This window comes from Spermophilus citellus (assembly GCF_964194105.1).
Source record: "Spermophilus citellus genome assembly, chromosome: 10".
In the NCBI taxonomy this organism is placed as follows: domain Eukaryota; kingdom Metazoa; phylum Chordata; class Mammalia; order Rodentia; family Sciuridae; genus Spermophilus; species Spermophilus citellus.
The window spans coordinates 131,608,573-131,889,891 of NC_138197.1; the positions used below are offsets into that span (position 1 = coordinate 131,608,573).

Sequence of the window (281,319 nt, forward strand, 5' to 3'; positions counted from 1 at the left end):
TGAGGACACTGAGGTTCAGGAGGCTTGAGGGCCAGCAATGTGGGCCGAGGAGGCTGGGGGCCTGGGGCCTCCATCTGCCTCTGCACCCCCTGCGGGGTGGCCTCCCGTGTGGAGCCTGTTTCCTCATCTGACAAATGGGGTCCTGAGTCCTCTCCTGCGGGATGCGGACCCCTTGCTGAGCTCCAGTGTGTGTGGTCACTTGTGGCCCTGAGGGCAGTTCATTGGAAGGACCACAGGAGATAATGGGAGGGAACATGCTGAGCCTGAGCAGTTTGGGGGCCTGAACAGAGGGCCACTGTCACTGTTGTCATTTGCCATCTAGCCCAGGGTCCTTTTTTAAAAAATATTTTTTAGTTGTAGATGGACACAGTACTTTTTATCTTTGTCATCCTAGGTGACGCTCTACTGCTGAGCCCCAGCCCAGCCTACACCCCGCCCCATCCTTTTTAAACCAATCAGAAGTCAAGCCCTTACTCAGATGGATTTTGCCTCCTCTTCCTCCTTTGTCCTTTTCTTTCTATTTTTCCTTTTCATCTTTAATTTAAGAGACAGGATCTCCCTATGCTGCCCAGACTGGCCCTAAGCCCCTGGGCTCAGGTGATCCCTCTGCCTCAGCCTCCTGAGCAGCTGTGTAAGATTAATGTCCGCTCTTCTCAAAGTTAAGCCTGTAGAGTGAGTTTCCTAACAAGCAACAAAAATGTGTCTGCGGGAATCTAAACGGGTTAAGGTTGAAAGCAGCCATGGAGCATCAAACAGAGCTCCCTTTGGCCTCTTCTTCTGAGGAGTGTAGGAGGTATCGACCAACTAGAGCCCTCCCACTGCCCTTCCAATTTTAAATTAGTCCCTGGACAGGGCCGGGGCAGTGCTGATTGGAGAGCAACACCTTGCTGGCTTGCCAGATTTTCTGGTAGCACACTCTTCTGCAGAAGTAAAATCTGCCTTGCTTGATGCAGGACAGATAGGCTGGACACCTGAGGAACCTTCAGGAAGCAGGTTTAATTCTGCTCTAGTGACCCAGAGGGATTACTGCCAAAAAATCTCTAGACCTTGGAGTCTGGAAATTCTTTGAGATTTATTTTGAGTGGGTAGTTACATAACAGTCACTTTTTTTTTTTCTAAGAGAGAGAGAGAGAATTTTTTAATACTTATTTTCTAGTTTTCGGTGGACACAACATCTTTATTTTCTTATTTTTATGTGGTGCTGTTAAGCTCGAATTCAGGACCCCCAAAGACCACCAGAGACCAAGATCGATGTAAGCAGCAAAGAGGTGTTTATTGTGAGCTAGCTCGGTCCTCTGCGCGCACACACACAGCAACTGGTGACGCTGAGAGGCCCCGAGCCCAGGGTTTGCAGCAGTTTTATACATTTTTTGGAGAGGGCAGGGACTTCACATACATCATAGCCTCTTTTAGCAAATCATCACACACCACGGAAAAATCAAATAACAACTCTAAAACATGATTAGCACATTCACTGGCGGGAACAAGTTGGGTAGGGGTGATTGGTCAGTACAAAAGGGGTATTGGTTTGAACTGACTGGTTTAAGCCAAGAGGGGTGTACGTGCTGAACTACGTGGTTTCCCAATATGTTATCAACCACCATAAACTACTGGGAGGGTCATGTGGCATCCCAGGTATTTCCCTGTCTCGTGCTGATTGGTGGCTGCTAGGGGGCTGCTATGGATCCCCACCTAGCCTAACTGAGTCAGGGACACCTGGTGCAGCAGATCTCTCCTGTTATTTGTAGATAAATAACTTAGCAGGGTGGGAATGTGCTTAGGAGTGCTTTGTGGGTCTTTCCAAGGACAAAGGCCATGTCCCTTCCTTAAACAGCTTTGCTCTGAGATAGAGGCTGGTTTTTCAGTGCTGAGGATCGAACCCAGCGCCCCAAGCATGCCGCTTGAGCCACATCCCCAGACCCACATAACAGTCACTTTTTGTTCTATATTCTTAGGTTGGACAGAGGTTGTGAAAGACCCCCAGACCCTCAAATCCCCCGTCCAAAAGAACTAGCGTCACACTGGCTGCAAAAGCAAGAGGCAAGTTTATTAATACACAGGCGCCTGCGGGTGCACAGCAAAACCTCAGCCGAAGCTTTGGTGAACTGGCACACCGGGCTTTGGGGTACAGATCTTTTATAGGGAAAAAGGAGTTGTTTTCCACCTAGCACAATAACAGGTGTTTTTGAATCCAGCATACACGTCACTTAAAGGGTAAACTTGTTTTTCACTATGATAAACTTGTTTTTCACTATGATAAACTTGTTTTTCACTATGATAAACTTATTTTTCACTATAGGTTCCCGAAAAACTCATTAATCTCATAGGTTTACATTTTGTTTCCTCCCTGTTCCCGCTTATGATCCCAGTTTGCTCAAGCATGTCCTGTGATGTGGGCAGGGTGCCCTTTCTAACAGGTTATGTGGTGAGCTCACCCTGTTTACTGCATACTTTCTACTTTTCATAATCGGGCCTTAGGTTATGGGGCTGGGGTCTTTCAGTTGCACCAGTTTTTACCAAGGAAAAAAGAAATTAGTGATTTTGCACAGCAACAGGCTCCATGGCAAAGCCAGCTTTTATAAGGACGAAGCTTCAAAGCAGCTGAGCTCTGTGCAGAAGTCCTGTTGACATTCTTCATAAGAATCTCCAGGAGAGAAGCTTTTGTGCTACGATTATGGTGGGGGTCCTTTTGGGGGCAACATCATGCCAGTAACTTTTGAGCACCTGATTTCTTTTTCTTTTCTGTCTTTTTTTAAAAAAATACCTTTATTTTATTTATTTTTATGTGGTGCTGAGGATTGAACCCAGGGCCTTGCACATGTGAGGTGAGTGCTCTACAGCTGAGCCACATCCCCAGCCCCACCTAGGATAACAGGCTGTGTCCCACCTCCTGCTCCAGTGGATTATTACCATGGAACTCTGCACGGTAAGTATGTTTGAAGCCAGAATTAGACAGGCAGTCGGTATAGATAAGTAAATCTAAAGTGGCACCCCCTTTCTCCACAGAAAAGTCACCAGCACTCTAGGTGACTAGAGTTACTAGTTTTTCACAAACATATCCAGTGCAGTAGTTTGTAGAAATGTGCAAACCAGGCCTCTGGCCTTGAGCTGGGCTTCACAGAGAGGTCTACATTTTTAAGATAAGTTACAAATGGGCTCCATGGTAACAGCTGGCAGGGGAGGAAAGAAAGGGGAGAAGAAGCTCTCCCCTTCTCAGGTGTTGTCCTGGAAGGGTTAACTTGCCCAGAACAGTGAGAGAAAAAGATGCTTTTAGGTGAACTTCTGCAGACTGTGAGCTTCTGAGCCCCTCCCCTTACATGCTGGGGATAAAACTCTGAAACTCCCTGAACTCGGGGTTCAGGGGATTGATTGGTTACAGCAAAGGCTGTGCCCCTGAACCTGGCTGTAGCCAAATAAAACTGTTTCCTGCTATCTTCGGTGCCTTGCCTCTTGGTCCCTACAATAAATCAAGGAGGCCAATTTTGAGAGTCTGGGAATTGGAGACTGTCCCCTGAGGGACTGAAATGTTAATTCCTCAGAGCCCTACCTCTACCCTTATCAAGAACCTGCCCCTGCTCCAACCTGTTGCTAAGGCAACCTGTCCCAGGAATTGGGCCTCCCTAAGGGGAGCTGTAAAGTTGCTAATTAATGTGTCCCGGGCTGCTCCATCCTGCCCTTCCCCCTACAACCCACGGGCTCCCACGGAGCATTCCTGGGCCTGGTCACAACCGCAGGAAGGAGAGAGATGGGGGGAGAGGGCGGGAGAACAAAGGAAGCCTAGGACATCTATCAAGGCGGAGCACCTCGCTCCTGGGGACACCAGCTCTGGCCCCTTCTCCCTCCCCTTTCAAAATAAACCCTGCTTGGGCTGGGGATGTGGCTCAAGCGGTAGCGCGCTCGCCTCGCATGCGTGCGGCCCGGGTTCGATCCTCAGCACCACATACCAACAAAGATGTTGTGTCCGCCGAGAACTAAAAAATAAATATTAAAAATTCTCTCTCTCTCTCTCTCACTCTCTTTAAAAAATTAAATAAATAAACCCTGCTTTATCTGCTTGCTTCTCTAATGTTCAAATTTCAACGTGTTGGGGAGCAGAACTCGTCACCGGTAACCGGTGGTGTCACTTTCACCCATCTGACCCTGGATTTTATCTATTTTGGTGGTGTTAGGGATTAAACCCCGGTGCAGTCCACACTGAGCTACGTTCCCAGCCATTTTTTCCCCTTATGTTCTTTTTATACCTTAATTTTATTTGTTTTTCTGCAGTGCTGAGGATCGAACCCAATGCCTCCCACACACCAGGCAAGCGCTCAGCCTTGCACACAACCCCAGCCCCAGCCTTTTTTTTTTTCTATTTACATCTTTTTTTCCCCAGACAGGATCTCCCTATGTTGTGGAGCAAGTCACTCAGAAAACTCACCAAATCCCAAGTTTGCCATATTAAAGAGTCCTTATTCCAGGCTGGGGACATAGCTCAGTTGGTAGAGTGCTTGCCACACATGCACAAGGCCCTGGGTTCAATCCCCAGCACCAAAAAAAAAGTCTTTATTTTGACCAGTCAGGACTGCTTCCTGCAGGACCAAGTTGTCTCCTCAGAAAAGCAGCCCCCACCTTTAACACATCAGGATATTTAAAGGCCAAGACTGCAAAAATGCAGTTAGGCTGGCATAGCAACCAGCAAGCCAGCCATGAGTGAGGAACTAACGTGGCTTCATTTTAAAAAATAAATAAATAACAGCAGCTTCTACCTAAAGCCTGTCCTAAGGAAGGAGGCGTGACCCTTGTCCTTGGAAAAACCCACAGATAACTCCTAAGCACATACCCACCCTGCTGAGTTGTTTGTCTGTAAATAACAGGAGAGGTCTGCGGTGCCAGGTGTCCCTGACTCAGTCAGGCCAGGTGAGGACCCATGGCAACCCCCCTAGCAACCTCCAATCAGCAAGAGACAGGGAAATACCTGGGACACCAGATGACCCCCAAGTAGTTTATGGTGGTTGATAACATGTTGGGAAACCATGTAGTTCAGCACGAACACCCCTCGTGGCCTAAACCAATCAGTTCAAATGAATCCCCCTCTGTACTAACCAATCACCCTACCCAACTTGTTCTCGCCATTGAATGTGCAAATCAATGTTAAGAGTTATTGTTTGACTTTCCCGCGGTATGGAATGATTTGCTGTGTGATGTTGTGACGCATAGAGTATCCCCCCAAAACCTATAAAATCTCACTGAACAAAGGACCAGGACTCACTCCCTGGGACTGCTGTGTCGGGAACCGTTGTGAGTCCAGGCTCCAGCTTGCAATAAATCTTGTGTGATTGCATCGGATTCGGCTCCTGGAGGTCTACTGGGGTCTCAGGAATCTGGCATAACACGAGCAGCAGCTGAATAGAGCCATTAGCAAAACAATGCAAGGTACTGAATCATATTTATAACCGCAATTAAAAGAAATAGATCAAAATGTTCCCAGTTGAGTATCAGCAAAGCGCTCTGCCTTGCGACACAACTTGCGACCTTGGTGGAACATCTAATTATTCAATTATTATTTCCCCACAAGGTACACGGCCCAAGCTCAATAAAATAAAGCTCAATGAGTAGGATTTTACATCGTTATCTTGTGTTGTCAAGTATGCTATGCTAGGCAATTAGGAAAGGTGCGGAGGCGTGGTTGGAACAAAGGTAAAACATTTCTTACAAGATCCCAGGGTGAAAAATGGAGTCAGGTAGGTCCTTGCCCATACAGCCTGGCTCATAACACCTAAATTGGTTGGGCTGGCCTTTAACTTGTGATCCTCCTGTCCAGCCTCTAGAATGGCTGGGATCACAGTCCACACCACCATACCAAGCTCCCCTGAGTCTTTGGACTCCCCATGTTTCTCCAACCTGTCTCCTTCTCCATGTTTTGCTAATGTTTTCAGAACACCCAAAGTGCCTTCCAGCCAGACCCTCCACTAGCATCCTGGGGGGGGGGTTTCCGGCCCAAGAGACCCTAACCCCACCCCACCACTCCTGACGGAAGGGCACCTGTGCCTATTAATACATTTCTGGGAGAGCCGGGCTTCTGGCTTGGAGTTGATGTAATTCGCAGGTCCTGGAAAAGTACTTCAAGGCTGGTTACCTTCAGCCTGAGTTTACTAAACTTCTCTCCTGATCCCCCGACAGCCCTGCAAGACCATTTCTCAGATGAGAACACTGAGGCCCAAGTAGGCTCATTGTTCTCTCTCCAGGGACAGAAGAGCGGCAAAGGACACGAGGGGGAGGGGAGCCCTTGTCGACCCCTCCCCCAGGGCCCTGGCCAGAGCCGGACCGGTTCTCCCAGGTGATTACTTTGTTATTCACGCCCAGCACCCCCCCCCCCACCTGCGAAACACCCCTGCTGGGGGTTGGGATCCGAGACCACCCCGCCCACCCGACATGGAACTCCGGATTTCTCCTCCCTCCAGGGTCTCCCAGCGGCCTCCCCGTGTCCCCCGGCCCAGGCCCAGCGCAGGGTGAGCAGGCCCCCCTCGGTGCGGAGGGCCGCTCAGCTGGGCGCTTGGGGAAGCCCCCAAGCTCCAGGGCGGGTGCGCTGCGCGCTGCTCTAAAGAGCGAGAAACGGTGAACCAGTTACTGAGATTTCAAAACTTGTTTGAAATTCCTGCCTGGGGTTTCGACCTCACCCAGGCCTGGCTCTCCAAGACCAGATAAGGACCCTCCCTAAAACCCTAGTGGCGCCTGATAGATCCTGACTCTCCATGACCAGATTGATAAACTGGAGTTCGGGACCCCCAAAAGACCACCAGAGACCAAGATCCATGTAAGCAGCAAAGAGGCGTTTATTGCCAGCTAGCTGGGTCCCTGGGTCCTCCGCGCACACAGCAACTGGTGACGCTGAGAGGCCCCGAGCCCAGGGTTTGCAGCAGTTTTGTACACTCTTTGGGGAAGGCAGGGACCCCACATGCATCATAGCATCTCTTTGCAAATCATCACACACCGCGGGAAAATCCAACAACTCTAAAACTTGATTAGCATATCAAGTGGCGGGAAAGAATCTGGAAATGATTATTGGTTAGTTCAAGGGGTGTCGCAAGGGGGGTATGTGCCAAGCTGCAGGGCTTCTGGTTTAGATACTGGTCACCGCACCTAGGTGGGGGCCGTCTGGAATTTCAGGTATTTCGGTATCTTGGCCTGTCTTAGGCGATCACCTTCTGCGGCTTCTCCAGAATGGTTTGTGAAAGACCCCCGAACTTGGGTACTTTCCGTCTGAGGAGACCCGTTCCCAAGAATCAATGAGACCACGAAGATCGGATGCAAGCAGCAAGAGGTTTATTCAGTCACACGGGTACCCGGGGCGACAAGCTCTATGAGACTTGCGCGCCCCCGGCTCATCCCGAGGGGCTTATATAGAACTTGCGAGCAGAAGCAGAAGTACAGAAGCCAGATGCATGGTTACAGGGTTCTTATTGGAGGATTTAGGTGAGGCGGGGGTTATTTCTCGGAAATCAGATAAAGTTGTTGACTTGACCAGTTTCTGTTCCCTTCCTGTTCTTGTTGTTCCCCCCTTTGACCGGGTGTCAGCCTGTGAACATCCTGTTTTTGTAACCGTCCTTGAGCAAGCCCAACCGTTAAGTTTGCACACCCGGTTGCCCCACTGACCTCCTTTTGCAAACAACTGTATATCTCAAGCCTTGCATTACAAAAGGATTGTGCCATAAGCTGGGTTGGGGTCTTTCAGTTTGCACCGAGCTTTCTGTGGTATTTCCTGACTTTAGGACTGCAGTAGGTCAGGGGTTAAGTTGCAGAGGAAAATGAGGTTCCAAGTAGAATGAGGTTGCTTAGGACTTTCACAGATAACAACCCTCTGAAACCTCAGCGGTGCCTCATAAATTCTGATGTTGGGGTCTGAATTTACTCCCTACCTTGAAATATCAAGCCATGTGGATCATCAGCCTGCTAACTGCCCTTGATTACGTTTGCCAGAACCCTGTTAGCTGTAAGTTCCCAGACACCCCCCTTTGTAACTTTTTGTGCTATAAGAACCTTTTCTTCCCCGAGAGCTGGGAGAGCTGGGCTGTTCTCTAGCAGTCGCTGGCCGGCTCTCTTTGTAATATAAGCTTGCTTTAATTTGGTTTAAAATTGGAGTTGGTGGTCTTTTCTTTCAGTCGTGGTTCAACAGCAGGAGGATGGCAGTTCATAGCCAGCTTCAGGTCCTAAGGAGCTCAGCAAGACCCTGTGTCTAAATAAAAGATTAAAAAGGGCTGGAGGTGTGGCTCAGAGGTTTAGTGCCTCGGGTTCCATCCTTCCTACCAAACAAATAAACAAAAAGCCCAGGGTGATGCTCTCCTATCTATCTATCTATCTATCTATCTATCTATCTATCTATTTATTTCTAGTTGTCAATGGACTTTTATTTATAGTTATTTATACTGCGAATCGAGCCCAGTGCTTCACACATGCTATAGGCAAGCGCTCTACCTGAGCCCCAGCCCCAGCCCTGATGGAGTCTGGAGAGGTCGGAGCAGGCTCGTTCGGCTTGACACGCGGATGGGGCCCGCGGATCCCTGCACACGAGCTCCCGGGCGCGGCCGGTGCTGGGCGCCGGGAGCGCACTCGCGGACGGGCAGGGCGGGCACGTGAGCAAGGCGGCAGAAGCTCCGGTAGCGGCTCGGCAGCCTCGGCCAGGCAGCCTCGGGGCAGGCGGGGCGGTTCGCCTATCAGGTCCCCGACAGACAGCAGCAGATTCCCGGCGGCACCCTGCCATCGCCATCCTGGCCCGAGTTTACTAAACTTCTCTCCTCATCCGCCCATGGCCCTGCAGATGAGAACACCGAGGCTCAAGCAGCGTCACTGACCTCTCTCCAGTGGTGGGAGGAAAGAGCGGCAGAGGACCGAAGCCGGGGAGCCCCTGCGGACCCTCCCGCGAGGCCCTGGCACGTGCGGCCAGTGAACAAGCCCTGGGGGTCTCCGCGGCCATGACTTTGTTATTCGCGCCCAGCCCCTCGCCTTCCTCCACCCGCAAAACACCTGTGCTGGGGTGTGGGATCCGTGGCCACCCGAAGATCCCTGGGCAGGAGGGCCCCTGCTGGTTACCTGACGCCCGAGTTGACCAGACTTCTCTCCCTCGGCCTGGCGGGACTGTATGGAGTGAATATTAGTTAATAAGTATTAGGTATTAAGGTGCTATAACAAATGTGCTTTAGGCAGATATATTTTGATATTAGAACTTTAAGTAAACATATTTTTCTGTTGTGCTAAGTAAACATGTTGATGTGACAAGTATGAAGTGTGTTAGGTATAGATAAGTGTATGGAGTGAATGTTAGTATTAGATGTTATATGGAGTGAATATCAGCCAATAAGCATTAGATATTAAGTTACTATAGTGTGTGGAGTGAATATTAGTTAATAAGTATTAGGTATTAGTATTAGGTATTAAGGTACTTTAGGTAAAATGTGCTTTAAGTAAAAATGCTTTGACATTAGCTATAGCAAATGTGCTTCAGGCAAACATGTTTCTCTGTTGTAAAAACATGTTGGGACAAGTATACAGCGTGTTAGGTATAGATAATATTAACTCTAGGCAAATGTGTTACAAGTGCGCAGTGTGGATAAGATAGTGATGAGTGCGAAGTGTGTTAAGTATGGATAAGGTAGTGAAAAACAAATGATGTAAAGGAAAAACCCCAATAAGATGTAAACAAGTTAGGCTTAGTATAAATATAAGGCACGGAGGACAGGCAGCACCTCTCAGGTTAGGCACTGACGCCAGCCGCCTGATTGGTCCGTCTGGTCTCTGCTCCGCTGCTGCTGTGTGGACTGCTGTGAGAATAAACGAAGCATTGGAAAGACATCTCCGTGAGTCGGTGTGGTGTGTTCGCGTCGCCGGGATTCTGGTCCGGGTAGGACACGGCCGGGGACCCGCCTGCGGTTGACCTCCGAGACCAAGGCCCGCTCTAGCTTCGGAGCTGCTCGCGACAATAAGGTAGTAGCAAGTGCGAAGTGTGTTAGGTATGGATAAGGTAGTGAATAACAAATGATGTAAGGGGAAAACCCCAATAAGATGTAAACAAGTTGTAAACAAATTATGTAATGGTATAAGCTTAGTATAAATATAAGGCACGGAGGGCAGGCAGCACCTCTCAGGTCAGGCCCTGACACCCGCCACCAGATTGGTCCGTCCGGTCTCTGCTCCGCTGCTGCTGTGTGGACTGCTGTGAGAATAAACGAAGCATTGGAAGGACATCTCCGTGAGTCGGTGTGGTGTGTTCGTGTCGCCGGGGATTCTGGTCCGGGTAGGACACGGCCGGGGACCCGCCTGCGGTTGACCTCCGAGACCAAGGCCCGCTCCAGCTTCGGGAGCTGCTCGCGACAGTGACCATTTTGCAAAAGAGAACGAAGCGGCGACCCCTCCTCCACGTGGCCTTCTCCTCGGTCGGGTCCGGAGCCGCCGCCCGCGGCGCCCGCCTCCCAGTCCGGCTCCTCCCCCGGCCGGGCGGACGGCGCCGCCTGGGGAGGGCGGGGTCGGGCTGCGAGCGCGAAAGTCGTAACCGCGGAAGCCCGCGGGGCAGCCGAGCCCGGCGCTCGGCTCTGGGAGGACACGCGGCCGCCCTGCCGCTGAACGCGCCCCCCGGCTCCGTGTCCGTCTCTCCCCGCTGCCGCGGTTTCCTGTAACACGTTTTCACATCGGGGTGCGTCGGCCGGGAAACCGACCCCGAGCGGGCCCTGGTACCCCCGCCGCGGGGACCGCAGAACGCCGCGCCGCCTGCCTGGCCACCGCCTAGGCCCCGCTGGGCCACTCGCCGGAGCCGCACTCCCAGTGGAGCCGCGCTGGCCCCGGCTCTCACCGCTGCCGAACGGACTCAGGAGAAGGAAAGCAGGTTCCAGGACGGGACATCAGGCCGGTGAGTTCCCGGGAGCGTCGGCCCGAGTCAGGACCCGCCATCCAGCGGAAGGGGAAGCCCATGCATTCCCAGTGACCGGAGGGTCATTCAGTGTAGCGCCGGCTACTGACTGTCCGTCCTGAATTGCGCGTGGGAGTGACTGTAGCGAGGGACAGCCACCGTCTTTGGACCAGAGTCCAAATGAGTCCACCTGAAGGGCTCCGTGGTGACCTTGAGGCTTAAGGCATTGCCAATCCCTGGGGGATCAGGAGTCCCTCCCTGCGAGGGACAGGGGTCAGGGACTTACATTGACTGACTGCCTTCAGTGCAAAGAGGCACCTGGATCTCTTTGCAGGCACCAGGCACTGAAGTGTGTTCCCGCGGAACTCTCACACAATGGGCTGCTCGGCTTCCAAACCCACCACTGTCTTAGAATGTATGGTTAAGAACTTTAAGAAGGGATTCTCTGGAGATTATGGTGTAAAATTGAGCTCTGGGAAACTTCGCACTCTTTGTACTCTAGAATGGCCCTCCTTTGGGGTGGGGTGGCCCTCAGAAGGGACATTAGATGTGACCATTGTACAAGCTGTATATAAAGTAGTAACAGGAGACCCTGGCCATCCAGATCAGTTCCCATATATCGATCAATGGTTGGAAATTGCCCAGCTGAGGCCAAACTGGGTTCAGCTCTGCGGCTCAGTAGAGGAACAATACAGGATCCTAGTAGCTCAATTAAGGGAAAAGACCACACACCAAGAGAAAGAGCCACCTATTTCCCTAGGGGAAGCTGAGAATCCACCCTCTATGTCCCCAGCTTCTGTGCTAACTGTTTCCCCATTGGGGGCAGGAGGCCCACATTTGCCAGACAGCCCACCGCCCCTTGTCTCACCTCCTCCCCAAGATCCTGAGGCCACTGTGCCCCCACTGCCCAGTTCACCTGAACCAATGAGCAGGCAGCTCCAATCAGCACAGGAAGCAGCAGCCCCGGTGCTGCAGATGCTCTCACCAGAGGGCAGAGACCCACAGCACATTGCTGCCGAGGGGACCTTCCATGGAGGGGGACCTGTTTGTCACTACCAACCTTTTTCCTCAACTGATCTCCTCAACTGGACACTTCACACCCCATCATACTCTGAAAAGCCCCAAGCTGTGATCGATCTCTTGGAGTCTATTCTCCACACCTCCCATCCCACCTGGGAGGACTGTCAGCAACTTCTCCTCACCCTGTTCAACACGGAGGAACGGCGATGGATCGAAACCGAGGCTCAGAAGTGGCTCCAAACTGTTGCCCCAGAGGGTCAGCTAGATGTGGAAAACTGGGCGCGGGGGGCCTTCCCGGAGAAAGAACCCTCTTGGGACCCCAACACAGAGTGGGGAAGGAGCCAGTTGGAGAGGTATCGGCAGGCACTCCTACAAGGAGTAAAAGCTGGAGCTAAGAAACCCACCGATATGGCCAAGACCACAGGGGTGCTGCAAGGACCAGATGAGAGCCCGGCCGGCTTTTATGAGAGGCTATGTGAAGCCTTTCGGGTGGACACCTGCCTTGACCCTGACTCCCCTGAGAACCAGAAACTTCGCAATCGCGACCAGGTAGCTCGCCAAGATGCAGAGAAAAGGATGAAACAAGAAGCTCAGCTCCTAGCTGATGTCCTGACAAAGTCTACACGCCAAGTGGGACCGTCTCGAATGCCAAGGGGTCCCCCACCAGGAAAGAGGAAGCCCCTCCGTCGCGATCAGTGTGCATATTGCAAGGAAAGGGGACACTGGAAAAGTGAATGTCCCCACCTCCTCAAGAAGAGAACCAAAGCTGCAGGCCCACCAGGGCACTATCAACCGCAGCCACCCGGCGGCACAAACCTGACCAGCCCAGCTGGGGCAGGGCCCCACCAGGGAGAACCCGGCCCTCTCCAGTTGGAGCCTCCGGTCAGAATCCGAGTAGGGGGCCAACCAAAGGACTTTATGGTAGATGGTAGCACTGAACATTCAGTGGCCACTCAACAACTAGCCCCTTTCTCTGGAAAGGAAATCACTGACATCAGGGCCACAGGCACTCAGACCCATAGGCCCTTCTGTGGCCCCCAACAGTGCCAGTTAGGAGCGCATGAATCTCCTTACCCACCTGACTGCCCTGCTCCCTTGACGGGGAACCAAATTTCCTTCTCTGCTGATGGGTCATCCCAGCTACAATCAGCAGGACGGCCCTCCTCTTTGACTATGACCCCTGCCGAAGAGAGCATCATTCTTACTGAATTAGAGGCCGAATATCCACTAGTGTGGGCCGAGGGGAACCCCCCAGGCCTAGCCAAAAACCACGCTCCCATTGTGATTGACCTAAAACCAGGAGCTAGGCCTGTGAAGTTACCACCGTACTGCATTCCCCCGGAGGCCCTGCTAGGAATCCAGACTCATGTGGACAGATGGCGTCAACATGGAATTTTGGTTAAATGTCAGTCTCCCTGGAATGCTCCATTGAAGCTTGTAAAGAAACCAGGGACCCAGGAGTACCGTCCACTTCTAGTCCTAAAAGCCATAAATAAGGTAGTAGTTCCATTACCCTCGGCAGTGCCAGATAAGTTCGCCTTGCTTAGCCGGATCCCCTCTACTGCCACGTGGTTTACTTACCTGGACTTAAAGGACGCTGCCTTTTGCCTCCGGGTCGCACCTGTCAGTCAGCCACTGTTTGCCTTCCAGTGGGAAAACCCACACACAGGAACTAAGGAACAGCTCACTTGGACGAGACTCCCTCAGGGGTTCAAGAACACCCTTACACTCTTAAGCAGAGCCTTAGCTGATGACTTGGCTGGATTCCCTGCACAGGAACTAAACTGTGTCTTGTTACAGTATGTGGATGACCTTCTGCTGGCCAGCTCAACGCAGGCCCAATGCCTAGAAGGAACAAAGGCCCTCCTTTCCCTACTAACAGAGGCTGGATATCGAGTATCAAAGAAAAAGGCACAGATCTGCCAGAGGCAGGTGAGGTACCTAGGCATCGATATCACACAGGGACAGCAAATGCTGGGGATTGAAAGGAAACATGAAATTTGCGCCATCCCCACCCCCGCCACTCGTCGGGAAGTCCAAGAATTCCTGGGAAAGATAGAGTTCTGCAGAAGGTGGATTCCTGGATTCTCAGACCTGGCCAGACCCCTGTATGAGAGTCTAAAAGGACAAAAGAAGGCTCCCCTTAAGTGGGGAACAAGCCAGAAAGTGGCCTTTCAAACAATCAAGGACAAAATCTCTGAGGCCCCAGCCCTAGGGCTTCCCGATGTAACCAGGGGTTTCAACCTCTTTGTTCATGAGAAGAATGGAACGGCCTTGGGGGTCCTGACCCAAGAATTTGGACCTCTGCAGAGGCCAGTGGCATATCTGTCTAAAAACATTGACTCTGTTGCAGCCAAGTGGCCATCCTGCCTCAGAGCTCTGGACGCCACTGCCTTGCTGGTGGAGGAGGCTAAGAAGCTAACACTGGCACAAGGCCTGGAGGTTAAGGGCCCGCACTCCTTCATCACCTTGATGAACAGCCGAGCTCATCACTGGCTCACGCCTGCTCGGATGGCTCGCTATCGAGGGTTACTCTGTGAAAGTCCGCAGGTAAAACTGGAAGTTGTACAAGCTCTAAACCCAGTTACCTTCCTGCCAGATGAAGGTGGGTCCCCAGCCCACAACTGTTTAGAAATACTGGGTGGCATATTTTCCAGCAAGCGACCGACGAGCCACTCCGAAACCCAGCCCTGGTCCCTGTATGCCGATGAAGCAGTTTCATGGTAGATGGCCAGAGTACGGCCAGATGTGCTGTGGTGTCCCACTCTGGGGTGGTGGAAGCAGAGGCACCTCCCTGAGGGTGGTCAGCACAAAGCAGAATTATGAACACTGGAACTCAGCCAAGACCAGTGAGCCACCATCTGTACCAGCCCATGGTACACCTTGGATGCTGTATGTGTCCACGCAGCCTCATACAAGGAAACAGGACTGCTCACTGCAGAAGGAAAAAGGACCAAGAACCAAGCCAAAATCTTAAAACTTCTGGGAGCAGTTTGAGAGCCAAAGGAGGTAGCAGTTGTCCACTTCAAAGGCTACCATAGAGGTACCACAGGGTGGCCAAAGGGAACCGCCATGCTGCTGTGCTGCCTATCAGGCTGTCCAGAGGCAGCTCTCAGATAACCCAAATGCCTGCTAGTCCCAGAGATGCTGGCTGTGCCCAGGTCCTCTCCTGAGGAAGAAGAATGGATAAAAAAGGAAGGGAGACCAAGGCGGAGACAGGTTGGCGTCTCACCCAACTCTCCTGACTTTATGTTCCAGAACAGGCAGCTTAGAGACTGGCCCGCCAGCCGTAGGAGCCGAGCAGCCGGGCAGAGCTGTCCTGAGGCCTGGCCAGGCCAGGGGGCCTTGCTGCTCATACGCCTGCCCTCTGCTCCTGTCTCCCAGTGTCGCATGGCCTGCTTACAAAACAAACAGTGCTTGCCAGGGACCTGGTATACTGGCGGAACACAGCACTGTGGACTGTCCCTCTTTGAAGATATGGGAGTGGACCTCACTGACATCACCTGGAGCGCAGGATACAAATACTGACTCGTTTTTGTCTCTCCTTCTCAGGATGCGCGGGAGCCTTTCCAGCCCACACTGACAAGGCAAGGGAAGCGACCAAAGCTCTCCTGAGAGACGTTCCTCCCAGACGCGGGATGCCTCTCGCCATGGGCTCAGACCGGGCACCAGTGGCTGTGGCTGTGGCGGTGCAGCAGGAGGCGAGGCCCGTAAAACTTCAGTGGCAACTGCCTTCTGCCTGTCGCCCTCAGAGCTCAGGGAAAGTAGAGCGTGTGAGCCGAACCCTCAAACACGAGGTCAACTACATCAGGAGCCTGTCTGCCCTGGGGAGGCATGCTGACTGTCACCCTCTTAAAAGTGAGATGGTCGCCCCAGGCAGGCATAGGATTTTTACCATTTGAAATCCTGTATGGGTGTCCACCCTGATGGTCGGCTTAAAGGGAGACACCAAAGAATTAGGAGACTTAGATTTACCTAAGCCGCTACGAGGACTGGGGCCCTCCACTCACAGGTTCATCAGTGGATCACAGAGAGAAAGTCCATATTTTGGGCATGACTGCTCACCCCTACAAACCTGGGGACCAGGTTTAGATAAGACTGGAAAAAGGAGCCCTTAAAACCAATGTGGAGATGGCCCCACACTGTAACATCACCCACCCCAGTGCTGTCAAAGCCAAACCCACTGGCGTGACTGAGGATTGAGAGGAATGGAGGACAGTCCTTAATTCGGAGAGACCGCTGCGCCTGACACTGCAAAGGAGACGACGATCTCAAAGCTCTGCTCTGGCCATGCTGAACGTGGGGAGTCGACCACCTGCTCAAAAAAACCTGCTCTATTCTCTGCAGATGTCTCCTCACTGTTGCATCCTGCCGCCTTTTCTCAGTGTGTGTGCTAATGCTGTTCCTTGCTGTTAATAATCTGGTCCCCCACAGTGCTGCCAGATTCCACTGTTATGGTCTGAGTCTAATCAATATAGATTATAGGTATAAGATATTGGTAAGTAGAATAAGTAAGATAAGATAAATAGGATGATAAAAATAAGTACTGTGTGATGAGGAATGTTAAACTGCCCTAGTGATAAGTTAGAAGGAAGCCTAGAACATAATAGGTTCATCGGGAGTAAGCGTAAGTAGTAGCAGGATAGCCCTGTAACTGTAAGACATAGGATTTAAGCTGTAGGAAATAAGATGTAGAGCAGAGTAAGGTGACAAGTATAAGTCAGTAGGCCAATATAGTTATAGATAAATATAGGCTAATAGGTTAACCTAGGCATAAATAAGGTTAAATCAATATAGCCATGAGCAAAGACAGATTGGTATAATCATAGTGACTCCATTTTTATAATCCCCCTGTGAACTTGTCATATCTGCTGTTTTTAAAAAAATTTGTGTTTCTGTATTCGCACACAGGATGCGGTTTTCTGGTTTTGCTCTGCTAACTGCTTTCTTAGTCCTTGCGTCCTGCTTGCTTGCAACTTGCAGATTCCATAGGATGTGGTTTTCTTCCTTAAATACTCTGGTCACAGACAGTTTGAGGCTGTTCTCCCACAGGGTCACTTGGACCTATGTGAAGAATAGTCTCAGGCCAGATAATAAAGACTCTCAAATTTGCTTTAAATCCAGACTGGAGTGTTTTTTGAGCGGTTGACCCATATTACCATCTCTCATGTGACCTATGTATCCAAGCACGGAGGTCAGGTCCACTCATTTCTCCTGCCTGAGAGAAATTCCAAAAAGTTGCACTCACAACAAAACTATGTATTCCATTGTAAACTTGGGGACTAATAGAGATGCTTTGATCCATGACATTCAACAACTGTGTAGTGGTTAGAGGTCAGGCATCATGAAAGAGGACCTCTAATTGATGTAGCACCCCAAAAGGCCCCTATTATAATCCTAACCTACAAGCTTCTCTCCTTGTTGGCAAGATTTTTGCAAAGAATGTCAACAGGGTTTTTTGCAGAGAGCTCATTGTGGTTTGTAATGCCAGGTTTGCAGACAAATGGGGTAATAGACTGTCTCAAGAGAGAGAATTTGCTATGCAAATTTGTCCAACCTAAGAATATGGAACAAAAAATAATTGTTATAACCACCCACTGAGCATAAATCTCAATTTCCAGACCCAGAGTTTAGAAATCTGGCAATAGCCCCTCTGGATGGCTGTGGCTAATTAAACCTGCTTCCTGAAAATTCCTCGGGTGTCTAGCCTTGTCTGTCCATCATAATTACTTGGACCCAAATCACCAATCTGAAATTACTAGTGTCAACTCTTTGACGACTGTAAAGCTGTGAATAATTCATGGCTTTCCACGATACCATGTGGAATCCTATACTGGGTGTAATAGCAATTTCGATGCTGTGACTAAAGAACCTGATCAGCCCAATTGTAGAGGAGAAAAGTTTATTTGAAGGCTCACAGTTTCAAAGGTCTTGGTCCTTAGAAGGTGGGCTCCAGGTGAGGCTGAACATCAAGTGGAGAGTGTGGCAGAAGGAAGCAGCCTACGTGGTGACCAGAAAGCAGAGAGATCTCCACTTGCCAGATACAATTGTATACCTCATAGCCAGGCCACCAGTGAGCCCTCTCCTCCAGCCACACCCCACGGGCCTCCAGTTACCACTCAATGAGTCGAATCAGGAATCAACCCACTGATTAGCTTAAGGCTATGACCCAATCATTTCTCCTCTAAACTTTCTTGTATTGTCTCCTGAGCTTTTGGGGAACACCTCACATCCAAACCATAACATTGGGAACAAGAATTCAGGCTCCAAAGTAAATATATGTGTGAGCTACCTGTGTCCCGTCCTCCTGGAGAGGGTGCGATGCAGATGAAGAATTCTGTTGTACCTACTCTGGATGTGAGTCCTGACTCCTGGAAAGAAGGAGACAAAATAGCTGTCCTTCAAAATAGCTGCCAAACTAAAGCCTAGAACCCAGTTAATTTCACCATTCACATTACAAGTGAGCCTAATTGGAATAATTGGCATACCCCACAGGCGAGGCACTGACCCTGGAACTCTGCTACAGTTCCAGAGGGTCACAATCACACTTCAGACTGCCTCTCACCAGATCTTTCATTTGGTTTATACAGAGACAGAAAATACCCCGCTGCCCATCTCTGTCAAAACTAAAAGCTTGTTTTTAGCTCTAGCAGAAACTAGTGCACAAACCTTAAAGACTTCTTGTTGTGTGTGTGGAGGAACTAATATGGGAGCGTGATGGCCTTGGCAGGCTGGAGAAGTAGACCTGTTGTGTCATGGTGCTCTTCCAAAGTCCCAGAGAAAACTCCACTCTTTTTGAAGGAAAGACAAAGGATTTATGCTGGCCAGAGCTGGGGAAGCAGGAAGCAAGCAGTTCTGCCCCCCTCAACTCTGACTAGGGGTAGAAAGCAGCTTATAAGGACTGAACCACCACAAAGAAGGGGTTGGGAGGGGCAGTTGTAATCACAAGACATATTTCATAAAGTGGAAAAGTACATATTCTCAGAAATTGCCCTTCAGGACATAGGAAGACAAACTTGTATCAGCTCCGTAGTTCAAAGCCATTGCAGTCAGGGTGCAAGTGGTGGGGTGGAGGTGTCAGCTTCTATGCAATGGACTCATGGGGAAGGGGGCCAATTTCACACAAGATGAGGTGTATGAACAAAATGAGGTAAGTCTGACCTAGTTTTCAAATCAGCCCATAACAGCTGGAGCCTCACAATGAGATTAGGCTCCCTCAATCTACTGACGGAATACAGTACCTCAAACTCCACTACTGGGAACCTGATGTGCTCGCACCAAAGGTTCTACAATATGACAGCTCAGAAGACCCAAAGGTGGCTCCCCAAACCACCCAGAGCCCAAACCTAACCCCTGTCTAATTTCTCTCACCTCCAACAGGCATGGGATAGTGGCAGTGCCAACATCCAATGGTGAGCCCCAGAAGGACTATCTTGGACTTGTGGAAAGACACCTGCTCTGTGCTTCCTCTGGGGCACATGTTAGGAACAATCTGACCGTATTTCTTCCTGCTCCCATTATCTTAAGGAGAACATATAAAACAGAGGGCACCCAGAGAAACCAAAGGGCTCTACTGACTGGAAAGATATGACTGGCCCCAGAACATATGGTCAACACCATGGGCCTGCCACATGGGCAGAAGACGGGTTTGGGAGATATTGTACCCCTATCTATATGCTGAATCCCATTGTCACACTACAGGCTGTTTTAGAGATTATAACAAATGAACCTGTAAAGGCCCTCAATACTTTGGCTCAACCAAGACAAGTCATGCCAGAACCATTTGGTCTTAGATAACTTCCTTGGCTCTGAAGGAGGGGTCAGTGGAAAAGTCAACCTGAATAACTATTACTTGCAAATAGAGACACAGGGAGAGTTATATCTTGGAGATCACAGGTTGTGTGATAAAAATTGCCCACTTGTCTGTGCAGACCTGGAGAGGACCGAACACAAATGACCTCATCACAGGGTGGTTCTCTTGGATAGGAGGAATTATGACAATTATGGGGTGATACGGCTAGATTTGTTGGGTGCCTACTTATTCCTTGTCCCCTGCCCCTCCTAATCAGCATTTTAAGAAGTTTTACAGAAAGGATTGTTGAAAGAAAGCCAGCCTCTCCTCCAGTCTTCCTGTGAGGATTGCAGCACACGGTAGAAAATGATGCTCTCTCAAGGCTGCATCTGCAGCCTGAGCATCCAGAGTGGAGAAATGGCTGGACACGGTGGTGCACACCTGTAATCCCAGCAGCTGAGAAGGCTGAGCCAGGAGGATCCTGAGTTCAAAGCCTCCACGTGGGCTATCTGCCCGTGCCCTCCCCAACTCCGAGGCCCAGCGCAGGGCAAGCTGGCCCCGCTCCTGCAGAGGGCAGGGTGCGGACAGCCAGGCAGCTGGGCGCTTGCGGATTGGAAGCCCCTAGGCTCCAGGGCAGGTGTGCCCTGCGCTGCTTCTAAGGAGCTTGAAGCAGTTTTGACCTTGCACACAGGTTTAAAGAACTCGAATTCCCACAAGTACCAGCCTAAAGGCACGATTTTTGAACGCTGGCTTCTTCTTCATTTAGCAAGCAAGCAAGCAAGGTCCTCGCGGAGCCTCTTTCCACGTGGGTAAAACAGGCATGAGAAAAGCCCAGGGCTAGCCAGGCGCGGTGGAGCACACCTGTCCCAGCGGCCCGGACGGCTGAGGCAGGAGGTTGGCAGTTCAAAGCCAGCCTCTGCAACTAAGTGAGGCCTTAAGCAACTCAGTGAGACCGCGCTTAGCGATCGGCTGGTGCTGGGCGCAGGGAGCGCAGCCAGGCACCGGCCAAATGCACTGGCTGATGGCAGACCAGGGCATGTACCAAGGTCCAGGGACTCGGACCTAAGTCTCTCCCCATTCCACACCGGCATGTCCCAAGGAAGTCCCTTGAGGAAGGATGTCTGAAGACCCCGGCTCTAAAAGTCCTGTCTGGATGGGGGCTCCATGTCCCCACCCCGCGTCGCCCCTAGTCGTGCCAGCCGCGGGGCCCCGCGAGCCTCAGCCTGCACATCCGTGCAATGGGTGGCTCTTGTGCGCTCCGTCCAGAGGCCCGATGCTGTCACCCTCGCGCCGCCCTCTTGCACGGCCTCGGGGCTCCGACCTTAGCTGTATGCAGACCAGGTCCTGAGCTCGGTAGTGCCCTGCCAGCCCGGGGCCCAGAAGACGTATCTCTGTGCCTACTAAAAGAAGGAAGATAGGGCTGGGGATGTGGCTCAAGCGGTGGCGCACTCGCCTGGCCCGGGTTCGATCCTCAGCACCACATACCAACAAAGATGTTGTGTCCGCCGAGAACTAAAAAATAAATATTGAAAAAAAATTCTCTCTCTCTCTCTCCTCTCTCACTCTCTCTTTAAAAAAAAAAAAAGAAGGAAGATAGCATAGGGCACGTGTCCCCACCGGGATTCGGTCCCCGTTTCGACTGTAAGATTAATGATCTTTTCTGTGGAAGTTAAACCTGTATCTGAGTTTTCCAGTCTGTTACAAAATCATATTCCTGTGATTTAGAACTTAAAACTTCACAATGTGTGATTAGGTGGAGCCATTTTAAGCCACAAACCATATGGTTAAACTGTAGCCACTTTACGCTCCCCAGCCTATACCTCACGGCTATGCTATATGTGGGCAGGAACACAGACCCCAGATATGATCTCCCTTTGCCCCATCTTCCAGTCACAATGCCTTAACTAGAGACCTCACTTGCCCTCCCCATTTTAAATTAGACAGTCCTGCAGATTATATCCCTAGCAGAACAAGGGGCAGGGCTTCCCTTAGGGATAAAAACTGGGATTTTCCACCCAGGTGTGCCTGCTTGCTCTGTTCTCTAGCACACCCTTCTGCAGAAGTAAAATTTGCCCTGCCCAGCTACTTCCTAGTATGTGTGATTTCTCATGGCATCCGGTATTTCTAGCAGATTTGGGGGTGTAATGTGGGGCTCCATACATTGCCTAGGGGGCCAGAGTAGAGGAGGAAACCTGGATCTCTGAGGCCAGACCCCAAAGCAAAAGTGGATCAGCAATACCAGGAAGGGCCCAGCAAGCACTGTGGGGACCAGATCCATCAGCAGACTAAGGGAGGAAAAAATGTACTTCCTTGGTGGTCGGGACATCTGGCCAGATATCTGGGGGAGGAGTGCAGGGAGCCTGCAGCCAGGAGGTTGAAACTCTATTCAGGGACAGGAGGCCAGCCCCAGGAAAGCTTGATGGGAATAAAGAATATATTCTGGAGAAAAAGAACACTGGCAGGGGAAAGACACCAACATTCCCCTAGAGTCCTCTGGGCCTTATGTTAAAATGTTGGTTCTAGGCCTGGGGCTGTGGCTCAGTGGTAGAGCAAGGGCTAGGCCCTGGGTTTGATCCTCAGCACCATATATAAATAAAGGCATTGTGACCAACTACAGCTAAAAAATAAATATTAAAAAAATAGTTCTACCAGAGGAAATAGATTCTACCTCCTCCTGAAGAAAAGGACCTGTGGTCATTTCCCCCTTAAGATTCCTAAAAGCCAGAGGGGGAGCCAAACAAGTGGGATCCCCAGCCAATCTTCCACCACCCTAGCCTGGTGGCTGAAATTCTGACTCAAACCCGAGCGCTCCTCAAGGCCAATACCGTCCAACAATGAAAGCTGGAGGAATCTGAGCCCACCCAGGGGCCTCCACGCCTCCACTCTTCTGTGTCCTTGGCTGTGAAAGCTAAGGAAGGAGTTGAAACAATGACAAAAGGACACTCAGAGCCCCCTGCCGTCATGTGGAACCAGCATCTCATCTTTCCCTGGTACTGTCCACTGGACCCTTAGGGGGAAGTTTCCCTCAGGGATGGAGAAATCCGATTTGTAAATGCTGCCTTAACTGTAGAGGTGAGAAATTTAAAACAGGAACCAAAGGCTCTGTTGGAAGACCCACACCATGGGGCTACAGACCACTTAGACCAATTCCACGGCCCCCAGCTTTACACCTGGACCAAGATTATGTCCATCTTGAGTGTTTTACTTTCTGGACGGGACAGGGAATGATTTGGAGAACAGTGTGGCAGTCAGATCAGGTTCTGCCTGCCCAAGTCAAGGGCCCTGCTGGGGTAATAATTATGAAATACACAGGGCCCACAGGAGATCACAAGAGATTTAACTGTAAAGGGAAAAGCCAAGGCTTTGATGTTCAGCAAGGGAAAGATGAAGCGCCAGCAGAAGTTTTGGGTAGATGAGGAGATATTCTGGAGTAGATATTGATGGCCCCTTTGGGCAAAAATGTTAAAACTACACTTTGTGACTAATGGCTGGCCTGACATTGCTAGAAAATTCCAGAAACTAGAAAACTGGAAGGATAAAATCTAGACTAATTATTGAGGGAATCACAAAAACTATATGTAAAGAAGAGTGAAGAGAAACAGACAAAAGGCTCAAATTGTGCTCTCCACCAGAGAACAAGTAAGCCAAAGAAAAGTGGGCCCTAAAAATTGGGGACAAAAAGGGCTTTAATCAAGACACCCAGGAGACACAGGCCAAAGGACCTCAGGAGGGAAAAGGAGAAAACAGCTGCTCTGAAGGAGGGCACTTCAGGAGGGAAAGCCCCGAACGGGAAAGGGAGGACAAGGTGACACCCCTCATGACCTGTGAAGAAGGTGAGGGAGGCCAGGAGCTCCCCCACCCAAGGGCTTCTACCAAGAAGTGGGAACCAAAGGGGAAAAGAGGCCTTTCCTGACTGACTTGGGACAGCTCATTCCTTTTAAGCATGTCACCTTACCCATATACCAATGTCCAGCAGGTGGCTGCTCATGTTGGGAGTAGAAGAGGAAAGATTTAATGTTCCCATTTTTTTGGGGGGGTACCAGGGATTGAGCTCAGAGGTACTCGACCACTGAGCCACATCCCCAGCCCAATTTTGTATTTTATTTAGAGACAGGGCCTCACTGAGTTGTTTAGTGCTTCACTGTTGCTGAGGCTGGCTTTGAACCTGAGATCCTCCTGTCTCAGCCTCCAGCGCTGCTGGGATTACAGGTGTGGGCCACCACGCTCGGTTTAATGTCTCCATTTTTTAAAAGACCCAAGTAAGATACAAAAATAGACCCAAAAAGAGTTCCTCTTTGTGCCTAAAGCAGGGACCAATCTCTTAAGGTTGAGACTTAATGGCCATACTAGGAATCGGATTGAAAATTAGTCCTAGGGAAATTCAAGTTTCCCTTGACCTTCTAACTGCCAAGGAGGAAGAAAAGATTCTTCCTGAGGTCTGGACAAAAGAGGGAAATTGAAGGGGATTAAGTTTACTCCAATACACATTGAACTAAAAATTATAGGAGAAACAACAGAAAACAATACCTGATCCCTCTTGAAGGGAGATGAGGATTACAACCTGCAATACAGAACTGCTTAAAGATGGCCTCCTTGAACCCAGCATGTCCCTTTATAATACCCCGATGTTTTTTATTTATTTATTTTTTTAAAGAGAGAGTGAGAGAGAGAATTTTTAATATTTATTTTTTAGTTCTCGGCGGACACAACATCTTTGTTGGTATGTGGTGCTGAGGATCGAACCCGGGCCGCACGCATGCCAGGCGAGCGCGCTACTGCTTGAGCCACATCCCCAGCCCACCCCGATGTTTTTTAAATATATATTTTTTAGTTGTAGATTGATACAGTAACTTTATTTTATTTGTTTCTATTTTTATGTGGTGCCATGTTGCAGTAATTCACTTGCAGGTCAGCATGGGAAAAGAAAGAAGAAGCAGAGCAAGCAAAGCAGCAACAGAAAAAAAAAGTCCTTTATTCTGTACAAGCAATGTTTTTATAGTATTGTGAACAAAGAAGGCAGCCTTCCAACATCAATAAATCAGGTCTTTCAGCTAATTAAACATAGCATACAGAAGTTTTACTTTCTAATCAGAAGTGACCCGCTTCTCGTGGCTAATCTATTCTCGGCCCGGAGTATGCTGAGCTCTGCTCTTTGTAAAGAACAGATAATAAAATGTTTCTCAGCGCCCTCCTAGCCCACTTGGCAGAACATCCCGTTTGCAGGCAAGTCCTCCCAAGGACAGCAGACACCTCGTTTTCAAGCATGTCCGCTGTTACCTATCTATACCTTGACAGAATATCCTGTTTGCAGGCAGACTCCATCAAGGACAGTAATAGTAGTGCAGTCACATCTGATTCTCTACAGTGCCAGGGATGGAACCCAGTGTCTCACACATGCTAGGCGACCAGTTCTACCACTGAGCAACAATTGTGGCCCCAATACCCTGATTTTACCAGTAAGAAAACCTGATGGATCTTACAGATTAGTCCAAAAATTTGAGGACAATAAATCAGATTATTCAAGACAGACATCCCATAGTCCCTAATTCCTACTGTGGCCTGGGCATGACAAAGGAGGTAGAAGTTGACTTAGGCCAGGGTCTTACACAGCATCTCCCACAGACCATTCCAGGATAGGGACCTGGCTGAGCCTCTGACACAGGCATGTGGCTGCAGCCTCTCCTCACCAACACAGCTGTGACCCTGGGCTGGCACCTTGGTGCTCATGCCAGGCAGTGCACCCACCAGAGGGCAAGAGGCAGTGCCCAGGAGGCTGCCTGCGAGGCCTGCCCCCTTCACAGGCCAGCTGCCGCCTGCACATCTGGCTTCAGGCTGCTTCCACCCATCCCTGGCTGCAGCAGGGCCCAGCAGTCTTCACTGTCCCCAAGCCTTGGGACACTGCAAGAATGGGGACTGGCACATTCCCTCCACACTTGACCCACCTCACACAGAGCCCAGCCCTGTGTGGAGGCGGGTCTTGGTGAACAATGGCTCAGAAAATCCACTGGTCACCTAGTGCCTCTTGATTCCTGAAGCCCTCCACACAGCAGAGCCCTGAGCAGGCCCTGGGCCAGCCAAGGTGGTGGAATAGACCTGGCCCTGGGGACGGCCACTGGGCCTGCTGGGGTGCAGGCTGTCTGGGGACAGTGGAGGGACTTCCCTCAGACCAAGGAGGCTTTAGGGGCCGGCCCATCATGTGCCCACAGAGGGTTAAGGTGACTCTGGGCTCCCTGTGGGGAATACAGGCAGCGCCACTGCACTCAGCCAGACCCCGACTTCAAACAAAAGGGAGGAAATAAAAAGTCCTTTCTAAAGGGCTCCATGCCCTGGATGATACTCAGAGGCGGCTGTGATGAGAACTGAGCTCTGGGGGGAACTCCGCAGTGGTCCTCAGCCAGGGCTGCAGGGAAACCTGGGGGGCATTCTGAGGTCACAATTCCTGGAAGCACTGCTTAGGCGTGGAGTGGCCTGGAGCCAGGACAGAGGGGGACTGGCCCATACACGTCTGGTTTCTGCCCAGAGGCCAACAGGGTCCTGGGCAGAAACACTACAGAATTGAAAATGAGAAGCCCCCATCTAGGGTGTGACTTGTGCCTAAGTAACAGTCGTGTTTTAAGACAATCCAGGGGCTTCATTCCCACTGAGATGTCCCCCTGTCACTGAGAGATGGAAACACCAGGTGCAGAGCTCAGAGTGGCTGGTATTTAATGTCAGCTTGCACAGCTGGACATCAGAGAGTCTTGCTTGGCTCCTGGGGCCACAGGCAGTGACCAGTATGACCATGGATGGCACTTCATAAAGAGGTTGGGGCTCGCTGGGGAGGTCAGGGCCCAGCCATCCTCCCTGCCTCAGCACACCACAGTGCCCAGCTTGCTCAGGGAGCTCTGCCAGGGCAGAGGCCACCTGCTCTCTGGCACACGGCAGGACTTAACATGTGCTCCCTGGCTATAGGAATGTGGTTGAGTGAGGGGTGGACAGTGTGGCTGCCAAGGTCACTTAGATCCTAAGCCTGTTAGATTCAGGGACAAAGGAGCCAGGAGTTTGGCCCCAGGTGACTGGCAGGCTGCAGGGCAGTGCAGGGCCCCTCTGGCTCTGGCCTGGCTGAGGCCATGCTGGTGTGTCCTCAGCATCCACAGGGCAGGGCACCAGCTGCATGGGGCAAACCCTGCCTGTCTGAAGGGGCGGCAGGCGTCCCGCTCTGCAGGTACCCAGTGCCCAGGTGGCCTTGGTCTTCTCGAGGAGGAGGAGTGGCTGCGTCATGGAAAGAAGCCCTCCCTCTCAGTGCTCCTCACGTGGCCCTGGGCACGGGCCCACCTTCCCTCTCCATGCCGGGGCAGCCGGCGGCCGGGAGGGCAGGCCCAGCTCACCGGCTCTGCCCAGGGTCTCGAGCCCCTCAGCAGTCACCGGGGAGACTCGCTGGGGTCCATGTGCGCGTCCGGGTCCTCGCTGGCCCGCAGCACGTCCACGTGGCTGTAGCCCTTCCAGGCCTTCAGGTTACAGCTCCTCAGGATGCTCCCCAGCTGCTGGCCAGGGCCCACTTCCCACGTGCTGGGGAACTCGGTGCCCCTCCTCCTCTCGTATATGGCGTGCATGGTCTGCTCCCACTTCACCGGGGACACCACCTGCTGCCCCAGCAGCTGCCGGATGTGCGTGGGGTGGAGGTACCTGCTCCCACTGACATTAGAGTAGACGGCCACCAGCGGCTTCCTGATGTCCACTGTCTTTAAAACCTGTGCCAGGGGCTGCACAGCGGGCTCCATGAGGCGGGTGTGGAAGCCACCGCTCACAGGCAGCATCTTGGTGCGTCTGAAGTGGTACCTGGAGGAATTCTTCTGGAGAAACCGCAGAGCCTGAGGGGGGAAAAGAGGCTCAGCCAGGCAGGTCTTGGGAAGGACCCCAGGGGCAGAGGCGTGGTCCTCGCTGGGACCAAGTTCCTGGCCTGGGCTCAGCAGTGCGTTTCTCCCATGTGCACACAGGTTTAGTCCCGTGAGCCCTTGCGTGAGAACCTAATTCACATCTTTAGTCCCAGGTGAACGGGCTGGTGTGTGCTGTGTCCCAGAGATCCTGCTTTACAGAGCTGACCATTCCCATGCCCCTAGTGAGAAAGTGACCACAGAACCTCTGAAAAGTTGCCAATGTGGAAATGTGGGTCTGTCCCCGTCTCAGTGCTGACCACTCTGGTGGTTCAGGCAGTGACTTCATATCTTTGAACCTCTTCCCTCTCGTCCCTTTTGCCCACTCTATAAGGCTGCCCAGGAGACTCCTCAGATGTGCTGCCTAAGAGCGTCTCCTAGGTGTGTTCATTCTCCATTAGAATTCTCCCCTCTCCTCAGTGTTACCAGCCTGCTTCTAGTTCCTCCATAATCTTCAAGACCAGAATAAAGAGGCAAAATCCAAGCCCCCTTTCAGGAAGCTCATGAAATAGGCAGCTCAGCTGAGAAAGCCCTGCAGCTATCAGTAGGTTGTGATCTGCAAAGGCCTTTAAAACAGTAAACATTCCTAAGAAGCCCTGGCCTCAGGGCACAACCGAGCCTAGCCACAGTGGGGCTGCTAAAGGAGTTCTGTGCAGGACAACTGCTCCTGACACCACTCCCAGCCTGCTCAGAGGCAGGGCACGGGCAACAAGAGGTGCTCCCTAGTGCACTTGAGGTAGGACTGAAATTGATCCCATGTAGATACATGATCACAGGCACTTTTACTTTACTTGTGCCTCAGTTTCCTCATTTGTAAAATGGGGATGACAATAGTTATCTGCAGGGCTATGAGAACTCTACTTAGCATAAAATTGCTATATAAGCATTATAATAAATTTTCATCATCCACCATGTCCACTGGAAAGTCATTATAATAACAGGACAGCTATCTCTCCCCTAAAAGGGTAGGAAGGATTACCACTTTGGTTTCTTAACTGATCTCTGCATCCTCCAGCCCCACAGGGAAATCGTTCACTGCCCATCCAGGCATGACTGTGGGACGTACATTGACCAGTGAAGCCCACACCATACTTTCCTTGTCTTTAGTCTATCAGGTTCCACAGAGGGTGACCCAGCAGTCTGAACTCTGGGGTGAAAATGGTCAGCGGAGCCCAGCAGGACAGGCAAGTACCACGAGAGGGCACTACGTAGCATGCTGTGGCCACCAAGAGGTTTGGGTTGCTGGCTTCTATAGCACAACTGGGAATGATCTGTCCTGGGACTTCAAGTTTATTATCATCCTCAGTCCATCTGAGGAAGTGCCCCAGAAGCTTTGAGTCTTTTGACAGGGGCCTCCAGAACCCTGTAGCCGTCCACCATGCCTACGCTGTCTTTATGAACTGCATCTATGTGGACAGCCACTCATGGCACCTCCGTGGCATCTGTGGTCTCCAAGCACATTCCAGGTCAGGTTTCTGAACCTGCTCAAGGTTGCTAAGCCAACTCAAGCCCCGGGTTAGGGCCACTGGAGTCAAAGTCTCAATCAAAAGGCTCAGCAGGCTATTCTACGGATGCCCCCTGGCCCAAGCATTGGCCTAGCAGACTCAAGGAGTTTTTTCAATATCAATTGGTGGACAGGGGCCTCTTGCTCAGGTGCCCTCTCTTCCCTGAGTTCTTTGCACTTCCTTGGGTGCCGAACAAATCTGGGACTTCCAGGAGTCCTTACCTACAGTAGATTGGATGTGGCAGAAACACTGTGGAAGATATTCCTGCCTGACCAGGGGCCTCTCCTGGACACTTCGGGGCTACTCCCCAATTAACTGACCTGCCCATCAAGTCAGAACAGTCATAAGAGGCCCTGTGGGCTTTGGCTGATTTAGAGGGACATCTGAGGACATGGGCCTAGAGCAAGCCCTTGGAAGGGACCATCTGGGCATGATCAGGTGGAGGACACTAATTCCACAGTGAGAAAGACTTGGGTTCAAATTCTGCCTCTAGCCAGGAGCTGTAGTGTACGCCTCTAATCCCAGCCACTGGGGAGGCTGAGGCAGGGGGACTACAAGATTGACGTCAGCCTGGGCAACTCAGCAAGACCCTGTCTCAAAAAACCATCTGCCTCTGTCATCTCCAAGCACTTGCATCTCCTCCTGCCTCAGGTTCCTGAGTGTGAAATGGGAATAAGGATCCTTCCAGTTTGGAAGGCTGATGCAGGAGGTCAGTTCAAGGTCAGCCTCAGCAACACAATAAGACCCTCTGTCATTCAGTTAGAACCTGTTTAAAAAAAGGAAAAAAAAAAGATGGGATGTAATTCAGTGGTAGAGAGTGCCCCAGGTTCAAGCTCCAGTATCCAAAAAAAAAAAAAGAGAGAGAGAGAGAGAGAGAGAGAGAGAGAGACTCCCTTCCCTGTGGCACAGGGCGGAGGGGAGGTGCACTAGGTAAGACTTGTACATAGCAGGCCCTCTTGTGGGTTCTGCTGCACTCACTCAGAGGCCAGAGACACTTGGTCCCCAGTTATTCTTTCCCTGGGGTTCCTGCCTCTGCTTAGGATGCCCCCTCCTGGCAAGTTCCTCCTTGTCTTTTAGATGCATATTCTGTGCCCCATGCCCTAGTTCAGCCTGATGCTTCCTCTGCCCCTGGCCTGGAACCACCTGTCCTTGCAGGTCTTTAGCAGCAGGAACTCTGACTAATCAGTCCCAGTGCCCCCAGTGCTTGTTAAACAGCAGATGCTTGATTAGTGACATCTGGGGAAGCAGCAAATGAAAGGAAAGAGGGAAGGAAATTCACCTGTGGGCAAAACCAGACCCCTACCGAAAAGCAGGGTGAGGCAGAGCAATCCAACAGACAGCAGCTCTTCCTCAAAGGAAGCAACCAGGTCAGAAGCATCCAGAGAGGCCCTGAGGATTGCCTGATCCAGTCCCTTGAGCTTACATGCGGACTGGGCTATTTCTTCAGGACCCCTTCTACTGGGGTGCAGTGGGCTGTATCCTAGCCTCCTGACCCCTGCCTCTGCAGCACTCTCTACCACACAGTCCCCTCACCACGCTTGGCCGGGCACCCACTCCAGCATGGGGGCCTCACAGGTACACAGCGACTCCTGCCTGCCCTGCTGGACTGGGCCCCATGAAGGTGGTTCCCATCAACACCAACCTCTAGGTGTCCTGAAATCACCCTGCAATCAGGAAAGAGATAGTTGGCCACCTCACACACAGGACTCTCTATGCCCAATGACTTGCAGTGCTTCTGGGCTTCCAAACAGGCAAAGTTGAACTTGGACCGAGGCTGGCCGAGGACAGATAACATCCCACTGGGAACAGCTTCTGAAGCTTCCTGCATGGTCTCAGCTCGAACCTTCACTGCATACAGACCTACCCAGAAAGAGATGCATTTGGAAAAATCAAAACATACAATGAAGGAGGGAGGCCCAGACAGATGTTGACACTGATGTTTATTACAGCCCAGAGGGCCGCAGTTCTACTTGTTTGTGTCTGCATGCAGAGGGATTACTTCTGCTGTCCAAAGCAAGGAGTCCTCCTTGGCACTACGCGGCAGCCTGAGGGGCCTCCTACCTGGAAACCTGGGTGGTGGAGGACAGGGATTCTCAACCAGGGTGATTCTACCTCAGGCAGGGTCGGGAGACACTTTCTGCTTGTCACAGCTTGGGGAGTCTACTGACACGTGACAGGTACAGGCCAGGAGAGACCATCCTACCGGGCGAAGGACAGGGCCCCTCAAACAAGGAATTGTCTGGTCCTTGATGTCAACATCTCAGCCATGTTGAGCAGCTCAGTAAGGACAGAGAGCAAATGGTAGCTGTACTGCCCAGAACCTCTGACTGGTTGAAATTTCTGGTTAGTAAGATGAGGACCAAAACACCCCATCTGCCTGGGTTGTTGTGAAGACTAGGAATTTATATTATTGTTTAAGAGAAATCATATTGAAAAAAACAAAACAATTAAGAACCAACAGATACATGGGCTGCTGTACAAGCACAAACAAGTAAATGAATTTCAATAAAACATGAATAAAAATGTTGAGAGAACAGGGCTCTGTCCTCACAGGCAGGGCCAGTGACTGTGATGTGAGAATGGCTGTGACTACAGTCACCCCTGCAGGTCCTGGGTCTACTTCCTGGGCAGGGAAGGGCAGACCACGTCTAAAAGAGATGAAAGAACCCACCCAGGCTTGCCGGGCAATGGAGGTCCCCAAGGTCAAGTCCACAAGCTTTCTCTGTGACATCCCTCATGTACTCAGTGCTTAAGACACGTGTATGGGGTTTAGTCCCTCATCCCAGAAACTGTGCAGCACATATATTACTAAGAGCCTGTGGTAGAGCTGGACATGGTAGCATATGCCTGTCATCCCAGCAACTCTGGAGGCTGAGGCAGGAAGATTGCAAGTTCCAGGCCAGCCTCAGCAACTTAGCAAGACTGTCTGAAAAAAAAATTTTAAAAAGGGGTCTGAGGATATGGGGATATAGCTAGTGTGCCCCTAGCTTCGATTCCAGTGACAACAAAGGAGCCCATAAGAGAAAGCAGAGAAAGAACATTAGGGAGGTGGGGGAGCTATGGAACTCTCCATGCTGGCTCGAGAGCAACAGCCAAGCAAATGTCAAATGAAAAACTCAACCCAAAATCGTGAATATATTGTAATTCTGCAAATTGCACATATATAATTAATTCTACAGGTATTAGTTTTACTAAGATATGGAAATATGAAACTCTCCCTTTTCATTTCCTGAATAGTGCTATAACACTTTGTTTAAATAGCGGAGGTGAGCCAGCCGAGTGGGCACAGATGATAAACCAACTGAAGGAGGAAGATCACAGGTCCAAGCCCAGCCTGGGTAATTTAGCAAGACCCTGTCTCAAAATAAAGGACAAAAAGGGCTACGGTAGAGTACCCTGGGTTCAATCCCCAGTATGGGGGTGGGGGATCCCACCACACTCCATTCCCCTTTCTTCCTCTCTCCACCCCTGGTCACCTGTAATCTGCTGTCTCTGTGGATTGAATTCATGCAGTCTGGACATTTCTTTTTTTCTAGTTTCGATTTTTGCAGTGCTGGGGATGGAACCCAGAGCCTTACACCTCCCAGACAGGTGCTCTTCCCCTGAGTCCCTTCCCTAACTCCTGGATGTTTCTTATAAAAGGCACCATCCCCTAGGTCTGATTCTCTCACCTAGGATGTTTCTAAGGTTCAGCCACCTTAGAAAAAAAAAAATTGGTCGGGGGGGGGGGTACTAGGGGTTAAACCCAGGGGCACTTAATCACTGAGCCACATCCCCAGTCCAGTCCTTTTTATTTTTAATTTAAGACAGGGTCTCGCTAAGTTGCTGAGGCTGGCCTTGAACTTGGGATACTCCTGCCTCAGCCTCCCAAGCTGCTGGGATTATAGGCAAGCACCACCACATCCAGCTCTTTATTCCTTTTTTTTTTTTAAAGTATTTATTTTTTAGTTTTCGGGGAACACAACATCTTTGTTTGTATGTGGTGCTGAGGATCTAACCCAGCACTGCGCGCATGCCAGGCGAGCGCGCTACCGCTTGAGCCACATCCCCAGCCCTCTTTATTCCTTTTTATGACTGAAAAATATTCTCCCATCTGGCGAATCAATTTGTTTATCCACATTCATCTGATCAACCTACCTTTTGGCTACTGTAAATAATGCTGCTATAAAAATCTGTGTACAAGTTTTTCTGTGTGGACATGTTCTAATTTCTTAGGTGTATATCTATGAGCAGAATTGTTGGGTCACATGTTTGTCAAAACTGTTTTCCACAGTAGTTGAACTATTTTATATTTCTACCAGCTATGTATGAGGGTTCCTATTTTTCTACATTGTTCTCAATGCTTATTTTCTTTCCTCCTCCTCCTCCTCTTCTTTTTTTTTTTTTTATCTAAAGCTGTCCTAGTGGGTATAAAATACTCTTTCTCTTCTTGTGGTGCTGGGGATGGAATCCATGTCTTCACATATGCTAGACAAGTGCTCTACCACGGAACTACATCTCCAGTCCTTTCGCTTTTATTATTTGAGACAGGGTCTTGATAATTTGCTAAGGCTGGCCTTGAACTTGCCATTCTCCTATCTAGACTCCCAAGTCACTGGGATAATAGGTATGCACCACCATACCTGGGTATGAAGTACTACTTCATTGTGGTACTGATCTGTATTTCCATGATATTTAGTGATGTTGAATATCTTTTCGTGTTTTTTTTTTTTTTTTTTTTGTGTGTGTGTGCCATTTGTGTGTCTTCTCTAAAGAAATGTCAAGTCTTTTCCCTATTTGGTCATAAGCAAAAATCTCTCTATCATGGGGTCTCACTATGTTGCCTGGGCCTGCTTCAAAATCCTGGGCTCAAGGGATCCTCCTGCCTCAGTCTTCCAAGTCGTTGAGATCATAGGCTGGCTACCATGTCCAGCAAGGATCTGATATTAATATATTCCATTTATTTAATGAAGATCTACTGAGCATCTACCAGGAATGACAGGCATGGGCATGTGTGAATGGCCTACAAAGGTACAAGGTAGGGGGGAAAGACAGAAGAGCATGCAGATTTCATGAGATTACAAAACAGAAAGGAAATCCCTACTGAGTCCTTCAGGCTTCAAAGGGAATCGTGGTGAAATAGGGTCCTTGAGATCCAATGTCACCCCATTCCTGGGTTCCCTTCCCTATCACTCCTGAGTAAGTTTAGTATCATTTGTGACAGGTCCCTTATCCTAGTGAGTCCAGCAATATCATCTCCCCACACATGCAAAGCTAAGCCCCTGTCTGTGTACCTTCAGAAAATTCCATGGCTCCAGCAAACACTAGGGCTGCAAATTCTCCCACACTGAATCCAGCAGCAGCAATACAATTTTCAATAACCTGCAGTGAGAGATGCAAAAAATGAGGTCAAATTCTCTGGGAGAGCTTAGTTCCAGGGCTCTGCACCTGAGGGATGAGAGTATTTAGCATCATCATAAGCCAAGTTCTGCTGGCGTGGTGCTCTACCTAGAAGACGGTCAACAGGTGGCCCTGACATTCATTGCGTCCAGCCTTTTACTGATGAGGACATTTCCTGGTAAGGCAGGCTAAAGCCTAGTCATGTCTGGTAACATACAGCCCAACCCAAGGCTCTGGATTCTCTTGTTCCAGCCTGAAGCAGCCTCCCAGGCCACAAGGTATGTAAAAGTGCAGAAATTAAAGGCATGAATTTGGAGTCACAGAGACTGGATTTCTTAGCTTGGGAGAGCTCTCCTATCTCTCTTGAGCCCCCTCTGTGAAATGAGGGCAAGAAAGACCTTCCTCATGTCACTGCCAAGGGAATTTCGTGAAGATATTGTCAATAAAGAGCTCAGCACAGAGCTGGACCTCAGTGAGCACTGAGTAAATGTTATTATCAAGACTCAAGAGGCCAACTTAACTAATCTATTTATATCCCTGAGTCTCCTTTCCTCATCTATAACAACAGTATTTACTTCACAAGGTAGCTGTAAAACTGAAAGACCCTTAAGTATTAGCTTAACATCTACTGTCTTGATACTATTCAATATTAACAGCCATTAACTTCACTTTCAAGTGAAGCCACCTCAAAATGTCATCTTCTCAATGATCCTTCATTTAAGGATGAAGCTTAATCCTTTTAAAATCATTTAATAGTGGCTGGGGGTGTAGCTGTGTGGTTCAACACTTGCCCACCATTCCTGAGGCCCTGGATTCCACCACCAGGGCAATGACACGAATCATTCAATAATTAATTCAACAATTACGGACCAACTTCGGCTCCCAACTCCATTCCCTGCTCTATATTTCCTTTTATAACTGATATCTTTGACATGCTACGTAATTGACACAGCGCTCTTACTATGGACCGCCTCCCCTTGGGTAGGGATTCTCCTTTTGAGCACCGCGCCAACCGCCTACAGCAGCTTAAGGCACCTACGAGAACTCGGAACTCGGTAAGAACCTGCCCAGCATCAGCTATGGAGGCACCCGGCCTGGAAGGCGGGAGCCCGGGCGCAGACCCCCTTCCCTCGGGCCTCACCGCGGGTTGCAGGTGATGGAGCTTCTCGACAGCGGCCAGCGAAGCCACGAAGACAGCGGGCTGGCAGTGCACCGTGCGGTCCAGGTCCTCTTGTGGCCCGTGCAGGCTCAGCTCCAGCAGGTCGTAGCCCAGCACGCGCTGCGCGGCGTCGTAGAGCTCGCGGACGCGCGGGTAGCCGAGCAGACCGCGGCCCATGCCCACCACTTGGCTGCCCTGGCCCGGGAAGAGCAGCACCGAGCACTGGCCGGGCGCCCGCCGCGCCGCCGCCGCCCAGGGCTGCTCCTCCGCTGTCGTCGCGCCTCGTAGCAGCTCTGCCACGTCCACCGCGCTCGGCGGAGGTATTGGGAAGTTAGAGACGCCGCGGCGGCAGCAGACACTCCAGCCCCAGGCCCAAGCGGCCCGCGCGACCCGGGCGCGCATGGTGACACACCTGCTCAGCGCCTGTTACCGTGGCGACTGAGGCCCCACTGCAGCTGCGCCGCGCCGCGTGGTCCTTCGCGCATTTCCTGCCGTGCTCCCCCTGGCACCCGGGGGCGGAAGAGAAAGGTTCCGCAGTTACCGTTTCCGCCGCCGCTGGGGACTGTGCGGCTGGAAGACTGGAACCTACCTAACCGGTGTGTTTCCTTAAACCTCTACAGCCAAGAATAGTTCATAGCACCACACCACAGCGAACCCTCAACACATATTTATGGACTAAATAATGCAAAGCAATGTAATATTTCCTTCTACCTAGAATGTAAAGAGCACCTGAAAGTCTTCCACATTTTTTCTTGCACACGATTCTGCCAAGGCTAAGCAAGATACCAGCTCTCTTTTATGTTTCCTGCAAACCACACACGATTCCCAGCATGTAATATGCACTCGATAAATCTTCTGCTGTTCAACAAAACCCTGGATATTTTTCAGCCTTATTTAATTTCTCACAGCAAGCAGCCGATGCCTAGGTGCAATTATTGTCCTCAGTTTACAGATGAGTAGACAAAGGCTCAAAGGTTGAGTGACAGGTGATTCTGACAGGAGGATTGAAGTTGGGGTTATCCAGCTCTGAGAGCTGTTGTGAGGCCAGGTCAGAGAGAGAGAGTCCAAGTCTGACCTTACCTCTCTCCACCCTTCCCCTCCGTTCTGCACATCCTGACATCCTCCTGTAGAGAACCTAGTGCGCGCAGGCACCACTTCATGGTGAGAAGTTCTAGGTAGAATCGTGTCTTAGTTTAGTTCACTCCAGCTGCTACGGAAGAATGCACAGGCTGGGGAAGGGGCCCAAATAACAGAAACTTCTCACAATTCTGAAGGCTGGGAAGTCCAAGATCAAGGTCCTTGCAGATCCTATGTCTGGTGAGAAGGCTGTCTTCTCATATCTTCATCCCATTATGGAGAGCAGAAACCGAGAACTCCCATGTCTCTTCTTAAATAAGGGCATTGATCCCTTTGATCCCATTCACGAGGCCTCCACCCCTACCTCTAACTATCCTGGCCTTGGGGATTGGGGTTCAACAGATGATGTTTGGACACACATCATTCAGTCCACAGAAAACCACATCAGCAAATCTACTTCACTGAGTTTGTCTGAAGAATCAAATAAGCAGAGGCTGGGGATGTGGCTCAAGCGGTAGCGCGCTCGCCTGGCATGAGTGCGGCCCTGGTTTGATCCTCAGCACCACATACCAACAAAGATGTTGTGTCCGCCAAAATCTAAAAATAAACATTAAAATTCTTTCTCTCTCTCTCTCTCCCCCCTCTCTCTCTCACTAAAAAAATATGTATATATTTAAAAAAAAAAAAAAAGAATCAAATAAGCAAAGACCTAATACTCAGGCTGTCCACGGAAGCCTTGTTTGTTTGTTTTTTTTGTTTTTTTTTTTTTTTTGAGAGAGTGAGAGAGGAGAAAGAGAGAGAGAATTTTTGTTTGTTTGTTTTTAAATATTTATTTTTTAGTTGTATTTGGACACAATACCTTTGTTTTATTTTATTTATTTTTATGTGGTGCTGAGGATCGAACCCAGGGCTTTGCACACGCTAGGTGAGCACTCTACTGCTAAGCCACAACCCCAGCCCTATTTATTTATTTTTAAGGTACTGGGGATTGAACACAGAGGTGCTTTATAGCTGAGTACATGCTTAGTACTTTTTTTGGACAGGGTTTCACTAAATTGCCAAGGCTGGCCTCAAATTCAGGATCCTCTTGCCTCAATTCTCCTAAGTCCATGGGACTACAGGCATGTGCAACCATATTCAGCCAGCCTTGTTTTTGACAAGGAAAAAGTGGAGGTGAACTGCATGTCCAATTAGGGGGGTTAATTAAGTGCCATATTGCAAACATATAGAATGCTGTGGTCATAAAAATGTGAAAGAGATCTTCAAGTTGAGACTTGCACTGAGCACACACTGCCTCCGGAAGCCCATAAATCCCATGAAAGGATTGTTTAACCCCCCAAGGACAGGGAGAACAGGAAAAGGGACCCCATCAACAAGATCTCTGAAAGCTGAAAAGCAGATAAACCGGTATTAGCTGACTTGGTGACCTCAGATGGCTAAATCCCTCTTAGCAGTGGGGAAAGCAGAAAACCCACCCTTCGTCATGCGACAGAGTCCTCAAACACTTAGGAACTGGTGGCAGCAGCTGCTTCTAGATCTGAGGGTCAACGAAGGTAAAGCAAAGGGGAATGTTTGAATATTCTTGACAAAAAAATGGTTAGGTCCTTTGATCCCCTCCCTCTCCCTGGCCCCTGGATGAGCCCTTTCCGCTCTGGCAAACATCTGGGCTAGCTTGGAAAAGGTCGAACCAGAGGGGACTGGGCATGCCAGGGACAGCAGTGAAGTGCCCACTCTGCTGAAACAGTCAACCCTGAATGATGATTGGAGAACCCTGCTCCAGTCTCTCCCCCAGTGAGGACCCAGAAACCTGGAGCCAGACCCTGACTCTCTAGGCCAGGAACTTGAGGACACTGAGGAGTCTGACCAGTCCAAAGGAAAGGCCTAGATATTGGCAATGCAGGGAATTTCCAGACAAATGGCCCATGATGTTCACCTTATATTGAAGTTAAACTAACAAATATCATCCACGAGATTATTTTGTTCCTTCCTTTGAATCCAGCCAAAGATACCCAAGCATCTGAAAGCCCTCATAATCTGGGAAAAAAGGCAACCCGTATAATTTGGAAACTATGAAGACAGAAGCATTGCTTTTAAGAAAACTGTGGCTGTTATCTCTAGGTAAGAGGCGACCCTGCATCTGTGAAACAGGAACAGGAAACAACATTTTATTTTTGCTTTAATTTTTTAAGTGGCCATGGACACAATACCTTCATTTTATTTATTTATTTTATGTGGTGCTGAGGATCAAACCCAGTACCTTGAACATGCGAGGCAAGGGCTCTACCACTGAGCCATAACCCCAGCCCCAGGAAATCACATTTTTTAAAAAAAGAGCATTCAGAGAACAACAACAACAACAAAAATCTCTTGAGTGTTGAAAATAAGAGAGAGAGAGAGCAGGCCCAGCGTGGGGGCACACACCTGTAATCCCTCAACTTGGGAGGTTGATGCAGGAGAATCACAAGTCTCAAGACAGCCTCAGCCACTTAGTAAGACCCTGTCTCAAAATAAAATAAAAAGGGCTGAGCGTGTAGCTCAGAGATAGAGTGCCCCTGAGTTCATCCCCAGTACCACAAATAAAATAAAATAATTAGAGAACAGAATTGAAGAAGCTCCATAGAAGGCCTGAAGAGAAAGTTGAGGATAAAACAAAAAAGCAAACCCTGAAAAATAGGCAAGAAGAGGAAGTCAGAGGAGCAGTCCAGGAAGTTCAGGACCCTGAGTAAGAGGATTCAAAAAGAGAAGTGAGAAAACAGAGGGAAGGAAATTATCCAATTCTGAAAAACAAAGAAGAGGGGTTTCCAAACTGAAAGGGCCTATGGAATGCTGGCCCAACGGACCGAATCAGACCACACGAGGGAGGAGCCATGTGAACTTTCCAAACTCTGGGGCCCAAATCTTAAACTTCCAGGAAGAACCAAGTGGGTTACACACAAAGTCTGCAGCAACAGAACACCCCCGCCGGCTCAGCAGCCAGGTGGCCCTAGCACATGGCAAACCCTCAGAGTCCTGGGTGCTCATCTCCCCCACGGGAAGAACATGAGGTTCACAGTGGTCACCTCCACACACTCTTTATCAAGAACTCCTGGGGGACGGGCTTAACCCAAAGGGGAACCAATAACGAGGATGATCTTGTCCATCTGTTTTCTGTTGCCATAACTGGATATCACAGACTGGGTACTTTACAAAGAAGAGAGGTTTATTCAGCTTGCAAGTCTCCAGGCTGGAAGGCCCAAGGTCAAGGGGCCATATCTGGTGAGGGCCTTCTTGATGGTGGGGACTCTGCAGAGTCCCAGGGTGGTTCAGGGCTTCACATGGCAAGAGGGGAACATGGAAGAGACAGAGTCAAACTGCCCTTTATGAGATGACCCATCGACCCTGCAATGCACTAGTTCATGAATGGATTAGACCATGAAGACAGTAAACCTACTAATCGGGGCTGGGGATTTGGCTCAAGCGGTAGCGCGCTCGCCTGGCATGCGTGCGGCCCGGGTTCGATCCTCAGCACCACATACAAACAAAGATGTTGTGTCCGCCGATTACTAAAAAATAAATATTAAAAAATTCTCTCTCTCTCTCTCTCTCTCTCTCTCTCTCTCTCTCTCTCTCCTCTCTCACTCTATCTTTAAAAAAAAAAAAAAAAAAAAAACCTACTAATCTCCTAAAGGTCCCATCTGGTCTCTCCTGTCTCTCTCTGTCTCCCTCTGCCCCGCCCAGAGCTGAGATGGAGACCTGGGTCCTCATGCACGCTAGACAAGCATTCTACCACTGAGCTCCATCCCCAGCCGTTTTCATTTTATTTTGAGACAGGATCTCACTACATTTCCCAGGCTGGCCTCCAACTTGTGATCCTCCTGCCTCAGCCTCCCAAGAATGGGATTGCAGGTGTGCACCACCACACCTTTCTGATTTGTTATATATGACAGCAGAATGCACTATAATTCATAGTACACATCTAGAGCACAACATTTCATGTCTCTGGTTGTACACAAAGTAGAGTCACAGCATTCATTTTTTCATACATGTACTTAGGGTAATGATGTCCATCTCATTCCACCATCTTTCCTACCCCCATGTCCCCTGGTCCCACCTCTTCATATCTCACGATGGGGATTAATTTTCATGAATTTTGGTGGGAATGTTCAAACCACAGCAGATATAAAATCCAGGAAATGAGGATCCATTCAGGAGACAGGGCAAGGACATCCCAGGGGTCTGGCGCAGGGAGACCCAAGGTGAGGTGTGGCCTGGGCATGTCAGGCTCCTGGGAACAGCATGATTCAGGGATGTGTCCAGAGCTGTCACTATCAAGGTCCCTGCTGCTGCGCTTGCTGCCCATTGAGCAGCAGGATGAGAGGTAAAGGGGCACACCTTGGTAATCCCAGAGACTGGGGTCACTGAGGCAGGAAGATCGCGAGTTCAAGGCCAGCCTCAGCAAGTTAGCAAGGCCCTAAGCAACTCAGACCCTCTCTCTCTCTCTCTCTCTCTCTATATATATATATATATATATATATATATATGGCCTGGGGATGTGGCTCAGTGGTTGAGTGCCCCTGGGTTCAATCCCTGGTACCAAAAAAAAAAAAAAAAAGTAGAACTTCTGGTGAGTCCGGCCCAGGTGCCTGTCTGTACTTGGCCTCTCTTCATCACAACCTGATGGCGTCCTGTCCTCCTCACTCTGTGCCCTGCTGCCTGGATCAGCTGAGGACACACGGTCTACCTGGTCCAGAAGCATCCAATGTCACTGTTGAACCTTGACGCAAAGAAAAGATCACTGACTCTGATTTTAAATAAAAATAAAGCAGGCTTGTATTTGTGAACACAAAAGCTGGCCAGTGACTGTCTCTCCTGAAAACCCTGGGCTAGAGACAGCCCCCAGCTCTCCAGGAACGAGGTTTTATAGCACAAAAAGTTGCAAATGGGGGGGGGTGTCTTGAGACCTTACAGTAACAGGATTTTGACAAGCATAATACAAAGACAGTTAGGAGGTTAATGATCCACATGGCTTGATATTTCAAGGTAGGGAGTAAATTTAGATCCCAACATCAGAATTTATGAGGCACCGCTGAGGTTTCAGAGGGTTGTTATGTGGTCAGGGGGAGCCAGGCATGGGTGAGTCAGGGCACGGGCAGGAATCCCAAACAAGTTTAGAAATTGCAGTAATTTATAGTAAAACAGAAACTAACTTTGTGGGGAGAGGCTCCCAATCTTTTTTTTTTTTTTTAAGAGAGAGAATTTTTTAATATTTATTTTTTAAATATTAAAAAGACACAAAATCTTTGTTGGTATGTGGTGCTGAGGATCGAACCCCGGGCCGCACGAGCGCGCTACCTCTTGAGCCACATCCCCAGCCCTGGCTCCCACTCTTAAGATGGAATTAGGCTGGGTTCATCACACCCTGCTCCTGAGATCCAAATACCGTGCAGTGAGCTCAGAAGCAAGAAGACAAAACAGAGCAGGCCCCTGACCATTTTCTGCTCAATGTCCTTAGACAGTTCTGAGGTCCCCGGGCATCCCAACAAGGATACCCACAGCCCTGTCCTCTGACAGCCCCACTGGGGACTCACGTCAGTGCTCCTGGAGGCTGAGGCCAGTCTGTGCCCTGAGGTTTAACTGAGTCTTGCCTTCCCGGGAGACCACCTCCTGGCTCCTCCCCAGCCAGGTGTGTGCTGCTCCTCAGCTGCTCAAAAGCAAGCAGGGCAATGTCCCGAGGTGGCACTAATAAAACCATCAGGAGCCGGGTGCCATGGTGCAGGCTTGTAATCCCAGCGGCTCGGGAGGCTGAGACAGGAGATTCGCAGGTTCAAAGCCAGCCTTAGCAAAAAGCAAGGTGCTAAGCAACTCAGACCTTATCTCTAAATAAAATACAAAACAGGGCTGGGGATGTGGCTCAGTGGTTGAGTGCCCCTGAGTTCAATCCCTGGTATAAAACAAAACTGTAAGGAGAGGCAAGGGCATATTCAACCCCCAAATCAGGGCCAAGGTGACCTTTGAGGGGTGGGCGGAATCAATAGTCAGGGCACCTTAGCCTCCTAGGCCACTGGTGATGTCTGTGTAGAAACCAAGGGTGGGGGACACACCCAGCATCCTTATTTTGGGAAGGGGGTGCTGAGGGTCGACCCCAGAGCCTTGAAATACAATGCAGGACTCTGGCACCCCAGCCTGGCATGCCTATTGTTATATTTTATATATATTTCTGTTGAGAACATTTCACAGTAAAAACAAAACAATGTAGACAAATGCTTGCTAATGAAAGAGAGAGAGATCGAGAGAGATCTAATTCATTGTAAGGGGAAGAAGAGAAGTTACAAAACTATTTCCAGGGGAGAGTCCTCTTGCCGGAAGCTGCACCTGTGCTCGGGGCTTCCCTCCAGGTGCTGGGAAGTGGGGGGCTGTGGTTTTAATTTTTTCTTTTTTTGTATTTTCTAATTCTTTTATAATAAACATGGATTACTTATGTGATAAAGCAACCACATACATAAATACCAGGAAACACTGTGTTCAGTTTGCACTCAGACACCCCCCCCCAAAAAAAAAAAAAAACAAGAAAAAAAAAAAAAAAACCAATGACACTGTAGCTGAGAGTGGGCTGGACTTCCTGGGTATGAATCCTGAGTGCACGCTGTGCGCAAGTGGGCATGTGTCTTCACCTCTCTGAGCATGTGAGCAAGAGTCCTCTGGGAATTTCGAGGGAGTTTTCCATATCTCCTTCCCCATGTACTGAGCCAGGGGCTGGGTTTGAGTGTGTGACATCCTCTACGGCTCAACCCAGAGCCAAGCACCCAGGAGGACATCTCTCAAGGTGGGCACAGGCCGAGTGCCTAAGACAGGCTCCTGAGCTCAGCGCTCTGTAATTACAGGGGAGGAGGTCACCATCTCCTTAGAATGCGGGAAGGAGTCAGAGTTCTGAGGAGCTTCCTGGTGCACACTGGAGCCCCCGCAGGCTCGGGCACGTGGAGACGTCCAGGGGTGCGAAGGGCGCTCCAGGCCGGGGCGCAGTGTGCGCAAAGGCTCAGGGGTGGGGAGGGCGGGTTGTCAGTTTGGCGCCCGCTGAGCGGACTCTCAAGTGCCAGATGTTGACTAGATTCCACTACAGGAGGGTGTGGTCACATCACACGCAGCCGGAGGGAAAGAGGGGAGCTGGGGGCAGCGAGGGCTGTCCCTGCTCCAGGATCAGGTGGGGTCTGCAGGGAGGGAGGGCAAGAGGCGGAGTCATGGGAGCCTGCACGCACGGTAGAATGGCCTCAGCACCTGCGTCTACGTCTTTGTCCTTTATGACCCCTGAGACCGGTGACTGGCTCCTAAGACCTGCAGCGGCCTCATCTGTGAAGGGGTGTGAGTGGAATGAGGGTGGAGCCTCCGCGCCCCCCGTGGGCCCTGGGGTAGAGCAGCTATGTGGGGACAGCAATCCCTGCCTCTCAGGGTGCCCCACTGCACAGAGCCCAGCAGAGTGGGGGTGAGGCTGAAGGAGGGCTGTGCTGCCTCCTCCCCTGGGCCTGAGGGGAGGTGTCTGTCATCCTGCCAAGCTCTCAGTTCCTTACAGGAAGAGGGCGCGGCTGGCAGCCTCTCCAGTAGGAACACAGGGCACTGGGCTGAGAGCCACCATACTTCCTGGGGTACACAAATGTTCCTTTTTTTTTTTTTTTTTTTTAAGAAGAAAGAGGAGTGAATGTAACCCAGGTTGTACTTGTGCTTATGCTAACAGTCAAAAATTGTGTGTGTGTGTGTGTTTAGTGGGAAAAGGGGCCACAAAGAGGAAGATGCCAGGTCCCTGGAAAGTCATGCTGTCCCCATGGCTGGTCCCCAAGGAGGCTCCAGGCTGCTGTACCTGGGAAGATGTAGCTGGAGCTCTCCTGGGCCCCAGGAGGACCCCCATGAACCACAGTGGCTGGTGCAGGAACCAGGCACTGCACGGTGGACGCCAGGTCAGGCACAGCGAGTGAGGGTGACCCAGGCAAAGGATGGCAGTCTCCCCTCTGCCCTGTGTTGGGGCACGAGGGCCTGGCGTGCTCCTGGTCCTATCACGCCATGCATTTCAGCAATGAGGAGATGGGGCATAGAGAAACAGGCAGCGGCGTCGGGGACCAGGACTGGGGTGCCCAGGGACAACAGCTCTAGGCACTGGGCTGCCCCTGCGGAGATGGGGGGCTAGGGCTGAGCTGAGCGAACCGGGGCGAAGCTGGCTTTGTCCTTTATGCCCCCTGAGACGGGTGACTGTTGCCCCATAGAACAGACGGGAACAGCGAGGTTGGCGCGACGCCCAGCGCCGGGACCCGCCCGCGGCTGGGGTTGGCGGAGTCGCAGCGCGGGTGGGCGGGCGACAGGCCAGGCCAAGGCCAGGCGGGACGGGGTGGAGCCAGCAGCCGCCGCCTTGCCGCGCAGCGTCCTTCCGGGAGGATCCCGCGCCGCCCGCGGGTGAGTGGGGCGGAGGGGCGGCGGGCTGGGGTCCCGGCGCGCGGACCCGGTGGGTGTCCCGCCCGCGCGCTGCGAGGGGAACCGAGGCCGGACTCCAGGGGGCGGGCGCCGGGCAGGGGACGCCGCCTCTCCCGGAGGCCCGAGGGGACTCTCGGCGGAGCAGCAGCACAGGCTGACGGCCGCGAGGGGAGCGGGCAGCCCGAGGTCCGCGGGTCTGGTTCCCGGCGCCGCCTCTGCGCGCCTGTGCCCGCGGCCCGGACTGTCCGGGTCACCTGCACCGGGGCCCCTGGGGGCGGTGAGCCGCGGGCCCAGCCACCTTTACACTCTGCACACCCCGCTTTCCCATGACTTGGATTTGGGGGTTCTGTTTCCTTTCTTGCACTGAACTTTTGGTCGTGCAAGCCGTGCCTGGGTGCACTCTTTGTTTGAAAAATGGGTCACTCTCCGTAAAGTCCCTTTCCCCAGCGCGGACCTCCCCGTGGCCAGCTGGCCTGGGGCTTCTAGGCCTGTTGCTTGTCACACCGGTTACTTTCATAATGAAAAAGTTCACAAAGTTATCACGAGGATTAGCCTTGACTCTAAAAATCGAGTCCCCAGGAGAGCTAGGGCTTCTGGGCAGACAAGGCAGGGGAGCTGGGCACCTGGCCAGGTTGGGGGGTCAGGGACATTATGATGGGACAGAAAAGGTCCACTCCGTTCTGTTCTGGGTCACTCTCCAATGAGGCCTCAGCACAGGAGGTAGCCCAGGCATTTCACTGATGGGGACACAGAGGCTCAGGAATTGAGACCCAGGAGCTGTCTGGTCTCCGGGTCAGAAGTGAGGTATCACCAGAACAGGAGATCCCGGGTGCCACCCTCAGTTGGGGAGAGTTCACGTCCCCTGCTTAGCCTTCCCAGAAGCTGGGTCATTGGCAGTGGCCGGAGCTAGTGATGCTATTGGCCCTGAGAACCTCCTGACCCTGTGAAGATGGCAGTGAGATCCTGCCTTTAGCAGCCTGAAGGGACATGACCGAGGCACTGTGAGTGGCCTTGGGGCCCAGAGCTTGGGCGGAGGGAGGGCCACATTGTGCTTTGGAGTCACACAGTCCTAGACTATTCTGTGACTTCCTGAGGCTCAGCTTCTTCATCTGGAAAGTGGGGCCAGTAGTGAGAACCCCCTGGGGGCCAAGCAGCTGTGAGCCTCAGAGGCAGACGACCCCGCCCTGCGGCTGCTGGGGAGGCCTGTGGGTAGCCAGAGTTGAACAAGGCCTGGAACTGCCCCTGCCCAGGTCCTGGGTCCTCTGCTTTGCCTGGGGTACTCCTGGTGAGTGGCCCCAGGTCTTAGGGAGAGTTCAGGGATTTCTTGGGTTTGAACCTGGAGGCCACTTCTTTACTTGTAGGAAGTGGGGCAGGCAGCCCCCACAGGGATGCCCAGGGCCCCTCACTCGTCTGGAGTTTCCAGGGAGGTCCTGCTGCCCTGCTCTTCCTTCCCCTGGGCCTCCCAGGAACCCTGGAGTGGGCAGGGCAGAAAATGCCCCCTGACCTAGGAGGCAGCCGAGGCCCGGAGCAGATCCGGTTCCTGCCAGGGGTTTACCTAGCCCTCTCTAGCCCTCCACTGGGCCCCATCCCAGAGCTGATTTCTGACCAGCCCAGCCCAGCCCAGGGTGACTCAGCCTGGTGGGCACCACCCACCGCTGCCTGTCCCCCCAGGCAGGTGTGAGTCAGGAGCTGGCAGTCCCCAAGAGGCCCCAGGAAACGTCCTGGGGCTGGCTCTCTCCACACAGGGCGCCTGATCTTGGGCAGGGCAAGGGCAGGTCCTCTGATACTCTGGGCCTGTCGAGCATAAACACAGTGTGGCCCTGGTGGGGGCAAGTAGACAGTGGGGTGGGAGCCTGGGGCTCATCCCCCCCATCTGTGGACCCCAATTAGAGATCCTGTCCTCTGACTGGGGCCTTTGGAAGGCCACCCGCTGCCTGGCCTTGGCTTATTTTGTACATCGGGGTCTTGAGTGGTGGCTCTAAGGTGGGTTGGCAGGGGCATCCACACCAGTCCTGTTTGGGGATTGCCTGGCCCACTGGGTGCTGTGGCAGGGCGACAGGGGGGCCTCCGTCCACAGAACTGCAGGGAGAAGTGCCGCCACCTGGTTAGGGTGGACAGACCCCTAGTCAGACACAGAGGCCACATGCTGCAGGATCCTGTGGCCATCGAGTGTCCAGGACAGACCATCGCTGGGTGCCAGGGGCTCAGGGCAGGGGCAGGGAGAGATGAGGATGTTTGGGAACTTTCTGGGATTATGCCAAAGGCCACTGAATCATGCACTTTCCTCTGGTTGGTCTTAAATTGGTGAATTTCACCTCAATTAAGAAAAACTAGCCTGCAGGAGCCTGGGAGTCCTCGGGGCAGGAGCACGGAGGCTGGGGGGGGGGGCAGCAGGTGGAGCAGGATGTCCAAGGGTCAGGGTGACCTGCAGGAGGGGCTGACTCTGTTAACAGAGGGCAGCGTGGGGGCACTGGGTGATGTGTGACGTCCTATCCAGACTGGGATGCTGCCGCCTTTTCTTTCTTTCTTTTTTTGATATTAGAGATTGAACCCAGGGGTATTTAACCGCTGAGCCACATCCCAGACGCTTTTTATTTTTTTATTTTGGGACAGGGTCTTGCTAAATTGCTTAGAGCCTCCTTAAGTTGCTGAGGCTGGCTTTGAACATGTGATGATGGCCCTCCAGGTGCAGAGTTGGACCCCTACTGTGCTTGACACGCCCTCTGTGTCTGACTTTGCCCTTCATGACTGTGGCCCTTTGTGGGGTACAGAGTGCGGGTCCCCTGTGCTTAGAATGTGCCTCTGCAGGATCCCCTGGTTTTCCTCGGGCTTGGGGCGGGCAGTTAGTGTTGGGGGCAGAAGTGTGCCTACTTCTGAGGGTGGATCAAGGGGTCTTGACATCCATCTGTCTTATAGTGGCGGCTTTAACCTTTATGGAAGGGACTGTGAGAGGGGGAGGCCCTGAGTGGGGGGCAGAGTGGACATAACCTGGGTGCACCTGGGAAGAGGCACCGGGTCACCCCGAGGAGACCTGAGGTCGGACAGCTCCTTTCCTGCCTTGACATCCCTGCCCCGCCCCTCCCCGCCTGCTTCCTGTGTCTGAGGCCCGCTGTGTGCCCAGGCTGCCGAGTTCCAGGGGAGTCTGGATGTACCGAACAGGGCACCTGGTGCCCCTCTGCAGCATGCCGATGACCTGTGACATGGTCTTAATGAATTTGTTAAATTTAAGCAGTGGGTGTCTATGTCATTGTTACTATTTGCCACAGTTGGGTCCTCCTGCAGCCAGGGTCATGTTCTGCCTTCTTTGCTGCGTGTCATGTTGAGAACAGTTGTCTCATCATTCAGAAGGGCCAGGATGTCACTCAGAGGTGGAGCTCTAGCCTGTCATGCTTGAGGCCCTCCCTATCACTGACAAATAAATAAGGTAAAGTCAGTGAAATAAAAGGTCCTCCAGAGCTTGACTGGAGGGTTGACCAGTCTTTGAGTCCCCAGTTGTTGGGCACTGAGGTTGCTTCCATATTCACTGAGCTCCGGAGCCCTGGTCAGGCACTTCCCCTCCCAGCCACCCTGCAGCCCCTTGCCACCTCGCCCTCCTGCCCTCCCTCACCTGCAGCCCACGTGGGCCACCTCCTCCTTCCCACATGCTGCCTGTCCCTCTGGTGCCCCTCTGCAGGAAGGGCTCACTGACCTTCCTGTAGCCTCTCCTTCCTGGCCACAGTCAGTGCTGCCCTTTCTGAGGGCTGAGCTCCTCAACCCCATCCAGACCCCTGACGCCCATCCCCTGCTCCCTGCTGCCTCGCTGGCTCCCAGCTGCAAGCCCTGCCAAGTGCTGGATGCCAGTAGGTCCTCAGCCCAGGGCTGAGCAAGGGGGCACGGCCTGCCAGCACCACGGGGAGCCTGAAGCCAGCTCCCTCTGCCCGTGCCAAAGGGGGAGGGCTGTGGCCCTCTGGGTGGCAGTATCTGGCCTGAGAGGCCAGGAGAGGGCCAGGGGACCTCCCCAGCCTTGAACCCTCGCCACCCTCAGTCCTGAGTATCAGGGTGGGAGCAGCACCGTGCCCTGGGCAGGCTTTGGTGTGACGCTGGGCGGCCTACTTTATATCTCTTGTACACAAGGAAAGGGGCAGTGGCTTGAGGGTGGGCCCTTTGGGTGGGGAGACATCTGTATACAGAGCCACTCCCTGGTGCTGCCCACTGGACGGGGCCCACGATGGGCAGTGCCAACGTCCTGTCTACAGAGTGGGAAACGGAGGCCCAGAGAGTCAGTGATTTGCTGAGGTCCTAGAGAGGCTGTGGGAAGGAGAGGTGTGGGGGAGCCCCGCCGTCTGCCGCCAGCTCCCGAGGGAGAGGGGTACGCTGACTGTGAGGGGCAGGACGGAAGCTCTGCCTCCCGGGGGCCCCAGTGGGCTCCCGCCCAGGAGGAGGCAGACCTAGAGGCCTTCCTGATGGAGGGGACCCGAACTGGCTTTGATCAAGGGGGAGGGGAGAGGTCCCTGCCCGAGACCCGAGATCAAGGTTGAGAGGACAGGAGACCCTGAAAGCTGGCCAGTGGCTAAGGGGAAGCCTGGGGGAGAGGGGGCCCCTGAGGGCCCCTGGCCAGCTGGGGGCTTCTGGGTGGGAACGTAAGTTCAGGTGGAGACAGGTCCACTGGAGCTGGGTACAGAGGCCCAGGCCTGTAATCTCAGCAATTTAGGAGACTGAGGCAGGAGGATCACCGATTTGAGGCCAGTCTGGGCAACTTAGTGGGGTCCTATGCAAATTAGTATGAGACCCTGTCTCAAAATAGAAATAGAGGAGAAGGGCTGGGAGGTGGCTCGGTGCTGGCCTGTCCTGGCTTCAGTCTTCGGCCCCACCGCCTCTGAACCACACTGACACCGATGGAGGATCGCGCAGCCGGGACGCCAGAGACCCTGCAGGAGGTCGGCTGACCCCGGCTCCTCGGAGTGGACCGCTCTCACCCCAGCCCTGTGTTCTCTTTCAGAGCTTTCTGGAAGAGCAGCAGCCATGGCTCCACCCTGGGTGCCCGCCGTGGGCTTCACACTGCTGCCCAGCCTGGGGGGCTTTGCTGGCTCCTACTTTGTGCGCGGGGAGGGCCTCCGCTGGCACGCCACCCTGCAGAAGCCCTCGTGGCACCCGCCCCGCTGGGCACTGGCTCCTGTCTGGGGCACCCTCTACTCAGCCATGGGGTAGGTGTGCGGCTGGGGGGCATCTCCCCTTCAGAGGATGGCCCTTCCCCAGCAGGGGAGCAGGGAGGGGGGCCTCAGGCCTGCGGGTTGCACAAGGAGCTTCCCTCTCCTGGGCCCCCTGGGAGGGTGGCCTGCGGCTGGCCCCGCGGCCCAGGCCCTGCCACCCCTGTCTGGGCCGCTGCAGTGTGTAAGGGCCAGCTGGGTCAAGTGGCAGGTGCTTTTCCCTGGTGGCCAACAGCAGCCACGATGGCAGCTCCCTTTGAGCTGCCCGGTGCCAGGCACTATCCAAATTGATTTGTAGAATCCTCCTTTTGACCAGGGACTGCCCAAGAACACAGGCTCGTAAGTGGGGATCCCCTCAGGAGCTCCCCCCAGGCCTGAGAGCCCTCTGAAGAGGGAAGAAAGTGGTGGGTGGGGAAGAGCGTCCCCTGGAGGCCCCAATGGCTCCCTGCTCTTTCTGGAATGTTCCTTGCATCCCAGCTGCGCCCTCCCAGCACAGGATGGGCCTGCAGGCACCAGGTACACCAGGCAGGTAGCAGAGGCCAGGCCAGTGTCAGGGACTCTGATGGGAATATGACCCTGAATCTGGGTGTCACCAGGGTCCTCAAGGCCAGTGGGCCGGGTTCTGAGGACTTTCCGGGTCTCTGCTGTCCTCTGCCCCAACCTGGCTCCAGTTCCTGGGGCTCCCCCAGCCCTTGACCCACCTCCACCTTGGAGATCCAAATGCAGCATGGACCTGGCCCAGCCCCTCAACCCCATGGCTCCCCATGGTCGCCTGCTGCGCTGTCCCCCAGTGCCTGCGAGAGATCCATCCTCTACCTGAACCTCAGTTTCCTGATGTGGAGTGGGGGGATGACACTGCCACCAAACAGCAATGTCCTGAGGATGAAATGGGCCAGTGCCGGGGAAGTGCTAGGGCAGGGCCTGCAGGTGTGGCACGTGATGGTTGCCCCTGTGGCCCCTGCCACTAGGTTGCCATCTGCCCTCCCTGGGCCCCAGACCCCACCCTGCAGGCACACAGACTAGGCTCACACCTGCCTCAGGGCCTTTGCATGTCCCGTCCCCTCCCCTGCAAAGCCTCATCCTCTAAGGCCTGCCCCAATGGCCCATCCTCTGGGCTGCCCCTGGCTAGCTTAAGAGCTTCCTCTGCACCCACTCAGCTCATGTGCTTCTCCTTCATGGCAAGGAAGGTGACAATGCCAAATAATTATTGAGAGTCCCTCATGCCAGGTTCTGCACTAAGTGTTGACCTGAATCCCCACAGCAATCCTCTGAGGAACAAAGGCCCAGAGAGGTTAAGCAGTTTCCCTGAGGATACACAGAAGTCAGTGGCAGGGTATGCCCAAGCGATCACTGTCATCTGGGAGGTCAGTGAGGTCCTGACCAGAAGCCTCTGTTTTAGGTACGGCTCCTACATGGTCTGGAAAGAGCTGGGGGGCTTCACAGATGAGGCTGTGGTCCCCCTGGGCCTCTACGCTGGGCAGCTGGCCCTGAACTGGGCATGGCCCCCCATCTTCTTTGGTGCCCGACAAATGGGTTGGGTAAGTGTACCTTTGGCCTTCCTTCCTGGTCCCTGGAGATGTCCCTCTGAGCACTTGGGACATCCCCTCCAGACTGGTGGAGTTTGGGGGGCGGGGGGTCTGTGGGCTTAGCTCTTGGAGGACCCCTGCCCTGGGGCCTCCCATGGGCTGATGCTCCACCCATGAAGAAGGGAGCCCTGCAGGCCCTGTTGAGGGTGGTCAGGTGCCAGCTGGGGCTCGGGGTCGTCCTGGAGGAAAGCCCCCATTAGGCCTGGTGCTTCCCAGTGGCAGCGGCTCTTCCCGCAGTGCTGGGGACGGAGCCAGGCAGGCGCCCGCGCTGGGCCCCCCAGCCCCAGCCCTGCTCCTAAAGGCTCCTGCTGAGAAGTGAAATCCACCCGGGAAGTCTGACCCACTCAGGGCCACCTCAGGGACAGCGCTGCACAGGGACAGGGCATTTGTTGGAGCCTTGCAGAAATGCTGGAGGCCAGGGCAGCCCTCAGTGGAGGCTGGAGGCTCCCAGCCTCCACCCCCCCTTGAACTTTGTGTCTCCTCAGGGTGCTGTCACCTACCCCACCCCGCCCCCCTCAGGGCGGGCCAGGCAGGAATGGTGGGTAGCAGGAGGGGCGTGGCCTGGACAAGGGGTGGGACGGGTCTGAGACAGGCTGACTCCTCCGGCCAGCTTGGAGGGTCTGTTGGGCACACGCTCTGGCTGTGGAGTCTCAGGCCACCCTGTCCCCGTCTTTGCAGGCCCTGGTGGACCTCCTGCTCATCAGCGGGGCAGCGACAGCCACCACCGTGGCCTGGCACCGGGTGAGCCCGCCCGCCGCCTGCCTGCTCTACCCCTACCTGGCCTGGCTGGCCTTCGCAACCACGCTCAACTACTGCGTGTGGCGGGACAACCAGGGCCGCCGCGGTGGCGGGCGGCTCCAGGAGTGAGGCGCCAGCCTGCTGAGGACTGCCCCGCTGCCCGTCAGGTGCCCCTGCTGGTCTGTCCGGGTCTCGGCCTAGGGGTCACCAGCGGCTCTGGGGGTGGTCCAAGCGCAGCCACCTCCGGGGCAGTGTCCTGCACTTTCCGCTGCGCCCTCAGAGCACAGGGCTTGACAAGCCGAGTAAAGTTCTTAACCTTCCACACGGTGGCCTTTGTGGGACCCCTGACTGTGGGGAGGGGATGGGCTGTGATACACAGGTTGTCACTGTGGGTGGCTCTGGGCTGTACAACCAGGTGAGGCTGTACCAGCCAGGCTTCAGCACCCTCTTGGGACCCTCCAGACCCTGAGGGTGGGTGGGTCGTGCCCTGAGGACGTGAGCTCCCACAGCTCCCATGATGCTGAGCCCAGGCCCAGCGTCCCATGCTGGCCCTGCCTGGGTCCTCAACTGGCTTTGCCTAGGACAACACTGGCAGGGCTGGGAATGCCAGTTGACCTGCTTGGCACCAGCTTCTCCCCTCCGGGTGGCCCTGAAATACCCTGTTGGCAGGATGGGGGTGGGGGACCAGGCCAACCCCAGCAAACAAGGCTTTCTGCTGGCCCAGACCCACCTGGATTTGGAGGTGTCCCTGCACCCCAGGCTTCCAAGAGAGTGACCTTGACCTGTCCAGGCAGCTGTCTGGAGTACTGAGACTGGACAGTGTGGTGCACGAGCCATGGCCTCGGGAAGGGCTCGCCTCTCCTGCCACCAGCCACTACAGCCTGGTGGCAGCCTCCTAAAACCTGGCTGTGGGTGCTCCCCAGGGCCAGGCCTGAGAGCGGGGCCTTTTTGGTTTTGGCTCTTGACTACATTGGGAAACCCCGCCCTCGCTCTGACAGATGTGATAGGGCTCCCTCTCTCAGGGGATGGGCCGGGATCCCAGGCTGTGTTCTCCTGGCACAGCGGGGACCTCCAGCGTCCCTCCCAAGCCTGCCAAGGAAGGGGGCAAGGAACGTGCTGGTGCCCTGCAGGAGCCCGAAGGCTCTTCAGCCCAGGCTCAGAAGGGGCAGAGCCTTGCTAGCAGGGCATCAAACCAGGCCTTTGCACAGCCAGAGGGCCTGGCCAGCTGCTGTCCGCATGGAAGCCCCAGTGATTGATGACCCCAGGTCCATCAGACACTGTGGTCAGGTACTCCAGACTAGGGTGACAGGCCTCTGCTGTACTACTGTGGACGGCACCCTTGTTGGGAGAGTCACCACAGGTGGGCATCCCACACAACCAGGGCGCCACCATGCTGACTCCACCAATAGCATGCAGAGGGGCCTCTGGGACTTCCTCGGTACCGCCCTGAAGGTCTGCGGTACAGGCCACCACTACCAGGCCTCTCCAGCAACTCCATGTGCTCAGCACTGACATATTCTGGCCCTCAACGAATTCCTAAAAAAGGGTGACTAGGGTGCCACTGAGCACCAGGAGAAAGCATTCTGTGGGACCAGCATCTTCTCCATGGCAGTGCCTCAGCTGGGACATGGAGTCCCTGCTGGTGGCCTTGCTTGGGGGTTGTTTGCATAGACATCTAGAAACAGAAAAGCATGCCTGGTCACTATTTCTCAGGGGACACATGGACCTGATTTCAGTGACCACCCCTGCCCACTGTGCCACAGGTTTTAGGCGAACCCGGAGCCAGCAAGAGTGCCACCTGTTAGGACCCAGAGGTCTGGACGCAGTCATAGCTTCACCCACACCCTGTTACAGTCTTGACTCTAGGGGACACAGCTGCCACACCAGCTTAGGCCTGTGCTTCCAGGACCCCAGAGAAAGCAGCAGCCATCAAAGAAGTCATACTTTATTGCAGTACAAATTAAGCAGGGTGAGAGCTGGGAGGCTAGCAGCCCACCCTCCAGGTGAGGAAACCAGAGGTGGCATCAATCCTGCCCTCCACAGCCATGGCCCTGCTGGGCGGAGGGAGGGCCATGTCCAGCTAAAGGGTGAGGCGAGTCAAAGAGGTGGTCCATGTGCCTGGAGACAGATTGTGGGCAGAGTCACACCCAGTTTTGTTATGAAAAGAATTGCTTTTAGCTTCAAAAATGATACAGACACCACGATCCCTGTCCTGTCCTCCTGTGTGCTGGAAAGTTCTGGAAGCAGCTCTTGCCTACCTGGACAGAGACTTGCCCACTGCACTGCAGCTACACCAGAACCATTGGCAGCTGCTGGGCACACACTTGTGATCCAGCTACTGAGTGGCTGAGGCAGGAGAATCACAAGTTCAAGGCCAGCCTGAGCAACTTAGTGAGATCCTGTCCCAAAATAAAAAAGGGCTGGGAATGTAGCTCAGTGGTACAGCACTTGTCTAGCAAGTGAGAAGCCCTGGGTTCCATCCTCAGGACCACAGAACAACACTTCAAGACCATGAAACAAAGGAACACTGGCACGTGACCAAAATTCCAGAAAAAAATTAGGAAAGAACTAAAATTTTACATTTTCTTCCCATAAGTTAAAAAACAAAATGCCCACACTTTGACTCTGGACCTTAGTGACAACAGCACCTGTCTTGAACTGAGGTCCTCCTTGGAATCACCTTGCTAGCCACGGCCATTTCTCAGCTACTCCTGCCTGGTGCTCTGCCACCCACACTCATCCTTGAGACCCTCTCCAGAGCACCTCAGCCCATCTCAGAGGGTGGCGAGGTGCCTGGTGAGCATGTGGCTCTGGTGGGAACGAGTAGGCCAACTTTCCAGAGGACAGGCCACTCTCAAACATGAGAAGGGAGAAGCCAGCCCTCCTGCCTGGCCGTGGGCAGAGGTCTGCTGGTGGGGGCTGGAGTGTGGCTGGTGGCCAGGGTTTCTGGGGCATCTGTCACCCCGCTTATGGGAGCCATGAGGCAAGAGGGCACACTGTGGAAAGAGACCCAACGAGGCCTCATTCTATGCAGAGTTCCCAAACACTTCCCTCAGAGCCCCATTTCTAAGGAACCCTTGTCCCCTAACCTCTGGAAACAGCAGCCCAGGATCCAGACTCCTGGTGCCAGGAAAAAGCCCTTGGTAAAGTTGGGGACTCACGCAGTCGGTGGTGGGGGGTGTAGAGGGGGCTGGGGTACCACTTGGCCCCAGTGGTGTCCTCACTGACCCACAGCAGAGAGGAGGACCCTCAATCCCAGCGGGTGATACAGGGACAGGGCCGGGAAGGCAGAGGATTTGGGCTGAGGCTATGACTTGGTCAGGGACTGAAGAAGAGGAGGTGGCAGGTCAGGGTCTTGGCAGGAGGAGCTCAGAGAACTGAGGCACCAACCTGGCCAGCAAGAACAGGTGGGAGGCCCTAGATAAGGCGGGTGACATGGCAATCGCTGGGCTGGTCCAGAAACAGGGTGCTGAAGACATCGTTGAAGAAGCTGGGGTGGTACCTGCAGGCTCGCTCACAGTCTGGGTTGAAGTTCACCTCCAGGATCTGGGGCTGCATCACCCGTTTTCCTGGGGATGAGGGAAGCAGGTGAGAAGGTTGTAGGGGGCTAGGGGATGGGGACCTGGAAATAAGTCTCCTGGTTCTGCAGGCTGGCCTGGACTGCCACCTGCCCCCCATGGCCAGGCAGGAGCAGACCGTAGCCCCAGGGACGAGAGTGCATCACAGCAAGGGCAGACGCTGAGTTCAGCCCAGAGGGGAAGAGGAGGCAGAGCTGGCAGGGTGGGCTGTCACCAAGAGGGCCTGGCTGGGGCCAGGGAGACAGGGGCTCCCTCTGCCAGTCTCCCTGTGCCCTCTGCATGGCAGGTGTCCCCCCTCCAGAGGGCCAGGCCCCTCAGTCTAGACCTCCTGGCTCATTCCAGCTCAGGGCGCCTGGGCGGTCCCTCACCATCAGGGCGGCTGTCCCACTTCAGCATGAGGTCAACGGCATACACGGCCCGGGATGCGGGGTAGTTGCAAAGGCCCTGGGGTGGTGGCTTGGCACATGCCACCTGGAACAGCTCCGTGATGGCCCGGAAGATCTCAGCCTAAGGTCAGGGAGGGTGAGTCAAGGGACCTGTTGGTCCTAATGCCGGGACTGGCCTCCCAGAGCTGCCTCAATTCAGTATCCCTGCCTGAACCCTAGCCCTGAAATGGCCCAAGTCAACCTCCCCTACACCCTTTGTCTCTAGACCTATCCATGTCACCTCTACCTGACATTTTCCCTTCTCTGGGAGTCTACTTTATTTCTGGTGTCGGGGATCAAACCCAGGAACTTGCACATTCCAGGCAAATGTCCTACCCCAGAGCTATACCTCAGCCCCCAGGTCCACTTTCAGCAAACCTGCCCCATCTCCTGCCCTAGCACCCCCGTGGCTCACCAGGGACTCACAGGCTCAGCCTGTCTCCAGTCAGGTCCTGACTCAGGTCACTGGAGCAGATGGAACCTGTTGCCCTCTAGCTGACCCACGTGCTCAGAGCCACCCAGTCCCAGAGTGTGAGGGGTGGTTCCTGCAGGTGTGCAGCCTGGCCCTGCCCCTAGTGGAGCTTGGGACTCACCTGGACACCACTCCAGGGGAACTCTGGGTATTGCTTCTCAAACTCAGGAATGAACTCATTGTAGTGTACCTGCAACACACAGGGCCAGGCGGTCACTCTTGCTTTGCTGGGGCAATAGGAGGACAGCACTGCAGGACAGCATGTGGCCCAAGCCCCCCAGGTTACAAAGGGGAAAAGAGACTGGGTTTAAACTCTGGCAAAGCATGTCAACCTCCGAGCCTCTCTCCTCCTGTGATGGGGAATACACCTACACAGCAAGCTGATCTCAAGGCCGTCGGGAGGCTGAGTCAGGGCAGCTCAGCACCCAGACCAGGACAGCCCACCTGACAGAGCCTGGTCTTCAGGGCCCTACCTGTGTCCCTGCACTAATGAAAAACAGCGAGATCTCCACCAGACCAAGACTCTACCCCAAGAGGGGCCTGAATAAGCTGGCTTGGATTTCTTCCAGAGAAGGGCAAGACAGGGCGAGCCCCAAGGAAGCCCAGCACGTGGACAGGGCTTCTGGAGATGACCCCCTCACAATGCAGAGAAGGGACTCGGCACCAACGACGTTTTGGGGCCCTCATGGCTGTTCTGGGTGCTGGCCTTCAACGTGACCAAGGACGAAAGAGGGACAAGCGGCAGCAGGACCACATGGCCCTGGCCGGGTGTGCATGAGCCCAGCACTGCTACCCAGCAGCTCCCGTTCTCCAGGTCCCTCCCAGGCAGGGTCAGCAGGATGCCTCCAAGAATGCCCCACTTGGCTCGGGTGAATAACTGTGGGAATTAGGAAGCCACAGGGTGCCCTGGGGCTGCACTTGGTGAAGCCCATCCAGGAGCATGGCGCTTGGTGGCAGAGATGTGGGGGGCGTGCTCGAGCACATGCTGAGGAGTCCAGGTGTGCCTGGACAGTGGTCATGCCTTAGGAGAGGGAGCAGGCGGGCCAGCTGGGGCGCCTGACGGCTTGTCTTCAACCCTTGCCAACCAGCCGGCAGGGCAGAGAGCTTTGGGGCAGTGAATGCCGTGGCCTGGTCCTCCTTTCCTCCTCCGAGGACCCGAGCTCTGCCCAGGCTGTGCCTGCCTGGCTCAGGTGCACCGCCTGAGGCCTCCTGCCAGCACCCCCAGCCCCACTGCCATGTACCGTGTGCCAGGAGGGACAGACGCACAGGGAGGATGGGAGATGTGGCTCCAGGTAGGGCCACTGGCTGGCAGGGGCAGGGCCAGATGGGCACGGGGCAGGGGCTGCCCTGTCTCCTGTGGGGCCAGGCAACAGGCACCTCTGTGGCCCCCTCCATTCCTGTGCTCAGAGTGCTGAAGGGACAGCTGTGTCTTCCCAAGTGAGGCAGCTTCCCGGGGGGAGCCTGCTGAGCCCCACTCTGCTGTGACCGGCCTTGGGACAGGCCACCCGCCTGCCCCCACATCCTCAGGCACAGTGCACTTCAGGTGGCAGGGAGAACAGGACACCCTGAGGGGACACAGGAACCCTGCAGGTGCCTCACGGCTGCCCCACCTGCTTCAGCACCACGTCTGGGTCGTAGTTCATGACGGTGAAGTGTTTCTCATAGTCGTCAAGGTCGTCAAGGGAGAAGGGCCTGGGGGACAAGCAGACAGGCCGGCTTGTGGGCTCCCAGCGCGCAGGCTCCCCAGTGGCCCCCAGTTCTGCACCTGTCTCACCAGTGGGTGGGGGCTGGTGGGCAGCATGATGTGAAGATTCCCTGTGACGCACCCTGGCTCTCCCGCTGTCACCTGTCACAGGTCACAGCCAAGGCATGGTCACTCAGGAGGACCAAGGTGCGTCATCACCACCCGATACCCAGGGGCTGCTGGCTGGGTGGGTGTGGGGAGTCCCAGCACAGGCTTTGTGACCCACCATAAAGGGAGGTCCCGGGCCCAGACCCCACTGGCCCCCACCAGCCAGCCCATTACCGGTTGGAGAAGCGTAGCCAGAACACGTCATAGGCGAACAGCTGCAGCGGCTTCACAGAGCGCAGCAGCACCACATAGCGGACGTCGAACTTGACGCTGCCCACGTCTTCTCTAAGGAACAGGACCGGGCTTTCGATATACTTGGATACCACCTGGAGGACACAGATGCCGGCTCGCTGACCACTCTTACCTCCCCTGGGTGGGATGCAGTACGCTGAGCTCCTGCACCCGTGGGCGAGCTCCTCCATCTGCCCACTGAGGGCCCCTGCACCTGGCACCCAAGGCCAGTCATAGTGACACTTTACCCCACATCTGCCTTGCAAACCCTGTTCTAGCCAGCAGCTAGTGTCTCCATGTTCATCTCGACTTTAGTTGAAGGAAAAAAACTGTTTCAGCGTTTGAAACAATACAGATCCTCCCCCAGACTCTACCATGCTGTCCCACTGTCCCAAGCTGCCACTGTGGGCCTTCCAGCCCCCTCCTTCCAGCCCTGGCCACATGTATGACCCACCACAGCAGCCACAGCCTGGATGAGTCTCCAGTCCTGTGACTCCCCTGTGCTGCCTCTGGAGGCCACCACAGGCCCAGGGGCTCCATGTTTGGCCACTGCTCCTGCTGGGCTGTCACACTACGTGGCACAGCAAGTTCTCTGAACTCGCGTTCCTCCTGCCTCAGCCTCCTGAGCTGCTGGGATTACAGTGTGCCACTGCGCCTGGCTGTGGCTGGCTACACTGGACAGTTCTAACTGAGGGTCTCCGCTGCTCCCACCTGGAGTGCCACACTGGCCCTCCCCTACTGGCACTGGCAGTGGCTGCGGAAGGAAGGACGGGGCTCCCGAGAGGGCCCTGCCCCAGCTCCAATCCCTGTGTGCCCGGCGACCCCAGTCACTGCCGACACCTGGACCTAGCTGCAGGGGTCCCAGCCCTCAAGCTCCGCCGGGCTGCCCACCTTGGGAGTGCTCTCCCGGTGTCGGATGATGCTGGGGAGGTTCCTGGTGACGTGGGTGTCCAGGCTGCGGGCCAGGTTCCAGGGCTTGCAGATCCAGTGGTTGTCCTCCCCCCTGCAAGGAGGGCACGGCCAGGCTACACCCTGAGGCCTGCCCTCCCAGCCAAGCACCCCAGGACCCTGGCCACTGAGGGGGATCTCCTAAGGGGCCCTAGGAATGTCACAGAGGTGGCACTGGCGGCGGACCTGGAGTAGGGAGCTTTCAGAGGTTGGGTGCAGAGGCCTTAGAGAGGTGAGGGTGCTTGTGGTCAGCACACACCAGCACTCAGTGGTGCTCAGCTAATGAGCCGCCGGCACCGGGTGTGGATGGGACGCCACAGGGGCCTGTTTCCAGGCTCTGTATCTGGGGGCTTACCGCCTCTCCCGCTGCTGGAAGTAGCTGACAAACTGGGGCAGCTCCGTGCGCAGGTTGAAGGTCCGGGGCAACCAGGGGGGGCCCTCGGGGCCCCCTGCCCGGCGTGCAATGGAAGCCAGGCAGTCCTTTACCGTCAGCAGGTTCTCGCAGGGGAACTGGTTCAGCAGCACCTGCGGCCGCTCCTGGCTGAGGCTCCTGCAGATGGCAGCAGGAATGGGGGGCTCAGGGCGAAGGAGGGCTTGGGTGGGTGAGGGAGGGGAGCGGGAGCCCGCTGAGGCCGGGGGCACCCCACCTGTAGTCCTTGAAGTGGGAGAAGTGGTAGAGGATGTCGGCATCCGACTCGCTCGGGGTGAAGGTGAAGCGTGGGTGGGTGAGGTGGCTAAGCACCTGCTGCACATCCGTGTGGACCCTGGGGAGGGGAGGGGAGGGAGGGCAGTCTAGACCTGCTCCCTCTACTATCTGCTGAAGGACAGAGACGTCCCACTGCAGGATGGCACATGGCCTGCCTCCTGTTTGTCTTTAGAATGAAATAGTCCTTCTGAGTGAAGGCTGGGCCTCCCCCATGTGGAAAAGGAGGATGGAGCGGGCCAATTTCCCCTGGACGTGCTAAGAGCCCGCCGAGAGGGGCTGATATCCCCAGAACGCTCCTCTGAAGCTGAGGGCCAAGCAGGTCAGTGTGGGGTCAAGACAAGAGTCCTGGAGCCCCTGTGGGGGAGGGGTGGACCCAGCCCACTGAAGGGGTGGGGCTGAATATGAAGGTGGGAGGGGCACAGGGCAGGGGAGCCAGGCGGGCAGGGCTCTGAGGCAGGGCACATGGTGGAAGTGACTGCGAGCAGGAGGACCACAAGTGGGGCCTCCATGTGCTTCTGCCCCAAGGAGGGGAGGGGCAGGGGTCATAGCCAGACTGGGGCCTCAGGAAAGGCCAGCGCAGCCTCTGTCCTCAGGAAAGGGGTGGAGGCCCTGTGGGGGCAGAGTGCAGGTGCTGTCCATTTCTGGCTGGACCAGGTTAGGCAGCCCAGGGAGGTGTCTGGGGGTTTCCAGGAAGGGTTTGCATGAAGGCAGAGACCCATCCGTCCTGACTGAGGTGGACCTGCCCAGGCCTTGCTCAGCACCAGGTAGGCAAGGTGCCTGTACTTCTGCTTCTAACCCATAAGCCGGAGTGACTGTTCCCACCTTCCTGGAGGGACAAGCGTGCTCAGCCATCCAAGACTGAGAAAGTGGAAGGGCTACCTATCCGCAGGGCCCAGCCTGGACTTGCCCGCTTAGTTGTTATGATCCACTAGTCTACACCTGCAGGCCCCGGGAAGGGCCTCTCCTGGCAGCCCAGGTGGCTCTTCCAGCACCCAGCACACTCAGTCAGCACAGGCACCCATTCTGGGGAGTGGCCAGCCTTTGTTCAGGTCTAAGATCAAATGCAGACACCTGGGGGTGCCCCTGCATGGCTGAGCCGGGACTGGTGGTGGCCCCAGCTTCAGCCTGTAGTGTCCTCACCCCACCAGGGTTTTCACGCCTCCTTCCATCCTGAGTCCCAAGGGAGAGTCTAGGGCCTTCCCTGCTCTGCTGCATCTCCTCTATGATCTCTGTGCAGACAGCAAGCTGCCAGGATTCGGGGCTCATGAGCCTGGCAGCGCCCTCGGGCCTGGGCCTGGAGTATGGAGCTGGCAACCCAGGAGCCCCAGGGTAGAGAAGGGGCACCTACTTGAAGACGTGGTCATGGGGATGGGCTGCAGGGCTGATGGCAAGTGGCAGTTTCTCCTTGTTCTCCTCCAGAATGGCCTAGAAGGAAACACACCAAAGGCAGATACAGACCTTAGTGAAGGCAGCAGAAGGTGCCTCCCAGCCCGGCCCTGAGGTGGGGCCCTGCAGAGCTGGGCACTCGCTGCCCCTGGCCATCCCCACCTGGGATTCTGGAACTCATGGCCCCTCGGTACCCGGCAGCTCTTCTTTGGTGTCAAAAGAACAAGGCAAACATTTTCAACCTCCTCAGTATCATCTCCAGATCACAGGGGGTAAGCGGGTGGCAGGCCTGTCCTAGGAGGGGCTGGGGGGCTCCAGGGGGAGGGGCTGGGGGGCTCCAGGGGGCAGGGCTGTTCCAAGCATGCTGCAATGATTTACAGCCTGCCCACAAACTAGGGAGGGAGGCGGGGCAGGGGGTCACAGCCAGACCTGGGCCTCAGGAAAGAGGTGGAGGGCTTGGGGCTGACACTCCCTTTACAAGGCAGCGCTTGGTCCATCGCCTCAGTGGGCTGGACCCGGGGAGCCACTGCTAATGAAGGGAAGGCAGCAGCTACAGTGTGCTGCTCCGGCCAGGCCACAGGCCCCGTGGCTCCGCCTCACTTTCTCTCAGCCACTAGCTCCAAGGAAGTCGGTCTCCGTGTGGGGCAAGGCTTCAGCAGCCCACAGAGGCCCATATGCCGAGGACCTGAGGCCCGGGCCGCAAAGCAGCACTGAGCCACTCCTGCCCAAGGGAACTGTGTGAGGTGACAGGTTTGCTGCTGTGAGCTGCTAGGGTCTGGGCTGCTCAGTCAGCACCCAGAGTGAACCTGGGCACGGGCCCGACCTTGCTGAGTCCAGCAGGAAAGCACGGATGTCTCAGATGCGGGACTGCCCTGGCTCCTGTCAGCACAGAGCCCCCAGGCAAAGATCTGCCTTCCACTAACAGCCAAGACCAGGACGCTACTGTCCCCAAGGCAGACTCACACCTCGTCCCCTGCACCCCTGCTTCACAGGCCCGAGTTCACTGAGCACACCGCGGGCATGGACATGCCTCTGGACAGACAAGGGCAGTCCTTTGGCAGGGGCCATTTGGTCACCACTGGTGTCCACGGAGGTGTTGCTAGGTTCAGGCCCAGGCCCACCCCTGCCAATCCTGCCAATAGCAGCGACCACTCCAACACCAGCTGCCCTGTTCAGTCCCATCCACAGACTTCCAGATACCAAGCACCACAGTCTGTGTGGCTCAGCAGCTTCCAACACAGTGGGGCAAGGTCTGTGGCCTCTGCCTGTGGGCTAACGTGTGCCCTTGGTTTCAGATTCAGGCTCTGCACTAGCTATGTGACCTCTGGCAAGTTAATTAATTTCTCTGTGCCTCAATCTCCCCATCCTCAATAAAATGAAGATGTAACAGGACTGTAAGGTTGTAAGGAACACAGGAGAGTGAGCTCCTGTGGTGCTAGGTTCAAGCTCCCATGTGTGCTGGATCCAGCTGACGGGACACGATGGCAGGCCACAGGGCAGAGGGAGGCTCTGGCAGAAGCTGTGTTCTTATAGGACCCGCCTCCCCGGGCCTCACTGACCCTTAGTCCCTAACCCACAGCCCCTGCATGAGCTCCTGCCACCAGCCCGATGCTCGAGTGGGCTAGCGACATCCTGGTGGGGCCTGACGGGGAGCTGCCCAGTCGGAGCATCACTTTGATTTCAGTGACAAGGGCCTGCCGTGTGCGGGAGAGGGGCTGCGTCGTGTTGAATGGGGTTGGCCCTTCCTATCCCTGGGTCTACTTCCTCACATTCAACCAACAGGTCGTCAGTCAAAAATTTCTATCTGTCCTGAATATGTGGACTCTCCCTTGTCCCTAATAACGTGACAAGGGTTCACACAACACTTCCGGTCTTAGGTGACAAGTGTAGGTTCTACGGGAACACCACACCACCTGACATAGGGACTGGAGCACCTGGAGATTCTGGAATCCATGAGGGTCCCAGAACCAGTCACCTGAGGACAGCCAGGGAAGCCCAATGTCCTTTTGCCCAGGAGGGAAACCTCTCCAGATGAGACATGGGACAGAGCAGGCCCACGCCTCCTCGGTAACAAGCAGCATCTGGACCAGCTCCTATCACCTAGTGTTTAAGCATATGGCTGCAGGCTGCTCATGCTCCAGCGAGACCTGTCTCAGATGTCCCCAAACACCTCCCCGCTCCCAGTAACCAGCTAGGCACCTGGCACCTAGCAGTGTTTAGTAACGTGGTGACGGATGGAGAACGTTCCAGCAGCCACCAGACCAACAGGCCTGGGTTGGAGGTGGAGGCAGGGCCACACCTGGTAGTACTCGGCGGGCGGCTCGGGCGTGGAGGAGCTGAGGTCCGACATGTCGGTGGGGGCCCAGGGCAGCAGCATGCATTTCCGGATCAGAGGGTCTGCCTCTCCGTAGGCAAAGTCCCGGGTCACCTCCTCTGCGCCAAGATACGCGTGCCCATCAGTGGGGGCGTCAAGGGGCTGGCCGAGGCCCGTCCTACAGGGTGGGGAGGCTCTGACTTACCGCCTGTGTCCAAGTCCCTCAGCGGCCACAGCAGCGTGTAGGCCACTTGCTGGGGCATGTAGAAGAAGGGTGCCGTGGCGAAGCTGGGCACGTCTGCGTGCTGGATCCGCGAGCCAAACTCGTCCATGATGTACCACACCGGCACCTTCTCCTCGGCTGTCTGTGGGCAGGGCACAGGGCAGCCCTCACCCACATGTCCACCGCCTGCTCCTTCTGCCCTGTGCCCTCCACCGGCCCGCCCACCACGGCCCACAGAAGCATGGAGTGATTGCAGTTGTCACTTTTCTCCTATGCCCAGCTCTCCTGAATCTGGAGGGACAGTTCAGTCCCTCCTGGACAGGGGCCCTGCCCTTGTAGACCAGGACAGAGCCCATGTAACACAGCGTGACAACCTGTGTGGTAAAAAGGCACTTGGCTCATCCCCATGCAGACAGTCTGGACTTTCCATGTGGTGGGGAAGGGAGTCTGAGTTCAGGGAAGGCTTCCTGGAGGCAGCGGCACGGAGGAGGAGCAAGCATGACTTCCTGAACCAAGAGTGGTGAGGGGCTGGGGCCTGGAGAGGCCACAGGTGGTAGTGAAGGCCCAGCTCCTCCACACCTAGGCCGCCCACCCAGCCCTGCCAGGTGCAGCCCTCTGCCTCCACCTCCGACCCCTGTTCACTGTGGGGGCTCCCACCAGCCCTGATGGCCCAAGGTCACAAAGGCCCTGCCTGTGCTCCCTTCCCCTGGGACCCAGTGGCTGGCTTACCCCATGGGCCACCTGGTAGGTCTGGTTGAACTTCCACATATCTTCTAGCACCAGGGCCACAGCCTCCGGGCTGGGCAGCTCACCATGAAACTCGATGCCCATCAAGGAGGCCATGCGGTGCAGCAGCCCTGGCACCTGCTGTAGCTGCTGGCGGGCATGCTCCACGCGACACGTCCAGGCGTGGTCGATGAGGAAGATGCTGTAGACACATGTGAGTTGCCGAGCAGCCACGGCAAAAGGGAAAGGGGGAAAGAGGAGGACCAGAAGGGAGAAGACACCCAGGGCTAGGTCCTGTACCCATTCTTCTGAGACCCAGTTAACCCACCACCATGGTTATGGATGGTTTTGGATGGGTTTTGGCCAAGACCCCAGCTCTGTCACCCAATATACGGCTTCCAGCTAGCCACCTCCTCTGAGCTCTAATGCAGGTCACTGGGGTTCCCCATTTCCCATGACCAGGTGGATGTGAGCACCACACGGGTCTGGAGATCCAGCATGAGGGAGGCTACTGGAGAGGAAGGGGATAGGAGGGCAGGGATGGGGAAGAGAAAGGGATGACTAGAGTGTTATTTGTGTACATAACCATGCCACAATGAAACCCATCATTCTGTTAATTAAATGTGCTAATTGGAACCAGTGGGGTGGCACATGCCTGTAATCCCAGCAGCTTGGGAGGCTGAGGCAGGAGGATCCCAAGTTCAAAGCCATCTCTAAGGCCCTAAGCAACTTAGCAAGAGCCTGTCTAAATAAAATATATTACAAAGGGATGGGGATGTGGCTCAGTGGTTAAGTGCCCCTTGGTTCAATCCTCGATGCAAAAAAAAAAAAAAAAAAAAAAAAAAAAGTTTCCAAATAGCCAGCACTCTTGATTTGGCTGAGTACTGGTGAAAAGCAACAGCGGTCACTCATGTAAGAGTCCCATGGCTGGACTAAGTGGGTGGAGGACAGGCCTGGGCTCCCCACCTTGCTCCCTACAGGGGCAGGCGGTCATCTAAAACAAAGGTCCCCACACCAGGAGGCCAAGTGGGAGTGCAAAGGAGCTGCCCCACAGAATGTGCCCATGCACACCAGGCCTCTGGAGGGAGAGGTGAGCCCTGCACACAGTTCCCAGCTCCTGCAAGAGATGGCAGGCATGTGCTCCCCCGCAGGTCTGAGGCCAGGCCTGCTTGCCACCCCCAGGACGGGGCTGCCCGGGTTTGAGGCCCTACTAGTTTAGGAGGGTCCAAGCACTCAAGTGGCTCATGGGCATGGTTGTTCCTGGCTAAATCCATCCCACTTTAAAATGAAAGGGTCAGCTAACACACTGATCCTTAAGTTCAGGGCAAGTTCAGGAAAGTCTATTTTGCTATGCTTATATTAGATTTTTGGTTTGCTACATATCCAGAGACAGAGATTTGAAGACTCCAAAACATAGGGCGGAGCTAGGCCCTTGAAGATGGATGCAGGGGTGACCCTGGGCAACATGACAAGATGTTGTACCCAATGGGTGCTGAGGAAGAAAGGGCCTAGGAGCTTGTTGGGGCTGGGCAACTGGGGAAGGCTGAAGCTGAAATTTACACCTGAGGCTCCAAACCCAGGCCAGATCCCCAGCCCCTCCCAGGCCTGCTCAGGTGGGGTGTGTGACGAGGGCTGAGTGCGCCCCAAGCTGAGGCGGCTGCTTGACTCACCGCACTGCCCTGGGGGAGGAGGCAAGCCTGGGCCCAACTGCATGATAGGTGGGGGTGCTGGGCTGGTGGAAGAGGTGGGAAAAGCTCCTCAGGAGACAGACCCTGTAAGCCTTAGGGGCCAGCACAAGTTTAAGATTCCAACAAGGACTTTGGCAGGAGATAGCTCTGTGTGGTCCCTGGGAGACAGGAAGCTGTGGGCAGGACCAGCCCTGCTCTGGGTCTCAGAGGTTCCTGTTTCCAAGAGAGGGTCCAAGGAGAAGCCATGCTTAGGAACAGGCAGGCACCTGCAGCACCCAGCCTCAGCCAATTGGGCGACCATGCCCAAATGCTTCAGCAAAACCAAAGTCTTACACCCTGCAAGGGGGCCACTGTGACAATGATGCGATCACAGGCAGGCACTCAGGGGACTTCACCATGTTGGAACAGACACTACTGTGAAGCCCCGTGGGAACAGCACTGGCCATGCATGCACAGCACTGGCTTGTCCTGGGACCAAGATGCTGCTTGGCACACAGGAAGCAGAGTGTCTGTACTTAGTTTTGCCCTAACAGCCAACATTTGGTACAAGCTTTGTAAGAGTGGGCTGGGCCCTGGAGGTGGAGGGGCCAATGGGCCTGGGATCCTACCTGTTGGGGTCTGCGGCCCGAAGCCCGCTCTCACTGGTTACGATGACCTTGTAGCACAGCTCACTCCCAGGGTTGGGCTGCTTCCTTCGCGCCTCCCCGGCAGCTGGATCCTCTTCCTCTTCCACCTCCTCCACCTGCATTATCCCGAACATCTCCCCGGCGTCGAAGACCTGGGGCCAGAGCATGGGTCAGCAAGTGTGGGGCAGGAGACCCTACCCCGACCCTCACCACAGTCATGACTGCTGCCACAGGGTCGCTGAGGGCCACATCAAGGCCTTGAGGATGAACCTGACTCCTCTGAGGAGTAGGACCTATATACCACCTGACCTACCCACAAAAACCTGGCAGGTGGGGAAACTAGGCCTCCTAGAACTTCACAGGGGCATCATCTACGCTGAGATCATCCAAGGCGCTGGCCCCATGGGACACCACTCTTGGAAATGGACTATGTACACAGGGGAATGCTCTTTAGTTTAGGTCTCTTGCTTTCCAGGAAAAATAAGGTCCTAAGGGCAGAAGGTGGCTCTGGTCACACTGGAGGTGAATGGGGGTCAGGGTCCTGGTAGCTGGGGAGCACTTCCTCTCACCAGAAGTCATTGCACACCACAGTAGCTGAGACCCTGTGTCACCCGGCCAAACCAGCCAATAGCCCAGGGCTGGCAGGAAACAGAGGGGTATGCGCCATCCTCAGGGTAGAGTGGGCCTCTTCTCCTGTGCCTGGAGCCAGGCTGGTCCTAGCTCCTGCCACCAGCCAGTGATGGGGGTGGGGGTGGTATCTTTAGACTCTGCAGCCTGGCACAGGCGGCTCTTCCACTTCCTACACATCTGTCCAACAGACACAACTGGACCACCTCAAGGGGGTGTCGGGAGGGTTAGGTGACCCACACACCAACAGGCCTAGAACAGAACCTGGACCACAGGACAGTTTTGCGAGCACTTGGTCTCAGCATGCCCTGTGACCCAGTCTCCTCTTGTGTGAAGGGGTACCACCTATCTTCCAGGACCGCTTTGGGAATCAGATCTAACAGCACACATTAAGTTCCGACACCCAGGGGGACTTGACTCCAGTCCTCCCTGAAACCTCTAGCCTCTCAGGGGCAGCTCACTAGCTACTCAGGCACAGGCGGCATTGGGATGCTGGTGGGGACTGGCATTCCGTGGTCACGGAGGACGAGCCTGGTACTGAGAGCTGAGGAAGGGCTAGGCCATCCAAGTACCAGGTGGGCAGCGGCAGAGCCTGAGGAAGTTCCTGGGTGAAGACACAGGGGTGGACTCCAAAGGACCTGGCTCTGGGGAGGTGGGGGAAAGAACTCCCCGTGGGAGAAGGGCAAGGAAGGGCCCAGCAGACAGATCACCTGGAAGAGGCTCCCAGAGAGCTGGGCAGAGGTTTGAGTCCTGCTTTAACGCTGGCCGCAGCCCTGGGAAGGCCACTACCTCGCTCTCTGCTAAGAAGGCAGGGGCTGGAGCCTGGCTTCGCTCGCCTAAGTACTCCCAAATCCTCAGCCTTCCATTGCCAGCCTTCTGGGGGTCAGCGGGCCCACCCCCATTCTGGCTTGGCTTCTCCCTTGCTGTGGAATGAGGTGACCACAGCCTGCACTTGACAGGTCTTGAGGGACCCCTAGGGAGACAGCAAAGGGAGTGGTCACCAGTGGAAAGCTCAAGCAGGAGTCGGCAGTTGCACTAGGGTCACAGGATGAGGCCCTTGTGTGCAGCAGCTACTGGTCTTGTGGCATGCTCCCTCCCACCCCAGACCTGGTCTTACTCTGTGACAATGGCTGCAGGTTTGTGTCTGGCATCTTGGTGACTCAGCTCTACTGGTAACGCTTGGGAGGTCAATGGAAAAACACTGGCTGCCCCAGGGTAGGGCACAGCAACAGGGTGGCCAGGGAAGAAACGACATGACACTGGTGACCATCTTCTACGTACTGGACACTGGTGGCTTAGTCCTCAGCTCTCGCCTCCCCTCCCCCACCAGGTCCCCAGTCAGCCAGGTGCACCTTTCCCACTACTCCTGCTTACCACATGAGGCTAGAGCTCCCATGGTGAGGGACCTGCGCGAGTGAGGGTCTACCACTCCTGAGGCAGGCTGGGCAGGGGCCAGGGCATTGCCACATTGTCCTCCTTTCATCCAACACAACAGGACCTTAAAAATTGGGGTCCTCCCTGCCTCAATCCCCATCACAGGTCTGGGAAGTCCTCGGAAAACAGTGGCAGAATTAAGGGCCAGGGTGATGGGGGAAGGGAATCCTGTTCCAGAGCACATGCACTGAGAGGAGTGCCACTGCCACCAAGCACAGATGCTCGACTTATGATGGCACTGAGGTGAAAACGTCAAAGGCTGAAGACGCATCCAACACCCCCAACCCACCCAACGTCACAGCAATGCCCTAAGCTGCTGCCCCTTTCCCTTTGTGATCTTTGGGCTGCTGTGGAGCTGGGGCCTGCTGGCACTGCCCAGTGTTTTAGAGGATTCTGTTGCATATCTAGCTCAGGAAATGGGCAAATTCAAAGGGCAGCTCACCCATAAGTTTTCGGGGGAATGAATACTCAGGGACAAAAACTGCTGAGAGAGGGCAAGGTCTGTTCAGCAGTCAGGCTCATGGGACTCCTAGTTCCTGGCGCGGGTCACCTGTACCACTTAGCCTGTCCAGGTTCTAGAGGCTGAGCCCTGCAGGAGCCTGGCTCCAGGGGGAAAAGGCCCCATCTGGCCTCTGGGCCAGAAGGAGCAGGAGACCTCTGAAGTCTCGGCTTAGAGAGGCAGGCACACGGGAGTGGACTCCACAAAAGGGAGAAAATCCAGAAAGCTCTACACCCTTCATCTTTCCTTGACCTTCTTTCTCCATCTTCCACAGTCTCAATTCTTATTCTGAAAATTATGGTGATCTGTGCCCAAACCAAATGAAGAAACACCACAGAATTCTATGAACCGAACAGCTAAAGCTACACAAATTCACGGCTGGGAGCAACTTCTGGGTTTGAGCCTGACAGGTCTCTTCCTAGCCTCAGCTTTCTCATCTGTATAAGGGGCGACGGGTCCTACTCCTCACAGGGCTGCCGAGGGCCGGGCACACGACACACGCCCTAGTCCACCTTAAGTTCCCGGCGCCACCCTGGCCGGCCTGGGCCTGGAGGGTCGGGGTACAGAGGCGTATGTCTCCCTGGAGCTCTAGCCCCAAACTCCAAGCCGCTGCTGAATCACCGAGGGACAGAGTCTAGGTCGCTCAACGCGACCCAGCGCATCCGCCCTCCACCCCGCGGCTAATCGCGGCCGCGCGCCCAGGCCCCACCGCCCTCCGCCCGGCCGCCCCACGGGGGCCGTCTGCAGCCGGGTTCCCCCGGCCTGGGGCCCCGCCCGGCCCGCACCTCGTGCTCCAGCTTGTGCAGCAGGCGGCCCCAGTACCGCTCCGGGACGCCCGAGGCGCGCAGCGCCGGGCCGTGCAGCGCCGCGAACTCGTCCAGGGCCCGCGCGCCTTCCTCTGGTGTCCGGCCCGGGCTGCCGCGCTCCGGCCCCGGCTCGGCTTCCATGGCGCCCCGGCCCGAGCCACAGCCAGCGCAAAGGTGGAGCCGCCGCCCGCGGGCCGGGCCCGCCAGCCAAGCCGCCGCCGCTCCGCCTCTGCTCGGCTCCGCTTCGCCCCGCCCCGCGCGAGGCCGGGACCCAGAGGACCGCGTGAGTCGACGGGCGCGCGCTCGCGTGTGTCCGCGACGGGGCCGCGGAGCTGCTGGCGTAGGCGCGCGCGCCCCGGGGGGCGTGTCTCTTCTCACTCCGGCTGCGGCTGCCCCAGGGGATGCCGGGAGGGCGGGGTTATGCGCCCACGCGTTCAGAACCGGAAGGGGCGGCCGTGCTGGGGCAGGTGGGGCGGTGGCCGCGCTGGCCAGGTTTGCAAAGCCCCCGGGGTGGGAGGGGTTCTCTGATCCTTTTAATTTCCCTGAATTTTAAGTGCTGAGAAGTCGTGGTCCATCCCAGTCTCCTTATATTCGGATTCGGAAGATGAGTTGAGCCATTAAAGCTGGGCGTGCCGTCGGAAGTGTTTTCCCTCTAAGCTGAGGTGTTGGCTGGAGAGGAAGCTCCGTGGTGCAGGAGGTGCGGCGGGCATCGCTTCCGGGTCTGATCCCCAGCACCGCCTTAAAAAAGTCAAACCAAAACAACCCGGAAACAAACACGTTGAGATGTTATAAAGTGCAACTTAAAAACATTTAAAAATCACTCGCCTTTGAACGCTCATTGGTATTTGGAACTTTGTAATGATTATTTGCTAAAAATAGCTCAAAGCCTGAAATTTTGGGGTGCTTCAGTTTCTTAGGTTTAGTGATGTACGTCCGTAATCCCAGCTATTCCGGAGGCGGAGGCAGTAGGATGGCAAGTTCAAAGCCAGCCTGGAAAACAACCGGATCCTGTCTCAAAATTTTAAAAATTAATTATTTTTTAAAAAAAAAACTAATTTTAAACAAAATGCCCCAATTTAGAGGACTTGTTCGGTGTCACTGTGGGACTCAGGCTGATCTGCAGAGGCTCAGACTTCCAAACTTCAATTGCTGAGGGTGCAGAGGAAAACAACAATAAACCTTCAATGCCACATTGAAGTGCATTTTGTAGAAAAAGCAATTTGATTTAAATGAATTGTCATGATTCACAATGGACGGTAAACCTGCTTGCACAGCTCCACATGTTAATTTGTTTTCAAGAGCAGTCTTCTTAAAATAATTTCTTACTTTGGAAGTATATGCAGTGCTTCCGAATCAGAATTACATCATCTGATTTGTGGTTAGTGAGCTTTTGGGGCCTCATTGTGGAGGGTCAAGTTCAACATTTTGTGGTGGAAGTTTTGTTACCACTGTTTACCAGTGAGGAATCCTTGCTTCCCCAATGCTGAAGTATAACACCAGAAAAGCAAGTTTACAGTGGAAAGTAGAAGCTTTATTAATGACAGCAGAAAAAACTTTTCCCTGGAGGAAGAAGGGGACCCAAGAGGTGGAATCCATGCAAGGGGGAGGTCTTTCCTTTTTTACAGCTAAGGTTTACTTTCAGCTTTCCCGCATTCCTGTCGTTTGCATTTCTGTCCTTTGTTCTGTTATCTTGCAGTGATGAAATGTAGGTGGGAAGGCCCAAAAGGTGAGGGGCGCCTGGGCTGAGGAGTAATCTGGGCAGGAAAGGCCTGGGGCCGCTTCTGATCAGCACCTCTGGTTTGCTGGGGAGCTGCTTCATTAACATTTCCTTAGGATAGGCTTTGGGCCTTGGGAATATTAGCATTTCAATTCCCCAAGGGCTACTCTGCTTTCCCAGGCGCTATTTTCAATAATGGCCTCCATTTTATTTATCTTACTCCATGTTAGGCCCGATTTACCTAACTACACTAACTACCTATCTGTAAATCTGGCTTCAGTTTCACTTTCACAATCAACTTTGAGTAATGGAAATTCGGAATGTAATTTTAAAGTAAAATTTAATTCAATATTTTAAAATTCAAGTTTAATTTTAAACTGGTAGGTTTTAAAAGCTTATTGTTCTTGGAAAGGTTTATTGCACATAGGGAAAAATACATGACTTAATGAATAAATGGGATTTAGTCCACGTTAAAATGGACAAAATCAAAAGTGTTCAGCCTTCTCTACCATCTAGAGCAGGCCCTCTCTGCTTGTCTCCCAGGCTTGCTTTATTGTTGTCTGTATTCTTGATAGCTGCCATTCTGACTGGTGTGAGGTGAGTAGTTTTGATTTGCGTTTCTTTAATTACTAGAGATGTTGAACATTTTTTCATATTTTGTTGATCAATTATATATCATCTTCTAAGAAGTGTCTGTTCAGCTCCTTAGCCCATTTATTGATTGGGTTATGTGTTTTTTGTTGTTGTTGTTGTTGTTTTTTGATGTTAAGTTTTTTGAGTTCTTTATATATCCTGGAGATTAGTGCTCTTTCTGATGTGCATGTGGCAAAAATTTGCTCCCAAAATGTAGGCTCTCTGTTCACCTCATTGATTATTTCTTTTGCTGAGAAGAAGCTTTTTAGTTTGAGTCCATCCCATTTATTAATTCTTGATTCTACCTTATGCTTTAGGAGTCTTGTTAAGGAAGTCAGGGCCTAATCTGACATGATGAAGATTTGGGCCTACTTTTCCTCTATTAGACACGGGTCTCTGGTCTAATTCTAGGTCCTTGATCCATTTTAACTCAGTTTTGTGCGTGGTCCAAGATGGAGATTTCATCGTTTCTTGGGCCAAGGCCATGGTGACCCACTGCTCACTGGAGGAAAAGCTTGCAGTGGCACCGACTAGGGCTGAAGGCTGCCCTCCAACATGGTGTCCTCCTAAGAAAAACGGTTAAAGCTGAGCTGCGCCCTTTGTTGTCCGGCCGATGCGATGCTCCGTACCTAGGTACCCACCAGTTCTAGGTGAAACCCCACGTGAGTAACTAGAGTGAGAGGGAGCCCAAGGCGCTGCACTCCTCCTCAGGACGCCCCTCAGGCGAGGGAAACAGTCTACTCATTTTCATGCTTTCACAAACTCTTATCAGATATGTGAGTGTATGTTTAATTGAATGACGTATTATTTAGTTTTGCTTATTTTTGAGATTTAAAGATATGGAGTTCTGAGACTTCTTTTTCTGTTTCTGAGGCGAGGTCTCACTCTGTTGCCCAGTTGGTCTGGAATTCCTGGGCTCTTTAGGATCTGCATGTCAATTTCTACCTTGACGCCCACATGGGACTTGTTCTTTTCACTCTAAATTAGCAACTTAGAAAAAAGAAACAATGGCATTAACCTTTCTTTCTTTTTTGGGGGTGGTGGTGGTGGTACTAGGGATTGAACTCAGGGGTACTCAACCACTGAGCCATATCCCCAGCCCTCTTTTTATTTTGAGACAAGGTCATACTAAGTTGCTCATGGCCTTGCTAAGTTGCTGAGGCTGGCCTCAAACTTGTGATCCTCCTGCCTCAGCTTCCCAAGTGGCTGGAATTACAGGTATGAGCCACCCATACCTGGCGACATCCATCTAACATTTTAATCTGTATCTGTACTTTATTTATGTGGATGAATAACATTCCAAGGCATGGATGGGGCGTATTTTGTTAGTCTGTTTATTAGCTGATGGACATTTGGGTTTTATGTTTTTGGTTCTTCGGAATGATGATGCTGTGGACTTAACATAAGCTTTTTTTTTTTTTTTTTTTTGGTGGTGCTGGGGACTGAACCCAGGGCCGTGTACATGCTAGGCAAGCGCTCTAACTGAGCTATTTCCCCAGCCCTTAACTAAGCTTTGTGCAGTGTTTTCCGCTTTCTGGGGCTTACACCCAGGGTTGGAAGCCCTACTCTTAACTTTGTTCAACTTCTTGAGGACTGTTAACTTCCTTTTCAAAGGAAAGGAAGTTTAATATCCCCACCAGGAGCTTCTGAGCGTTCTGATTTCTTGCTGGCACTTGTCATTCTAGGGCATTTTGATTATAGTCCTCTTATTAGTTGTGAGGTGTTATCAACATTGTGATTTTGATTGGCATTTCCCTCCTGACTAATGATGCTGAGCATCTCTGCGGGTGCTTATTGGCCAGTTACATATCTTCTTTGGAGAAATGTCTATCCATATTCTTTGCCCATTTAAGAATTAGGTCATTGGTCTTATTGTTGAATTGTCAGTTATATATTTAAGATACTAGACCCTTGGTGGATATATGATTTGCAAAGATTTTCTCCCATTTTGTGAATTACCTTTTTACTTGTTTTGTTTCGTTTTTGTCATACTGGGGATCGAATCTGGTGCCAGGGCGTCACGCATGCTTAGGCCAGCACTCCACCACTGAGCCACACCCTCAGCCCTTTTTAAAAAAATCTGATTTTGAGACAGGGCTTCGCTAAGTTGCCGAGTCTGGCCTTGAACTTGCAATCTTCCTGCTCAGTTTCCCAAGTTGCTGGGATCACAGACATGCGCCACCACACCCCACTAAGTTCTTCATCTTTGTTAATTTGTTTTCAAGATTGTTCTGATTCTCCTAGGTTCCTCATATTTCCATCTGAACTTTAGGATCTGCATGTCAATTTCTGCATAAATGTCAGCCAGAAATAGGGATTGCTTTGACTGCAGAGGTCACTCTGGGGACTCTTGCCATCCTAATATTTAGTCTTCCAAGCCAGGCACATAAAGCTTCTTTAATTTCTTTCAAAGGTGTTTTGTGGTTTTTGTTTTATATTTGTTCTGTTAAACTTACATAAGTATTTTATTCTTTTTGATACCATTATAAGTGGAATATTTTTCTTCACTTCCTGATTATTCATTGTTGGCATACAATTGATTTTTCTGCATTGATCTTGTAACAGAGCTGATTTCGTTATCTCTAATGCCTTTTGTGGATTCCTTAGTATTTTCTGTATATAAGATCAGGCCACCTGCAAATAGAGACAGTTTTATTTTTTTCCACTATACCTTTTGTTTCTTTTTCTCACCCAATCGTCCTAGCTCAGCCTTCCAGGACAGTGGTGAGAGCAGACATCCTGGTCTTGCCTGCTTAAAGATCCATCTCTGTTGTTCATGAGGCTATAGTTAGTTAATTTTCATTGCTATATATAACATTTAGTTGTGTGATTGTTCTGCAGTCCTCCATTGACAGGTTATTGAAGCTTTTTGCTCTTACAAACATGAGGCTATGACTATTCTTGTATGTTTTCTGGTACATTATTTAAAAAATATTTATTCTCAAGTTCTAGGTGGACACAATATCTTTATGTTACAGTTATGTGGTGCTGAGGATCGAACCCAGTGCCCCGATCACACTAGGCAGGCACTCTACCACTGAGCCACAACTCCAGTACATTTTTAAAAAAAATATTTTTTTAGTTGTAGTTGGACACAATACCTTTATTTTATTTATGTATTTTTATGTGGTGCTGAGGATCAAACCCAGCGACTTGCAAACCCAGTGCTATGTGAGCGCTCTACCGCTGAGCCACAATTCCAGCCATCTTTTGGTACATTTTTAAAAAAAGGAGGTTCTCTAGTAAATTGAGTCTAGTAAATCCTGTCTGATTCTTGTATCCGACTTTTTTTTTTTTTTTTTTTTTTTTTTTGGTGCTGGGGACTGAACCCAGGGCCTTGTGTATGCAAGGCAAGCACTCTACCAACTGAGCTATATCCCCAGCCCACCCTCAGACTTAATTTTTGCCAACCTGGTGCCACCACGGTATTTCTTTGTTGTTGTAATGTGTATTTCCATTATATTTTTAAAATATTTTTAGTTGTAGATGGGCACAATATCTTTATTTTATTTATTTATTTTTATGTGGTGCTGAAGATGGATCCCAGTGCCTCACACGTGAGATAAGCACTCTACCACTGAGCTCCAACCCCAGCCCTCCATTTTTTTTAAACATTTTAAAAATAGTTGTAGTTGGATGCAATACCTTTATTTCATTTATTTATTTTTATGTGGTGCTGAGAATAGAACCAGTGCCTTACACATGCTAGGCAAGCGCTGTACCACTAAGCCAAAATGCCAGCCCTTGTTGTACAAGTTTTTAAGCATTTCTTTAATATTTAAATCTTAATGCATTTGATATGTATTGCATGTGTATAAGTATGAGATATAAACCCAATAGTATTTGTTTTGATATGTGGATAAGGAATTTTCCCATCTCCATTCAGCCACAGCTGTTGTTCCAAATGTGTTCAACTTGTACAAACTCTAAACAGTCTTAATCTCTCTAGACTTTAGTAACACAGGACATCTGCTTGGAGTCATTCTCCAAATTCTTCTTTAAAAGGGTCTTGGCCACTCTTAATCATTTGCTTTTCCATTTATAGTTAGGGAAAGATTTTAAATAACAGATTCAATTGTTAGCTTTAAGATTGATCTGAATTTCTATTTCTTATTATGTTGTTTGGTAAGTTAAGTTTTTCTAGGAATTTTTCCGTTGAGTCGAAATCTTCAGACCTATTAAAAATTTTTTTGTAGTTGTAAATGGACAGAATACCTTTATTTTATTATTTTTATGTGGTGCTAAGGATCAAACCCAGTGCTTCACATGTATTAGGCAAGCGCTCTGCCATTGAGCCACCACTCAGCACTCGTCAGACCTATTGACATAATAGTTCTCCCAATTTCCCAGAAGCTTCTTTAAAATGTGGATTTTATTTGTCTAAATGTGTTCTATATTTAATCTCTTAATCCTAAAATGCATAGAAAGGCAATAATTGACATCCACAATTTATTTGCCAAAACACCTCAATTTGATCACTAAGCTCTCAGCATTTAGAGGAGGTTCAAAAATACTATAATATGAAACAGGTTGGTCCCACACTGACCAGAGGTGAAGCCTTGAATTGCCACAGCATATGGAGCAAGGCTGAAATATGAGCCGTCTGCTCATAAGGAATCTGGTTCACTGTATTTTGGGACCTGGGGGATCAGGTCCGTCCACACGAGGCTGGGCTGTCTCAGCCCCATTGTCCAGTCTGCAGAGGCCTGACCTTTTGCCCCTGTCTTTATGGGGTCTTTTGTAGAAATGTCTGGTGTGCTGTGTGCTTAGAGCAGGACATCAATGCTCCCTCCTGCAACTTTCTTCTAATGATGGTAAAAAAGAAGTGATATAAAATTTATCATTTTAGCAATTAAAAAAGAATACAGTTCAGTGGCATTATACATTATCGGACTGCTGTTACTTCCATCTGTGTGTAGAACTTTCTCCAACTGAAAATCTGCACCCATTAACACTAACTCCCCATTTTCTCCTCCTCCAGCCTCTGGGGACCACCATTCTATGTGCTACTGTGATTAAACACGGGGACACTCTACCACTTAACATACCCCCAGACCTTTTATTTTTTATTTTGAGAAAGGGTCTCACTAAGTTGTCCAGTCTGGTCTCAAACTTGTCATCCTCCTACCTCAGCCTCCTGAGTCACCAGGATTACAGGTGTGCACGTCCATGCCTGGCTGCACTCTGTCTCTATGAATTTGACTACTCTAGGCATCTAAGTGGAATATATAGTAATTGTCCTTTTGCATCAGGCTTATTCTAGTAAACATAATTCCTTAAGGTTCACCCATGTTGTAGTATGTGTCAGAATTTCATTCCTTTTTAAGGCTGAATAATATTCCTTTGTATGGATTGACCACATTATGTTTACCTATTCATCTGTCAATGGACACTTGAGCTGTTCCTACCTTTAGCTATTGTTAATAACGCTGGTGTGAATGAAAACAGGTGTGCAAATGCCTGTTCAGGTCCCTTCTTCCCGTTCTTTTGGGAATAAGGAGAAGAATATGGAGAAGTCTTGAATGTTTTTGGTAGTCCTGTTGGAGGCACCCAGGGTCTTGCACATGCTGAGCATGTGCTCTACCCCCCAGCCAAACCCTCCTCAGACTTTAAACCATTCTGTTAAACCAAGGAATGAACTATCACTTATTTAGAACATCGCTTGGTATATTATGAAGCTGTTTTTCTCCTGTTGAGTGTGTGACACCTGGAGGGCTATTTCTGAGGAGCATGGTCATTGCCAGCCTTTATGGGATTCTGGATTTCTTCTAGATTCTAGTGAAAGCCATGGGCCATAGTCTCAGAGAGGTGCACGCACAGCATTGGGCATCTATTCTGGGGGAGCTCAGATTCCCCGAGGCTCATGGTGATTGTGGCTTCTAGATTAAAGCCTCTGTATAAGAGAGCAAAATGTAAGTTAGGAGGGGAAATGGATTTGAGACGGACATTTTACTTCCTGGTAGTTTATTTAGGAGCACGAACACGGCCGTGGGGCGCCCTCTGCTTCCCCACACGCAGGCTCCAGCCCTTGCTTCGCCCGGGGAGGACATTGGAGCCCCTTTACTTTACTTCCAGCTGTCAACAGAGCCATGCAATTTCTTAGCATTTTTCTGATTCCAGTTGCTTCCCCCCACCCCCACTATGGTGGCCTCCAGTGGAGAAGAGAAAAGAGCAACATTTAGGTTTATTTTTTGTTTATTATTAAAGTGAATTTCACAAACATTTATTACATGCGTATGAGAGAATAGGGTGGAGAAAACACAGCTTTGAATACTTGAGGCAACTAAAAGGACACGTGGCTGTGACGGTATCTGTCACCCTCACAGTGGATTGTTGCCAAGGGCCTGTCCTGGAAGGCACCTTCACAGGCTCAAGGAGAAGGAATGGGCAGAGTGCAGCCATCTGTGGCCTGTCTGCAGAGCGCTGTGACCTGGCTGCTCAGTGCCTGGGCCTCCCTGCAGGTGTCCTTGGCCTTCAGACTGAAACGACCTCCTCCTGGCCAGTCGCTCTCTCCTCCTGCTCTGTATAGGGCTCTGCTGAGGCACAGCGGTGCCCTCCTGAGCCACCTGGGGGCCTCCAGGTCTGCCACTGCCTCCCTGAGAGCAGGATGGGCACCTGTGGCAGGTTAGGGCATGGTGCCAACTTGTGTCTGAATGGTGAGTGCCTGTCCCCTCCCCTAGAGGAGACGAAGTCTGGCCTCTCTCTGAGTGAGTGCTCAGTGCTTGGTAAGAAGGGAGGGAACTGAGGTCAAGGCTACCCTGCCTGCTTGTGCTATCCTTTCCACCCTTCGTGTCCCCAACTCGCTGCTGCCTGGCTGACTCAGCTGAGGTTCCAATCTGTAAAATTCAGCTCAGCCAACACACACATTGGGAATCGAACTCAGGGGCATTCGATCACTGAGCCACATCCCCAGCCCTATTTTGTATTTTATTTAGAGACAGGGTCTCACTGAGTTGCTTAATGCCTTGCTTTGAACTCGTGATCCTCCTGTCTCAGCCTCTTGAGCTGCTGGGATTATAGGTGTGCGCCACTGTACCCGGCTCAGCCAACATTTTGCGGAGACATTTCCTGCACTGCTTCCATAGGCTTGGGTTTGACTTCCAGCTGCATAAACCTCTGACTCTTCATCTTGGGTGTGTCACTTGGTCTCCCAGAGTCCTAATGTCCCACACCAAGGAACAGGTTGCGCCCTGCCAACCTTGCAGGGCTGAAGGGATAGTCTCTGTGGAAGGAAGAGCGTTGGGCTCAGCATCTGGATGTAGGAGCCCCTGAGTGAAAGTTCACTGTGCCCCCATCATTTCTTCCGGTTGAGGCTGGGTGTACAGATGATTTCAAAGGACCTGCACAGGAGCTGCCACGCTGGTGTGGGGGGCTGTGGGAAAGCAGGGTCCGCTCTATAGGGGCTGCTTGAGCAGGGTGCTGGGAGGCGGCGCAGGCCACACCCAAGTCAGCTAGGCTCTGAGGATGACCTCCACACCTACCTTTCCAAGAGACCACTTGCTGGTTTCAAAGTGTTCCAGGCATTTTCTAAGTCCTCTGGCCTTTGCTCTGAATGACCTCAGTTGGGTGTTGTCACCTTGGTTGGAAGGGCTGAGCTGCCACCATGAGTGTCTTTGGTGAAGCTAAGGGGTCTTGCTATAAAATGCAGTTTGCCAGGCTGATCAAACTTTCCAGGAGGAGGTGTGGTATCTGGCGCCCCTGGGAGAAAAGAAAGTCCCCTCTCTCTGCAGGTCAGGACTGTGTGGGCGAGGCCAGTGGTGACGTGGGGTAGAGACGTCCAGGCAGGCTGCCGCCCCTGCGTCTGTGGCAGCGCTCTGGCTCCCTGTCTTCCTAGGAGCCCAGCACACAGCAGGTGCTCAGGCAGTGCTTGCCACAGGACCCAGCTTACTCATACCTGGTCTGTGCTGGGCAGGTGGAGACACTGGAGTCTACTTGTCTCCTCGAGTGTCACTGACCACCCACTGGTACTCTGGCTCCAACAGTCTGCACTTCCTGTCCGAGTGGCAGAGCTTTTGCTTCCAGAAGCTGTTCGTGGGTCCTGTTCCTTGGAAGCACAGGGGACAGTGTGGCTGTTGGGAATTTACTAAATGGCCACTGAAGCAGGATCTGAGGTTGCTCAAGGCCAGAGTCCGAGCATGGGTGCTGGCTTCTCCACGACAGTGGGGAGGATCCGCACCCTGTCCTTGCCTTCCGTCCTTCTTCAGGCCTTAGCGCATACGTCTGCCCTGCTTGGGCCCAGTCCTCTTGCCCACGTCTCCCCTGTACCTCCACCATGAAGCAAGTGCAGCGGTCGCCATGTAGCCGATCTGCCTCTGGCTGTAACATGTGAACTCAAGGAGATGGGCCTGGCATCCTGGAAGGTCCCCTGGGAGTACCAGGCCCTGAGGACCAGGGTTGGCTTTGGGTTTAACAGCTGGGACCCAGAGTTTCCCAGGGTGAGGCTGGCGTGGAGAGACAGGGCAGACCCTACTTGGACTTCAAGACATCCAGATGGTGAAGGGTGGCAGTGAGAAGGAGGCCAGGGTGGTGGCCTGTGAGGGCAGCTAGTAAACTGGGGCTGCTGACTACCTGGTCCTCAAGTCCTCTTTTGTGGGATGAGAGCTAAAAAATGGGCTTGACAATAAGAGAAGAAAGAGGGTTCTGTATTGCCCCTGTCCTGCTCTGCCCTGGGGTCACTGGGCATGATGTGGCCACAGTGGCAGTGAGAGCCATGGAACATGAGAGGATGTGGGGGGCAGCCTAGTGGGCATGTGGGAGGCTTCTTTCTGGAAACCAAGGCTGATCAGGGACGGTGGCCAGCCAGGGGTGGTGCAGTCCCCAGGAGGGCTGGTCAGTTGACCCTGACCTGTCTGCTGCTCTCCACAAACCCGAGCTGGACTTGAAGAGAGATGGCACCGAAAGCAGGGTCAGTACAGCTGGGCACCCAGCTCTGCAGCGTGGGCAAGGGCCACTCACACCTGCATCCCAAGCCCTGTTGTGGCCTGGAGGAGGGGCCATGCCCTGCTGCCTGTCTCTGTGACTCTGCATCTGCAGGAAGAACTCAGGGGATCTGAAGAGCTCTTTCTTGTTCTCTGGTTTTTGAGAGAATTAAAGGAGGAAACCCTTTGAGAAGTGCAGTGGTTAATTTTATGTGGCAACTTGACTGTGCTAGGTTGATTCCAGATAACCAGAAGTGCTCTTGGTGGTCTGACTGTTGGGTGTAACCAGAAGAGATCAGCCTGTTATCAGAGGGCTGAGCCAGTCAGGCCCTGTCCAGTGTGGGTGGCATTTTCTGATGGTCCCAGGGCTCCAACAGGCCAAAGAGGTGGGGGAAGGGCACATTTGCTTTCTTGGAGCTGGGTGTCCTTCTTCATTGGTCCCCAACATTGGTGCTCCTGGTTCTTGGGCCTCGGACTCCAGGACTGCCCCTGCTCACAGCTTCTCAGGCTTTGTGCTCACCCTGAATCCCACTGAGGGCTCTCTTGGCTCTCTGGCTTGCAGAGAGCACCTCATGGAACTTTGAGGCCACCTCCATGATCTCTGATCTCCCATAATAATGTCCATGTGCACACGCTGTTGGTCCCATTTTCCTAGAGAACCCCAATAAAGAGGACAGACCCTTCTCTGTGCCCTTCCTAGGGCATCTGTCTCTCACTTCTGGGGGTGACTGATGGCCTGACAAAGGGAGGGAGGCTTCTTTCTGGAAACCAAGGCTGATCTGCAGGGATGGTGGCCAGCCAGGGGTGGTGCAGTCCTCAGCAGTGCTGTTGACCCTGACCTGTCTGCTGCGCTCCAAAAACCCGAGCTGGACTTGAGAGATGGCACTGAAAGCAGGGTCAGTACAGCTGGGCACCCAGCTCTGCAGCGAGGGAAAGGGCCACTCACGCCTGCATCCCAAGCCCTGTTATGGCCTGGAGGAGGGGCCGTGCCCTGCTTCCTGTCACCAGCCATGGATCTTGAGACTTTGCTTGCTGGCCTGTGTGTCCACAGTCCTATGTTTCACGTGTGTTTCTCAAACTGCTCACCTCTCACCCGCCAGGCTGGGCTGGGGATCAGGAGACCTGAGGCCACTTGGCATTGGTGGTTGGAGTTCATTGTAAGATGCTCCCATGTTCCTGGGAATTTTAAAGTTTGTTAACCTGAATAATATAGAACATTCCCTCTGCTCGTCCTCTTGCTGGCAGCAGGCGGTCTGAGGCTTCACAGACCCTGGGTGCGCGAAGTCTCAGCTGGCTCCATCCTGGGCTCTGGCTTCCTGGCTGGTGGGACGAAGGCAGCCCTGAGGAGACTCTGAGAGGGAGGCAGCAGGCTCATGGGGAAGCTGCACTGAAGCCAGGCCTTGTGACCCAGGCCACCTCTGCCTCTGGGCCACATCCTCTTGGGTAGGCCTCAGGCCTCACAGCCTTATTTCTTGGTGACATGCAGGCACACTTCAGACCCCAAGGTCATAGCCACAGGCCCCTTCCTAAGTTTATGGCTGGATATTTACACCCCTTATTCTGTGTCCTGAGGGCAGTGATGTCACTGTGAAGGGACTGGGACAGGGCCAACCCTCCAACCCAGCATGGGAGCTCAGTTCCCTAAGTTCATATTCACAAGGTGTCCAGGGCCAGCCCATGCTGCACCTGCCTGGCAGCTCCTGTCTCCCACACAGGGGGTGAGTGCTGGGGGGACAGTAGTGGCACCGAGTGTTTATAGCTGCTGAAGAGAGCACCCCTACAGTACCCACAAATAGAAGTGTGTGTATATATATATATATTTGTATTTATATTTATACATATGTATATAGCACTTCATCAGCCGTTCTAGCAGGACTGGCGAAGACCTCCACTCCTCCCTCAGCAGCTCTCTTCTATCTGTCACAGAGTCCTTAGAGCCCAGTGACATGGCACCATGTCCTGCGATCCTGGCTGGAGGAGTTGGCAGTGTAGTAGCCCTACAAGTGCTGACACAGGCTTGTCACCTCAGAGACGGTGCCTCCACATGTCCTTCCTTCTCTGCTGGCTTCCTGTGGGTGACAGGGGCCAAGCTCACAGAGCCTCCGGGAGGGTGCCACTCTCCTCTCTCCCACAGCATCAGGCAGAAGCGCATGCTCTCTGGTGCCCTCGGCGTGTCCTGGCCAGGCAGCGGGCGCCAGAGCCGGCTCAGGGGAAGCATTACTGGTGTCTGGGGATGAGAGGCGAAGGGCAGAAGGCTTTAGAAGCAGTGTCCCATGGGGGCCCAGCTCAGCCTTGGCCCTCCAGGGGCTGGTGGCCTTCCTGAAGTGCACGCATCATGGGCTTCCCCAGGCAACGAGCTGGCCCACAGAGCTGCCTTTCAGCCCCACAACAGAGGGAAGGAGCTCTTCTTCCTTGGCTCCCTGGCCATCCCCGAGCAGGACAGCTCTGAGTGTTATTTGTAGGGCCGCAGGAATCGGGACACTTTGGAACGTAGCAGTTTGATGAAGGACCGGGGGAACATCTCCTTGGACTCCTGGGCTGTGTACTTGAAGTAGTTCTGCGGGTGTGCCAGCACGTCGAAGAGCGCCTTGATCAGCTTCTTGTCCTGCAAGACATGGCGAGGTGAGGTGGGTGAGGTGGGGCCAGGGCATTCCACTGGGGGCCTGGAAGGGATGGGGAGCAGGGTTTCAGGATCCCCCAAATCTCTTTACTACAGATAGTCCTTTGGTTTTAACAGTGTAATTGTATTTTTTCCTTTCCTTTTAACATTTGTTTTTATATTTATTTAGTTACAGTTGGACACAATAACCTTGTTTTATTTATTTATATATGGTGCTGAGAATAGAACCTAGGGCCTTGCACATGCTAAGCAAGTGCTGTACTGCTGAGCCACAACCTCAGCCCATCCTTTTTACATTTTTTAATAGTTTTTTTGTGGTGCTGGAGAGGGAATCTGGGCCCTAGTGCACATTGGGCAAGTGCTCTGTCATTGAGCCACATCCCCAGCCCCATGTAGCTGTTTTTTTTTTTTTTTTTGCTTTTTAGTTATAGGTGGACACAATATCTTTATTTATTTATTTATTTTTATGTGATGCTGAGGATCAAACCCAGTGCCTAATGCATGCTAGGCGAGTGCTCTACCTCTGAGCCACATCCCCAGCCCCATGTGGCTGGTTTTTTAGTAGCCTACCGGCATGAATGCTTTTATTAAGAGCATCTGTTGGTAATATAACACTCTGAAAACCAGAGCGTGCTGAGGACCGAGCAAGGCTTCGCAGCCACAGCCGCACCTTGAGCTTGCAGCTCCCTGGTCACTAGCTCCTCGACCCTGGAAAGCCCTCGGCAGCTCTACATCTCGAGGAGGCCCCTGGACAGCAGGGTCAGGACCCCCACTCTGAGGGCTGCAGTGAAGACGTAGAGTGTGGCCCCCAGCAGAGCCTGGCTACAGAAGGGCTCAGGACAGCTCTCCAGTGTGGGTGCAGGTGGCACCTGGCTCCTCCTCCCTGAGTGGCCTCTGGAGGAGCATGCACAATCTACTACCTGATGCCATCATGGGCCACTCAGAAGGAAGCACTGAGGGGTGGACTGAGACTTGGCTGGGGTATTCTGGAGGGCAGGCCCAGCGGTGGGCTCTTGGCAGAGGCCTGTAGCCTGGTTCCTGCAAGGCCTCCACAAATGGTGACCTCCCGCTTCTGGGCCTGGAAGGTCATCAGCTTACTGCCTCTGGCCACGCTTGCTGCTGGGTTTGACCTGTTCAGACACACTCTAACCCTTCTCACACAACCACACGTACACACGTGCACACAACTTGCCACACACACGCACCACAGGTCCTTCCTACGTGCATTGCTGCCCTTGAGGAACAGCACCCCTGGCACTGCTCCTCTGCCTCAGGGCTCCATGCTGGGCACCAGCTGTGGGGCATGAAGCCCTGCAGCCCCTCTCACAGGGAGGCCGGGACCACAGTCATGAAACAGATCCAAGGTGCAGTGCTCACAGGGGCTGTGAAGGAGTGGCACGCTGGTCTCTGAGGGTCTGTGACACATGTGTGGTCCAATCAGGGAGGTCCAGGAAGGCTGCCCAGAGGACAGGCACAGAGCAGAGGGACAGGTGGACATTCACTGAGGAGAGGCAGGGGAGATCATCTTGGGGAGCCCTGGGCAGAGAGTGCAGCAAGAACAGGCAGGTGGTCCTGAGGGGTGGGCCCCCATGTCCTAAGAGCAGTGCCGGGACACTCTGAGTTCTGGAAGGGTGCTCCCAGCTGCAGGGGTGCTGAGGTGGCAGCTGGGCTACAGCAGGGTGAGGAGGGTGCTATCGGCCAGACAGGCTGTGGGGGGGCCTGGGTGGCTCTCTGGTTTCTGTCTAGACAGAGAGGTGGCCTGAGGAGGACATTAGGAGCCTGAGAAGAGCAGCAGCTAAAAGCAAGCTACATGACTGACAAAGCACCTACTATGAGCTCGAGGGTCACCAGGCAAGGGCCTGGAAGTCTCGAGGTGACTACCCAACTATGCAGACCACCCTCTATCTCAGTCAAGTGATACCTGACGAGGGTCAGCCAGGTGGATGTGGCCCCAGCCCCACTCTTGTCCTTGTCACCAGCCCAAGCAGATCCCCAGGTCTGGCCTTACTCCGGAAGAACTGGGTCCCTGGGCCTCTGGCCAGTGCCTACTGAGACAGCTGCAGCCTCCCCTCTGTGAGGACGTGGCTCTGCCTCTCGAGGCCACAGAGGACATGGAGGGGTTCGGTCCCAATGACAGGAGTGACAGCAGCAGAGTGGGTTCCAGATTCTACGATACCACCCTGTCCAACTACCCTCGTCTCCCAGACGAGGAAGGCAGAGCTGAGGCTGCCAGGCAAGGAACCTGCCCAAAGCCTCGTCCCCGGGTCCCGGTCCCCATCTCCTCAGGAGCCAGCTTGGTTTAGGCCTCTTGGTCTGAGGGGACAGACATACCAGACCCAGGCCACTCTCCCAGAATCATGTGGATTCCCTTCCAATAAACTCACTTTCAGAATTTCCTGGTGATTCTCCGAGGCGTACAGCCGCCCGTCGCGCACGATGTCTTCTATCAGCTGCTGGTAGTCCTCTGGGAAGCGGGTCAGCAAGGGAGGGGAAGGCCGGAACTTGAGACCCTCACATCCCCGCCTCTGCCCTCCCTGGCTCCAGCCTCGGGTTGTCGGCGAGTGCTGGATGCTGCCCCTGGCCTTCGCATCGGGTCCCTTCCTGTACTGTCATGGCGGCTTGGCTGCCCTGGTTAGCCTTGTCCTCCCGTGGGCAGTGCCTCCACCTCCGCCTGCAGACAGCAGTGTCCTCATCTGCACCCCCACACCCTGAGGCCTGTCTGCAGCGGGGCCCCTGGGGCATGCTGGTCCTGGGTCTGTGCCCTGCCAGAGGCTGGAGCGTGAGGCTGTCTCCACTCCTGGCACCCAGCGGGCAGTGATGAGCGGTGCCTTACCATCGTAGGTGACGTAGGGCACTTGGAACCCTTTGCCACTGTTGCCTTCGTTGGACTTGAACTGGATCCAGAGCTTCCGGGAGCGGGAGGTGAAGGCGATGGGCCTCTCATAGGTCTGGCAGGTCTCGTAGGTGGTGATGGATGTGGGCGAGGCTGGGGGAGACGCCCTCACTGAGGTGCCCCGAGCCATGCTCCTCACTGACCCTTCCTCCTGCTATAGGTTGCTTACCTCCCCAACCCAGCTGGCTGCCAGGGCCCTAGTGCCCATTGCCCAAATGCACCCTCTAGATTCATCTGGTTCCCTCTGCCCTTCACTGCCCTCTGTCCCTGGAGTTCTGGTGGACCCCTGCGTGCAGCCCCCTGTGCTGGGGCTCTGTCTTCCTCCAGCCAATTGCTCCCCCATGACAGGGCTCACACCTGTGCCCAGCAGTCAGGGATGGGGGGTGCACTCAGACAGGCCATGGGAGAGGAGCCCGGGGCTCCTGTGAGTGAACAAGGAGGGGTGGACCTGCTATCCCCTGGGGTGCCCACCTCCTCACTGCTCCCTGGGTATTCTTCCTGAGGTGCCCCTGATACAGGAGAGGCTGCCTCTGGAGCTCAGCCCTGTGGGTGGACAGGGGAAAGAAGGATGTGGGTGGGGACCCTGGGGCTGGTGATGGGAATGGGTGGGCCAGGTGGTTCCTGGCTGGGCTCTGACCTGCTCAGGGACCCTGGGCAGGCCCCTTGCCCTTTCTGGCACAGCCCCACTTGCATATTAGGGCGGTCAGACTCGTGACAGGAGCAGGCGCTAAAGCTCACACAGAACGTGGCACTGAGCAAACTCCTCGGCTCCCTCCTCGTCCTCCTTCGCCTCTTGTGGCCTGCCTCTATGACCAGAGATAGTCAGGCCTGGACGAGGGTGTGCTCTGTGCCTGTGTGGGTTCCTGGCCTTTCTCCCTGGCCCTACGGCCTTCTCACAGGCTCTGCACAGCCCATCTCTGGCAGCCAGATCCCAGTGAGTCCCCACCTGCCTCCCAGAACCCCAAGTGACCTGTTCTCAGAGCCTGGGCCCTCTTTCCTGTTCCTGGTGAGGCTGTACTAAGGTGGGCATGAACGTGGACTGAGGCTGTGTGGCCCTGCCATCCCCATCCCGAGGCCAGTACCTACCACTCTTCCTCATGACCAGGACATCACCGCACTCATCCTCGATGGGCAGGAAGATTTCGGGGACCACAATGAGGATCCTGCGCTTGGGGGGCGGTGCGATGTGCCACACACACTCAGCATTGGCCGGGTAGTCTCCAGGGTAGTTGGGGGACTCTATGTAGCCCGTGTAGTCACCAAGCTCACCACCACAGTGCTGGTCTGTGGGTACCATGGCCACAGGGCCTGGTCAGGCTTGGCCTGCTGGGTGTCTTGGCCTCCTGGGCCCTCAGGCAAGTGTTCCTGTCCCCTCCTCTGCCCAGCCTCCACCCAGTCCTCCTGTGTCAGCTGCCAGGCCCTGAGCTGACCTCTAGTGGGAGCCCTGCCTGGGCTATCCCCTCGGCTAGAGGGCAGGTCCCCAGTTACTCTTGTAGGTTCTCTGAGCCCCAGCCCGAGCAGATACCTAGGGGGCTGACCTGCCTGGCCAGGCCCATCCTGTTTCTGTGTCTGGGCCTGATCATGTCACTGGCCACTCAGACGGGCCGTTTTGTGCCCCTGGAGACTGGCAGCCCCCCCTGGCTGGCCCAGCCAGGTCTAGGTGTGAATGTAAAGGGAGGCCCCCGGGCACCTCTCTCTGGTTATTCACCTGGTGAGCCTCACTGAGCCAGTGCCACACGGTCTCCCTCCTCACAGAGCAGGAGGAGCAAGCGGTCCACACAGGGAGGAAAGGAAACGTGTTCCTTCCGTTTCCTTTTTAATTACACTGTCCATCCTTGAAGAAGCTGAACCTGATATTTTTATGAGCCAAATTGTTCCTAGCCTTTAATTAATAAGGAAATGGCCTTAGCTCTGTAAAAAGAACTGAAAATAAATATTTATAAAATTCCTTTGCATTCTCATTTAAAAATTTTTCTCACTTCAAAACTTCTGGGGAACATTTCATTTCCCTACCAGCGTTCTAGAAGCTTCCCTCTCTCCTGGCTTCACCATGTTCACCTATGAGGATGTTTAAGCCCTGCCTCTGCAAAGCTCCTCCTCTGACTTGATCTTCAGCCTGGGAAGCCTGGACGGAGGCCACTGCCACCTCTAGCTAACCCCTTCACAGGCTTTCAGGCAGTTCCCAACATGGCCGGAGGGACAATGAACTAAAACTGACCAGGAGAGGGGAAAACCAGAAACTCTGAAAAAATGAATTTAAAATACTTAAAATGATATGGTGTCCTTTTCGTTGCCCCCAAAGACCTACTGGGCGAGGGGCTGGCAGGAGCCCCTCTTTTCCCGGACTGTCTAAGATGACTCTTGGGCACCACGAAGCCTGTATGGCCCTCCTCCAGCCCTTTCATGCCTGTCCACAACTAGGTCCCTGCGTCCTGCTGCTCTCAGGCTTCAGCTGGGTGTCCACTTGGCCTAAGAGGCACAAGCCTTTGGGGCTGCAGGGCTGGCACTTGCCTGCTGTCCCAACCGCCTTGCAGCTGCCCCTTAACATGGGTTTCTTTCTCCCCAGGACCCAGAAATCAGAGCAGGGCCTGGCTTGGGCCGAGACTTGGGCTATGGCTGGTGAGTAGAGGGAACTGGTAAACTTCGGTGCCATAATACTGCTTGTAGAGAGGGCTAAGCCAGGGCCTCCCCTCCTTGCCACTGAGCTCAAGAAGGACGTAGGGTTCACAAAGGCACCCCTGTCCCCCAGTAGAGGTGGTAGACAGGAACCAGCACCCTCAGTCAGGCAGTGGGAGAGCAGCTGTCGCCCTGCCTCCATGACCTCCCGGGCCCCGCCCAGCACCCCTGCTCCCTGGAGAGGGAAGAGAGGCACCTACTTTTGCAGTGTGTGACGTTGGTGGAGCCATCGAAGTCCGTGCTGGTGTTGCCTGGACAGGTGACGCAGTGGTTCTGGCCAAACTCAGGCTGGTAGGTGCCCACAGGACAGCGGATACACCGGTGTGTGGTGGTGTTGTAGTGGTGGCCAGGGGAGCAGTGCACTGCAGAGACATGTGGCAGGGGTGCTAGTGGCAAGGCCAGGCCTCCCCTGCTCCCGAGGTGCGGCTCAGACAGAGCTCAAGACCCTCTCCCACCCAGTAGCGCCTCTTTACCATGAGGGGACAGGTGGGAGGACACGGCCAGGACTGAATGGCTTGGGAGGGGCCCATGTCAGACACAGACTGAGGACACCCATGGGCTCCAGCAACACAGGGACGTGTAGGCCACTGTGAAGGGAGCAACTTTTGGGGAGACGTGGGGTAACAGTGTGACTGAAGGGGTTCAGGGCAGAAGCCAGAAGAGGAAGGGGAGGGAGCAAGGCTGTACCTTGTCATTACACAGTTGCGGGCACAGGGAGGAAGGGGAGGCCGGAGGGCAGGGCCCAGGGGAGAAGCTGCTCCTCAGAACAGCAGGGCCCCAGAGGGGACCATCTGGATATATGGCAGACTCTGTGGGACTGGGATTGAGCCCCGGGCCACCGGCCTGTGCTGGCAGCACAGATACCTGGCAGATATGAGGGGGCTTGAGGAACAGGAAGCAGGCTCCTCTGCTGGGGGGACAGGCAGGCTGGACAAAGGAGGGGAGTGGCGGACACCCAGCAGGGTGGCCCTGAAGGGGCTGGTGAAGGTGCCTGCTCTGGTCCAGCCCCTGCCACCTCCTGGCCCTCCCATCTTCCTTCCAGACATGGCTCACAGGTTCCCAGAAGCCTCCCAGTGCTGAGGTGCTGGTGCCCAGCAGGCCCGCGCCCTGTCTTAATCATGGTGCTCGTCACCATGTCCATGCCTGGTGGCTCCAGGCTACTCCTCTGACTCGGCCATGCCAAGGAGATGAGGGCTTCTGGGGAAAGCGTCCCTGAGCGGTGCAGCGGGGGCGGTGGGGCCTGCTCACCTTTGGCCTCGCAGTCCTGGAAGGAGGTGGCGCCCTCCAGCTTGGTGAGCAGCCCCCCTCCACAGGGGAAGCAGCCGGTGCGCCCAGGCTCAGGCTGGTACATGCCCATGGGGCAGGCCTGGCAGGGCTGGAAGCCGTCTGCTGAGAAGAAGCCTGGAGAGCACTGGCCTGGAAGTCAGAGGTCGAGGCTCAGATGGGAGGGCGCTACTGGGGCTGGGCCATGAGTGGCCCAAGGCCCTGACCTTGATCTCGCTTACCCCAGGAGAAGGCACCTGGGTTGGGGTAGGGGACAGCACGACAGCCCTGGTGGCGGGAGGCTTGGTCTGGATGCTGGCAGCATTCTTGGTGTGGCCTGCCAGGCCACCTTTGCTTCTCCCACAGCAGGAAGGGCTGGGGGCAAAAGGGCAGTGACCCTGCTGAGCTGGGAAGTGGGAACCCCAGGTGAGGGGGTTTCTTTCACAGGTCTCTCCCCAGGGGGCAGGCCTCATGTCTCATGTGTCCTCCTGGCCCAGGTCCTAACCAAGTGATGTATCTCCCACCTGTGGCCACCTTGTGCTGAGTCACTACCCGCCAGGTGGGGGCACCTCCCTTCTGGAGAGGCAGTGGGCCAGAGCAGCTGGCTGCCTGCAGAGCCTTGGGCTAGGACTTGGGCTGTTCTGACCCTGAGAAAAGGCAGAGGTCTCCACTACCCTGAGTGTCCACTCGCCCACCCTCACGGCACTGCCTTGTCATGTGTATGCTTTTCCTGCATACCCTCCAGCTGAGCCCGGGAGAGACCAACAGGGAGACTGACTTGTTGCATAAACGGGGCCAAGTGGGGGTAGCCAATGGAGACCATCTCCACAAACCAACGGCACTGGCTAAGTAAAAAGTGCCATCTCAATCAGCTTAGGGTAAGGTTTAGCACTCTTTGTGCAAAGTCCCTGCTCACAAAAGTACGTGGTTCACTTGGTGACTTGTTGATGACTGTCCCCAGGAGGCCCAGTGCTGGGTCAACCATAAAGCACTTAGGTTGTCCCTTTATGACCACACCTCGTCTGTGAGGACAACATGTCTGCACACTGGCGTGCTCTGTGGGCTACACAGTGCAGTGATGTGGCGTGCAGAGCTCAGGACTCTGGGGGCCTCCAGGAGCGGACCCCGCATAGCCCCACGTCCTTCGTGGGGGTATCTGTGTGGAAACTGAGCCACTTTGGGATGGCAATGAACTGCAGCCAATGCCAGACTCTGTGGCCGCACATGGCAGCCACCTTTGCTTTGGGAGCCTCGGGAGGCAGGAGGACCCTGCCTGTGCCCCTCCCCACCAGCCCCCCTTCCACATGGGCCTGCACTTGCCTCCACATTCAGATACGTTGTGGGCACCAGCCAGACCGAGCCCGTCACTGCTGGGACATGGCGTGCAGCTGAGCTGGCCTTCCATGTCTTGGTAGGTCCCCGACACACACAGCACACACTGGCCCTGCTCGCCGCTGAAGTAGGTGCCAGGCCCACAGGTCACTGCAGAGGCAGAGTGGAGAGGCTGCTGGGGGACAGCGGCAGAGGGCTGGGGCCGCCCTCCCCTAGCAGACTGGCATGGCCCAGTGGGGCCCAGCCTCATCCCAGAGGAGCTGGGGACAGGATCTGGGGGGCAGCCATCTACGAGGACCCTTGAAGCCCTGGTCTCCTCTCCCCGAGGTGGCCCCTCCACAGTGCTCCACAGACCCCTGCAGCCCTGCTCTTTCTCCCCTCCACGTCCTGTCCTCCACCCACTTAACCTGTCACCAGCTGCCTCCTGGGGTTCTTCAGCTGGACACCCCAAGCCACTTCACCCCAAACCAAGCTCCCGGTCTCTCCTTTTCCTGCTGCAGGAGGATCTGGCCCTAAGGATGGGCAGTGTGGAGCCTTGAAAACTGCACACGGGCATGGGCCAGGGGCCTGGGCAGAGGCTGAAGGGACAATGTGGAGAGCACAGAGAGAAGGACAGTCTACGTGATGGGCGGTGTTGGGCCAGCAGGAAAATGTGAGGAAAGAAGGAAACTGAGGCGGGTCAGTTAAGGGGAAAGGAGGCCAGGTCTCCACAGCTGAGAAGGTGTTCCCACATAGGCTGTGAGGGACGGAGAGAGCCCGGGGCTTCAACGGGCGGACTGCACAACGTGAGGTGCTCTCTCAGACACACACCTGTGGAGGTGCCGGTGCGACATGCCTACACTTTCCAGTGCCCTCATGGGAGGGCCTGTGGCCTTGCTGCTCCCTCGGCAATGAGCGCTCTAGGGGCTGGTCTCTGCATGTCCCTCTCCTCTCACAGGAGCAGGGGATTTGGCTGGTTCCAGGCTCAGGCAGGGAGGTACAAATGAAGTCCCACACATCTTGTGACACGATTAAAAGGACGGGAGGCCTCACAGAGTGACGGGGGCCAGTCAGAAGGACATGGGGGCCAGTTTAGGGGTGCTCAGTGCATAATGGGGACAGTCTGAGCATTAGCACTGACCTAAGTGGTGCTGGAAGGAATTACAACTCAGTGTGGACTAGGGGACTCTCTGGGCCCCTGCTGACAGACACACAGACAGGGCAGGGCAGAGCTCTTCCTTACAGGAGACTCTAACTCTGAAACGCAGACAGGACAGCCCAGCGGCAGCCACCACCAGGTGGGAGATTTGCTGGGAGTCATAGGAAGCTGGGGATGGTGGAGTCAAAGGAGGATCAGGAATCAACTCAGCATCTGTCCTCAGAAAACACTCCTCAGCCACCAGAGAGGAGCTGAGGCCTCTCTGTACCTGCTGAGAGGCAGGACAGCTGGCCTCGGGGCTGTGGTTGTCCTGCAGACACAGGCCTCCAGCTGGTGAGGAACAGCCGGTGGGCCTACTGAGCAAGGGTGTGCCTGGGCCCAGAGAGGCCAGCAGGGGGCTGCCCCAGACCTCAGGGGCCTGAAGAAGCGCAACAGGAGAGTGACACTCATTCCTGGTAGGAGCTAGGACCAGAGAGAGAAGAGGGACGCTGTTGGAAGGATGGCGGAGTTGCCATGGGGTGCATGAGCTGGATGGGGAAACCTACACCCCACCCTTCTGCAAATGCTGAAAAATGTTCCCAGTTGGGGACTTGGGTGAGGGAAAATGGAAGTTTCTGTTGTGCTTTCTGAAAGCTGGAAATGATTTCCAAGTAAGTTGTTCCAAATAAGAGTGATGTCACCGAGCCCCTGGTCTGTGTCCCATGTCAGAGCAGTTCTGCCCACTGCAGTCTGGGTCAAAGTCCCTGCGACAGCTGCACCCTGGCCCAGCCTGTTCTCTGGGCTTCGGATCTGTGGTCCGATTGTCTACTCACCCTGCCCCAGGTGGGCCTATCGGACCCCTCAACCCTGGGGCAAGTACCCACCTGCAGATGGGGAGACTGAGGATCTGAGAGGCCTGATCTGCCCAAGGCCGTGAAGCAGATATGAGTACAGGACAGGCCTCGGGAAGGCTCAAGGGCACCCTGTAGCGGGAACTCTCTACCTCCCCAACCGCCCTCTGTAAGTATCCCAAATCCACAGTGAGTACGGGAGTGGCCGTGCCCTGGAGTCACCCCGGAAGTCTCTCTGCCCAACCCCACTCGCCAGAGCACTCCTGGAATTGTCTGACTCTTCATTTGCCCCGCCCTGGTTCCAGGACCCCCCCCCCATGGCCTCCTCTTCCCCCATCCACCCTCCTTCCAATCAGCCTTCCTGTCACAGAGAGTGGACCCGGATGTCCCTCCCTAGGGCATCCCAGCAGAACCCAGAACTGTGTCTATGGCTGCCTCATGTGCCTGTGGGTGGGCTGATTTGCTCACAGCCTACTTCCCCACAAGAACAGGACAACTCCTGCTTGCCACGGCTTGGTCCCCAGTGCCGTCTCTGACTTCACCCCTCGTCACAAGCCATCCCCTAGGTGTGGTCACCTGCCCTGGCTGGCTGGCCGGCCTCCAGGCTCCCCGACAAAGCCCACGGGGGCTAGGGGCTGGCCTCCCCATTCCCTGCAGACCACCCCTTAGTGGTGCTGGGCACTGTAGCCATCACACTCCACGCTCCCTGACCCTGACTCAGCTTCCTGGATTCTTGTCAATCCCGGGGCCTCAGTTCACCCTTCTCTGGGAAGCCTTTAAGACCACCAGACAGGAGGGGCCTTTCTGGTCACTGCAGCATGGCCTTTCGTCATGTTCTGTCCCCGTCCGTGCCCTGTCCCTCAGGACTGTGGTGAGGATGGCAGGCACCAGGGAGTGCACTTTAAATGACAGAGATGATTCGAGGGCCACGGCGCTCCAGGGCAGGCCTCTGCATCCTGTCCCCCCACGAGTCTGTCTCCTGTGTGCTCACTGGGGTTCGCTTGGGCTGCACATACAAGGAAGTTGGTGGCTGAGTGGCCCCGGGCAGGGACTCACCACATTTGCCGTCCTGGAGCACCTGGCCAGTGCCACACGTCCCTAGCCCCTCCAGGGCCTTGGCTGAGCGCTGAGCCACCTCATACTCAGTGCCTGAGATCTGCACGTAGAACTGCTGTCGGTTGATGGACTTGCGCAGGGTTTTGATGGCGGCCTGCAGGCTTTGCTCGGCTCGCTTCCGCACGCAATCGGCTTCGCAGGTATCTGGTGGGAGAGACCGCGTGAGAGAGTAACGTGGCCAGGTGAGCCTCCACCTTCTCCAGAAGGCCCCCTGTGCCAGGCCCTGCCCCGGGTGGGCCTGCCGGACCCCTCAGCCATCTGCACAGCAGCCCTGGGGCGAGTCCCCACAGGCAGATGGGGAGACTGAGGATCTGCCCAAGGCCATGACCAGGCCTGTGTCTGCTGCCACATGTCATCCAGGGCACCACTCACTGGGTGGGAGCTCAGACACTCTTGAGGACTGTGACTGAGCCCAGAGCAGTGTCCAACTCTCTGTCTTGAATCCAGGATGCCCCGAGGTCTGGTTCTGCCCACCTTGCCAGCCTCAGCCCCAACGCCCAACACTGTGAGTGCCGCCTCCAGCTGCCCTGCCTTCCTCTCACACCCTACCCTCCGACCTCTCTGCCTTTGTCCATTCTATTCCCTCTGCCTGAATGCCTTTCCTTGCCACCTCTTCTACCCCATTAACTTTTTTTTTTTGGTACTGGGGATTGAACCCAGCGGTGCTTTACTATTGAGCCACATCCCAGTCCTTTTTATTTTGGATTTTGAGACACAGTCTCATTAAGTTGCTAAGGGTCTTGCTAAATTGCTGAGGCTGGCCTCAAACTTGTAATCCTCCTACCTCAGCCTCCTGAGTCACTGGGTGCTGAGGGCCATTACCAAGTAGGAATGACGCATCGATTTCCTTGCCAGCGTACCCCATGTTAAATTTGCTGTGACCTTGCATGTGTGTTTGGGAAAGATGACCCTACTCAAGGACAAGGGTGGATCCAGGATTAGGGTGTATCCTGCAGTTTGAGGAAGTATAGTATCCTGGTCCTTGGGTTTAGGGCGTTCCCAGTTTAAGACCTTGGGTTTTAGGGAAGTTCGATATTGAGGATTATTGCTGCTGGAAATAGGGCGTTCCTGCTACCTGAGCTCCCGTTGAGCTCTCATGAGATTCAGAGAGCACTTTGGGAAGAAAGCCTCGTGGAGTAGGTGAATTGGGCGGCAGCAGAACTGGGATTGCCCCAGAACGTGTGTGGAGGCCGGTGTGAGTTCGGGAATAAAGAATTGCTGTTTGAATCTACAAAGCTGTGTGGTGGCTCATGATTCTGTGCCCAGCCAAGACTGCGGCAACTGGGATTACAAGTATGCATGTAAACTTTGATTTCAAACTGATTCAAATTTAAATGTCACCTTTCCTGAAAGCCTTCCTGAGCCCTGCACTTGGGAGTCACCTTAGCTCCACACCCTGCTTGTTCCCATACCCCCACTACTCAGGGTGTCACCTGGCTCTGGGCAGCTAATAGGCCTGTCTGCCTCCCTGCAGCTGGGAGCACTGCCAGGGCAGGGGCCATGGCTGGTCTCTTTTTCCATGGTGTGTACGCCCAGGTCAGGCATACACTGAATACATTTGCTGACCACTCTCACCTCCTTGGCCTCAGTCCAACACCAAGAGGAACATGCTGGTGTGAAGCAGCCAGCACCACCAGCCTCTCAGGCAGCTGGGAGTCAGTCTGTGGCGTGACCATTCTGGGGGCTGCACACATTTCCCCTTCCAGCCCCAGCCAGGGCGGGAGGGTGGGAGTGTGGCCGTCTGTCTCCGGGGCTCTCTGAGCCTCCTCTTCCATGCTGGACAGGGCCTTCCCCCTGCCAGCCTCTCACCAGCCTCTACCACCTGTGGTCCTGGCTTGGGGGTGGAGGACCCCCATCCTGCCCCGCAGCTGCTCCTCAGGTCCTTGCAGCCATCAGAGAACTCTTCACCCACCTGAGGCCTCTTCCATCTTTATTTCCACCTCAAACTCTGCAGTGACATGGGACACCTCCTTGGATGGGGACTTGCGGCCGCGGCGTCTCTTCTTGGAGGAGTCGCACTTGAGGGTCAGGAACGTCACGTGGCAGTTTTCTGACAAGGATGGGAACACTATGGCAATCCCAGCCCTGTGCACAGACTGCACTGGATTGCCCCTTGCAGGGCCCTCCATGCCCAATAGCAGGGACAGACGGGGAGCCGAGCTGCAGCAGGCCAGGCTGCTGGGGCCTCATGCAGGAACCAGCCCTCCGAGCCACCACAGTGCCACCAGAGGAGGCGCCCTTCCTGCACTGGCCAAGCTGCTGCACCTGATCAGGCCGCTGAGGGTTTGGCCAGTGGCCCCAGTCAGGCCTGTCAATGCAGAGCATTTAGACCAGTTTCAGAAGGAGTCTCGTGGGACCAGAGCTGGAAGCTCCCGGCTGGGCCCTTCTTGGAAAGCTTGTTCTCTGCTAGCCCTCAACCTGGAAGTCCTTCTTGGTCACACTCTCTCGAGAAAGAACTGCTGAGTAAAACTGCAGCTCCTTCAATTAGGAACAACCAGGCTATGTAGAAAGGCCTTGCTGGGTGCATGTGTCACCTAACCCTGGTGTGGCAGAGACAGTGGCCCCCAGGATGCTGGACACCCATTTCCCACTCAATGTAAGGGGTCAGGGGTGGGGGCGGCAAGGTGGAGGGGCACAGATGGGATGCTTAGAAATCCAGCCTGCTGGACTCTGGGCCCCAGTCCCAGGCTTGGGGGTTCCTCCACCACCCCTGGGTCACCTACTCACCCAGTAGTGGTTGCCGTGGGGTCTCCTTTGCTCGCTCCCGGCTACGGGGCCGGAGGTGGCATTTGGCATCTCTGATCTTGAAGCGGGCCTTCTGCTTGATATGGGCACTGGGGGCATCTGGAAAAAGCCAAGATCCTCTCCTATGGCAAGGAAGTGGTGGGGACGGGGACTGCCACAGAATGAGTCTACCTGGGGTTGGGATGGGGCTGGGTGTGGGCAACTCTGTCCCATGGCCCTCCCAGGGCGGGGGAACCTCCCCTGCCCCACTCCCTCCTCTCCCTGCAAGGCCCGAAAGGTGAACTCGGGGACAGTGGGTTGAGCTCAAGCCCAGGGGCATCTGGCCAGAGTCTTCTGTAGAGGGGAAGGAGTCCCAGCCTCCGCCTGTCTCATGGCCAAGGCCCGAGTTGTGGCTGGAAATTTTAGAAAGCAGGCAGAAGGGAAGAGGGGAGCAAGAAAAGGAAATACCATGGAGGCCAGAACTGCAGAGTCCTTCAGAGAGCAGATCCCAGCTCTCTGGACTCCAGTCCTGCGCTCCAACAGGCTCCGAATCACACCTTTTACACCCTCTGCGCACCTGAGTACGCCCCTGCCACTCTGACAGCAGGGATCAAAAAAGCGCTGGGGAGACCCTCTCCCATGCTGAACAGAGGCTGCTGGGCAGGGCTGGTCCCAAGGGAGGGAGCACGCTGTGCCTGGCACCCCTCAGGCAGCGTTTGAGGCAGGGCTGCCCACCGAGTCATTCAGGAGAGGCCACACACTCCCCGAAATCAGAGCCTGAGATCTGTACACACAGAAGCACTTTGAAGTCACTCAGCTACTGCTACTACGACCTCAGATCCAAAAAGCCAGTGCCCCTGGGCTGGAACTCGACCTTCAGGCTGCTGGCATCTAGGTCCAGGCCTGCCTTGTCTCCAGTACCCTGAGCCAGGCCTGGAAGGACCCAGACTGGGACACTCTCCCCTGGGGCTGTGTCCCTCCCTCCCCATGTCCCTCTCCACATACCAGAGAGTCAAGGGGCCACCTAGGTGTGCAAAGTGTGGACAGTCAGGGGCTACCTGAGCAGCCAGGTCCGGTGCCAGAGCTGGTGCCATTGCGTTTCGGTAGTGTCCTGCCCTGGAGACCCGGAACACCACAGCTCAGGACGTAGCTGTTTTCTGAGTCTGTGGAGAGGCCAGTGGGTGAGGTGGGCCTGGCTGCACCTCCCTTCCAGGGCCTCAGATTCTCGAGGCCTCCAAGAGGTTGCTGAACAAGAAGGTCAGGACTGACCGCTAAGTCAGTCTATTTCTGCCACATGCACACAGGTAAGTGGCCAGGCAGGAAGAAGCCTAGACCTAGGGAGGCCCAAACAGTTGCCCAGGGGCACTGCGACCAGGGCCCCCTCATCCCTGGTGGGGCTCTTTCCCAGAGAGTTGCAGAGATCAGGACCTTGACCCAAGGAAGAAGCCCCCCACCAGTACATCCCTTCCCTGGGACCACCTGGGTTACCTGGCATGAAGAGGGTGTGGGCTGGGCAGGAAAGAAGGCAGCTCTCCACACTGCCCACCTTGCTGCAGGACAGATGGGCCTGGGCAGAGGCCTGGGCTCGGGAAAGGCACCTGCCCGTCTCTGAGGAGAAGGAAGACAGAGAGGGCCTGAGAGGGCAGGGTGGAGGCTTCCTAAGGCTGACAGGGCCTCGAGCAGGGGTCTCCCAAAGCCCTTCCTCACAGGGCCAGACTGTCTTGGTGGGAAGGAGCTCAGAGGTGGCAGTGTCCAGTTCCATTTGGCCAGGTTGGACGCTAGCCCCAGAGAGCTGACCTAGTGCATCAGACACTGGTCCCAGCTGTCTGTGAGGTGGCTCACACCCATTCCCAGAGGAAGCTTCCGGGGACAGGGATGGGCTCTCAGGACAGCGCCTGTCTGGGGAGAGGGGCAGCTGCAAATGCACATGGGCTTCCTGGCCTGGAGGCACAGGATGGGGCAGCCCAACACACCCCTGGGGTGTCTAAAGATGTCCACAGCAGCTCTTCACAACTTCCTGAGGGTCTGTTTGAAAAAGTCCCCAGATTCCTAGGAAAAGACCGGTAGTTCCAAGCCACCCTCCACATCAGAACTGATCTGGCAGACATCTCATGGTGAGTGACAAGTGGCCCTGAAAGCCAGATCATAAGAGCGTCCCACAGTGAGTCAGTCACCAGATGGAGCCACATGCTCTCTGCAGCTGGCACAGGCCATACTCATAAGACTCACCGACCTGATCCTGATACTGCCAAATCTGGCTTTCCCCTCGGGACACTCAGCATCTTGCTGGAAATGCAGCCCTGGCTTGCTTAAGCAGTCAATTCTGTCTGCCTGTTGAAGGCACCAATGGTGATCTCCTGCTTTGGCAATTATGGAGGCTCCTCCCAGATGTCCCCTGGGGTCCTGTGGAGCCTTGGGCCTGCAGATGCCACCCTTCAGAGAGGCTTCTGGGGGAGTGCAGCTCAACCAGGGATGGCCTGCTGTGCCTTAAGTGCTCACACTTGTTGATGTTGTCACATAGAGCTCTGAGTTTTTATTTATTTATTTATTTTGCACTGCTGGGGATACCCACTGAGCTACAGCCCCAGCCCTCAAAGAGATCTCTTTGGTTTGGAGTGCATGGCTGCCCCATGTTCCCCTGCTTTATTCCACCTGTCCTGTGCTCCTGGGGGAGGAGACAGAGACGTGGCCCTGCTCTCTTCCACCCCAGTGCAAGGTGGCCCCCAAGGCCAACGGTCAGAGGCATATTCACCAAAGTCGACAAGGTGGGCCTTCCTGATAAGAGCAGCATCCTTACAAATTTAGACTGTAACCCCAACTCTGCTTGGTCAGTAAATGGAAAACTGCCCTCTGCTGGCTGCCACAAAACCCAGGCACTACCTCCACACCACCTGGGAGCAACGCGGGTCATGATGGCGGCTTCTGCCACCTCAGAATGATAAGCTGATGTGCGTAGCAGAAGCTCCAGAAAGGCAGGAGGCAACACCCTCTTTCCATAGTCAGCTCAGCCTCAGCTTCCTCCCCATCTTCTGAATCCCCCTTCTTCCAGCTCCACTTCTGCTAACCCTCCCTCCCTCCCTCTGCTCCGGACCCTGACCTTTTCTCAACAAGCCCTTCTTCCCTAAGGTTTAGCTCAGGAAAGGAAGAACCACACTGTACAGAATTCCACTAGAACAGTTTACCCATAAACCAGAGTTACCATGTTGAAGTTCAAGCGTGGCCACGAGCCGAGTGCTACAAGGGTCAATTAAATTCTGAACCGCAGGAGATGGGCAAGCGTTTGCTTCAGAATGCAGGATTTTTTTTTTTTTTTTTTTTTGGATAATTATTGGCCTAAGTAATCAGATCTGTGCCCATGACACTAATAATTCATTTAATTATTAGTATCTTGGATTGGAAAAAAAGATGAAAAGCAGCAAACAATAAAGACAAGGGGAAGATTTAAACACCTAGCCTAGGTGAGCACAATCAGAAAAACAGCCTTAAGAGAAGCAGAAAAATAGGGACTACTGCACACAAGGCTGCTTTGGAAGGCTTTCCCTTAAGAAAAAGTTGAATAAAGAAAAAAATTATAAACAAAGTAAATATGACTCAACTGGTGACTTGAAATGCAGACTTTACACTTGCCAATGATATTTTGAGCAGACTCAAAAGCAAAATAAAGGGAGTTTTGTCCTTTCTTTTGCAGATGGGTGTGCCTGAGATAAGGGGGTGAGTTGGGAAATAAGTTGGAACGGGAAATTGCCAATTTAAATAATCCCCAACATGTGACTGAACATTTTATGTTTGTTTGTTTTGTTTTTTTGGGTACCAGGGATTGAACCCAGAGGTGCTTAACCACTGAGGCACACCTCCGGCCATTTTTAAATTTTTCAGACAGGGTCTTGCTAAGTTGCAAAGGGCCTCACTAACTTTCGGAGGCTGGCCTTGAACTTTGAGCCTCCTGCCTTAGACTCCTGAGTCACTGTGATTACAGGCATGCACCCCTGTGCCTGGCATGGCTGAATATTTTCAAGGAGTCTGAGAAAGTAAATAATGAAACAAACAAACAAAACCTCTCATGTTCCTCCAAATGAAAACATCTGGTTTCCAAAATGCTCTGTTCCTAAAGAATCCAGAGCCTGGGGATAAGAGCACCTGTGGCTGATGTGAGCACGGGGTCCTGGAATCTTGGCTTGTGGGCACTGTCAGGCTGCACAGTCCACACACAAAGCTGCCCAAGTATCCTGCATGCTCTGATGGGCTTACAATGGCTGCAAATTCCATGCCCTTTCCCTGGGCCATTTCTTAGCCTGGTGTTTGCAGCCTTTGAAGGATGAGGTACCATAGGCCCCCGTGGGATGCAAATCCCCGCGTGGCACCACTTTCCTGGACCCCTCCCAGTCGTTCCTGCAGGACTCGGGGCAGGGGAGCAAACGAGCACCACTCCTGTGTGTGGGTAGTGAGGTCCTTGTGCCTTCCCCAGGAGGCTGTGACCTGTGCCGGCACCCACGAAACAGAAGCCAGCCTGCTGACCCAGCAAGGTCCCAGGCCTGAGTCCACCGCCCACAACCACGCTTGGCAGTGCTGCAGAGCACTGAGCCCCTCCAGGACGGTTTGGAGTTGGCTGAAAAGCAAGAGGGAAGTGAAAAGTGCTTCAACCTCAAAGTAAGAAGGCCTGTTGGCCTTACAGACAACAGCCTACCTAGATCTAGCCTTTCCTGGGATCACTACTCATCCTGTCAATCAGCCTTCCCAAGCTATTGTAGTGTAGCCAATTTGAAAACTGATATAAAGTATGTTCCATAAGCCTGTTAATAATATTTGTCATGATTTGGATATGACATGTTCCCCAAAAGCTCCTGTTCATTCAGAAATGTTCAGAGGTGAAATGATTGGATTGTGAGAGCTGTAACCTAATCAGTCCATCCCAAGGTGAATGGAATGACTGCATGGTAGCTGTAGGCAGGTGGGGTGTGGCTCGAGGAGGAAGGGTGTGTGTGGGGGTGCCCTGGAAGTATGCATCTGACCTGTGGCCCCTTCCCTGTCTCTCCTGCTTCCTGACACTACTACGAGCTGAGCCCCTTTTCTCTGCCCTACCCTTCCCCTATGATGTGCTGCCTCACCTTGGGTCCAAAGCAAAGGAGTCAGCTGATTATGGACTGAGACCTCTGAAAACATGAACCCCAAGTAAACTTTTCCTCCTCCAAGTTGTACTTGTTGGGTATTTTGGTCACAGGAACACAAAAATTGACTACAACAGAAATTAATACTGGAAATGGGGCCATTGTTGTGACTAACCTGACACATGATTTTTGAAGACTTTGGACTGGTTGGCAGGGGGAATTTTGAAAAGGTTAGAGATGCAAGTTGAAAAGCCTTAGAATGTTGTTGTAAGTGGAGCTTAATGGGTGATTCTGATGGGAGCTGTTAACAGGATTGGCCTTAGGAATGCAGACAGTGAGCATGAAGTTTCAGAGGAAAATGAGGACTCTGAAAATGATATGGTTTGGATATGAACTGTCCCCCCAAAGTTCCTGTTAATGCAGGAATGTTCACAGGTGAAATTATTGGATTGTGCGAGCCGTAACCTAATCAGTCATCCTAGTTTGAATGGCCTGGGTGGTAACTATATGCAGGTGGGACAAGGCTGGAGAAGGTGAGTCACTGGGGGAGTGCCCTGAAAGGGTGCATCTGCACTTCAGCCCCTCCCCCATTGCTTCCTGACCCTACCACCAGGCAAGCAGCTTTCTTCTGTGGGCCCTTCCCCCAAGATGTGCTGCCTTACCTTGGCCCAGGCTGGCTACGACCTAAGACCTCTGAGACTGTCAACCCCAAATAAACCTTTCCTCCTCTAGGTTGTTATGGTTGGGTTTTTTGGTCACAGCAATGCAAAAGCTCACTAAAACAAAACTCTCTGTAGACAATACTTAAAAAGAAGGAAAAGCCCTTAGACAGGGGGAGGTGAATTCAGCAATCCCTGAGCAGCATCTGAGGGTTTATCACAGCGCCACCCCCAGCTCAGTCACATCTCTTATAGGGTACTTTGGCACACTGATGCCACCCCAGAACCAAGGCTGCCTGTCTTTTGGGGCCATAAGACTACTCCAGTGTCTGACCCCTTTACTCTGGTCCCTGTATAAACTATGCTTTTTAACAAGAGATCTGAAGGTAAAACTCTTTCCGAGTGCTGTGAAGAACTATGAGAGGGCTGGGGATGTGGCTCAAGCGGTAGCGCGCTCGCCTGGCATGCGTGCAGCCCGGGTTCAATCCTCAGCACCACATACCAACAAAGATGTTGTGTCCGCCGAGAACTAAAAATAAATATTAAAAAAAAACAAACTATGAGAGAAACGAACTACTGAAGATATTGGACAACCCAAAGTGGTTATCACAAACTTGATGGAGACTGGGATGTGGCTCAGTGGTGGAGCACTTGCCCAGCACGTGTGAAGCCCTGGGTTCCATCCCATCACTGAAAAAAGAAAAAAAAAAGTGACCCTCCCTTTGACATAGCAAATAATCCAGCCAGGCAGTCGTGGAGAGCAGCTCAGCCCTGGATTTCCTGTGGCCGACTGGGGGCTGTCCGCCTTATGGCTAGCATCTACTTCCTTTTGAACCTAGACTTGCAGCAGCGTGAGGCAGGACAATCCCCACAGAGGCCAAAGTGACGGCCACCTGAACACCCAAGGCAGGCTCAGGGCATTGTGGCACTTGTTTCTTGGTGAGGCCTGGGAAACCTGAGATCCTGGTTCTCGAAAGCCTTCTGGTATCTTCCACCTAATGCCTTCATTTACACTAGTTTGTCTTGTCACCTGGTGCTGACTCTCCAGGACATTAATGCAACATGGGACAACAGTGGGATAAAGTCATGCTGACTGACATGACCTGACAAAGAGACTTCTATAGGGGCTGGGGATGTGGCTCAAGCGGTAAAGTGCTCGCCTGGCATGCGTGTGGCCCGGGTTCGATCCTCAGCACCACATACCAACAAAGATGTTGTGTCCGCCGAGAACTAAAAAATAAATATTAAAAATTCTCTCTCTCTCTCTCTCTCTCTCTCTCTCTCTCTCTCTCTCTCTCTCTTACTCACTCTCTCTTAAAAAAAAAAAGAGACTTCTATGGGACACTTCATGGAGACCTGGACACACCCTGGTGGTCCCTCCTAGTGCTCTGACTGGGGGAGGGAGGACAGAAAGACAAAAAGGGGGATGGAGAGAAATAAGACCAGAGAACACCTCCTCACAGCCTCGGGGGAAGACGGTCAGTCTACAGCGATGAGGACAAGTAAATCCTAGAACTAGCGGGACTCCAATGCGTCAATGACTCCTCGTAAATACTAAGACTCGCGAGGCCCCAGCAGGTCTGCGAATGAGTGGCAGGACAAGCCTCTGAAGCCAATCAATCTATGACAGTCTTGGCTTTGCAGTCAGTCACCTGGGAAGACTCACAGGAGTCAGCAGCTGCCAAGGCGGCTGTCGACCCCCTCTTCCCTTTGTAACAGCACAAACCATGCTCCTCAGACTGACATCACCCCTCCCTGCCCTGAAGCCAATGTTCCCTGCCCCCACCAAACAGTTCTTTCCCCAAACTCTACACAAAACCAGCAGTTTGCTCAACTCAGTGAGACACTGTCTGAACAGGGTAAGTGATAAATCCAGCCTTTTGCTTTCTGATATCTAGTGATGGTCTCTAGTCTTTAATTTGCTCATTCACTCATTCAACAAATGTTTGCTTGGTGTCTGAGGATGCCAGGCTCTGTTCCAGCTCCTGGGATACAGCAGTGACTAGCACAAGAGAAAAAAACCCATTCAACTGTGCAGAACTTCTGTTCTAGTGAGGACAGACAGGCGGACACAAGCCCACACTAGCCTATACAATATAATTATTGGCTGGTGGTTCCAAGAGTAATGGGACAACAGGAGAGCAGAAGGCCAGGGGACCAGAGTGGGTCAGAGGCGGCTGGGCTGTTTGCTGTGGAGGGTGGTTAGGTTGCCGTGCTGAGCAGACACCACAGCAAGGGCCAGTGAGGGGCTGGGGGAGCCCTCCAGGCCAACAGGAGACCAGCACAGGTTTCCTTCCAAGGTGGGATGAGAGCAGCATGGGGGTTGGCTGCCACTGGGTGAGGCTGGCATGGAGCAAATGAGCGGGAGGTGACTTGACAAACTGTGGTTTTGAGTGAAGGGAAGAAGGGGTTGCTGGAGGCATCTGAACATAGAGGGACCTCCTGCTTTGGAGTCATGAGGCTTGCTCTGTCTGGGGACATCAGAGTGTGGCGGGGCAGAGGGGCAGAGAGCAAAGCCCAGGGGGGCAGGCCACAGTGCATACAGGCCCTGGCTGGCAGGCAGTGAGAAGGTATTTGTGGAACAAATTCGTTGGGGTCATCTAGAGCTCAGCCTAGAGGCACCCTGGTGCCGGGGCAGCCATGCGGAACACAGGAGCTGCAGTGGAGCTGGGAGCGGGGCAGGAGGAGGCTGGCAAACAGGCAGGCGCCCTCTCCCTGGTCCAGGCTCCAATGCTGCTGCACTTGTGTGACCCATGCCTGTGCCCTCAGCTTCCCAGCAGGATGGGGGGAGCTGGGCAACATAGGCCAACACTCCCTCTGCCCAAGTTTCCAGCACCTAGGCACCCCCCGGCCCCTGGCTGTCGCTGATCTCTTGCTTGGCCCTTCCCCTGTACCTGGCTCTCACCTCTTGGTAAGCCTCACTCCCATCAGCCACGCTGACCTGGCACAGGACCACTGCCGAGCCCAGGGCCCAAAGGAAGAGCCCTCTCCCTTCCTCCCGACCCCTCCCCACCCTCCCCCAGCCCTGCCACCACTCACCCACACAGTCCTTCCTGTTCCAGTGGAGCCGACTCCCAGGGGGGCAGACACACTCATAGCTGCCCTTGGTGTTGACACAGCCCTGGTCACAGCTGCCGTTGTTCATGCTGCACTCGTCCACATCTGGAAGAACAGATGGGAGTAAGGGCAGGAGGGGAGCCTGGATCAGCCAGCTCAGGCCGCATCCTTGGGGCTGGGGGGTCAAGTGGGTCAAGGAGTCAGGGCAAGAGGGCTGAGAAGCTACTGACCACACCCCTGCCTGACACCATCTTTTGACACAGACGCGTAGCTGAACATCACACTCTCACACACACACACACACACACACACACACACACACACACACACACATATGGATCCCTCCTGGACATCCAAATGCACCCCTTCTCCAGGGACCTGGCTGAGGAGGTGGCACACAATTAAAGGTTCAATCCAGCCTGGTGGGGCCAGGAGCCAGCACTGGCCCAGTGATCATGAGGCCTGATCCCACCAGGGGACTGTACAAGCCCCTTCCCGGCCTCAGTTTCCCACTTGCACAGTAGGCACCAGGGCAAAAGTAGCACTGCCAAGGCCCTTCCTCCTCTGACCAAATCTCCCACTGGTGCTGGGCAGCAGGGGTAGACCTGCTCTGTTACACTCAGCCTATCTGCACACCAGCGAGCGGAAGCCCCAGGAAGCCCTCGGTTCACCTCTGGCCCCTAAATATATCTAGAACCTTCTCTGCAGCCCTGTGCCCTGCCTTACTCCTCAAGCTCCCAGCCTGGGGCCTCTCCCCAAGGCACTCTGGAGTCCACGCTCCTTTCCACATGGTAGCCAGAGCGTCTGGTTACGTAACCTGGTCCTGTTATTGCCCTGCGTAAGCCCTCTGAAGGTGTCTCATCACAGGGGGAACAGGACCTCAAGTCCCCCCTGGGCTCACAGAGCCCTATGCTGTCCAGGCCAGCACCTCCCTGCCTGCTCCCCACCTCACACCCTCAGCCCCAGGGCTCCAGCCGCATGGCTGCCTCTGCCCCTCAGCCTTGGGACTTCAGAAAACACTGATCCCTCTGGGGATCAGTGACACCTCTTCTCAGCCCACACATTTCTCCTTTGGGGTCCCCATGGTCTTGACACTGCTCTTCTCTGTCATTGCCTCTCTCCCACTAGAACACACTGTGGGAGTTTCTGTGTGGTCCACCCCCTGCTGGACTGGGGTTCTCCAGTAGGTGCAGTTTCTAGGCTTTTGCCTTTAAGCTGGCACCAGTGTGGCACCCAGCAGGTACCCACTGGCCTTCCTGCCTCTCTGTTCCTCTGGCTTCCCCTGATCTGCCCGTGGTTAAGCCCTTTCCCAGCAGCGTCAAGGTCACGGTGTGGGGTGCAGTGCAGGTGGCTGTGCAGTCAGGTGCATGCCTCAAAGGGCAGGTGGCCCTGGCAGGTGGGCTGCAGACCTCCACAGTGGGTCGTCCCATAGAGTGTGTAGCCGTGGTGGCACAGGCACTGGAAGCTGCCCGGGGAGTTGATGCAGATGTGGTCGCAGGTCCGCTCGAAGGAGCACTCGTCGATGTCTGTGTGGCCACAAGGAGACAATATGGGAGAGTGTTTCAGCACATGGTGGGTGGGCATGGCCCGTCACAAATAGCCACATGACACGCATCTGTGCGAGGACAGTCCCTGGGTGCTGAGGCTCAGTGCAGAGCCAGCCCTCAGCAAATATCAGACTCTCATTGCTGCTTGACGTTCCACTGAGCCGCCATTAACCCTGCTTATGGGTTAGAAGCCATCTTGCGTCTTTCCCAGAGATGAGCAGCAGGGCTATTTGAATAGAAGAGATTCTGACTCTGCCATTTTAACATCTCAGATTCAGCTGTGATTAGGAGAAGTGTTTAATCTCACCTGCAGGAAGGAAAATGATTGGGCCTTGCCTAAGATCCCCAAGGAAGAAGCTGAATGGGACATGAACCCAGGCCTCTTGGTTGCTGACCAAAGTGACCCAAGAAGTTTCTTGAGAAAATAAGGAAAATAGCACAAATAAGTAGGGGAATGCACTACCCACAAGACTAAAAAAAAGACTCTGATCATATGTAACATTTGATCATGAGCTTCCTGGTGGCTGAGGAAAAGGGAGCATCACCAACTGCTTGCTACTGGAAGGGATGAAATGAGCCAGATGCTCCCAGGAGGTGAGTCTACCCTAGACATAAATTCTGAGGAAAATGGCTCCTATGGGGCAGCTGATGGGCCTTGGCGGGCACAGCAATATCGGCCTGAGCCTCTGGGAGCACAGTGATTGGGTTTGTTCTCTGAGTCCCTCTGCTCACGTGATGTATGCACATCATATTCACGATGCAGGCACATTCATGAGAGCACTAACGCAAGGAGGAACTGAGCTGTGGACCCTCAAAGGGAGATGCGATCCCTCCCAGGGAATCTGGGAAGAGCTCCTGGTATTTGTGGCCCCTGACCTTGAAGGATGGGGCCAACTTGGAATGGAGGAAGGGTGCCCCAGGCAGAGGCTGAGGTGGCAGTACAGAGTGCCTGCAGGTTGTGTAAGGTCAAGGGAGGACTGGGGAGATGCCCGGGGTTCCTGTCCTGAGAGCCCTGAGCACCACAGGGGACTGGACCCCTCTCTGCTGTATCTGGGGGGTCCAGGGCCCCAGACCTCAGGTGACCTGGAAGAGGGTGGAGACACAGGCAGAGTGGGGAGCAAGTGAGCACAGGAACTTAGCCCAGAGCCCAGAAGAAGATGTGCCATCTCCCCTCCTCTCTCAGGGGCAGCTGGGCATGCAAGGTCAAGGGCCCCCAGTCCTCTACTGAACTTGGCAAAGCTGACCCAGAAACAAAGAAAGCACAGAGGAGGACCAATGGGGCCTGGATGAAAGCCATGCTCCTGACTGGCCCTCATGCCCTGAGAGGAAGATGTGCCCCTGGTGCCCATTCAGGGACAGTGAGGCAGAGCCCAGGAGAAGTGGTGACTGCACTGGCCACATGGGGAGCTTGAGGTCAGGCTGGCCCTCAAGCTGCACCCATAAGGCAGAAGCTGCAGACCCCAAAACCAAACCTGGCGACAGAGTCCTCACGTGCACTACAAGGCCAAAACAACCAGTGCACAACCCAAGAGCAGGCCTCCCTCTGCGCTTTCTCCCAAAGCTGGTCCCACAGGACACCCCACCAAGCTCCTGTGGTCCAACAGTGCCATCTCCTGGGTAGGTGATAATGCCACTCCTCCTAGCACTTTACCAAAGGCCCCTCCCCAGGAAGCCTTCCCTGAACCACCCCTGTCCACTGCCCACCCTCTGGGCTCCCACTTCATCCTGGACGGCGGCTGGACTTGTCATAAACTGGGGTCCTGGGCTTCTGCCCAGCCCTCTCCTGCCGTCCATCATTCTCCCTAGCAGGTGACTGTGGGAGAGTGCCTGTGCAATGCCTTCCAGCAGGTGGCAGCACCCACCTCTAAAGTCAAAGCCGTCCCCATACTAAGGGAGGGCAGGGGAGGGCTGCTGGATCTTTCCCCAGCCCTCAGTTTCTCATCTACAAAGGGGACTGGTTGGTCTGGATGCCCCAAGAAACAAAGAACAGGAAGTCAGGGTGGACAGAAGCACATGCGAAGGGCTGGAGACCTACGCCCATTCTCTCAGGTCCAGCTGGCAGAGTGGACATCCACGCCCTCCCCTTCTTGCCTAGGAGCCTGCATGAGCCCAGGAGGGAAGGGACATTGATCTGCTGGGACCCGATGGGGAGGGGTTGCCCAGGCTTGGCATGGGCTCACCTTGGCATGTCCGCTCGTCCGTCAGCAGCTTGTAGCCCTTGCGGCAGCCACACTCAAAGCTGCCCACAGTGTCACGGCAAAAGTGGTCACAGCCTCCATGGTTGACCAGGCACTCATTGATATCTGCAGGGATGAGGGGGAGGAACAAGGCGAGGGGAATGGGCTCTTGCTCTTAAGGGAGGGGCAGCACCCTCCTTCCCTAGCTGCCTGGCTGGCCTGAGGCCCCTGCCCAGAGGGCTTGCATTCCAGCTGACCACAGGATGGGGCCTGGCCCACAAGTGTGGGACAGGGCGTGGAGTACACTGTGAGGGCCCAGCCTTTGAGGCTTCACCCCTTAAGACCTGGTGAGCCTGGCATCATGCCCTGTGCAGAGGAGCTGATATCTGCTGTGCCAGGTGAGACAGGGCGGCCATGTCCACTTGTCCTTCAACCCACAATTCCAGGGAGGTGGCTGGAGGGCAGTGAGGCTGGAACAGGGGCTACCTCAGGTGACCAGAGCAGGCTCCTGGATTCCTGGTGGGAGACAGGTAAGAAGCGCCCCGACACCTGCCCTCGTGCAAGATGTTGTGGGAGGCCAACCTTACGGGTGACTGAGTTACACTTCTGTGACTGAGTGCCGAGGCGCTCAGTCACAGAAATGGGTATGTCTTGCTACAGCCCCATGGGTGAAGCTATGCTCACCTGTTCCTTTGTAATGTAACCCCTTGCCCTGTTTAGGATAGAATCTTCCATGGAAGTGCCTTGTGTGTGTCCCCTTCTCTTACTGTGCCCTGGGGTGTGGTCTACCCAGGTGTCAGTCAACCTGCTGACAGTGGACATCATGAAGACAGACTCAGCCCCCTGAAACCTGACCCCTTGCCTCATTTAAATAACTTCTCCTCAATAAAAGGGATCAGCACGTGCTCTCGCTCTCTCTCTTTCTGCAGACCCTTAAGGTCAGAGGAGCCGTCACAGCAACCCCAAAGTGTCTCTTGTGTGGTTATTTCGTGCAGCCCAGTTAGCCCAGTTTAACTAGAGTGACCCCTGAGCCTTTTAGTCGCGAGAACAGAAACCCGGCAAGATGTAGTGAGGGGGACCTGGAGTCCTGCTGCCAAGCGCTGGAGCCCAGTCAGCTGTGAGGACACTTTAAAAAGTAGGTTTTATGGCCTGTTTGAGTAAGGAGGCTGAGGCTCAGAGGGTCAAGTACTGGTGCGAGAGCCTTTTGGTAAAGGGGGGGCAGGGTGTGAGCTGCGCCTGACGGACCCCCACTCCCCGCCTGTTTGTTTCTCTGTCAATAGTTAATGAGTGGCAGGCAACACTGCTAAGTAGGTGGCCTCAGCTCATGCACCTCAATGACAGAGTTCTCTCTCACAGTGTGGGCTGCTGCTGACACCTCAGGGATGCCTGTCCCTCCCGCCCCAAGACAGTCTGACTCCTTTGAGCCCCTTGTCCCTACCCCTCAAGCTGCTCATCTCGGCTCCAGCTCAGCCTGGCATTCTATGCCAATCAGAGGCCCCTGTCCCTGTCCCTGAGGGTCCTTTTCTCCAGGAGCTATGTTCTGGCTACTTCAAAGTTCCTCCAGGGCCCCCATGGTCTCCAGCCCCCATGCCGACCTCCCTGTCCAGGTGTCCCACTCCCTCCTGGTGTGGAGGAGTAAAAGGGAAGCGCCGAGACCTCCCAGCCAGGAAATGGATGACCTCCCCTATGGTCGTCAGACACACCCTGGCACAACTGCCAGGCAGGGGCCCAGCACCTGTGGAGCCCACCCTGAGCGTGGGTGCTGGGCTGGTGCCGGATGCCCTGTCCTGTGTACTGGGCACCCAGTGACAGGGTGAGCCTGCCTCCTTTCATAGATGGGGGACAGGAGCCTCGCTCCTCCCATAGCAGCTCCCACCCGAGCCGAGCCTCAGCAACCACCTTCCTGCTTCTTCCTTCAACCAGACAGGCGACGGGCACCTGCCCACGTCCCCAGGCATCATTCCCATGGAGTGCTCCCAGCAGCTCTGGACACTGCTCCTGCATATCAGAGGACAGCCCTCTTTAGCCCTCCCTGGGGTCACCCTGGGAGCCTGGGGAGGTGCCTGAACCAAGCTCTTCCTGTGGCATCTCCCTCCAGCCCCACGACAAGTGGGAGGAGCAGAGCCCTGTTTTCATAGAATGTGGTCACAGGGCTACAGGTGAGAGCTGACCTCTACCAGCACCGTCTGTCTCAAGGATGGCTTTCTCCAGCACACCATGCCGGCCCTGTGGCCACCAGAGAGACATGAAATGAGCTGTGGCCTGAGCTGAGGTGTCTCCACCCCAGGTTCCAGGAAAATTGGGAGTTTCTAGCATAAAGCCTCAGGCAGGAAAGCAGAGGCCTGTCTTTGCCTTGCCAGCTGTGTGACCTTGGGCAGGGAAAGACACCTCTCTGAGCCTCAGGTTCCCCATCTACAAACTAAGATGTCCACCAGCACCTCCCCTAGCGCCATTAGTGGAATTAAGTAAGCCAACTCCGCTAAGTAGACAGGGGCTGTCCTGTGGTCATTATCAGGACCCCTGCCTCCTCAAGAACGCCTCAGGCCTCCTGAGACTTCTGACCCCTTCCGCTTCCCCATCCAAATCTGTCCAGCCAGGGTGTGTCACAGCAACCAGACAGGCAGAGGGAGGCATGTGTGCTTGGGCCCAGGCTGGAGTAGCTGGCTGCCTGGAGGGATGTGGGGGTGCCCCTCCTCTCTACCAGGATCTAGTAAGGGGGTGCTGGGCTCCCAGGTCCCTTGACCTCTGATGAACCAACACTGGGGAGGCACTTCAGGTCCTTTGTCCCCTTCCCATCCTCCACTGTGTCCACACACCCTCCACCTTCCACAGCAAATCTGGCCATGCCCCTACCTGCTGACAAGTCTGTGGGGGCCTCTGGGTCTCCTGGGTAAAGGCCAGCCCTTGGCGGTGGTCATAGCCTTCGTTCTGCAGCCTGGCCTGCCCGCCGCAGCTCCTCTCTTGGGCAGGCTTGGCCTCTGCTGCGCAGCCCAGGCTCCGGCCACCCGCTGCACCACTGCAGCTGGCTCTCACCTGCTGGCCCTCTGCAGGGCCTCTCCACCTTCCTCTGGCCAGCCTTCCTGTCCTTCCCTCCAGAGTCCATCTCTCCCTAGTCACAGGGCTTGCCCGGGGGCAGGAGACAGCCTTGGGACTAGACCACAGAGGTGGGTACCTATTCCTGTCTGGCACCCCAGAGTGAGCAACTGAATGAACAGATGAGCCAGGAGGTGAGACAGGGTGATCCAGAAACAGAAAAGGGCCTGAGGGTCCAGGAAGGGTGGGACCTTGGCCCATCAAGTAGCCACTTGACTGTACCACCCAACGGTGGAGCACAGGTGTGTGGGTATGGGGGTGCCTGCCAGGTGAGGACTGTGCCACCGGAATGCACAGGATGGCTATTTCTGTTCCCTTCTGCCATCCTGGCACACTGTGGGGCCCATGAACAAGGGCTTTTGGGAGGGGCAGAGGGAGAGTTAGGATGTGGGCTGGCCAGGTGGAGGGCAGGTGAGGGCACCTCTGCTCCCACACAGATAAAAGTCCCAGCAGGTGGCCTGTCTGGCCCAGGGCACAGGGAAGCAGCAGTGGGTGGGGATTCTCCTAGATTGTTCTTGAAGGTGTGTGGAGGAGGGGTCTCCCTGAGGGAAAGCGGCTGCAGCTCAGAACTCTACCCTCTGGGGAGAGTCCAGCATCAGGAGGTCCCCCCCCCCAACAGCACAGGGGGACCCAGCTCCAAACTGAGACTGAACCCAGCCCAGGCCACCCCCTTGAAATAAAGCCTGGGCTTGGGGGCAAGTCCTCTTGATCCTCTAAAACCTGCATCCCACTTTCCCACCCCTGCCGCCTACCCTGGGGATCCCCACCAGCCCTGGTGAACCCCGCCTGCCTGGGCTCTCAGCTCTGGATTTTCCGCGCCCTCTGTTATCTCCCCTCCAGTGATCTATCTTGCTTGACAATGACTTTTTTGCTTCCAGAAAACACTGAAACTTTGAAATCACTCCTTTGATATTCTTCCCTGGACCCGAGCCAAGATCAGGGTGTGCACCCTGAATTGAGGAGTGAAACTCAAAACCCCAGAGGCCAAGGTCTTGGGTTCACTGGGAATCCCCTGCTGGGCTTGCCCCAGCCAAGTCCCTAGCCCTGCCTGCATCTCTCCAGCAAGAGCCTGAGAACCCAAGGTCACCAACCCTGGGGTCTGGAGGGGGCAGCTGGTTTCTCAGGCTTCCCTCCTTGAGTTGAGCTGTTCTCTGTTCTCGCTCTACAGGTCTGTGCCAGCCCGTGCCCCTCCATTCCTAGTATCAGTGGGGAAGTCTCAACCCAGTTTCCCATCTCTCCCACCATCCGGCCCAAGCAAAAATGTTGTCCTGAGCCAGGGGATGGCAGCAGTTTCCTCCCTGCTTTTCCAGATGCTGCCCAGAGATTGCTGGCCAGGTGGTGGCAGGGACCATTTCAAAATAAAAACCCACCCAGTACTGACTGGGGTCTGCCCAGGACTCACAGCTGGAAATGTCACCAGCCCCCTTGGGCTACCCCAGAGAGGGGTGGGGAGCAGCAGCAGGAGTCCCTCTCCCGGCTGCTCCCTCTGGGGCCACAGGACTCCCAGGCCCTTTCTGGTCCCCAGTGGTGAGCTGGCTCCAGCTCTCCTTCCAGCAGCCTTGCTCTCAGGACTTCAGCCCTGCAGGGCCCCCTTTCCCAGTTCAGCCTCCACCTCCCGGCGAGGCAGTGAGGACTGGTTCTACCTCTCCAGGCCCTGGATCTCTGGACAGGTGACATTACTGGGCCTTGAGGACGCCCAGATCTGCACGGACCTCTGGCTCCCTTGCCACTCACTCCTGGCATTGAGTCCACATGGCGAGGACTCAGATGTCACCTGTCTGCCTACAACCCTGCCAGGAACACATCAGGGCTACTGACAGGCCAAGCGGCGGCTACAGAGGGCTTCACTTCATATCAACAGCTGGCAGATCTGCCTCTGCTGTCATAATTAGCAGCTCTTCCTAGCAAGGGGGCAAGGAAGGAAGAAGCTACTTTGTCAGACTTAAAAATAGCCCACCTCAGTCAGTTTTAAATTGTCCTAAATATTCGCTGGCCACACTCTCCAGATCCTGCTCCCTTCGAGGCCCTCCTTGGTCAGGGCTGGGGTAGGCGCCTGAGGGCGGCCCGGCTGCTGCCCCCTTCTGTGTGCCGCTTTGCCAGTCAGGCCTGGGCTTTTGTAATGGCCCCCCTGGCCTTTGCCTGGCCTGGCCCTGTTGTGGGAGTCTGGTCCCCACACAGGCTGGTCCTGGAGCCCAGCCTCTCTCCGTGGAATCCACATCTCCCCTTCCCTCACTGCGCCCCCCGGCCCTTTCCTCCATCTTCAGCTACCTGTTCCTTTTCTATGACAAAGTTCCTCTGCATCCTTCTTCCTTCAGTGAAGCACAGAACTCACACAAATCCCCTTACAAATTTCCTACAGTGACACATAATGACATACACACTTCCCAAACAGCCCAGAGCTGGGCTGTCCCCATCTGTTCTGAGAACCACTCCCACTACAGGTCAGCATCTGGGCCAGCACCTCTACCCCCAGGGAGTTCCAGAGTAAAGGCACTTTTGATCCAGGAATCTATGGAAGTGCCATACACCTGTGTTCTCTGGCCCCTGCTGGGACCCTCCCTTCTCCTGACCTTCCCAAACAGCAAGGTGAGTGACTGCCGAGTGCCCCTATTCTGTGGCCACATGGGGCTCAGAGGCCAGGTGGGGACACACCAGCATACTCCCTGTGCTGACCTTTGCATGTCTTCCCGTCTGGCTGCAGTGTGAATCCAACCGGGCAGCTGCACCGCACGCCAGTGGCTGTGTCCTTGCACGTCCGATCACAGCCTCCGTTATTGACTGCACATGTCTCTGGGGAGGGAAAGACACAGAGATGCTCAGTCTCCTTGGGCAAAAGCTACCAGTTTTCCCCAGCCATGGGGAGATCTCCTGTGAGATAGGAGAGCTGGGTTCAAGTTCTGGCTGATACTCCTGCTAAGGGACTCTAAGGAACCTGTGCTGCCTCTCTGAGCCTCAGGCTCCCCATCTATAAAATGGGAGAATGGGATCCATTCCCATGGGGTCACTGTGAGGCTCGTCAAACCTGACAGAGAGCAGTACTGGGTAGAGGTTACTGCTGACAGCTGAAGACCACGATCTGGGGTCTGAGATTGGCCTGGCTGGTACTTAACTGCCCACGGCCAGGTTCCTGAACCTCATCAGAGTGCACCAAAGGTGTCTGAATTTTTTCCACTTGAAGTCTGTCTAGTGCTTTTTTTCGTGTCTGAAAAGTTCAGAGTCTGGAGTGGCTGAGGTACAACGGGGATACCAGAGCTTGCAGTGAGTGGTCCTCACTGGCTGTAGAAAGGCCATAGTGCACCCACAGGGGGCTGTTCTCCCAGACCTCAGTCCTTGCCACCTGGTTTCATATCTTGTGGTACAGGGCCTGGAGGGCACAGCCTGAGCTTGCTTCACCTGGGGGCCTGCCTCAGCTTGCTTCACCTGGGGGCCTGCCTTCCTTGGTTCTGCAAGCGGCTGTGTGTTCCTCTGGGAGAAGTTTGAGAATGAATGTACGGTTGCCAGCAGTCCCCGCTGCTAATTAGATTCGTGGTGCCCGTCCTTTGACCTTCACCTTGAGGGTGAGCATGTGATTCTGCAGGGCCTCCAGGGTGGGCGTCCTGCTGCTGGGGCTACCTGCATGAGAGCTGCCCGCCTGCCTCGGGGTTAGTGACTTCCCACCGCCATCACGGGGCTGGCAGTAGTTTGCTGAAAGGTGTCTCCTTGGACCTGAGCTCTTTCTGGTCTGTCTCAGTGCCCTGGTGGCCCTGGCAGCTTCTGTGAACACCCCCCCCCCCCCGGGGGTCTTTGCCGTGCGTTGGCCCTGGCTGCACACCTCCTCCCTGCTCAGCCTTCAGGTCCGGCTCCCAGGGCACCTCTGCCAGGAGCACCTCTGCAGAGCCACAGAGAGAAGGCTGCAGCTCTTCCTTGCCCTGGGGCAGCCCGGGGCCTGGGTCCAAACGGCCAGTTCTGCCTGGCACCAGGCCTGCTCTGGCCCTCTCGTCTTCTCACGGGACCATCTATGGGGAGACTCCCTTGGGGCCACAGCTGGCCCACACCTGGGGAAGCCTCCTTCCCAGGGCTGAGGTGAAGATCAAGTCTTGAAGGCACCAGGCAGTGGCTGCTCATTATGCGTTTCCTCTCCTGGGCTTAAAGCCAGACCAGGAAATCCTGCCTCCCAGCCCACAGCAGAGCCAGTGTCCCCGAAGAGCCCTTTCAGCCTTCCAAGTGTGATGGCCCCTTGATGGAGGCGGGGCTGAGAACCTGCCCGTTTTGCAGGTGTAGGTAGTTAAGGCTCTGAGGTAGGGGCATTAGGCGTCAGCAGCAGGCACTGAGGGCTGGGCCAGGCCTGGTCTCTCTGTGCTGGTGGAAGTGGGTGGGGCCCTGGTGCTTATGTTCTTGAGAAATGGACATACCTGACAGCTGGTATGTTCTTCCCCTTGGTGGCACTTGTAACTCGACCCTTCAGACCCAAGAGGGTCTTGGGGACCTGCCCACTGGGCAGTCTGAGGCTGGGAGGGGGCTGGGCCAGCATGGATGTCCACCACTTCTCTGGACCCCATTGCAGGGCTCTCTCCCCCACTGGGTGATTTCAGTTTCTCTGAGTAGCCCCAGCCAGGGGCTGGTGCATACATTTTAGGCTTTGAGTGAGAGTCTCTGAGTACCCCAGCATCTGGGGGCTGGTGGGCCACTCTTGGATGCAGATCCCTCTTGCTGCCAGTGCCCCATCATGGTGGTCACTGCATGCCAGGCCCTACTCTGCCTCTTGTCTCCTGCCCTGGCCTTCAGAGCTCCTGGGCCCAATGCTTCCCCCACCAGGAGTGGGGCCAAGGTTGTGCAGAGTGAGCGACAGCACTGGAGGTATCAGCTTGGTCCCACTCTAAGTGCCAGGAGGGCAGTGACCCACCAGCAGGCCTTCAATCTGTCTCCAGCCACCCTCAGCTCCAGGGACCCAGGCAGCTGTGCCTAGACCTGCTGCCCACTGCATTCAACTCCCCCTTCCTCCTGCAGCCCCTGCTCCACCCCGTTCAGAACACTCCCTCACCTGCTGGCACCCCTGGGCCCACTCTTGCTGCTTCCTTAACATCTCTGGAATCCAGCCCCTGCTCTTGCTGCTGCCATTTGGGACCAGGCCACCACAGTGCTCTGAGATGCCACAGCTTCCCAGGCTCCTCCCCTAGCTCATGGCCTCACTTTCAATGCTCCCCAGGGCTTTTCTGAACCAGACCTGTGCTGGGCGGGGAGGTGAGTGCAGGGAGCAGTCTGGCAGCTGGCCTGTCCTCCACTCTGCCTTCCTAGGACCATGAGCAGGTTGTCCTGTGCTGGGGCCTCTAGTGCCTCTGCTACAACATGGTGGCGTGGGGCAGTTCCTGCCTCGCCTACCTTAGCAGTGCTGTTCTGAGGTGACGGAGGTTCTGCTACCAAAGGCAATATGTATAAAGAGCAAGACTGAAGCCCACCCACGTCCTTTGTGGGGGACTGAAATCTGCAGTTAGGGAAGGTTGGTCTGGGAGGTGCCAAGCATCTTGTCCTTGGAGGTTTCCCTTAGAGGCTCCTGGGTGCTGCTGAGGGGATCCCTTGCCTTCAGTGGCCATTAGTCTGGGGTACTGCCCAGCTTCCATTTCTGAGGGCTTTGGAAAGCTGCCTTACCTCTCTGTCCCCCAAGACCAGAGGCTGCCAAAACCTGGTGCTGGATCACCACTGTCTCTAAGAGCTTCAGAAAACAGCTCTGTCCTTCCTACAGTGGGCATCTAACTGCAGGCTACCCAAATGTGAGCTGGAGATGGCAGCAGGACATCTCTCTGGGTCTCTGGACCTTCCACCTCCTTCTCAGGGCCTTCTCAGGGTCGCATCACAGCTCCTGTCCCTCCCAGAGGCTAAGAGTGAGCTTGGGCCAGAGGGTAAAAGAGGTTCTGCAGGACGGCCTCATGAGGCCACACCCCACTGCAGGTTTGCCTCCAGTCACCAGAACTGCGGGCAAGTGGGGCAAAGGAGAAGAGGGCAAAGCTAAGCCTCAGAGAGTTCTCCCAGGATCTGAAGGAAGGATTTCCTTTCAGACTCTGTGAGCCCCATCTCTCCTATACCCCGACTTTAGACGAGAGCTGCCAGGGCTCCCTTTAAAGATCTTCCTGCTCCTCCTGGAGCAATGATGGCAGCAAACCTTGCCCTGCCCACCCCTGAGCACCTGACAAAGCACTTGTCAGCCACTCACCTCAGCAGGCCTCACCCATGGGGCACTTTTGCAGGTGGGGACCTGAGGCTCAGAGAAGTAACTTGTCCAGGCAAGACCAGTTACCTGATTTGGGGGACCCAATGCAAAATATCAATGAAGGCCCCCTTTTTCCACGATTGTTTAGAACTTCAAGACAGAGTCAGTAGGGCATTCAGCTAGTTGGGGACCATCCCAGGGAAGGACCCCTGGTGACTGCCCAGGTTGAGCAGGGGAGGATCCAGCATACGCCCTGGGGTTGTGGGACTCCAGGCTGATGAGCGAGCTGGAGCAGGCCAGAGAGCTGGGGTTTGGCAGAGGAGCCCAGGGCCGCTCCCAGTGAGGCAGCAGAGCAGAAGAATTGAAAGCCCCAGTCTTTGGACCTTCCTCAGGGAAGCCCTATGCTGGGCTGGCTTTGCAACACTGGATCCCTGCCTGCAGCAGCCCAGGGCTCTACCAGAGGGACAGGACATAGGAGTAGAGGACAGAAGGCTGCCTGGGAGCAGCCCTTGGAATTCACACTGCCTGATGGCACCCCACCGGCCCAGGTTCAGCGAGTCTTTGAAGGACAGTCTCCAGCGAGTCCTTGAAGGACAGTCTTAATCACAGTGGAGTGGAACAAATATGAGCTGAACAAACATCTGGCTGCGTGAACAAGGCCAAGTCTCATTGCTTTGGGAATCTGTTTCCTGATGGGGATGGAAAGAGTGTGTGTGAGAGCGCAGGGTTAAGAAGGGACCAGGGCAGCTGAGACAGGGAGGCTGCTGAGGCCAGGACTGCAGCCCTGGAACTGCAGTTCCATGTGTGGGTGGAGATGACAATATTTACTATGTAGTTCTTGCAAGGCCCAGAAACAATAGTCTGCATCAGTGTTTTGTAAGCACTGAGGGATGGACTTTAGCTTACCCATGCTCTCCGGAGTCCCATCCTGGGCCTCTGATGCCTGGGGTGGCACTGTCAACCCAGAAAAGGCCTCAGTGTCCCCCTCTGTGCTCCAAGGCAGAGTTAAGGACACACCTCAGGCTGCCTCCGAGGTTCAGGATGCCCCTTGAGCATCGTGGGCAGAGGGATTGCTGACCTCTGTCCTGAGCACAGCTGATGCTGGATCTGGACGGAGCCTTCCAAGGCCGCCTCTTCCCCTCCCCTACAGGGACCCCACCTCATCAGGGCAGCAGCCTCCTGCCTCAGCTGCACTGGGCCTTTCCCCTCACTGTCTCCACGCACTCACTGTCGCCAGCCTGGTTCCATGTCGAGGCCTGAACAGTCCCAGGTGGGCTTACCCAGTCCCCACCTCAGCAGATGGCGCTCAGGAGTAGATCTCGCAGGCTGGAGGCGGAGCAGGGCACTCCAGGCAGCAGGGAGAGGCTGGGGTGGGTAGTTTGTGCCATGTGGTTAGGCCAGGGTGCTAGTGCTCAGGAGATGAGCAAGCCACCCCATGTCATCCAGTCCCTGCTGAGCAACAGGAGGTGGCATGAGACCTTGCTCATTGTGCCCAGAACAGATGGTCACACGATACTAATGACAGGTTGGAGTTCAGAGAGCCATGAGGTGACAGGCAAGAGGAGACCAGGGCCCCTGGGTAAGGGCCATAGTGCCTTTTATCCCAAAGTGGCAGGAGCCAAGGAAGGGCCAGCAACCAACTGAAGGGAGAGGGTCAGAGGTCAGAAAGCCACGAAAGCCAATGGCCAATGCCTTGCAGCTGCTTTAGCTGGTCCTAGCATGGGCCACTCCCCTATGAGGGTCAGGCTTTCAAGGAACAGGGCAGATGTAGAGCACTGGGCCCATGTGTGTCACACCAGATGAGAGCCTCTGAGGGAGGGGCAGGCTCTGCACTATTGACAAGTCTTAGAAAACCCAAGGCCTAGAGAGGGGACCATGAGGCCCCCATCAAGTCCCTCAACCAAGTGCTCCAGAAAGCTACAGCATGCCTTGGCGTGCTGGCCAACGGGTCCATGCTGGTTCTCAATTCAGGCATCCTAGCCCTCTGTCCTGGCCCAGGTGGGGCTGCCTGCAGCACTGCCTCCGCTCAGCAGGGGAGTCCCACTCTCTGGTACCACCTTCCCTAGCTCCTGCCAAGCCTGTCACAGGGCAGGCATCAAGTCCCCCTGTCTTCTGTCAATCCTCATGGGGCTTCCAGAGTTCCTGCTCGTTAACACTGTCATTGAAGAAAATGCTTGTGCCTAGGACATTGGGCACAAGGGCCACCCTGCCTGGAGAGCATACAGTCAAGGAAACTGTTGCATGAATGGAAAGTGCTACCTCCCCAAGCGCCACCTGCTCAGGGGAGTTCTCCGTGAGGTATATTTCTGTCAGTGGAACTGTCCCCTAGGGACTTCAGGGACATGCTGTGAGTGCAGAAAGCCATCCCCTCAATGCCAGTGCTCAGAAAGCAGAAACCACCTGGACCTGCCAAGAGGTGGAGGAGGCCCGAGTGTGGGAGGTGCCAGGAGTGACTCACCCAGGAGCCAGGCAGGCAGACCTCAGGACAGGTGTCCTCATTTGGTTTAAGGGCTCTCAAACGCCCTGTCCACTGAAGGACAACAGCACATGGCAGGAGTAGCCACTGGCAGCAGGCCTCTTCCTGCACTCTGCGTCCTACCTGCACTCTGAAGGGCAGACACAGGCTCAAGAGCAGCCTCTCCCTTGAGTTGGCCCTTAGGAGACAGGCAGATGGGATCACTGTGCCTATTCCACAGAAGGCTCAGAGGAAGAGCTGGGGAGAGGCCCAGCTGCACATCATACTGGGCTACCCTTCCTGCCATGCGCTACCTGGGAGTTCTGGGGTCGTCAGACCCCTCTGTCTAGAGTTCCCCATCACAGCAGTGAATGCTCAATGAGCATGCCTGCGCCAGACCCTGTGCAACCTGCAGGGAGACAGGGCCACACCTAGCTGCCCCAGAGGGGCGTGGTGTGGACTGTGCAGCTGGCATTAGCCCAGAAGCTGTTCAGTAGACGGTGAGGCTTGGCCCTGGTTTCTAATGGCTGCCCTGGGGATTTGGCTGAGGACAGATTAAATGACTCCTGGGCAGAGGGAGGTGCTAAGCACAAACCTCTGTACTGCCAGGTGGGCCTTCAGCAGCAGCATAGCCTCTACCCCATGGCCCCATGGTGTTGGGGGCCTCCTGGAAGGTCATGATTACTGACACCTGGCTGGCTTCTGGAAGGCACTTGTTAATCCTGCTGGTTCTCCAGGTTTCCCGTCAGCCCCCAGTGTGATCTGAGCAAGGCCAGGCAGGCCTGGCCTCTTAGCTCACCACCCAGACTCTGGCCAGGTTTGATTCCTCATGGGCACACCAGGTGCCCCAACAAAGTGAAAATGGCCAGGGAAGATGACAAAGAGAATGGCTGTGACCAGGTACCTGCTCAGTGCAACATGGGACCAGGTACCTGCTCACCAAGTGGCTCCTCTAAGATTCTCTGGGGCTATAAGCCACTTTGTGCGAATGAGAAACTGAAGCTCAGGGATGTGAGCTGGCCCTGGGTCACTGACCTATCTGGTGACCTGGAAGCCAGAACCAAACCCAGGTCTCACTCCAGAACCTGGGTGAGGAAAAATCAGAAAGAGGAGCAGCTGCTTGGAGTTTTGGTCCAATTACAGGTGTCCCTGCTCAGTCCTCAGAACCAAGATGCGGCCTGGGCAAGCAAATAAACTGTCAGCTTCCCTGGGTCAGCCCAAGTGGTCTTGCCTCAGGAAATTCTGAACTGTTGGCTTCCTGCCAACAGGTGACTGTCCACCCTGGCCTGCTGAATCTAGCTAGAGAGAAGCTGGGTGGTGGGGTGGGGAGGTGAAGCAGGCAGGGCTGGCGGCAGTGCCAAGAACAGGCTACCCTGCCCAGGCAGGTGGAAGGGTGGAAGAGACCTGGCCAGTTTCCTGTTTCTACATAGGGCTCCTCGTCAGATGGCAGGTGATGGACTGTGGTGCTCCTGGGAACCTTCCGTCTGTGGCTACGGTGGAAGGTACATACAGAGCCCACCTGAATGCTGCAGTGCTGGAGCCGGGACTTGAGCAGCCAACACACCAGGAATCGGGAATGGAGGTGGGATACTCAGGTGGCAGAAGGCATTGAAGACACTTAGACAAAAGTCTGAGAGGCCAAGGAACCCAGGAAGGAGGTTAATGCAGGGCTGGGACACATTCAGGTTTAGGCCTAAGAAAGAAAGATGGCTCTAGCTACCATGTTATCACCAGTGGAGCTGGGAGACAGAACAGAGGCTGGGCAGTGAGAAGTGGGCCTGGATGTTGGGACACTAGAGGCCTGAAGCCCAGGTCAGTGTGAAGGTCAAGTGCTCCCAGTCCCCCTTGGGATGGGTAGGTCAGAATCACCTGTATCTGTGGGACTCAGCTCTACCATCAGCTGCTGTAAGGAGCGACTAGGCAGCAGAGGCTCCCTTCCAACCAGGCTTGGTCTCCAAAAGCATTAAGACTCAGGTCCCAGAAATCCTATCCACATCACAGGGTGGCCTGGGGTAGATCACATCCCTTCATGCCTCAGTCCTCTCTGGGGCCACCCAGTGCCCTGACCACTCCTCTTTCCACTAATAAACCCTGCTGGGAACTTTGTCCACCCACTTAACCCCACAATAAGTGAGTCACTTTGACCTGCCTCCCTATCAGTCCCTGCCAAGGGCCCCAGGTGACCAGAGACAGTCACATTTGGGATTAGGCCAATGATGGGGCTCCTGAACAAGTGATCCTTTTGTGCTGGACGCATGGCCTGGAAAACTGGGTGCACTTGGATCTGCCTGAGCCTTCCCCTGCCAGGTGCATATGGGCACCCTCCTGTCCCTTCTCTCTGAGCCTGGCTGCGTAAGCAGCAGAGCTCACCCATCCTGGGAAGTCCTCCAGGGATCTTCACACCACAGAGACAACCGGCCCTGCTGCGCCCCTTCTGGGCAAGGCCTGTGCTGTTGCTGTACACTTAAGGGAGCGTCTCTCTGGTGCAGACCTGGCACCTGCCCTTAGTTGGCAGGGGAGGGTGTGGAGATGGGGGAAAGGGAAGGCCACTGAGGATGGGGCAGCTTTTCCCAGGAGGAAGCATTGGAGATGGCACCGAATGAGGGGATGGGTAGCGTGAGCCACACAGCAGGAAGCTTCAGACAGTTAAGTGTGCAGGCAGGAGGGACAGGTAGGGGAGGGGGTCTAGGAGGTGAGTGGATGTGTGGGGTTGGGAAAAGGAAGCGCAGGTGAGTGGTCCTTCAGTGGAGAGGAGCTGGCAGGGAGCAGGCAGCTGGTAGAGAGAAGCAGGGGTGTGACTGTGTCCAGATCTCTCAGGGTAACTGTGCCCTTACATAGTAGAGTCTGGTCCCTTTCTCGCTTCTCCCTGCTCTTCTTGGAGCTCTTGATGAAGCAGCCCCTATGGTGCCCTGTCCTGCCTTCTAGGCCCTGCCTAGCCTCTCTCACCCCTGCTTCCTTTGAGCACATGCCTATGTGTGTGGCTCATGCCCACTTGATGGAGAGGAACCCCAGGGATCAGAGGGAGGGGCTGAGCTGGGCAGGAAGGCTTCCCCCCAGCAGAACTTGGGCCCCAGAGCAGTCACATGCCCTAAGGCCAGTTGCTTCCTCCTACACCAAAGGGCTTGGGTAGTGGTGACTGGACACACACAGATGGCCAGAAGGCTGGGAAAACAGGTCTGGGAAGGATGGGGTGGCCCAGCCTTGACCTGTGTGGCCTACTCTCCTAAAAATGAGCTCCTGGTGGCCTCTCTTCCCCATGTTTGTGCCTAGCCCCACCTGTGCCAATAGCTGGCACTCAGTGAGTGCTGCCTATGAGCCAGGCCTTGCTTTGGGCACTTCTTATTGTCAGCTCATTCCATTCTCATGCCAGCTCTAGGAAGTATGTGCTACATGCTCCCCGTTTATAGATGAGGAAATAGGCTTAGAGGGAAGTTAAGAAATTTGCCCCGGAAAGCACAGCCTCCCTGGTGGGAAGAACAGGAACCTGGGCAGTTGGCTCCAAGGCCAAAGTGCTGTATGTGTGCTCCAGGCTCATGCTGGAGTCTGCTGGTCAAGGGAATCAGGGGATCTGGGGTTGGTCCCAGGTCTGTCCAGCAATGGGGAGGCTTAGTGAAGAGGGCCCTTGGGATGAACAGGTAAGGCTTTGGTGGTCCTTGTCCCTATGGAACCCAAGGCCCTGCAGACCAGGCACTGTCCACACTTGCTGTGACCTCTGTAACCATCACTGAGCACCACTCCAGGCCATTGCTGAGAAGAGGGAGGGAAGTGTGGGCCCCCACAGGCCAGGCAGAGGTGCAGGGCGCCAGGCAGAGGTGCAGGGCGCCAGGCAGAGGTGCAGGGCGCCAGGCAGAGGTGCAGGGCGCCAGGCAGAGGTGCAGGGCGCCAGGCAGAGGTGCAGGGCGCCAGGCAGAGGTGCAGGGCGCCAGGCAGTGCTAGCTCTGGGAGTAGAGGAGGGGAACTCCCACCCCGCTTTCTAGCCTCACTGTCCTTCTCATCTATGAAACACTTTAGCCCCAGCCCTCAGTGGGGTCTGGGGAGTGCTTGAGGCTCCAAGCCAAGTCTGACAGTCACTTTGGATCACTGACCCGTCTATCAGGTGTGCTATTCTCACGGGCATCAGGAAATGGTAGGAAGGACTGGCTGTAGGCTCTGTTGTTGTTCCCTTCAGGAGGGGACAGTGGAGCCGGGATGGCTGTCAAGGCTACTGAACCTGCAGAACTGCGTCCCTCAGACCTACTCTGCTCCTGACCGGGGGCCCTGGAAGTCCATGAGCCCAGCTGTGGCCCAGGGTGCTGCTTACCGACTGTGTGGCCTCCCTTCTCAGGGTTCAGTTCTTCATCTGTACAGTGGGGACAGCTGACTGGGAAGACTTGGGCCAACTGCAGGAGGAGGCAGTGGCACAGGTGAGGCTGGAGGGCTGGGCAGAGGGGTGGGCCAAAGACACACCTAGGCTGCTGAGAACGGAGGGCACCAACACAAGGGTGAGGGGTCCCCCGAAACGGCAGGTTAGCCCGCGTTGGCCAGCACATCCCATATGCTTGGGAATGGTTTTGGAGGAGGGACAGGCAAGGCCAGTAAAGAGGGTGTGGGCTCCATCTTAGTGGAGTTCTTCCCAGCCCAAGTTGAACCATCCGTCTTAGGCCAAATAGGGGCCCCTAAAATGTCCCCATTTGAAACCAGAGCCTGTGACCCCACATGGCAAAAAGGGCTTTGTAGATATGATTGAGTTAACTCCTTGGAACAGGAGAAAACCTGGATCATCTGGAGAGGACCCTCAGGATCATGAGGGTCCTTAACCATGACAGGGAGAGAGAGGAGAGGAAAGGAGGGAGAGGGCTGTGACAACATAGGAGGGTCAGTCTCAGGGCGGTTGGCTCTCAAGATGCAAGGGGCAGTGAGCTACCCAACACAGCATCCTCCGGAAATGGGAGAAGGCAAGATGAGGGACTGTTCCTAGGTTTCCAGAGGGAACCTGGGCCTGCAGACACCTGACGTTGACCCAGGAGCTCTGTGTCAAATTTCTGACCTGCATCCTACGACAATGCTGCTGCTCTGAGATGGTGGCAGTGTGTTAATAGCAACCACCAGAAACACACACACACACACACCCATCCTAAGCTTCTGGAAAGAACTTGATTCAAAGCTTGGGGTTGACAGGCAGATGGAGCACCACCAGTCCTGCTTGGGGCTCTGTGCACTCTAGAGGGACAGGACACTGCTGGAGCACTCCCTCCCCCACTGGGGCCAGCACCCCACTGTGCCAGAGGCAGGGCTGGAGCCACTGACCCGGGGGCACAGGGCCCTCTGCTGTGTGGTCTCCACCAGAGACTGCCTCTTCTGCCCGGCACTACCAGAAGCTCTGAGCCCAGCAAAGCAGCAGGACCCGCTGCAGGCTTTAGTGTCTTGTCACTTCTGGTCTCTAGACTTCGTACCCTTGTCAAAATGTCACAGCTTGGGCTTTGGTAAAGGAAAAGCAGGCAGGTTCCACGCAGAAGCGCAGAGGCCCAACGATGGGAGAGTGCTGGGTTTAGCTGGTGTTTCACACCCTCTGCTGTTTGCTCCTCTCCAGTTCTGGGCCAGGCTAAGAGGCCAGACAGCTCATTAAATGACTTGCGTGTATCTATAGGAAATGACCTCTGCAAGTCGGGCCACAAAGCATTCTGGAAGAATTCTGAGTCAAACAGCTGGTCAGAGGGTCTGAATCTGAATCCTGCCCTTCATCTGGGAGCCCACAGGGAAGAGCTAGGGGCCTCTGATGGCCCATTGTGCAGAGGGAGCATGTGGCCATGGACACTCATGGAGAGAGGTTCCACCTGGGCCGGCAGGACAAGTCTGCTCCAGCTATGTGGTCACCATGGAGCATGGCAAGATGCATAGGTACCCCAGAGGTGGGCAGGAGCTCCCAGCACCTGCTCACTCCAGAGGGAAGCAGCCCGTTCCCTTTGTCTTTTCCTACCTGCTCTGCAGATAAACCCATCCGCACAAAAGACAGGGGGCCTCTCAGAAGATGCCTGTGAGGCCTCTTGGCCCCGGTGTACTGCAATGCAGGTGCCCTGCTCTGGAGGAGCATGGACAGGACCTCACCAGGTCCTGCTCACAGGAGACCAACCACTCAGGTCCTGGTGTCTCACAGGCACTCACTAGTTCTGGGTGGCGGGTGGGGAGCTGGCCAGTGCAGTGGTGACGGGCACAGACCGTAGAGCCAGGTGGCCCAGGGTCTAACTTGGTCATGGATCTCCTGGGGTGTTGGCTTCTTCATTTGCTGATGGGTACCTCCCCCTCTGCCTGTCCTACTCTCTCCCAGCCCTAGCCCCACAAGCCCGAGGACCTCCCAGGATAAGGTGCTGGTGCTTCTTCAGAGATCAAAAACTCTAGTAGCATTAATAAGCGAGTCTCACCCAATTCCGATTCCCTTTACTGTCTAGACACTCTCCTTGCAGGACCTGGCTCTGAACCTGATACCCAGGTATGTGCTGACTGGCATAAGGCAGAATGTGGGTATTCACCTCTCCTATTCTCCATACCTTGTCTCTATTAATACAGCCTGGGAACAGCGACACCTCCCTGGGGTCTAACAGTTAGGGCCTAAAGTCCAACAAGATCTTACATGTTTACCTTAGAGGCTGCTTTCAAAGACAGGGCTTTTGAGTTGGAGGTTCAACTGTGCTTTAGATTTTGGGCCCCAAGACTGACCTTTTCTGAAAACCTCTGAGAGTGTGAGTTAGGACACTGGCCCATCCACCCATGGCAAGAGCTGTAGGGACACCAGAGGAGAGAGAGGCCTCTTCTGAGAGTCAGGACAGGCTTTTGTGGGGTGAATGGCAGGTTTCAATGATGGGAGAGGTGGGAATGTGGGGACGGTTGACTCCACTGTGGTCCTCACCCTGATCCTGGCCCACACCATTTGATTTGCTCCTCTTCTCTGCCTACCAAGCCCAAAGAGAGGTGGCTGGGTTCCTCGCCTCCCTGGCCCCTCAGGATCTGGCTGGGGTGGCTGTCCATTGCTTCTAATCACAGAAGGCAAGTGCAGAGGCCCTGTCCCATCACCCTGCCCACCACCCCTGCAGCACCAGCTCAGCTTGGCCTCTTCTGCCACCTAGCTCCTTCCTGGGAAGAGTGGTGTGTGTGTGTATGTGTGTGTAGGGGGGGTGGCGGGAGGTGTGGGGGGGAGGGAGGGGGAGGGCTTTAGTGGCTTTCTGTGGGGCTCAGGCCTCAACAGGAGTACCTGTAGCACTTAGGAAGTGAGGTGAAAGTCTGGGTCCTGAGTCCTGAGTGTGGCCTCACAACACTGATCCCTGGGGCTGCTGGCACCCACCTCTGTCACCACTCTAGGGGTCCAACATGCTGACTCTCACCTCCTGGAGGCTGTGGTCATGACTGCCTGGACAAGCCTCCAAGGCCACACCCATGCCCAAGAGATGGTCCCTCCAGAGACTCTGTGGAGGACGGCTTCCAGCCTGGGCCTGTCCTGTCAGTCCATATGCCCAGGATGAGTGCTCAGACCTCTTTGGTCTTGGAGCGTGCATCTGAGGAGGAGGGTGACACCTGCCCTCCCAGTGCAGGTGTTTGGTGCTCACTGAGCACAGCCTGCAGGCCTCCAGCCTTCTGGCCAGCACAGGGCTATGTCCCTCCTGTGTCCCAGACCTCCCTCCTACTTCCTCTCTAGATGCCTGGGCCCCTTGGAGGTTCATATGAGGAACACAAAACTAGGTGACCTTTCAGGGACCCTCAGCTCTGACCTCCAGCAATCCCAACACTGAGAGGACCCATGGCCTCGGGGCTGTGTTGGGTAGTGTGCGACCCTGGACAAGCCTGGGGACCCCAGGAACCTGTTTCTTCCTCTGAGAAATGGGGACCACATCCTTAAGTCCATGGCTCCCAGAGCTGGTGTGAGCCATCAGAGCATCACCAGAAAGGCTGTACCCCCAGAGTCCGCAGCTGTACCCAGGAGGCCCCAGGCAACGGCTGAAGCCCTCAGACTGGCGACCCCGAACTGCAGAAGCAGCTGCTGGGTCCAGGCGTGAGTGGCGGCGGGTGCCGCTTTCTGTCCTGCATCCCGTGCTCGGTCCAAGGGCGGCCATTCTTTCCTCTTCCTTCTTTTTTTCCTCACACTAGCCAGCAGGCCTCCCAGGGCACCCTGAGAACTAGGTGACTCCCCTGAGGACGAGAGGACTGGATGGTGACTTCCCTCCCAGGAGAGGAGTTGGAGAAGGCCTGGGCTGCGGGCCCCTCCCCACCAAGGCCTCCTTGGCTTCTGAGTCCCGTGCGCTGTGCCAGCCGGGCTTATGCACACGTGGGGGTCTACACTCGGGAGGAGGCTTACGGCAAACATCTCCCGACATGCTCAGCCCATTAGACATGGCGCTGGGTTCTGTGCTACGAACACACAAACAAAGAAACAAGTGCGTTTGATGGAAGGTAAAAACTTTAAAAAGGAAAAAAAATGAGTTCCCATCTGCAGCAGAGCCCCCCACACTCACACACAACACATGTGACTGTGCACACAGGGGCACACACCATTCCACGCAGGGGTCCACCCACACACACATGCGCACATACACACACGCTCACCCTCACGCACCAGCGCACTCACCCCACATGCACATATACACGCTCACCTGCACGAGCACACACAAGGGCAAGCATGACAAAGGAAGTGGAAGAAAAGTGTTACCCATGAGTAGCCGCCGTTTCACCCGCTTGTCCACATCAGCTACTGACGTGGCATTGAACTGAGAGCGCTCAATTGCAGCCTCATCCTTCTCTAAAACACAAGTAAGGGACAAACACGGAGCCAGAGGTTAATGAGAGCCCACGTCCTGCGGCCCAAGACAGCCAGCCTCTCAGCATGGCGCACACGAAGCCAACACAGCATGCGGCCAGCGCACTGCCCTTGCCAAGGGGCCCATCCCAGGACCTCCAGGGTAGGTGTGCTCAGGCAGAGCAGAGAGGCAGCAAGGGTGGGGCGTGCAGAAGAGGGTGTGACTGTGACACGACCCAGGACAGATGGACACAGTCCCATGTGCAACAACATAGGAGAGGCGGCTGAGGCCAGAGCAGGAGGGTGCTCTGCAGAGGCCACAGTGCAGACACCAGCACCGCAGTGCTCACGGAGACAAGTGGTTACAGACCCCCATAGCTCAGGCTGGAGAGGCAGGCACAGGACAAGGCACAGGACAAGGGGACAGGGCCGCGAGGTCCGGTGATGGATGTGCCTGGGACAGCAGATGCCCTGTCACAAGGACATGAAAGTGTCACTCATGCAAAATTAAGACCAAAACATATGGAGAAACACAAGCGCACACACAGAACAGTGGATCCTGCCGAGCAGACGCAGGACCCCGGGTTGCTTTGGGCAGCGCTGGTTGCCTGCTTGTCTAGAGGATGAGGGCTGGGCATTCAAGGCTCAGCAGGAGGCTGCAGGAGGGGGCAGCTGCTGTAGGAGTGGGAGAAGGAACAGCCTGGGGCAGCCGGGCAGCCTCCGGGTGCAAAGCTGTGCAGGAGGCTTCTTGTAGGGGTAGAGGTTAGCTGGTTCCCTTGCTCAGTCTGGAATGTGTGAAGACACTGTCCCCAGGGGGAGCTGGTGACATGAGCAAAGACAGAGGTTTCTCATCCTGGAAGGAAGGAAGCCATTGTGGCAAAGCTGAGTCAGAAATGTCTAATGGGGGGAGGGAGGAGAGGACCTGGGAAGTTACTTCAGAAAGAGATCCAAGCAGGGACCGCCACGTGCAGCAGGCGTTAGAACATTTTTAAAAAATGAGTCGGAATGAATCAGGAGGACACAGACAAGAGGGGTTAGACGGGCTGGGAGTGCATCTGGTCGGGCAGCTGTTTGCGCTGGTCCAGTGGCCTGTGGCCCCACTGGATGCACAAACCCCAGGAGACCAGGAGCAGACAAGACAGGAGGGAGGCGGCAGCCCAGGAGAGCCTGGGGGACAGTGAGGGAGAAAGGCCAGAGGACAGGAGTTCTAGACGGGATCAGGCTGCAATAGAGACACTGGTCTGAGACCCGGTTTGGCTTTTAATTTTTTTTGTTTTTTGATTGTTTGGTTGGTTTGGTTTTGGCTTTTGGCTCTGAAAATAATTAACAAACGTCAGTTGTCAGACAAGACAGGCAATCAGGGACCATCACCAGAGAAGCAGGAGGGATGAGATAAAATGAAATAACAACGGCTGTCTGAGAGGAGAGACCACACAGAGGGAGAACCACCGCAGGCAGCAGCACCCATGACCACAGCCCTGGGCTGGGAGGTGACAGCCCGGTGTCCCTGCCCGGCCAGCACCCAGCTCTCCAAGACACGAGGGAGCAGCCACAGGGGACAGAGTGCTACAGCAACCCCAGGCCTTGTGTGCTTATCTTGCTAAACAACCCCCCTTTCTGTCACTCGAAAATCCCTCCAGAAACACTTCCCAGAGACCGCAATCAGAGACAGGGCCTTTTTAAAACAATAACAACCATGGTCACTGACTCGTGCTAGTGTGCCAGCGCTGCGGACAGAGAGGAGGGAGAACTCTGGGCGCAGCTCTGAAATGCCTCTTCTTCTCAGTTAAAAAATCTGCTGTTACTTTTGAGTAGGAGGAAAAACTGCTAGTGATCATGGCATGAAACAATCACAAATATTCAAGCTTCCCCTTGGAAATATGGGCCTGGAGGAAGCAAGTGGCCGAGACTCAGATCAGGACTCCTGTGGCAGTGAGGTGATGGGTGGGGTGTCACTGAGGAGGGACTTCAGGTGGGGAGGAAGTACTGCGAGAGCCCCGTCAGCTTGGAATGAGAAGCAGTTCAAAGCAGCCATACCCCAGGCCCCACAAGGATGCACACCATCCACCCACCACCAGCTGTGTTCTGAGGACACCTCTGGGCTTTCCAGACTGCTCTGGGCACTCGTGGAACTAATGGTGGCCACGAGACTAAACAGATCTGGACACGGGCTGAGGTGCCGATGAAGCCCTCTTGAGGAACACACGCTCCTCCTCCCCCCCCCCCCGCAGACCACCTGCCCTGCACCAGGTGTTGCTGGGGATTTGGACCCAGGGGTCTATGGGACCTAGGGTAAGTGTCCACAAAAGCTGACACTTGGGGACCCCTGCTTTCTCTTGCTTCCCTCAGCTTCCTTCTGGGAGATGGGGACCGTAGGCGACCTTACCCTGCGGGCAGGTGGAGCGAGGCGGGTATGTGGTTTCTACTTACCGATGCACGTCCGACCGTCTGAGTGGAGGGCGTACTTCTGGTGGCAGCCACACATGGGGCCTGTGTCCGTGTCCTCGCAGCTATGCTGGCAGCCTCCGTTTCCATAGTTACAGGTTACTAGTTAGGCCCAAAGTGTACACACGCGTGTATAAACAGAACAACAGAAGGGTTAGTCTGTGGGCGTCGGTGTTGCTTCTGGGGTGGGGGAGGAACGCGAGGGCCCGGACTGGGCTTGCCGGGCTCACAGGCAGCAGAGTGCTTCCCTGCCCTGTGCCCTCCAGGGTCTCACACCCAACGTTGTCCCTAGAATTGAATGGGTGTGGACCCTGGCCCTCTCGGCTGGGAACAGAGGTGCACAGCTGCTGTGCTGGATGGTGGTGGGTGGAGAGTGGGGTGGCTGCTGTCCCATCCTCTCCGACTACTTCAATGGGGCAAATGTCAGTGGACACTAGGACATTCTCCAAAGCTGAGGGCAGAGGTGGTAGCCGTGATTTGAGGTGACACTCATTTCCTTAGTTCTTGCAGAGTTGTCTGTCTTCTGCATGTTTTGGAGCATGTAGAGGGATGTTCTCAAGGATGTCACCTGCTCTGGGTCCCTGGCAAGTCAGCTGGAGCTCTTCCCCCTCATAGCCTTCCAACCCCTGGGCCTAGGAATGTCTAGACGGGTAGATCTTGGCAGTTATTGCCACCTGAGGTGTGATGCTGAAAGTGACCTAAACAGAGTCAAAAGCTGGCAATGCCTGCGGCCCAGGGGACCTGATGTCCGTCAGCCAGCTGGCTCGCGTACAAGGGGCTGAACAAAATAGAGCCAGCCCGGGCTAGGAGAAATGGCCAATTCAAGTTTATTTAAAAGAAACCACATTGTGAGTTTCCAGGGTGAGAGAGAGTGCTAGAGGAGAACAAGGGGAGTCAAGATCTCTGTGGAGCCCTCCTGGCCCTGCCCTGCCCCACAGGGAGCCGGTGTGGAAATGTGTGTTCTTTGGGTGCACACATACCAAGTTGATACAGTGCGTCTCCCAGACAGACGCTAACGTACTCGGCAAACCATCTTGAAGACCAAATACACAAGAATAGATCTCAGACCAACGATGGGCACAGCAGCCCCCAATCCCAAACTGAGTTTGAATTAATCACATTCTGTTAGGAAGGCCCATTAGCATGGCTGCTGACAGAGGGAAGTTACTGGTGGTAGCTCCCTGAGGAGGGACCCAAACCTTTCAGAATGGACTTCTTCAGCTACACTTGACTGGTGCTTCTCCATTCCTGGAGACTACCATGGAGCACCTGGGCACTTCTGTCCTGAGAGGTGGTGATCCTCAGCCTTCAGTGCATGCAGTCTCCATAGTAGGTAAGGATATAAAAAGAATGGCTTCCCAGCATCTCAGACACTGTCCTTAGCAAACAGAAGCTCGAATGGGCAGCTTCCTCTTGACCTAACTTGCAGCATGAAGTTTCAAGGAGCTTGAAATGCTCCAGGAACCTAACAAGGCTCAGAGCACAAGCACCTGATCCTTCTCTGCAGGAGGGTATCTCCTCATCCCAGGATGAGCCGCCTCCTGCTGGCCCCGCATCCTAGCTCTGAAACAGTGTGTCTCTCTGACCAGGAGGAGACCCGAGGAGCCAAGGGCTCAGGGCTGCTGGGTTACATAGATCCTGGCAGACCTGGGCTGGACAGTATATGCCTTCACGGAACTGAAAAGAGGCCGTTTCAGCATGGGTCTGGGTAGAGATAAAGAGAAGGCAGCAAGAACAGTGTTGATGGTCCTTCCCAAGCTCTGGGCTCCCAGAGATGGGTTGTACCCCCAAAATGGCTCCTGTTCCCTCTACACAGGCATCTGAGCATCTCAAGCACCCCCAAGGACCAGACCTTCAGCTTGTACCTGGAAGTACAGGTCTGGGAATACAAGGAGCGGAAGGAGAAAATGGCTGTCTCTGGAGGGATAAGAGTTTGGTGCAGAGGCCTGCAGCAGCCTCCCATCCTGGCTCCTGGGTCCAGAGAGGCTGCTAAGTCAGGTCCCAGCCCCAGCCTAACTTGAGAACCAGAATTTCCTGAACTGAAAGTGACTTCAAAGGGTTAGGGCATAGGTCTCAGCTAAATAGCCCTGCCTCATGAACCACAGAGGAACCCAAGCCTGGAATGGCTAGGCAGTCCATTCCCAGGAGGCCGCAGGACCGTCACACACTTGTTGACCCTCCATCCCCTGCCTTGTCCCTGACTTTTCCAACCAAGTCGGCCTTTTAAGAGATGCTCTCCGAGCACACTATGCCCTTGAGGCTCTTGTCCCAGATGGATTACTGAATTAGATACCAGCCAGTCCCAGTCCTTCCTGGCTCAAGGTCCAGCGCTGAGGGAAGTTCAGCCTGTCCTCTGACTGAAGCGTACTTGGCTGAAGGCTGCCTGCATTCTGTTTGGGTCCTTTCTCATGAGCAAATTCAGATTACTCAAGGAGGAGGACTGAGGAGGCCAGAGGTAGCATTTTCTGTTCTGCAAGTGGCCAGGTGGCAGGTGGTTTCTCTGCAGTTAAAGGAGAGGGACCTTGGTTGGACTCCTGAGGTTGCCCCACTTGTCCTGACTTGGTGACACAGTCATGCTTTTTTTTTTTTTTTTTTGCTGTCCCATGGCAAAGAACCAGAAGCAGAGAGGAAGGAAGGACGGTCCTCCTCTGGGGCTACACCTGGGCAGAAGGCAGTCCCTTCCTTTGGGGCACACATGGTGGTACCCTGGTGCTGAAGCACAAGCTCCTGGAGATGGGGACAGTGTCTGACACATGTGGATCCCCAGGGCTTTGGCCACTGTTTGAGTTGATCCTGAACTGGGAGAGGTGTGGCGAGACATACACCAGTGAGCTGGTGACAAGAAGTCACAATGACAAAGGATGGTGGACCAGCATGGATGAGTGTCTTCTGTACAGAATGAGGAGAGGAAGAAAGGCCACTTCCTTCACACCAGCAGGCAGCCTCAGGCCCCCACTCCAGAGTCCCGGCAAGGAGCGCTTTCTCTCAGGGTTGGAATCAGACTCTTCCATCCTATTTTTCTGCATCAGAAAGTGAGCATGTTGAAGCCTGTGGCTCTGGCTGAGATGGAAGTGCATACCATAGCCTTCCTTGGCTCTTGGCAGACCCAGGGCAAATGTGGTGCCAACCTGGGCATCCCTGTTCCCAGTGGGCAGAGTTTGTATCCTGCTGTCTCCTAGTAGCCGTGGTGAAGCTCTGAAGGACAGCCGAGTGCATTCAGCCCCCGTCCCACTTGGCTTCCTGGCCCCACTCCTGATGGGGAGCTGAGTGGCCATGCTAAGAGCTGGATGACACTTGAATGTTGCAGGCCAACTCCCCAGCCGTTCTTGTGGCACCTGTGGCCTCCCAGGGTCTTACCACTTGTAGTCAGCCACTGTGAGTGCTGATCTCTGAGCCTGGAAGTCACGTCAGCACAGTCTGGAATGGGACCCCAGGACATTCCTCTGCTTCTTCACATTTTCCCATTCCTGAGGGCTTGCCAGGCCCTTCCAGAAACCTGGGCATCTAGATCTTAGTACCACAGCCCCTCCTTCCCACTGCAGAGTTCAGCTCAGGGACTTCACAAGTCCAGGCCAGCTCCTGAGGCTGTGCTGGTAGTGTCACAGCAGGTAGGGAAAACCCCAAACCCAGGGTTCATAGCCCACCTCTCCAGCCCACCAAGGGCCCTTCAGCAGAGCTGCCCTTCTTTCCACCCCATGGAGCTCATAGTCCTCCCTGGCCAACAGCCAGCAGACTGGACAGACCCTCTACAAAGCAATGGTGGGAGACGCATGGGGTGTCTGACCCATTGCCTCCATCTACCTACGTGTGCAGTCCTTCTGGTTTTGGGCAAGGTCAAAGCCGGGCCTGCAGTCACAGGCCACCCCACCTTTGGGCGTCTCCCGGCAGATGTGGGCACAACCGTGGTCTTTGTTCATGCAGTTCATACCCTCTGGGAAGAGACACAGACAAGAGAGGGGTTGGGGACCAGGGAGAGAGAGGGAGAGAAACAATGTCATGATTAAATGATAGTCTCTGGACTGCTATTGCACGCCATGTATGCTGGTGTGTACATACATGTGCAAGTGCAAGTGCACGTGTGCGCGCGCGCACACACACACACACACACACACACACATACACACACAGAGGTGTGGACTGGTAATCCACATGGAGACACAAAGGATGGTCCTAGTGGCCAAGGACACTATGCCCAGGTCTGGTGCTTTGTGAGCTGCACTGTAAATGAAAACTGGGGACTAACTTGGCAAAGCTCCTGCCCTAAGCCACATTTTGGGTTAGGTCTTTGGAACTGCTTTCAGGTCAGGGCCATTTGGTCTGTCCCCCACAGTCCCAGAAACTTCCCTCCCTCCATCTCCCCTCCCTGTTTGCCTGGAGTAGTTCAGACCTCCTTCCATTGACCCAAGTTGATGTTTATCTTCCTGGTGATTTGTGAGGAGCTTCCAGAATTTATGAGGTCAGGGGTCAAGTGAGAGCCTGTGGGTCACAAGTCCATCAAGAGGCCAAAGGCAGATGAAAGGGAAGAGCTGCAGCCTGCACCTCAGCTCTGTGACCTGACTCCATCTCCACCTGCAAGAAGCTGTGGAGGAGTGAAGCCGGCTTTGGAGAGAGGTGGGAATCCTTGGTGGGTGAACACACAGGTGGCCTCTCTTTCCCAGAGCACACACTGGACTCTTGTTTTAGGAGAGGGCCAGCTCCATCTTGACCCTGCACACCATAAACACAGGCATGCAGCAATGCAACATGTAAAAACACAAACCCCGTGGCAGTCATACTACAGCTTAAAATAACCTAGGGCTGGGGTGTGGCTGAGTGGTAGAGTGCCCGCCCAGTGCACACAGGCCCTGGAGTCAATCTGCAACACCCCCAAAAGTCTAATGTTAAACTCAAAACCCCCAAAATGGAAAAGAGTGAAGCCTGCACTTTGCCCAGTGCCCAAACTCCTGGTGTCATCTGCTTCTTTACTTTTGGCCATTCTTCGCCTTGCCTTCTCAACTTCTTCCTGTCCAAGGGTTGCATGATGCAGAGTCTACCCACCAGCCAATGATTACAGATGCACAGCACTTGACTGCTGCTGTGCCTCACAGGAGGCTTCAAGTTCAGGTGGAGAGACCAGCTCTCTCCTTTCTCAACTCCCACTGGCTCTGATGCATGACTATCACGGAGGTGTGTTGATGGAGGCTTAACACCCGGGGTAAAAGGGTGGAGGGCTGAGCTGCAGTCTTTGCAAAGTTCTGTGGTGCAAACCCTCCCCTTGGCTGATTTCAAGCTATGGGGGTGTGGTGGTATCCATAGGGACCACTGGAGTAGGGACGCCATGTACACGGTTGGCTTTGAAGCTGGTATTAGCCAGTGCTAGCACATCGCTTTCTTAGAAAGGCCCTGCAGAGACAGATGTGGGTGTGAACCTGGCTTCCCTACCAGCTGTTGCCCTTGGGGATACCTGCTTCACTTCTCTGAGCCTCATGATCTCTGAGCTGGCACGACTGTCCTGGAGTAGGTGAGAGATGAAATGAGGTCACAGATGGGCAGATGCCAGGCCTGCTGAAGGTGTTCACTAATAGACCAGACATCCTTACAGGGGCCTGACTTCTGAAAGCTGCTGCTCCCCCCTGCAGATCTGGAGAAAGGGATTCCCTGCTAGGTCCTGGAGAGGCCAGTCACCCCGCTTCAGAGGTGGCTTTCAGGAGAGGGTCTTTCTTGGACGTTTAGACACATTCAGTCTCTCAGCAGGTCTTCTGGGAGACTCCAGCCTCTGAGAAGTTTTGGCCAGTAAGTGGTGGCCACCAAGCAGTCTCCATGACCGTCATTAATGGGCGATGTCAACGGTGGGCTCAGAGCCTAGGATTACCCCTCCTTCCTTGCTCACAAGGCTCCTGTGGCTCCCTTGTTCCACCCACACTGCAGCCCTGCCCCCTGCGCATACTCCCCAAGTTCCCAATCCCACACACCTGAAACCATCCTTGAGAAGTGTTCCATCCCCCCAGCTTCTCCTCTCTCCGGGGAAACTCCCTCTCCTGCCTTCCACAAAAAAAAAAAAAAAAAAAAAAAAAAATCCTAGGCGCATCTCAAACCCCACCAATTCAGCAAACTTCCTGATCCCTGAGTTTAGTCTTGTCAATTCCCCCTGTCAATTTCCCAGCGCTGCCCCATGTGCCTACACTGAAGCAGATCTGTGCTGCTTCTTGAGTGGGAGGAGTCTGAGGCCCCTGTTTCGCTCAGGCTTGGACATGATGAAGAAAGGGAGATTGAATTTCCACTTCCAGTCAAAGGACAGCAATTTACGAGAAGCCCTGCTGATCACACCCGCTGTAAAACTCATCCCTGGAGAACTGCTGCATCCAAGAACCCTGGACTAAAGAGCATGAGCTTTAGAACTCCCTCCATCTCCCCTTCCACAACTTGCCATCTAATCATCTTTCCTTTTGAGCACATGGATTTTAATAGTGAGCCAAGAGTTGCCATAGTTGCTGGCAAAGGGTAACCTGGGGGCATAATCCAGCATTACGGTAGCAACCCAAGGTCAGCATGTGGAGCTGCAGAGCTGGGGAGGAGGAGTCTGGTTTCAAAGGTCCTGGCTGGGTTTTCTCTGGCAATTGTAGGGAAGAGGGCTGGCCTCCACCCTTTGCCTGGAGGCCCCTCACCAGATTCCAGATAGCCATTGAGCACTCTGCCTTCTGCCCCAGGTCCTGAAGCCCGCTCTGCCTCTCCTGCCCAGGGTCAGCTGGGGCTGGCTTTCGGTCCTCTTTACATTCCTGACAATGACAGAGGAGACCAAAGAGTCCAGGTGTACGAGTCCACATGTTATATCACCCATGTCTACCACACAGAAAAGAATTTAAATAATGTACTTTTATCAAAAACTATATTTTTCAAAACAAGAGCAGGGCAGGCCTGCGAGGAGCAACCTTGCAGCCCTGTGGAGCTGGGCTCCCTGCTGCATGGCGGGGCAGAGGAGGCCTGAGGGCTTCCGGGGCCCTCCCCTGAAAGAAGTGGCGTCCAGCATCACCACCACATTTTAAAGCAACCTTTGCCACCACTCCAAAGATGGCCACAACGGCCCAGCCTGGGGGCAACTTGCAGCCACCTCTGCTTGTCACTTTGGCTCCTGGGTGGCTGTGCTACCTTACTTCCCCTGGGAGCAGCACCGGCTCCAGGCCAAAGAAGACCCACCTGCATGGGCAGAAGCACAGGAGGTTGGCCTGCACAGCGTCCTCTTCTCTGGGGACGGCTTGGACACTGCCTCTGCCCTGCTGAGGCAGCCTTCTTCCCAGAGCAGCTCAGGACCAGGCCTCATGGCTCTGAGCTCTTCCCCCTGATGGGGTGGCTTGGCACCCCACCTCACCTCCGTGCGTCTCTCCAACTGGGCACCTTAGGTGGGGACGTCCCATTGCTGGGGTTGGTGCTAGCACCATGCCGTGCACTGCCCACTCCAGGTCAGTGCCTACCAAGCCAACGCACAAACAGCCACGGAGAGCAGCCAGCTCCAGGTCCTCAGATGCCCAGCCACGCTCACCACCATCAAAGACTCTGACTGGACTGCTACCTTCTCTGCATCTGTTTTGTCAGCCATGAAATGGGGCTGAGGAGTCTACCCTGAGTGTGGCTGCAGAGGAAACTGAAGAGCGTGAGAGAGCACCTCCTCCAGAAAGTGCGCCCTGGACACAGCCTCTGCCTCTGCCTCTGCCTCTACCTGCTTCCTGTGGCCTGTGCTGAAGGGTCAGCTGCCTATGTTGCTCTCCCCTGCAGCCATGGGTAACCTACAGGGAGACGTGAGCTTTATTCTGTATCACACGTTCCCAGCACTGGGCCTGGTACAGGGTGGGGGCTCAGCAAAGAGTGGCTGGGAAAGAGAGAGAAGAGTGGAAAAGGAGAGAGGAGGAAGAGGAGGAAAAGAGGAATAAAGGCTGTCCTACCCAGGAACAGATCAACCCACTGTCTACTATAATAGGGGGCAAGGTAAGAATTTTAAAAGTACTATTGGGGCATTCTGGCTCTGTGTCCTAGAAACACATTCAGGTATTTCAGATGCCTAATGGAGAAAATTCATGGCACACATTAAAAGTTCTGAGGAAGTCGTGCACTCACTGTGGAACAGTCTTGTTTCCCTTATTCGACATGGTATCCTGGACTTGAAGAGACCCCAGGACTAAAAGGGTCTTAAGGTGGCCCACTCCAGCTTCTCACTTTATAGACAAGGCACAGGACTGGGGTGGCACACAGGCCTCCCTCCAAGCCTCCAGGCAGAGCTGTAGCATGTCCTCTCATCTCCTCTCTCAGGGCTGTGCTGACCTGAGGTGGGAGCCAAGAGCAGGGAGGTAGCTTGTCCTCTCCTGCAGCAGATGGCTCCCATGAGAGGCCCATGGCCAAGTGGGTGTGTGAAGATGAACCCCAGGGCATGAGAGGTGCTTGGGACCAGACACTTCTGTTCCAGGAGAGTGGTCCTGAGCTCCAGCTGGGAAGCGCTCACCTCTTCTGCAGTTGCAACCCTGCCCGACTCCTCTGAGCAGCAGGCCTGCTCCAGTCTGCTATGGCAGCAGACACCTCACTGTGCCAGCCTGCATGTTCCTCTAATGCAGACCTAGCCCACTCCCAGCCCCAGCCCAGGCCAAGCACAGAGCAGCTTCCTGCAAGAGTGAGTTCTGTCCTCTGCAACTCCTTGCTTATGCCATGACTGTTCTTGGGAACCAAACTATAAGATCCACCCTCTTTCTCCCTTGATCTGGACATGGAGGAACCAGGAGCACCAAGCTCAACAGAGGCTCTGTTTGTTTCCCCTCCCTGAGGGGAGTCCAGATAGAACTCCAGAGCTATTTCCAGAAGCCCTGGTCTTCCGAGGCCTGGTGCCTGCCAGTCCAGGCTGCCCACCACACCAAATCTAATCTGACACAACCCATCCAAATCCAATTAGGTGCTGCAAACTCTGGCTGAGTGTCTCCCTGGTGCCTGGGCTGGGCTGGGCGCAGTCAGGAGACGATGCTTTGTCACTGCATCACCAGATCCCCACGTGGACTCTGCCAAGTGTCTACAGCCTTGGGCAGTTTCCTTCATGTCTGAGCCTGGTTTCCATCTGTGTAAAACCAGACAGTTGCAGGACCTGTGTCACAGGTATGCTGCATGACATGTGTGGCCCTCAGTCCTGGGTGAGGGGAGTAGCAGGCTGAGGGTGCACTTCTCCTGGGCAGGAAGGAGCCACAAAAGGTTGTTCATAGGCCAGTGATGAGTTGTGGCAGGAGCAGCTCTGGGTGCTGCTTGGGAGGTGCTGTGCTCCCCGCTGCATAATGAAACATGGAGGGGGGATCAGCGTGGGGAAAGGATTTGCTTAGCCACGACTGAGTCAGAAGCACCCAATGTCTCCCTTCAATGGCCCTTCCCCACATCGTCGCCTGTCCTGAACCTTCTGATGGGCTCACCGCCCTTCCCCAGGAAGACCTATTTTCCCTAAAGGCCTGCCATCAATTTTGGACACTGGCCCAGGGTGCACATGGAAAGAGACAGCAAACTCTGTGTGCCTGAAACCAGTGCATACGTCACACCTCTGCAGTGGGCGTGAGGCATGCTGTCTGCTTGTACTTAGGAGCCCCCTGCTCGGATAACAAAGCTGGAACGTGTGTCTCCTGAGGGTTGTTGCTATGGCAACTTCATCAATAGCATCACTTTCTGTGTTCATGTTCAAACACATAGGAAAAGGGCAAGCTGGGAAGGAAGAGCAGAGAGAAGAAGCAAAACAAAACCAAAAATCCACCCAATGGCCTTGCTCTGCCCCGCATTCCCAGACGTGTGAGGAAGGGATTTTCCTCCCCTTCACATTATCAATAGAAAATGATGGTGCCAAGAAACAGGCCGGAGCTTTGTGATGCAGGAAGAGGCTGCTGCCCTTCCCAGCTCAGTCCAAGCCACGCAGGGAAAAGCAAGCTTCCAGAGAGTTTGAAGAAAAGGCCCTGTGAAGATGGGGCCCAGGAACAGCTAGGGGACTGGACTGTGGGAGAGGACAACAAGCACTGCTGTGGCTACAGCTGCCTGGGTGCAGAGCCCCGCTCCATACCCTGCCACGGACTGCCTGGCTAGTCTCCCAAGATGAGCCCAGAGGTGGGAGTGGCATGGGGTTATGCAGTGCACCAGATGGGAATATGGAGGCACAGGGGCTGGGTCTCGGGGACAGACTTGCAAGACAGAATGGCAGCAGCTCTGTTTTGCAGAACAGGCCCACAAGAAATGTGGTGATAATAGGTTGATGACAACCAGAATAGCCATTTATTGAGACCTGCTGCACACTGAGTACTTAAGTGAATAACCTTGAGGCCATAGGACCACTTGTCAAAGACACCATTACCTCCACTTGACAAGTGAGCAGAGTAGGACAAAGAAAGAATCAGTCACTTGCTCAAGGAGCATGGTAAGGGAGGTGTGGGCTGTAAACCCACCCTTGACTCAGAACCTGCCCTTCCAGTGGGCTTCCAGGAGACAGTGAGACAGGCAGCCCTGGGAACTTTCCCCCCAGTTCCATGTAAGGACTACAATGGCCCAGCTGTCTCCTGCCCAAGGCCATTCCCACACTCCATCTCTCCAAGACCATCTCTAGTGCCAGCTTCTGCAATGCGCCTGGATTCTGACCCTGCCCCAGCCCAGCCAGGGAACGATGCCACCAGGCTCCTTAGAGCCACAGAGAGCTACATGAGGCCAGAGCTCGCCCTTCTGTCCCACACACGGCTCTGAGTGAAGACAGAGGCCTCCACGGCACCACCCTGCCAGGTTAGCAGCTTTGCCCATGTTAGAGGTGCTTCAGAGAGTAGGACATGGTAGAACTGGAATAGGAGCTTGGGTCTGACTGACTGGAAGGTCAGCCTGCCTCCAGCTGCACAGGGAGCTTTCTAGAGCATAAATACGACTATGTCCACCCACAGCATAAAAACCACACACACACACACACACACACACACACACACACACACACACACGCCTCTGCCGAGGACCAACAGGACCAGGCACTCCGTCCTCTGACTCCTGCCAGCCACCCTCTAGCGTGTCTGCATGTCCCACCCCAGCACTAGGTACCAGAGCCCTGTTTGGCCTCCCTCCCTCCTCGCCAAGTTTCCTTGTGAATGTGCTTTCCTCTGCGAGGTCACACTCCCTCTCCCTTCTTTGGCAATATCTGATGTGTTATCTGAGATCCTGTTTGGGGTCACCTCTTCCGGGCAGCTCTCTTTATTCCCATCTGCTCCCCAAGTCCCTTGGTGGTATTAGGGGCTGTGCTTGACCCTCCCCCAACAGTTCTCTGCCCTCCCTCCTCCATCACAGAGCCTGCCACACTAATTATAACTGGCTAGTTACACACTGTCCCCACTTTGAGGTGGCAGGGCCTGAGCTGCTCATGTCGGAGGGAATACACATGGAACGTTTGTTGAATGTAAATGCTTTGAGGACTTGGGTACAGCCACTCTGGGCTTTGGACTCTCATCAGAAGAGAGGCTGGCACTCAGGCAAAAGTAGTGCCTTGGTCTCCAGGCCCCGGCTGGTCCTGGATGCAGGGAACCTGCAGCCCCCCTGCCAGTTGCAGGTTAACATCTGGAGTGTGTATCCAGTGCCTTTTGTTATGTGGCCTGGGCTTCAGCAGAAACCAGGGCTTTACCTCCCATCCTGCACCCTAACTTACTTCCTCTGGGAAAAACTCAGGCCTGGAGGGGCACCAGCAGCCGTGTACCTCAGATGAGACCCCCAGCTAACAATGAGCCCAAGATAGCACCACCTGGAAATGAGTGACTGCTGACCATGGGCTTCACCTGCCCAGATCTCCTCAGTGGAGCTGGCTCTCAGCAAACCTCCCCACCTGAACACATCTCCACAGCTGATTGCCAGGGACCATCTGCAGTCCCACCTGATGGTGCGGATGCTGTGTCTTGGAGAGGTAAAGGCACTTGTCTCCCAATTTGTGGGTGGAGAGGGACTCCAACCCCTGGCAGCCATACCAACACTCAAGTGCTCACGTCTTTTCCCACCAGCCCTGGTGCCCACCTGTCAGTCCTTGGGGACTCTGCTCCTCCCGTCCTCCCCCTCACTATCCCACCTACTTTGGTTGATACACCATTTTGAACAAAGGGGAAAGTTTCTCCCCTGGGGCACCTGGGGCCCTAGGTCCCAGCTGGGTGTGCCACCCAGCTATGCCCACTCTTCTTTTTCCCTTCCCCACCAGCCCTGCAGTCCCTCCTGTGGATCTCATAGCCCCATCAGGCCCCAGGAAGCTGCCTGGCTAGCCCCCCCCCCAACCCCGCCATATTCTGCCCAGAGAGCTGCCCCCGTGTTCACCTGCTCACTTGCACCTGTGCCTTCCATTCCACAGGGGTCAGGGGGGCCTTCTTTGTTTCAGCCCCAAGATCCCACTTAGGTGCACCTGCCCCTTGTCCATGCCTCTCACCCTGCCCTGCTCCACCCTGCTCCACAGCACCACAGGGGCAGCCATGGCAGGTGCTGACCAAACTCCTGCAGGCTGCATGGCTGATGCCCCAGTGAAGGGCCTGGGCAGCTTAAAAGCTGCCATTCTGCTTCATGTTCACTAGCAAGCCACTGGCTTGGAAGAAGCCTTGGAGAGTATCTTGATGGAGCCACTCCTCTTCTACCAGGGCTGTCCTGGGTCATAGAGCATCTTAGCATTCTGCCTGTCACACCAGGGGTGGCTCCCAAAGCTCTGCTGCTCCACCTGAGACAGCAGAACCAAGGGCGCCGACCCACAGGTTCATTTTCAGCTTGGGACCAAGTTCAGTGCCACGGTTGCCCCCCAGGGGGACAGGCACTGTAGCCACAGGTGGTTGGCCAGAACGGAGCCTGCGCTTGCCCCTGGAGTGCCGGATGAGAGTGGAGGGCTGGCCCTGCTTTCTGGGAAGTAGCAGTAGATGTCAATCTCTAGCCTTTGGTGGCCACACCCGCCCCCTGGGACCTTGACCAGTCCTGAGGACTGGACAGTAATCTGCACAGACATATGGATGGGCATTTGCAGAGCTGCCTGGGGCCTTGTGGGCGTGGGTAGCACTGAGGTGGGCTTTGTGAACTCAGCCTGGCTTATGTCCCCATTCTGGCCCTCTGAGGTGTGAGGTCTCAGAACTTGCTGTTTCTTATCTGTGAAGTGGGGAGGCGAAGGCCTCTTGTAGGGCTAAAGGCAGGCACGAGGGACTGCGCCCTGCTCCGCTTCCTGATAGCCCTCTCAGACGCAGGGGTTGCTCCAGGAAGGCTGGCCACTCCCAGGACTAACGTCCTTCCCCTGCCCCTCCTGAAGTTTCCCAGGCTAGTCACTAGGTGTCACCACAGTCAAGTCCAAGCCTCCCAGGATAGGACCTCAGAGAAAGCCTGGCTGAGACACTGGGCCCCTGCAGCCTCAGGCCAGGTGGTGGGAGCTGTCCTTCCCTCCTTCGGGTTGCCAGATTTAGCAAATAACAATCCAGCATGCCCAGTTAGACCTGGATTTCACATAAACAATAAACACTTTCTGATAAGTATGCTCCCATTGTTGCATGGGTGATACTGAAAAAATCGGGTTTATTTGAAGCCCTATTTTAAATAGGCACACATCAATCCTACCCCTCCTTCCATGGACACCCTAAAGGATGTTATGGGGAATAGGCTGCCCAGTGCCACACTTAGGCCTTGACCAGGAAACAAGTCTGTTTCTCCTTTCTCATAAGTGACCAGAAGGACAAAACCCAGGCATGGGGTCCCTATGGCAGCACCCCATCAGGGTTCCCATGGTGGCCCTTGGAGACCCAAGAGCAGCAGGGCTGCACTACTAGGAGATTTTCTCAGGGTGTGAGCAGCTACTTAGAGCTACAGCAGTGACTGTCCACTACTGTGCCCCCAGGAGTTGGAGAGAGCACCCTGCTGCACTGCGGAGCAGGGTGGGCTGTCTGCCGCCCCACCGACTGTGCCTGCCCCCTCAGCACCACAGGGGCAGCTGTTGTTCCCCAGAACCTTGAGGATTAAAGAGCTCCAAGGGTTTGGGGCACAGCAGACAGATACTTCATCTACATGGAGGACCTTGCTCTTTTTTCAAGAGCATGGGTCAGTGCTCCACAGGGAAGGAACAACTACCTTCGGGTACTGAGGCCAATCTTCAATAACCTGTCACTTCACTCAGTCAACCAGTGTGTGGATACACATGGTGATGGGCCTGGGGACGTGAGCCAGGGTCTGGGCAGGGAAGGAAAGGGGTTCTCTTCAAGGAGTCAGCTCACACAGTGGAAGGCTGGGCAGGGGAGGTTGAGGAGTCCTTGAACTTCTGACATGAACTTGGACTGCCCTGCTAGAGGGGCCTGGGGAGGAGAAAGAAGCCTGGCAGGCCGAGGGGGACGAGGCAAGAAAATAGTAGTGGCATCCCACCAAGACCTGGGCAGCCTGAGCCCCACCACTCAGCATTGGGACAAAAGAGCATTCTGTGAAACTGATGCCACCCACGGCAGGTGTCATCCCCCACATGACATAAACCGAGTTCTCTTCTACTTGACGGGTTTTCTCTGCACACAGCCCCGTATCTGACATGAGAAATGTGAGACAACTTGGACAATGTCCCTGCCCCTCTCAGGAGGTAGTAGGCCAGCCCTCCAGCAGAGGACGGAGCCATCTGAACCACAGGAGTCCGAGTCAGGAGGAAGATGTGCTGCCTGAATCAGAGGCAGCTGCGCAGAGCAGGTGAAACTGAGCTGGGCACTGGAGTAAGAGCTTTTCAAGAAGAGAGGGGATGGGAAATGGCATTCAAGTCCAGAGCCAGCATGCCCAGGTTCACCATGGGCGAGGGTATGTGTGCGTGAAGGGAGGGTGGCAGGCAGGAGGAGTGGCTGGCGTCCTCAGAAGGCAGCAAAGGTGGGGTGCAGCAGGGTGGGGCAGACCTGAGCTGGGCTCTGGAGACAGCACCTCATTATGGTGTGTGGGGGAGGGGACAGGCAGAGGCAGGGAGGCCAGCTGGTACTCATGGGTGCTTAAAGAAAAAAGGTGGAGTGAGGGGGTGAGAAGGTGCTGGGCTTGAGAGGCAATGTGTGGTCATGAAGGGAGGGCAGCAGGAAAGGGCAGGGGCCAAGGGTAGGTCCAATGTTGGGACCCCTCCTCACTGAGGCTAGGGGATGGGAAGATAATGCTTTAGGTTTGAGTCAGTGGGACAGCAGACCCTGTCCAGGCTGCTCCCAGGTCAGGGTGTGAGCCAGGGGAGACTAAAGAAGCCAGGGAGGGGCAGGAGGGGGAGGAGGCCCAGGAGGGGCTGGGCAGGGACTGAAAAGGAACAGGAGAAAACAGGGTGGGACATACATATAGAAGGAGCCTTGGGAGAGGATCAAGTGGCCACCAACTGGAGATAGGAGTCTGCCGAGCTGGCCCTGGCTGGGGATGAGGCCCTGGGGGTGGTTCAGGGGCAGGGAGGGGGTGCTGGGCAGATGTCCTGTCAGATCAGCCTGAGACTTCATGGCTGGAAAAAAGGCCCACAGAGGCTGGAGAGGGATCAGACCCCAAACGATCCCGGATGACCGTGCTGGCTCCCCACAGCCAAGCAGGCCTCTGCCCAGAGGTTTTGACATCCAAAGCCCTGGATCTGCACAACTCCTCACACCCTGGGCCATGACCACAAACTCCAGGGGGATGCTGGGCCTGGGCTGCAACGTGTGAGGATGGGCTCCAGCTTGGAGCCAAGAGGCCCAGGGCAAGTCCCAGCTCTGCCACCAGCGTGCTGGTGATGGCGGATAGGCTACTGTTACCTTCTCCTAGAACAGGCATGTGGGCCAACTTTTGGCCCAGGAAAGGCCCTTTGGGTTCTGATGTCAGCTCTATGACACCCTTTCTTCGCCTCTCCTGACTGCCCACTCCCTACCAGGATCCATGCTGGACAGCAGGGTATAGGGGTCATTATGTGAGGAAGAAAGGCCTGGTGCAGAGCCAGAGTGGGCAGTGCAGGGAGGCTGAGGTGGGGTCAGAAAGGGGTGACAAGGCAGGGACCCACTGGCTCTGCCTGGGGAAGCAGGAGGCATGCAGAGAGAAGGGGTGCAACGGCCAGGTGGGCAGGATGTTCCAGACAGAGGCAGCAGTGGGAGCGGAGATAGGTGGCAGAGCAGCAAGGGTTCTGTCGGCAACACAAGAGGGCTGCAGAGGTCTGAGCCAGGGCCCTGTGGGGAGTCGTGGGAGGTCCAGCGGGGCATAATGTGGTCAGGGGCTGGGTGGAGCACTGGCCCCAGCTGCCCTCAGAGGGTTCGACAGGGCAGGGAGACCTGGTGTTGGCTGCTGTGCCCATTTGGCCAGAGGCTGGCAGTCCAGGCCCTCAGAGGAGGGTGGTGTGGGGAGGTGGGGTCCAGGCTACAGAGCAACCTCTGCTCCTGTCTTCCAGCCACTGTGCAGACACTGAGCAGATAGAGTGGAGTCAAATTCTGCCTCTTCTGCTCCTTACTCTTTGTGGGCAAAATTCTTCACAACTCAGCCTCTGTCTTCTCACCTACAGACTGTACTCAGGTACAATGACTTGTACCAAGGTCTAGGCAAAGTGCTGGGCCCATGGTTGTGCTCGGTTGCGGTGCCTAGGATGATGTGTGATGCCCATAACAGCTGGGCCCGGTTCTGCCCACCTGGGGTGGCCACCACCCTGGGGGATATGGTGCTGGATATGTCTCATTCTGACCCGCACAGCCATTCTGTAATGGAAGATACTCAGGTCAGTCCCATTTTACAGATAAGAAACCAAGGCCCTAGGACTTGCCGCTGAGACGACATCCAGGGCCAGGCCAGCTCTTACCCTGTGCCCTCAGCTATGGCTCGCCTTCACACCACACCATCCACTCCTCCAGACCTAAGGTTCTACAGCTTGGGGGAAATTTCTGCCTCTTATGTTGAGAAGTCAGCACTGAGGGTGCCCCTGGCGCCGGCTCGAGGCCAGGCTAGAAGTGCGTGAAGCTGCCTTACCAGCCAAGGGAGTTGTTTATGGGGTGGGAGGCTCGTAAAAAATAATGGGCTGGATTTATTGTCCCCGCCTTGAGGGCCATTCCGGACCGCACAGGGCCAGGACAGGCCCCCTCCAGTAGCTCCATAAATCTCCCAGCTAAGCGTGAGAGCTGTTTGTTCTCCCGCCCACCTGGTCTGCAGCAGCAGCAGGCTACAGCCCCACGTGGCCTGCCCCAGCCCCCACAAGTGATGATGGAAAGCCCTGGAAATGATGTTCTGACCCTGCAGGGGACACACAGGGGCCCCTGGAACCCAGGCCTGGTCTAGCTCCATGATGTGGGAATCACATTCTGAGAGCCAACAGGAGCCCGAACGGCCCACTGACGGAATGCTAAGCCACCGTGTGGCTGGGCAGCTCAAGAGGGACTTGGGAGAGCAGGAGAAAAAGAGCTGGCTTTGGCTTTAGAAATCCAGCTCCTGATCCTAAAGTGCTCCCTCGAAGAGCAGCAGGGGAAGCTGCTTCCCTCCTCAAGGGCATGGCAGTGCTCATGTGACACACTTCACAGGGTGGCTTCAAGCATCATCGTATTCCTAGGTGGGAAACCACAGCGAAGGGAGGTGAAGCTGGGCCTGGCAAGGGTGCCTGTGGCTGAGGAAGGGCTGGGCAAGGGTGGTGTCCAGTCAGCCTGGAGGCCCAGGACTAGGGAAAGGAGGAAGGGCAGAGCTGAACACAAAGTCAAGAAGAGGATCAAGGACCAGCCCAGAGGAGGTGGGGTGGGAGGGCTGAGAATGAGCTGACCAGAGACTGCTCTTGTGGTGAGAGCCACCAGCCTTCCGCCCCGATCCAGACCCACAAAGTCTGCACCCAGAACCTCTCAAGTGACCTTTGCCAAGGAGCCCCAGTTGGTCCTGGCACTGCTGTGGGCTTGGAGCTGTGGGCTCAGGACTCAGCAGGGCGTGGCTGGCTGTCAGTGCAGCTCTGACCACAGCAACTGGAGCGCCCGTGCCACATGAGGCCTTGCCTCCAAGTCCTCAGGAGCTGGAGTGCCCGCCAGGAAACACTTCACTTTGAAGCTCACCATGCAGTAAGTATGTGCTCTAATTTGAATGTTTGTGTCCCCTCCAAAATTCACATGGAAACAGACTCTCCAATCAACAGGATTAAGAGGTGGGGCCTTCGGAGGTGATTAAGCTGAGGACTCCGCCCTCATAGATAGCATTGGTGCCCCGTACAAGGGCTGAAGGGGACTAGCTAGGCCTCTTTGTACCACATTGAGGACACAGCAAGAGGTGGCACATCTGTGAAGCAGAGTCCTCACCAGGCATGGAATCTGGTGGTGCTTAGTTCTTGGACTTCTAGGCTCCCACAACAGTGAGAAACAAACGCCCACTCTCAGGTGTTCTGCTGTCACAGCGGGGTCTAAGCAGCCTGCAGTCTTCTTTGCTGAATGATGGGCTGAGGGAGCTGGGGACAGGCCTGGCTAGCTCTTGCCTGGCCTCCTGTGGCTCTGGTGATGCGCCTCCAGAGCCCTCCCTGCACCATTTGGTGGGCATCTGCTTCAGGCTTGTCTCTCTTGTGGGTCCTGGGAGGTGTCCCCTGGCATGAAGGTGGGGCTTCCAAGTGCAATGTGTAGAGGTGGGATGGAGGAAGCAGGACCCAGGGTCATCTGAGTGCCTACCTATGCCAGGCAGAGTCCTGCTTCCCCTAGCCCTGAGAACACGTGCAGGGAGATCTGAAACTCCACAGTGCCCAAGCTCCTGACTCGGTGAAGCCCTAACTCCTGAGCTTTTCCTGTCTCCCATGCCAAGTCCCTGTGATCATTTCAGACCCAGCTGGGGCCAGGTGGGAGGAAGCCATTCAGGAGAGGCAGAGTGGCATCGACACTTGGCACAAGTCTTTCCTGAACACCGTCAATCACACGCTGAGTGAGACAGTGGGGGAGATGAAGCAGTTCAGCTTCTTAAGAAGCAGAGACCTGCCCAGCACGCACAAGCCCCTGTGGTCACCCCCAGCCCAGTAAGAAGAAAAACAGAAAGGAGAGACTGGCTGATCACTCGGCTCCGCTGACCTCTGCTTCCCATGTTAGAGAGAGAACAAGGCTCAGCCTTGTCCAGAGACTCCACCACTGAAGTGTTCTGCACCTACGTGACAGGGACAGGACAGTCTCAAGAGCCGCCGCCAGGCAGACAGGGCTCTGCTGAAGTTCTGCCAGCCTGCCTCTCGCCTCCCCCAGCCATTCTCCCGTTTCATCTCGTCATCTTCCCCTCATCCTGTCACCCTCCCCTCAGACATCCTGTCACTTCCCTCTCAGCCATCCTCCTGTCACCTCTCCTTCAGACATTCAGACATCTTCCTGTCATCTTTTCCTTAGAGATACTGTCACCTCCCCCTCAGTCATCGTCCTTCCACCTCCCCTTCAGCCACCCTCCTGTCACCTTCTCCTCAGCTATCCTATTGTCACCTTCCCCTTAACCATTCTTCTGTCACCTTCCCTTCAATCATCTTCCTGTCACCTCCACCAGCCATCTTCCTGTTACCTTCCTTCCAGTCATCCTTCTGTCACTTACCCTTCAGCCACCATCTTGTCCCCTCCTTCTCAGTCACCTTCCTGTCACCTTCTCTTCAGTCACCCTCATCACCTTCCCCTCTCCAACACCCTTTTGTCACCTCCCTCAACCATTTTTCTGTCACCTTCTCTTCAGTCACCTCCTTGTCACCTCTCCTTCAGCCACCTTCCTGTCACCTTCCCCTCAGTCACCTTCCTGTCACCTCTCCTTCAGCCACCTTCCTGTCACCTTCCCCTCAGCCACCGTCCTGTCACCTCTCCCTCAGCCACCTTCCTGTCACCTTCTCCTCAGTCACCCTCTTGTCACCTCTCCCTCAGCCACCTTCCTGTCACCTTCTCCTCAGTCACCCTCTTGTCACCTCTCCCTCAGCCACCTTCCTGTCACCTTCCCCTCAGTCACCTTCCTGTCACCTTCTCCTCAGTCACCCTCTTGTCACCTCTCCCTCAGCCACCTTCCTGTCACCTCTCCCTCAGCCACCTTCCTGTCACCTTCTCCTCAGTCACCCTCTTGTCACCTCTCCCTCAGCCACCTTCCTGTCACCTCTCCTTCAGCCACCTTCCTGTCACCTTCCCCTCAGCCACCGTCCTGTCACCTCTCCCTCAGCCACCTTCCTGTCACCTTCTCCTCAGTCACCCTCTTGTCACCTCTCCCTCAGCCACCTTCCTGTCACCTCTCCCTCAGCCACCTTCCTGTCACCTTCTCCTCAGTCACCCTCTTGTCACCTCTCCCTCAGCCACCTTCCTGTCATCTCTTCCTCAGCCACCGTCCTGTCACCTCTCCCTCAGCCACCTTCCTGTCACCTTCTCCTCAGTCACCCTCTTGTCACCTCTCCCTCAGTCACCTTCCTGTCACCTCTCCTTCAGCCACCTTCCTGTCACCTTCTCCTCAGTCACCCTCTTGTCACCTCTCCCTCAGCCACCTTCCTGTCACCTTCTCCTCAGTCACCCTCTTGTCACCTCTCCCTCAGCCACCTTCCTGTCATCTCTTCCTCAGCCACCGTCCTGTCACCTCTCCCTCAGCCACCTTCCCGTCATCTCTTCCTCAGCCACCGTCCTGTCACCTCTCCCTCAGCCACCTTCCTGTCACCTTCCCCGATGCCCCTGCCTCCCCATGGCCACCCTGCTCTCAAGCGCTCGTCTCTGTCCAAGCCAAGTCAAGTGGCGTCTTAAAACGGGGTCACACTCCTCTCCTCACGACTGACAGGTGCCCGTTTCGCAGCAAGGTCCGAGTCCTCCTGAACGTGGGTTCTGGTGCTCTGGGTTCTGCCAGCCGTGGGAGTGGCTCTGGCTCCGGGGCCGCCCTCTACAATAGACAAGAAGCCTCTGGAACGCCAGGACGCAGATGAAATCTTAGCCATGGTGAGAGGCCGGGCTGGCCTGGACAGAAGAGCCCCTGGCCCGTCAACAGGGCGAGGGGAGGAGGGCCCCGGGCAGGAGAGGCCGGCACGCAGCCCCTCTGGAGACAGTCAAACGCACTGTGCCAGGAAAGCCCTGGCCCAGGCAGGGGTCTGAGCAGAGCCTCCAGTGAGAAGAGTCTGTGCAGACAGGAACTAGGGCGGGGAGCACTGCGCCGTCCTGCCAGCCTCCCCGGCCCTGGGGCAGCCACCGAGCGATGGTGTCTGAGGGCTCTCCCTGCTCTGGCTCCCATCCTCTCTGCCTTAACCAGCCCACTGACTGAAGCCTGAGGCCCTGCCCCTCAGGCCCATGCTGACCACCTGGCATACCATGTCCAGGCCTGTGCAGGGCTGGACTCCACCTCCTCAATCCAAGCTGTGAGGAAATTCTTCTCTTTAGAACTCAATTTGCACACCCAAAGAGGGAGGGGGAGGGAAGAAGATAGCTATAGTTCCTTTGAACACTGGGGTGCAGCCATGGGAGGTGATCATGACTTGAACCCAGACCACCTGGGTCCTAGTTCTACCACCACCCCTAGGAGTCATGTGACTCTGGGCACACAGTACTTACCTGTCTCTGACCCACAGATCCTGCATGGGTGTGGCTGGTGCCCCATTCCTAGGGCTCAAGGGGTCAAATGCAGAGATATTAGGGGATCATCCCTGGGCCTGCCTGGACCCACTTCACACCTGCTACCTGGCAGGGCTACTCACTGTGCCTCCTTTCACTCTTGACAGTGCACTGGCTTGGACATTAAATGACACAGCCCTCCTAGTCCCAGCCCAGTGCTCATAACAATGCCTGGCAAAGAGTATCTGGTCATTCCTAAAACACGAATTCTTAGTGATGGTGGCTGTGTGAACCCATGTGTAATAAAACAGCACAGAGTACTGCCAGGTGTGATGGCACAGGCCTGTAATCCCAGAGGCTCAGGAGGCTGAGACAGGAGGATCATGAGTTCAAAGCCAGCCTCAGCAACAGTGAGGTGCTAAGCAACTCAGTGAGGCCCTGTCTCTAAATAAAATACAAAATAGAGCCGGGATGTGGCTCAGTGGTTGAGTGCCCCTGAGTTCAATTCCAAGTACCCCACCCCCACAAAGCCAAACAAACAGCACAGAGCCAGGTACACACACTAAAGTCAGTTTCCAGTGCTCAAGTGACGTAAGCAAGACACTGCTCTCACAGGAATGTGTGGGAAGGCTACGGGGAATCCAGCTTTAATATTTTTGCAGCTTCTTATGAATCCACAATTGTTTACAAATAAAAAGTTTTAAAGATTCCTATTATTTTTCCCCAATTAAACTTGGGGTATTCACCCTTATAAACTTACAAATAAAATGAAGAGATCTCCAAAATACTTCTTCCATGGCTTAATAAGCACCATAACTTAGTCTGATTTAACCAGAGGCCATCGTCACAGAATCCGGCCATCCACAGCATACCTAGATACTCGGAAATCCGTGAGGCTGGCTCCACAGCTCACAGCACTCTGGCCAAGCTGGCAGCTCCTTAGTCTTTGATCTGGATGTTTATGGAAAAGGTGGCTGCCAATCTTCAGAGGGAGATCCACCACAGGACAGTGGCAAGAGATAGCCAGCAATGGCAATATCCAAAGAAAAGTGTTCACTTGATTCCCAAAGGTCTGAGGACATTCAGCATGGGGACAAACATTAACAAATATTCTCTGTCTCTAAGAGGGGTGGCTGTCTCTAAGTTCATAATAAAAATTGCAAATTATAGGAAAAAAGAGGCCAAGCCAACTCAGGCTGCCCAAAGAGAGAAAGGAAGCATATGAGACATTCCAGAAAATTTCTACCACAAAATGGTTTTGGAACATTTGGTGCTTAAAGGGGCACAGGGGTGTCTCCACTGTACCTCAGGGCTTTGCTGGAGTCTCACTATACCTGGGCCAGGCACCAAGAGGGGTTCCTGGAGCCTTTGCAGTGTCTGCTCTCTGCACAGCAGGTGCTCAGAAGCCTGGACCTTGGGGCCAGACTGGCAGAGCACTGTCCCTCAATGCCTCTGGTAACCTTGTGTAAGCTGCTCAACATCTCAGAGTCTCAGTTACTTACTCTGGAAAGTGGGGCACCATGAAGATGTGGCAAGGGAACACGGGGACTGTGCTCAGGGCTGCTCTTGCTGGGCAGCTTTCTCCCCACCACCAGCCCATCCAGGGGAAGCCAGGTTCTCCTACTCCTGGACCCCCCTGAATCTGGCCAGAGCCAGTGTCACTCATGATGCCAAGCCTTGACCTTTGTGGACACATGGCCCTGAGTCCCACAGGAGTGCTGTGGAGAAAGGGCAACAGAGTTTCCTACCAGAGTTTATACAAAGTGTTTAAACAAACTCAGCAGAACTTTAATCGGACCATGAAACACACTCAGATCAATGTGCAGTGTCCTGGCCGGAGGAACAGGAGCCTGCCTGTGTGCAGTATAGGCACCCTGTTCCGGGGCAGATGCCCAGGAGAGCAGTGGCACTGTGGTGAGCTGAATGCTGTTCTGATGCTCCATACTACCTGTCACCTCGTACTCTTCTTCCCTCCCTCCCCACTCACAATGAGGGCTCTGAGAAAACTGAAGCCACAAAACCACAGAAGCTCTGGGGCTTGCCTTCCTGGCTCTGATTCCTAGATCCTAACTCCCAGACCCTTACTCGGCACTCCGTCCCCTACTAGACTGAGCTTCGCCAGAGCCAAGCCTGAGGTCGGAGGTCGCTGAGTATCTGGCGGATGGCGAGTGAGTGCACCAAGGGCGGAGAAGGAAGTCTGAGCCTGCTGTCACTAGGCCTCCAGAGAACTCTCCAGCCCCACTGATGCTGGCAGATCCTGAGAAGAAATTCTTCACTGGGAACCTTCATCCCCAAAGCAAAGTCTTCTTGGAGCACAAATACGACATATTTTAAAGATAAGAGAGCTAGTGTGAGAGAGGGAGAGAGGTGGAGGGCCCGGTTTCTGGGCAACCAGGCACCGCCAGGGGCAGCAGAGGCCAGGGCTGGCCCTCATGGTCTTGGCTGTGGGCCAAACCAAGGGTAGCCAGCACTTGCTGGGCTAGAGGCTGGGCAGAGGGATCGGCCAGGACTCAACAACTCAGGGTCTCCTCTCACTTAATAAGGACAGGAAGCAGCCTGGGTGTGTCCCCAAGTCAAACCTGAGTTCTAAAGACCTGGAGAAACTATCTACATGTGTCCTACCCCTAGGGGCATGTGCTGTACTTGCCGCCAGCACTTCCCTGATGGTACCCTCTGGCCACAGAGGGGTACCTGGGCCCCTATTACAGGAAACAGACCCAAAGAAGCAGGAGTGATTGCAGAGACTGCACAGAGAGTTAGAGCTGGGAGCCTGGGACAGCTCTAGAGTCTCAGGTAATATGTGCTGGCACCTGGGAAGTGGGGCCACTCGGAAGGCTCAGTCCATGACCTTGTTTTTCAGCCAGCAGTCTGAACTGACCCTGCCTGACTCCCCTCATGCATTAGCTCCATGTAAACAAAACCAGCCTGTGTGCCCCGCCCCACCTTGTTTTTGGGAGGCCCCAGAGAGCTAGACAGGCATTAGAGGAATCAAGTGACACAAGGGAATCTAATTTGCAAAAGGCTCTGGATCCATCACTCTCAGGAGCCACAGAATCAGAGGTCACTTGAGTGCAAAACAAGCTCAGTCCTAGCACCTCCAGGCAGGCTCTGATCTTGAGCTATAACAGTCTTTATTGTGACTGGCACTAGTAGTAAGCAACTGTCACAACTACAGAGAGGCTGTTATGGTTTGGATGTGAGGTGTTCCCAAAAGCTCATTTGCAAGACAACACAAGAACCTTAGTGGTGAATTGATTATAGGTTATGAGACTTAACTGATCCACTGATATAGATTAACTGGGAGGTTAATGGTGGCAGGCAGGGAGGGTATGGCTGGAGGAGGCAGGTCTGGGGGTGTGCCTTTGGGGTTTATATTTTGTCCCTGGTGAGAGGGGATCTTTCTGCTTCCTGGTGGCCAGGTTCTGGGCTGCTTTTCTCCTATACACTTTTCTGCCATTATGTTCTGTCTCACCTCAGGCCTGAACAATGGAGTCATCATCTATGGACTGAAAGCTCTGAAACTGAAAAATAAATGAAATAAAATTTCTCCTATTTCTTGTTAGGTCTTTTGGTCACAGCAATAAAAACGCTGATTAAAGCACAGGCTCAGAGAGGTGGGCAAGCTGCCAGGCACCCAAGTCCCTGTCTTTTCCCGGGCATTGATGAGCAGGTGGTCTGTGTCCAGTGAGCTCGTCCTGAGCCCTGGCCCCTCCACACAGCCTCTGCCACAATGCTCCTGCTTATGTTTTGGGAGGCACCAAAAAAGTTCTCTGGGTTTTTTGTTTTTTTCTTTTTGCTTCGTTGCTCAGATTTACAAATTGGAGATTCCACCAAAGATCCTAATGAAAGGAATGTCTTCTTGAAACTAACACATCAGTTAATGCAGAGAGGGGTTGAAGCCCCCACATCTGTATTCTGATTAAATCTGGATTTCTGGTTTCACTTAAAAATCAGGATATGGTCCCCCAGGGGCCTTTGGGTAGAGTGATCCACATGCCCAGGGTCACACTATACTTCAGCCAGTGCACAGTTCACCTGAGGCCCAGCCCCTGGTAGTTCCAGAGCCTCCTAGATCCCTCTACTCTCCCTATGGCCTAATTTCTATAGTCTTCAAAAGCTCCCCAGACTCCTGCCCATGGCCTACCAGCACACCGGGGCTCAGGCCCCTCTAGCACCCTCATCCTGGGCTCTTCTCCTGTTGCTCACTGCTCTCCACCATCATGCATGCCTTTTATTCTGCACAAGGTGACTTCCCACCTCAGGGCCTTTGCACAGGCCCTGCCTATATACTGCCCCTAAACTTCCAAGTGGTGCTTTCTCAACATTCCATTTCTGCACAAATGTGGTCTCCTTCTCAAGAAGGAAGCTCTGGCTAATGTGTCTCACTACCTGTTTCTTTCCTCAGTAGTCTTACGTCCTAGACAGCGAGCCCCATAGCAAGAGTGCCTGGGCTCCCCTCCAACTCTGTCTTCCTAACCTGACTGGCTTCCATTTCCTCCCCATCAACAGGGTTGAGTCCGCCTCCCTTGAGGGCAGCTGGGAAGCTGGAGCATTCAGCCTCACAGCAGTGGAGCAGCTCCTGATGGGCTCCCCACACCAGCAACTCCCCTGACTGCCCCTGCCGACACCTCAGCCCAGTGATGCCGACTGGCCAAACAGGTCCCTGTGACAAACAGGCCCTCTGGTCTTTTGCTTGTGTCCTTCCTGCCCATCTTATTTTAACTAGGGGTCTCAGTTCCCTCCAGCATCTGCCAGGGAGAAAGGTGCTCTTCAGAGGAACAAGCACACACCACCTGCGTGTGCTAAAAAGGTGCTCAGGAGCCTGGCCTCAGGAGTGTCACAGCTACCAGAAGCAGTCACCCTGGGGAAGCCCCTTCCCTGAGGAAAGCTGGACTCTCCCTCCCACACTCCTTCTCCGCAGACATGCTTCTAACACGTCTCTAATGCCAAGTCGGACTCCATCGTGGGCAGCTCCACCCTACAGTGCCACAGCTGGGGTCTGGAAGGTGCCCAATGAACTGCTGCCAGCCCAGATGTGCCCATGGGCCTGTGGGGTGGCTGTGGGCATCTGCATGATACCGGTGCAGCAAGGACCTGGGAGCCATGGAGCTCATCTTTTAGGTCCTCCTGGGGACACTGCCAGGTCAGCAACCAGTATGCCTGACTTGACTGTGAAAAAATACCAGAACAAATAGATTCTAAGACGCTCCCTGAGGCATGAGTGCTCTGTCGCCAAGCTCTGCAATCTGGATGCTTTCACCTTCACCTTCTCAGGACAAGACCTTTCCTAACAAGACTACACCCAGGTTCCCAGAGAGCACCCAGGCCTTCTGCACCCTCCACTGGATGCAGGTCTCCTTCCAGCTCCGACACTGCTGGTCAGCACCATGGGCCTGTTTTGTGGACGAGGCTGAGGCTCAGAGAAGTTCAGGGAGTTGCCTGAGGAACGGCAGGGATGGGGTGGGGGCTGTGTTCTGGCTGGTCCAACGTGGCCCTCTCTGACCCCTGCCTTCTGTGTGAGCCACTCCTTGGGGTCTGGTGTTAGAGACAGCCCACGCCCTGGCCTTGGGCTTCCAGCCTCCTGCTCGAGGATCAGTGATGGGGAAGGGGCAGTGGGGCTGGCCTGTCCTTTTCCTCACATCTTCCTTGACCACTCAGAACAGCCAGGCCTCCAGAGCCTTGGCTCTGGCCACTGCCTTCCTGACTGGCTCTGCTGCAGCCCACAGCCCTACCAGGGACTCTGGTGCTTACTCTGTCTTAGCCAAGAGAAAATCCCCTGTCTTTGCACATAAGGCCCCTCTCCCTGGGAGCTTGTCCTACAGGCCCACTTTCCTAGGCCCAAACTTCAGGATTTGATCACCAGTGCCCTGACACCAAGTATCTCCACGTGCTGGGTTTGGCTTGTGGCCAGGCTCTGTCCCAGGCTAGGCCTGCTCCCCCTCTGGCCAGAATCTTTCCCGGTCCCTCTGCACCTCCAGGCAGGCCTGCCATGCCACCTGGCCTCCAGAGGGCAGCAGGCTCCAATCACAAGGATATTCAGCAGGCTGGTACCCCAGTGAGCATGCAGACTCAGAGACAGGAAGGTGGCGCAGCCTATAGACCTCGAGCCCCCTTTGGAGAAGGGGATCATATTTGCCATTTGTGTCCCCTTGTCTCCATACACACACAGTGGAAATCCCAACAACCTAGTGTAGTGGCAGAGGAAAGAAGCCCAGAAGGTTTCCAACACCAGAAGCACAAGACAGGCCACCTGTCCAAACTCCCTTGACTCTAGGGCCCCTGGAGTGCACATGTGGAGAGGGAGATTCTGGGGGCCGCCTATTTCTGTGGGGCTGGCGGTGTGCCTGCTCGGAAGAGGCTGTACTCACCATTGGAGCGGTGGATGCAGGTGTGCTGGTTGTCACTGAGGAAAAAGCCACTGTGGCACTGACACTCATAGCTACCCATGGCATTGACGCAGATCTGCTGGCAGCCACCATTGTTGTCCTGACACTCATCCACGTCTGTGAGAAGAGGAAGAGAAGGCAGAGAGAGATCACCACCTGAGATGGCGGGACACTGATGCCACCGATTTCTCTAGACTGTGCTGAAGGACCCCCCCCAGGGAGGACTTTGGTGCTGCCAGAGGGGCACCCCTGGGCGTGCTGCATGGTGGAGCTCACATGGGGGTATCCAGACACATGCCATGGCATCTCCGAGGCACTCCATGGTGCCACAGTTACACTCAACAACGGTGCTCTCCAGAGTGACTCCACAGAAGTAGTCAGGGACTACGGCTGTGAGGAGGCGGACCCTAGTGGTTTCCTGGGTGCCTAGCACAGCTCTGTGTCTCCCTCATATCAATCCCTCTAATCTCCCAGCAACCCTGCAGCCATGTTTGTATATTAACCCATTTATAGTTGATGAAATGAGGGAGAGAGAGGCAAAGTCACTTGCCCAAGGTACCACATGGGATTCCAACCTAGCAGACTGACTCCCAAACCCTGGCTCTCCCTGACATCATTGGATCCCCCCTCTCCAGGAAGACAATGCAGCTCAAATTGTCTCCCACAAAACACAGAGTCTCGCCGACCACAGACAGCCATCACCCCTCTGCAGCCCTCCTCGAGTTTACAACCAGATGCACAAGACCCTGGAGCCAAGGGGAGGTTGGGGCCAGGGTGGCCTGTACCACCCTAAGGTCCAGGCTGGCAGATGGATTTTAAAAGCCCAGAAGGTGGGGAGGATTTGAAAAGACTCTGACCTCTGGCTGCTGGGACTGTTGGGGAGGCTGCTGAGAGGTCTGTCCCACCCCAGGAGGGAGGGAGGACAAACCTCAGTGCCGACACTCATTTTTGACCAGAGGCTGCTGGCACAAAGGGTGTGACTGGCTGAAAAGAGTCTTTATGGAGCTCTGGTCTGGACAGCAGCATGTTTCAATTACCGGAGCCACAGGCCCGGCTCTGTCAGTTTGTTTAATGAAAAAAGGGCTTCTTAAACCTTAATGTTCCATGGCTGTATTGTCATTTTAATAGGCAAATATATAAAACCACAATGACAATGTGAGCTACTGGCTGCTTCTAGCCAGTCCCCCATGCCCAACACACACACTCAGACGCATGCACACATACACACACATGTATATAAGTACACGCGTGCACATGTACTTCAGCGCTGAGGATTTCAGACGGTTCTAACACTGACATCGTTCACTCCTGGGACCAAAAGGATGTGAGAAAGGGAAGAGGCCGGCAGAGTGACCTTCCATGAACCTGGCACAGTGCAGTTCTGGAGCAGTGTCAGCTGGATCCTATTTAGGCCCTCGGACAGCAGAGCACTTTACCACCCAGGAGACCGCGGCTGCCTTTGAGGCCCTAGGCGAGGCTTGTCATTATTCTCTGGCAGGCTCAGATGTCAGCCGTGTGGCAGCCAGAGGAGGGAAGCAGAGCTCTGAACTCTAAAAGTCACCAGGGGTTGAGGCTCAAATGTAAAGGCAGCTCTTGCTGAGAGGCGCGGCGTGATGAGACCCTGAGCCTGACAGTCTGACCCCGGGGAAGCCCGGAAGGAGGGATGGAGATTCATTTTTTCAAAACTTTTCTCCACACAGTCTTGCTGATGGCTCTCTGCAGGCCCAGTGCCAATGGCACCTTTACTGGGGCCAGGCCTAAGGTGCGGTGAGTGGCCGCCTCCCCTCCACATCTCAGTGGCATTGGCCTTCAACCTGCACATGAACAGCTCTACGCCTGACACTCTGTCCTCCTCATCTCTTAATAACACAAAGCTCACCTCCCCTGGGGGTCAGTATGTGTCAGGTGGAGGCTTCACCAGGCCTCTCAGCAACCCATGTGACACATCTTGTTACTGATGAGGACACAAAGGCTCAGAGCTAAGCCATGAGATGGGCAAAGTGAAGGCAGGACTCAAGTCCAAGGTCTACTGTGCATGTGTTCAGACCAATGCTATGAAGAAATGGCTCTCTTCCTGCAAGCTTGAACCTGGGTGCCAACCTGAGCACATGGCTGTCGGTTCCAGGGCAGCTGGCTACAAGTAGTACTGAGTGACTCAGCAGCATCACTGGCCTAACAGGACCCTGGAGGCACCTACCTATGCCCAGGTAGGGCACATACCTAGCCATGGGCCTCTGCAGTTGGTTGCTGCCTGTCTTCCTGGGGCTCTCAGGCTCTCTGCCTGGTGTCTTGTTCCCCACCCAGGGAGAGGTTCAACTGAGAGGCAAACAAAGTAGATCCAGATTCCCCAACGCTGGACTCAGTGCAGAAATGCTGCTTTGCCCCTGGAGCCACCCATCTGCAGCCATCTGGCCTGGCCCAGCTCTGCACCTCACTGAAAGCACAAAGGGCAGTTGACGTAACACATCTACAAACCCTCAGTGACCTGGCAGGGTGGCTGGCCTTAGGGACATGGCTGTTTACACTAGCAGGGAACAATGACTCGCCAACACTGATGAATAATTTGAAACAAACGCAAGGCCATGTAAACATTTCTCTTCCTCACTCCCAAATGATAAAACCCGAGATTAAGCAGGCGGGAAGAGGGGCTGCCCTTCTGCACCCTTTCCACTGTGTCCAAACAGGCCTCACCCTGCACTCCCTAATAGGGCTGAAAATCATGAATGCTGAGTCTCTTCAGGCCTGAGGTCCCCCTCACACCTCTTGCACCCCAAGTCTTTAGCCCTCACAAAGGACCACAGTGAGGGCTAGAGGGCAGCCAGCTGGGGTAGCTGAGCTTGTGAGATGGCTGCCCACCAGCCGGGGCAGATGGGACACTGGGAGGCCCCTATCAGGCTTAGCAGGGCACTGTGGGAAACAGTCTTTGGCTCTGACAAGTGAGAATGGGGGAATCAGCGCACCCTGCTTCATGGTCCCCCAGCACTTGGAGCACTCTGTATGAGAGGGGTGCTTATGGAGAGAAGGGGGCCCACACCTGGGAGTCAGGCTCCCCAAATTCTTCCCCTAATGCCTGAAGGCCCATGGGCAGCGCCCAGGCCTTGTCTGCAGGAAGTGCTCCAAAGCTTGGGGACTGCAAATTGTCCTCCAGGAAGCTCTCCAGTAGGGCTGTGGCATGAGCAGGCTCTTTCCTTTCTGCCATAAATTAATTGGCTGTTGCCAGCACTGATGGGCCTGGGTGGCTGCCCCTGTGTGGGAACCCTGTCCACCCTATGCCCATACTCAGAGGTGAGCTTAGGGCTGGCTGGGTGCACTGTGGCCTCATTACCCCCCCACACAACAGCATGCGCTGCCACCAGGCCCCAGCTCAGGGCTCGGGTGCTGGTTCGCTAAAGCACACACAGCCCCATGCTAGGGGTAGAGTTCTTACTGTTCCTGATTCTCAGAGAACATGGATGCACAGAGAGGGGAAGAGACTTGCCCACGGCCCTGTAGAGGCAGAAAGGGGATTTGAAGCCCAGTGGGCCCATACAGAGCGGATGAGAAAGTGTCCAGGCCAGTCATGGAGGAGCAGGCTGCCCAGGTGACAGTGCTAATTGCCCTCCCCTGTCCCTAAGCACTCATCTTTCCAGAACCCAGCAAGACCCTTCTGTGACTTCTTCCTCGGACTGGCAGAATTCATCCTCCCTGACTCCCAGGTCAGGTGGCATTGTTTTCTTCCTCTGCCTGGACCATAGGACCTGGCTGTCTAGTCTCTGCCCTGGATGGGGACAGACCTGCATCTCCTTCATCTCCCTGCTCACAGCAGAGAGGCAGGCTGAGGTGGGACATGACATGGAAGGTCTGTGCTCGCATATGGCGGGGCCGGGGGCTCACTCCCCGCAGGCAGGCAGCCTATCGCACGGAGCATGTCCTGGCTCCGGGGCACACACAGGGGTGCAGTTTAGGCTACCACAGCCTGCTCACTGTTCCAGATTCTGTTCTCTGAACATGTCCCCTGGTTCACACGTGCCCGAGTTCAGATGAACGCCTGCCTACCGCCTTAGTCCCTCTTGCCAAAGTTTTTTTGCCCTTTTGAGTCCATCTTCAATGTCTCTATTTGTTCATTCAGGAACAAGCACTGCACGCCTACCAAAATGGATGCAGCTCCCTCCCGGGGCCACCGATGCTTTGGGCCATAGCACAGGGATCAGAGGCTTCCTGTGAGGAGGGAGGGGCACAAGGAGCTCTGTGACCTGAGGCTGGAGGAAGAGGAGGTGCTTGGAAGCAAAAGCTGGAAGAAGGGGCAGGACAAGACCCAGGGGGTGGAAGAGCCTGTGACCATTCCAGCAAGAGAATTCTGGAAGCCATTAGGGAAAGTGGCTGGCTGAGTCCTAAATCTTGGGTTAAGGTGATAAGGAGAGCCAGACTTGGCATGGAGATGACGCCACCCTAGGCTCCAGCTGCTTTGTGGCCTGTGACCCGACAAGACACTTGAAACACCAGTCCTATCTGGCCCTTCTCCTCTGGTTTGGTTTGGTGTAGCCTGACGGTGTCACCAACCACAGAGGCTCTGGCCTGTTTCCAATTCAGGGTTCAGGATCCCTAGGGGATCTGGGCCAGCACTCTGCCTCTGAATCCTGCCGGCAGCTTACAGCCCTTTATCTTTATTTATAACCACAGAGAAAGGTTCCCAGAAGGCAGGCAGCCCCGAGGCATGGGGACACAACTATAAAGCGTACTCTAGGAGACTCCCTGCAGGAAATCCTTTTGACTGGCAGCAAAGCTGAAAGATGCGGAGTGCAGAGGACCCCAAGGCCCTAGCTCTGTGAGAGACCAGCGGGTCACCCTTCTCAGCCTGTACTTCCAGGAGTGGACATGCTCCCTCCTTTGACACATAAGTGCTCTTTTAAGGTTGTGCCACCAGACCTGAGGGAGCCCCTTATTCTTCTGGGTCAGGCTGGGGTGCAGGCAAGGAAGGGAGAGGAAGCTGAGACCTGGCTGTCCCTGCCTTAGGGGTCCTCAACTGCTGGGGTTGGAGATAGCCATAGCAAGAGACGAGCACTGCGGAGCCTGGGAGGGCAGACGGAGGGACCATACCCCTGGTGTGCAGAAGGCACTCATGGTTCAGCCAAAGGCCGTGGGAGGTGCAGATGGGAGGATTGGAGACAGACAAAGGGCTAAGGCAGGCCTGGCATGGGGCAAAGGAGGGCCTCACTCCAGCTCAGCTCATGGTCCTGACTCCACCCAGCCACCTAGGCATGAGCATCTTGTCCCTGGAGTTCTTCCCCTCTGTCCTCCCCTACCCATCACTGGGGCTGTCATCTTGTGCTTACCACCTTGCCCAGCTGTCCGTCCAGCTCCCAGGGCACAGTTCTGGCTTGCACCTCAGTGTCTCCCTACACTCAGTGTCCTCGGTGTACATCTGTACACTACTCTCCATGGCTCCAGCACCCCTTCCTGATCTCTTCTCCATGGGCCAATGGCCACTGAGGACTCTAGTTGAATAAGGACATGGTGCCACTGCACCAAGGACCCAACAGGGTCTCTGGGATCAGGTTCCCTGGCTTCACTCTGCAGTGCCCTGCGTGAGCACAGGTCTGGCATTGGGGTGGGGGGTGGACGGCCTTAGCTGTGACTCCTGCTGCATCTGCTCAGTAGGCACCTGCCTTAAGGCCCCCACCCTGCTCCCTGCCAACCTCTCAAGGGTCACATTGGGGATGGGGTCTCGCTGACTGACAGGGTTGTTTCCCAGCAGGAGGGGTCCCCAGAGCTACGCCAGCAGACCATCAGGGCGTCTGCTTCCAGAAGGCCTCTATGGGCAGGACTGTGGTCTGCCCTTGAGGTTTGCTTTTTGGCGCAAGGTGCTAGTGTTTGTTTTGATTAATAGCTGGCTGTCTGTCTTCCTTTGGACCAAGAATTCAGGTCTGTAGTTATTTATAACTAAAAATTACTTCTGGATCCAGTTTTGGTTGCTTTGTGTTTCCCATGAACGTTTGTGATTTGAAACAGAGACTGTATGTGCTTGCTCCCCACTGTGTCTCCACGACTGCCAGAGCCTACTGTGTGTCAGGCCTGCTTGGCTCCAGCTCCCACTGAGGGCAGGAACAGAGGCAGAGGAGTATCCTGGGAGGCAGCCAGACCTACTGCACTGAGGGCTCCCACCTGGTCCTGAGGCTGTAGCCTGGCCCAGCCCAGCACCCTTCAGAAGGGCAGGGGCAGCTGAAGCATAATGCCTCTTGGCTATCGAGTGGCTCTTGCAAAATTGCATTTGATGAGTTAAGTGTAAATAAACGAGAACCAGATGGATTCGATTTTGGGTAAAATATGCTGGGTCTCAGAGCTTTGGGGCTCAGGTTCCGAAGATCTGGGGCAGTCCCTCAGCTGTTCAGAGCTGTGGTGCAAGCAGGCAGGAAGCATGACGAGGGTCTTCTGGGACCTGTCTGCTTGCTGCTCTGGCCATCAGCTGAAGCCTTCTCTGGGGGTCCTGATTCTCCAGCAGGTTAGCGGTGTGCAGCCCCTTGGGCTGGGCCAGAGTTTGAGTTCAGGGCTAGGAGATGAAGCATATGAGAAGGGATCAGCTTTCCAGCCCAGCAGGCCCCCGTCACACCCAAATCCTGAGCTATCCAAGAGGGGCAGGGCCGTGCTGAAGTTGTGGCCTTTAGGGCTGTTTGCCTTGCACCCCAGACACTGCCCTGTAGACCCTGCTGCTCAAGGTCTCTAGGGATGGGGGATTTGCTGTGTAGCTTAAACTATTGACCACACCTTTTTAGAATAGTCTATGTGGTGTCAATCTGTGACCAAAACCTACGGGGCCTGGCTCTTCCCCCAAGCCACACCAGATGGGATGCATGATTCAGTGAGTACTTGCTCTGCACCTGGGTTTCCTTTCTAGAATGCAGGGGTAATATGTGTTCCTGGGGTGTTTAGAAAATTAAAGGAAATGATGGCGGTCCGGCCTCAGCAGAGGGTCTGGCAACACAAACCACCCGGGCATGTGAATAACTGTTGGGCAGGGCTCTGGACAGGCAGGATCACAGGTATAGAAGCAGGCTGTGGACAGTGGAGTCCCTCAAGAGTGGAAGCACAACAGCGAGCTACCTCAGATGGCAGTGGCAGCCCACCTCAGCCTTCTGGTCTACAGGTGAGACCCCAGGCTCCTAAAGCTGCCTGCCTCTGACAGCTCTGGGCTCTCACCCCTGCTGTCTTTCTCAGGCTAGCCCCAGTCTACTGAGGCTTAAAGCTGACCCAGAACTGGGCACAGCTGGCTGTGGTCTGCTGGAGGCTTGCTCATGTGTAGTACACACACTACTGCTCGTATTTCTTCAATTGTTTTATTATTGTTGAGATAAAATTCACTTAACATAAAACTCACCACCTTGAATGTGTACCAGAGTGGTGTTTAGCACATTCACTATGCTGTGTAACCACCACTACTGATTCCAGAATGTTCCCATTACTCCAAAAAGCCATCCCGCGCCCATTTGCAATTAATCCCAAGCCCCTGGCAACCACTCATCTACATTTTATCGCTGCAGATTTTCCTATTTTGGACATTTCATAAAGAGAATTACATGACACTTGTCTTCTTGTCCCTGGCTTCTTTCAGATGGCATGTTTTCCAACTTCACACGTTGTGGCATGTGCCAGAGCCCACTCTTCTTCATGGCTGACTGGCATTCCATCGTCTATATGTGCCATGCTACCTTTATCCTCCACCAGCAGATGGACTTCAGGGTTGTGGTGACTTTCAGGCTATGATGAATATAATGCTGCGAGCATTCGTGTGCAAGTTCTGTTTGGCCATGCCTTTAATTCTCTCGGACATGCACCTCTGAATGGCACCACTAGAGCACATGGCAGCTCTGCGTCTGACTTTCTGAGGAACTGTTTTCCACAGGGCCACACCACTGTCTATCTCTACCAGCAAAGATGAAGCATCCCGTTCTCCACATCCTTGTCACCCCGGTGTGTTTGGCTGCATAGTCATCCTCGTGGGTGCGAATTCATCTCCCACATGGCTTTCACTTACATTTCCCTAAATGCTAACGATGGGAAGCATCTTGCCATAGGCTTATTGGCCTCTTGTATCTCCTTTAGAGAAATGTCTGTTCAAATCCTTTGCCCATTTTTAAATTAGGTTGTCTTGAGTTGGAAGAGTTCTTTATATAAACCAGACGCTAAATCCTTATCAGATATGCAAATGGAACACTTCCTCCCATGCTCTGTGGACACTGCCTTCTTTAAAACGGCCTGGGCCAGCATTAGACACAGGCAGGGCTGGGCCAGGGCAGCAAGGCCTGGGCTCCACTCCTGGGCGAGTTCACCCTGTCCTACGTTTTCCCATGCCACTTTGCTACCCAAATCTCCACTCCACTGACCTCCAAACTCAGACAATAGCCAATGGGCTACCTGTGTTTCGGTGCCCAAAAGACACTACAAACCTGCCAGGGCCCCAGCTGAGATCCTATCACTACCTCCCATGAAAGAGCAGGATGGAATGAAGTTGGGTTCTGTTCTCAGCCTCCCCATCTCAGCAAGTGGCTGTACACCCACCACAGTCTCACAGCCTACCCATCCCATATGTATGCCCCAGCAACTCTAGCTACAAACCCCAAGGACAACCACCTCTTCACCGCCACAGCTGGGCTGGCCAGCTAGTTTCCTCTCCCAGGCCTAGGTCACAGCCTTGGCCTCTATATTGACTCCCTACTTCTACATTGTTCCTGCCAACCCAGTCGTCCTTTTCCATACAGTGACCTCACAAAGTGCCACCCAGCTGTGCTACTCCCTGCCTAAAAGCCCCACGAACACACACTCCCTTCTGTGGTCATCAAGGCCTCCAGAACACTCTGGCTGTGTCCCTACCATCTTACCCTTGCTCGCTAACTCTAGCCCCATCTCTCTACGCTCCCTTAACCATACCTGTCCTGTCTCCACCCAAGGCCTCTACACTTTCACTCTGCCTAGAGTGTTCTCCCCTCACTTCGACACAACTGACTCCCACTCCAGACCTCAGCTTGCAAGTCACTTCCCCAGAGACACTCCCCTGATATCAACCTAAAGCATCCACCAAGCCACTGCACCAGGTGGCCCTATCCTGCTTCCTTCAGAGCACCTCCAGCTTCTGGCATTTCCTCTGGGATTGTTCCTCCCCATCTCTCCCCAGATAACAGCCTTGAAAACAGGAGCTGCCTTGAGCACTGCTGCGTCTCAGGGTGTGGGACAGTGCATGGGGCATGTCTGTGGACCAAGTAACTAAATGTTATAGAAACAGGCCTGGGGAGAGGAGCTTCTGGCTTAGCCATCTAGGGACCCTGGCTCAAGGCCTGTCGCATAGGGATCAGCTACTTGGCCTTTGGTGTCACATTCTACAGGTTAGGCTACACAGGGGCTGCCCAAGAGGGCCTACATCCCTTGGATCCAGCTAAGGAACCAGATGGATCAAGCACAGACAGCGAGCGAGTGTCCTGGCTGCAGGTGGCTCCTGGGCAGGTGGGTTAGGGGACTGAGGCCACAGGTGTGTCTGGAGCTGTGAAGGTATGGGAGAAGAGCTATGTTCATCTACCTGTCCAAGCCTTGTCGAGGAAGGAGTCCAACATAGTGTGAGCATGGCCTGCCCCTGGGTAGTTGATGGAGAGGCCATTGCCAGCACTGGTCTGGCACTCAGTGCTCTTCCTGTCTCTTTGGTGGACAGATGGCTTCACACGTGGGCTGGGAGGGAGCACAGCACAGCATGTTCTCCTGCCCTGTCAGCACCATCCCTGATACAGGACTGAGGTCTCCATTGGAGACAAGCTGCCTAGCAGGTCTGTATTTCAGGAAGCAGGCAAAAAGGGGAAGAGTTGGGGTCACAGTGGGATCTCCTCCTGGCTAACACTTCATGGACCTTCATCCAGGGCATCCACAGCAAGATCAGCTCTCCTGTTAATCACTAAGCAAGGGCAGGGGAGAGTGCTGCAGGAGCCGGGAGGGTCTCACTGTCCTTGAGCCCTGCTCTGTGTTGGGCACGCTCCTATAGCATCCCACTGAACCTCAGCAGGGGCGGGGCAGTCCTACAACCACAAGCTCTGCAGCCAGCAGCCTGCCCATGGTCCCCAACAGGGATGGACAGAGCCAGGACGGGACTAGGAGGCTTTCCTCCCCGCACACCCCTGATAGCACAGCTGTGAATGTGCTCCTGGCCAGACATCTGTGGGAGGCGCTGGAGTTTTTAAAAATTTCTTTTGATGTGAATAAGAATGGAAGACCAGAGAGGGAGAAGGAGGAAAACCAAACAAATAAGTCGTGGGAGCAGAGTGAGAGCTCTGGGAAAAGAACAGGGTTATACTGAACATCCCTGAGGGCACACCCAGCTGGGTGCAATGGCCTAGGAGGCCTGCAGGTGACAGGTGGGTGGCTGGGGGCCTTACCCCTCAAAAGAGAAGTTCCCATACCAAGAACGTGCCGGGAGCTCCACGCGACCTCTTGGTGACACAGGTTGACAAGGGTCTTTTGGCCGGTCTGTCCTGCCTGAGCAACCAGGTGAACTTTCTGGAATTCTGAATTTTTAGGCATCCATTTGTCCCACTGGAACTTGGCACTTTCTTCCACCTTATAAAGCTGTAGAGTGTTAAGCTGCAGGCCTTTCCCCAGCAGTTGGCTGCTGTTTCTCCCTGATGGTGCCCTCCTTTGGCACATGGTCCCACTTGAGAGATTTCTGTGCAGGTGAAAGCTGCACACCCAGACTATGGGCACATGCCATCTGGGCCACTCAGCTTCCTGCCCACATCCTGTGCAGAGAGGTGGTGAGGGCGCTAGGGACATTACTGGTTAATCCTGAGGGGGTGAGAGCTCTGCATGCTGGAAGGCTGCTCGGGTACAGGGGAGGCAGACCCCACCAAGAAGCAGGGAGCCTCTCGCTAGGGCAGCAAGGACCAGCATGGGGAAAGGCACGTTTGGCGGCAAGATGTAAGGTCTCAGAGGGCTGGGGCTGTGACTCAGCAGTAGAGCACTTGCCTAGCATGTGTGAGGCGCTGGGTTCGATCCTCAGAACTACATAAGAATAAATAAAATAAAGGTATTTTTAAAAATCACATCAATCTTTAAAAAAAAAAAAGATGTAAGGTCTCTGTGGAGAGCCTGGAGCAGAAGGGCCGCAGCCGTGTGGCAGGAGGGGCTGGGAGCCCAGCTTGGGTGTGGAGTACCTAAGGTGCAGCCATGAGGTCTGCCTTTCCTATGCCTGCAGGCTGAAGCCTCCAGGTCTTTGACCAGACAGAACTTGGCATGCCTGGCTCCTATGACAGAAACGCCTTTGCGTTTGTTACACACCGCCTCCTAAGGCCCTGCTCCTACCTCGCCGAGCTGGTACATTCAAGTTATGTGTTTGCTGTTCCCACCTCCTAAAATGTCCTCCCCTCCCTGGTCTCCCCTCCCACCCGAGGACCCTTCACTCATTCTAGGAAGGGCCAGTTGCTCTCCCCACCCGCCCGTCCCTCAATGTGCACACCCGGTATTAATTACAAACAGGACGCAGCACTGGGAGCCTCTCCACATGGCCCAGAGCTCCCTGGGGCAAGAATCACCTCTAACTAATCTCAGAACCCCTGACCTGGTGACACGGGTGTGCGGGGCTTTGCTCCCCAGGAGTCTGCCCTGTTACCAGCTGTCTCTGCAGGGCACTGTTGCTCTCCCAGCCAGACGGTCACAGAGGCATCAGCGCTTACATCCTGGGCGTTGATTACATTCCCTCATCTTGCCACACAATTATGTATCAACAGCAAAAATAATCCAGATGGAATACTGGGGGAAGCAGCACACAAACATCAGTGCCATGATTATAACCACATAAAGTCATGTCTACACCCCCCAATACTGGACATGAACACCGGGATGTGAGAGCTGTTGATCTGTAAAGGCGGCCAGATAATGTAGAATTATTTTCTGTCTTTTCTCTTGATTTCTGAGTGGTGTGACCTAATTATCCCATGTGTGGAAGATGGGTAAGTAAGCAGACACTCAGCTCGGTCTGACTTCAGTGGGTCCCAGTGCAGGGCAGAGAAGGTGTGGGGAACAAAATGGGGGCCAGAGAGGAGGTGCCATGAGCGGGTGGTGAAGTGCCTGGGCTGGTGAGGAGAGAGGGTTCCGTAGGCATGGGGAGCTGTACAGGCAGAGCCCTGGGGGTGGGGAGAAGGGAGAATCTGTTACAAGTAATTTCTCCAAGGCATTTTTGTGTCCCAACCAGATGGTTCCAGTAGTGGTGGCTCTTACTGGACACCCACTGGCCGCTTGCTACTTAGTTTTCTAGGAGCATAAGGAGGAAAGCAGGGCTGGAGTGGCTGGAAGGGGCCAGAAGATGAGCCACTGGTGGTAGAAACCTGGCCTGTGGGATCCTGTCCTGGTCATTAAAGCAGCATTTGGGAGGTTATAAGAGACCCCAGACCAAACAGCCAGGCAGCTGCCACAGCAGCCCACTTTTCACAAATGAGGAGCACCAGCGGGCATAAGGTGTCTCTGCCAGCTGTCTGTTTATAGCTGCATGTGGTTGGGATGAGGTGGGTGACAGGGAGGGGAGCTCGGGTACCAGGCTGGTTAATGGCCACGAAAAATAGTGAAGGTCTGTCTGGCTGTGCTGGGGTAGGAGGGTCGCACTGGCATGTGCCAAGATACAGCTAGGGGAATCTGGGTAACCCATTCAGGTGACCCTGAGTGCTGCCCAGGGCTTAGCTGCTCCAAGACAAGCAAAAGTGCTGTCAGAGAGGTGTTGGACTAGAGACTCAGGGGCACCCTCATCTTGCAAATGCTCCATTTTAGGTCCATGATGTGGTGTCTGGTCTGGGATATGTCTGGTGTGGGACGTTTTGGTGGCAGGATATTTTTAAAGAATCTTCATAAGACACTTACTTCTTGTTTATTCCTCAGAGTTGTGACCCAGCCCTTGGCACAGGGACTGCAAATGGGGACAGGCGAAGGCAAGTGTCTGCTTGCCGGGACGCCCTCTGTCCACAGCAGGGTGTTTTTCTTAGCTGTTTATGGACTTATATTCTCTGCCCTGGGACAGAGCAGGTCTTCTTCCCTAAGCCACCAAATCCAGACTTCTGCAAAGGTGGGGCTGCCATGGGGCACACTGACAACAAATTTTGGCTCAGAGGAAGGAGGACGCTCTGACCACTGGCAAACACTCCACCTCAAGAGTGATGCACCTGGGGGTGGGGACGGAGAGGGAAGGAGGAGGAGGCCGATGCCCCTCGTGCCTGTGGTGTGCCATCCTTGCTGTGCTTCTGAGGCCATCATCACACCTCCTTTCTAGGCAGGAAGAATGAGAGCAGAGAACTGGCCCCAAACTACCAGCTAGAAAGGGAGCCCAGGGAGTCTGATTCCCAAGTCCATGTTTTCCCCCCATCTAGGGCAGGGACTATAAGGTCAGGCACGGCCCGGGGGTCAGCAGGTCTCCCCAGCTGGGTGTGTGTAACATTCTGCCTGAGTGCCATCTGTGCAGCCCCCACTGTCAAGTCGTGCTCCTCCTGATGGTCAGGGTCAAATATGCTGCCCCTTACCTGACCACCTACCATCCCTCTATCACACCAACAAGCCTGCACAGGCCACAGGACAAGAAGCCAAGTCTGTCTGGAGCTCGGCCCTCCAGGAGTTCCCAAGGAAGTAGGGGAGCCCTGCTCTAAGATGCACTGCCCTGAGCTAGAGGGAAGCCCAGGGAAGGGGTGAGCTCAGGGTCTCCAGAAGCCAAGACCTGAGGGAAAGGTGGGGTCAACCAGATGGATCAGCAATTGAGAGGCTGGAGAAGGGTGATTCCAGTGACAGGAACATCAGGTGACAGGGCACTTGAGAGCAGAAAGGGTGGGAGGGTTAGGGAAAGACAAGTTGTTCTGCAAGCTTGAGGCTAGACCTAGGAAATGAGCAGCAAGGTGCAGACTGCATCTTGCTGGGAAGAGGACACAGAAAAGAGACTGGCCAGTGTGTCTTGAGTCCAAATCATATGGACACCAAGCTACCAGGTCACAAGATGCTGGTGTGTGTGTGTGTGTGTGTGTGGGGAGAAGCAGAATAGCCAGGGGGTTCCAGACTGTACTGCAGGGCTCCAGGGGCCTTGCAGGAGGGGTTGGGGGGTGGCTCCAGGGTAAGCAGCCACTTGTGACTCCTGCTTCAGCTGAAAGTGTGACCACCACACAATTCTGCTGGAAGAAAATGAGTTCTGTGCCATAAACAAAACCCCACAAAATCTGAAAACCACTGGTTGAATTCCATTCCCACGTCACAAACGATGTGGAAACCAAGGCACGAGCAGGGAGTTTCCAAGGGTCCTCCAGAAAGTCAATGGCCCGAGGAAGCTGACTTTCAGCCAGTGTTTCTTCAGCCTCGTGCTGCTGGGCTGCTCTGGAAGAGGCACTCAATGCCCCTGGCCCCCTAGTTCTGAGGTGGCCCTGGGTACAGGTAGGGAAAGCCACTACCCCTCAAAACATGCCTGGTTCTAAATTGGCCCATCTCCTACACGAGCTCCAGAAGCCCCGATTTCTGCAGTGACTTGGGGAAAGCAGAAAGCTCACTTATAAGATACACAGCATTGTCCGTGGTGTCTCTTTTGTCAGGCCAAGGAATTTCCATCAAATTAACAGTTGTAAAAAGCCAAGAGGAGAAGGGGCCCTGAGTCTGACTTGTACTTTGACAGCAAACCCCTTCAGCCAAGTGTGTTTAGATCCACCTGAATGCGGGCCAAGAACAGAGAAAAGGTGGGAGTAGGGTGGGTGTAAATAAAGAGAATGGGAAGAAACCTCCTCGGTTTACCTTAGAAAACACTGGTGTTTATGGAGCCAGCACAGGACTGTCCGGAGCTGTTTAGTTTTACACTCGACGGTCAGCATTCCTTTTCCTAGCAGGAAACTCACTGGAGCTGTTCAAGTATAAAGACAAATAAACTGCAGCAGCTCCAGCCTCCACCAGGCTCTAGGGAGCAGCGCTGTCTCCAGCTGTCCTTCAGGAGGGAGTCGGTGCGAGCCCTTTCATCATGCCAGCCAGCAGCCCCGCTCAGCAAGGGGACCTCAACCCTCTGCCCCTGCAGAGTGTCTGGGTGTCCTGGGCAACTTCCTCCCAGGTGCAGCTGGGCTCCAGGCCTGCTGCAGCCTCCTGAGTGCCCTCTTGCACCTCCTCACTTAGCAGCCACGCATGTCACCTGCACACCTGTCTCCTCACTGATCCCAACAGACAGGGACATCCCCACTTTCAGAGATCCAAAATGAGACTCAGAATGAGGTGATGTGACCCAGGCCACAAAGGGAACTAGAATCCCTGAAGTCATGTGACCCCCATGCCAATGGACCAAGAATGCAAGAACTGAGAGGAGGGGTAGGCTCTGACCGGGAAGTCTAGAAGCAGCAGTTCATCTGGCAGGAGCATGGGGCTTGAGATGCAGGTCCCTGCTAGGGGCTTTCCATGCAGCCTGGGCCAATGCTCACCCCCTGCATCTTCACCAGCTCAAAAACTCATCCACTCCGGAACAAGACAGGGATGCCCTCTATCACCACTTCTATTCAATATAGTTCTCGAAACACTGGCCAGAGCAATTAGACAGACGAAAGAAATTAAAGGCATAAAAATTGGAAAAGAAGAACTTAAATTATCACTGTTTGCAGATGACATGATTCTATACCTAGAAGACCCAAAAGGGTCTACAAAGAAACTACTAGAACTAATAAATGAATTCAGCAAAGTGGCAGGATATAAAATCAACACGCATAAATCAAAGGCATTTCTGTATATCAGCGACAAAACTTCTGAAATGGAAATGAGGAAAAACACTCCATTCACAATATCCTCCAAAAAAATAAAATACTTGGGAATCAACCTAACAAAAGAGGTGAAAGATTTATACAATGAAAACTACAGAACCCTAAAGAGAGAAGTAGAAGAAGATCTTAGAAGATGGAAAAATATACCCTGTTCATGGATAGGCAGAACTAACATTATCAAAATGGCGATATTACCAAAAGTTCTCTATAGGTTTAATGCAATGCCAATCAAAATCCCAACGGCATTTCTTGTAGAAATAGATAAAGCAATCATGAAATTCATATGGAAAAATAAAAGACACAGAATAGCAAAAGCAATTCTAAGCAGGAAGTGTGAATCAGGCGGTATAGCGATACCAGATTTCAAACTATATTACAGAGCAATAGTGACAAAAACAGCATGGTACTGGTACCAAAACAGGCGGGTGGACCAATGGTATAGAATAGAGGACACAGAGACTAATCCACAAAGTTACAACTATCTTATATTTGATAAAGGGGCTAAAAGCATGCAATGGAGGAAGGATAGCATCTTCAACAAATGGTGTTGGGAAAACTGGAAATCCATATGCAACAAAATGAAACTGAATCCCTTTCTCTCACCATGCACAAAAGTTAACTCAAAATGGATCAAGGAGCTTGATATCAAATCAGAGACTCTGCGTCTGATAGAAGAAAAAGTTGGCTCCGATCTACATATTGTGGGGTCGGGCTCCAAATTCCTTAATAGGACACCCATAGCACAAGAGTTAATAACAAGAATCAACAAATGGGACTTAATTAAACTGAAAAGTTTTTTCTCAGCAAGAGAAACAATAAGAGAGGTAAATAGGGAGCCTACATCCTGGGAACAAATTTTTACTCCTCACACTTCAGATAGAGCCCTAATATCCAGAGTATACAAAGAACTCAAAAAATTAGACAATAAGATAACAAATAACCCAATCAACAAATGGGCCAAGGACCTGAACAGACACTTCTCAGAGGAGGACATACAATCAATCAACAAGTACATGAAAAAATGCTCACCATCTCTAGCAGTCAGAGAAATGCAAATCAAAACCACCCTAAGATACCATCTCACTCCAGTAAGATTGGCAGGCACTATGAAGTCAAACAACAACAAGTGCTGGCGAGGATGTGGAGAAAAGGGTACACTTGTACATTGCTGGTGGGACTGCAAATTGGTGCAGCCAATTTGGAAAGCAGTTTGGAGATTCCTGGGAAAGCTGGGAATGGAACCACCATTTGACCCTGCTATTGCCCTTCTCGGACTATTCCCTGAAGACCTTAAAAGAGCATGCTACAGGGATACTGCCACATCGATGTTCATAGCAGCACAATTCACAATAGCTAGACTGTGGAACCAACCCAGATGCCCTTCAATAGATGAATGGATAAAAAAAATGTGGCATCTATACACAATGGAGTACTATGCAGCAATAAAAAATGACAAAATCATAGAATTTGCAGGGAAATGGATGGCACTAGAGCAGATTATGCTTAGTGAAGCTAGCCAATCCCTAAAAAACAAATACCAAATGTCTTCTTTGATATAATGAGAGCAACTATGAACAGAGCAGGGAGGAAGAGTAGGAAGAAAAGATTAACATTAAACAGAGACATGAGATGGGAGGGAAAAGGGAGAGAAAAGGGAAATTGCATGGAAATGAAGGGAGACCCTCATTGCTATACAAAATTACATATAAGAGGCTGTGAGGGGAATGGAAAAATAAACAAGGAGAGAAATGAATTACAGTAGATGGGGTAGAGAGAGAAGATGGGAGGGGAGGGGAGGGGGGATAGTAGGGGATAGGAAAGGTAGCAGAATACAACAATTACTAATAGGGCATTATGTAAAATTGTGGATGTGTAACCGACGTGATTCTGCAATCTGCATTTGGGGTAAAATTGGGGGTTCATAACCCACTTCAATCTAATGTATGAAATATGATATGTCAAGAGCTTTGTAATGTTGTGAACAAGCAATAAAAAAAATTAAAAAAAAAAACTCATCCACTGTCTTTAAAACTGCCGTGAGCAGAAATAAAGGATGATTAGATGATACAAGTGTGGAGCCCATCATGCACCAGGCACTGTGATATGTGTTTATGAAGCTTAAGTCATTTGGCCTTTGTCTCCTCCCTGGCAAATTAGTATGGCCACTGGCCCCACCTTGCAGAAGAGGATACAGAGGCCCAGAGAAGCTAAGTTACTTGCCCAAGGTCATACAATAAGTGATGGACTCAGGGTTCAAAGCCAGCAGGTGGGGAGTGTCATCTATCTTCAGGTTGTAAGCTCCTACTCAGGGCCTGGCACAGGGCAGGTGGGACTTGATAAAACAAATTAATGTCAAGATCCTGGCTTTCAAAGCCATCTAGAAGTTGATGGCTCTCATGGTCCTCCAGGTCTGACTACTACTGCAGATCTCTGAACCTGGGTGCTATTTCCATTGGGTGGCTGTTTTCCATGGCAAACAGAATTTAGTCTGACTCTTGAGTCCTCACTCTAATATCTGCCCATCTCTTGTCTTCCTCATCTTAGCCACACCAGCACAGTCGCACAGAAACCACAGGAAAAGCCCAGCAGTTGGCCTCGCTCTCATTCTCCCTTGCCTCCTACATCTAACCCATTAGGAATTCCTGCCGACTCTTTCCAATGTCTGCTCTGAGATCAACCATCACCTCTGCCATCGTCACCCTGCACTGAGCCACTGACTCATCTGACCCAGACCACTATAGTGGTCTCACTGCTTAAGCCATTCTGCCTCTTATTCCACCAAACACAATCTCTACTGAGCAGGCAAGAAGGGGATTTTTATTAAACTGTCAATCAGAATGTCACTCTCTGGTGAAGACATCTGGTGCCTTCCCAGTTAACAGAATAAAGCCCCAACCCCTGTCTAACACGTGTGAGACCTCGCAGAGCCTGGCCCTGCTGCCTCCTCCACTCAACTCCCTTCCTCTCCTCATTCTGACACTCCCTCACACTGACCTGTCCCAAACTCACCTAGCTTGTTCCCATTTCAGGCCCACACACTTGTTCCCCTTTTCCCCAGATAGAGGATCTTCCCTAGATCTTTGAATGGCACTTCTTCCTTCTCACTCAGGCCTCTGTTCCTTCCCTCACTCACATCTGGTGGACCTTTGTAACCACCTTCACAGAAGAGCCTGGGGAAAGTGACTTCTGAGGCCAGACTGTAAAAGTTTCACACACTTGATCTTGTTCTGTGGGGACCCAACCACCATGCTGTAAGGTAACTCACACCAGCCCATGTGGAAATACCTACAGAAAGGGTCCCTTAAATGTCATGGCCAGCAGCCAACATCAACCACTAGACATGAAGCAGGAAGCTTCCAGATGATTCCAGCTCCTGGCCATCAGGTCAGCCCTGGCTTCATGTCTTCCTGCTGAGGCCCCAGACACCGTGGAGCAGAGACTAGCCATCCCTGCTGTTCCCTGTCTGAATTCTTGACCCACAGAATCCACTAGCAGAGTAAGACACATCTTGTGCCACTCAGTGTGTGGCGGTTTTCAATGGAATCCTCCAAAGCTGCTATCCTCCCCCAGCACCTTCTCTCACACTATTTTGTTTTACTACCTTTTCAGTGAATCTGACCTGACCGAGATGCTTTTTCTGGGTTGCACCCTACATGGGGAGTCTCTCTTTCCTCTCTCCATGAGTTCCCAACCACGGGGACAGTGTTGGTTTTCTTCAACACTGTATGTATTCTCAGGACTAAAAACTGCCTGGCACACAGTAGGTGTTCAAAAGAGTGTTTTGAGGAAACAAATGAATGCCAGGTGAAAGGTGTTAGTGTTGCTAATACAGCGCTTCTACCTTCCATTACAATTAGGAATAATGTTTCTCTCTTCCTCGCCAACTTGGAGCCTTGAGCAAGGTGTTCCATCCATCCATCTTTATCTGTCCTGTGACCAGCATGGAGGTCAGCTGAGTGGGAGCTTGTCCCAGGTAGCAAGCTACTTTTGCAAATTCTTTTATTAATTTATTCTACAAATATTTAGTTAAACGCCCACGGTCTGCCTGATACTGCACTAGGTTCTGGGAGGCAGGCGGAGAGTAAACAAGCCAAATCCTGCTTTCAGGGAAGAAGGATCACAGCACAGGGCCACAATGGAAGTGTACAGCATGGAGAGGCCACAGAAGACCTCGGAGCAATGGGAGGTGAGAGTTGAGTGCTGACAAGCAAGGTCTCGTCAGATCCATGATGGGCCAGGGTAACAGGGCAGCCTGTCACCAGAGAGTTGTGCAGAAGGCTCCCTGGGAAAGAAGGGCAGGGTGTGAGGAGAGGGGAAGAGGCAGGCAGGCGGGGTCCCTGGCCTGAGAGGCCTTGGGAGTCAGGCCAGTGGACCCGGCACTACCCTGGAAGCAATGGGAGTCCTGTAGGAGGCCCTGGGAGAAAAGGGCTCTGCACAGTCAGACAAGGTGAGACAATGTCCCAAGGGTCATCCAAGTTGTCTAAACAAGGCAGCAAGCTCTTTCCTTGGCCCAGGGAGGCAGAAAAGGCTTTGAGGGAAGGGGTACTCTTGGCATGAACTCTCTGGAGTGAGGGGTACCCTCTTTCCCTCTAGTGCTCTAGCACTAGCCTAAAGGATTTCTGAATGCCCTCAGGACTCAGGACCGATGGCAGTCTAACATCATATGACAGGGAGCCTTCCCTGAGCACAGCCAGCTGACACTGTCTTGGGCACTATGGGTCAGGGCTGGGCAGTGGGCACAGGCTTACAGGCTTATGGTCCTGAAGTGGCAAAATCACAGGCCTGCACGCTGGTCGCCGCTCTACTTCTTACTAGCTATTCTGACCTTGAGTAGGTCGCTTGCCCTCCCTAAGCCTCAGTTTCCTCATGTGTAAAAAGAGGACACCAGGGGCCTCTGCCTTAGTGAAAGAACATGAGCACCACGCGAGGTGGCTCTGGCAGCACAGGAACCTGACAACACCCTCATCCCACCCTGTGGAACTTAGCCGAGTGTGAGGCGGGGCACACACTAGTGCTCTGGGGAGTTTACAGAGCGATCTGGTTAATCCATCAGTTCTGCTGAGCCCAGTACAGATGACTTCTCTTCATCAGGGGTGAAAAATGCTGAAAGTCCAAAACTCAAACTGTGAGCAACTTGAGAAACATATTTTTCAGTAAGTCAAGGTAAAGACTAAGGTCGAAGAAAACATCTGGCTAAGTGAACTAATGGCTTTTGAGAAAAAGGAACCTTGCTTTGTGGAGACGGGGAAAATTATCCACTGCTGGTTTTAATTTAAGATGAAAAAAATCTTATTCTATTAGTCTATGTACTGCTCTGCTGTCCAAGTGCGTCGAGTGTGGAATAATATTTTTCAAACAGAACTACTGCTATTTCAAGTAATTACACAGCTAAAAGCAGTCATTTGGGGTTGAGCAAGATCTCATCATGGTTCCAATTCCCTCTGGTGTCATTTTCTGTTATATTTGAGAAATTCCTCAATAAAGATGTCAAATAGAGAGAGGGCTGTGCTCCCCAGAGGACAGAGCTGGCCACCTTCCAGGACACAGCCATGGGCAAGCCATCTCCACAAGAAAAGAGCCTCGTTTCCTCTAAAGAAAGGGAAAGAAAAGGTTCCACTGTGAGAACTCAGGCAAGAGCCCCAGCCCCTAGCCTCCTCTCCTAACCAGCGACCATTTCGACCCTTGCCATGGATTTCTAAGGTGACAAGGATTTGCCCTGAGGAATCCAGTGGTGGTTCAGAGAGGAATGTTACAACTGGACCAAACTTGACCCAGACTTCTGGAATCAAAACAGACGGACCCACTCTCCCAGTGCGTGATGGGCTGTGGGCTGAGTCAACCTCAGAGGGCCTCCAACAATCAGCCAGCCTCTCACCACCAGCTAGCAGCCCTGGGGTTGGCTCTGAGCTTTGTCAGGTGGCACAAACACAACTCCAGGCAGGTAGTCAAGTGACTGAAGCAGACTGGCGAGCAATGGGGAGTGGCGGGGATTGTGGCAATCAGGAGAGCACACATCCCCTCCAAGGGACGGGCAGTGAACCCATTTCAGTTGCTGCCAGCACCACACTGATACGTGGGCAAGAGGTGCCCCTGTCCTGGACCTCATACTCTGAGTTCCCTGCTCTGCACCAACTCTAGCTGCAGCCCTCCCTATGCAGTAAGGAGTCCAGGGGGAGGGGGTGGGATTCATGGACACCTGGAACACACACTGCTCCAGACCATATCCTGGGTATTTGAGGACCCTAAAATTCCCTGGCCAAAATGGCCTCATGCGTTCAGCTCTCAGAGAGACAGATGACACTAAGGTTTATGCCACAGCAAAAGGGCAGCTGCTTTAGGAGTGAACAGCCACAGCTCCAACATTCACGTTAGGGTATCCTCAGGGCCATTGTGATGTGGAATAGAGCCAGGAGTGGGGAGCAGGGAGAGGAGCAGGCACTGTCTACACTACTTCTTTATGGTATGAAAGTTCATGGAGATCTAGAATTCTGAATTCAAGTCTAGCCTTGCAAGTTATTAGGAAGTAATGTTTGTCCAGAAAGAAGAGACAGAGGATATTCTGTCTGGAGCTTTGTTATTACTATAAGACATATATCCATGTGGGTATGGGCCTCCATTTATACTCCTGCCCCAAGTCCCACAAATGTCAGGCTGCGTGACTGTGGCTAAGCAGGATTGATGCTGGAAATAACAATTTTTATGTGATATCTCTTAATTTTTAAGTGTTGACAAGTCATTCAATAATTATAATAACAAACACCACCACTGTATGGATAAACCAGACTTGCTTGTGGGTCAGATGAGGGCTATGGCTGCCAGCCTGAAACCCCTGCCATGATACGGTGACAACAGCCAGCACTGGAACAGGGCTTTACATCTGTGTGCCGAGCTCTCTACATCTCCTTCTCCTTAATCACCTCCCACTCCTCTGCGGCTGGCACCGCTGACCTGTTTCATAGCTGGGGTACAAAGGCTAGGAAGGTCGAGGAGCGGGACACACAGGCTGTGATGTATGACTGGTGATGCCAGAGCGTGACCCTAAATCTTCCAACTCCAGGCCAAGCTGACCGTGGGCAGTGTCTGTTTTGGCTCCTATGTCCTGACGCTGTACCAGGTATCTAATTCTCACAGCATTTCATGGATGAGGGGGCTGAGGCTCTAAAAGGTCACCTGACTAGCATAAGGTCACATGCTCAGTCTGGGCTGGAGCCAGATGGAATGGAGGTCTGTTCCCTGAGCTGGAGTTTCTTTTTTAAAAAAATTAATTAATTAACTAATTTGATTCTAATTTGTTATATATGACAGCAGAATGCATTATAATTCATACTACACATATAGAGCACAATTTTTTCATATCTCTGGTTGTATATAAAGTATATTCACAGAATTTGTGTCTTCATACATGTACTTAGGGTAATGATATACATCTCATTCCACCATCTTTTTTACCCCCATGCCCCTTCCCTTCCCCTCTCTCCCCTTTGCCCTATCTAGAGTTCGTCTAATCCTCTCATGATCCCCCTCCCAACCCCACTATGAGTCAGCCTCTTTATATCAGAGAAAACCTTCGACATTTGTTTTTTTGGGATTGGCTAACCTCACTTAGCATTATATTCTCCAACTCCATCCATTTGGCTACAAATGCCAGGATTTTATTCTCTTTTATTGCTGAGTAATATTCCATTGTGTATATATATATTACATTTTCTTTATTCATTAATCTACTGAGGGGCATCTAGGTTGGTTCCACAGTTTAGTTATTGTGAATTGCACTGCTATAAACATTGATGTGGCTGTGTCTCTGTAGTATGCTGTTTTTAAAGTCCTTTGGGTTTAGACCAAGAAGTGGGATAGCTAAGTCAAATGGTGGTTCCATTCCCAGCTTTCCAAGGACTCTCCATACTGCTTCCATATTGGTTGTACCAATTTTCAGTCCCATCAGCAATGTATGAGTGTGCCTTTCTCCCCACATCCTCGCCAACACTTATTATTATTTGTATTCTTAACAGCTGCCATTCTGATTGGAGTGAGATGAAATCATAGAGTAGTTTTGATTTGCATTTCTCTAATTGCTAGAGATGTTGAACATTTTTCATATATTTGTTGACTGATTGTATATCATCCTCTGAGAGGTGTCTGTTCAGTTCCTTGGCCCATTTATTGACTGGGTTATTTGTTTTTTTTTTTTTTTTTTTTTGGTATTTAGCTTTTTGAGTTCTTTATATACCCTAGAGCTTAGTATCTCTGGTTTAATTCCTAGCTGGAGTTTCTTTTTGAGAAGAAAAACAAAAAGAAGTCTATGGAAAGGGTCTTCCCTTAGTTGAAGGTAGGGCTGCCACAGGGAGCTGCTTGTCTTGGTTGCCACATGTGTACATCTGAGCTGTATGAAGCTGCACTCGGCACTCAAAGGTCATGATGTAGTGTGGGGCAGCAGGAAGGTGGGAGTCTTATCTAGTTCTTTTAAATTAATCAGTGTAAAAAAAAAATCTGCTGGGAAAATAATGCTGTTGAAACAAAGATCCACCAGACTCCACAGTGGGTCTGTAGGGTTGGGCCCAGAGAGCAGGGCTACTCCTGACATGGAGAACAGCAGAGCATTTATGGGCAGGTGGTGTTGCACAGATCGTAGTGCTGGGGCCGGCAGGGGAGCCCCGTGGGTCAGACACAATCCAGAGAGTGCAGACAGGGCCCTGGCCCCGTGAGGTCCACAGGGTGTCAAATCAGCTCACATCAACACGTGTCATTTGAAAGACTGTGACATTTTGGGTCTGGTGTCAGGCACTCTGCTCTCTGCTCTACATCTGTGCTCACACTGAAACTTCACAAGAACCCAACACGATAGGGCTTATGCATTCCTTTTTACAGATATGGACAGGCACAAGGCAGGCGAAGGTCATCCTACTCAAACTGGAAAGCCAGGATTTAGTCCCAAACTGGCAGTTCCCAAGGTCTGTTCTCTTGGCCACTGAGTGATACTGCCTGCTTCTAATGGGCTGTCCCACAGAGTCTGTAAGCTCTGCCTGAATTGACTAACTGGTTACTGACAGGATACGCAAACAACTGGGACAGTGGAGCACTTATATTTTTGGAGGATTAAATGACAATACTTAACTGGTGTGTGCCATAATGCAGTTGCCTGGCTCTGTGGTCCCACTATCCAGCACTCCTCCCATATACTCTGAGCCCAGCCTTGATGAACTGCCTGCAGCTGTCGGGAACTAGAAGGAAATTCTCCTTCAAAGATTAGCCTGACAGCCCCCTGGGAGACATCCTGCCCGGAAGGCATCCTGCAGCTACCTATCTCCCTGGAACATCCTGTGGTTATCAGGATCATCAGACATCTTGCAGCTGGCAGTTTTACCACCCACATCCAGCAATTGCGGAGACCTTCCCCATCCCTAGCATATGAATACCCACCCAGCAATTGCTGATTAGAGAGCTTCCCCATCCCCAGCACATAAATACCCCTGTGTGAACAATAAAAGTTTGCAGCTTGATCAGAACTTTTGTCTTGCTGTCACCTTTCGTGTCTCTTGTCCCTTCATTCCTCCCCATCTAGGTTCGCTGCCCACGTTGATGTGTCCTGCCAGACGGGACATGCAGCCCTCAATGCAGGCTAGGCCCTCCACCTAGCCAACTTCTCCTCAGCCTCAGGAGATCCCACTTCGAACTAGCTTCTCTTTGAAGCCCCCCACCCCTTAACCCCACTCCCTTCCCCACTCCCACTTCATTCAGGAGAAACTTTTCACAGGAACTTGCTGTTCAGGCCTCTGTTTTGGCACTGATTTGGGTATAATTACATGTTCACAGATCTGTTTTCCATAACATCATCTGAGACCCAACATGAATTAAACAAAAACAGGCAGGAAACTCAGGCTAACTTGCCACTAAGAGGCAGAGTCCCCAAGTGCTCAGGGTGTCACACTGTCCATACTATGTGCCCAAAAACTAGGTGGCAGAATGGAAGGTTTGCTCAGAGTTTTTAGAAAGTGCTGCACCAAAGTCCATCAAAAATCCAAGTGACTTTTTGGTTCCTTAGTTCCACTCATGCGAAGGATTCTACACATGGGAAGATAGGAAAGAGAATCACCTTTGGATTCTGATGGTGAGAACTAACAAAAGAAGCAAACAGAAAGGTAGCCAAGTTCTCCAGAGTAACAATAATGCCTATCAAAACAGCACCTAGTAAATGCTAGTCACTTCATTCACACTGTCATTCCATCCTTGCACACAGCCTAATGGTGTGGGTGGCACAGAGATCCTACTTTAGAATGGGAAGATGAGGCTCAGAGACCATGACGACAGTACCAGCCACAAGCTCGAGGGCACTTGGGCCAGTCTGCTGCTGAGATGTCTTGACATTACTGCTGTGAACAGTAACCAAGACCTCCAACAAGTAAATAACTCATCCCTGGTCATGCTTCTGCCAAATCCAGACCGTTAATCTGGTCTCTAGCTGCTGTGCTTCTAGTCACTCAGCAGCCATGGCAGAAGCAGGCTTGGGGACAGGCAAGCATGCTCCAACAGCCATGCATGTTCTACCATGAGAGGCTGTTTCTCTTGTTACAGATGGCGAACACCTATTATGGGTTGAATGCTGTCCCCTCAAAACACGATGAAGTCCTAAACCCCAGTACTGTGAATGTAACCTTTTCTGAAATGCAATCTTGCAGATGATCAGGTTAACATGATATAGTTATAGTGGGCCCTAATCCAACACCACTGGTTTCCTTAGAAACATGAGAAATTTGGACATAGAGCTAAAACACAGGGAGAAGCCAACAAATACCTCAAGCTAGGAGAAAGGCCTAGAATAGATCCTCACTTGCAGTCCTCAGACAGAACCAACCCTGCCAATTGTTTGTAGACTCCTAACTTCCAGAAGTGTAAAAGAATAAGTCTCTCTTGTTTAAGGCACCCAGTTTTGTTACGGTGGCCCCACAAAACTCAGCTAGGTTGTTGGCAACTTAGTCCATGGAGCAACTAGGAGATGGTGGCAACAGGGGCCACAGGAAAATACCCGAGGTGCATATGACGTTAGAAGGAGAAGCGACAAAAACATGAGGATCATCCAACCATCACAGTGGGTAGTGCATACCTGGACACAAGAGAAGACGGATGGAATACCCTACACATTCACATACAAGGGGAAGACCATGTGAAGATAAGATGCTTTCTAAGTTCTTTCCCTAATCTTCTATATTTTTCCAATTTTATTCAGCAAAAGTAGACTATGCTTATACATTTTATACAACTAGCTTGAAAATATATTTGAGCCATAGGAATATACAACATTGTGGACTGAACCGTGTCCCTTTGAAATTCTTATGTTGAAGGAATTCAACCTCTAATACCTCCAAATGTGACTATCTTTGGTGACAGGATCTTTAAAGAGGTAAGTAAATTAAAACTAGAATTGTTGGGGTGGGATTGTAGCTCAGCGCTAGAGCGCTCACCTAGCACAGGCGGGACCCAGGTTCGATCCTCAGCACCACATAAAAAAAAATAAAGGCATTGTGTTGTGTCCATCTACACCTAAAATAAATAAATAAATAAATAATATTTAAAAAAAATAGAATTGTTAGTGAGGGTCCTACTCCAATATGATGCAGTGTCCTCATAAGAAAAGATCAGGACAAAGAGAAACACCCAATACATGCATATACAAGGGGAAGACCATGTGAAGACACAGCAAGAAGATGGCCATCTGCAAGTCCAGGAGAGGAGCCCTTCCAAGAAACCAAATCTGCTAATTCCTTGACCTTGAACTTCCAGCCCCCAGAAGTGTGAGGAAAATAAATTTCTATTTTTTAAAGCCATTCAGTCTGCAGTATTTCATGGCAGCCTGAGCAAACCAACACAAGAACCAAAGGAGGGCAAGCTTTCTCACAGCCCCCAGCTCTATAAGCTGGAGCCAACAAGTAGGCAGGACATGCCCAGAGAGCATGGCATGGCGGCATTACTCACCTAGGCAGTTATGTCCATCATGTGCCAGCATGAAGCCATCAAAGCAGGTACACCTGTAGTTTCCTGGAATGTTGATGCATTCGTGGACACAGCCCCCATTGTAGTAGTCATTCTCACACTCGTCAATGTCTGTAAAATGAAGGATGTAAGAGGTGTCAGAGGAAGAGCTGGGGGGTTCCCTCACCCCCACTGCTGAAGCCACTGGATCTGAGTGATTAGGCAAGGACTCAACAGGTATTCACTGAAGGACTTCCTGGGGAATGGGAAACATAAGGGCTATACAAATGATGATCCTGGCTCTGCAACAAGGCTGGCCACGAGTCTTCAGAGCAGGGCCATGCACCAGGCACGTGTGCGGTGCCTTCGGATTTCTAGCACAGTGAAGCACTCAAGATTTGCACCTGGTTCTGGCTCCCTTGAAAGGCTCTCAATGAATAGGAGGCTGAATGCAGGGGGATTGTGTTTACAATCTCTGAAACTGGCTCTCTTGAGACAGGGGAGACCACAGTAAAATCAGCTTTGCCCATCACCCAAAAGTGCAATCTGTGGATTGAAACAAAAATCCACTAATTCCCTGTAATGGTGAGACAATGTAAGAAGGTTCAGCGAGAAATGACTTGAGTTACGGAGAGCCTTGATCCCATCAGTGAGCTAGTCACCTATTGGGGTAAACTGAAGGCGGGCATGGGTGGGGCCCTGGCCGTGGGGTATGGATTTACATTTGGCATGCAGAGCTCCAGCTCGCTCTTTTTCTGGTCACCCTGAGATGCTTCCCTCTGCCACACTCTTCTGACTGGATGCTCTATGTCACCTGTAGCCCCAGGGAGTCCAGCCATCTAGAGGCTGAGACCTCTGAAACCGTGGGAGCCCCCCAACAATCTGTCCTTTCTCTATGATTGTGCTGCGTGGGTCTGTGGTCATAGCGGTGGTGACTAAAACACTCCACCAGGGTTTCCTTCCATCTCAGCCTCGGGGCCTGCATTTCCACGTCTGGCTTCCTTGTTGTAACAAAGGCTTCTGTCTCCTAAACAATGGTCAATGGCCTTTGTAAAGGTCACTCTTTCTGCTGTCATAAGTCTTTTTCAACGTTTCCGCTCAGTGGCCCAAGACCATCAGCCCTGAGACCCAGAGAGAAGGCCAGGACACCTCAGGGGCGCCTGGTTGACCTTCCACAGCCGCTTCCACACCCAAGTCCCCCCGCCAAACCCCACGTCGTTCTCCCAGCGTCGTGGGCGCCACCGCCCCTGGTCCACCTCCACCAGGGCACACCACGCTACGGGTGGCCGGTAGCGTGCAGCGGGTTCCAACCACGCGGCCCTGCTCTGGAGCCTGGGCGGCTGGGGGCGGAAGTGCCGCAGCAGCCGGAACCGGAAGCGCCGGCACCCAGTAGGACCGGAAGTGCCTCTCAGAGGCAGCTGAGCAGAAGGCCGCAGTCCACAGGACCGGGGTTTTCGAGGGCATGGGTTCGGCCCGGCGTGGGGCCAGCCTGCAGGGACGAGAGGGGCCCGAAGGCCAACCTGGATGCTTCCTCCACCGCCTGGGGAGCTGCCCAGAGGCCCCGGCCACCATGCCGCCGGCTGGTGCAGAGGACAGCACCCGCGGGTGACCCACCAGGCCAGCTGACCAGTAGGAGCGCAGTCTGCAAAGTAGAGGCAGCCTCAGGAGCTCTGCAAGAGACCGCAGAGCCAAGGCGAGACTTGGCTCAAGGTCACTCACCCTGGTGTCCACTCAGCCAACCCACCAAGCGGAGCAGGTCTCCAAAGGTCCCCGAGAAAGGAGGCTTCACCTCCCTGCCCGCAGGGGCCATCAGGAAGCAGACTCGATTCCGAACTCATTTGAACTGATTTTAATCTCTATGTGTAATAGGCTTAGTGACATTAAAGGAGGATGTGAGACTTTAGGTTTGTTGAAAGGGTGCGTAAGTTCGTAAAATAGAGGGATACTGATTGCTTCCCAGTCTCCAAGCCCCAGCCTGTCTCCAGAGACCCAAACACACCAATCTAAGCACCACCCTCGCTAGGTCTGCATACACTCTAAAGGCATTACAGCCCAACTTAATGCAAGGAGCACATGCCCCAGGGGTCCCCATCACAGTGAATTTTGTTTTCCTTCCACATTATCTTCATATCAGCTACCAGATGTGATTTTTCCGTACCCTTAACATGGTGACAGGTTGCCCAGTGGTCACTTCTTTCCCTTACCTGCCACAATGAGTATCATCTCTCATTGCTCAAGACTCAGTAGCTCCAGAACTGTTCCCTCTCTCAATCAGGTGACTCAGGGGAAGGTGGCCAGGTCCAGCTCTAGAGGCTGGCCTTCACGCCCCTCCCATCCTCTGCAGATCAATCTAATCCAAACAGAAAGTGCCACTGCTGTTGGTTCCGTGGAATATATGTGACATGGGTTGGATCAAACAGACTAAGGGAAAGGACTTTTATTTAATACTTAGGTAAAAGAATTCTCCCTGTCCACTCCCTGTCTTTCTCTCTAGCTCTCACTCTCTCTGTACCTCAGAAGGAAGAAAGCCAGGGCCTATTCTGGAAATATCCACCAGCCTTTCTAATTCTCACAGCAACCCTCTGGAATAGGTATTTTAACTGTACATTATGGTTATGCAAACTAAAGTACAGAGAGGTCAGGCAGTTGCAAAGGTCACATAGTAAGTGGTGGGGTAAGGATTGGAACAAAGGCCTTTCATTCTACAAAGCCTACGTACTTTCTCATAAGTTAGAATGTCCATCACATACCAGTCATTGGCAAAATGCTTTATACATTTTATTTCACCCTTCACATATTTATGCCATATACTGAGAAAATATTATCCAGTCATCCAAACACCCATGTACTCATCTATACTTCCTCTTGTTCCTCGTCCTTCCGTCAATCTGTCCATCCATCCATACACATATATCTGCCTGTTGCATATACATCTACTCAAACAACCAGTCAGCAATATAGCCACCCACCCACCCACTATCCATCCACTTACCCCATAACCTATCCATACAAATACTCATCCAACCATTCTTCCACTTATCTATTTATGCTAAAATATATCATCTAAATTTCACCACCTCTCCATTCATCCAGTTATCTATTCACCCATACATTTATCCAGGCACACATCTGCTCATATATCCAAATATTCATTCATACATGCATCCATCCAAATATTCAGCCAGATGCCCATCCTATTAAATCTAAAAATCCACTCACCCCCACATCCAATAATCCATCCAAATGCCTAACCACCCACTCATTGATCCAAACACCCACCCTTCTATCAAACATACCACACACACACATCCTAACACCTACCCACTCATCCATATACCTAATATTCCAACCTTCACCCTTCAATCTGCTCAAATTTCTATTCGCTCCTCACCCACCCACTCTTTCAGACATCAACAATCCAAAAAGCTTAAGATATACATGCAATATGATCTTCAAAACCAATAAAATGTTAGGACAAAGAAAAACAAATGACAGTTGATGAGTAAGATAAGCTGGTAATACTGTGGAGAATATGTCTGGTAATTCCAGCACAATTACAAAAGGCAACCTACCAATATGGCTGAGCCAAAGCAAAGAAAGAAACACAGTCTATAACCACACCCATAAAATGCAAGTAAGCCAGCTGTTTTAATAGTGATGAGATCTGAGAATCCCCAGACCTCCTAATAGGAGTGTTTCTTCCCCTGATTAGGAATAATGATGAACCTCAATTTCCCTGGCATAGGTAGAGTTTATACCTATTGTCTGGGTGTCATTTCTAACTGTATTCTTTTCATTATTGGGATGATAAATGATTTGACCACCATGGCCATAAAGCATATGATCATTGAACAGTCAGTGAAACAACTTCTAGACTTTTCCTTTCTTTGACTCCCGTAGGGTAGGCCACAGTAGACACCAATGGGCTGGAGTGCAGGGAGGTTCACTGCTCATGTCTCTTCCCTTCATCTGCTCCGAGAATTCCCCCAGACCTGAGCATCTCTTAGCCTCATCAGTTCCTCTCCTGTCCTAGGACTCACGTGCTCCCACAAGCTTCTGGGACAGCCAGCTTGACCCCCCTGCAGCACCCAGGATGGAGGACATTTGCTCACAAATCAAACCTTCCCAGATTTCCCATTTGTGTCTTGAAGTTTTGTTTTTTAAAAGCATGCAAGCCTCTTCCTTTAATATATAAGAGAAACCAACTAAGGAAAATCTCTGTCAACACAAATGGACTTATGTAAAAACCACATCCAGGAGCTACCACCTGCTGGAAGAAGCCCCACAGGCCTTCAAGACACTCATCAGGCTCAGACATCTGTTGAAGAACTATTAGGATCAGAAAAAGAACAGGCACACAGAAGGTAAAGGAAGTCAGGGACAGGGCAGAGATCTGGATGCTCATTCTTATTTATTTATTTATTTATTTATTTTTGTCAGGGGGGTGGTACTGGAGATTGAACTCAGGGGCACTCAACCACTGAGCCACACCCCCAGCCCTGTTTTGTATTTTATTTAGAGACAGGGTCTCACTGAGTTGCTTAGCAACTTGCTTTTGCTGAGGCTGGCTTTGAACTAGTGATCCTCCTGCCTCAGACTCTCAAGCTGCTGGGATTACAGTCGTGTGTCACTGGGCCCGGCCAAGGATGCTCATTCTTAAAGGACTGCTGCGAATTGCATTGCGTTGCCCAGAGATATGTTGAAGCCAACCTGTAGCACCTGAGAATGTGACCTGATTTGGAAATAGGGTCTTTGCAGATGTAATCAAGGGTGGGCCTTAATCTAATGACTGGACACAGACACCCAGAGGAGACCTTGTCACTAGGTCCCCAGACAGTGGCTGCTTTCAAATGCATGTTCTCTTTCTGCTGTTGAGGTGCATATGATGAAGGCTTTTAAAATATTCTATGCTCCAAAAAATCATTAAGATAAATGATAGGGAAGGATATAATGTGTATTGTTATTTTTATTTTCAATGTCTGCACCTACCCTTGAGGGGTAGTGACGGTTGAAGGTGGTCCTGGTGGGGACTTGATACGAACAGAGAAGGTGGGAAGGACAAAAGGTCTGACCAGCTTTCAGAAGTCCACCCTGAAAATGAGAAACCCACCAACTTCTTTCAGCCACCCCTGCTCCTTCCCCAGCTATTTTTTTTTTTTAATGAACACTCTATTCCCAATAGAAGGCAGCTCCCAATATCCGACAGAGCAGAGAAAACCAGCACAGGGAACCACTTATTATGGGATTTTTAAAAAGGTCATACAGTTCCACTTTTCCTATATTAAAATGGCAACATGCGCACATACAATCCCACAGCTGGGTGACTTGCCAGCATCACTGGAGTGGAACCCAAATAGGACTTTTTTTTTCATTTAATTCAAAATTGATTCTCACTGCCTTATAAAATATATATTCATTCCATGTTGTCCAGATTCTAAAAGATTGTTCTGCAGTGACTCAGAATACCTCCCCTTTTTATTTCAATACTATTTTCGGGTCTTGAGAATCAGGACTGGAAACCTCAAAATGTGGACTTTTAAAGCACCACATCCTCCATTCTCAGAGATCATTACTGAAAATGTTTTCTCGTTTCCCCTCAAGTTGGCCTTTTTCTTAGACACTCCTCCAAGGCAGTGAGCCCGAATGTTCTAACAAAGGCCCCTCTCGCCTGGCACCAGCACGCTCCCTTTGTCTGCTTTGGGGAGACCACACACTCCTCAGATCATACGCCGTCTGGACGGGATGCGCGGCTTAGGAAGGTGAGTCTTCACTGATGGATAAATCTTAATCCGGTTTGTTGGCTAATTACACTCTAGGAAGGGGGCTTCTCAGTGGCCTAGCAGGAAGGATTAAGTCCCACTCCTCCAGTGGTGCAAGGCTAAGCTCTGGGTCTGTAATGACTGAGTAAGGAGACCTGCTTTCTGAGGGCCCCTGGCATCCATCGATCAGGTTTCCCTTCTGCTGAGACAATGCCAGAAGTGGACCCAGCAGTTAATTACAGCAAAAGTCAAAGGTCATGCAAAACAGACACACATCTATAGACTTTCCCATTCCTAACCACACACAATGAGCATGGCTCAAGCCAGAAAGCAGGAAGGTTCCCCTCACCCCACTTCATGAACCAAGATAACCATGGGGTCTAGCCACTTGGCAGCTTCCAGTCTGCCACGTGGCTTTGGGCCACCACACTCTGCTCAAGCTGTTCCTTCTGCCCGGAGCCCCTACCCCTATCCCATCACCTACCCACCAGTGCCCTGAGCTCCAGTGTCACTGCCTCTCTGGAGCTCTTGCTCATCTTCTGGTAGACATGACCCTTCTGCCCACTCTGGGCATCACACTCCCACCAACAGACATCATCATACTCTCATTTGCTTGTGTTTGTGTCCTTTGATGTTGCAAGCCCATGGGTTCAAGAATCATGTCCTGTTCAGCTTAAGCCTCAAAACATGGCAGAAGGTATTCAGCAAAAGTGTACTGGGCATTGAGTGAATGAACAGCGGATGAGCCTCTGGTGACTGAGTCCTATAACGTGAGGCAAGATGTAGGCCCTGTGTGTACAACCATCCTGGGAGCTGGGTGCTCACAGCTTCACTTTGCATCAGAGAAAACTGAGACTCAGAGATGTTGCCTGCCCATCCCAAGACCACACAGCCAATACACGAGGAACAAGGAATTGATTAGGCTGCCTGAACTCAAAGGTAATGCTGCCTCAGTCCAAAGGACCAAGTGTTTTATGATTCCATTAACATGAAGGCACCAGAAAAAGCTGATCTATGGAGACCAAAAGCATATTAGTGGTTTCCTCGGGCCACAGGGGCTAGAGGCCTGGAGGAGAGGCTCGGGGTGATGGTTAAAGAGTATGGGCTTCCTTTGGCTAGTGATAAGAAGACTGTAAAACTAACTGTGGTGACAAGCACTCTGAATTTGCTAAAAGGTCCTGACTTATAGACTTTAAATGGATTATATCTCAATGAAGTTGCTTAAATTTTTTAAAAAACAAATTAATGCTGTCATTGCTCTTATCCCCGGGGCTGGCTAGGTCATCAGGGATCTGCCTGGATGCTTACTTTGAACTGACCTCAATGTTACCTGCTCGGCCCAGGTTCATGGTGGGGTGCATGGCTCCCAAAGACCAGAGAGGGTTCCCCATAAAACCAACAGGATAAGAACCTACTAATTACTTCCTTTCTCTCTCAACAACATCCTAACCCTGCATTGGGGGCTGTTCCTGAGTCCTGGCATCAAGACATGGTCATAATGGGTATGGACACAGTCTGGTCCAGGGAAACTGACTTGCTGGTTGTCTGAGATGGAGTGAAAGGAATCCCAGGGCTCTGCCAGTCTCAAACTGAGGCCCCATGCTGCTCCCTCCTACCAAGAACAGGCCTGGCATGCTCCCATCCCCTTTGGGAAAGGCAGGGAAGATGCCCCAGACCCGAACCGCAGGCCGTCAGGGGTGCTCTGAAATTAACAGCCGTGAATTAGGAATATGCAGTTGCAAGGAAATCAAGTCACTACTTGGAATTGGTGACCTGGGTCCTAGAGATCCTCTGATTCACTGTCCTGGGCTTTAAAAAGGGGTAACTGAGGCCCGGGAGAGAGGAACTGGGGACTAAGCTCATCAGCAAGTCAGGGCCTACAACAGCTTGAACTCAGGACTCGGACTCAGGCTTCCTCCCTCTCTCCGCCTTCAGACTGCAGGCCTAACTGGCCTGGTGCAGTTTGACTTCTTTCCCTTTCTTTCCAACAGTAATAATCATAAAAGTAGTGGCAACTTCACACCAGGACCATCTTAATGGTGACCGGCTTCACTCTTACCGTGACCCAAGTAGAAAGCTCTCAACTCTCCTCATCTCCTAGAAAAAGAAACCGAGGGCTGGGGCTGTAGCTCCATGTAGAGCACCTGTCTAGCACGTGTAAAGCACTGGGTTCAATCCTCAGTACCACATATAAATAAATAAAGGTATTATGTCCATCTACATCTAAAAAAAAAAAAAAAGAAAGAAAGAAACTGAGCTTCAGACCCTTGCCCAGCATTTTCCAACAAGTGAGAGGCGAAGCCAAACTTCAGATGCAAGCGGGCTGCTTCCAGTTTCCACCTTCCCATCAGGGATGGGCTCCATGATCCTTATCAGGGGTCAAGTAACCTGCCTGCTTTCTTCTGTGCCAACGCTTTCCCCAGGTCCCTTGCCCTCAGCCTGGACCCTGGCCACAAGGAACTACCAGCTCAGGTGGAGGGAAGGAATGACCCAGACTAACACAGCCTCAGGAGGGCTCTGGCCACCCACAGACTGGCCGTGGGGAGGGTCAGGTGGCTAACCTCAGCTGAAGCGCATGTGCATGTGCACACTCCTCCTGCCACCCCCAAAGACTGAGCCAGTATTAGGACCCACCAAGGTGAAAAGCACCCGAGTCAGGAGCTTCTCACAATGGGCGCTCAAGGGGCCAGGATTGCCTGCCCTCCTCTGAACTTGGCAGTCAACATGCTCAGGCCTGCCTCAGGCCACTCAGGCCGGGAAGCCAGGTCTCCAAGGCCACTCTCAGCTCTCTACCCCTTGGCACAAGTGCAGAACAGACAGAGGCCTGGGAGTTCTGGAGAGAGGGGTGCATCCTGGGGATCCTGGAGGGCTGGGCAAGGTCAACCCCAGCAGCTGTTGACTCAGGCCAGAGTCCCACGTGGCAGTTGACATCATGCCCTTCCTCCTCTCAGAGGCGGCAGCCTTGGCCCATCTGGAGGACCCCTTCAGAGCACCCTCCGAGACCCCCTGACCTTGCCTGCTCACACAAGGCCCCAGGTCCTCTTTGTCTCAAGGCCTTTGGAGAAGGCCAACATCCATTTCAGTAGCATTCAAAGGCCAATAAGCCCACAGTTTATTTTTTTAGAAATAATGGTTTTTTTCTGGTTAGCATTCCTCTGATGGAAAAACAAATACAGCCACTGTAATAAGAAACGGCCAAGAGGAGGTGAGAGGGCCCAGCGGAAGGGAGCAGAGAGGGGCTGCTGCCTGGGGAGCTGGGAGATACTAAGGGGTGGGAGGCAGAGGCCCCTCACCCTCCTCAAGCCTCTACTCAGGCCAAATGCACATTCTGTAAGGCAGGTGCTGCTGCTTTAGGTAGGAGGATGTGGACACCAGGCTCAAGATAATGATCACTCTGGGGACTCACTGAGTCATCGAGGCTTCTGAATCCTTCTTGCTACAAATGGAGCTGGGGGGAACGACAGAGACCTGCTTCTGCTCTCTTTCCTCACCTGGAACCTTCTCTAAGGAGCCCTCCCCAAGTTCCTCCCTTCCTCTCTCCTTTGCCCCCACTGAGTCTTCTCTGTTTCCATCGCTTTCCAAACCCTGCTGTCACTTTGTCTTTCCCCCTAATCAGTGAGGTCAAGGGCAGGAAACAGGCCTCAGCTCCAGCACCAAGCTTGGCCCAGAGTAGAAGCTCAGCAAACATTCTTGATGTTTCCCTGAATCCAGTCCAGGGCACACATTTTACAGATGGGCAAACCAAGGCCCAGAGAGGTGTACTTGCCTCCAACACTTAAATGCCAATATGCATGAGCTTAATTTCCCATTTATTCTTCTAAAAATGGACATGGGCTGTGAGGACGTTCCAAGTGGCCTAACCTCTGCTGTGGAGCTGGGACCAGTTGCAAGCAGCACGGCCTAATTGCTAGCTGACAGCAACTTGGAACTTTAAGTCACATCCAACTTCTTCCTGCCTGCTGGTCTGCAGGACTTGAGTTTTCATCTCAGCAGAGCTCACGTGAGCTTGTGCGATTGCATGCTTTAAGACTTGAAGGAGAATCCCCCTCATCCCTGCCCAAAGCCTGCTTCCCCAGGCCTTTCCTGGCTGCCCCCAAAGCGGAATTTTGTCTGGCGTTTCAATAAAGTGTGCAGCAATAATGATGAAAATGATTTAATAAGGTCACAGACATTATTCCCTGGAAGGCCAATTGGTTTGAAGTTTTTTTTCTGATGTTAAACTAAATGGATCACTGGGTTTGTTATTAGGAGTTTTGTCAAAACGCTTTAATAACATGCTCTGTAATCTACCTAACTGCTGTGATTGACAAGCAGGCCCCAGGGATATAAAATTCAGGAAGTGACTATTTACATTCATTACATACATGCTAATTTTGTGATCTCTGATGGCCATAAGGTTGTCATTTTTTCCTTTTCACACACAAAAAGAGGAAAATAGTAATACATTTAAAATGCTGTGGCCAAAACAAAAACGTATCTCCCCCAAGAGTTTTAATTACAGCATTTTGGGAAAGGCCTGCGTTGGAACTTGAAAATGGAATAAACCACTTGAATAAGTGGTCTAAAAAATTAAGTACACATAGAGGGGGTGATGTGTGCTGTTGGTTCAGACTAAACAGTGATTAGCAAAAAGGGCTTAGTGATTTAAACAAGCCATTTGAGGGCGGTTTGCTCCTCATTTGAGGCCTGGTCCTGATTATAAACGAGAGCTTTTAATTAAGATTAGTAAGACCCAATTCAAGCTATAATTTGGTCCTTTTCCTCAGCAAATGTCTATGAAAACAAGGCAATTAAGGTTAAATGAGTTGAAGCATTTAAGGGGATGAAGTGCCCCCTCCTCACCCCAGCCTGCCCCTCCGGCAGAGTGAGCACAAACAGGCCTGGCTAATTCAGACCAGAAGGCCAGCACCAGGCTGGCCCTGGAAGCTTCCAAAGTGCCCCTACCCAAGGCGTCCAGTGAGCTGGGGTTGCACAGGCTTAACAAAAGGAAGGGGACAGATAGACAGAATGTGCAAAGACCCTGAGGTGAGTTTGAGCAACTAAGAAAGAAGAGCACTGGGCAAGCTGGGGAAGGGAAGGACTAGCAAACCAGAGTCTAAGTGGCCGTGCTGAGCCTGAGGCTGAGCCAGGGCACCCCTGCCCTGCTGCGACCAGCAGTGAGATTCCAAATGCTCACATTCACCACTGTGTCAAACAAGCTGGCAGCAGCCAGGGAGGGGACATGTGAAAAGGAAAGCGTTTCTGTAGTGTCCTCTTGTCACTCCCTCGTTAGGACCCCCCACCTCACTGCTTTCAGACCTGGGGACCCTGCCTGCCGCTAGGAACCCAAGGCTGAGTGGGACTAGAATCTAGGCCCTGCTGCCTTAGCTGGCCCACCTGACTAGAGACTGGCCAGTGTCCCCAAGTGAACTCTGCCACCGGTCTGGACACACCAGCCATCCTTAGCCTAGTCCTCTCCCCTGTTGGGCCTCAGTTTCCTTATCTGTAAAGTCTTCAGAGTTTGTGAGGCCTCTGGAGGCCTTTTCTGGTACCTCCAGCACTGGGTGCTGACACCAGCCTGGGCTTCGCTCCAGGGAAGCCACATTGGTCATCACAACCAGGATGGCAGGGGCTCGGGGGACAGAAGCTCCCCTGGAGGATTGCTCACCTGTCTGGAGAACCAGGGAAGGCTTCCTGGAGGAGGTGTCCTTGGGGACACATCTGCCTGCCCTTTCCTCTAACAAATGCCCTCCACACCTGCTGGGTTCCAGGGAGGGGAGAAGAACAGGCCAAAGCCCTTCCTCAAGGGACCCGCATTCCAGGAAAACATGACTGTAGCACGGCTGGATTAAAACAGGTATTTACAGGTCCCGAGAGGGCAACACAAGCAGTGGTCACTTGTGGAACACGGGGGGGCACTTTGATGCCCTATGAAGTTTCTTTTAACTTCAGATTCTGTAAAGATGCAAATTGCCAAGGAAACACTCACATGACCCCTGCCTCTCTCAGAGCCTTCCCTAGCTGGCCAAGGTAAGTAACTCTTTCTGGCTACAGCAAGCCCAGAACACAGCTTCACGGTGGCTCTGCATGTGGAGGCCACAAGCCACACAGCAAGATGGTCTTAAAGGTGCAGCTCTTCCCTGAATGTGGGTGGGTTGCCTCTGGTACTGAGTTTTCTGACAAGTGTTTCACAACCAGCAGAAGTCCCATGGTAACACTGTCAAGGACAGAAGAGGTTCACACAGCCCATGCAGGGCTTCCCACCACCTGGCTCTGTCTCCCATGAAGAACCAGGGAGATTGTGGAAGCCACATTCCCAGGGCACGCTTCACTGAGAATCCATCCTCTGGGTTCATCACAATAAACAGCAAAGCTATGGGATGTGTAGAATGGGGGCTCATCCCCCCAAGACTCCAACCTCTGCAGGCCCTCCTCCAGCTCAGGGCCTGCAGATGCTGCAGCCCAGGGAGGGAAAATGGGTTTCCTCAACCCTGGAAATGACCACGTGGAGGGCGTGGGGATCAGTTACTGATGTCTGCAGTAAAGGAAGGTGGAAGCATGTTTGTTACTCCTGAAGTAGGTTCAGGCGCACGTAGGAAAGCCTGTCTGTGTGTTTTAACTTGCATCTTCTAGGTAGATGGTCATCTGCAGATGCTGCAGGTCCACACATCGCTACGGGGAATTGGATGTATGCATGGATTTATATGAACAGTCAAGGAACCAACAAGCCTCTTTTCCCAGCCATTTTAGGTCCTGGGGATTGTTGGAAAAAGACAAAACCTTTATCTCTGTTTAGATTTTTATCACAACATTTATGATCATTGACTTACACTCATCAACATAAACTATAAGGATGACCAATATCAAAGACACCCTCATCAACATCACTGTCAACATCATGGTCACCATAACCACCACCTTCACCATCACCATCACCATCACCTTCACCATCAACATCATCACCTTCACCATCACCTCCACCACCACCTTCACCTTCAACATCACCATCACTATTTTCATCATCACTATCATCACCACCTCCACCATTACCTCCTCCAACCCCATCACCATCCCCATCACCACCACCACCACCACCACCACCATCACCACCATCACAATTATCACCACCATCACCACCACTTTCACCACCACATTCACCATCAACATCACCATCATCATTAACAATATCACCACAATCACCACTATCAATAGCAAACATCACTCTTATCATCACCATCACCATCAATATCATGATCACAGTAACAGCAGCTCGTACTTATATGGGATGTCCTATGTGTCAGGTGATGTTAAAGTATTGTTAACACATTAGCTCATTTAACCCTCAGGAAGCAGGAACTAGTAGCATGTCCATTTTACAAATAAACAAATGGAGCTTAAGTAAGTTGCCCAGGCTACCCAGCCCAGATTTGAACCTATGCAGTCTGGCTCTGAGTCCATGCTTTACCTTCTCTGTTTTATCTGAATAAGGACAGTGCATTCCTCTTCTTGGAGCAAAAAGGGATACATGGTCATAATCACATATAGACACAGTGTGGAGAAATGGCCCACCACACCTGGGCTCTTGTCCCAACCCCATTAGACCTCCACCCTCACTGGCCTCCATTTTCCCATCTGTAAAGCAAGGAGATGCGCATCTAGGTGGTCTCCAAGGCCCTGGAAGTCTCTGCACAGTCCTCCAGGGGAAGCCAGAGAGGGTTCTGGTGGTCCTTGGGGAAGGCTCCAGCAGGATGTGTCAGTACCAACTGAGAACTCTGGGTGGTCCCCAGGAATGAGAATACCTCATGTAAGTAGGATAGGGTCCACTCAGGACTCTGGAACCCACACTAGCATGTGGGGTTCACTCATGAGGGTTTAGGGAGCAAGTGACCAAATGGCACCCTGCTCTTTGTTCCTAACAGTCATTCTATGTACCACTGATGAGGCCGATCAACAGGCACGGGTGCACCCCTCGTATTATCCTAAACCTGCTAACAGGAATGTCCACTGATAAAGAACTTCAGTCCGTACAACACCACGAGCCGACAAGCTCCTGCAGGGCAGGAACAGACAGGACCATGACCATCACCTCTGTGGCATGCAGGACTTCAAAGGTCTTCCTGGTTCCTAACTGCAGCAGGGCCTGTGACCTCTCTGAGAAGTAGTGGGAACAGAGGATGGTGGTGGTGGTAGTGACATCTTCATCTGCATATTGAGCACATACTGTATACTGATGCCCATGGGGAGCCAGGTTGCGAGGCAGGCGGGTCCCAGTATACCGTACAGCATCTCAGTCTCCAGGACCAGCTGTGGCAGGGAGTATTTTAGGCCCCCAAAACTAAAGGAGAAACAGGCTTGGGGAGGACAAGCCACCCCCTAAATGTCCACTTCAGAGGTGGCTGCAGCCATCTCTCCATGCAGAGGCCAGGCCTGTCCCAGCTCTTGTGCATGACACAGGGTCAAGTCGACATGGCAGGAAGGAGACCCCCAGACACCCTGTGCTCCGTGCTTCCCAGCCAACACTTGCTCTCACAGGCGACTGGTCCAGGAAGAGCTCCAGCCTGGGCCATGGAGAGCCAACTCAGACCAACACATCCAGCATGCCCATGCTGTGCCAGGCTCTGCCCCAGGAGCTGGAGGCACAGGACAGACATGCCAGTCTCTCTGTAGCTGAGGAGCTCACCGTGAGCTGAGTCTGACAGCTTCCGTGTGACATCCCCAATACCAAGCCCATGCTTGGTTCCCTGGGGAGCAAGACGCACCATTATAACCCAGAGTCAGAACAGCAATGACGGGAAGCCTAGGGGCCTCCGGGAAGCTAATGGGTACTTACTGCATGGTGTGAGAGTGTGTGTGTGTGTGTGTGTGTGTGTGTGTGTGTGTGTATGCATGCACACAGGAACGCACACATGTGTGTAACAGAGAGAGGAGGTTATCAGGGAAGGTTTCCTGGAGGAGGTAAATTAAAGAATGATCCACCTTTAGATTTATCCTGGACACAAAAAGAGGACAGGAGCTTCGGCAGGAGGAGAGAAACAGGGACTCGGAAACACGGACCATCCCAGGGCGTGAGTGTTGGGGCTTTAATGTTTGGGGAAGTGAAGGGCAGAGGCTGGAGCCCTGGAGAGGCACTGTAGCTCCAGCAGCACAGGCACAGCCTCCTCCTCCCTAGGAGGAACGAGGCCCACAGAGTCAGCAAGAGCCGGAGCTGGAGTCGGACCCCTAGCTCAGGCCGGGGGTGGGGTGGGGAGCTCAACTGGACTCCGAAAGGCTTCAGGGGAATAGGCGAGAGGAAGAAATGTGGGCCTCAGAGCAGGGAGGGACAGCAGCTTAGGGTCTAGGCTGGGAGAGGAAGAGGCCCCGTCAGTGGCGTAAGGTGGGAAGAGACCATGGGTATGGGGGTGCCAACCATGGCCTTCCTTTTGCAGGGCACTGGGTCTGGGGTGCCCAGCAGAGAGTCAGAAAGTGGTCACACCAAGCTACACATTGGAACCACTGAGCTAACCTCCAGGCCCTGCCAGCAGCTGGGCAGCCCACTCTCTCACTTCTTGCCTGTGACCTGCTTTCCCTGCTGTCAGCCTGGCACTGTCCACAGTTCAGCGGGAAGGCACCAGCTTCCCCTCTTCAGCTTCTGGGCCCCGAGTAAGCCAGGGATCTGCCCAAACCAGGCTTGATCCAGGAAGACCGCATCTGCCCAACACTCGGCCTTGAGCAGATGCTCAATAAATGAGATGGATAAACAACCTCAGCATCTGAAGGTGGCATTGCCACGTCCTTTAAAACTTTGGCCTCTGCAGAGTCTGGCACAGAAAGAGTAGCACCCATCATTTTCACTAGCGTGAGCCTGACACAGACCTCACACTTTGAAAGGCCAAGCTGGCAGGGTTCAGGGAGAAGAAAATGAGACGCTAGAGACTGGCTGAGTGGGAATTAGAAGGCCTGGATTTCAGTCCTTGCCATGTCACTGTGAAACTTGGGGACATTGTCAAAGATGCCTCTTTCCTCATCTGTACGACGGCAGCAGAAAGGGAGGATTTGGGTCAGTGACTTCACATCAGGTGTGGCAAGAGCTGCTTCCAGCACCTGCCCGCCAGGCCAAGCTCTGCCCTAGACCCATGGTCAGGATGGCCCCACAGACCCTCATGGTGATGGTGAAGGTTCCGTCTGCCCCAGAGAGCCCTGGTTCCCAACACTACCAAGGCTGGGCTTTTTTTTCTTTTTTTTTTTTTGGTCCTAGGGATTGAACTCTGAGGCGCTTAATCACTGAGCCTCATCCCCAGCCCTTTTTATTCACTTATTTATTTTTTTAAAAGTCTATTTATTTATTTATTTCAGTTATAGGTGGACACAATACCTTTATTTATTTTATTTTTTTTATGTGGTGCTAGGCAAGCGCTGTACCTCTGAGCCACAACCCCAGACCATTTATTTACTTTTTATTTTTGAGACAGGGTCTTGCCAGGTTTCTCCGGCCTTGCCAAGTTGCCAGTGCTGGCTTTGAACTTGCCATCCTCCTGCCTTAGCCTCCCCAGCTGCTGGGATTCCAGGCGTGCATCACCGTGCCCAGCTCAGGCTGCTGGCTCAAGGGAGCTGGTTTCTAGTGCCAGATATTCAAACCAGCACCCCCAGGCAGGGAGGAGAGGCTGGACAGACAGACAAGCGGCACAATCCATAGTCTCTGCCCAAGCCCGGCAGCCTGAACCAGGAGACCTGAGCCAGTTCCCAGCTGTGGAGGGCTCTGCGGTCCCTTGAGGGAGCTCCAGGCCATGCAGGTGATTTTGGTTTGGAGTCAGGAGGAGGGGGGACCCTAGGCTCTTCTCACCCCACATCTAGTTAGGGACAGATATTAAATCAATATAAGATGCTTCCCCTTGATTTCTTTCAAAAAAACAAAAGTCTAAAACCGGGTGAGAATCAGGCACCCTATGTCTCCAACTTCCATCCCAACCCCCATCCCCCCGGGAAGCAGTCTGCATTCCAGGGAGGAGAAGCTGAGAGGAGCCTGGGTGTCCATGCCCATGGCAGCAGGGCTGTGGGCTCAGTCCTGGCTGGCATTATGGGGGGTGGACATCTGCCACCTACTTTGTCCCTGGCGGGCATAGGGTCTGGCTGGGAGGGCTGGGCAGACTCACCTTCACACTGCCTGCCTTCCCCCTTGTAGCCTGGCTTGCAGAGGCATTTGTAGGACTTGGGTGTGTTCTGGCAGATGGCGTCGATGTGGCAGTCATCTGTTCCCTCTGAGCACTCATCTATGTCCACTGTCCCTGTGGGTGGAGGAGCAACAGGTAAGTATGGTTGGGTAAGCAGCAGCCCCTGGTGGTGGCGGGAGCTCCTGCCCCAGCCCTTCTTCTGATCACTGAGGTAACTGACAATTACAGTTGCCACATGACAATCTGGTAACATCCTGGGAAGCTGCTCTGGGCCAGGCATATGGCTACCAACATATTAGGGATCACTGATTTTCATGATAAAAAGATGGGGAAATTGAGGATTAGGGACAACTCGAGGATCTTTGTGTGTCTTGCTCTCCCCACAAACATGACTCCAATCCTCTTCCACTCTCCTTATTCTAGAATTTAGAGCCAGAAGGGCCCTTGGGGGAGTTCAAATCCCCCAGATGGGGAAACCAAGATGGGAGAGCAGAGAGCAGAGACCATCCCAAGAACTCCTGCAGGGGATGTGACACCAAATCCCACCAGCTGTAGCATATAGGCTACTTAGCTGGCTTCCACACTCCCAGACTGGAGTCCAGACTGGGGCAGAACTGACATCTAACTAGGCTAACCCAGGCTTGTAGATGCTTCTGATCCCCATACCCTCTTCCCTTCCTCAAAAACCTAGGTGGGAAACTGGTTCTTGCAACCCGATTTCAGATTCAAGTTCAGCCTGGGTTCAGAGAACTCCTGGCACTCCCCACCTTAGCCCTCAAGGCACACACACACCTCGTCAGGAACATGATGCACAACAGCTCCGGTGAACACACTTTCTCACACACACAGGGAGAGGACCCCGGGGCACAAGCAATTTCTTGGGTTTAGATGAGGGAGGGGCCAGAGCACCCAGCATGGTGCTATAGGTTACTTGCTCCTTAGGGGAGAGACTATGACATAGAACAAGCTCACCTGGCTTGTTCACCCAGCTGGCTATGAGAAAATACAGATGGAAGGCAGACCGACAGAAGGACCCAGGAAAGCCAGAGAAAGCGTAGAATATCCCTGCCTCTTCATGCCTCTGGACTCACCCTAGATTTTCTGGTCTCCCAAAATGCCCACTTTGAATTACTTCCCTGGCTGGCATCTGGATTCTAAATCTGCATGTAGGGGGTCCCTGAGCTACTCCCCCTCCCCCTACAGGACTCCTTTTCTTCAACCCCAGCCCCCAAGGTTCCAGCACACCCCTGGGACAAGAGAGGCATCAAACCAAAACACAACAGAATGACCTCATGCGCACGCGCGCGCACATACACACACACACACACACACACACACACACACACAGAGGCATTGCTTCTGAGGGTGGCAGGATCTGCTGAGGTGGCAACCCACCCTTCACAGCTGCCCCAGGGAAGTAGGGAAGGGAACTGGCAGGCAGTCACAGGCCAGGGCCAATGTCCAGGGCCACTTCTGGGAGCAGTCAAACAGGGGCATCAGGCCACAGGTATGGCTCTTCCTGCTTCCCAAGGGTGAGTATATGGGAATGAGGGACAGGAAACTGCCCGGGGCTCTTGGGCCTGGTGCCCACCTCTAACCCCCATCTCCCACCTGGGCATGCACCCTCATCAGGATGGGAACAGATGCATGTTGGCAAGGGGTGGGTGGGGCTGTCTGCCAACACACCACATAACAAACATGACCTTAGGTGGGAGATGAGGAGAGAGCAGGAGAGCCCAGGTCAGGGCTTTCTGCGCACAAAGCTACGTACTCTGCCTAACCTGGGTGGCAGAACCCTGTGCAGGGCAACTTGCCCTCCAGCACAGGCTGCTCACTTTGACTATGGTTCTCTTATGCTGGGGACCAACTGCTGGGATTTCAGTCACTGGGCTTCCATGGAGGGGAGAAGAGGGCCAGAGACAGGACACAGAGGAAGACAGAGAGACACCAGAAGGGAAAGATGGGTACAAGGGAATGGTCACACAGAGGCAATGGACTCCAAAACCTGAGAGAGACCCCTACATACATGTAGGGGCACGGGCAACAAAGCCCAGCTTCTGGAAGATGGGTCCGTGGGAAAAGCTCCCTCCAGCTGTGGAATGTAAATGTCTGGCACCCTCATGCAGGGTGTCACTCCCAGGAAGAGACCCCACACCAAAGACATTTCTCATGGAGCCCAGCTCCATGGCACAGGAGGCACAGGAAGCAGGGCAGGCAAGACCCTTCCCCAGGGAGAAAGCCCCTCTGAAGACACAAGGAGAGAATGTGACTCCAGCCTTGCCTGAGAGCCCCTTTCAGGCAACCAGAGAGGACCAGAAGACAGGGAGGGAGGCAGAGTCCCTATGAAGTCCACTTGGCACCCCACCTCGCCTCCGCTGCCTGCCTGACCGCCCTGACCATGGCCACTCCCTCCTGTGTCTCCTGCCTCTCTTTACAGATGTCCTCATCACTGAGGTCCATGTCAGTCTCCCTCTGGGTCCCATTCACCTTCCTGTGCCTGTGGTCTGCTCGGGGTGCATTCTCATTCCTCTCTTCTCTCCTTCCTGACTGTCCATATGTCTGTCTCTTTCCAGGCATCTCCATCCTTGCTCTTTCCCTGTCCTTCCCAGTGTGTCCTCCTGTCCCTTTCTCTGGTGTCCATCTGTCTCCACCTCTCCTCCTTTTCCATCGGGTAGTCCATTCCACAGTCAGCTCCTTTGATCTGTCCCTTTGCCTCCTTCTCCCTCCCTTGGCTTCCCTCCTTTCCCCTGGGACGTTAGGTTCCCTCTACCACCCTTCTGCGTCTTTCTCTGGGCTTCGCCCTGTGTCCTTTTGTCTGTTCCCTCTAAACCTCCTTTACTGTCCGTCTGTCCCTCTATCCCCTCCCTCTTTCTGTCCATTCTTTTTCCCTCATTCACCTCCTCCCGTCTCCTCGCCGGCCTTCCTTCGGCCCGCTCCCCTCTTCCCTGGGGAGCCCCTTCTCAGCTCCAGGGTCCCCGCCCCACTTCGGTCCGCACGCAGGGTGCCCCTCGGCCAGCCACCGCTCTTTCTTTCTTCCTCCCGCCCCACGCTTCCCCTCCCCGGGCCTCAGCCCACCCCGCCCCTGCTGCGGCCCCCTCTGGGCTCCAGGAGCCCCGGACCAGCCCGGCTGCGGGGAGGGGGCGCCCCGGGTCGGCCTCAGAAGTTACTTTGCAAAGAGGCACAGTGGGCGCGGGGCGGCGCGGGCCGCGGCCTCCGACGGCGCGGGTGGGGGCCCGCTGGGACGGCGCCTCCGCCCCCCCCCCGCCCCGGCGCCCGGCGTCCCCCGGCCCGGCGCTTACCTGGGAGCCCGCTGCCCCCCGCCAGCGGCCCGCGCGTGCCAAGGGCGAGCAGCACGCACAAGTGCCAGCGCACCTCCGCCGCGCCCATGATCGCTGCGGGCCGGGCCGGGCCGGGCGTGCGGGCGTGCCGGGCGCGGGACCCACCGACCGGCCGCTCCGCGAGCGCTCCTAGCTGCTCGCTGTTCGGCCACCGCTCGGGCTCCCGAGCCACCGAGCCGGCGGCTGACGAGCTGACAGCCGTGCGCTCATTGGCCCGCGGCCCCAGGGGGCAGGGCGTCTCGCGAGGACGGCCAATGGGCGTGGGGCGCCAGCCCGCTGGGGCGTGGCGGGCGGGGGCGTCCGGAGCCGCCCCTCCCCTCGGGGCGGGCGGCAGGTGGGGGGTGGGAGCCCCCCGAGCCTGCTTGCGGGTTGTGGGTGCGGGGTCTCTGCCCAGCATCGTTCGGAGGCTGCAGGCTCTTGGGCTCCTACCCCTAGTCTCCGTCGTCCAGGGTGACCGCCCCTCTGGGGGCAGCACCCTCCTCTCCCAGCTCTCGGAGCGAGTGGGGGGGCTTTCGAACAGGTCGCGAAGGGCCCCGCGGCGTTCTTTAGCAGTGAAAGCCATGCCTTGTCCGCGGGGCCATTCTGGCGACCTTTACTGAGCACCTACTGGGTGCCAAGCGCTGCCCAGGCAGCATCGAACAAGCTGGACTTGGAAAAACTCGTGAAGATGGTTTCAAAATTTACCTTCAAAGCAAATGAACTTTCTACCACTCTCCAAAGGGCAATGATTCTTAAGTGTGCTTGTCATGGGACAGCCGCAGGACCCCCGCGACAACACGGTGGCTGACAGGCTGCTTGCATTTAGCCCGCAGGGCACCGCCACCGTGCAGGGCTGCCCTGGCCAGCGAGGCTTGCTACTGGCCAATGCCAGGCCTGGGCCTCCCAGTGACAAGCTCGGCGGGGCGGTAGCCAAGGCGGGAGGGGCATCCTAGCTGCTTGGGTCTGCCCTGGGGTCTCCACCTGACGCCCTCGGCCTTGGAGCCTGGCGCGGACCGCCCGCGAGGCGCTGTTGGAAATAAATGGCCCCTCTCAGCTCCAGGCAGGACGCTAAAAGGGAAGAAAGTTCAGCAAACCCCAAGGCCCATCTCCTTGACAACCACCAATAAGAGCTCCTTTTTTCTTCTCCTGCTCTCCCGGCTCGACTCAAAGACAAGACTTCTCTTTTTGTCCACTCGGCCTGCACCAGTTTCACCCCATGTTGCCCCCCACACCAGCTCTCCTCCCTGCCTCTGCGCACACCCTCCTGCACACACTCACACACACCCTCTAGGCATCTCCTCAGCCTGGAAATCTAAATCTGTGTCCTGCCAGCTCTTGCTCCCACCTGGCTGAGCACCAACTTCCGGCACTGGCCCTGTGCCTGAGGCTCGTCATATCCCAGGTGAGGGGACCAGAAAGGACCAGAGAGGCAGGAAGCGCTGCTCCTGGTCTCCACTAAGCCCCAGTTCCACCCCATCACTTCACACTTGCCTTTGGCGAGGTCACTCCTGACTGGTGCTTTAATTGTGGAGACCCTGCTCCAGGGTTTTATTTTGTATGGCTTTGGCTTTCTCCCCCAGAACCACCTATTATCTTGTGCTTGGGACAATGAATGTGTTTTGAGGGGCCTTTCAGGGACCCCTGACTTACTAGAAATAATGCTCTTTTGTGTGCCTGTTTATCAGGGGTTCTCACCCTGGGCCAGGTCCCCCAAGCTTGATAGCAACAAGGAAACCTCCCAGGCTCTGTCTCCCCAAATCAAAGCAGAGATGGTGACAGGTTATGGCCTTTTTGACTGTGACTCACAGCCCAGGGGTGCCTCTCACCCATACGAAGTTCTCATCCCCAGCCTGCCCCCAAGTAATTGCTCAGGTCAGGTGGGCTAGTGAGCTAGCCTCCTCTGAGGTGTGTGGATGGAGAACAAGTGGTTCCTTCTAGAAGGAGATGTGGTCCATGTGGCAGAGTTAGGAGACTGGGGCTGAGGGGTGTGAAGACACACCTCTAAGTCCCTCAGGCATACTCTCTAGGAAGTGGCTTACGGGACACAGAGAGAGGAGGTCACTTCTACCCCAGGAGGCAGTCAGAGAGGCCTCCTGGGTCTGGTGACCTGGAGCTGGGCACTAAGCAGTGTGGGGGGGGGTTCCTGATGGACGAGGAAGGGTAGATGGAGAGAAGATGAAGACCAAGCAAGAAAGTGAGTAAGCGAATGTTCCGGAAGCACCAAAGCTGTAGCGCACTGTGCAGCAGGTGACAGTGCCCTGATGGAGGTGGGGTGGGGGTGGGGTGAGAACGGGAATGCCAGGACCCCAGCTGGGGAGCTCATGCCCCTGGAGCAGAGAGCCTGAGAGGCTGAGACATGGAGGCCAGAGGACCAGCCTCACTGACTTCAGGGGAAACACCCATGTCGGCCATCACCTTCCGAAAGAACCGGGGCTCTCTGCAACCAAGAGCTCTTTGCAAACAAGGCTCCTGCCCCTCCTCCACAGTCTTGGCCTTGGTAAATCTCGGACAAAGAGAGCCCCGCAGAGGTCCTGCCCTTCACACCGAGCCTGAAGGCCCCCTCTGCCAGGAGTCTCTTTTGTTCCCTCTTCACAAGGCTCAGCCCCGGCTGCCTGCTTCCCAGTCCCTGCCCCCAAGCTGGATGTGGGTTCTCCTCGGGGCTCCTGGAGACCCCTGGACTCCCTCATTAGAGCCCCCTCACCCTGGGTTCACATCTGTCTCTTCCCAGACTTGGGGTGCTCCAGGGGCAGGGCTCTCGGCTGATCTGTAGGGGCCACTCCCCACAGCAGGCATTTAAGAAACCATCCCGTGGGAATGAATGGAAGGAAGAAAATGAGGGGCACGTCAGTTAGCGGGAATTCTTATTGCTCCGCGCGGAAAGATTCTGTGGCTATTTGATAAGCCCTTGTAAAGGGAGTCCAGGTGCCCAGTATCTCCTGGCCACTTCTGCTCTCTGCGCCTGTGGGAAGCTGAGCCAGGCAGCGGGACTGCAGGCAGTGGGTGCCCAGAGCCGACGACCTGGGGCCCTTTGGCTCCCCCTGGTGACGCCTTGCACAGGTTTGAGGAGGGGAGGAGAGAAGAGATCAGCTTGTCACCTCTTCCTTCCTTCCTTCCAGGGATGCCCTCTGCAACCCTGACCCCAGCGACTGACCCCAGTCCCAGCAGTGGGGAAGCCATAGAAGTTGCATTCAAAAGGTGAGTGCATATTCAATCTGTTCAATCACTTATCATGCCTGTGGGGCTCAGTTGCCTCCTTTGCACAACCAACCTGGAGAGTTATCTGAAAGATTAATCACAGGCTGAATGGCGTGGGACCTCTCTGAACCTCAGTTTCCTCATCAGACTTCTGCTACTGTCTTGTAGGGAGGATTAAATGAGATACTGAGCCCAGAGCCTCAGAACCATGCCTGGCACACGTGTCATCCGTGTGACCTCTGGGATCATCCTGAATAGAAGATTGCTGTTGATGATAGATGATAGTAATACCCAGCTGGTTAAGAATGCCTTAGTTTAAAAAAAAAAAAATCCCCTGGAAGAATCCTCTTGAGCAGTCAGAGTCATGAAAGTTCTTTGAGAACATGAAGTTCCTTGTGAGTGCAGAACTTCATCACGTGGATGTTAAGCCTCAGTCTTGAAGAATTTAGACTTTCATCCTCTTTTTTTTCAATGAAAAATGAAATTGCGAAATACCCCTTGGCGGCTGGGCTGCACAGTTCTTTAGACCTTTGATGGTGTTCGTATTTTTCCAACCCCTAGGTGACCCTAGGCCACACACACAGTCCCTTTCCTTGGCTTGGACTGTCAAATGGGGGTCTCAGCTCCCATGAGCTCATGATCCATACTCCAAAACGACCCCCCTGAATTTCGACACTGTCCCCTGAGCTGTCACCCTGGCCTCTTCCTGGGGTTTCTCACAGATGTTAAGTGTCCCTGCGTGCCTCATGCTGTGCTGGGACATCCTGTGCACTGTGTGAGGTACAAGCCACCTCCATCCCCTCTTGATACTGAGGAAAACAGGGACTCTGGTCACCTGCCCAGGATCACAGAGCTAGCAAATGGCAGAGGTGGGGTTTGCACCCAGACCTGTTAATAAAACACACTTGAAAACTCCAAGGGCTGAGAGGTGTGGAGCTGTTGGGCTGGCCTCTCTGCCCGGGTTTTACTCTTTTTTTTCCATATCGAGAAAAGTTGTCTCTAGGTAGTTGCTGAATTATAACAGGGCGCCCAGGGGCTCCAGGCCATACCCAGTTTTGTGTCCTTTCTCTGTCTGACATTCCGAACACTGGAAATGCTGGACTGCCCCCCAACCTGCCAAACCAAGGAGGCCATGAGATGGGGTGACACCAAGAAGCTGCAAACAGAGCTGGAGGACCAGTGGCTCCTGAGTGACAGGCGCGGGTCCCCTGGTCCCGTGCACTTGTGGAATCGACTCAGGGCCACGTGGACAGGAATATCTGCAAATGAATCCTGCAGCAGCCCAACCTGTGCTTCTCATTTGACAGAAGGGGACATGGAGGCTTCCCTCAGCTTCCAATGCCCCTGGACACCTTGACCTGGTGCCCCTGTGGGCACCGTCAACTCCACCAAGTTGGCCCTCAGCCCCTGGTACCCAAGACGGAATGTGTTGCCTCTGCTGACCGCACTCTGCACGCCTGCCGAAGCCTCCCGGGTCATGTCTGCTCTCTCCTCGGGCCTCCGGCTTTGTCAGCGGACACCAGCTCTTGCTAGAGTCCACAGAGGCTCAAACCCACCGGGGCCAGGGTGGATCCACTCGAGATCCTCTGAGGCAGGGCCCATGGGCCTCCACATCCACCACCCTCTGCCTGGAAAGCGCCACCCTTCTTCTCCCACCTCGGAGCCACAGCTCACTGTTCCCCCCTCTTGCAATCTCCCCGCACCCTGTTCCCGGAAAGCCATGAGTCAGGCCCAACGCAGGTGCCCTGTCCTCACTGGCCCCAGCCATGCTCTGTCTCACCATTGCCCCATGGACACTGGGGCAGTTTGAAACCTAGAATCACCCCGTAGTGGCTTTACCTCCCCACTAGGCCAGGGTGTGCAGGACATGGGCTACTTAGACATCCTGGTCACCTCGTGACCTCAGGCCTCAGGAGTGGACAGGTGACCATCTCCCCAGCTCTGTAATTGGTATAGCTGTGCAATTGGTGACCCAGACAAGCCAGTCAGACCCTCGCCTGGGATTCCCTCAGTGGAGCTGGTGGAGCCTGTGTTCTTCCCTGGGTGGCAGCGAGCAGCAAGGGTGGTGTCCACCTGCCTGTCACTACGGTTCCGCTGCTGTGGGCACAGGTGGCCTGAGGAGATGGAGCCACCAGTCAGAGAGAGGCAGAGGGCACGGTGAGGGGGAGGGCGAGGGGGAAGAGGGAAGAGGAAAGGAGGGGGAAGGACAGTCTAAGGCCCTGCCTGAGTCACCTTGTGCTCTAAGACAGTTCTGGTTTCTGTCACTTGTAGCCAAAATGGTCCTGCCCACTCGTCGTTCTGGTCTGGGTGACGTGCTTGCCTTGTCACACACAGGCCGTGGCTTTTCCTAACCCTTTGCACCTAACTTATGCACTCCCATAACAACTGACGAGGGGGGCCAGTGTCCCCACTGACAGGTGTGCAATGTGACACAGAGAGGTCCACAGCAGAGCCAGGAATCAAACCCCAGCACTGCAGCTCCAGAGTCCACCAGCTTGACCCCTCGGACGGGCACAGCTGTCACGGTCAGAGAGGTCTTTTTAAAATGCTCTTACTGACCGCCCCCCCAGATACCCCCATGATTTCTGCTCCATCTTTTCTTTATACAAATATAACAATCATGGGACGGTTCCAAACAACAGATGCGGAAGGTGGTGATGAGGACTTTGCAGAGAACTGAAGCAGGGTGTGGAGATGCAGCGTGCACATGTGAGTGTGTGTGTGTGTGCGCGCGCGCAAGTGTGCGTGTGTGTGTGTGTGTGTGTGTGTGGGGGCAGAGGTGGGGGGTGGTCATCCAAAGTGTCCCAGGAACTGAAATTCATGCCAGGACCTGAATCTCAAAAGGAGCCACCATGGCTGATGGGATGGGGATGGGGAGGGGGTGGAGGAGCGAGCCTGGGATCTGCCTCAGGCTCACGGAGCCGACTTGATCTTCAGACTTCTAGAATCTTCCTTCCCTGAGCTGCAGCAGAGCCTGTACTCAGTCCTCTCACCGGGTCGCCTGCATTGTGAAGAGCATTAGGGAAGTGCTACTTCCTGTCAGGCCTGCTGATGCTATTTTGTGAGGAATACCTAAAAAGTCATATTTTTCTCCTATGAGCATATACATGTTTAAAAATAAAATTAAGATTATACTACATATACAGAATATATTTCTGGCTTCTATGTTTATTTTACTTAAATATATTTGTATGTAAAGTATGCTTCTTTACATATTTTACATACAAATAAAGGCACCATCCTAAGTCCACAGTTCAATGGGTTTTCTTTAATTTTTTTTGTGATAAAACACACATAACATAGAATTTACCATTTAACTGTACATTTCAGTGGTATTAAGTACAACTTCACTATGATCTACTCCCAGAACTTTTTATCTTCCTAAACTGAAACTCTGTCCCCATTAAACACTGACTTCATCCAGAAGTGGTGGCACACACCTGTAATCCCACCACCTGGGGAGGCTGAGGCAGGAGGATCACAAGTTCAAGTCTAGCCTGGGCAACTTAGTGAGACCCTGTCTCAAAATATAAAAATAAGAGGGCTGGCAGTAGCTCAGTGGTAAAGTGTCCCTGGGCCAAAAAAAAAAAAAAAAAAAAAAAAAAAGAAAGAAAGAAAGAAAAAATGACCCAGGTCCCCATTCCATCTCCACATTCCCCAGCCCCTGGGGGTCACTGTTGTGCTTTCCTCCTCTATGCCTTTGGAACTTAAATAAGTGGAATTTTGCAATTGGTCCTTTTGTATCTGACTGATCTCACTTGGCAAATTTGAAGGGTGCTCCCTGTTGTAGCACAACAGAATTTTATTCTTTTTAAAGGCTGAATAATACTTCACTGTATGGCTGCACCTCATCCCATTTATTCAGCCGTTGGTGATCTGGTGGCTCCTGCCTGTGGGTCACGATGAATAATGCTGCTAGGGACACTGGATGCAGATATTTGTTTGAGTCTCTGCTCTCAGTTCTTTTGGGTGTATGTCTGGAAGCAGAATCGCTGAGTGTGTGACGACGCTGTTTTGTGCTGTTTTCCACTGTGGCTGCAGCGTTCCATGAGCTTCACCAACAACACACCTGTGCAATTTCCACTGCAGTCGAGGTAGAGAACACTTCTGTACTCCCCAAATCTTCACTTGCCCTTGCCCTTTGCACCCAATCTCCCCCTCCCCCAGCCCACCCGGGCAGAACCCATCCGCCTTCTTTGACTCTGGATGAATTTTCTCATTCTGAGACCTTCCTCTGCGTGGAGTCAGCAGGGCGGCATATCCGTCTCTGCCTGCTCCTTGGTCCAGCATACTTTCTGAGTTTCATTCAACATATTCATTCTTGTCACCAATTTTCTCTCATTTCTTTCAGAATCATAAGGATGAAATCTTTTAGAATGTGATTTTTTAAAAAAATTTAACTCTGCTGTACTGCAAAGATGCACCAAAATTTACTTAACTAGTCTAGACAGGTTCTAATGTGTTCTTTTTCATTTTCTTTTCTTTTTTTTTTTTTTTTCCAGTACTGGGGGATGGGACCCAGGGCCTCACCCAGGCCAGGCAAGTGCCCTGCCACTGAGCTACATCTCCCAGTCCTTTTTACTTTTTATTCTGGGGTCTCACTAAGTTGCTCAGGCTGACCTTGAACTTGGGATCCTCCTGCTTCAGATTCCCAAGTAAATGGAATTAGATGTGCCCCTGCTGACTAACTTTTTGTTGTGTATAACTTTCTGACTGTTTCTTTAAAATGAGTTTGTAGAGATGGGACAATGGTGTGGAAGGGAATAGGGTTTTAGTCTCCTTGTATTTAAAGGGCTTTTTTTTTTTTTTTTTTAAAGAGAGAGTGAGAGAGAGATTTTTTAATATTTATTTATTTTTTTTAGTTCTCGGCGGACACAACATCTTTGTTGGTATGTGGTGCTGAGGATCGAACCCGGGCCGCACGCATTCCAGGCGAGCGCGCTACCGCTTGAGCCACATCCCCAGCCCGTCTCCTTGTATTTATTGTCAAATTACTGATCAGGAAAAGATTACCAAGTCCTGTCAATCTCACCCCCTATGTGTCCCTTGGATCCGTGGTGCCCTCTCCCTGTTGGTTTCATCTGTCTTTGGGGACTCTTCCTGCATTCTTCCCAGGACCCTGCAGGCCCATATGACTACCTGGGCTGCAGGCAACCTCTAAACCCAAGACTGACCCTGTCCTCCATGGAGGTGGCACACCAGGAGGCCTGCGGAGGGCATGGGCTGCAGACCAGGCACGAGCCTTAAGACCAGGCACAGGAGGGGGCCCTGTGATTCTAGGGGCAGGAGGGAATTAGGGGCCACTAGTGCCTGCCCTCCCCTTTCCCACCAGCGCCCAGGCAGTGGCCTAGCAGAAGGGCACTGAAAGTGGGCATGGCAGGGGACACATCTGCGTGGATTCTCTTCAAACATTTTCTTCCTAGGCTACTTAGTGCATGCCACAAATAGTGACACATACCCTGGCCAGTGGCATTGCAGGCCACCAAGATCCAAAAAGAAGTTAAAGACGCTTGGTCCAGGGACCAGAGCTTTTCCATTCTCTGGGGGCTCAGCCCTTCTCCAGGCCCAGGCCTAATCTAGTTCAATTCTAGCCCAAAGGAGGAGGGTATGAGTGTCACCTTGGGGGAAGTCTCTCGAGGACTGCCCCAGCCAGGTCACAGACACACAGCACCTCACACACAATGAGCCATTATGGCCTCTTGCCTTGACAGCATATCTCCAAGGACTGCTGGGGACGGGAGACTGGCCGGGGAGACCATGGACCCCAAGGTCAGCTGTGCCCTTTGATAACCAGACTAACAATTGTCATATAGCCAGGCAGGTCACCACAATGGTGACAATGGGCATTTGTGCAAGACCTTGCTGTCACTAGACTTAGTCACTCCCCCCTCTCTTTGATCTTCATAGTCAAAGGCTGAGGTTGAGACTTTCACATTCTCTATTTTTCACAGCTGGAAAAATTGGGATCAAAAAGGTTCAGTGTTCCCACCTCTGGCTGTGCTGGTCCCAGCTCAGCTGTTAAGAAAAGAAAATAAGTTCTTCAGTTGTTGTGACAGTGCGCAGCACAGATGGAGGGGAATTCATTTCACTTAGAAAGAATTTTAATAAGAAACTATTCCAAGCTGGGCGTGGTGGCGCATGCCTGTGGTCCCAGCGGCTCAGGAGGCTGAGGCAGGAGGATGGAGAGTTCAAAGCCAGCCTCAGCAAAAATGAGGTGCTAAGCAACTCAGTGAGACCCTGTCTCTAAATAAAATACAAAATAGGGCTGGGGATGGGGCTCAGTGGGCGAATGCCCCTGAGTTCAGTCCCTGGTACCAAAACAAAACAAACACCAAGAAATGATTTCATGCCAGTCCAGAGACATGGGAACAGACCTGGTCCCTGCCCATGACCAGCCCAGAGCCGGAGAGGAAGACTGATTTCTGCAGGAGATGGCCAAGACTCCAGCCAGAGGGCCTGCTCCTGACTTTGCTCCTGTTCCTCTTTGCTGTGTGGTAAGTCTCCACAGCCGACTCCATGAATCAGTGTGGACCCGAGTGGACCGGCTAAGCCAGTGCTGTGTCCTCGGGAAGCTCCTTAGCTCCTCCCAGCATTGACTTCCTCATATTTAAAGTGAGACTAAAAAGGGACTCGGTGAGGGAGAAATGAGGTGACACCCGTGAGGCTCCTGCCTGGGGGCTGCATACAGATGGCACTCAATAAACACTGATATCAAGTTTAGACAGGGGGCTGGGATGTAGCTCAGTGGCAAAGCGTCTGCCTTGCATTCGCAAAGCCCTGGGTTCAACCCCCAGTTCCAAAAAAGACAAAAAAAAGAACCCCACCAAGTTTAGACAGGCTCAGGAAGAGCCAAAATACACAAGTCACAGGAAAAATACAAAGGTCCAACTTGAGAGGGACAAGGCACAGGATGAGGAGGACACTGGCTACGGCCCTGTGAGACTGGGCAGCGTGAGGTGTGTCAGAGGGAGGCGGACGCCTCGCTGGACAAAGGAAAACCCAAAACTTGGGCCTCAGAAGGATGGGCCGGACACTGGAGGGATTCGGGAATGGGGGCCGTGCTCTCCAGGGCCAGGACGACTCTGGTGAGCCTCTTGTCTGGGTCAAGCTTAAGGCTCTGGTGAGGCAAGGGTGGGGCCCCCATGCCAGGAGGGCTTGGTGCCTGGCCTGGCAGGAAGGGTGACTGCTCCAGGGGGGAGGGAAGAGAGAGGCAGCCCCTGCTGAGAAAGTGCTGGCTGCGTCCAGGAGGGCTTCCTAGAGGAGGGGGCAGTGGCTCTGGGCCTTGAGGACATGGAGAATGTTATTAAGGAAGCGGGGGTATAGGAGCCGGAACGCCAGGCTCTGCCATCATGACCTGGCCCGGAAGAACCTGCTGAAGGATGTCGCTTCATTTGAACCTGAAACAGTGCATCTGGGGTGGGCTTTCCCCTCCAAACCAAGGGCTGGCCTTCGACTCCCTCCTTGGTGCCTGGTCTTGGCTGACTGAATCCACAGAACTCAGTGAGAAGGATGGGAGAACCCAGACCGCTTTTTTCTGGGATGTCCTGTCCGAGCGACCTTCATCCGGTCATTCGACAAATGTTCCCTTGAGCCCCTGCTACAGGGCAGGCCTTGCTCTGGGTGATGCAAGAACTCAGGGTCTAGTGGGGGACAGAGGTGAGTATATGGTGGCCTCTCGGAGAGAAGGAGTCTGGATTGGAGGCACTTTGTGGTAAAGGGGGAGGTGAACTCAGCAGGCCTGGCAGGGCCTAGGAGGAGCACTTTGGAGGATGGATAGGAGTTCAACAGGGACCTGGGCTTGCAAGCATTCTAAGTGGAGGAAGAGGCACCGTGCATGCTGGGAAGCAGAAGAAAGTGCAGATACTCCGGTGGGGGGGGGGGCGGGGTGCCAGGCTCTGGGTAGAACAGGAGGGCCTCTGCTTTATCCTGGCAGTGGCGGGAGAGGGTAGGGCTTGGGCAAGGGAGCAACAGGACAGATTTGTGTTCTAGAAAGGTCCCTGTGGCCTGGGTGTGGATACTGAGAACAGGTCCCAGGTTCTCTGCAGGCCACTTTCATTGTAACCCCCAAACCGTTCCTCTTGCTGCTCTGAAGATCAGGGTCAGATCCATTTGGGGTGACCTATCTCATGCACCCGACCCCCAAGTTGTCAGACACCGAGGGCTCTGGGAGCCCCTGCAGCAGACGCCCCCTGCATCTGCTTGGCCTGGTGCACCCTGCTGGTGTGAGCACACCCCACCCCCTTATTTTAAGATTCTTAATTGAAGACTCTTTGGAATATTACCCGAGGAACAGTCTAGGCCCTTCTGACCCCAGGGTTTGAGAAACTACTTTAAGGAAAGCACCGGTGGCCTCCCGGCGGTGGATCTTGAACTTCTAAGTTCTAAGCCTTTTCTTGTCTTTCGGCAACAGGGGTCTCCGTCCAGCGGCTCCCCACGTGGCACCTGGGGAAGCCCGGGAGGGTAAGTTCTTCAAATGGCCTGGCTGTTCAAATCTCACTTCGTTCCCTGGACATCCTTGCCACCAAGGTGTGACACCCCCTCCCTGCCCCCGTCTTACAGAGGAGGTTCAGAAAGGTCACATGACTCATCTGAGGTGCTTCTGGATAAAAGTGCCGGGAAGGTGGGCACCCAGAAGCAGACATTCTTTCACCAGGGAGGTGAAGGTTTGGTGGTGCAGAGGAGAAAGCACAGTGAGGGGAAGAGGGGCTCGGACCACGCCACGCCTCTGGGCGGCCATGGCGCTGAATTCCCAAGGGACTAACATAAAGGCCGGGAACTGGCAACTTCCAGGAAGGGGAATCATGAGAAGGCAGAGTTGTGTCGCGGGAAAAGAAGTTTAGCAGTGCTCCCACCGAGGGGTCAACTAAGTCAACATCCACAGAGACCATGCCGTCCAGTGTCCAGTGCTGGGGGCGGTGGGAGTCGGCCATCCTGGACCCTGGCAGGGAGGTCACTGGAGCAGCCTTTATGGAGGGCTCATTGGTGGAAATTTGAAATCCCCCCCCCCCAACAGGTTGGAGTGTAGCTCAATGATGGAGCTGAGCGAGGTCCTGGGTCCTATCCCCAGCACCACAGAACAATACAGTGAAGTTCAATGCTCCTTCCTTACCTCTCGGGTGGTGATGGGGGTCATACGAGAACATCTGGGGTGCAGGAAGGGGAATGGGCGTCTCTCCTACCTTCTGATCTGGGTGGGAACACCCACAATCTCCGTGTGTCAAACGTATGCAGCTGAGTTCTAAGACGAAGACATTCCTCATACCTCACTCTACGTGTTGTATAAAAATGAAAAAAAAAAAAAGATAAAATGCATCTGACTTGGTGTCACCTACAGTCCTTGCAAGGGTCTCGGTAGAAACACTCGTCTTTGGACAGATCTATCTGTTCAGGATGTTCAGGACACCATCACTGGTAATAAGAGAAACTGGAAAACAGCCTAAGCATCTTCCAGGAGGTGCTAAGTCAAAGCACAAACCCAACGGAATACAAGTATGTAGCCACTACAGAGTGTCTCCAAGTGTTCCTGCTATGCTGGGACGAAAGCAAGTCTTAAAACCGTCTGGGATTCCAATTCTGCAGATCACAAGGAACTAGCAGCCCTTTCTGCTTGCCTGTGTGCATTAAATCTCCAAGGGCGGCATATATATCCCAGTTCCAGCCTTAACAGTTTCCTCCAGGAGTGGGATTTAGAATCCCCCGGGGGCTCGACTTGTTACCCTAGTGTGTCATGGAATTGTTTTGCAATCAACATGCACTGCTTTTGCAACTGAAACAATTTTTAAAGTCCACAAAAGTAAAATGGACTTGAAAAACACATAGTAGGTGCTCACTGAGCGCTGGCTACTTGCAGGGCTTCTGCAGTTCGTGCCCTGCAGGGGCCCCCTCTCTGCGCTGTAGCACCCACGCTGGGTGTCGCAGGAAAGGATGTTAGGGATGATTAAAGCTAGAGTCAGCTTCCCTGGGGGTTTGCTCTAAGGCCAGAATTCTGGTTGTAGGGAGATTAAGGAAAAAAAAAAATACAAAAATTAAAACAATGCAGCCCTCCCCTCTGTCCAGGCCCCCAGACCTGCAGAATCAGAATCTGGCCCACAAAACAAACAGATAGACCCTGGGGACAGAAATGGACACGCTGCCTGGGCCCCTCCTCCCCAGGACTGTCACTGGCCTGGGGCAAACTCCCCCTCCCCCTCCCAGGCATCCCAGGAGACCCTCCCGGGCTCTGCCCCCACCCCACAGCCCCCTCCCTCTCCCACCTCCACCCGCCAAAGACTTTTTTGAAGTTGATCAATGAAACATGTTTTCTATTCCTGAGCAGGGGCCCTGCGAGCCTTCATTAGGCCACATAATGAAAGAATGGGCCGATTCAAGGGGCCGCCAGAGAAAAGAGGAAAATTAGAGTCGGGTCTGCTCTCTGAAAAAAAAAAAAAAAGAGGGGAGGGGGTGGGGTGGAAATGTGGATTTGCTAAATAAAGCTCCTGATGGCATTCAGCATTCAGAGCCCGGGAAGGGGAAGGGTCTCCACAATCCTCTTAGGCCTGACAATGTCCCAGGGAGCCGGCCTGCCCCAGCGGCTCACATTCCAAGTCCGGCTGGAGGGGCAGTGGGTGTTTGAAGAGCTCCTTAGGTTTCCAGCTGTTTTACCAGTGATTTGCCCAACTTAATAGCTCTTTAAGGCTTTAAACAAGAAAATAGCTCTTCTCACGACTCAAAGAAGCGGCCCTGGTCAGCTCAGACAGCGCCCATTGTCCCAGGCTTAAGCCCTGCTCCGGGGAGCGACCCCTCCCCCTCTGGTGGCCCAGACTTTGTCCAGCTCTGCGAGACTCTTTATTTATCCTTTTAACATTCTGCTTTCCTGGGCCTGTGTCCAGAGACTTCTTCATCAGTACTTATTTGGGGGGCTGCCTATCTGCTGCCTCTGACCACACCCCAGCTGATGAGTAACGGATAACTGTGACGATGACCGTGATGACCCTGTTGAGGGTCGTGGGTTCTGCATTTTTTCTTAACTTTTCCCATTTCATTCTTACCCAGGTCTGTGATGAGGCAGGTTCTGCTGTGATGGCCATTTCACAGGGGGGGGAAACCGAGGCACAGAGAAAGGGGTCCCTGGACCAAGTTCCCGCAGGGGCGTCCAGCAGGGTGGTGGCTTTCCTGACCTGCAGAGCCTGAGCTCGGGGCTCCCACCCTGCTGTCAGGTGATGTGGAAGCAGGACAGGGAGGTGACTCTGGGACATGGGGTTACCCTGTCCCTGCTCTGAGGGTGTGAACTTAGATGAACTTAGAGGCAGCTCTTGGGCCCAGTTCGGTGCGGGGTTCCCTCCGTCATCCAGAAATTCTCCCTGTATCCCCAGCTGACTCTGGTGCCATGGAAAGCCATGCTAATTTTTCTGATTACAAAAGTTATGAAAATCAATTGCAGGGCTGGGGACGTGGCTCAGGCGGTAGCGCGCTCGCCTGGCGTGCGTGCGGCCCGGGTTCGATCCTCAGCATCACACACCAACAAAGATGTTGTGTCCACCGAGAACTGAAAAATAAATATTAAAAATTCTCTAAAAGAAAAAGAAGATAAAGTTTAAAAAAAAAAAAGAAAATCAATTGCAGAGAACTTCAACAGATGAGTGAAGAGCACGGAGGGAGCGTCAGCGCCCCTCTTGGCTTGGAATTACTGCCCCTCGAGTCCTTGCCTTGGCCTTGAAGTGCTCCAAGGCAGGAGGCTTCCGGGCTTTATTTCCTTCTGGGCTTTTCTCCACGCGCACACCCTGACCTGTGGGACGCCAAGCGCTATTTGAATAAATATGTTTTTTTTTCCTCTTAGATTCTCTAAGATTCACCCATCGGAGGCGTTGAGGAAGGCTGCAGGTGTCCCCGTCAGATCACACCTTGCAGATTTCGTTGGAGGTCACACACAATGGCCGTGAAGGAAGTCCTCGGAGGCAGGTGAACCCTTGCCTGGGCAGGAAAGCCCTAGGGGACCCACACACTCAAGCTCTGTGTCAGGGACCGTGGAGTGGACATATGAACACAAAAATGTATTTCAAGGATATTCATTGCAGTCCTCTTTTCATATGAAAACCAGGGAAAAAAACACCTAAGTGTCTATAAACAGGGACAAGTTAAATAACTTGCTATATCCAGACATGAAATATTACACAGCTATGAAAAAACCATGGAAAGCATTATTTTCCTATTGTTTGTTGACTGGAGAAAACACTGATAATCTGTGTTGAATGATCTTAGGTAGGAAAATCTGTTGCTCTTCTTGCATTAGTCACGTATCTTAAGAAATCAGGAAGGACTTGATCCTCATCTCTTACTAACTGTTCTTTGGATTTCTCACCCATTTGTTTCTCTAAATGAATTTTTACTATGCCTTCTGCATTCTGCCTCCTGCTTAGAAAGATCTTTCCTTTCCAAGATTATAAATAAAGTTCACCTGTATTTTCTCTTGGAGAACTTTATGGTTTCATATTTTGTTTTTAAATTTGGGTCCATCTGGACTTTATTCAGGTGTAAGGTGTGAGGTAGGGATTCAGTTTCATTTTTCCGAGAGGGCTGACTTTGGTTTTCTCTACGCCCTGCTTTGTGTCTTCTCCCTCTGATGGGAGACACCTCCTTTTGCTTACATGCTGAGTTTCCATGCCTGTCCCCCTCCATTTCTGTGCTCAGGTCTGGACGGAGCAGTGTATTTCTTTTCCAGCACTGTGTAACTTTAAAACTGACTGCGGTTTCTAGTCCCTTGTAACATCTGGTGAAGCCAGCCCTCCTTCACTGCTTTTGTTTTTCCTTCAATTTCCTGGCGGGTCTCACATATTTATTTTTCCAGATGAAATTTAGTATCATTTTGTCAAGTTCCAAAAAAATAAAAGAAAATAAAAACCTGGCTGGTCTAAGGCTTTTCTTACCAGTGAGTACAGTATTTTCCTAGGTTATTGACGGGAACCCTTCGCCCTTTATTTGGTTGTCAATCTCTCCCCTGTTAATGTTGTCTGTGGGACAGAAGATGTTTTGTTCTGATATCATCAAATGCATTCTCCTTTCCTTAAAAAAAAAAAAAAAGAAAAAAAAAGAAAAACCTCGGTGATTCTGAAGCTTGCGCACTCCCCGTCCCTCCAGAGTCTGGTCAGTCTGCCTGCCCGCTCCTGGCCAGGCTTCCCAGGATTCACGTGGCTCTATAAATCATCTCATTTTCAGCATATAAGAAAGACGGGAAGAAAGCTCCAGTTTGGTCTCTTCTTTGCCACTCCTTCTACGTCCCTTTGTCCCCAGCAGACGACCTTGTCCTCTACAAGGTTCTTCTCCAGGAGCTCGGCCTGCTCCCCATTCCGTCCCATTCATGCCTGCTTGGCTGTCGTATGAGGGACTCGGCCATCTATTTTAACACCCGAGAGCCCGATTGCTCATGCTTCTCAAAATATTCTTTGGATTTCTCACCCGAATATTTCCCAAAATAGGCACGACTCATTTGGCTCTCCCAAGAACCCCGTAAAGAAGGCGAGAAGGATTAATCCCCTCGCTGGGTGTGTGCTTGGGCTGTGAAGGATGGGGACAGCCTGGACAACAGGCTGTTATGGTGCCTGTGAAGGGAAAGTGCGATTTGGAGAACCCATGGAGAGTCCTTTGGGGAGGCCGAGTCTCCATCCGCATCAACTCTGGCTGAGTTTGACGGGAAGAGGAAGCAGGTGGTGGCAGGGGATGTGTATACAGTGGTGCCAATACTCAGCCTCAGACCATGTGCTCTGGGGACCATCTCCTTGAACTCTTAGGAAAAACCCCACAACCATGAACCAGGGTAGGAAAATCAGATGCCAGAACAGAGGGTCCCTTTTCGGGGCTGTGGTGGGAGGAACAGCATAGGTATGAGAGATGGGGGTCCCCTGCCTTCCTGAGGTGGCCCCTCCACTCACATGGATTCTACCCATCTTGGTGGCCTCAGGTGCTGGGGGGGGTGTCCCTTGAGGGCTCAGAGTTCAGTGCCCATGTCATTAGCATGTGTGGTAACAGGTGCACGGTCTGGGAGGAGGGGCCTTCAAGGCAGCCCTGGGAGGACCCTGCATTTGCAGTGGACTTTAACAGGTCAGTAGCCCCCCAAGGGAGGAGAGCTGTGCAGATGGGGTTCCAGGCAGGCGACACCCCACTCGGATGCTCAGCCAATCCAGGGCCATAACTCAATGCTGGGGTGGGGGATGTCCCATGTCCCTGGAGGGCCAGAGGGGGGACTTCCAGGTCAAACAGTCTCGAGGGGGAACAAGAAAAGCAATGCCCACCCCCACCTCCCTGCTCTCCGCTCCCCAGCAACACACTCCACCCTGGCTTGCAGGCTCTGCCTAGGATCAGGGAGGTTGTTTATTTCTTTCCTTTATTTTTAGCTTTTATCTTAATCAAGTTTATATAGGCAAATAGTTCTACAAAGTTTGTTAGGAAAAAAAGCAGTTCCCTGTAACTCTCCTCCCGCCTGCGCCCTCTCCAGAGGCGACTCTTCCACCTCCTTCCACTCATCACGGTGGTTTCTACCCTGTGCCAAGGTGCGCTGAGACGGCACCCGCTGTCAGCCTTGCTCATTCGGAGAGGTGAGGGCGTCGCTGGCTCCCGGCTGTCCCTCATCGCCTGCCTGGAACGGTGAAGGGAGGCTGCGTGTGGTCACTCCCGTAACCTTCCCTGCACGGTGTCCCCAGATCCCAGCTGATACTTGTCCTGTTTCTCCTTTGCTTAGTTTTCCAGACAACTGTTACTCATCCAGTCCTGAGCTCTCCTTGCCCTACCTCCCGGCTCACCAGGCCTCCTCCCCACTCACGGGAGAGTGGAGGAGCCTGCGCTGGGCCCAGCTATGTCCTGGGTCTGCCTCCCCAGCAGCCCGGGGGGTTCCACTCACCTTCTCCCGTCTCTGGAGCCCCACGCCTTCCTCTCTCTTGACTTTCTCATTCTGGTGAAGAATCTCGTGGTAATCTCTCCAGGAGGGTCTGAGGGAAGCACAGTCTGTTCTCATTATTACGCGGTTATGTGCGTGAAGTCACGAGGCCCTGGCACTGGGCAATCGGGAAGCACAGATGGTTCCCAGAGTCTGTGGTCACACGCTTCTGTCAGCTGGTCAACACCTAACATGGTGTTGTTTGTTTCTGTGTAAAGGCACCTGGATGTATATTGTTGGTTCATTAAACTGAATTCATGGCCATGATCCTGTAACTCATGGCCAAGGGCACTACAACTCATGACCAAGATCAGGCAACTCATGGCCAAGGGCACTACAACTCATGACCAAGATCAGGCAACTCATGGCCAAGGGCACTACAACTCATGACCAAGATCAGGCAACTCATGGCCAAGGGCACTACAACTCATGACCAAGATCAGGCAACTCATGGCCAAGGGCATTACAACTCATGGCCAAGGGCACTACAACTCATGGCCAAGGGCACTACAACTCATGACCAAGATCAGGCAACTCATGGCCAAGGGCACTACAACTCATGACCAAGATCAGGCAACTCATGGCCAAGGGCACTACAACTCATGACCAAGATCAGGCAACTCATGGCCAAGGGCACTACAACTCATGACCAAGATCAGGCAACTCATGGCCAAGGGCACTACAACTCATGACCAAGATCAGGCAACTCATGGCCAAGGGCACTACAACTCATGACCAAGGGCACTACAACTCATGGCCAAGGGCACTACAACTCATGGGCAAGGGCACTACAACTCATGGCCATAGCAATGTGACTTATAACTAAGTCAGGCAACTCATGGCCAAGGGCACTGTAACTCAAGGTCAATCAGGTAACTCACGGCCAAGTGCACTGTAACTCATAACCAAGATCAGGTAACTCATGGCTAAGGGCACTGTAACTCAAGGTCAATCAGGTAACTCACGGCCAAGGGCACTGTAACTCAAGGTCAATCAGGTAACTCACGGCCAAGTGCACTGTAACTCATTACCAAGATCAGGTAACTCATGGCCAAGGGCATTATAACCTATGGCCAAGGGCGCTGTAACTCATGGCCAATTCAGCTGAATCATCACCAAGGACACTGTAACTTGGGGTCAGGGATGCTAACTCATGGCCAAGGGCTCTGTAAGTCAGAGTCAAAGGCACTATAATTCATGGCCATATCAGCTGACTCAGCTAAGGGTACTGTAAATCATGACCAAGATCAGGGAACTCATGGCCAAGGTCACTGAAGCTCATGACCAAGGACACTGTACTATGCCCAAGGTTGGTGTCACTCATGGGCAAGATCTGGTAACTCACGTCCAAGGGCACTGTCACCCATGGCCAAGGGTGTTGTACTCATGGCCTAGATTAGGTAAATCAAGTCCAAAGGTACTGTAACTCATGACCACGTGCACGTAGCTCAAGGCTGATTGAAACACGTCTGTCCCTGGTATTGTCCTGGGAAGCACAGCAGCCTCGCTCTTAGGAACATTAGCCAGCCCTTCCGCACTGTGTTGGGGTCCATTTAAAACAGCATAAACAACCAGCAGATGTGAAAATCATGGCAACAGGCGGGTCCTGGAAAGCACCCTTGTTTCTGGCACAATAGCTGCGCAGGCAGAGGGTCGCCTGGCTCAGCCTCTGCAGGGCACATGCACATCCCACGACTGAAGGTTCTGCTGCTGCTGCACGTGTGTGAATGACACAGACACCTTGTGCCAGTGTTGACCAAATTCTAGCAAGTAGGTGAATTCCTAAATATGGAATCTGAGAATGACGAGGACTGACTCTAAGTGTTCCAAGATGTCGCCTGCCTAAAAATATCCTCCTTTTATGCTCACGCTTGATGGATGGCTTGGCTAGGCAAAGAGATCTAGTTTGAAACACTATATTCAGATTCTGCAGATTTAAAAAAAATAATTTTTACTCCACTCAAAATAGCCTCTATTTCCTCCAAGTTGCTTTTCTTGCATCCTTTGTCCACGTGTCCTCTCTCCTGCTGTCTGATGATCCCTGGTGGGACCAGGGTCTTTCTGCGTGTGTGATGGGCCTCCTCTGCGAGCCAGCTAGCTGGGAGGATTGGCTGGGAGAACGTGACATCTCTCTCTAGCTGCTGACCTCCCTGGAGAAGGCTGGGACCATCTCTTGTTGGAAGGCAAAGGCTGAGAGCTAGTTTTCGGGACCTGGGTGGGAGGGAGATCCTAGGATTCCCAGCCTCCCATACACCTGTCCAGAGGCCTTCTGTCTCACCTCTCCAGACAGCAAAGCTGCAGGTTTCTACCAGCAAGTTGTGTTGCTAGGTTTCCTGGAGTCGGGGAGGAGACTCTGGTCTTTTAACTGCTCCTTGAACCATGATCAGTCATCTCTGCCGTTCATTTTGACTCAGCCAGCCCATCCCAGTCCCCACGCCTTTTCGATGTCTTAGCCCGTGACTTCTTGACTTTCCTCACTGTCAGCTTAGGGTTTGGCCTTTCACCTGCAAAATCAGTCTGCATGCTCTTGGGCTTCCTAAATTGGGTTGTTGCCCTCTCCTTGCCATCTTCTCCATTCTGAGTTCTGGCTTCTGAAGAAATCCCTTTGCTACCCTTCTGGCAGAGTTTAGGGAGGAGAAAAAGTAGATGCATCTCTATTGGAGGCCTCTGTTGTTATTTTTTTTCCAGCGTCTGCCAGTCTGGATAGCCTGTGAGAGTCTCTAGGGCAAGGAGCTATTCCTAATTCATTTCTGAGACCCCTGAGCAAGTGCAGGCCCTGGCCTCAGTAAATCTCGATTGATGTTTTAGAGTATCTAGCAAGGAAGTCTAGGGATGACCGTTCAGACCCCACTCTCTTCCCAACTTACCAGGATAGAACAAAACACTGTATTACCCAGCACCCAGCGCTTCAGGTGAAAACAGGAATACCCGGAAGATCTCGCAAGGTCGACATACAACAGAAGCTAGAAGGTGGGTTGGGAGCATCAGGTCTCTTCAGGGTGACTGCAGTGTCGGCAGCAGGTAATGGCAGATGGCTGTGGGCCTGCTCCTGTGATGACTGTCTTGAAAACAGCCTTAATCACGTCTCTTCCCTTCTCAGGTCCAATATCCTTCTACTCCATCATCATGTGACCTTCTAGGGGTGCTGGGTTCATCGTCTCCATCGGCAAAGAATTGTCAAACAGGACCCAGAGACGGCAAGCAAGCAGCAGGCTTATTGCAAAAGTGACAGAGATGCAGAGACAGCCTCCTCTAAAGAGAGTGGGCCCCAGAGCTGGCCAGCTGGTGGGGAGTTAGGGTTTGTCCTTTTCATGGTCTCTGGAATTTCCTCCTTTCCTTATCCCCTCCCCTGTCCTCATGGTCCTCACTATTATTGATTGGTGTCCCCTCTGTCCCAGCCTCTGTTTTAGTTTTTCTATTGGAATCCCCACCTAGGAGCACCCGTATGGAAGTGTCGGTCTCACTGGGTGCCCTGCTTATGTCCATGAGCACTTTCATCAACCAGGAAGTTGACCTCATCAGAAGACCCTTTTCTTGCTCCTTCATTCTGGTCCTGCCCCTGACCTCCTTACTCGCCCTCCTACCCTGATGGCCTAAGGTCTTTTCTATCTCCCTCAATCACATCACTTCCATCACCATTATCATCACCATCATCATCATCACCATCATCACCACCATCACCATCACCATCATCACCACCACCATCATTATCACCACCATCACCATCACCATCATCACCATCACTACCACCACCATCACCACCATCACCATCATCTGCATCAACTCATGAGTGTCAATACCCCAGTAAAAATGTGGCATGTGCCATAAGAGCACTCAGTGGACTCCAGAGACTTGCTAAGCACTGTGATGCTCTGTAATTACACGTGTGCCTCTATTGGGTTGTTAGGCTGACCTCGGGGAGGCAGGTTTGTCGTCATCAGCCATTGACAGTTCAAAGAATGGAAGCCGGGTTGGATGACTTGCCCAGTGGCCAGGAAGGCCTCGGAACATTCTCAGACTCACAGACCTGCCTGGAGTTTTCTGTCACCAGGGGCCCCTGGGGCCTACTGACCCCCGTGTTTTGTGATTCCTCCCATACTCTCAAAGGGGCGTGCGGGGCCACAGGTCCAGGGCCTGGAGGTACCTCACCCCATGAGTCACAAGAGTCTCCCTTCTCCTTTTTAACTGATTTTGCACAAGTGCTTTTAGGTGTTTTTATAAGTGAAAATACACTTTTCCAGGACTGGCGGTTCAGATGTAGACTCATGGCCACTGCTTGGCTTGGCACGGCTTCCAAACGTCTCCCAGCCCTAGTTGCTCTAGATTTCTTTTTGCCAGAACCAGGGTCAGAAATAAATCAGCTGTGAAAAAAACCGAGAAGCTCACCAGCAGCCCTCAGAGAGGTGAACTGAGCGGGGCTACCTTCCCCGCCGAGTCAGGAGCTCGAGGCCAGGTGGGAGAGGGAGCGAGGTTTTCCAGACCCGTGGCTATTTGGGGACCAGGGTTGGTTCCATTTTAAGAAAGATGAGGGTTGGGGTGTCGTGCCCCACCCACAGTCCAGTTTTCCTCTGCCAGGCTCTTGATGTCAATTGGGTTGGGACTTCAGGTTGGGGCTGCTAAGATCCCTGGGCCCCCAATCTGGTTGGTGTGATTCCAACTGAAAAAGAAGTATTTTCATTTTGTGACATTAAAATAGTTTTTACAGGTCTTTTTTGAAGCTTCCTGTGACTATACCCCGGTTGGATGCGGTCCCCAGGAGAGGAGAAGGTGTGATTAACAGCGGATGAAGAGTCAACACTCTGCCCACACTGTTTGCTCCCCCGGCTGCTGGGAGACACTGTACGGCAGGCCTGGGGTATTGGTTGACTTGAAGTTCTTCTTCTTCTTCTTTTTTCTTTCTTTTTTTTTTTTCGGTACTGGGGATTGAGTAGGGGCACTCTATCACTGAGCTACACCCCGGTCCTTTGTTAAGTTTATTTTGAGGAGGATCTTTGCTATCCAGATTGGCCTTGAACTTGTGATCCTCCTGCCTCAGCCTCCTGATAGCTGGGATTGCAGGATCACAGTCGTGTGCTCCTGCACCCAACTCTGGACTTAAAGTTCTCAGATGGTGCAGGAGGATGGGCTAGATGTGAGCACGGGATTCGTTCTTCTTGCTGCTCAGCTTTCCCCCTACCTATCTCACTGTCTGCACGTTTCCTGGCCTGAGGGGGATGCATTAGGACCCCCCCTCCCCCGCAAAGCTGGAGTCCAAAAGGCCGATGTCCAGAGTATGGGAAAGAATGGAAAGTAAGTCTCACGCTGCAGAAGAGAGGAGAGAGCCACCCGCTTGCCCTGAAGTTGACATTGGGTTAAAGAAGAAAAATCTCCTCCGAGTCTCTGGCACCACAGCTGGCCTCCTGTGATTCCCTGTTTGCATTCAAGCTACTCGTGTGGTTCCAAAAACTCAGGTAGGGGATTTAATTTAAATTTAATTTAAAGCGGCCCCTGCCTGCTAGCACCCAGCACTGGCAGAAGCGAGCCCTCCCCCTCCCCTGAGGAGCTCAGAACTACAATGTCTTCATCATGGAGTCCCATTCCCAGGAAAGCCAGCGAGCGCATCACAGTGCAAACTCTCCCTTCACAGGGAAGAAAAAGAGAACCAGCAGGAACAAGAGGCAGTCAAGTAGACCCCGCGGCTCCCAGATGTGAAATGATCGTTCTCAGACCACGAACAAATCGGACGGTTTTCACTTTAAAAGTATTTAAATAAAAGAGAAGTTTGGAAAAAGGAGTACAAATGAGAGGCAACAGAGCAAATGGCAACTTTCCTTAAATGAAGAGCAGAGCCCTTGAAATGTGGAGCTCAGAGGACGGGTGAGGCCCCCCGAGAGAGTCCGTAAAGTAGAAGAGCTGATGGAATCATCCGGAAGCAGGCAGCGAGAGGGCCTAGTGTACCTCCATTCCGAGTTCTAGAAGATGGCAGAATGGGGGGCCGCCCATGGAGGGAGAGGCGCGGCGGGTGGTTCTGTGGGATTGGTGTGGATCCTGAACCTCAGACCAGGCAGCCCAAGCAAGGGGGGCGGGGGAAAGGAGCCACTTCTAGAAACATCAGAGTGGAGCATAAGAGCCAAAGAGAAGACGTTAAAAGCATCAAAGAAAAAGACTCTCCCCAAAGGATCCATGATTAGATTCCAGCTGACTTCCTCACGGAGGCTCGAGCGCGGGATCATATCTCTAATGCACGGAGATGCATCGCCGCCAGCTTAGACCCCCATCCTTTCAGAAAGAGGGTGAAGGGAAGGCAGATTCAGGCAGGTGACCACTGAGGTTTTTACTGTGGAAATATCCTCACTGGTCCCTGGTGTGGCGGAATACAGAAGGTGGCTTTCCTGGCTGCTCTGTGGCACGAAACCAAGAAAGCAGACAGGCAGCTTCTCAGCAAGTGAGGTCCTGGAAACCCTCGGGGACACCCCAAGTCCACAGGGCAGAAACTCTACTGCTCAGATCCACACGGTCCGACGGCAGACACACAGACAACGAGAAAAAGCCAGGGGACAAATCGCCGGGACACACTGACACAGTGCAGTGACAGGATCCAGCAGCACCCAGTGGAAGACAGGTCAGAGGCGGAGTTTAGAATGTTCCTCGTCAAGCTGACCTCGAGGGGTAGGACGGGAGGGAGGGAGATCAGAGAGGAAACTCAGCAAGTGAAAGACGACTCTGATAAAGAGGCAGAGATTCTGAAACGTCCCCACGAAAGAAGAACTAAATGCAATGTTCATCAGGAGGAAGAAAAATCATTCCAGAGAGGAGGCCAGCTATATAAGGAGGGACAATGGTGGGCCAAGACCTCAGCAAATATTTGGGGGAGAATAAATATGGACTGTGGGACGCCTCAATAATAAGGTCCATTTGTGGTAGGAGGAAATAGGCCAGCACTAAAATGTTGGTCAGTACCATGCAATTTGGAAGAGGATGTTCAAAATTAAAGTTTTCAAATTCTTTCAATTATTTGGGAGGAAGGCAAATATATGGACTAACTTTAGACGTGGTGAGTCAAACACTCTGCGTGAAAACACTTAAGGATGGGTCAGAGCGTACGCCTCCGAAATAAGTGGAAGGCACAATCCAGATAAGAAAAATAAGAAAAAAAAAAAAAAAACTCAAGTGATTCCAGCGATGGCAAGCAAGGGGGTCTTGGGCAGGGGAAGTAGAATAGAAATAGATTGTAAGACTGTAATAAATTAATCTAAGCAAGTGAGCTATCAGTAACACATGGTAATGGGCTGAACTCTTTGGTTTGAAGATGATCGTCTGGCTGAAGTTTACAAACATCTAGATTATGGTCTGTTTATGAGAGACGTGCCTCAGATATGAGGACCCAGAGCTGTTCAAATTATGTCATCTCTCCAAATTACAGCAGAGGTGACTGAGAGTGTAGCTCAGTGGTAGAGCTGATACTCAGGCTGCTCAAGGCCCTGCGTTAAATCCCAACACCCACCCACTGTACCCTCCCCACCCCGCAAAAAAAAAAAAAAAAAAAAAAGAAAAGAAAGAAAAAAAATTATAGTAGGCAATTACTATCTAAAAGAAGGTATCTGCGGCTGTGGTAATGTAAGGTAAAAGCAGGCTTTAAGAGAGAAAAGCATTTAAGGAACCCGCTGGTCACTGGGTAACAATAGAAGCTTCAATTCACCGGGAAGCTCTCACAGTCCTTGATTAACATAGCAGCAGCTCTCCGCATCCACCTGGGATTGGTTTCAGGACTCCTGATGCATACCCAAATCTGCAGACGCTCAAGTCCCTGAAATAAATGGCATGGTATCTGCATACGACCCACTTACATCTCCCATCTACTTTAAATAATCTCCAGATTATTTATAATACCTAATAAAATGCAAATGCTATGGAAATAGTTGTTATACTCTAGTGTTTAGGGAATAATGAGAAGGAAGAAAGGTTTTACGTGTTCAGTACAGAAGGAGAGATTTTTTTTTCAAATACTTTCCATCTGTGACTGGTCGGATGCACAGACGCAGAACCTGCGGATACGAAGGGCCCACAGAGCAATCTCATGGCCGCAAAGAGTAGAAAGAACAGGAAGAATAAACTGAGCCGTCTTCTCGATGGGATATTTTTAGGTTGCCTCAGTGGAGACTCGGGAGATCTGAGGAACACGGTTACAGATTTAACATCATCCACACAGAACACATGGGACCTCCGGCCAGCTCCTTCCTATAGGCTCGGGCGTCTAGAACGCGGGCCAGACTGTGAGGTTGACCTCAGCACATCTCAAGACCCGAGTTGCCGGTTGGATATCCTGGGGGCCTGACTTAGAGACAGAGATGGAGTGCAGGTGTCTTATCAGGGACACTCCTGGGGTCAGTGTGGTGTGGACAGAGGAGAGTGGAGGGCCATGCAGTACCAGAGGAAGCCTTGGCCAAGCCCACGGAGGGCTCTGGAGCTGGGTGGTCCTCCAGACCTGCTGGAGCTGGGCCGGGAGTCGGGCCTTCACACTCCCAAGATGACCAGCCATCGGACCCAGGCTGCCTGTCAAAGGAGGAGTGGGTTTGGTTGGGGCCAGGCTGTTTCTTCAGCCCAGGCAACCTCCAGAGGGAGCTGGCAGCGAGGGCTGTCTTCCTGCAGCTCCCCAGCAGCTGGAGGTGCTGAGTCCTCCGTTTTGGAAGAGGAAGCTGGGAGATCCGCAACCAGAGCGCTTGCCGCATTGGAATACGACTGTTCTCTCTGATCATAATCTAAACAAGTGAGTCAATGATAACCCAAAAGACAACTAAAAGGTGCTCATCTTTTTGGAAAAAAACTGCACATATAAACAACTCACAACCCCAATTGTAAAATACCGAGTGTTAACAAAATATTTTGTATTAAGACTTGTGAGATCCAACCAAAGTGCTATTTAGAAGAGGATTTATCATTTTAAATGCCTGTGTTATTAGCAAATAAGAAATGCCCCCTGGGGCTGGGGATGTGGCTCAAGCGGTAGCGCGCTCGCCTGGCATGCGTGCGGCCCGGGTTCGATCCTCAGCACCACATACCAACAAAGATGTTGTGTCCGCCAAGAACTAAAAAATAAATATTAAAAATTCTCTCTCTCTCTCTCTCTCTCTCTCTCCTTTCTCACTCTCTCTTTAAAAAAAAAAAAAAAAAGAAATGCCCTGAATGAATAAGAACAGTAGAACAAACCTCAAGATTAGAAAAAGGAATCAATATTAAGACAAAAACTGAAATTTATGAAAGAGAAACAAACTTAGATAGGGAAGACGGTCAAGTCAAAAGATTATTCTTTGAGGAAACTAAAGCTACTTAACAAATCTCTCACAGGATAAAAGAGGGCATAAATAATATTAAGGACGAGAGAAGGAACATGAGTCTAGATGCTTCACAGATTAAATCAATTTTGCCGATACCTTAGAGGGTTTTTTTTTTTTGTTTTTAATTTGTGTGGGCTTGAATCCAGTGGTATTCTACCACTGAGCCACATCCTCAGCCCTTTTTACTTTTTGTTTTGGGACAAGGTCTTAAAGGAAATTTTAAAGGAAAGACATAATCATCTCTATAGACGAAAAAAAATCATTTCATAAAATTCAACATTCATCCACTATGAAAATTCTGTACATCCTTAACAAAGAATGAAATGAAACTTTGATTCCCTTTCAGTAAGGGGAATGAAATGTGTGTGTATGTAAACCCACAGGACCAGATACGGATGGATCTGACAAAGTAATGGACTCCTGGGATCGTGTTTAAGGTCTGCAGCTAAGTGCCGATGTCGGCAAATCCCAGCTCTCCCAACATCGTGACCTAGGTTCTCGCCTGCGTGGGAACACAAGAAAAATAAATTAAAGGCATAAAGGTCAAAGGGAAGAAATAAAACCTAGCGCTGTTAGCAGATGATACGATCACTGAAACCGGAAATCCAACAGAATTGACCAATAAATGATCAGCACGAAGAGTCTGGTAATTTCGTGCAAAATGGAAACACACACACACATAAAAGCAATTGCACATTTACACACCATCAACAACCAGTCAGAAAAAAATAATCTAAAAAAGATGTCATTTCAGATGAAAAGAGTTGTGGAGGCGGATGGCGACCTTGGCGGTAGGTCCTGAGTGGACTCGGTCCTACTGCACCGGGGGCTTACCATAGGTTAGGATGGTCCCTTCTGTGTTCTGTGTGCAAAGAACTTGGAAATTAAAACAAAACAAACCGGCAAGACCATCACAAGGAGTGACTCTTTAAATAAAAGCAAAGAAAGGTTTAACATAAAACTCTCGAGAGAGAGCAACACTCTTTTGTTTTTTTGATCTGGGTTGTGAGCACATGGGCGTATGTCCTACCACTACTCTTTGACAGATGTGTAATGTGAACTCTTTTGTGTGTTAACACAATCAAAATCTTACATGTTAAAAAATGATTAACCCAGATGCAGGACCAGCCTCATGTCTTTCAGGATAAGAACTCAAAGGACTTTCTACCGGGGCCAGATCTGGAGGGCAGGGAGGGACAGAATCGCATCTGAGCTGTTAGTGACAAGGTCAGCAAGGAGTCCAAGGATTCAGCCGAGTTGGAGTCCTCCCCCTCCACGGATAATAAGTGAGATGGTGTCAAAAGTAATTCCGTTCCTTGTGATTCTGGAAGTTTCCCTGGCAGAGGAGGGGGAGCTCATATGTTCTCTGTGTGGCTTCTCTGTAAAAAAGTGGGAGTGAGAGATCAGGGGACACTGGACATCCAGGGTCCAGACGCTTTCTTCCTTCAGAGATGATTCTGAAACTGACATTGATATCTAACAGCCATTGAGGCCATGTTGGGGAGCAGGGCTTTTAGTGGATGCTGAGGTGTTTAAGGGGGACCAATGCCTTTCTCTTGGGACTGGGTTAATTTTTGTGGTGTGAGTTCAGTCCCCCGGGCCTGGATTAATCACCACGAGGGCAGGTTGCTATCAAGCGAGGCCTGCACCTCATGTTCTGCCTCTTCTGCACGCACCAGCTTGACTTCCACCATGGTATGAAGCAGCAAGACCTCCTCGCTGGATACAGCTGCCTGGTGCTGAATTTCCCAGCCTTCGGAATGGGAGCCTAAATCAACTTCTTTCCTTTATAAATTGTTCAGTCTCAGGTATTCTGTTATAGCCACAGAAAATGGACAAGGCAGTGATTTTAGATCAAATATCCTACCTTGCAGACTTCAACTGCAGGAGCAGCCAGCTGTGTGTTGGTGGGATGGACACCAAAACTAAGCCAGACACGGGGCTGTGTCCATCAGGAAACCTCTGCCTGTCCCTGCAGATGCTTCTGGCTGTGCCAAGACCTGAGCATTGCTGGGCAGCACCATTCACCTGGAGCTTGGGCACAGCTCATGGCTGCACAACCTGCATTGAGGCAGGGGACAGTGGAGGGCCCCGGCTGTGGGAGGATGGTGGGGACTGAGGGGGGGACGCTCCTCCTCCTGCCACCCACCCCCCTGTGATTGTCTCCACTGATTGCTCTAACTCCAGGTTGCCCACTCCAAAGCCTCAGGTGTCAGACAGATGCCCAAATGCGTCCTGCTACACACTCTAGAGTGCACTTCACGTAGTCCATCTTTTGGTTGATGGCTCTTTACAAAAGATCTCCTGTGCCACGAAGAACCCTGTCCCCAAGTTCTCCTCTTCCACTGGGCAGAGCGAACAACAGCAGGAGAAAGGTGCGCAGCTTTCTGTCCCACACACTTGATGGGGCAAAGCAGTGTTTCCTCCACTGTCAGGGACACATCTGGAGCCCAGCACCAGGCAGCAGCATCCGGGCCCAGGGTCAGGATGCCCCGGCAGTGGTGAGGCCCCAACACAGAGGGACAGTGGGACGTGGTCCCCGCAGACTTCCGTCCCCTTCCAAGGTGGGTCTGGAGGATCCACAGGGCTTGGCGGTGGCTTGGACGTGGGAAGTGGGGCAGGGGGGACTCGGGGAGGGGTTGAGGGTGATGTTGGGTCTCAGGCTCGGGGACGGTGGTGTGCGGCACTGCGGAGGGCTAGAGGGACAGCAGCGATTTGGCTTTGGCTGGACTGAGTTTGTGGCTGGTTGAGGGACATGCCAGGGGCTTCAGGTCAGCCCCCAGCACGTTCCCAGTGCTCCCCAGAAGCACAACAGACCAGTACGGCCCCAGGTCCCGACCCTGTGCCGACGGCCTCGAATCCGTGGGCCTTGGAGGCACTGTGGTGGAGGAAGTGACCCCACCAGGCCTCCACTTCTCCCTCTGAAAGGAGGCTGGGATCAGTCAGCGATTCAAGGACTCTTTATTTCTTTCCCCTGAACTGGCAGATGGTCTGGATAGGACACTGAGCCAGGGTGGCCCCGTTGGGGACACAGAGACTGACTTGAGGACTCTCCCATGCCTTTCCTGCTGGGTTCAGAGCTCATCTTGGGGACAATCCAGGGACCAGAGGGCTTGGTGGCCTCTGGTGTTCTGCTCTGCTGTCCCAGAGCTGGTGTTCAGCCCCTGAGACCTGGTCCTGGTGGGGAGCGGAGGGCCGGGCGGGGAGGTCCCCCACACCACCTGGTGGTGAGGGCACACGAGTGATGGGTGTGTTCATATGTCATCAGTGTGTGCTGGGCCCCGTGACAAGTATGCACACACACACACACACACACACACAGACACACACAGACACACACACACATACATACAGACAGACAGACACACAGACAGACACACAGACACACACACATACAGCCAGACACACACACACACACCGACAGACAGACACACAGACAGACACACACAGACACACACACACACACTCTGGGTGGCGTCCATTTTTACGGAGGAGAAAAAGTGAAGCCAGAGAAAAAACCTCGCCTGTTGCCACCCGTGACCAAGGCTGAGCCTCCCTACTCCAGGGGACAGGCTTTCCTGGACCTTGTGGTCTTTCTGGGGGCAGGGAGGTAAGAAGCTGGGGTGGGGACCTTGCCGGTGGCCCCCAGGGGACTGGTTTCCAAAACTTGCTTGCTGGGGGATGGTGGCTTAGGTTTGTTCCTGGATCCTGCCCCTGGATGCGGCAGAGGCTGGAGGAGGGACAGTCAGCCTCCTGCCTGCTGGGTCACTCTGGGGGAGGAGGGGCAGCCAGCCAATTAAAAGTTTGAACATCCCTGGGAGGACTGAACACAAACTGCAGGCTGACAGCTTGCAATTCCCTGACTACACTTCACAGGGGAAAAGATCCAGAGAGGGGCAGGGACTGGGCCAGGTCACACAGCCCGACAGACACAGAGCTGGGGCTGGTACCCTGTCTACCACCAGCACCCCAAACTATCCCTGCCTTTTTCTTTGATATTGACACTGGCACAGTGTAGGCGCCAGGACCTGGGACCTGACCGGCCACTCTCCTCTGCTTGTGCCGCGGCTCCCAGGCATAGGTGGTGGAACCACACTGCCCAGGCCGCTCATGGCTAGGACGCTGCTGCCCCCCTGTGGCCAGAGTGGGGAGGTGTTGGCTGTGATGTTAGGAGGCTGGTGATTTCCCACCAGGAGCAGGTCCAGGGTCCAGGCTGCTCCAGGGGAGGGGAGCCGACCTTCTCTGGAGACCAGGCAACACCTAGTTTAAGTCCAGCGCTGCCCCAGTGTTGTGTTGGGAAGGTCCTTCCGCTTCTCTGGGCCTGTTTCCACAGCTGGAAAACAGGAATGGAAATAGGGTTTTTGTGGGGGTTAACAGTGAGGCAATGGCTGCAGAGTGCCCATTCCAGCAAGGTGATAGGTGCACACAGTGAGGTTTACCTGTCCTCTCTTCTTTCACACCTGGGGAGGCTGATGGGCTGGCCTGAGTGTTAGCCACACCCCAGGTGCTCTCACATCTGATCCTATCAGCTGTAGAGGAAATTGCCACCATCCCCCTCATGTGACAATTGAGACTGGGCTAGTTAGGTAACTTGCCCTGGGCACACGGTCATAACACAGCAGGGTCTGAACTTGCTTGGTTTCCCAGTTAGAGAGAAGGACACTAGCTACCCACAAGGGGCCTCGGACTCCAGCTCAAGGTCTGCCAGAGAAGGAGGGACACTTCCAGGTGACCTGGCCCACGGAGTCCTCCTGGCGGTCCATGGGTTGCATTGCTGAGAGAGGCAGGGCTGTCCTGCTGGCTGCATCCTGAGCTGTTCTGTGGCCACAGGGTCCTGTTCAGCTCAGCAGCTGCCAGACCACCTGGCTTTGGTCTCCCAAAGATGGTCACTCTGGGACACTGAGGCTGTCCGCACAGAGGAGGCTGTGCGTCTCCCCACTTCTGACCAAGGGGGGCGGGCAGAAAGGGTCAGGGTGAACTGTGGCCTTTAGACTTCCTGCTGGCCTTTCATGAGGCCGGGGAGATGGCAGTTCCTATGTGCCCAGGAACGGCCACAGCCCACGGCAGCCCCTTTCCTCGGGAAGGCTGGTGGGCTTGGAGGTGGGGATGCAGGGGAGGAAGGGGGTCCCTGGGGTCCGAGGACTCAGAGCTCTGTCCTCAGTGCTTCAGATGGAAGCAGAGTGCAGCTCTGGTAGGGTCCTGGCCTACCCCTAGCGGTGGCTGAGACCAACTTTTGGAGAAACAGGAGCTTGTTAGGGAGAGTTGGGGGCTATTTTTACAACCTGGTGCTGGGCCTGGCAGGTATGCTGGCGGACTTGGGCCCCTATCTGGGCCCTACCTCCTCTTGCTGTGTGACACCAGGAGAGTCACTCTACTTTTCTGGGCCTCATCTATAAAACAGCCATCAGTCCTACCTTGCAGAACTGGTAAGAGATCACTTGAAACAGTGTTCACTCTCCTCCATTGAGAAGAGCTATGGCTGGAATTAACTGGTTCCTTGTGTAAAGGAGGGTTGAATCTCCGCCTCCGGCTCTCAGAACCAGAGGGACCTCGAAGTTGGTTTCCTCACTGCACAGAGCTGGCCTCAGTTCACATTTTAGGGAGTAAGTGAAGATTTATGGAGAGTCTGATATACATCGAACGTGAGGATGTCACCTCGGTGAAAACAACAGCATCTGGAAGAACTGGGGAGGAGGAGGCTGCACCACCGCGGGCGCCCAGGACCCCTCCCAGAGGGCGGGAAGGAACCCGGCCAAGGGCCTCACCAGCGCGCACTTCTCACCTGCGCCCAGCAGGTGGCGCCCGCTTCTCGTGGGGCGGTTGTCAGAGGCGCCTGGCCCAGGGCATGCGTTTTGGGCTGGGTCTGCTCAAACCCCTCTGCGGGGGGCCGAAGGCTTTTGCTTTTCCTTGAAGGACGAGCTGGCGGCACCTCAAGGGGGAGTGATGTCCCCTTTAGACTGGGGACATCATGGGAGCCCAGGCAGGTGCTCAGATGGTGGCCAAAAGGAAGGAAGGAGGGTGGGAGGGGAGGAAGGGGAGGTCGGGCCAAGAGTTCACCGTTTCATTTGTTAATAGTGGACGAACGTCTAAATGTATGAAATCGTGCTTTCCCGTAGGCGACGGGCACATGCCACAGGAAAGGAGGATGGAAGGAGGAGAGAAGGCCCCAGGAAGGAGGGGAAGAAGGTGGGGATCTAAGTGGCACAAAGGAAAACTGCGACTCTCACTCTGGTTCCCCCTCCCCAGCTCTCCTCCCGAGGCTCCTCCACCTCTGCCCGTGGTCTTGGCTTCTGGAGTGTCCTTCTTCCAGAGACGTGTGTGTGTGTGTGTGTGTGTGTGTGTGTGTGTGTGTGTGAGAGAGAGAGAGAGAGAGAGAGAGAGAAGGGGACCGGTGTGCACAGAACTGCTCCCACCGAGCAGGAAGAAATAACCATCTCGAAAAAACCCTTAGCCAGAAAGATCTGGGCCCTTCTAGAGAAAGACTTTCTTGACCCCTGGCAAGGATGAAGGGCAGGGTGGGAACCAGACCCTAGTGGGAGCTTCCAGACCTGGCTCCCAGCTTAGAGTGCCGATCGGGACATCCTGACTGTCTCCCCACACGGGTCATCTTCCAGGTGGTCAGGGAAAGGCCAGAGGACTGCAGGCCCCCGCCTGTGTGCCTGGGCGGGAAGTGGGTGCTGACCAGCTGGGGTCCCTGCAGCCACCGGGGACTAGCTTCAAAATTTCTCCTGTTCTTCCTCCTCCTCCTTCTCCCTCCTCCCTCTTTCCCTTGTCAGGAATCTGTGAGAAGAGTGGAGAGCGAGTTATAATTGCCCCCCGCGGAACTCACCTGCCGTGAAAGGGTGTTAAATAACACGCAATTTACATGTCTTCCCTGTAGGAAATTATAGAATCAGAGCTTTCAAATTAGCAACAGATTTTTTCTAATTGAATCTATTTCCCGTACGGCAGGTGAACAGAGAAACAATCAGGTAGTTCAGTTCCCCTGCAAATGGACCACCCGACAGTTGAAGGAATTAAATGCTTATTAAAAGTGCAGGTAAAATTGATATTACGTTTCTGGGAAATCTGTCTGCAGGAAGATGTCACATGTAGGCTGTGTCCACACAATCACTTGTGTGGCCGGGAAGGAAAACGAGCTTGAGACGGCGGTCCTGGCCCCCTGTCCCGGCAGCCTGTTGTTAGCTCAGGGCCAGGCTCTTGTGCACACCAAAAGTCTAAACACGTCTGGGCCTCAGTTTCCCCACTCGTAAAGGGTAGTAGCCATGCATGGTTAGGGTTAATGTGAAATAAATAAGAGTGTATGGGAGGCACTTAGAACGGTACCTAGCACATAGGTGCTCGTATCTTTTTTGTTTTGTTTTGTTTTAGTTCCAGGGATTGAACTCAAGGGCACTTGACTAACTACTGAGCCACATCCCCAGCCCTTTTTAATTTTTTTTTTTTTTATATTGAGACAGGGTCTCACTAGGTTGCTTACAGTCTTGCTGAGTCGCTGAGGCTGACTTTGAACCTGTGATCCTCCTGCCTCAGCCTCCTGAGCCACTGGGATTATAAGTGTGCATCACCATACCCAGATAGAAACATCTTTATACTACTGCTGCTAATTATTGTTATATATTTGCCTGGTGGATTAGTTGCCTATGCTGCAGAATAAATCAACACAATACTTAGAGGCTTAAAACATGTGCTGCCAGGCGCGGTGGCACATGCCTATAATCCCAGTGGCTCGGGAGGCTGAGGCAGCAGGATCGTGAGTTCAAAGCCAGCCTCAGCAATTTAGCCAGGCCCTAAGCAATTTAACAAGACTCTGAAAATAAAATTTTAAAAAAGGGCTGGGGATGTGGCTCAGTGGTGGAGGAAGAAGAGGGCGAGAAGGAGGAGGAGGTGGAGGAGGAGGAGGAGACACCACATGTCCACACATCCACACATGTTCCATCACACAGCCTCTGTGGGTACTTTCAGCTGGGCATTTGCTTAAGGGTCCCCACTGGGGCCACACTTGCCGTTAGGACAGGGTCTGCCGTCTTACCTGGAAACTCCGCTGGAAGGACCTGCTGGAGTCCACGTGCACCTCGCAGGATCAGCCCTGCTGGCCCCCTGCTGTGGCCCTGCCAGCTTGGCAGCTCCAACCCGGCATCTCTCTTATCTGAGCCGGCGCTGGAGCGAATCTGCAGCCAGGCAGGAGTCGCGGGTTTCCGCAACCTCAGCAGAGTGACATTCCGTGGGGTTCTCCATGCCTTATTCCCTGGGTGAGAATCAAGTCACAGCCCTGCCCACACTTGAGGGAGGGACCTGAAAACCAGGAGGCTGACGCTGCCCTCCAAGCGGTGACGGGGCGGGCAGAGTGCTTAGCTGCTGTGGTCCCTAGGGGCGACCTGTGTCCTCCTTCCTAAAGGGTCTGGGCCCACGGAGTCCTGCCTGAACTGCCACTTCCTCCCTGTCCTGATAGAGCTGCCAAGGACACTGGCCTGGAGATTCAGGGCACTTTGCCCCAAGGGTGTTTGGACCCTCCCCTGGGTCAGTGTAGACTCTCCCACCTCTGTCAGGGCAGGACAAAGCTCTCCAGGAGGAACATGCACTTCAAACCAGACCTGTACCCAGGAAAACCTCCCGACTCGGAGGCTGAGCAAGTTCAGCACTTGGGACACCTGTGTGCGAAACATTGACCTGGGGAGAAAATCCCAGCCACCGAGAAACCCCACAGGATCAGTGGCTAGGGGGTCACAATGGAGCCTGGGGCTGGGGCTGGGGCTCAGTGGCCAAGCACTTGCCTAGCATGCGTGAGGCACTGGGTGTAGTCCTCAGCATCACATAAAAATAAACGAATAAAGGCATGCTGTCCATCTACAACTCCAAAAAAATTAAAAAAAAATACAGCCTGGCTGAACACTGATTTTGAAAAGTGAAATTTTTAGTGAAAATGTACTAAGGGAAAATATTGATCCCAATGAAAATATGTTCAATAAGCAGAAAATAGAAATAAAAATATTTAAATCTATTTTTTTGCCATGCTGAGAATCAAATCCAGGGAAGGTGAGGCAAGCACTCCACCACTGAGCTGCATCCCAGCCTGAAGTACAAAATATCAGCTAGAATAACTGCAGCACCTGAGAGAAGATGGGCCAAGGGGCAGAATCAATATGAGGAATATTGAATATGAGGAATATTTGGAAAAGACTTGCTTTGAAAGGGAAGGAACGCTGACACGGTTCTGTCGGAGATGCTGTTCACTTCCGGTCACTTCTGGGGGGCTGGAGCCTGGCCAGCACTAGTCTCCCTCTCACACACCCTGTCCCGCAGGGGCTGCTCTGTCCCTCCAGCCCCGGGGCTCACCTGATCTGTGCCAGCTGTGGCCTCCATTCAACAGCTGCCCAGTCCCAGGGATTGTCCCCTTTGCTGAGGAGAGGGGCCTGGTGGCAGAGAGTGAAGTCAGGGCTCCCTGGGTCCTGGAGGCAGATGCTCCCTCCTGGGGTCCCTCGAGGCTGGAGCAGGGCCTGCTCGGCTCTGTGGGAGGACACGAGGCCTCCTAGGCCCTTGCTCTTGGCTCAGGAGCATGCTGTGCCAGGCTCAGCCAGGGGTCCTCGGCAGGGACAGGGTCCTGCCCAGCCCCAGGCGGCTTGGTGGGCTGGTCAGCAGTCTGGGAGGCGAGGCTGAGGGAGGGAATGTCTGTGAAAGGAGAGGGGGAGGGAACCTGGCAGCAGGGGGCTCCTGGGAACTCTGCACCCACCGTTGTCCTTGGTCTGCCACAGCTCCGGGACAGTCCCACGGACATGTCATTTCACAGACAAGGACACGGGCTCAGGGCAAGGCTCCAAGGATCCTGAGGCGCCTCACCTGCAGGCTGTGGCCTGTCCCAACTGCCCGGGTCTCCAGCATTCCCTCGAGCCCACAGCCTCCTGTCCCAGACTCCTCTGGGATCCTTTCTTAAGAATTAATCCCCCTCCCCCAATTATGCCTCTAATGAAAAGCGCCCTTGTCTCACCCCTGAAAACCCTCTGGGGAAGGGCTCCCCGCTCTGGCCCTTTGTCCCAGGCCACAGCCTCCAGGCCTTTCCCAACCTGGGCAGGCCATCCCCCCACCCTCCAGGCCCACTCCCCTTCCCCTCCTGGGCCCCTCTCAGGAGGCCCGGGTGAGGTCATCTCTGTGTCAACAGGGCTGCACAATAGGGCGGGCTGGGGGCTGCCTTTCTGCTGAAGAGAGAGCTGGGATGGGGGGAGAAAGAGGCAGCAATTACAGGTTGCACAATGGGGCCTGGGAGGGGGCCCGGGAGGGGGGCCTCTGCCAATTAGAGCTGCTGCTGGGGTGTCCGCGGGGGAGGGGTGGTCAGCCACGCAGGGACAGGGCGGTGGGGCCAGGTGGGCTGTGTCTGTCCTTCATTCACCCATGCTAGGATTGCCTGAGCACCTATTATGTGCTGGGCTCTCTGCTGAACACCAGAGGCACCACCTGACCAGGTAGATGGGGCCTGCTTTGATGGGACAAACACTGTGGCAGGGGACAGAGGCAATGTGCAAGGAGGTGAGTTTTGAGCTGGTCTGGAAAGAAGACATGCTAGGAGGGAGGTTGCAGACCCAGGGTGTCACGGCAAAGACCTGAGGCAGGGGCACGCTGGCATGGGGGCCAGAAGCAAGGTCCCTGTGGTGGAAGGGCATCGGGGGGAGGGCAAGAGGGGCAGGTGATGGAAAACACAGGGAGCCTGGGGGAGCCGCTGGGCACAGCTGACCCTACACTGCCTGTGGGTGGGTGGAGGTATTTACACCAGGGAATCGGCAGCCTGCAGGTCAGCGTTTTCAGAGATAGGGGAGGGGGGAGCCTGAGAATGAGCATCTTTTACCCTATTTATAAGTTCAAGGGCTGACATATTACTGACACTGGCATTGATGAAGTTCCTACTGTGTGCAGGCACCTCCTAGACCCCTTTGCGCCACTCTTTCTCAGAGAGGCTAAGCAACTTGCTGAGGTCACCCAGCTCTTGGGTGACAAAGTCAGCACTCAGATCCACACATATCTAGCCTTCGTTGGGTTCTTCCCACTTTTCCAGGCCTCTGTGCCCCCCACCACCCTTTTCCTGACCCTACAATACTGCCTGACCCTCATACTCTCCAAAGTCGTCTTTTTTCTTTGGGTATCAGGGAAGAACCCAGAGGTGCTTAACCATTGTGCCACATCCCCATCCCTTTTTAGTTTTATTTAGAGAGAGGGTCTCAATAAGTTGCTTAGGGCTTTGCTGAGTTGCTGAGGCTGGCTTTGAACTTGAACATGCGATTGATTCCTCTGCCTCAGCCTCCCAAGCTGCTGGGAGTGGAGGTGTGTGCCTGGAAAGGCTTCTTGACATTAGAGCTGGGGTGTGCGCGGTGACAGCCGTTAATTCTGCTGAGCACAGACGTTGTAGCTGCTGCCACCTGAGGGTCCCTGTCTCAGGTTTTCTCACTGTCCTGATGTCGTCAGGCTGTTCTATGGACAGGGGACTGAGGCTCAGGGATGACCAGGCGCCCCGCCTCCTCCGGGTGGTGTGGTTCTCAGGGCTGGGTTCTCTGCCCCGAAGGCTGGGCAGACTCTCCTCCTGTTGAGTGGACTCATCCTGCGAGGCCTCAGGGCCCTCCAAGCCAGAGACCCCTGGGAGGCAGTCCAGAGAGGGGGATCCCTGTGGCCATGTCCAGTGTGGCTGCTCAAAGGTCTCTTGGAGGAGGGGGGTCCTGGGCCAGCACTTGATGGATGGGGGAGATGACTGCCTGGCCCCACCTGAGGTGGGGCCACAGGACTGCCAGTCTCCTGAGGGCCACAGACACTGGGGTCTGCCCAAGGCAGGACCCAGCTGCTCTGTAAAGGGTGGCACTGGGTGCAGTCCCCTCCCTCTGTCCAGTCCTTCTCACCTGGGTGTGATGGGTCCAATCCAGGCTCTATGGCTTGGTGGCTTTGGGGGAACTCGGTTCCTCTTCTCTGGGTCTGACAAGTCATCTGTCCCCGGCACTTTATGGAATCTACAGTCCTCAGCGTCTCCTTGGTCTCAGCACCACATCTCCTGAGCTGGTGGGCTGGGCCTGGTGCGCTGCACACCTCGCCTGCCCTTGCTTAATCGTCCTCAGGAGTTTACACAGGAGAAGGGGAGGCAGTGCAGTGCAGTGACCGCCCAAGGCCACCTGCTGCCAGGTCCTGGGCGGGCGGCTGCCCCAGGGCCTGTGTTCCTGACCTCGCCCGGCAGCTTGCTTGTCTCCTCACCTTCACCTTCACCCTCAGGTGCAGGGCCTGGCACCAGGGCTGCTTGTCAAAGGCAGAGGGCTGGGGTCTGCCCAATGGCCAGACATGTGGTCAGCTGTCGCCCAGCAGGAGGACGCTGGGTGAGCTGGCTCAGGCTGCTGCCCTAATAACCTCAGACAGGGCCACCTGCAGCGCACAGGGCAGGCGCTGCAGATGAGCTGATCCTCGCTCTGGGCTGCAGGCAGCAAGGCCTGGCACCTGAGCGAGCGTCTGCACCTCCTGAGTCCCCAGCCAGCTCCCCCCAGCCTCTGTTTGCAATATAAACACCCGCTTTCCTGTGGGAGGCTGCCCGGTCCTGCCCGCCCTCCTGCGGTGCCAGGAGCAAGCGGTGGGGGGTCCACTTGCTTCCTCAGCCTCCCAAGCCCTGGGTGGCTGGTTGTTTTGAACAGGAGCCTCAGAGGGGCCGCCTGTGTGGCACCAATGACTGCCGCCAAGGAGGGAAGGACATCTGGGACGATGTGGCACGTTACGACATGTCAGCTCAGAGGGCGTGGAGCTGGCCGAGGGTCCAGAGCCTCGGGATGGGTAGGATGTGGGCACTCCAGCAGCACAGGCCAGGCGAGGAGGTGGGAAGAAAAGCTGCTTCGTAATCAGGAGAGCCACAGGCCCTGGAGGTCCCACAGGGCCGCGTCTCACTGCTGTGACTGGGTGCGTGGGTCCCTGTCTGTCCTCTCCCGACACTATGGATTCATACTTTAAAAAATTTATTTTTGAGACAGAGTCTGGCTGTCTTGCCCAAGCTGGACTTGAGCTCTTGGCCTCCAGTGATCCTCCTGCCTCAGCCTCCCAAGAAGCGGGGACTAAAGGCGCCTGCCACCAAGCCCAGCTTGGATTCCTCTTTGTCCCCCTGGCTGGTGCTAATTCAACATGTGGGTGAGTCCCCCTCTCCCCCAGGCAGCTCAGCCCATCCCTGAGGGGGTCCTGAGGGATAGGCATAGCGTGCTTTCCACTTCACAGGTGAGGAAATCAGTGTTCTGACCTGGGTTCAAGACTTGCCCAGGGGTCACTCAGCAGGTGGCAGAGCCAGGATGTGGACCTGGGCCCAGCGGCCTTGGTGTGCACTCCAGGAGGCTGTGATAGCCCTGGAACTTCCCCCCTCCGGGAGCCCTCTGCACTGTGCCTCCTTCCAGGGGTCACCAGTGTGTCCAGTGGCTGCTCCCCGGGGTCCTGATGTTCATGCCGACCAGAGTAGATGCCCACCTGGGACATCCCAGGCCTTACAGGGGCTGACTCCTCCCTGAAGCCTCTAGTGAGGGGACACCTGCAGGTCAGGGCTCCCCTGGCCCCACCAGGCTGGCTTAGAGAGCTGAGCACGGGGGATCAGTTCAGCCTCCTGGACAGAGGGGCCAAGGCCTGGGAGAGAAAGTCTGACCAGAGGAGTCTCTTTCTCCTCCAGTGGCCATGACATCTGTGGGTAGCAACACTTGGGGCACAGTCAAGGCCTAGAGGAGAGAGGGCTGGACACCTGGGCCCTGGTCCTGGCCTGAGCTCTGCCACTGACATGAGGTGTGTCCACTCATACTCCCACCTGTATGAAGGGGAAAATATTGGTCTTGCTGGCAGAACCAGGGGACACCATATAGCCAGTTAGAAGGGTTTCAGACACTGATACTTCTAGCCAAAGGAACCTCTTCCTGCAGTGGACCATGGGGTCACTGTTCTCAACATAATGGATAATCACTTTGGAAAGTTGGAGGAGCAGAGAGGTAGGTGCATCATTTTGGAGCAATTCCCTTCTGAGGTCCATCATTCCAGCTCCCCTGGGGCCTTTCCTAAGTCCCAGTGACCTGGTGATCGAGTCCCAGTTCTCCAGGTTTGTTTTTTATTTATTTTTAATCCGTGGGTCTCACTGCTGCCCAGGCTGGCCCTGGACTGCTGGGCTCAGGTGATCCTCCTGCCTCACGCTGCCCAGCAGCACCCATTCTCTCACTGGGACCCTCTTGCTCTCTCCTCCGGAACCTGGTCTCATCTCTCTCCATCCTCCAACTTCTCTGGTTTCTCTCCCCTCTTTTCTCTGAATGCTTCTCTTGGATGTTGGGTTCCCCAGGCACAGCCCTTGGCCCCCTTCTCTTCCAGGCATTTTCCCAGGGGATTTTGGCTACCACTTTGGTCTCCTGGATCACCTCTGCACAGGCCAGCCACCTCTGATTCCTTGATGGAAACTCAGGCCTCACTCCCCGGTGGCCACTGCCCTCTGCCTGTATCTCCATGTGTCTCACCAAACCTCTCCCTGAGAATCTTTCCAACTGAACCCTTCATCTTCTCCCAGGTGGCTTCCTTCCCTCAACACCATGTCACCCTCATGTGCCACTGTGAGTCCAGGAGCCTGGCCGACAGCCTCCCCTCTGCCTCTGATGGCTGGGGGCCAGCTCTTCACCCTTGATTCTCTGCCCTGCCTCTCCATGGGGCCCTATCCCACCGCTCCTCTCTCCTGGTCACCAGGACACACCAGGTGACAGCGAGGCAGGTCCCCTCCCATAGGGCTTTTGCCTGGGTTGATAGTAACCTGGGGCGCACTACCAAGGGACCTTTTGTTGGGGCCTTGTCCACCTTTCACCTGTAAAATGGGAAGCCACCCATCAGTGACTGCTCCGCCCACAGATCCTCTCTCGTCTGGGATTGGCCAGACTCTGTGTGTGTGTGTGTGGGGGGGGCTGTGGCTCCGCCCTCTGTAATGATTGGTCCAGACTGGACACCTGACCCAGGCACGGCCCAATGAGATTCTCTCTGGTAATTCTGAAGGCAGCGTTCCTTGACAGCTGCTGGGGCTCAGAGCTACGATGGTCTTTCCCTTCCTGGCACTTCTTTGTCCCCAATTCCTCGACTCATTGTCCTCCCAGAAAGCCACCATTTTCCTAGGCTTCTCGGATGTGGTTCCCGCTGCAGCAGGAAAAGCTCCCCGGCTCGGCACTCTTTTCACTTGCTGCTGGGTGAGGCCAAGGCCAGCCCTGGACCTCTCCAGCAGGTGCCGTGAGGCTGCCCGTCCTGGCGCGGCCGGTCCTGGTACCGTCTATCCTAGCGCTGCCTACGTTCCTCCATGGCGCCCCAGAGCGGCAGACAGTGAGGGGCGTTGCCAGATGCTCACGGGCCCCAGGTAGGGCAGGTGGGCTGCCTGCCTCCCTCCAGGGTCCTACCCTCCAGGGTTCTACCTTGCGCCAGCTTTCTCCAAGGACAGGGGCAGCAGGGAAGAGTGCCTTCCCTCTCCTGTGACCCTGAGCCATGTCTCTGTGTGACCCCAGGCACAAACACCTTCATCTCCCGCCAAGGCCATGGGGCAGCGGTCTGCAGGCTGCAGGCAACTCCATGGGTCAGGTATGCTGCCTAGCCCTCAGCTGCCCCTGGGGACTCAGAGTCAGATGGGGACACCAGGAAGCAAACACAACCATTATGAAGAGTCAGCCAGATGCCCAAGCTCCAGAGAAGCAGTTCTGGCAAGTGGACAGTTGGGAAGCCTGGGGCAGCCCCATTTCCTGCCCTGAACTTTTGTAGTTGTTAGTGCCCAGCTGGGGCCGACTGTTGGCTGGGCACTGGGTGGGTGCACAGCACCGGTGAAGAGACTTCTTTTGGGGTTGGGGGACAGGGTCTTGTGAAGTTGTTTAGTTGCTAAGTTATTGAAGTTGGCCTCCTACTTGTGATCCTCCTGCCTCTGCCTCCCCAGCTGCTGGGGATGGCATGTGTGCCGTGGGGAGCCTGGCCCCGGGTGGCCAGCACTCCTGCAGATGAGCTGCCTTCCCCAGACTTCTGGTCATCCACACCCTGATGGCTTGATTTTCCTAAGGGAGCCTATTTCCTCGCCCGCCTCAGTTTCCTGATTTGTAATGGCGAGGGCTGGATCCTTGCCCGCCTCTTGGCCCTGTGGTTGTGGAATGGCTAGAGGTGGGCATGTGCCAAGGCTGCTGCTATTGCTCCTGCTGGCTGCCTTGGGGTGATGACAGAAGTTGTCGGCTTGGCAGCGGCTCCCAGGGAGGCAGCAGCCAGGCTGGTGACTGGGTGGTGGGGATGGTGGGAGGGGGCTCCCAGGAAGGAGAACAAAGCACTGAGGCTGCTGAGCTCTCTAGGTGATCAAGAGGTAGGGGGCAGGGAGTGGCAGAGTTCTGGAGGCCAGGGAGTAAAGGACTTGGAGCCCACCTCACGGCTCTGAGCCCAGGCAGATCACTTGGGCTCTCTGAGCCTGTTTCCACACCTGTACAAGTAGACAATATCCCTTTAGCATATCTTGCTGCTGTATCCCAGTGCTTTAAGCAGTATGTGGCACATAGTAGGTGTTCAATAAATGTTTTGGAGTCAATAAATAAACAGAGTTCATCGAGGCTGGGATTGGCTAAATCACTCAGCATGATGCTTTCGCCCATTGTTCTAGAGGACCAATAGCCCTGTTATTATCATTTCCAAGGGTGCAGAGGACTGGGCCAGCATGGAATCCCAGAGCTGATGGAGGAAGGTGTTAGCATCTCTGGGCCAGAGGCTAGGCATGGTGGGTCGTGGGATGAGGCTGGATTCTGGAACCAGAGCATGGAGACCTGAGGGTCATGGCCAGGAGGCTGGACACTGTCCTCAGAGCAGGGGAAGGGGCCCATTTGGCCAAAAGAGAGCAGGATGAGGTCTGACACCAAGGGCCGTTGGTGACCCTGGCCTGGCCTGAGGAGGCAGGGAGCAGAAAGGAACTTGGCTGAGGGTGTGGAGGAGGTGGGGGAGAATCTGCAGGTGAGTGGGAGTTACAGAGGCTTGTCAGGTGGTCGGTGTGGACAGGTACAGATGCGGGAGGAGAGGGGCTGCTGCTCGGGGTGTCCTGGAGACGTGGGCAGGGTGCTGGTAGAGGAGGGTGGAGGGGTAGGCAAAAGGGGCTTCTGGAAGGCTGCAGCTTTGGGTTTAGGATGGTGAGGGCTGGCCATCATCACTGGACAGCCGGACACCCTAGAGAGAGGCGAGGAGGTTGCTTTTCTCTGGGGAGAGGGCAGCAGAGCCCTGCTGGACCACCGTGAGGCCCTGGGCAACTCCAGATGTGACCTGCAGGGAAGTGACAGCCTCTGTCACCTGTAGCTGGACGGAGCTGCCTGCTGAGGCTCTGTGGGCAGGCAGGAGCTCATGGGTCTCTCAGGGAGATGCCAGCTTCTGTGGTGAGCTTCTAATGGCCTCCAGATAATCAACCTCCAGGAACCTTTATGCCTATGGACAAGTCCCTAGGGGCATGAGGACCCTGGGGTACCTGCTGACAGGCCCCGGGGCCGACGGCTTTTGAAGGAGCTGTGTGATGGGCACTGGGGTGGGATCAGGGAGCAGGAGCTCCAGGCTTGGCCTGGGGTCAGTTTGTTTTGCATCCGGGGCAGGTCACCTCTTTCTCCACCTGTGTGCCCAGAGGTTGCCAAAGGGCCCTGCTAGCCCAGTGTTCCAGGTCTGTCCAGCTGAACAAGAGCAGAGGGTGAGTGTGGAGCCTGCGGTCTGATCCTGGAGGACCTGGGCCAGGAGTGGCGTGCGGACCTTGTTTCTAAGGCGCCCTTCACCATGGCTGCCTGAGCCCTGCGCAAGTGTTCTGGTGCTGTATCCTGGTGTGGAAAGGGGGTGCTGCGGCTGCTTGCTGATGTCTGCTGTGGGCACACAGTGGAGCTTGGGCTGCTTCTTTTTTCTTTTTATATAGATATATATTCTAGTTGTCAATGGGCCTTTATTTTACTTACTTATATGTGGTGCTGGGGATCGAACCCGGGCCTCACACATGCCAGGCGAGTGCTCTACCACTGAGCCACCACCCCAGCCCCCTGGATTGTTTCTTTTTGTTTGTTTCTGCGGTGCTGGGGATGGAGCCAGTCCACGTGCATGTGAGGCAAGTGCTCTACTGCCGAGTTGCATCCAGTCTCAGCTTGAGCAGCTGCTGGGAGGCCCCTGCCTGGGAGCAGAAGAGTGGAGCCAGGCCTGGGGGCCACTCCTGCCCCAGGGCAAGGCATGTGAGCAGGGCCAGCCCAGGGGTGCTCAGAGCAGCAGCGTTTCTCTCTGTGGTGGGCTCACTGGCCAGCCTGCAGGGGATCATGGGATTGGGGGCAGGAGGGAGGCCGAGTAAGTGATGTCCCCTTGGGGTGGTGGCCTTGGGACCACACCTGCACCTACACCCCCTTCTGCCCCTCAAACACCTCAGTGGTGTCAGGGAGGAGGTGATGCATCTCTCTGTGTCTCTGACCTCCCCTTCCCCATGTGCACACGGGTGTCACCCAGATGGGTTAGAGCAGGAGAGGGTCATCCCTGACCTCCAGGGTTGTTGGTGACCAGGCCTCCATAATCCTGGGCAGAGAAAACACGAAAGTCTCTCAGCCCTGACCCCGTGCCCTTGATCTCCTCTTCAGGAAACATTTATCCTTCCATCTAATCTGGAGGCAAAGTATTCCCTCTCTCACATTCTTCCTCAGCCCGGACCTCAGTTTCCCTGTTTGTGCAGTGGGAGGGAGGCTGGGGCTGGGGGAAGAGCTCTGACGTCCCTCCCAGCTCTAACTCAACTCTGCTGCTAGGAAAGGACTGGAAAAATTTGAACTAGGATGTGGATGACTGCCTCGGCCCTTCGGCGCGCACCAGGGCTGGGTCCTCCTCACCCTGCGTCCACCTAGGAGCTGCACTTGGTCTCGGATGGTCCGGCTGCCGCACTCGGGCTGCCGCACTCGGGGAAAGACATCTGGGGCTCATCTGGAGGAGGGATGAAGACGGCAAGGGCACGTGGTCTGGGCGGCAGAGGGATAGTTGCAGGTGGGCTGTGGAGCCTGTGGAGGGAGGGGCAGGCCAGGGAGTGTCCTGGAGGGACGCGAGGGTGCTGTGGAGCCCTGGAGGTGGACAGGGCGCAGCTACCAGCTCAAGAAGAGGAAGAGCCGTCTGATAGGCAGACACCCCAAGAGGGAGCAGGTCTATGGGAAACACGTGGGTCCAGCAGGAACGCGGAGGGAGGGACTCCTTTCCTAAGGAGAGGCGCGGGGGTGGGGGTGGGGGGGTGGTGCCTGGGGAGGCTGGCATGGCCTTACTTCAGCTGTACCTTCCAGGATTCAGGGTCGTCCCTTCCTAGCTCCACGGTTCCACCGCTAGTTCTTGGTCCCCAACTCTACTGTCCTCCCCGCCCTCTGATCCCTCCCCAGCTCTACTGTCCCTCCCAGCCTCTTTGGCCTCCCCTCTCTGGGATATTGTCTCTCATCCTGGGATAATGGCTTCCCAGGGGGTACTTCAGACATCTACAAAAGCGGGGTGCTTCCTGGGTTCCTGTGTCTGACCATCCTGGGAAGTGCCTGCTGGTGGGGGGTGGAGCTGGGGGCCAGCAGGGGCCAGTATGCTGCTACAGTGGCCCTGAGGGCTTGGGCAGGCCCTGCTGGCTCTCCTGGGGACTGGCTGCTTGGTGCCTGCTGGGGGTTGGAGACCACTCGGGGCAGTTCTGAGTCCTTGACCCATGTAGTCAGCACATCTGTGGGCTGGGGTCTTATCTTCACTCTGCAGGTGAAGCCACAGGTTGAGAAGCTTGCTCAGGACACCTCAGGCTGTGCTGTCCCCAGCTGGTGGCCCAGGGGAAGGGTAGGGAGGGGACTTCTGGCGAGAGATGTTGGGGCAGGTTCTGGATGGTACAGGAGGACCTGAGCCCAGGAGCCCCTGGCAGCAGGCATCACTGGGTCCCGGGCCTGACTAGCTGCCCCCTGGGCACCGTATCCCACCCAACATTCAGAGGCTCAGGCCCCACAGCCAGCCACGGACCAAGGATGAGAAAAGAGTGGCTCCAGGGGCCCTGTGGGCCAGGAGGGGTCGGTGGCCTCTGTAAGTCGTAAATCCTTCAAATGGCCTGTAGGATCGAGAGCACTGGGCAGCCACTGAGGGTCCCAAGCGGGGGAGGGCTTCCTAACCACTGGGTGGGGAACAGGTGGACAGGGGAGTAGGGGCCTCTGGAGGCCGTCGTGGGAGGACAAGAGGGACTGGAGGCAGGTACAGGGTGCGGGGTGTTGTCAGATGCTGGGATGTGGAGCTGGAGTGGGGGACACTCCCTGCCCTCTGAGCAGGGCCTAGTGCCACTCTCCTGTACTCTGCTTCTCAGGCTCTGTGCCCCCCAGCAGGTCCTGCTCTCTGCGTGGTCCCTGCTCAGGATCCGTGCTGAGACCCAGGTCCGTGTCCTGTGCTCCTCTCCCGCTGCCCTCACAGACCTCTCTAGTGTGTGTGGGGGGGCAGCGTTTGCGCTGGAGGTCAGCAGACATCCAGGGATGGCTTTTGCTCTCACTCAGTCTTCCCTTCCTGGGCCCCAGGGCCAGCCCTGTTCTGTCCCTCTTTCCCCATGTTCGGCTCTGGCCCCATGCTGGCTCTGGGCTCACACAGCCTGCCTTGAACCCAGTGCTTCTGTGGGCACCTGGGCCTTCTGGGGTGGTGGGTGGCGGTGCCCATGACTGATCAGGAGAGGCAGTTCCTGAGACTCTGTCCTGAAAAGAAGACAGTTGCCCAGAGCCACCCGGGAGAGTGCCGTGGGCTCGTTGGCTCCACAGTAGAGCTAAACGTCCCGTGTCAGAGGGTGTCCATGCTCTGTGCTCCTCTGAAGCCCCTGTGGTCCCACGAGGCAGGCCGGGCTCCCCCTGGCACTCTGGGTGGGGACGCTGAGCTCAGGTGCGGGGCTTGCTGGCAGCCTGTGCACCCTGTGGTGTCCCAGCTCCTTCCGCATGGAGCCAGGGGTGGCTGAGGAGTGGACGAGGGGACCCAGGCGGGGCTCTGCACAGGGGGAGCACTGCTCAGCAAGGTGAGGGCCTGGTCCTCACTACGACCCTGAAGTCACGGAGCCCTGGCCTGGCTACCTCCTGGGGGCCCCTTTGCCATCCCTTGGCCCCACCCTACCCAGGTTCCTTTTTCTCTCTGGATCAGCCTCTACCCACTGCCCAGCCTGGCCCAGCCCCCTTCCCATGCCCTGCACTGTGGCTGGGGCTCAGTTAGGGATGGTGCCACCTCTGCCTCCCAGTCCCTCTCCTTGCCAGTGTCCCTGTGGCTCCTGCCCGGAGGCCTTGATTTTGCCCCCCTTCCCAGAAGCACCTCTCTGTCCTTGTCATCAAATACTTTCAAACCCACCCTTTCTCCAGGAGTGGCCATGAGAAGCCCTGTGCTCCCAGCCCACGTCCCTCTGTGCTCAGCAGCGTGTGGTCATGGTGGGTGGCCAGGCCCACACCTTCCCACCCCTTACTCCAATCCCTCTCAGTCTCTGGCTTGGCCTGACCTGGAGGAGGTGGCCGAGTCGCCTGGGACACTGGGTGACTCCAAGCCACCTCTTGGATCCCCTCGTTGTGGTCACTTTTTAGGGCAGGCACCTGGGGTCCTGGTGTCCAAGTATGGCATCAAGGGTAACTGGGCACGCAAGCAGCCTGGACCCAGGAGCCCTGGGCAGCCCACTGGCCTGCAGCTTTCTGTCTTTGCTATCCAGGAGGGGGCGAGACGACAGCCAGGCAGGGATCACAGGAGGCCGTGGGGCAGGGCTGGGCCCGGCAGGACCCTGGACAGCTCAAGAACCCTCCCAGGAGCCTGGCTGGGAAGGTGCCAGATGTGTTGGGCTTTTGTGGGGCTGGAAGGAGCTGGAGTCAGGGAGGGGAGCACAGCTGGGTGGAGGGGTCAGCAGTGTCTTGGAGTCTGAAGGCCAGCTCTAGGGCTGGACAGGTCCTAAAGCCTCTGGAGCCTCGGCGTCTGCTCCATACACTGGGGCTTCTGGCCCGTGCAGGCAAGGTGGCCCTAGTTGAGGTCCCAGCCAGGCCACCGTGGTAAGCACACCAGCCGCAGGGCACCTGAAGTTCTCTACAAACCAGGACGAGCTCACAGGCCCAGGCTGGGGCTGAGAGCCTTGGCAGCAGTGGCCAGGAGCTGAGCCCTCCCCAGGGGGCTGTCACGTGCAGCGTCCTCCTGGCTTTCTGAGTAACGGGCCTGGGTCACATGGGATAGTTCAATGGCTGCCAGGGGCTCATCTGGACACCAGCTTAACCGGAGCTCAGCTTCGGGCAGGACGAGGGCCCTCCCCAGCAATCTCCTCATCTTGCTGTGTCATCTAGGAGCCAGCCCAGGGCCAGCTGGCCTCCCTTTCTCCTCAAAATGAGAAATCTGAGGCTCAGAGAAACATCTGCATGTCCCAAGGACCCAGGAAGTTAGTGACAGAACCTGATCTGTGACTGTGACAGTGTTAACAGCCACCACTTGCTAAATGCTGAATGTACACTATGCACCCTTGAGGTAGAGACCATGGTATTAGCTTTATGGAAGAAGAGACTGAGGTTCAGAGTCATAAGCCTTTTGTAGCAGAGGCAGGATTTGAACCTGCGGTTGGGACATGGTTCTGTAGGCTGTACATGAGACTACCACAAATGGGCAGGATGTGGGGCCCCAGAAATGGATTTTCCACCTTGGACTTCTGACTTCTAGAGGAAATCCTGGAATGAGGCTCAGGCCAGATAGCTGGACCGAGGGGTTGGATCCAGACTGACATGGGAAAGACCTTGGAAGGGCCTAAGGGGGCAGAAGGGGGCCATCAAATCAGGCTCCAGCCCCAGCTTGGGTCATCTCTTCCTGGTCACCTCTCCCAAACCCCAGCCCACGAAGACTCTTGCCTCCCCTGAGCTGCTCTGGCCTTCTCTGCCCTAGTGATTCCTGGGCCTCACCTAGTGCCTCCGCGTATCTGTTGAATCATAACCGCACTGGCATGCTGGCTGGGGGCTGGTCACCTGGAGGTCCCAAGGCATGAAAAGGCAGGCCCCTGTTGACAAGGCACTGGAAGTCCTCAGTGGCCTAGGCCTGGCCCATACCTCTGGCTCATCCCAGCCCCTGCCCTCCCCACACACCCTGTACTCTGCTCTCACCCCGCCCTGAATGCCCCACTCTCTCCATCCTTCATGATACCCAGATGATTACAGAAAAATCGGAGACAAAAAATCCCCATCAATAAACTAAAAATAATCTTATCACCAGGATCGGCCTTTTGTAGTACTTACTTCCTATCTTCTTTTCTCCATTCTTCCCTCTATTTTTCATTTTTCAAAACACAGAATTAGACTCACTGGTAAAATCTGCTTCACGTGCTCACTGACCACGTGCTGAGCATGAACGTCATTTTCTGGCCACCACTGCATCTCAGCGACATGATTCAGTTATCTAGACACACTGTGATTTCAAAAACCAATTCCTTCTGGCTGGGCATGAGGTTGATTTTAATTAGGGGTTGTTACCAATATCCTGCAGTTACTGCCCTGTGACAGCTTCCTGCACATCTTTGTGGCATCTTGGCCAGAGGTGTCACACATGCTCCTTGGAGGCTCCCAGCCTTTGGGGGCAGGTTGGTCCCTCTGCTGGACTGCCTGTCCCCTTCATCCTCACGGCGAGGTCATATTCTTCCAGAGGGTACACCCTCTCCTCTGAAGCGTCCCGGGCTGCATTTGTGGTGCTTCTCCATGCCCTCTGCATTCCATGACTCCTGTGCATCATGAGCACCTGCAGCCCTCATGCCTCTCCTAGGACACGTAACCTGCTTCTGCTTGGTCTCCACACATAGTAGGTGCCTGAGAAATGCTTCTGAGCAGAACAAGCCATCCCCGGCTGGTTCAGCAGTGTGGGGCTGTGTGGTGTTTCTATTAGTCTCCATGAACAAGTGCCACTGTGTTATTAAATTTTCCAAAAGCAGAATGTCTGCTGTGTTTGCCAGATTGGTTGCTCTTTTAGGAGCGGGTCTATCCTGCCCAGCCCGCACTCCTCATTCCTTGTCTTTTAGAGCCACTCCCGGGGCACCTACTGAGCTTTATGGAAGAAGAGACTGAGATCCAGGCCCTAAGATGCAGCACTGGGCTCTGGGGAGCCTGACCTCAGGTGCAGTCTAGACTGGGGGAGGTGTGGGGGTTCCATAAGACAGTGTGGGTCAAGCTCAGAGCTCAGTGCCTGGGACTGAGTGGCATAGGTGACATCGGCCCTTTGATGGGGAGCTCATGCGTTGCTCCAAAGGAAGTGCCAGAATTCAAGCATACAGTAGGTACTCAATAAGTGCATGTCCAGGGTAAATAAGAGATGGTATTCTGGGAGCTGAGGGGAGTTCTGGTAGAATGGTGGTATGATGAAGCTAGCCTTGGAGGACAAGAGTCAGGAACTTTTCTGCTCTCATCCCAGGGAACAGGAAGACAGATTTTGGTCCTCCAGACCTCCTAAGGTCATGGCCAACTTGTACCTTTGTCCCTGGCAGGCAGCAGGTGAGGCTGCTGAGACACTGCATCCAAGCCTTGTCTCCCAGGAAGGCAATTTTCTCCATCCACTTCCTCGCAGGCAGGCATTGTCTGGGGAAGTCTGCAGCCTCAGGAGGAGAGGGTGCTTCTGGGCTGAGCTGGGGTTCTGTGGAGTGTGACCCGGAAGCAGGAGGAGCCTCTGCACCTGCCACAGTCCCATCCTCTCCCCGGCCAGGTTCCCTTTGGTCAGGGATGCCAGAGAAGCTCTAAGAAGATCAACTTGACCAAGCCCAGCACCTGCTCAAAATCTGTGGCTCCCCACTGCCCCTAAAAGTCCACGCCCCTTAGCCAAGCACCCAAGGCTGCTCCTGATCTGCCTCCCACCCCCCTCCCCGCCCCCTCCTGCCCTCCCTTTTTCTCTATCCCCACTGAACTCACCATTCCAAACCCACCAAGGCCTTTGGAGCCCTATCCTCTCTGCCTGGATGCCTTTCCATCCCTCCTGTCCTTGGCACACAGTAGGGGAGTGTGTCACCACCTCCAGGGAGCCACACCAGGTCCTTGTCCTTCCTTGCCTCCTGTACCCTCCTTGCCCTCCCCACCCCCAGACTGTGCTCTCCTCCAGGGCAGCCCAGGCCCAAGTGCCCACCTGAGTGTCCTTGGGGACTTCGTTTGATAATGAGATGTGGAGGTGGCTCCATGCCTGAGTGGGCTGGGGCAGGGGGACCCTCACACATTTGGGTTTTTGATGGGCCTCTGAGGGGGCCACAGCCCCTTCTGACCTCACTCTCAGTCTGGGAGGCCCAGGCCAGAGGGAGCTATTCCCTGACCACACAAAGACAGGGTCACCCTTCCCTGTCCCAGGTCGGGGCTAGGTCCTCAGGGTCTCTCAAGCTCCCCAGAGTGGAAGCACCCAGCTCAGGGCCCCTATGGGTGGAGAACCGGAGCTCAGGGTCTTGCTCTCCCCTCTGCAGCCTAAGGCCCGGCCTTCCTTAGTCAATGCTGGGTTCTGAGGGCCTTTCCAGTCCCGTCCCTGTCCCGTGAGGCCACAACCGGCCACCCTCTCTGCTGAGGGCTTGGGGTCCTGGGGCACCCGAGGGAACCGGAGGGATGCTCTGGGGGAGGACCCCGCCGATGCACACTCGGGAGCAAGGGTCCGCGTCCCTCCGGAAGGGGCCCGGCAGGGCAATCCCGCGCGGGGTGCGCGGGCCGGCGGGTGCTCGGGCGGCCCGGGAGGGGTCGCAGCCGCGGGCGGGGCGCGGCGCGGCGCGGGGGTAGGCGCGGCCTGGGTTTTGCCCGCGGGGCCGCGGCGGCTCGGGAGGTGGGCGCGCCCCGCCCGCTCCCCAGTCCGCGCGGCCGGCGGGGCGGGTGGCGGCGCGGGAGGGCGCGGGCCGCGGCGGGCGGCGGGCGGCCGCTTCCCTTTCCGCAGCGCGGGCCGCGCTCCTCCTCCTCGCCCTGCGCGGCGGGATGCGGGCGGCGGGCGCGGGCGCGGCGGGCGGGGGCCGGGGCCCCGGGCGGGGGCGGCGGGGCGCGCGGGCGGCGGGAGGGGCGCGGCGGCGGCGGCGGAGGGGCCCGGGCGGCTGGCGGCCTCGCGGCGGGCGGGCGGGCGGGCGGGCGAGGGAGGGTGCGCGGGCGCCCCCCGCCCCCCGAAGGAGGAGTCTGGCTCCCACTTGCAGCCTCGGACGCGCGGCGAGGCGGCCGCCGCCGGAGGAGCCCCCGCCCCCGCGCGCCTCCCTCCCGGGAGCCGGGCCGCTGCCTCCCTCCGTGCGCGCTGCTGCTCGCGGCCGCCGCGGCCGCCGAAGAGGAGCCCGGGGCCAGGTAGGGCCGGCGGGCGGGCGGGGCGCGGGCCGAGGCGCGGCGGGCCGGGGCGCAGGCCGGGAGGGGGCGCGGCCGGGACCCCCTCCAGGCTCCGGGTGACGCCCGCGGCGCTGCGCAGGGCGCCCGCAAAGTTACTTTGGCCGCCTGTGCGGGGCGCCGGCGGCCGGGCCGAGTACCCCGCTGCCCTGACTGCCCAGCGGGTGCGGGCGGGAGGGGCCGGCCGGGACGCAGGACTCTGGCTGGGGCCGCGGGGTCAGCGAAACTTTTCCCCGGCTCGCCGGTCGCCGCCGGCAGTTGGCAGAGTAGCTGGTGGAAGAAGCGGGCTAGTGGGGTGCAAGTGATGACGACGGTGACAACAATAGCAGCCCCGGGTCCTGGAGAGCCTACTGTGCGCACGGAGCCCCTGGCGCTGCTTACTGGGAGGAGACGGGGACTGATGCTGCTCGAATGGCCACTTTTACTAGGTATCGAAGGCAACTTCATCCGTTTCTAGCCATCCATCCATCCACCATCCACCCGTGCATCCATCCCTTCATCCACTTGCCCACTGGACACTGTTCACTGCTGCCCGCAGTGTGCCTGGCCTGGGATTCAGTGACTAGCCAGACAGGTCCCAGTCCTCCAAGGCAGCATTCCATGGACTGCCGGTGCCAGGGTGCCAGGGAGCAGTTCTGTTTCTTGTGTGTTGATTCTGGGATGTGGTCTAGGAGAGAAAGAATTCTTGCACAGTCTCCTGGGCCTGGGTAGGGACAGAGAAGAGATGTTGTGTCCAGGAGTCCGCAGGGTAACCTGGAGTTTGGGACCCACCCTCCTCCCTCCCTTCCCAACCTCCAGGCTCAGGCTGGGTGGCCCAGTGGGGTCAGGAGGCTCCATTCTGCTACTGGTCCCCACTAGTGTCCAACTGCCCTTCTGGGATGCCCCTCTCAGGGCCTTTCTCCCAGCACCCCCTGGGAGCTTAGCTGCTCCCCTTCCCATTTCCACTGCTCCCCTGAATGGCCCAGAGGGAAGCCTGGTAAGTGGCCAACAATTATGAAATTAAACTGGGGGAAGGAAAGTGGGGCCGAGCTGGTTGGACAGGAGTGGAACCATGGTGGGGGACTTATTGGCAGGGTTCTGTTGCACTGGGGGTGGGATGCGAAGCCGTGGGGATACTAATGCCCTCCATACCCTAAGTGGCTTTGACCAAGGGGGAAAAATTATACCAACTTCATGAGTAATCTGTCACATGGCTAAAAATGCTTTGGGGGATGCCAGAGAGGCCACCAGCTGACCACTACATCCCAGCTGAGAGTGGTGCCTTGGTCTTCTGGAGCCAAAGGTCTAGGAGACCATTCTGGGAGGGGGGCTTGTGTTTCTGCCTGGGTTGAGGCTTGGGAGAGCACAGGGCTGTGGAGCTGTTGGTGACAGGGAGGCATCTGGAGCCAGGTGCAGACTACAGGGGCCCGCTGTGTGGGAGCCATGCGTAATAAACTGTGCTTCAAGATGCCGGGCTCCCTGCAAATTGGCTTTCCAAGTGGCAGCCCCTCAACACTTGTAAAATCTTTTTTCTCAAGATGGATTTCTGTGAAATGGTTACATCTATTCGAGTGCTTGTTGGAGGTACATTAATTGGCTGATGGCTAGTCAAAAGGCCTAATCCAGGCACTGAGGGGTAATTGTGTGTCAGAAGTGGCTCAACGTGGGCTGCTTTCCGATTTATGCCTCGCCCCAGGAATTTCGGAAGATCTGGATTGAAGTAGATCCTCAAAATTCTGATGCGGCAGTCTCCGAGGTCACCCACATGTGGGATGAAGCACCTCAGATGTAGGTCCTGTGTGAGGTTCTAGAATGGGCACACCCACCCAGGCCGGTACCCTGGGTCTGCACTTGTGGACCAATAGGCAGGTCTAGATTAGGTAACAGATGGGATTTTGGGGGTGTTTCTCCTAGTGCCCAAACGGCATCAGAAATACACAGACTGATGTATGGAATAATTGTTCAAGAAAAGCTGCTTTTCAACATTTCGGAGTCCAGCCTTGGGACTACGAGACCTTCCTCCGATGAGAGTGATTGAGTTCCGTTGTTCTGCCTTGAACTTGCTGTCTTCCCAGCCAGGCAGCCACAGCCCCTCCTGTGCCCATCATTTGAGGAATTAAGGGTGGGTGCTGGGTTTCAGGGAAGGGGAGTCTGCAAGGAGAAAAAGCAGCATTCTGGGTGTGGGTGCTGGACTTCTGGAAAAAACAAGATCCTCCCCAGTCATCTTTCAATCTGTCCAAATGCTTTCCTTTTTCCAATTTCAGGCCTGTGAACTGATCATGAATAGCGGGGCACAGGAAATTAATCGGTCGGGCAAAGACTTTTAACAAGTAAATATTATGCACAGAAAACACGCAATTAGTGGAGGTTAGTCAACGCCTTTCAAGTCGAGGGAGCCGCAGTTAGGGGTGGAATTTCTGCCTTATCCCAGAATCGTGTGTCAAAATCTTTAAAGTGACAATGTGACATGTCTCCCCATTGCCCCTCCTTCACTGGGAACAAAAAAGGGTCTTTGCACAAATCCCCTTTCCATTTTCTTCTCTCTGAGATCTTTCTGTTCAGCAGTGGTACCTTTGTCTGTCAGCACCTCTGGAGTGAAGGACAGGGCTGGGTTTCCCCAGTATAGAGCCTGAGAATTGGGTCCTGGGCTTGCTCTGGTCAAGGCTGCTGCCCTTTGGGAGAGGGACAGGCCTGCTGTGGGGTGCTCTTCTGGCCTGGACGCCTTGCTCTCCAGGGTGAGATGTACCCCAGACTCGGGGCTGGAGGAGAACTGGGAAGGCAGTTCCCTGCACCCCTGGTTCCTGGTGTGTGCATGTCCCCACAATGACACAGCCAGCTCACACCCGCTCCAGACAGCCACTGAAATGGGTTTGGATCTGAAGAGATGACTAAAGTGTGCAAAGCAAAATCCCAGGGAAAAGAGAAACACAAGGAAGTCAAAAGGGGCCCCCCTGTGGGGTGGTGTTGGGGGGAAGTGTCTTGACCAGCGTGATTCTTCCTGGTGCTCGCTGTGGTCCCACCAATCTGCTGCCGGCACAATATTTCCCCCCCATAATGAGAGAAGACTTAGTTATGCTCTATTTCCATTTGAAATATCTATGGCCGACAAGGCAGCCCCATTTCCTGAAACAAAAAAACTTAGCAAATTGAGATTCATATACCAATTTTGAACTTGTACAGTGACTTGAGATGCTCCTGGGTCTTCCCATGCCTGTCTGCAAAGTATTCTTTAGGGAATTTTCTTGGATGTGAGCTTGACCAGCCTGAGGTCAGAACCTGGTCATTCATCGTAGATAGGAGCAGCTGCAGTTAAAAAAAGAAGGAAGGAAGCACAGACAGACAGAAGAAAGGAAAGGAGGGAGGAAGGAAAGGAAGGAGGGCGAGAGGGAGAAATCTCCCTCTGGTTGATGGTGCTCTGTGTTCAGTTCAGAGCCAGGCATAACAGGTTCCCTTTCGCCCCCACCTACATCTGAAGGTTGATGTCTGTCAGGTAGCTTGTCCATTGCTCATCTTCACATTCTTGCGCCTTTCTTCTGGGGATCTGAGGCTCAGCGTTGATGCACACGAAGCCTTTGGCATCTCCCATGCTAATGTCATCACTTTCAGGAGAAAATGATGCTTCCCTCCAATGTCCCGCGCCTGCCTTCTCTTCTCCCCTCCAGTGCATTCTTCCGTGTTTTCTGCACATTCTGCAGCTGCAAGACTGCAGAACGGATTGCACTGGCTACCTGAGAAATGCAGGCCCTTCCCCATACCCTGCCTTTCCCTCTTCACAAGGAAGCGCAGACGCCTCCCCTCTCCCGCAGCTTCGGCCCGCCTGGGCTCTGTGCACAGCGCAGTGCAGTGGGGGAATGAGTGTGTTATTCAGGCACATCAGTTAATTGATCACACTTTGGAGGTTGAATCCTCAATGGCAAATTCCCACATGACCACAAAAAATACACTTGAACTGATCGTAAAAATGGCCAAACCCCAACTGCAGACCCCAACTGCAGAAGTGTGGAATGACCATAGGGCCAACTGGATTGTGCTCCGGTGACATCTGCTGAATAGATTTCCACGAGAACTGCAGATCCACGTTGACTTTCTTTGCAAATTTTATTTGAATACTGAGAGCCAGACCCTCTTGCCTCTCCCCCTCCCTAGCCACCCAAGTCCTGAGCCCCCACTGCCACTGAGCATGAGCGGGTGGATCTGTGGGGAGGGGACGCAGGATGCTGACTTTTCCACATTCACTTGGTTCCCTTTTGTGTGCGGCATGCCTGTGTGTGTGTGTGTGTGTGTGTGAACGGGATCTGAGCTGCTTCCCCTTGCAACTCCACAGATACGTGAATCTCCAAGAGCTTTATTTTGAAAACTAGGACATAGCACTTTGCAGAAGAAAAAATCAGTCCACTCACTATTATTTATGTGATTGCTGATCTGCTAGATGGATATAGAAAGCACCAAGAATTATAATAATTTATGGAGTGGAGCCCGGGTTTACAAGCAGATTTCTCTGCCCGAGCTTTGCGGGTTTCTTTTGCATCTCGGGCCTCGTTCTGTGCACTGGGATTGGGGAATATTCAGAATTTGAAGATGAGCCCAGTGAACCAACTGCATTCATATCTAAAATTAAGGGGATAAGTGAGCAGCTATTTGTGGCAGACAGGACATGATCCAGTAAGTAGCACTCTTCATCATTCTGAAATAAAAGTACATAATTGGGAAATGGAGTAGCAGCGACTGCTGGGGGTGGGGGGCGAGGAATTAGAAAGTGTAATTTAAAATCATGTAGTCATAATTCAAAATGGGCCCAGCTAAAAGGTTTTTAAGTGGTAAATGCTTTAAAGTCACTTGTGGTTGATCCCTTTTCAAGGAATATGGTCTAATTTTCAGTATATTCGTGGAGTCCTTCATCTACTCAGCTCATTGGCTCATTCAGCTGAGCCACGAATCCTAGATTCTGGTCAGTGTTTTCTTTTTCGTGGAAACCCCTGGTGGAGCAGAGGGAGGAGAACTGGAGGGCCGGATCGTACTAGGGCTTCGCGGGTCCGGATCTGATTTTCCCCCATTGAGCTATTTGCCTCTTTCCTTTCCTTTGGGTTCATCTGTTTATTTTTGCCCCTTATGACATTTCCAACCATCAACCGATCAGTTGCATATATCCAGGCACAAGCAAAACAAGGGAAGGAAATAAGAATTACAAGTGGTTTTCAAACTGTGGGGAAGGTGGCAGGTGGAAGAATTCTTCCCCAACCCCACACGGTGGCACTTCTCCATTAAATGTTATTTCCTGCATGTGCCTGGGGTGGGGGCTGTGGCTTTTTTTTTTTTTTTTTAATGTCATTTTGCCACATTGCAACAAACGCCTCGCCTCGGTAGTTAGGCAGAGCCTTCCCTGGGCTGGCTTTCCCTGACTGAGGACAATCAACCGTGCTTGGGGCAGGGGGTGCAACCCGGGGCTGCTGACCGCCTGCTCAGGGCTGAACTCCTGGAGAAGGGCCTGCGCAGTGCTGGCTCTTTGGAACGCTGCAGCCGGGAGAAGGCTCTGGAGGTTCTGTGCTGCGTCAGACTGTCGTCCCCATGCGGATGTAGATTCTCTGGAGTTCTGGACTGAGGACAACAGGCTTCGCCCTCACTCACAGTTATTGTTAGAGATGGGCCAGTGAGGCTTTGTGGTGGTGGCTTGAATGGCCTCACTTTGACTCTGGTGAGAGTGACCTTCACTTTCCAAATGGGGACACTTCTGAGAGCCAGAGCAGGTGCTGATAACAAGGGCATAGGCAGCACTGCTCTTGACCCTCGCTGATTTTGAGGGGTGTGTGTTGGGTAGAGGTGGCTGCCTCAGGCCACTCGGCAGAGCAGGTCTGTCCTGTTTGCAGGACAAGACAGGTGCTTACTGCCTGTCTCACCGGGTGCAGGGTGGGCCTCACTGTGAGGACGAACTAGGTGGCTCTTCTGCAAAAATCCACTGCCGAGTTGGTCCACGTGTCAGGACTCTTCACAGCTCTCTCCTTTCGGGGCCTTTGGCATATACAGCCTTGGAGCTGGGTGGGGTCTTCCCTGGGCCCACAGACTTCTTTACACCGTGCTTCTTAACAAGGGAGTCCCAGAGGTCCCTTAATCTGCTCGGCTAATCCTGCAGGGCCCTGAGCCTCCCAAGGGCTGGTCTCAGGTCTGGGTCACTTGGCTCCCAGAAAAGAAGCAGTGAATGTTCAGGGGCTCACCAGTGTTCCCCAGTGCCCAGAGGATGAGCAGAGGCAGGTCCTGCTGGGTGTGTCCAGCCACTGCACTAACTGGTGGTAGGAAAGAGGGGCTCAGGAAACCTGGGGTTCTGGCAGGGGAGCTGGGGGCTGCCTGACCATCTGGAAACCTCTGCTGGATTCTCACAAGTCTCCTGCAGGGCTCCTGAGTTTCATCAGAACTTTCTGAGCACAATAGAAGAGATATTTAGTAAGTACCTACTGTGTGCTGGGCTCTCAGCTGAATGATTTTGTATCCCATGTCCCTTAATCTCCTGACAGGCGGGGAGGGACGTTTTAACATCTGAAAATTTGCAGATGAAAAATCCAGATAGGGAGGTTCAAGCTGCTTTTCAAATCTGGGCTGTGGGACTCACTCACTCATTCATTCACTCACTCATTCACTCATTCATTCATTCACTCATTCATTCACTCATTTACTCATTCATTCATTCATTTACTCATTCATTCACTCACTCATTCACTCACTCATTCCTATATCCCTTTGTTCTTTGGCTGCTCATTCAGCTCAAACACAGAAGCAGGCCCTGTGCTGAGAGGTTTGGTAAGGGAAGCCCTGGGGGTTTGGGCGGAGCTCTGATCCCACCTGAGCGGTCTCAAGGCCCTGGGCTGCCTTGGGTCTGAGTGGGCATGAGCCTGGAAACCAGAGGGCAGCTGTAGGGGCAGGAGTGTTAGGAGGAGTCTTCCAGGCAGGAGGAATAGCACCTGTGGAGGCTCCGATAGGACTCCAGGTGTGTCAGGGAGCCCCTTGTGGTCCAGCTGGGGCTGACATGGGCTCTTGGGCTGGCCCGAGGGCCGGGCTTTCTGCAGGCAGCAGGTGCTCTGAGGACTGGGGTGTGCCTGAGGAGTGGCCCGCTCTGAATGAGTTTCAGGACCCTCCTGGAGGCCGATGTGGGTGGCCGTGGCAATGGAGAGCCCGGAGCAGCAGAGCCCAGAAAAGGTTGGGGAGTGTGGTCAGAGGGGAGGGCAAGGCCAGACCTCCTCCCTAGCTGTCCTTCCGGACAGTCGGCACCTGATGCCTGCTTGTGCCTTGTGTCTTGGCTAACACCCAGGTTCTTGTTTGAGTGCCCGGCCCCATGGGACTCCTGGCACCTCAGCAAATGGAAGCCTCTGAGAGGAAAGCTGCTTGCAAAAAGATAAGACTTGAAAAGCCAGCCCTGAAAACGAATGGGATTTTCAACAGGTGCTGGACAGGGGAGCCCGGGAGCCTCCAGATCGGGGTTCCTGGGCCTTTATGGAGGCTCGGGTGCAAGGCTAGCCCAGGAGGAAGCCTTGAAACTGCTCTCGCCCCCTGTTGTGGCTCCCTCCCCAGGTCTGGTTGTTGCTGTCCCTCTCACCATTTGTGTATGAGGGGATGTCACTCCTTTGGCAGGTCACACTCTGGTCACTCAGCACCTCATCCTCCTGCTGTCTGCCATGTACACATTGTCACCTGCAGGCTCTCCTTCTGCATATTTATGGACCTATGTCCCCCATCATCTTCCTCCAGGCAGGACCTTGTTTTGTCACACCCTTTGGGCAGGGAGAGCGGTGACAGCCTGCAGCACTCTGGCGGTGATCCCGAGAACGGAAGTGCCTAGTTCCTGCAAGGCCAGTCCTCCCGCCTCGCCCTCCCCCACCGCGCTAAGGAGGCGCCTGTCGCGCACCGGGGCGTGTGACTTGCTCAAGGTCACTCCGCGGGGCTGGACTCGCGGGGCTGGACGGGAGGGCGGGAGCCCCGCGGTGTCCCTCAGCGTCCCCGCGCTTGCCTGCGGTCTTTCGCGGACCAGGTGTCAGCGCTTCCCAGCTAAAAGCCGTTTGTTTGGAAATGCTGCTGTCCCCCGCGGACGGCTGCGGCGGCGGAGGAAGCGCGGCTCCCCGCACGCGCGCTCGCTGCGGCTCCATAAATATTAAATGGGTATTAAAAGAAGGCTCTGCGCTCCCGGTCCCCCGGATTTCTCCAAGCGGGGCCACGGCGAACCCTCTTTATGTGAAAGGCAGCGTTTCACTGCGGAGCCAGGGCCCCGGGACGCGCGCCTTCCTGCGGCTGAGGCATCTGGTGCGGAGTCCCGCCGCCGCCGCTGTCCCCTGGGTCCTCCGACTTGCCTTTCATGAGGGCTATGTCCAGCCTGGCCGGCCCCCTTGCTGGGGTAGGTGAGGCGCAGGGGCCCAGGGCTCCTCGGGATTTAGTCAACTGGCTGCACCCCTACCCTCTGCCAGGCCTTCGGTGGCACCAGGGACAGGCTGAGCAGACGAGCTCCGTCCATCTGCACACCTGTTCATTCATCCTCCTTTCCCTTCATCCCTCCATCCATCCTCCGTCCACCCTCCATCCGGACATTCACTCGTTCAGCATGTGTGATGGGCTCTAGGGTGACCCTATGTGAGAATAATAGCTGACCTTTATTGAACACTTACTACACGCCAGGCCCTGTGACAGGCTGTTTACATGCCACCTCATTCAATCTTCTTGACTCTGTTAGGGAGTGTTGTCCTCTTCATTTTGTAGTTGAGGAAGCAACTTCTGGGGGGGGGGGGTTAAGCCAGTTGCTCAGGGTTACAGAGCTGGTGACATACAGGGGTGAGTGAAGGGGACCCAGCCCTACCCTCAGGGGACATCCTGGTTCTGCGCAGGCCCTGGAATGAGGGCCCTGGTCAAGGCCATGCCTTGTGTGAGAAAAGGGCACATTGGTTCTAGCTGGCTGAGAGGAGGGCAGAATGGCCCAGGTGGGAGGGGGCTGGTCCTGGGAGCCAGGCAGCCTGCGCTGGGTCCCGGCTCTGCCACCTACTTGCTGGGAAAGGCAGGGCCAGAGGCTCCCTTTCCTGCCATGTGCCTTCTCACCTGTAAAGTAGGGGCTAGGACAGTACCTGCCTCATAGGTGGAGAGCCTCACAGAGGGTGGCTTGGAACAAGAGCCCGGCACTCTTTGCCAAGACCACGGGGTGCACTAGTGTGCGGGGTTCTGGCCTGGGTGGCCGAGTGTGGGTAGACTAGGCCCTGCGGGGCCGAGTGGTCAAGGGTCCTCATCAGAGAGGCGTGCCAAGCACATCAGGCTGCATTTGAGGAAGACTCAAGCTCCTGGCCCTGACAGGTGCTTTCTGCAGCTGAGCCAGCCCCAGGGCTCACGCTCCACAGCCCTGTGCTGGGTGTTCCAGCACCCGGGCAGCACTGGCACGTAGTAGGCCCCGAGCCCAGGCAGCCAACTGAACTGAGTAGTGATTACAATCGTCCAGCCAGTTTTAACCAGGTATTGGTGCCTGCCAGGCATTGTGCTCAGGAGTCTGGCTGAATTCCTCTTTAACTGGCACACCCACCTTGGATGGTGGCATTACTATTGTCAAATCCATTTTCTAGAACAGGAAGCTGAGGCTCAGCGAGGTCAGCAAGTTGGCCCAGGGCACACAGCAAGCCAGCACAATGCTGGGGCTCAAGTTCCCATCACACCCAGGTGGAACTGGCTCAGGGTAGGTAGATCCTCACTTCTGGCACCTTTGGCCTCTCCCCCAGCTTCTTGGTGCCTGGCAGCATTTCCAGGCGGATAGGCACAGGCTGCCTCTGTGAGCACCACAGTCAGGAGACCTGGCTCCCTCGCCTTCAACGCACACATCCACTTAGGGACAATTAGTGACGAAGAGAAGGAGCAAATTCATCGGGGAAACACATTTATTTTTTCTCCTGGACTTCCTGAGTGGGAAGGGGGTGGTGTGAGTGGGGGTGGGTTTTGGGGGGCTGGGTTGGAGAAGGGGAGGACAACATCATTTCATTTTTACCTTGTATGAGGATGGCCGAGATTTTTTAAAAAAAATTAATAACCCATTTCTCCTTTGCGCATAATTAAAATGTTCTCCAGTCTCTAATTTTTGTTGTTTTCCTTATCTAATTTGTTTTCCGAGTGTGTCGATTCTTCTACCAAGCGCAAAGCAAGGGGGATTTTTCCTTCTTCAACGTGATTGGGATCCGACTGTCCAGGACTAGTTTAAATTACATTATTTTCTCCTTGGTTAAATACAGTGTAAATGGAATTGTCAGAGGGTCTTAACGACCAAAACCTGAAAAACAACAACGACAAAAAAATCTTCAAAGCATCTCCTACATACGCAGTTAAAAATATATATAATTATGAAAAGAAACGAGGGAAATCGGTGGTAGGAGTGCCCAGGCATCGGCCAGACCCTTGGGTGTGTCGGGGTAGGAGGGGTCTCACCGGCTCCTTTCCCCAAGTCCACCTGGAATCTGCCAGAGGGGCCTTTTAGCCCAGTAAATAGAAATCCCAGGAGAGGAAAAAAAAATCTAGAAATCATAGCATTGCCAGCTGCGATTTCAGAGGAATCCAGGATTGACGGAACCTCAGGATTCCTGCGATCCATGGGCAGAGGGTGGTGGGGCCTTGGGCTGGGGAAGGAAGGGTTATTTTCAAGTGATCCCTCACCCTGCGGCAGCCCCGTGCTGCGGAGGTGAGCGGCACTTGTCCCTGGGAAAGTCCCTTCCCCGCCTGCCGAGCTGCTAAAGGCTCTTGAGGCAGAACTGACTGATGGGGAGGAAGGAATTTCTCCACCTGTCCGGGCTTGCCAGGTGCGGTGTGGGGCCCGGTGGGTGGGTTTGGGGGTTTGAGGGGAGGGGTGTGGCCGCAGGGGAATCCTTCCTGTCCCCCCATTGTGGAAAGTAAAACTTCACTTCCCTGTTAACAGAATACCAGCCATTGTCCGGGTCCTGCGGTGGCGGTGGCGGGTCTGGAGGTGCGGACTTGCCGGCCCTGGCTTGTTTGTTTTCTTTCCCTCCCTTCCCTTTTCTTTTTACCAAAGTATATTCATCAAACTGCTGAGTTGGAAAGATTTGTAATGAGTTTTTGAGGCGTACGACTGTGTTTTTTCCCTCTCCCCCCGCCCTCTCCCTCTTTCTAAATCTTCATCTGACATTAAATAAAGCAAATCCCAAACAGATTAACTGTCGCACGGTTCTGCTCCGTCTCCTCAGTCTGTCTGCAGGTCTGGCGGGGGGCCGGGCGGCGGCGGCGGTGGCAGCGGGAGATGCCCGGGTGGCCCGCGGAGGTCCATGTGGCGCTCTAGGTGGGATGCCGGTGTCCTGAAGGCCGAGGCCCTGGCCCTCCTGCCCTGCGGCCTGGGCATGGCGTTCTCCCAGTCCCACGTGATGGCCGCGCGGCGGCACCAGCACAGCCGGCTCATGGTCGAGGTGGACGAGTACAGCTCCAACCCCACGCAGGCCTTCACCTTCTACAACATCAACCAGGGCCGCTTCCAGCCGCCCCACGTGCAGATGTAAGTGGGCGGCAGGGGGGCGGGCACCGGGGCCGGGGACTTGGGGGGGCAGAGGGAAGTGGCAGATGGGTGGCTTGGGGGCCGGGGCTGGCTCTGAGTCCTGCTCTATTTGACCTGGACCATGTTCTGCAAATATTTAAAAACCGGGCAGTTGGTCCTAGAATCCCCCAGGCTTCGGGCCTCGCTGGGCGACACTGAAAGGCCTGGCAGCTGGGCCACAGGTCCTGGGGCAGCGTCTGGGCGTGGGGTTCCCGCCATCCGTCTGGTTGTGCTGCTGTGGGAAAGCAGAGGTGCGTTACCCAAAGGGCCGGCGGGTTCTTCCAGCCTGACCTTCTCCAGCCAGACCCTGCCCCCAGCACCAAACACTGTCCCTGGGCTCTGTCCCTCCCTGGCTCTTCTCTGAGGACCTGGAAGAGGTGGATGAACTCCTACCCCTGCTCTGGGCCCCTCCCAGGGTTTCTTTACCCCTATTACCCCTCCCGTCTGCCCTGGGCTGCAGGCCCTACCTGATGAGGAACCAGGGGCCCAGGTGAGGTGACCCGCCCAGCCCCACACGGGCAATGCTGGCCTGGCACCAGGGCTGCCTGACTGCAGGTCCCCACCCCTGCCCCTCTTCAGGGCTAAGCATGGTGTCTGTAGAGGGACCACCCCCAGCAGACAGCGCCATCCCTCTCTGCTCAGCACCTTGGGTTCCTGTCCTTGTGCTGGTCTGAGCCCAGCTGAGCCCTTGTGGAGGAGAGCACAGAGGGTGAGGGTCATGGGTCCCCCTGGAAGCCCTCCTGACCACCTGTGCATCGGATGACCCCTGGGGACACAGGCCTCAAGCCTCCACTACGGGGGTGGCATCGTTTCTGGGCAGAGTGTTCATGTGGGGTCCCAGCTGCCGTCCCTCGGGGAGACTGGAAAGGCCATCACGAGAACCTCTGCGGTGGGGGCTTCTGCTCCTGCTCACGTGGTTTCCTTCCCTCAGGCCCTGGCCTCTGTTGAAGGTGGGCACAGGCAGGCTGTTCATCGGGGAGGCGGCGGGTGCAGGGCCTGGGTGGCCTCCGACACCAGGAGCGCCACCTTCCCTGTGGCGCTGGCTCTGGGTGGCTCATTCCGTGGGGGCACGGGGCCTGTGGTTGGAGGCTGCCTGCTGTATTTTTTGGTGGATTTGGGCAACTGTCTCTGACTGTCTTTTGGGGCCAGGTTGGTGGATTTGGACAGTATGGAGGCTGGGGCTGAGGCTCCCTGCTCCTTGAGGCCTGGCCCGGCTGCTGCCAGGTGTCTGCCCCAGGGTAGGTGAGGCTGGTTCTCCAGCCGGGAGGTTGGAGGTGACTGTGCCTGAGGTCCTGGAAGCCCTGCTGGTGTGACATGGGAGAGCATCAGCCTTCGGACAGAGCAGGCCACGTGGGTGTGTGTCGGTGCCTGTGTCACCCCTCTGAGGGTCCCTGGGCCAGGGATGACACCACGCAGAGCTGTCATTGACTGTACCTCTGTCTTGGCCTGGTGGACACCCAGGGTCTAGGGAGACCCTGGTCTGGGAATGACGCCAGGGAGACAGGAGGACAGGAGAGGAGAGCCAAGGAGGCCAGTCCAGGAAGGAGCCCAGCAACGAGGCTGAGGCCAGGGGCAGAGGGAGCAGTGGATCGGGAAGGGGCGTGAGGAGGAGCGGGCCAGGCAGGGGGCAGCAGGGAGCAGCTGGGCAGAGGGGTGTCTTGAGGGTCCTGAGGATGGTCATGGAGTGAGTGACCCCGTGAGGCACCACTGATGTCCCTCTCTTGACCAGTGTGCAGCGGAGGGTCCCTCATTCATCTGAGGGTGGGATCCTGCCTCGCGCTGCCTCATTGTCCCCAGATGTGAAGTGCTGCTGACAGCAGGCCTGGGATGAGGGGGGTGGCCTCACAGGGCAGCTGGGTGGGCAGCACGTGCCCCGAGAGGGTAAGACACCACAGTGCTGGAGACGAATACCTGCCCACACGGAGCTTGCTCAGATGGAGGGAAAACCGCAGGAGTGTCATAGAACACGTCATTGCTACCATGTGGCACTGGTAGCGATGAATGCTTGGTGGCTTTCTTGTGGCCCAACTGGCTTCCTAGCTGGCCAGGTCTCTCCCCTCCTCACCCCAAGCAGTGACGGTCCCTGGCTTCCATTGGCCATGGGGCTCAGTGGCCCTGGGGGTCTGGGCAGGGTCCTGGGGATGCCCTGAGCTCTGGCTTTGAAACGCAGCATGGCACAGAGCTGGGTGAGCCGGGGTGGCACAGGGGCTTGGGGTCGCTGCCTCCAGGCCCTTCACTGAGGCCTTTAGCCTGGGGGAGGCGCGCAGGCTGGCGGGACGGCTGAGGAGTTTCCGCGGTGAAGGGGCCACTCCATCTCCGGGAGGGGCAGGAGGGATGCCCCTACTTCCTGACGTGTGATTTATTGTCACCCTGGGCTTTGTCTCCAGGGTGAGGGAGCGAGGGGGCCTTATTTAATAAATCCATAATTTATATTTAATGACCACAGTGACGGTCCAAACCTGGCCTCTGATTGAACCTGTGATTTATGCGGTGGCCCCAGAGACCCTGCTTGTAACGAGGCTGCCTTCGCCTGAACCTGAATCTATGCACCTGGGCCTCTGGGTTGTGGTCCTGAGGCTGAGGACTCCACACCCGGAGGGCTGTAAGCCCCGTGGGGTCCCTGGGAGGCCCTTCCAGGCCCCAGACTTCCCGCCCGGGTGGCAGGGAGAAAACAAGGGTGAGGGTCAGGGACGGGCCACCGGGAGGTGTCCGCCTAGTGCCGCGGGAGGCGTGGTGGAGGTGTGGACCCCCGAGCCCCTGGGGAGTGCTGGGTCCTGACGTGCATAGGGAGAGGGGCTGAGAGCCAGGCTGGCAGGCGCCTGGCCCTGCCAACTATGCCAGGTGGGCACGCTGGCACCCTCCCTACAGTGGAGGAGACTGAGGCTGGGAGGTGGCGTCGGGCCTGCTGCTCAGCCCCGGCTCCTATCTGCTGGCTGAGAGGCTCCAGAGGCCGAGGGCTCAGCCTCCGGCCTGGGTAGGGCTGGCGGGCAAGGCAGGCAGGAGGCCTCGAGTTGGCACACCTCGCTCTCTGGCCTCGTCCTGCCCGCCTCCTCCACTGGGCAGCAGAGGCACTGGCTGCCTCTGTCTCGGGAACATTCCACTCCTCCCGCCTCAGCTCTTGGCACCTGCTCTTCCCTCTGCGTCTACAGCCTGGCCCTGCTGGTCTCCAGAGCTCACTCCCTCCGGAAGCCTCCCCTGACCCCTCCAGGGACAGGCCACAGCGCCCCCAGCTGGAGGTGCTCGGAGTCCCCCCTGGCAGGTGCGTCAGTCTGCTTACACGTCGACTGGTGGGACGGCTTCCTAGGCGCCCTGGCAGCGCGGGCTGCATCCCTGGAGGTCCAGCGGCATTTTGACTTAAGTGGACCTGGCCATTCTAGGGCAGAGGGACCAGCTGAAGCAGAGACTGGAGGGGGGACAGGAGCTCAGGTCTGGGCACAGGAGGGCCTGTCTCTGGGGCAGTGCTTTGGGGAAGAGCTCTGGTGGGCATCAGCCAGTCCTCTGCCCTCCCTGGGCCTCGGTTTCCCTGTTTGTAGAGTTCCCACACAGCGTGGCTGATGTCCTGTCTCGGGCTGGAGGTGTTGGACCCTCAGACCTTCAGAGTGCTCCTTTCCCCAGGATGGTGTCTGTGTGGGCATCCGATGCCAGAATGGCACTGCCTGGAGCCGATGGCTTATGGGGAAGAGCGAGAGCCAAGAGCAGGGCAGAGGTCACTGCGGGGGCTTTGGCATCAGGCTCTGAGCTGCGAGGGTCAGTTAGGCTCCCACGGCATCCCCATGGTGAATGCCTCCGCCCCCCAGCTCTGTCTACCCTGCAGAGCCGGACCAGAGCCGGGGAGGGCCAGGCGCAGTCGGTGGTCACTGGGCTTGGGTTTCTGGGTTGTGCTCTCCACTCTGTGCTGTTCCCATTACCCTGTTCCCGCGGGAGAGCTGGTGGTGGGCGTCTGAGCACCTCAGCAGGCAGAAGCCTCAGCTCTAGGAAAGAAGAACATGTGCTTCTACACCGTATGTTTGGTCCCTGTAGAATGTCGCTAGGAAATAACCATTTTGCTTGCAAGAAGGTGTTGCAGTTAGATGCCCAAATTCCTGTTGGAAGACCTCGGTTCAAATTCTATGCTTTATCTTATTAGGTGGGACCTTGAACATGGAACTTATTTTTCCTGGCCTCATTTGCTTAATCCATGGGGCTGTTGTGACTCAAGTGTTAGCTGGGGTTTTTCTACCACGCGGCCTGCGCAGTGGTTTCATTAATGAGGTTCTAGGCATTAAGTTAGTTAGAAGAGATCAAAATAAAACACACAAACCAGTACCTTATTTTACATTGCTAGGTCCTAGACGGCTCACCTCCCTGGTTCCCGCCTCTAGCCGCCCAGCAGGGCAGCGAGGATTACTCTGGGCTAGCAGGAGAGAGAGAGAGCGAACACGCCGGGGAGTAGCCTTTTATTTGGGGGACAAGAGATTCAGGGGAGAATTCCATCCAATGAAGGTTGAGGGGGGGCTGTACTCCAAGGTCAGGGTCAGTGATTGGGTCTCCGGGGTCAGTGGTCACGCACACCCCCACACGGATGGGCTCTCTCATCAGGAAAGGGTCGGGAAAGCTCCGACACAGCCAGAGCGCCTCAGGCCCTTAACGGGAGTCACCCAATCACGTGTCAGAATGGCTCTCCACAGTTTTGTCACTGCAAGTGTCAGAAACACAGCAAGGGTGAAATGATTCATTTACTAGCTCATGTCATTAGCTAGGAAGTTTGGGTTTAGCTTCAGGCATGGCTGGATCCAGGATTCCAATGATGCCATCTCAGAGACTCTTTCTCCATGTCTCTTCTGCCTTTTCCCTCACTTCTAAACACAGTTACAGTTTATGGGAGCCCCTGCTAGTGGCCTCTGTGGGTGTACTCTCTACAGGTGCATCCATCACACCCGGCAGGTGTCTGGCACGTGGGAGTTCCTTTGTAAGCATTTGTTCATGGATTGATTGAAAGAAAAGAAGCAGGTCCTGGAGGTAGTCCAGCCTGGTGTGGGTTTGGGATAAAGACCAGCTCCATGGCCAAGGTTGTGGGTAAATCAGGTTTTCTGAGCCGGGTTTCTTCACCTGTACAACAGGGACAGCAGAGTATGTTGCTTAGATGGTCCCAGGGAGGGAGGGGAGAGCATGTGCAGGTAACAGGCTCAGCGCATAACGAGCTCTTTTTTTTCCTTTTCCAGAATGAGCTCTTGATGCGTGGGAATCATTGATATCAGTACCGTTATTATTTTAAGGTTTAGTGTTTGCTACAATCCAAACAGCCCAAGGACCGAGCGGGAAATGAGAGACTTTATTTTCTTCTCTGGGGATTGCTGGGTTTGCATCTTCACTGTGAAGGAGCCTCGGGGTGTAGGGAAGTAAGGCAGAGTTAATTAAAGAGCTCTGGCTCCAACAGCAGGCCCAGCCCGCGGGAGCCCCTGGCTGCCGGGTGGCCCGCTCAGGGCTCCTCACTAGGAGAGGTGCAGGAGGAGAGCAGCCCCGGGCTGTGGGCGGGCACCCTGCTCCCTGCCTCTGCCCTTCTCATCTCTTTTCCTCTTTGGCGTGGTGTTTGTCGCTTGGTAGCCTCTTCAAAACCAGAGAGAGTGAGAGAATATGAATGATCTAATTGGCTCTTGAGTTCGGGTGCCTGGCTGCAGCCCAGTTGTGATTGGCTGCCCTGGGTCAGCTGTGTGGGGATGGGTGGGGCGTGTAGGTGTGTGGGTGGGGCCGCAGCCTGCTCTCTGCCTGTTCTGGGGATGGTGGTGATGGTGGTGGTGGTGGGGTGGTGGGGGTCCCAGGGGAATCACTGGGAGGGA

The 281,319-nt window shown here is 54.1% G+C and overlaps 5 protein-coding genes and 1 long non-coding RNA gene across 9 annotated transcripts in view; 3 read left to right on the forward strand and 3 right to left on the reverse strand.

The window, feature by feature from the left end:
• Window positions 1-26,134: 26,134 nt before the first annotated feature.
• On the reverse strand, window positions 26,135-36,148 carry LOC308659077 (malonyl-CoA-acyl carrier protein transacylase, mitochondrial-like). 3 transcript variants are annotated; one of them, XM_081312070.1, is made up of 4 exons: window positions 34,383-34,465; window positions 31,080-31,178; window positions 30,752-30,969; window positions 26,135-27,541 (listed from the first exon to the last, which is right to left on the reverse strand). In XM_081312070.1, the coding sequence occupies exons 2-4, from the start codon at window positions 31,093-31,095 to the stop codon at window positions 27,092-27,094; spliced, it is 684 nt and encodes a 227-aa protein (XP_081168196.1). In that variant the 5' UTR covers window positions 31,096-31,178; window positions 34,383-34,465; the 3' UTR covers window positions 26,135-27,091. The 3 variants fall into 3 exon arrangements, with proteins under 3 accessions (XP_081168196.1, XP_081168195.1, XP_081168197.1); XM_081312069.1 differs by lacking the exon at window positions 31,080-31,178 and adding an exon at window positions 35,630-36,148 and having other exon boundaries at window positions 26,150-27,541; window positions 34,383-34,470; XM_081312071.1 differs by lacking the exons at window positions 30,752-30,969; window positions 31,080-31,178 and adding an exon at window positions 35,630-36,148 and having other exon boundaries at window positions 27,258-27,541; window positions 34,383-34,470.
• Window positions 36,149-45,007: 8,859 nt separating this feature from the next.
• TSPO (translocator protein) lies at window positions 45,008-52,987 on the forward strand. The gene is made up of 4 exons (XM_081309353.1): window positions 45,008-45,139; window positions 50,136-50,340; window positions 51,743-51,881; window positions 52,608-52,987. Exons 2-4 carry the CDS (start codon window positions 50,159-50,161, stop codon window positions 52,794-52,796), a joined length of 510 nt encoding a protein of 169 aa, XP_081165479.1. The 5' UTR covers window positions 45,008-45,139; window positions 50,136-50,158; the 3' UTR covers window positions 52,797-52,987.
• Window positions 52,988-55,792: 2,805 nt separating this feature from the next.
• On the reverse strand, window positions 55,793-71,477 carry TTLL12 (tubulin tyrosine ligase like 12). The gene is made up of 14 exons (XM_081309229.1): window positions 71,188-71,477; window positions 67,825-67,994; window positions 65,532-65,730; window positions 64,785-64,944; window positions 64,565-64,698; window positions 62,228-62,304; window positions 60,821-60,937; window positions 60,529-60,723; window positions 60,117-60,228; window positions 59,169-59,320; window positions 58,753-58,834; window positions 57,264-57,332; window positions 56,614-56,752; window positions 55,793-56,236 (listed from the first exon to the last, which is right to left on the reverse strand). Exons 1-14 carry the CDS (start codon window positions 71,347-71,349, stop codon window positions 56,085-56,087), a joined length of 1,920 nt encoding a protein of 639 aa, XP_081165355.1. The 5' UTR covers window positions 71,350-71,477; the 3' UTR covers window positions 55,793-56,084.
• A 12,565-nt stretch (window positions 71,478-84,042) lies between these two features.
• On the reverse strand, window positions 84,043-210,473 carry SCUBE1 (signal peptide, CUB domain and EGF like domain containing 1). 2 transcript variants are annotated; one of them, XM_081309227.1, is made up of 23 exons: window positions 210,269-210,473; window positions 206,952-207,083; window positions 190,088-190,216; window positions 162,348-162,482; window positions 138,357-138,482; window positions 134,537-134,653; window positions 132,020-132,109; window positions 117,380-117,496; window positions 111,617-111,739; window positions 109,299-109,415; window positions 107,872-107,994; window positions 100,557-100,676; window positions 100,127-100,231; window positions 99,072-99,188; window positions 98,257-98,394; window positions 96,285-96,488; window positions 93,249-93,410; window positions 91,914-92,081; window positions 90,866-91,027; window positions 89,076-89,273; window positions 87,930-88,082; window positions 87,481-87,560; window positions 84,043-85,081 (listed from the first exon to the last, which is right to left on the reverse strand). In XM_081309227.1, the coding sequence occupies exons 1-23, from the start codon at window positions 210,354-210,356 to the stop codon at window positions 84,929-84,931; spliced, it is 3,057 nt and encodes a 1,018-aa protein (XP_081165353.1). In that variant the 5' UTR covers window positions 210,357-210,473; the 3' UTR covers window positions 84,043-84,928. The 2 variants fall into 2 exon arrangements, with proteins under 2 accessions (XP_081165353.1, XP_081165354.1); XM_081309228.1 differs by lacking the exon at window positions 132,020-132,109 and having other exon boundaries at window positions 210,269-210,451.
• LOC308657495 lies at window positions 84,985-87,277 on the forward strand. The gene is made up of 3 exons (XR_014023948.1): window positions 84,985-85,103; window positions 86,843-86,969; window positions 87,076-87,277. It is a non-coding gene; the product is annotated as an uncharacterized lncRNA (long non-coding RNA).
• Window positions 210,474-275,189: 64,716 nt separating the features above from the next.
• Window positions 275,190-281,319, forward strand: part of MPPED1 (metallophosphoesterase domain containing 1) — a 64,837-nt gene continuing 58,707 nt past the window's right edge. Inside the window, exon 1 of the mRNA XM_081311452.1 lies at window positions 275,190-275,464. Coding sequence (XP_081167578.1) covers window positions 275,241-275,464 — 224 coding nt within the window. The 5' untranslated portion in view covers window positions 275,190-275,240. The remainder of the gene's footprint in view (window positions 275,465-281,319) is intronic.

Coding starts and splice junctions, on each gene's coding strand:
- LOC308659077 (XM_081312069.1), bottom strand. CDS start 36,049: ATGCGCGCCCGGGTCGCGCGGGCCGCTTGGGCCTGGGGCTGGAGTGTC. Junction 34,471..35,629: donor TCCATCACCTGCAACCCGCG/GTGAGGCCCGAG, acceptor CTCTCACTGCAG/GTTATTGAAAATTGTATTGC. Junction 27,542..30,751: donor TGATTTCAGGACACCTAGAG/GTTGGTGTTGAT, acceptor TTCCCCCCTCAG/GCTCTGCGGTTTCTCCAGAA.
- TSPO (XM_081309353.1), top strand. CDS start 50,159: ATGGCTCCACCCTGGGTGCCCGCCGTGGGCTTCACACTGCTGCCCAGC. Junction 50,341..51,742: donor ACCCTCTACTCAGCCATGGG/GTAGGTGTGCGG, acceptor CCTCTGTTTTAG/GTACGGCTCCTACATGGTCT. Junction 51,882..52,607: donor GTGCCCGACAAATGGGTTGG/GTAAGTGTACCT, acceptor CCGTCTTTGCAG/GCCCTGGTGGACCTCCTGCT.
- TTLL12 (XM_081309229.1), bottom strand. CDS start 71,349: ATGGAAGCCGAGCCGGGGCCGGAGCGCGGCAGCCCGGGCCGGACACCA. Junction 64,945..65,531: donor CCTACCAGGTGGCCCATGGG/GTAAGCCAGCCA, acceptor CCCTGCCCACAG/ACAGCCGAGGAGAAGGTGCC. Junction 59,321..60,116: donor ACCGGGAGAGCACTCCCAAG/GTGGGCAGCCCG, acceptor TGTGTCCTCCAG/GTGGTATCCAAGTATATCGA.
- SCUBE1 (XM_081309227.1), bottom strand. CDS start 210,356: ATGGGCGCGGCGGAGGTGCGCTGGCACTTGTGCGTGCTGCTCGCCCTT. Junction 132,110..134,536: donor AGACGGTCGGACGTGCATCG/GTAAGTAGAAAC, acceptor CTTGTGTTTTAG/AGAAGGATGAGGCTGCAATT. Junction 107,995..109,298: donor TGGGACGACCCACTGTGGAG/GTCTGCAGCCCA, acceptor CTGTTCTTCCAG/ATGTGGACGAGTGCAGCATG.